Source organism: Eleutherodactylus coqui, chromosome 5, assembly GCF_035609145.1.
Source record: "Eleutherodactylus coqui strain aEleCoq1 chromosome 5, aEleCoq1.hap1, whole genome shotgun sequence".
In the NCBI taxonomy this organism is placed as follows: domain Eukaryota; kingdom Metazoa; phylum Chordata; class Amphibia; order Anura; family Eleutherodactylidae; genus Eleutherodactylus; species Eleutherodactylus coqui.
In genome coordinates this window covers 163,953,673-164,185,421 of record NC_089841.1, presented here as the reverse complement: position 1 = coordinate 164,185,421, position 231,749 = coordinate 163,953,673, and the positions used below count along the sequence as shown (strand labels likewise).

The 231,749-nt window shown below is 42.3% G+C and overlaps 6 protein-coding genes across 14 annotated transcripts; 3 read left to right on the top strand and 3 right to left on the bottom strand.

Annotated features, from left to right (window-relative positions):
* Nucleotides 1-42,688: 42,688 nt before the first annotated feature.
* On the top strand, nucleotides 42,689-73,648 carry HNF1A (HNF1 homeobox A). 2 transcript variants are annotated; one of them, XM_066603624.1, is made up of 9 exons: nucleotides 42,689-43,008; nucleotides 61,328-61,527; nucleotides 61,603-61,789; nucleotides 62,446-62,654; nucleotides 62,735-63,040; nucleotides 65,811-65,999; nucleotides 66,075-66,196; nucleotides 67,224-67,338; nucleotides 72,731-73,648. In XM_066603624.1, exons 1-9 carry the CDS (start codon nucleotides 42,689-42,691, stop codon nucleotides 72,856-72,858), a joined length of 1,776 nt encoding a protein of 591 aa, XP_066459721.1. In that variant the 3' UTR covers nucleotides 72,859-73,648. The 2 variants fall into 2 exon arrangements, with proteins under 2 accessions (XP_066459721.1, XP_066459722.1); XM_066603625.1 differs by having other exon boundaries at nucleotides 67,224-67,356.
* On the bottom strand, nucleotides 72,642-89,626 carry C5H12orf43 (chromosome 5 C12orf43 homolog). The gene is made up of 6 exons (XM_066603627.1): nucleotides 89,481-89,626; nucleotides 80,137-80,200; nucleotides 79,963-80,061; nucleotides 79,812-79,885; nucleotides 76,645-76,735; nucleotides 72,642-73,698 (listed from the first exon to the last, which is right to left on the bottom strand). The coding sequence occupies exons 1-6, from the start codon at nucleotides 89,581-89,583 to the stop codon at nucleotides 73,191-73,193; spliced, it is 939 nt and encodes a 312-aa protein (XP_066459724.1). The 5' UTR covers nucleotides 89,584-89,626; the 3' UTR covers nucleotides 72,642-73,190.
* Nucleotides 89,627-89,629: 3 nt separating this feature from the next.
* Nucleotides 89,630-102,063, top strand: RNF185 (ring finger protein 185). Of its 2 annotated transcripts, none has more exons than XM_066603628.1 (7): nucleotides 89,630-89,712; nucleotides 93,464-93,682; nucleotides 94,265-94,283; nucleotides 96,360-96,472; nucleotides 96,574-96,628; nucleotides 99,462-99,579; nucleotides 101,221-102,063. In XM_066603628.1, the coding sequence occupies exons 2-7, from the start codon at nucleotides 93,513-93,515 to the stop codon at nucleotides 101,316-101,318; spliced, it is 573 nt and encodes a 190-aa protein (XP_066459725.1). In that variant the 5' UTR covers nucleotides 89,630-89,712; nucleotides 93,464-93,512; the 3' UTR covers nucleotides 101,319-102,063. The 2 variants fall into 2 exon arrangements, with proteins under 2 accessions (XP_066459725.1, XP_066459726.1); XM_066603629.1 differs by lacking the exon at nucleotides 89,630-89,712 and adding an exon at nucleotides 93,245-93,383.
* An 11,673-nt stretch (nucleotides 102,064-113,736) lies between these two features.
* LIMK2 (LIM domain kinase 2) lies at nucleotides 113,737-144,687 on the top strand. Of its 2 annotated transcripts, none has more exons than XM_066603622.1 (16): nucleotides 113,737-113,880; nucleotides 123,659-123,721; nucleotides 125,191-125,287; nucleotides 134,590-134,699; nucleotides 135,885-136,049; nucleotides 137,160-137,250; nucleotides 137,369-137,532; nucleotides 138,059-138,233; nucleotides 138,332-138,418; nucleotides 138,558-138,686; nucleotides 138,815-138,871; nucleotides 139,633-139,698; nucleotides 139,827-140,001; nucleotides 140,237-140,292; nucleotides 142,528-142,685; nucleotides 142,789-144,687. In XM_066603622.1, exons 2-16 carry the CDS (start codon nucleotides 123,702-123,704, stop codon nucleotides 142,973-142,975), a joined length of 1,737 nt encoding a protein of 578 aa, XP_066459719.1. In that variant the 5' UTR covers nucleotides 113,737-113,880; nucleotides 123,659-123,701; the 3' UTR covers nucleotides 142,976-144,687. The 2 variants fall into 2 exon arrangements, with proteins under 2 accessions (XP_066459719.1, XP_066459718.1); XM_066603621.1 differs by having other exon boundaries at nucleotides 113,738-113,876.
* A 3,263-nt stretch (nucleotides 144,688-147,950) lies between these two features.
* On the bottom strand, nucleotides 147,951-152,247 carry PIK3IP1 (phosphoinositide-3-kinase interacting protein 1). The gene is made up of 4 exons (XM_066603623.1): nucleotides 151,800-152,247; nucleotides 149,116-149,307; nucleotides 148,953-149,031; nucleotides 147,951-148,853 (listed from the first exon to the last, which is right to left on the bottom strand). Exons 1-4 carry the CDS (start codon nucleotides 151,858-151,860, stop codon nucleotides 148,649-148,651), a joined length of 537 nt encoding a protein of 178 aa, XP_066459720.1. The 5' UTR covers nucleotides 151,861-152,247; the 3' UTR covers nucleotides 147,951-148,648.
* A 4,128-nt stretch (nucleotides 152,248-156,375) lies between these two features.
* On the bottom strand, nucleotides 156,376-182,009 carry PATZ1 (POZ/BTB and AT hook containing zinc finger 1). Of its 6 annotated transcripts, none has more exons than XM_066603617.1 (7): nucleotides 181,793-182,009; nucleotides 180,071-181,242; nucleotides 173,255-173,318; nucleotides 169,116-169,247; nucleotides 167,302-167,473; nucleotides 163,055-163,192; nucleotides 156,376-157,265 (listed from the first exon to the last, which is right to left on the bottom strand). In XM_066603617.1, the coding sequence occupies exons 2-7, from the start codon at nucleotides 181,213-181,215 to the stop codon at nucleotides 156,742-156,744; spliced, it is 2,175 nt and encodes a 724-aa protein (XP_066459714.1). In that variant the 5' UTR covers nucleotides 181,216-181,242; nucleotides 181,793-182,009; the 3' UTR covers nucleotides 156,376-156,741. The 6 variants fall into 6 exon arrangements, with proteins under 6 accessions (XP_066459714.1, XP_066459713.1, XP_066459712.1 ...); XM_066603616.1 differs by having other exon boundaries at nucleotides 181,806-182,009; XM_066603615.1 differs by having other exon boundaries at nucleotides 180,071-182,009.
* Between the last annotated feature and the right edge of the window lie 49,740 nt (nucleotides 182,010-231,749).

Below are 231,749 nucleotides of genomic sequence, written 5' to 3'. Positions count from 1 at the left end.
AAGCAGCATTTCAGACTCCATACCTAAAGTTATAAAAAGTCATATGACCATCAATAAAACAATTAAAAACCCATTCATACCCCCTCGCTTATCTAGAGGATATTACATTCCCAACCCTGTTTACAGATGACAGCTTTCTTACATGTACCTATTAAACTAGAAGACATCCAACAGGCCATCTCGGATATGGCGTTAAATAAGTCCCCAGCTATAGCATTATGTCATACTGCAGGAGCGATCAAAGCATCGCATGTTGTAGTCCCCCATGGGGACTTAAGACAAAAGTGTAAATCAGAGCAATAAAGTTTTATTTCTTGTAAAAAAAAGTTATAAAAGTTTAAATCACCCCCCTTTTGCCATATCTATAATTAAAAAAATCAAAATCCTAAAATAAAAATACATATTTGGTATCGCCGTGTCCGTAAAAGTCTGATCTATTAAAGTAGTGCATTATTTACCCCACATGGTGAATGTGGTCCGAAAAAAAAAATAAAGAACGCCAGAAATGCACTTTTTCGAGGCTATTAGGGATACTATGGCAGATCTAGTCCCCTATGGAATAATCCCACCCTACCTTCATTAAAGACAATACCAGATTGTCAATATTGGGTCTCATTATGTACCATGTGTCACCCAAAATAAGACACTGTCTTATATTAATTTTTGCCATAGTGTCTTATTTTCAGGGGGTGTGGGGGGGGGGGGGTCTCATAATACTCACCTAACAACTGGCGTTCGTGTCCCTTGCGCTGGTCTCCGTCACTGCTGCAGGCTTCCGTGTCCTCCAGCACGCCGACAGAGCAGTTCTTCCTGGTAGCAGGGCTTGAATACCCCGCCTCCAGCAAGCTAATGCTCTGATTCTTTATTCGAGCGTAACATCAGCCAATAAGAGTCGGCACTCGATTAACGAATCAGAGCATTAGATTGCTGGAAGCAGGGTATTCAAGCTCCGCTACCAGGAAGAACTGCATTGTCGGCGTGCAGGAGGACACGGAAGCTGGCAGCAGCGCTGCAGCCCAGCTCAGAGAACCCGAACACCGGCTGCTAGGTGAGTATTGGTTTGAGTTTTTTTACATGTAGTGTAGCAAGGGCTTATTTTCGGGGAGGGTTTATATTTCAAGCCACCCCCAAAAATCAAGGTAGGTCTTATTATCAGGGAAACACGGTATCCCTGAATTGGGGGACATATATGGCAACAATATAATTCTTACATTCACCCAGTTGTGTGAAAAACTGCAGGTACCTTGACTTCAATGGTTTTGATATTTCCAGCTACGACATGCTCTAAAGACCAAGTTTTCTTCAGTTACCATGCAAATATCAAAATACCCTATAATAGGTATACTCAGGTCCGAAAGACCTAATATCAGCACTCTATACTCATCTACTCTCAGCTAAGATCAGCTATAACCCACTGTCTAGCCAGGATAAATGTCAGTCTTGTATTTCTTCATTAACGAATGAAGAATGGTAAGATATAGTAGAATCCCATCTGACGGCATCCCCTGCTGTTAATAATAAATTAATCCAACTCTATATTATTCACCAGTCTTCTCTGACCCCAGTACATCTCCACAAAATGGGTAAAACTCCAACATCAGCCTGTCACAGATGCCATCAACTCAACGCCGATTTCTGGCATTTGATATGGGACTGCTCTTATATAATGAGTTTTTGGTCTGAGGTTATTATTTTTATATCCCCAGTTTTACCTCCAGGTTTGAGTATAAATCTAGACCCAAAGATTGTGGTGTTTGGCCTATTTGATGAAGAACACTGACCACATTATACGTGAATATTTCTTAGAGAAATACTATTTTTAGTTCATAAAACCATTGCCATGAAGTAGATGGAATCACCCTCTTTGGAAAGTTGTAAAGGGCTGGGCAATACAATTATCCCTTTTTCATATACCAACATAGGTGCTGTCCCAGCAAGTTCCAAAAAATATGGAGCTCTTGGTTGGATGCACATTCCACACTACACACCAACTAAAGGTTAACCTCCCCCTTAGGGGACTCTGTTTCTCGTCTTTATAAGCCAATAACTTTAATTTTGAATTAGATTTTTAGTTCAGGTTTGAATGCTTATTAGTCTACTGATCTATTAATACTGTATAATATCAGAAACAGTCTATCCTTGACATTATGCGATTGTCAGTTACAATAACTGGAAAAGTACAATACTATGTTTTTAAAGAAATTTTAATGTTACATCGTTGTAAACTGTCTTTGCTTAACAACTGTCTTAGGGCGCCCACCCACTGGCGATTTTTTTTCCCTGCGAAATTCGCAGCATTTTTTTCTCTGCAGGGGTCTATGGGACTTGTAATGTTAAAATCGCGATCGCGCAAAATCGCAATTTACCGCGAAATCGCGATTTTGCACGATCGCGATTTTAACATTACAAGTCCCATAGACCCCTGCAGAGAAAAAAAAATGCTGCGAATTTCGCAGGGAAAAAAAAAATCGCCAGTGGGTGGGCGCCCTTAAAGAAAACAATTTTTTAAAAGAACTCATTTATACAACAAAGAATATAACAATATAAATAGATCAAAAAGTACAAAAATACATAAAAATCACAAGTGAGAGGAGGTTACACATAGGTATAAACATTCACATAAAGGTTCATATTAGGTCAACACACACTTCATGCTTCATGTGACAACTTGGAACACCCTCCACCTGTTCATCGGCACATATCATGACAGTTTCAATCAAATCTTAAGGAGTATCTGGCATAGATAATCGTCTCATGCTAGATTTCACGGGGCAGATAATAGAGAGATCACATGTCAATTTTAGAAAAGCTGATCACAACATTAAAACTATAAAATCTATGGCCAAATTGAGATGGCAGTATAGGTAAAATATACCTGCAGCAGAAGATGAAGAATACAGCTATCTGAATAACAGTAATCTCTATAACACTGCACTTCTAGTATGATTTATGTGGTTAACACGACAATTTTGATATGGATGAGATGAATGATCCTATGTAAAATGATCACCGCTGAATTAGGTCATGTTAATATTTTCCCATGTAATGTTATGTAACCAAAACCTTATTTTTCTTTTTCACTGGAAAATGTAATCATTAGAGTTAGAATTAGCATAAATCTAGAAACGCAAAAGTTTATTTATATGTATAAAAACTTTCAAAATAAAAATCAAATGTTTTAAAAGAAAGGAAATTGTCACCTCACTTTGAGACAAGTTCTGTTAATATGGTAACCAATGTGATAGCTAGTGTTATAGTAATAATATTTGTATTCTATATATCATATATTACCTTGTCATGTGTTTCTTATATCAGCTTGGGTAATATATATATACCGTTAGATCTACCCTCTTAGTAAAAAGCTAGCAGTTAAATGGTTAAATGTGTTCATGTACAACATCAGAATGTGTTTGACCCTTGTACATTCCTCCGACACATCTTCTCACAGAGCACTTGTACATTCTGATTGGATAAGTTGCTCATTTACAGATAACATTATATACCTCTGCAAATTCTTTATTAACACGTGAGTTACCATATTATTGTATTAACCAATCCTGTACAAGCACAATAACTCTTTTTGTATACTCCTATTTTGTGATGTAACGTTTGTCTGTAAAAGTAGTTGTATTCCTTTGAATAAATCAGAAGCGTACTGGCTTGATATACAGAGCATTGTGTCTGAATACCTAATGTGGCCCACACAGCGAACTCAGAGGACCCCTGTTGATTTGGACAACACTAGCAAAGTGCAAATAACTTCATATACCTGAATTGACAATGTTTATGCTGAAAAATCCCTCTAAAGTGCTGGCCTCTAGGGGTCTTACTTTCATCTGATATGCTCTTAATGGCCTGTTGTCAAATGATGCCCATCTATAATAGCAGAGATACCAAGTTTCTTCTTCCAGTCACTGTGTCCTTTGCTTGCATCTAGTTTTAGAATTAAGCTTACTTTGATTCTGGTTCAGTGGGGAACTTCATTCTCCAAGTCCTTGGTACTTGATACAACATAGTTACAGTTCTGCTAAAGCAACCCCTTTTGATCACCTCTCTCAATGTTAAACCCCTTTTACAATGTTAAACCCCTTTTACATGTCACAGCTCCTCTGACCCTGCAAGTGGATCTGCAGTTGGGCCTTGTACATATTGAGATCTCTTTCTATGGTCTGCCTGGGTCTCTTATAGGCGTATTCAGTTTTTTTCGGTCTCTTATAATCCGGACATCATGTCCTGTCTTGACCATAAGAGATTCAGGAAATGTAATAGAAGAGCAACGCTCCCATTGATTTCAATAGGAGTGAAACCAGTGCACCCACCTCCTGTTGTGTCCACTAACCATGACGTCTGGCCTGCTACACTGACAGCAAGCTGGTTGATCAGCTGATTGATGGACAAGGGTCCCAAATGGTGGATCCCCATCTACCGACTACTGATGACCTATCCAGAGGATAGGTTATCAGTTCAAAAAGCCCCAAATAACCTTTTAACTATTTATTGCTAGATCTCTTGTGAATTTGTCATCATTCACCAGTAACCAATTCGGGTAAAGGCCAAATTGCCCATTGGGGTATATTCTGCCATAGTTATTGCTTGATATCAGTTCAGTTACTTCTGCTCAGAAGATCCTTTTGCCTCAAGAACTGACCGGTTTGCCAGCCCCATATGTTGTTTATGTAGTGGCCTGGAAAAAGGCACTACATAGCAAAGTTTAGCTATGGGACCGGTAATATAATAGCCAGCCCTAGGGGTTTAATCTGAGTCAGTTTACCCAAGGGATGCAGGTAACCTAGCAACTAAATAGGCAGTGATTGGCTGCAGACAAACAGGTCAGGTGACAGAGGTTATAAATAGGCAGACAACAGTAGCAGAAGCCAGTTAGAGAGAGTGAGCCGGAGTGAGACATACCAGGCAAAGCAAGTGCCAGAGAGAGAGCGCCAGAAAAAGAAGCACCCGACTGGAGAAAAGAAAGTGCCACGCAGGAGAGAAAAGTGAAAGAGACAGAAAGATCAGCCGTGACAGAGAGAGAAAAATAGAAACAAGAGAGAAGTCTGAGAAACCGTGAGTAACTGAGAAAGAAAGACAGCTGTGACAGTGAATAAAAACAAAATGAAATAAAAGGGATGTAAATATGAAGAGAGGGAGATAAAAAAAATAAAGAGATAAATACAAAGAAGTATAGAGAAAAGAAATCCAGAGTAAGCTCCCCGTATACTGTATGGATGAGATAGACACAAGTGTCTACATTGTTGCAATTTGGTTATCAGTTATTATGCACTGAATGTTATGAGGAAAACGACCTCATCTCACTGCGTATTTAATAATACTGGTCTTACAACAAATTAAGCAAAATACCTGTCTCTGTGTATTATTCCACACCTCACCACTCACAACTACAAATTATGCACAAGGGCACTGGCATCCGAATAAAACAAATCACAATTAATTGCCAGCCACAAAGAAGAAGAATAAAATTAGAGCTCACCATAGCACTTTGTGGCGTTACGATAGTGCTTTGGGCTGGCACGACAGCCATTTCTGGCGATATGACACTTACACCGATGTCTTTAGTCCAAAAGGAAACTGAGATGTTACCCCTACACAGACCATACAATTGTCCCATGGTGCATGCCTTAAGGACCTTTCACACGGGACAGAATATTCCACAACAGCACTGCAGAATATTCTGTACCTGAATTCCGCAGTAAAATCTGCACTGCTAACTGCGGATTTTGATGCAAAATTGCCAGCAGGATTCAACTATTTTCAATTCTGCACCAAAATCCACACAATTAGAGTATGGGTTTTGGGGCTAAATATTCCGCAGGAGGGCATGTTCTGCTACTCTGTTGCAGAATATTCTATACTGTGTGAAAGGTCCCTTGCAGGACACGGTTGACAGTCTCGTTGGAGTCTAAATATGGAAAGATCCAGGCAGCACTCAATCAGTGAAATCCTTTACAAAATCCCATCCACGTGAACCGGAAAATTTCCTTACAGAAATGAGCAGCCCGAATTTTCTAATCCACAGCATGCATATTCTGTTGCAGAAATGCCATGGACTTCACGTTTTGCAATGCAATCTATGGCAAAGCCAGCAACAAAACCCAAATGTAACACATGCAGATTTGTAGAAAATTCGCAATAGAAATTTTCCATGGGGTCTGGGTCAGAATTAAATTGGTTGAGATTCCCTCAGAGCAGTGCCATCTTAACGCATGGTCCTGATGGGCACTTGCCCTGGGGCCTCACAAGCATAGGGGCCCCATACTAATCTATGTATGTTAACATTTCAATGCACCTTATATCATATATGATAATGTTGTGTGGCAGAATAAGAACTTGGCTCCAATCTGTCTGTGCCATGTGTGAAGACTTCAATTTTGTCATTTTCTGTTTCACTTTCAAATTACCCATAATTCCTAATAAAAAGAGAGATTTCCCACTGAATGGATGTGTGGATCATCTTGTGAAGCCTAGCACATTGTTTAGTTACTTTCTAGTGTAAAGTAGACTGGCACTATGAACAAAGAGTAAGGTGACCAGATGTCTCGATTAAGGTGGAGCAGTCTGGCTTTGGGACTGTTACGATCGTGTGGGCAAACTAAGCACGGGGCCCACACGATCGTGACCAAAGAGGACTGGGTACGCACACAGGTTGCACACGGTATTCACACGGGTTTCAGGCAACTGACCCTTGTGCTACCGGGAGGTTGACCTGGCCCTACCTAAGCGGGGACATTGCCCCAATAAGGGCAGCCCAGCGGTCTTCGGATCTGGGCCCTAGCTGATCCTAGGAGCCACGCACCAGAACAGGAAGCATTCACATGCCACATAACAGGGACTGAACAACAGGACACACAGAGCCAGAATACACAGCATACAGCAGCCAAAATGCAACCAGTAGTAACAGATAGGAAGCTGAATATAAATACCAGGTATTAGTTGACATTTTGTACAAAACATGAAAGCTAGCGGGCCACTTCACGGCTCCTGGCTATACCGCTAGTCTCTACACTAACCAGGAGTGCAGCAGCACCAGACACAGTTCACACAGCAAGCTGCAACAGGACAGGACACAGATCACCGGTCACACAGCAAGCTGACACAAAACTGACAGAATATAAATGAACAAAGGGACATGAACCAGCACAGGGCACAAATTACACAGCAAAATTCAGACAAGGATTCATGACTGCTCACCCTGAACACCAGACAGAGACTGACCAGGAGCTGGGTTTATATGCGAGCACAGACCCAGGAGATTGGCTAGCAGAAAGAACCACACCCAGCCAGCTCATTTATTAACCCTGAGAGTGCTGTGCTGCTGGAAGCACAGTAGTACAACATGTCTCAGCAGCACACGTAACAGGGACTCTGAACCGCCTTCTGCGGGACCACCATTTGTCCCGCTTTTGAGACATTTGTCCTGCCTTTGTCCCACTTTTGGAACATCTGGTCACCATAGTGATTACCAGCAGGGGTGCTGCAGCTCCCCCGCCGGTAATCACTTTGCTTTGCCGCGGCAGATGCACTCACTGACAGCAGTGTGTGCATCTGGGATCTTCCTCCCCTGACTTCTCCTCTTTAGTTCCACAAGAGGAGACGAGAAGGGAGGAGGCGCTGCTATGGGTGCACACACACTGCCTGCCACAGCTGCGCAGAGAAGAGGACAAGTAGCCACGCTATGAAGACCAGGAAAAGGGTAAGTATATCAGTTTCATGGGGGCTCTACTATTACTGTGAGCATCACTATTACTACTGGGGTTGATATAAGGGACACTATTAGTAATAGTGTCCTTTATATCAGCCCCAGTAGTAATAGTATTAGCACTGGGGCCAATGTGGCGGTCACTATTACTACTGAGGGCCACTGTGGAGGACACTATTACTACTGAGGGCCATTGTGGGGGGTCATTATTACTATTGAGGCCACTGTGGAGGACACTAATACAACTGAGGGCTACTGTGGAGGTCACTATTACTACTGAGGGCCACTGTAAGGGGCACTATTACTACTTAGGGCCACTGTGTGGGTCAATATTAGTACTGAGGGCCACTGTGGGGGACACTAATTCTATTGAGGGCCGCTGTCGGGGACACTATTACTACTGAGGGCCACTGTGGCGGTCACTATTACTACTGAGGGCCACTGTGGGGGTCACTGTTACTACTGAGGGCTACTGTCGGGGTCACTATTACTACTGAGGGCCACTGTGGGGTTCACTATTACTACTGAGGGCTACTGTGAGGGTCACTATTAATACTGATAGCTACTGTGTGGGTCACTGTTAATACTGAGGGCTACTGTGGGGGTTACTATTAATACTGAGGGCTACTGTGGGGGTTACTAATAATAATGAGGGCTACTGTGGAGGACAGTATTAGTACTGAGGGCTACTGTGGGATTGACTATTACTACAGAGGGCCACTGTGGTGTCAATGTTACTACTGAGGGCCACTGTGGGGGTTACTATTACTACTGAGGGCTACTGTGAGGGTCACTATTAATACTGAGGGCTACTGTGGGGGTCACTATTAATACTGAGGTCACCGTGGGGGTCACTATTACTATTGAGACCACTGTGGGGGACACCATTACTACTGAGGCCACTCTGCACATGGCAGCATAAATTAAGTTGACTTATGGTATGTTTACACGTGACGGAAATGCTGCGAACTGTTCACAGCAGAAATTTCCACGGCAAATTCTGCAGCATTTCTGCATCCAAAAAAACAGTCAAAATCTGTACCATTGGTGTGGATTTTGACTGAAAATCAGCCGCGTATCCACAGCAGATTTCATACTATGCGGTGCTCCCCTTCACCTCTTCCATAGGCTTCCCACAGTAAGCGCTCCCCGACTTCCTGTTCCCAGCAGCCTGGTCAGGTGCAGTGCCACTGATCAGGTGATGCTGGTCAGGTGAGGCCACTACAGGCCGCTGAGAACCAGAAGCCGGTGAGCGCTGACAGTGGAAGGCCTACGGAGGAGGTGAGGGGGAGTGCCACATAGTAATAAAATCATTTATGGGTTCGCTGCTAATTTCTGTCAAAATTCGCACCAATAGCATGGATTTTGAATGGGTTTTTTTGGATGCAGAAATGCTGTGGAATTTGCTCCCTGTCTTGTTTGAAATGGCCCAGTACTTTTTATATCGACAGAGGTAAAATAATACATCACAATAAGCCCCTCGCCCTGACCACACCCCTCTGTCCCACTTTGACCGTGGGAAAATCTGGTCACCTTAACAAAGAGACGTCTACAGTGCAAGAAGAAAATGGACCCTAGAGACTCAGACCCCCGAATCTCCGGTCTAGGTCGCTGGTTACTAACTCACTCAACGTCGTCGTTTTCTCAACATCGTCCTGTGCCTGCCGCATCCACCCTGTGATTAGTTGTTGCAGGGGCCCCAGTACACTGCTTTGCCCAGGGGCCCATAATGCTGTTAAGACGGCACTGCCTCAGAGAACATTTTTTTCCAGGAATTCCCAGTGCTAAAAAGATTGGGAACCAGTGATCTAGATGCTTACAATATGCTATTAATGTGTTATTCATCTGGACATGTGATACTTGTGTATATACAGCACATATGTCAATTAATGATTAATCAAAATATTTGAATCATAAAACTTTGCAGTGTGCCCTCCTGTGATTTTTCTCATAGAAACATATGAATAAATTGAAACTTGAGTGTTACCAGTTAGGGTGTGTCCCTACACAGTCTGATACTGTACAATCAGTGCTGATAGTGTCAGATAGTGTAGGGAAACAGCTCTTTGAATGGTGACACCCATGGGAATGGTAACACCCAGTTGTTAGTTTATTCACCAATTTCAAGGAGAACAAAAACAGAAACTGCACAATGTAGAGTTGTAAGAAAAGGTGCCCCAGAATGGTTACTTCATTGGGGAGTACAAGTATTTACAAAAAAAAAGACATGTCTATATATCTACAGGTCGTCTTTAAAGGGATTGTCCAATTGTAAAAACATTAATGGCTTACCAGCAGGGAAGGCTGTTGATAGTAGATCAACATCAATGTGGGTCAGTGGCCTAGGAAGAAATTCCATTGATCAGCTGTTTGCCAGGCCACTGTGCTTGTGCATTGAGCTGATTTCTGCTGGAAGTGGATAGCTCCATTCCCACTGCAGTGGCTAGGCTTGGTATTACAGGTAAAGTTCTCATTGAAGTGAATGGCCTTCAATACCAAGCCTGGCCACTGCGGTGGGAAAGGAACTGTCTGCTTCCTGCACAAATCAACTCAGTGCATAGGCACACGGGCTTAGTGAACACCTGATCAGCTATGTCCTTGTTGGCAGACCTCTGCCAATCTACTACTGTTGGCCTATCCTAAGAATAGGCCATTAATAGTTTACATCTGGACAACCCATTTAACTCCTGGAGGACATAAACACAATGTTGTTACATTTATTTCAATGGGATTCCCAAATTTGTCACTTTCAAGTACTCAGCTATCTCCAGCAATCCCATTGAAATGAATGGAGTAGCATTGCACTTGCTTAGCCACTGCTCCATTCACACAAGAGAACACAAGAGCCTTGATCTGTGGTAATTTTATCGGTCGGACCTTCAGGACCACCTATTCCCTATCCTCCCAGATAGGGGATAATTTAGAATCTTGGCACAACTCCTTTAACCTCAAACTGTCAGATGGCTACTGCAGTTGTGACAAGACACTCGCAGATCCCTGATTTGCAAGTCTATTTGTCCAGCTGACACACAAATTAGGTATTGCAAATGTGCTAAACGGCTGCCAAAGCCATCAGCTGTCTTGCAGCCAAGACGCAAGAATAGAAGCTGCACCGTCTAGTCTTGCAGAGGTTTACAGGCACTGGCGTACCGCTAGAGGTTGCAATTGCGACCCGGCCCCTTCGCGAAGCAGGCCTGCAGGACCCTGCCATACGGCGTTTTACCACCAGGGGATGGCTGTAGGTGGCACCCCAGGAGGGGAAGGACTGTTACCCGGAGAGCTGGCAGCTAATTACAGGCTGCAGACTCCCCCGGCTGGTGGCCCTCCCTTCCATTGAGAGACTACATTTGTGATTGGTCACAACTGCAGTCTGTCACTGCACTGCTGGCCACGTGATTAGTCTGGCCGATGGTGCAGTGAAAGTGAAAAGTGAGAGCCGAGTTTGCGGACCATGCGGTACAACCAGGTATGTACCACATGTAATCCTATCTGTATAGCTGGTATAACTTATACCAGCTATACATATATAATTTTATACAGAACATATCAAGGTTAAACCAACATGCTGATATCACTATATAAAGGGGAATGTATATCATGCTACAGTAACATGGATATGTCCTGTGTATAATTATATGTACTATTGGTATAAGCTATACATTCTGTATGTAGTGATATAGACCATGCTGGTATATCTCTATATACAGGAGATGTATAACTTATACCTGCTGTACATATCAAACTTCTAATGACCACTTGTCAGTGAGTATGTGAGGGCTTCTCATGCTCCGCACCCTGGTGACATCATCACTCCACCACTGGTGATGTCATTGAAGGTCCTACAACATATATAAAACACAGAGCCTGACCGACAGAAGAACAACAAAGTTAGGGCTCTTGAAAAGGGGAGGACAAAAATAACACAATATTATCTCAGATACAACTCAGCAGTCCTGACAGAAGACACCGACCTACCTCCACCACAGAGATCCAGTGAGATAAAGGACCTGTGGTGACGTCACTGCTGTGGGAGGAGCCATTCTGCAGTTTGGTAGAAAGTACTGTATATGGGTGAATCACATACTCCGTTCCCTGGTGACATCATTGCAGGTCCTATAGGATATATAAAACACAGCAAAATTGTACTGCGCATGACAACATATCTCACGCACGCTGTCATGCGCAGTCCACCTGTTTTTTTTGTTTTGTTTCCTTTTTTTTTTGCACCGTCGCTATGCAGTGGTTTATATACACGCTGCTCATACGCAATGCAATCACATATGGGCGGCGTTTATGCGTCAATAGAGAACAATGGGCTCCCTCACACAGAAGATGCTGCAAGCTAGAACAGGCTGGGTTCTTTTTTGTGCTCGCATATTCTATAATTCCTACACGGATTTCCGAGCGGAACTGCATATAACAATGTATTTGATTTTCTGCAAATTACCGCGGTTTAAACGCACATACAACACGCTTAATACGCGATAATCATACGCTCGTGTGAGCCTTTTTATACATAGTCCAGGAAATGCGTTGTGTTTGGAAAGCTTATGTCAAGGGGCTAGATCATGTATGTAAGTTTGTTTGGCAGCTACATGCTGCACAGTTTAGGTATGGGTATGGGTATGGGTACGAGTATGGGGTTGGAGGTGGCGAGCTGAACCTTGCACCTGGGCCCCTGAGCCTTTAGTTACTCCCCTGCACGGTGTCTATGGTGGGGTTGCAATGAAGTTGTAATTGCTCAACAGTGCTTGGCAAGCACAGTACAAGGGCAGATAAAACTGCAGAGCAGAAGAGGGAGGACAGGTCGCACCAGAGTATGTGAAGGGTGAGAAAATCATGGTAAATTAGACTTACATAGCCTGGAGCTGTTAGTGTGATCCCATCAACAGCAATCCATGAAAGAATATAAACAAAGGCTGTACATAGAATGGGCCAAAATAAGAAAAAAAAGTCTCCTGAATTGTGCTGTCATCTTGTGAACAGCACAACGGGCACATTGAGGTACTTGTTATTAGGTCAGAAAAGGGGGAGTCCACTATTGAAACCCTTGCACTGGGCTCACAAATTTGTTAAAATAGCCCTGGTTGCAGGTCCCAGAGGTTTGGGCCACACCTATCAGACATTAAAAAATAAATGTATACATTGGGAATACACCTTTAAGTTTCAATTTACTTCTAGACTTAGCTTCTCCTTGAAAAATGTCTTTTTTGGACAGATTGTATTAAGTTGCGTAAAAATGTATGAAAAAAATGAAACAAGTAGTTTTTGGGTGCTCATAATCTTGCTGTCAGTTATATTAAGCATTTTGTGTACATACTCTCTCCAACCAGAAGAGGGCATCAGGGAGGAATTCAGGACAATCATACTCTACCTGCCATACACAGCATATAAGAAGACTAAAGTGATGTGTGAACAAATGCAATTAAGGACTCAAAAATCTGATTTATTAAAAAAAAATCTTTATTTAAAAAGATTGTACCAGAATTTTAAGTTATCCCCTATCCACAGGTTGCTTCTCCCACCACAGTGACTTCACTCTGAATGGAGTTCTGGTCGCACATGTGCGGTCAGCACGTCATTCATTTCAATGGGTCTGACAGAAATACAGTTCTGTATGGTATCCTGTGGCATATCGATCCACATTTGCTGTAATTGAGCCTCTGGATCGTGCAAACTCATAGGCTGTCAAAGTTGGTGTCCAAGATGGTCCAATACAGGTTCCATTGGTGATAAATCTGACGACTGGGCAGCCACGGAAGTGTGACAATGTTGTGGAGGCATTCTTGTGACACCATTGCTGTGTGTGGCTGAGCATTATAGCATTATCCTGCTGCCTCTTGGAAGTCCTGCCATGAGAGGAACACATGTGGCTGCACGATGTCCTGAACATATCGCTGAGCTGTCATTGTCCCTCGTGCCACTACTAGGGGCTACCGACTGTCCTATGCGATGCCCCCACACACCATCACACCAGCAGTGGGGGCAGTGTGCCGCTCCACAGCAAAGGCAGGATTGAAGCGCTCATCCCCTAGGTCTCCAGACACGAACACGGCTGTCATTTGTACCTAAATTAAATTTCGATTCGTTACTGAAGACAACTCAGTTCCACTCCCTAGCGGTCAAGTTTCGTCTTTTACGACATCACTGCAGACAGAGGCGATGGTGGGTGTCAAAGTCAGTACTTCCAATGGGCACCGTGAGATCAAATGTCCTTCAGCCAAGCACTTAGTAATGGTTCCGACAGACCCAGGGCCTGTAACGATGGCGGAACCTGTCTCTGGATGGCAGACAACAAATTAGTTGGAGTTGCTCGTGCTTGTCAGACGATCCTCTCTACTGGTGGTCTAGCAAGATCGTCCTGAACCCGGTCACCTTGTGTGTGTGCCCTCATGCATCCACTGGTCCCAACACCTCCTAACAGTCTTGTCAGAACGACCCAGAGATTTCATGAGAAATTCGTTGATACGACCATCCAGCTTCTCACATCCCAATAATGCGCCCCTCCCAAGCTCTGTTAACTGGGCAAAATCTCTTCAGTTGCGTCATAGAGGCATCTAGTGGCCAACCAGCTTTACACAAGCGGAAGAAGAGGTCACTACACACAAGTACCCTCAGAGCCTTTTTATACGCCAAGGGTAGAACTACACACATATTGCCACTATGTGGGGCGTCCTCAGAATGATGCAGTGCGCACTATATATAGTCATATGGGTCAACGATTAATATGATTAAGATGATATTGACACATTACACCACCAGCTACTTTTTTATAGCTGCTGGACGTGGTCCATCTTTGTGCTGCATTGTTTTGCCTCTTAAATGGCGCATTGGGGCAATATTACTGGTCAGGGTGTTGCTAGGGCCTTAAAGAGAACCTGTCAATTCATAGAAGCCCCATAAACTAAAATTATGGGATCACAGGAGAAGCGCTGAGCCATAGATGTGATTTTTGTTTATTTTTGGTTTTTTTTTTATACACACCTGCCTCCCCGTTCCCCTGCTGTACGGCCGCAAAGTAGCCACACATTGCATGGAGCAGACTCTTTAAGCACCCACACATACTGTCCTCTTCTTATGACATAAATGTGCACTTTATTGCTACACTAGCTTGTTACCCGCGACTTTGTCTGCATGGAATTGGTATTTTTTTATTTTATCTGTGTTTTTCTGTATATTGAAACGTAAAAAGTTGAAATAGTGAAAGGAATGTAACTGCAATATGCTATGTCAGCACGGTTCTGTACACTGTGTTTGTGGTCTTGTTATCTTTTGCTAGGATACGTTTGTGGTCTTTATTATTTATATGCTTACCTTTACGCTGTTCTTTCATAGACGCTACACTTAGTGCACCGCACTAAAGCATTCTGGACTCTATGTTTATCCCGCTCATCACTAAGACTCCTGCCTTCCCCTTCTTGCAAGGTAGCCACCAGAAAAGGTTTACCAAGCTGAATCTACTGTCTACTTTCTGCATGTTTCTTTTTCAGGTCCTCACATGCATATGGACTTTGCACAGGACTTAAAAATAATGACGTGTGACTGTTGTTTAAAAAGTGAATTCCTTCCCTTCCAGGTTGCCTACTGTTCAGTACATGTCTTCAAAATGTCATTTATTGATTGCATTTAATGTTTATCCAAATACTGTCTGACTTTGGGGAGAAGAGATATGTAGGTGCCCCATAGTGAGCTGGGATCTAAGATTATGTCTTAACCCAATGCAACTTAAAAAAAAATACTTGCCAGTACCCTAAAAATTCTAAAATCATGTGCTGACACATAAACTCTAGTAAATGGAAGTAAAATTATGATTTTACCTCCATCGTTCTAAAAAAGTGCAGGGCCACTTAAAAAACACAGAAAATTGCAGCATTTCCGCATCCAAAATAACAGTCAAAATCCACACCATTGGTGAAGATTTTAACTAGCAATCAGCTGCGTATCTGCAGCTAATTGCATACTATGCGGCGCTCCCCCTCACCTCCTCCTAAGGCTTCCCGCTGTCAGCTCTCCACGGCTTCCGGTTCTTAGCGACCTGTAGTGGCTTCACCTGACCAACGTCGAAGTGGAAGACAGGAAGCACTAACTTTAAGAAGCCTTCAGCGGAGGTGAATGCCACATAGAATGGGGCCCCTCCATAACTGTATGTATGAATTTGCCTATATAATGTCAGTGTCTTCTGTGTTGCATGAATGATGTGTATTGCATAGCTGCAGTAATGAAAGGATTAACTGTCTGGTATGTAAGCTGACTGTCTTGAAATTGTATCCGTTTGTCATGTGACCTTGTAATACATATGTGAATGCAAGGTGTGTGCAAGAGAGACAAGCCAGTCCAGACTTGAAGAGGGTCGTTCTGTTCAGGTCTTGCAAGAGGACCACACAGGCACCTTCAATTTGTGCGGCCGAGAATGGAAGAGGCAGAAAGGAGTCTACAGCCTGCCCTTGGACTGCCGTACCCAGGAGATATGGAAAGACTCTTCCTATGCTAGGAAAGAGAGAGTGAGGAACCATCATGCAGCACATCCATTTTTTTAAAATATGAGTGTTGACCGGTAGAGTGCTGGAGAGAAGAGAGTGTGTTGCCGGGATCAGGACCTACAGCTAGCAAGACTGTGGTTTCCCCTGTACACCCATGAGTCCTCACTGTCACACCGCTTTGATGTTTTACACTGTTTTCCTGCTGGCGTGCATTTCAAAGTTGTAATCAAGTTACTTCAAGTAAAGTGATCAGTCGCCCGTCTGTTTCCGGAGGCTGTGTCTTAGAAGAACCCCGTGTGTGTGTGTGTGGATTTACTCTGAAAACTAGGAATTCCCCCATGGAGGCCGCGCGAGGGCGTGTTTATTCCGTCATCCAGGAATCCCCCTGTGGCAGAAGAAACAATGGCATCATGCGTGACAAAAAGGACTAAGGAAATCCAGCATTGGGTTTCCTGTTTTATTAACCTGCCCTCGGCCGTTGGACGTGTCACCGGTTACTCTCTGGGTGGGAGACGGTAGAGCCACCGTGACAAGGCCCAAACTATACGCCGCTGTCTCCTAGGCCGTGTCTCGCTCCTCGGACACTGCAAAATTAGCTGCTTTCAATGGGTTTAAAAAAAACTATGCTTTTAGTCTGCTTCGGATCCGTTATGTTTCTGTTTTTTAACAGAGCAAATAGTTCTGCACGATGCTCTACTTATTTCCTTACAAAACGGAAACATAAGAGAACGGAAGCAAACTCAAAGCATTCCTCATTTTAAAACCTGTTGAAATGAATGGGGAGAAAAATAGAAATGTTTAATTACATGTTAATACAGCTTTTCTGCTGCAAAAAGAGAACAGAGAGCCCTATTGCAGATGCAAGTGAGCCCTTATTTGTACACCACATGGTACTGATAGCTGTCTAATGTTTGGCACTGTTATTTGCTGCTCAGCTGTAATTTGCACAGTATATGACATTGCTTTGTGCACGCTGTTTGAGGACTAAAACAGACAAGAGCATGCACAAATACACTTGCTGCTACTGAGCATATTAGCGCATGAACCAGGTAAAAAAAACTTTTTTTTTTACTATTCAAATTTCGTGCTATTGCGCTGGTAAAATTAAAAAAAAAGCAGGAAGATAGATCCTGCCCTATCATTCTCCATGTAGAAAAACTATCTGCGAGAAAGATAGGGCAAGTCCTATATTTTCTTAAAAGTAGTATTAACGCGCAAGAATCCCGCTTGTTAAAACGAAACCATTGAAATCAATGGTTTCGTTTTCTCATGTTTTGTGGCCATGAATTTCGCAGAGAAGGCACAAATTAGATTTTAGAAAAAACTTTCTGACAGTGAGGGTGATCAATGGGTGGAACAGGTTACCACAGGAGGTGGTGAGTTCTCCTTCAATGGAAGTGTTCAAACAAAGACTAGACAAAAATCTGTCTGGGATGATTTAAGCCTCATGTCCACGGGGAAAATAAGATCCGCTGCAGATTCTCCATGTAGAATCTGCAGCGGGTCCCTCCTGCCCCGCGGACATGAGCGCTGAAAATAAGAATAAATGAGAATAAACTCACCTTCCATCCGCTCCGTTTCTTCTCTGCGTCGCGGCCGGATCTTCTTTCTTCGGCCGGCGGATGAATTCGTCACGCCGGCGGCACGTCGCCGGCACGTCATCGACGTGCCGCGCGCATGCGCCGGGCACATCCGCCGAGCCGAAGCAAGGGAGATGCGGCCGTAAGGAAGAGAAGACCTTCCTGGCCCGCTGCGGGTGAGTAAATGCTTTTAAATTCCTATTTTAGTTCTCCCGCGGATCCGGACGGCTTCCATAGGCTTCAATAGAAGCCCGCGGGAGCCGTCCCCACGGGAGACCCGCATGAAAATGGAGCATGGTCCAGATTTTTTCATGCTCCATTTTTTTTTAAATCACTTTTATTGACGATCCGCGGGTATTTATCTACCCGCGGGTGGTCAATGCATCCCTATGGGGTGCGGATCCGCGCGCGGGAGAAGAGTTAAAATCCGCTGCGGATTTTAATTCTTATTTTGCCCGTGGACATGAGCCCTTAGTGAATCCTGCACTGAGGTCCCCTCCAACTCTACCATCCTACCATACCATTCTGTGATTCTATGACAAAGACACGGCCATCTGAAGAAGCCCTGAAGCTGTTATTTGCACACTTTGTACAACTGTAATTTGTGGACCACATAGCACGGTAATTTAGGCCACCTGTCCACGGGCGGGACGGAATATTGCTAGCGATATTCTGCCGCAGGGGAGGAGGGGGGAGCACTACAAGGTCTGCGCAATGAGCCTATATTAATGATAGGCTCACCACGGAGAATCGCGGCAAAACACAGCATGCCGCATTTTTAATCAAGTGAGCAGAAAATCACTATGATTCTCCGCTCGTGGACGTCGGGCTGCGCTTTCCATAGTTCTCCTATGGAAAGCGTGTCATGCGAACTCCACGTGCGATTTATCGCCGCAGATCTCGCAATGACAACTCGCCCGTGGACAGGCAGCCTTAAGCATTATCCTGCCTGGCTAGAATGCGGCCAAATACTTAAAAAATGTACATCACTTTCCGGGATAAAAAAATTGCAAATTTTTGCGCAAATAGGTGTTTGTTCACTGTAATGTGTAGTATTAAAGAGGTGTCCGGAAGCTGTACAATGTCTTTTGAATGTACAATAGAACTCTATCTGTGAAAACAATGAAAGTGGTGGTACTTACCCATCCTTACCCCTAGCAATTCAGCGCTGCAGCCCTGCGCTCTTCCTGGTCCTTGTTTTGGAACGAAATCACCTGACTGCTGAGCCAATCAGAGCCTACAGCGGTTAGCTGTCGTTCTTCTGGCATCACTACTCAGATACCGGGAGTCACGGCCAGTAGGACCGAGGTGCTGCAGCGCTGGATCATTACTGGTGACAACGGGTAAGTACTGCAAGTTTTATGGTTTTCATAGATTTGGATTTATGTTTAAAAAAAATTGTATAGCAACTGTGCAACTGCTTTACTAAATGTGTTAATCGAACGAGTCCTGCTACTGTGAGCTACCATTAAAGCACCTGCTATTGTATTATTCCCTGTGCATCTCTTTAATTATGAGCAGTTTAAATTATATGATGAATTGAGTTATTTAAAGCTTATAAATACAAGTCTCTCTATCATTGTTTTTTTAACCACAGCATGCAATTCAGATGTATTGCGGAATCTCCCTGGGATATTCTCCATCGACTTCAGTAATGTAAAACTATAGTATTTTAACTTGCAAAACTTGGTTTTAATAGCATTTGTGTTAACACGTTTCTAGTTGCAGGTTATTTTTGTAGAGCTCTTCCATAGCGTTGTGCACACTACAGCCCAGAGAGGCGGCAGAGACCGCGCATGGGCTGCGTATGGCACTGCGCATGCCTACGAATGACAGAGTCATGGACATGTGCAGTGTGATTTTTTTTTTTAATTCCGTTTTTTTAGAGCGGGAATGCGAATGGAAATGCTGCCCGTACGCAATGCATGCGTATGGACAGCATTTCTTACACAATCCATACAAGGGCTGCGTATAATACGCAGTGAAATAGAACATACTGTGATTTCTTTCTCCTGCGTATCGATATGCGGTTCCCACACGCAGGTGTGAATGGAAGAATGAAAGTCCATTGTCTCCATTCACCACGTGTTATGCACGGGATATACACGTGCGTAATACGTGGTGACAATACGCCCGTGTGAATGAGCCCATATTGTGATAGCCACTGCACACCAGTAATGGCTATTACAATAAAAAAAGGCTGCTTTAATACCTGTGTTAGGGCTCAGTTCAGGATTTCCATTTCTCTGCTGCATTTTTGGAGTAGAGAAACTAAAAAAACACAAATCCATTTTTCCCCTTTGATCATAGAATCATAGAATGGTAGAGTTGGAATTGATCTCCAGGGTCATCGGGTCCAACCCCCTGCTCAGGGCAGGATTCACTAAATTATCCCAGACAGATGTCTGTCCAGCCTCTGATTGAAGAATTCATTGAAGGAGAACTCACCCCCTCTTGTGGAAACCTGTTCCACTCATTGATCACCCTCACTGTCAGAAATTTTTTCTAATATCTAATTTGTGTCTCCTCTCTCTCAGCTTCATCCCATTGCTTCTAGTTAGAGCTGAGCGAGCACACTTGGTAAAGGCAGATACTCTAGCGAGCATCGCTCTTCTCAAGTAACTGCATACTCGTCCGAGCAAATGCGGGGGGGGCGGCGAGAGTGAGAGAGATGGTCATCCGCCTCTGGGTTCCGCAGCAAAGACCGTCCATATCATGCTATGGAAAAACGCTTTTTCCCTGCACACGAGCGGAAATCTATTGCAATTTTCCACTCGCAGAGGAAATATCACAGCATGTTTTATATTTGTGCAGACTCCACACCGACGGCTTCCATAGAAATCAATGGAAGCCATCCGACCCGTGGCCCTTCCGCAATTAACATTGTCGAAAGGTCTCACATTCCACGTCATCGCTAGATGATGCCGCTGGAAAAGCAGGGCTTTAAAAAAAATCTGCCCTGCGCATGTCCGACAGCAAGCCGTGCGGACCATACGCAGTACAGAACAGAAGAACAAATGCCAGGTACGCTGCAGGCTCCTGAATGCGGAATCCGACCCGGTAATGTGCAGCCGGCCTAAGGAAAAGTAAAGTGGGATAATATTAATTACCTCATGTTATCTAGATTCAATGCTTCTTTTAATATATTCCAGAATTGTGTTTGCCTTTTTGGCTGCTGCATCACATTGTTGACTCATGTTCAGTCAATGATCTATTAGTATACCCAAGTCTTTTTCACATGTACTGCTGCTTAGCCCAATTCCTCACATTCTGTATGTGCTTTTTTAAATTTTTCTTGCCCAGATGTAGAACATTGCATTTCTCCTTATTAAATACCATTCTGTTAGTCGCCGCCCGCTGCTTAAGCTTTTCTAGATCTTTTTGAATACTCTCTCTCTTCCCTAGTGTTAGCTTCCTAGCTTTATGCCGTCAGCAAATTAGTTCAGTTTCCCCTCAATTCTCTTCTCTAGATCATTTATAAAAATGTTGAGCAACACTGGGCCTAGGACAGAGCCTTGTGGTACCCCACGTGATACATTCTTCCACTTGGATGTGTAGCCTATTATGGCTACTCTTTGATTATGATCACGCAGCCTGTTGTGAATCCACCTAACAGTTGCCTTGGTAATCCCATATTTGGTTATTTTTTTAATACGTATGGTATCAGATACTTTGTCATATGCTTTACTAAAAATAACACTGAAGACTGCACTATTTTTCCATCCAAAAAAACGGAAACCTGTCGAAATTTAATCAAATGGAAGCCTTTTCGATTCTTTTAAACCCTATTGAAATCAAAGGTGAAAAAATTGATTTGTTTTTTTTTCGTTTTATTTCAGTTTCTCTCCTTAAAAAATGGAGCAGAGACGGAAACCCTAAACTGAGCCCTAACACAGGTAGGAAAGCAGCCTTACCCGTTTACTTCATTTTTACCTAAAATACACATTGTATTATTTGAAGGTTAATCTTGCCATGCCACATAGATTTTTCTTGTATATACTGCAGGAAGTAAAATAAATAATTTTTCTACTAGTCAGTTTACCAGGGGTTCTCTATCTCATACTCATGAGAAAACATATTTTGTGTAGTCTATGTGAGAATGTGGTTGTTCAGCCAGTTTGGAAGAAATATATTCTGAAAGGATCTGCAGGACTTTATCACTTCAAAAGACAAGATGCAGAATGCTAATCTTGTATGTAGTAAACCTCTTCAAGCAGGACACACAAACTCTGTGGGAGGACATGGCACATAGGTGCATGGCATGCAAGAATGTGTGGGCTGGATGTGACCAAACTCAGCATTCAATGTCCCATAACAGAAATCTTAGATCTAGTGATTACAGTAAATGAAAAGCATTGCTCAGAATTCTTTATTATATTCCGTAGATTAAGGAGCATTAATGAGCTGGGTTTAAAGTTTGCAAGACACTCCAGACATATGATTGGTTACTTTTAGGGCTCATGTCTACGGGCGGTTGAATTCTGCATGCTGTAGCCCGCAGCGAAATCCGACCCTGCCTGCGGCCGAGGACCCTGCTTACTCATCCAGGTCTTCTTTTTTCTGCCCTGTGGATGTCTGCGGAAGCGCTCAGTTTTTGGTTTTTTTTTCAAACTCCTGCTTTCCCACAAAATCTGCAGCCTGTCCACAATGTTAATTGCGGATGGGCTGTGGATCAGACAGCTTCAATTGGCTTCAATGGAAGGCGTCTATGCAGGAACCACACTAAAATGGAGCATGCTGCGATTTGATTTCCGCACCCAAAGGTCCGAAAATAAAATCCACATGCTTTAATTCAGTTGTGGTTGTCCATGTTTCCCTATGGGCAACTTGAACCATGGATCATCCGCGTGGTTTCCCACGCGGATTCCGCAATTCAAATCCACCCTTGGACATTGGACCTTAATTATTGCAAAATCTTTATATCTACTAATTTTAACTCTCTGTGTTTATTGTCAGTTTTGAAAAGACCACAAGTTATAATTTTCATAGAAATTTATGCAAACGTGTTGGGCTAGCATCACATCTATTTGTGACTTTGTTAGGTACCTAATGTATGGAGAGACACTATAATTGTTCTCTTGTTAGGTTACTTTGCTTTTATAGAAAAATAGGTAATATCTCTTAAAGGGTCACCATTGACCCCACAGTAAAGTTCTTGTAATGGAAACATTGTGGGGTCAAATAGCATTCTGTCTTTAAGTTTATGTATGATGTAACATTTAGTAGAATCCTGAGGTACAACATCCTTTGGAGTGCAAAGCCAAAATAGGAAGACTTGTTGATAGCTCCATCTTAGGATTCACCCCTAATATGACTGTTGTTTCATACATGCTGAAAAAAATAAGGCTGTGGTCTTGCTTAGTTCTCTCTATCGTGACGATGAAATATAGGAATTATCTAAGAAACCTAGGGTTACGTCTGTTCGGCGCACTAAAGCGCCACACCTCTGTACAGACGCATGATGGTGTCCAAATAAAACTGCAAACTCATTTATAGTCATTTTCAAGAACCAATTGCACCTCTCCAGGTGAGATAGTAGGACCCCTGTCCCTTACTAACCAGGGAAGGTGGGGCACCCCTGCCTAAAAGCGGGGTGATTGTCCCAATAAGGACAGCCCCACTATCTTCATCTGTTTACCTGGCTGTTCCCTGACTAGGAGCCTGGAGAGATGCACTAAACGCACAGGACACGACACTGTTCATACACACTGGACACAGAACAGGACAGTTCACCACACGTCTGGCAACCTGCACAAACAGAACATGTTGCTGTTCACACCAACACACAAGATTACACATACCACATAGAACAGGACTGCACATAAAGTACATGTCTGGCCACTTGCACAGACATATCAAACACGTCGCTGTTCACACCAACACACATGGTTGAAAAGAACTAGCTAAAGTGGCGCTACACCTTGGGAAGCTGCCAACCACACTACATGGTCTGAATTTTTATTTAGAACCAAGTTATGCATTTCAACCCTGGAATAGGGTCTTCCTCAGGCAACTCTTCATGTTTGATCAAGACCCTATCCCAGGGTTGAAATGTGTAGCTCTGTTTTAAATAAAAATTGAAACCATACTTTAAGTGATTCTAGTGGTGTGGCTGCCAGCTTCCCCGGTAGAACACCTTTTTTTAGCTGGTTCTTCTCCCTTCCTGATAGTATATGTGGTGTGGAGTTCTGGGAAAAGCTGTTCCGGTGACCAAGGCTTGCAGCTCCCATCCTTGAAAGGTTGACTGGTGTTTTGTGATGCATCTGTGAAGCGCCTTCATGCGGTTGTGCCTCTGATCGGTTTTCGAGCACAGTGGCTCAGCCAATCAGAGCCAGTGCTCGATGAACCAATCACAGCCATTCAATGCTATGGTTGTTAGTGGTTCATTGAGCACTGGCTCTGATTGGCTGAGCCGCGGCGCTTGAGAGCCAGTCAAAAGCAGCGCTTCCTGGAGGCGGGGTGTCTGAAACCCCTGACCAGTAAGCGCTCCCTGAAGACTACAAACAATTGCTGGAGATGCAGAGGAGACGTGCGGTGGAGCGGTGATGCATTGTTTTTTTGTTTTATTTTTCATGCAGCTAGGGCTTTTTTTAGGGCTTTCATGGTAGGATTTCCTACTGTCAAGGTTGCATCGCACAAATGTTAAAAAACATGTTTTAGGGTGCCTACCCACTAGCGTTTTTTTCCCTGCAAAATTCGCAGCATTTTTTTCTCTGCAGGGGTCTATGGGACTTGTAATGTTAAAATCGCGATCGCGCAAAATCGCAATTTACCGCGAAATCGCGATTTTGCGCAATCGCGATTTTAACATTACAAGTCCCATAGACCCCTGCAGAGAAAAAAATGCTGTGAATTTCGCAGGGAAAAAAAATGCTAGTGGGTAGGCACCCTATGGGCGCCCACCCACTGGCGTTTTTTTTCACTGCGAAATTCGCAGGTTTTTTTTTTCTGCAGGGGGTCTATGGGACTTGTAATGTAAAAATCGCGATCGCGCAAAATCGCGATTTACCGCGATATCGCGATTTTGCGCGATCGCGATTTTAGCTTTGCATGTCCCATAGCCCAAAGACCCCTGCAGAAAAAAAAAAACGCTGCGAATTTCGCAGTAAAAAAACGCTAGTGGGTGGGCACCCTTAATGCGATGCAATGCAACAGAAAGTAAGGCTCCATAGGGAAACATGGCTACAAAACATAGTAAATTGCACCAATATACAGCAACCCACAATTTTTTTTTCTCGCAATGTAGCAGCCTACAAAAAATCAATAATGTGAAGGAACCCATTTGGAAAGATTGGGCTTCACATACAAGCAATTTGTAGCACTGTTGCATCGCGAGAAACCGCACGATTTTGTCGCCCGTGTGAAACCTCCCTAAATCCTACACTAATCTGCAGGTAAAGTGTCATGACTATAATTGCCTTGCTGCACAGGATAGAGTCAAATAATGTCACTGCTGCAATGAAGGCAGTAGGATCCTGTATAACTGAAGGTGCATTGCTTTAATAAGGGAGAAATTTTGCTGTGACGGTTATGAAGAGCTGCTAGGAAAAATAGATTTTTAAAGGGAGGTTTAGTTAGGAGACTGCCAAATGTCCTGGCCCATGATATAGACAGTCCAGGATTTTATGGACAATTGCAATTCCTGGTTATTATCAAAAATTCCTGATGGTTTGGAATGGTGATGGGTTTTTTAATTGGAGACTATTTTTTCAAACAATTTGTGCTTATATGATAGTCAGCGTGATAACTAGCAAAACCACTATTTACTTTATTTACATAAGGCCACATTCACACTGGCAAGAAAACCGTGTGATTTTTGAGTGCTACGAGAGTGTGAGAAAACGCAGAATTATGAAACCCATCATTTTCAATGACTTCATTTCCATCTGCGATGTTTCCCATCATGTGATGTTGCGAGATTTGTAAATCACAGCATGTCCTATGTTTCTGCGTTTTGCTATCTATCCTCGCCCATGTTTCCCTATGGAGCCTTCGATTTATCGCATCGAAAAGCATGGACTTGCGATGTATTTGCGATGCCATGTATTTTTAATATCAGCAACTCCTGTTGCAGTATACCATACGAGAAAAATGCATGAGAAATTTGCAGGCTGCAGCAATGCGATGCGAGATGATTTTCTAGGAAAAAGCATCTCTGACGCTCAAACATCGCATATTCAAATATGTGATACTGCCACGAGTTTCTCGTATATCGCCCATATTTGTGCGATGTTTGTGTGTTCTGCAACGCACAAATCTCATGCGATTTTCTCGGCCGTGTGAAAATGGCCTAAAATTATGTTTTTGTGCTGAGAAATCACTCTGCAGTGCTGCTCACTCTGGGTCTCCCTTCCTCTAAGCTTGCTGTTCACATGGTTCAAATGGTTGACAGCAGATGCTAGGACAACAGAGCAAGTGAAAAGTGGGGGATGAGTTTTCATGCTCATTATACTGCATGAGAGCAGAGAAGAGGGGGACAGCAAGACACTCGGACACAGATGTTGTGAAAGAGCTAATGATGAGTTATCTGCTCCTGTTCATTCACACATACACTGCTCAGTACTGCTGTACACTGTCCTACATGCTGATGCTATGTCTGTGTGTGTTGCAGACCATTAGAGAGCAGGATTTGTGTATAGAACACAGCACAGCAGCCAGCATCCTTTTCACTAGTCCTGAGAGGTATGAGAATCATATATGCACCCTGGAGAAAGAAAAAACAGGATACAAGTCATATAATAAATATGACCAGAAATAGTGTTATTTGCAATGTACAGACACAACAGGTTATTCTGAAAAGTTAGGTATGCTTAAAAGCAACTTTCCAATTTTCAGGAAAAAAAACTTCACTATGTATGTAGAATGGCAGTCTGAAACATTTCCTCTTGCTCTAGGGTAAACCAGCTCTGGTGATATCAGCAGCACTGTGTCCCTTCTTCACCTGTACATCCCATGCCTTGAGAGTTGAGGGGAGTGCCCCAGACTACAGAAATACACCGTGCATCAGGTAGTCTGCGAATCTAGTGAACATTTCACATGCATGAAAAGAAAACTGGGAACAAGATGAACCTTGGCAGCAACATAAGAAGGGGTGGATACTAAATATGTTAAATATACATTCTGCATACACAGTTACATTTTTACTGTGAACCAGGGAGTTGCTTGTGTAGCATTTAATCTCAATAGATCCAAAGATCTTCATATAGGTCAAAGCTCTAATTTGCTGATACAAAGTTCTAAATTTTCTGCTTCCTCTTCACACAACTGTAATTTGCTGATAAAATTCTGTTTGCCTGCAGCCTCCAATGGGTAAAGCTCAATATACTGGGGTTTATGCAACTGGCCTGGACTTCTGTAAGAAATCCATATGCAGTGAGCTCCCTCTAGTGGCAGGAGAAATAATTTTATCAATGAACTCCACCTCTCATACATGGCTCAGAGTGGGGTTTTTAGGTATTAGGAAACCTCACTCCTGAGCCAGCTACAGACAAGCACAGATCTCTCCTATGTTCTCCATCTTCTTGTGTCACCTGCATCAAACTTTGCAAGCAAAGAAATATTTTTTTCTTCAAGTAACAGCAAGACAGCTAATAAACTGTTCGTTTTTAATGCTATATGTGTGTGTGTTTACTCAAGGAAAGCTGGTGAGACAGAAGGACAATCCAGAGAAGCTGGTTTGTTAATGAGAACAATTAGCACCCAGATGGGAGAGCTCTGTAAGTCTGCGTTCGCACACAGCAAAAAACACTTGTGAAACTGTCCAGCTGCAGCTGCACGTTCTTGCTAACAATATATTGGTTCGGCCATTGGCTGCCACAGCTAAGCAGGGTTTCAGCTACAGGTGGTTTATGCTGTATGGAAACACAACCTGAGGCTGGAGTCACACGGGCATATATCGGCCGGGTTTTCACGCCCAGCCGATATACGCTGCCCCTGTGATGTATTGGTTTACAATGCATCAGTGTGTATTTCCGTGGCGTAAAAGCGCCCGGCCGGCTAAGATAGTGCATTTCTGCTAGGCGCTTTTACGTCTGCATAGACTCCTATGGGAGCCTATGAAAGCTGCCACAGAAGGAAAGTGGGAGAGAGTTTAGCAGAGTGACTGCTAAACTCCCTCCCCTTTCCCTGCTCCTCTCCGCCCCTTGCCGGCTGTTTGCAATGGGAGGGGGCAGGGCGGCGCTAAGGTCCACCCCATCCTGGCCCTTCCCATTGCTGGCTGTGACAAGGGGCGGTAGCTTAGCACACTAGCTCACACCCCATTCCGCTTCCTCCCCTTGCAGAGAGTCGGCGTGGGGGAGAACAGTTTAGCAGAGCTAAACTATCTCTCCCCCATCCAACGGCATTGAAGGCTCGGCGTATATGTGCTGTACCCGTTCACGTGTTTTTACGTCACCGGCGGGCAAACGTAAAAATGCATACACCCATGGGAATCCAGTCTGAGAAAGAGGTGATCAGCGCCGACCTTTGGCTAGATAGCGCCCTGTGCAGAAATTATTTAGGTGTCCCCAATCTCCCCGGGGAAAAAAAATAATGGCTATGTCACTGTCAAAAACAATGGGGCATATATATTATAATTTGTAAGCCAGATTTCTTGCATACCAACGTTGCAAATTATTATGCACACCATAATTTACGACTTTTTGTCTTTTTATGCCACCCTTCAGCACCTTGTTAAATGTGAGCAGGGTCGGGCAAAAAGGAGGCATGGCTATATGCAGCCTGTCAGATTTACACAACAAACTGACAAAAAATAGATCCTCTTACTATTTTGCAGTGTTGTTTCACCCCATAAATCATCTCTCCCCCACCGCTATTATCCTCACCAATATCATCTACTACCATAGTATCACCATTCTCCCTACCAGTTCTATCTCTACCACCCACAGTATATATCTTCCCACACTAGCATATTTTGGGCCGTGTGCTGCCCGTGGTAATTCATTAACAGTACCCGGACCCAGAGCCGTAACATGAAGCTCCTGGGCCCCAATGTAAAATCTGTAACAGGGCCCCCAACTATAAGTAGTACAGATTCAAACAGGTGGGAACTTGAAGTGCCGTGAATAGAAAACTCTTTTTATTGTAATCCGTGCATATAAAAATCACAGGTCCAGAGGACTAGTTTCAGCTTCAAGTTCCCACCTGTTTGAATCTGTATTACGTATAAATACCACCGGATCGAGTGGTTAATGAAGTATGTGAGTATACTCCTACATGCGAAATATATGCTGCAAGCTGAAGTGGATAAGACGAGGTGAGACTTTTTTTTGCTGCTTTACAAATGTTGTATACCCCCAACTATAATGCTTTATTCATAGTACTGGACTCCCTGTATGGAGAGGAGAGGCCTTATGGGCCCTTAAGGCTTCTGGGCCTGGGTGCAACTGCATTCTCTGCATACCCTATAGATACGCACCTGCCCGAACCCTTTATAGGTCTATGAGTACAAGCAAATTCATATTTTTTTCACACAGACCAATGATATGCGTGAAAAAACACATGGTGTAGTACCCCAGAGTTGAGTACTCCAGCACATTTCTGCCGACTAGAGCATTACAATCAGGTGTTAATTAAGGATGAGCGAGTATACTTGCTAAGGCACTACTGGCTCGAGTAATGTGCTTTAGCCGAGTATCTCCCTGCTCGTCCCTGAAGATTCGGGGGCCGGCGCGGGGTGGGGAGCTGCGGGGGAGAGCGGGGAGGAACGGAGGGGAGATCTCTCTCTCCCGCCCGCTCTCCCCTGCTCCCCGCCGCAACTCACCTGTCAGCCGCGGCGGTCCCCGAATCTTTATGGACGAGCAGGGAGATACTCGTCTAAGGCACATTACTCGAATGAGTAGTGCCTTAGCAAGTATACTCGCTCATCCTTAGTGTTAATGTAATGTTTAATAAGTGTAAAAAGTTATGATATTATTGTTTATATTTCTCCACTGCAATATGTGTTCCGGCAGTGTTCTCCAGCTCCTGATGTGAACAGGTCACCTAGCAACAGTCAGGGGATTGTTTAGCCATGCGCAGTAAATAGTAGGTAGGCTGGGATTGGTAGTTTAGATTCTCATCACAGGTTGAGCTAGCTTGGCAGCATTAAAGGTAGAAAGTGGGCGCAGGTAGTCAGTCCATTCTAGTAGTCTAGCCAGCTCAGAAGAGTCTGAAGGAGACTGGGGAGGAACAAGGAGAAAGCCAGTGCAGTGGGAAGTTGAACATCTAAAGTGTGAATACTCAAGAGCAACAACATTTTAGTAACAGAAGAGAGAGAGAGAGGGAGAGGAGGAGGAGAGTAGAAAGAGATCTAAGTCAGTCATTCTTAGGCACCAAAGAGAAAGGAAAGCAAGTCGGTCAGAGTCAGATCCAGCTGGGGAACAGAGCTAAAATGCAACGCACCGAGGATAAATGTATTTCCCTATATCAAGTCCATGAGAATCTGGAGAAGTAATCAATGCCTGTAGTTGTAACAGTTTCTACTAAAGTCTGTCAATGTGAACTGTATGTAACAAGTCAAGTTTATCTCTCATCTGCTCTTGAAGAATAAAATAGTTTTGGTTCACTAAACAACCCGACTCCTGGAGTCACTTCCCACCATCTATTCCATCTTCAACATCTGCACTGAGGTACCACACTAAGCACTCCAGGCAGGACAGAGGTTAATCCCCCATTTTTGTTTAGTCCTCTCCTTTTTATATTTATGATTTTGTTGAGAATGGGTCACTACCCATTCATGGACTCGTGTCATGACAAAACAACATCTTCCCCTACCCTGCTCCGCAGGTAGCACCCCCTTGGGGTACCACCATCAAACCCTGCCCGACCCTGCAGTGAGAACTGCCAAAATTTTGCCACTCTGTAGCACCACGCCCTGACCGCGTTTACCACCTTGCCAGGAGGAGCGGCAGAGCCGCCATGACTACCATCTCAATTTCCCTCGCTGCTTAACCCCTCCTAGGTCTGGCCCGGTCGCCACAATGGCATGTTCTACTGCTCTCTGTTTTCACGTACAATAAATAGGACATGCCAATGCATGTCAAAGTGCTGCTCTAAATAAACTGAATACCACACAAAGTTATGTCAGTGCACTGTCCGATGCGAGCTGTGCCTGAGACTCTAGGGCGCACCTTGCACACATAGGTAGTAGGCACCTAACTTAAGGCCGGGTGCACACTTGTCATGTCTGCGAGTTGCACCCAAGATGAAACTGAAAGGGAGGAGACACAAATTAGATATTAGAAAAAACTTTCTGACAGTGAGGGTGATCAATGAGTGGAACAGGTTACCACAGGAGGTGGTGAGTTCTCCTTCAATGGAAGTGTTCAAACAAAGCCTGGATACATATCTGTCTGGGATGATTTAGTGAATCCTGCACTGAGCAGTGGGTTGGATCTGATGACCCTGGAGGTCCCGTCCAACTCTACCATTCCATGATTCTATGATTCATTTGCATGTCTTATTCTGTGAAAAAAAACGGCAGTGTACATAGTCCCACAGGCTATAATGGCGGAGGCCTAATTTATAGATGTTTTACCAACAGATGGATAGATTAGGAGGTGCTTGAAGAGCAATTAACTAATAACGTTTATATTCTGCCTGTGTTTTTAGAGTTAAGAAATATCTAGCTAGTAATTTGTGTTTAACTACTTTTTGCCTGAGTCTGCGCATTTTTATTTCTGTAAGTAGAAACCCTGTATAATATGTTGGTGCTAAATAAAGAATAATAATCTTTTATAAAAATCGAAACAGATGCGCAATGTAATCTCCTAGCAGATGTAGCTTAAAAATACTGAAAAGCAATTTACAAATGAAACAAAATTGTTTTTTTAAAACCGAACTATAAATAGTAGCACTTACATAGTATTATAGTCATAGGGCGTTAAAAAAATTAAACTGCCTCTTCACTAAAAATATTATTCCAATGAACAGTACTTAGGTCAAATTAGGTGAGCAACCTGCTAACATTAACACTGTGCATGCCTCGTTGCATGAACCTTATGTCAAGCACGGATGTCCAAAGTTCAAATAATTTTTAATTGTCAGAACATTCCTTATCCTCACCATAAATGCTTAGCTTTCTCATTTCACAAAAAATCCCAACTTCACGAAATGTACATTAAGAAAGGTACTGTCAGGATCAGTTGATCATGGTGGGTCTTGCTGCTGAGAGGGTAGTGTTACACGCTTCCAATTCAAATGTGTGGGCGACCATGTATTTCATTCAGGAGAATTCATTAAAAGAGAGTTTCCCCCACAGCAAGTTATCCCCTCTTAAAGTTGATGGCTTGTTTTTAGCGGGCAAGTTGTATTTGTCAATTGTACTATTGTACCGTATAATGGATACTGAAAAATTTTTAAAAAATTCTAATTGAAGTGAAATGGAGGAAAAAAAATACAATTTTGCCATCTCTACAGCGGTGGTGGTTTAATAGTATAGATACTGCAGATAACTTTATTCTGTAGATCAGTACAATTACAATACCAAATTTATTAAGGTTTTTTTTGTTTACTACTTTTAAAAATAATATATCTTCTGAAAAAAAAGAAATTTATTTTCCAGAAAATATTTTATTAAAATAATTTTTTTTGTTGCCATCTTCTGACCATCATAACTTGACATCCTGTAGTTTTTATTGGCACCATTATGGAGTACGTATGACTTTTTGTTCATTTTTTATTCGATTATTTTCTTGGAAACAGGGTGATCAAAGAAGGGAAATTCTGGCGTTGTGCATTTTTTTTTTATTTTGACGACGTTTACTTTGAGGCCTTAGTCAGACGGGCGTTTTTTCGCGCGATTTGCGCATGCGCATGCGTCCGGCGATTTTTTAAAACCATTGCTTTGCAATGGTATCGGACACATGAGCGCTTTTTATGCGCTCGTCCGATAAATTATAGAACAGAAATCGCAGATCGCACCTATCTGCGATCTGCGATTCCTGTTCTCTTCTCTATATGCGCTCAATGGGGCCGGCGGCAGCAGCGCCGACCCCATTGAGAACATATAGAAGACAAATCATTCTTCTCTGCCACAGCTGTAACAGCTGTGGCAGAGAAGAACGATGTTTGCCCATTGAATTCAATGGAGCCGGCAATACAGCCGGCTCCATTGAAAGCAATGGGCTGCCGGCGAGCGCAGGATGAATTGTCGGAAAGGGCTTAAATATATAAGCCCTTCCCTGCAATTCATCCAGAAAAGTGTAAAAATAAAAAATATATATATACTCACCTTGTCCCAGCAGAGCGGCCGGCCTGCAGTGGGTGTGAAGGGGGTGTGAGTCAGACTTGCCCCTGATTGGCTCAGCGCTGAGCCAATCAGAGGCAAGTCTGACTCACACCCCCTTCACACCCACTGCAGGCCGGCCGCTCTGAACTCCGTCTGCCGGGACAAGGTGAGTATATAGATTTTTTTTATTTTTACACTTTTCTGGATGAATTGCAGGGAAGGGCTTATATATTTAAGCCCTTCCCGACAATTCATCCTGCGCTCGCGCTGTATTGCCGACTCCATTGAATTCAATGCGCTGGACAGCTCCAGCCCGTTTTTAATAAAACGCGGCTAGGAGCAGATTTTTCGGGCGATTTTTTTGGCCCCGGTCACGCGATTTGCGGATGCACATCCGTCATGCGATCCGCAAATCACGCAAAAAAACGCCCGTGTGACTAAGGCCTAAGGGTAAATAATGTAGTATTTGATAGCTAGGACTTTCATGGATGAGAATAAATATTCTTGATAAGCAATCAGCCATGGCATCCCTGGGGGCATTCAGAAGGCCCCCGGCCTCCATGGCAACCAAATGGCACCTTAAAATCTCATCACAGGGGGGTTGGGTATTCAGGACCCCCCAAATTTAATCGGTGCATTTAAAAACATCAAGAGATTAAGGGTTTAGGCCTTTTCCACAGGCGACAGCGATTTTGCCGCAAGAAAATCATTGTAGCGCTCTTGTGCCGTAATTTTTTGGGGGGAGGGGGGAATATAAGCCCTTCCCCAATAATAAGCCCTGGCTGCATTAAAAAATTAAAAAACACAATACATCACCTAACAGCCACTGTCTGCTCCGGTGCACTTCTCCTCTGCAGCTCCCCGACATACTTGCTTGCAGTTTTCAGCCAACACTTCCTGGTCAGTGGTTCAAAAACCCTGCCTTCAGGAAGCGCTGGCTCTGACTGGTTCTTGAGCGTTATGGCTCAGACAATCACTGCAGCGCTCTATGATCCAATCACAGCTATTGCATTGAATGGCTGTGATTAGATCAGTATGATTTCAACTATACCTAATGTACAGTTTTTAGTTTCAACCCCTTCCCGCTCCAGGGCATAAGTTTATGTCCTGGGAGCGGGGTACTTTCCGCAACGTCCTGGGGATACCGCGAGATCACATATGATCTCACGCTATCCCGCAGCGGGAGCCGGCTGTCAGTCACAGCCGGCGTCCCACTGCAACAGCGGGGGGGGGGGGGCATTGGAGATGCAACCCCCGCTGTTAACCCCTTCCCTGCCGCGATCTAAGTAGGTCGCGGCAGAAAAGAGTTCACAGAGGGAGCACGCTCCCTCTGTGTCTTCAGCCGGCTCCTGCGATGTTATTGCAAGAGCCCGGCCTGTGCCATGGCAACAGGATGCCAGACACTGGCGTCCTGTATTGCCAATGCCTATTATCGCTGTATAAGCGATAAGGCATGACAGGGCAGTAGTCCTGCCATGACTTATCACAGCGGTGGGCAGTACTGTGGTCAAAGTCCCCCAGGGGGACAAAAGTTGTGTAAAAGAAAAAAAGATTAAAAAAATGAATTTTAAAAAATGTTTAAAAAAAAAGGTTAAAAAACCCTTTTTTATGCTTTTTCTCATATTAGCATAAAAAAAAGTAAAAAAAAAAAATTAAAACCCCACATATTTGGTATTGTCACGTCCATAACAACACGTAGAATAAGCTGCACATGCTTTTGAGTGTGCACAGAAAAAAGCGTAAAAATAACGCTTAAAAAAAGAGGCAAAATGCTAATTTTTAACATTTTTGCCTCCCTAAAAACGCGATAAAAGTGATCAAAAAAGCCGTATGTACCCCAAAATGGTATCAATAAAAACTACAGCTTGTCTCGCAAATAATAAGCCCTCACAGAGCTCCGTACATAAAAAAATGTAGAAAAAAAAAGGATTTCCGTAAAAAGGGTTTTTATTGCAGAAAAGTGGAAAAAACTTTAAAAAAGTAAGAATTTTGGTATCGTTGTAACCGTACCGACCTGCAGAAAAAATGGATTGTGTCATTTATGCTGCATGATTAATGCTGTAAAAAAAAAAAAAATCTATGGCAGAATTGATGTGTTTTCTCTCCCTGCTATCATAAAAAAAAAAAAAAACTTTTACAATATAGTCAAATGTACCCAAAAGTGGCACCGGTAGAAACGACAGGTTTTAAAAAAACTATTTTTTAATGCTTTTTCTCATATTAGCATTAAAAAATCCCACATATTTGGTATCGACGCGTCCGTAACAATGCGTACAATAAATTGAACACGCTTCTTATCCTGCACGGCAAAAAAAGCGTTAGAAAAAACGCTAAAAAACTGAGGTAAAATGCAAATTTTTAGCACTTTGCCTCCCAAAAAACGCACTAAAAGTGATTTTTAAAAAATCAATGGCAGAATTGATGCGTTTTCTCTCCCTACGATCATAAAAAAAAAAGTTTTATAATATAGTCTATGTACCCAAAAATGGCACCAATAAAAACTACAGTTCGCCATGAAAAAAAAAGCCCTTATATGGCCTCGTCAACGGAAAAATAAAAAAGTTATGACTTTTGATAAATGGAGAAGAAAATCTGCCAAAAATCATTGCGTCCTAAAGCCCAAAATAGGCCGTGTGATTAAGGGGTTAATATATTTCTACTTTCTGCACAATTAAAAAGATTTAGGTAGAAAAAAATGATTATGTATCACCATATTCACAGAGAAATAACTTTTTTGTTAATGGAGCTGCGTGAGAGCTTAATTGCAGTCCTATCAGTGACTGGCAACTATCTGTGTATGACTGTGCAATAGTGTGCCTACAGAAATAGCTGACAATTACTGATAGGACCGCCCATTAAACGCAGAAATTAAAATGAGTAAAATACAAGTTCTGCTGACTCTCTTCACACACAGATATACTGTATACTGCTCGGGTCTGCCAGCTCCACAACATGATGCCTGCAGAGTGGATTACATTTTCAAGCTGACTGGTTCCCCTAAGCTTCACTGCATATTGCGTGCACAAAACGCTGCACAGATATGTTCGTGTGAATCTGGCCATAAATCACTGCCACTAGCTCCTATTTAATGTAATTATAGGGTTTTCTAGTTTAAATAAAATATTAATATGCATTTCATGTATGTGACAACTTAAGCAGTTTACTTAGGGCCTCTTGACACAGACGCATTTGCAAATATGTTTGCTGCAATATAGCATTTTTCCGCATTATCCAGTAAGTAGATTTTTATTTATTTTTTAACTATTTAAAAAAGCCAAAAGATAGTGCAAGTCCTATCTTTTCTCGCGCGCAGAAAAGTTGCGTGGGAATCACACTGACGCAGTGATTTTCTCGCGGCGATGCCGTGTTGCACGTGTGAATGAGGCCTGGAAGAAAGCTACAACCACAGCGCAATCACAGCTAATTAAAACAAATGTACTGTTTTTATATGCAATTTTTGCAGCAGTCTTTATTTTACTATCAACATCACATTTGGAGGTAACACTGTAAAGGATGGGTTCACATGGGGCAGAATTTCCATGCTGACTTTCCACACAGAAATTCCGCATGCATTCTTAAGCCCGAGACTAAGCTGAAAAGTGGCCGAGATTTGCAAAAATCTCGTTTACACGCTGCGAGCAGTCCACTGCTGACAAGCCGTGCAGAAACTGACATGTTGAGCGGAATTCAAATCCGCAACATGTCAATTGCATCACCGTTTCCAATGTGGGCTCTCTTCTCTCTGTGGGTCCCGCTGCAGACATTTTTCGAGATTTCCGTGGGATTTCTGTCCAGTGGGAACCCAGCCTAAGCATATGAAAAACAAATGTTTTTGAACAAAACGTAAAACCCATATGAGGGTAAATGCACATCTACATGAAAAATCTGTAGCAGGCCAGTAATCTGCATTTCAGTGCCCCATCATCTCCGATAGTCCTTATTTATATGGCCACATGCCTGTATATACATGTGACCACTGAAACCAATCACTCACGTGCCATACACTACTGAGGCCCATGACTGACTTCAGCAGTCATGTGTGCATATAGCATAACATCACTGCAGCCATGAAAACAAAGCTTGGCATGAAGGATGAGATTGACCAGTGAGTATAGTTAATTTTTTTATTTTATAAAATTTACTACCTTAAAAAAAATGGCCTTGGACAGCCCCTTTAAGGACAGAGTAAGTTTCTAGATATTAAAATAGGAGGCCCGTCATCCGCACTGCAGATGTTAATAAATATTGAATCTGACTTAATAGAGAAATCTATTACTTTGTTCTAAGTATCATAGGAGTGTCTTACCTTTAGATACGGATAGAAATAGGAGTGTGGCAAGTGATATTCTGCCTGTAATTGCTGGAAGAACTTAAAATAGGTTGTTGATAATAGTTGAAAAAGGAAATGTATATTTGAAAATAACCTATTGCATAAGTCACGTTTTTGTGTTTAGATTTTTAAAGAATTTTTGGTGATTTTATTTACCGTATATACTCAAGTATTAGCCGACCCAAGTATAAGCCGAGACAATAAGTTTCACCACAAAAAACTGGGAAAACTTATTGACTCGAGTATAAGCCGAGCTATACTCGAGTATATACTGGGTAAAAAAATACTCACCTCCCAGTCTGTGCAACAAGCTGCTTGAATTCTCCCCGCTGTCATTCCCTGCCGTCCTCTCTGCTTGGCTCTGTCAGTGCTGTGTAAGTAAGCACTGTGATTGGATTGAGCGCCAGCCAATCACAGCTGGCACTCGATCCAATCACAGCGCTTACTTACATCGCTGACAGCAGGGGATTTGAAAGCTGAGCAGGGAGATGACAGTGGGGAGAATTCTTAAGCAGCTTGATTGGCTGTGAATGATTGAGTGCCGGCTATGATTGGCTGGCGCTCGATCCAATCACAGCTCTTACTTACACAGCGCTCACGGCCGGGGATGACAGCCGAGCAGAAAGGACAACAGGGGATGACAGCGGAGAGAATTCAAGCAGTCTGCCGCACTGCCGCCGGAGACACAGATGCCGGCTGGGAGGTGAGCATGGATGGTTTTTTTTTTAACCTTTCCCTGACTCGAGTATAAGATGAGGGGGGCTTTTTCAGCACAGAAAAATGTGCTGAAAAACTAGGCTTATACTCGAGTATATACAGTAATTTTCGAAGTCTTGATCTGTATATAAAAAAAAAAACCTAAAATCCTTCAGTGTTTATACAGGCCACTATACATAAGGCTGGATTCACATGAGCATATATCGGCCACGCTTTCACGCCTGGCTGATATAGGCTGCCCCTCTGATGCATTGGTTTACAATGCATCAGTTCACATGGGTGTATTCCTGTGGTGTAAAAGCACCCAGCCAGCCAAGATAGTGCATTTTGTCTGGGGCTCCTATGGGAGCCTATGATAGCTGCCAGAGAAGGGAGGTAGGAGGGAGTTTAGCAGCTTGACTGCTAAGCTCCCACCCCCATGCCTCCTCCTCTCTGCCCCTTGCCAGCTGTTTGCAATGGGAGGGAGCGGGACGGGGCGAGAGCTAGTCGCTAAGCTCCGTCATTCAACTTTTTTTAATGTACAGAATAGGCAACTATAAGCATTTTTGCAATATGTTTTAATTAGCATATTCTGTATATTTTTCTTCAAAACCCTTCTTCTAGGTAAGACATTGTTAAAGGGGTTGTCCCGCGCCGAAACGGGTTTTTTTTTTTTTTCAACCCCCCCCCCGTTCGGCGCGAGACAACCCCGATGCAGGGACTGAAAAAAAGAACAGCACAGCGCTTACCTGAATCCCCGCGCTCCGGTGACTTCTATACTTACCGGTGAAGATGGCCGCCGGGATCCTCTACCTCCGTGGACCGCAGCTCTTCTGTGCGGTCCATTGCCGATTCCAGCCTCCTGATTGGCTGGAATCGGCATGTGACGGGGCGGAGCTACACGGAGCCCCATAGAGAACAGGAGAAGACCTGGACTGCGCAAGCGCGTCTAATTTGGCCATTAGGCCATTTTAGACGGCGAAAATTAGACGGCAACCATGGAGACGAGGACGCCAGCAGCGGAGCAGGTAAGTGAAAAACTTTTTATAACTTCTGTATGGCTCATAATTAATGCACAATGTACATTACAAAGTGCATTATTATGGCCATACAGAAGTGTATAGACCCACTTGCTGCCGCGGGACAACCCCTTTAAGACGTTGCTAAGGAAATCCGCATTCATCTAACTGCATAGCAAGAGGACGCTCCAACTGTGTCTGCACCGTTTTCTCTAGTGTAGCTGAAGACACAGTTGTTCCCATTGAACACATTATTAATACAGGTTGCTTTATAGATCTTGAGTCCTACAAACATAATACTTCTGTGCCTGACATATGTCCCCAGCACCGTGCATGGAGAAGCCCTTCTATGCTGATGGTTTCTCCCTTTTTACAGCGCCCGCCCCCCGCCGGACCCGATGCACTGTCAGGGTATATGAGTGCATCAGGTTCTGACAAGCAGTACTGTACACCCAATGCACTGAGAGCCCTGACAGTACTATAGAGCAGGGGTCCCCAACTCCAGTCCTCAGGGACCACCAACAGGTCATGTTTTCAGGATATCCTATAGTAAGAACACCTGTGACAATGTCTGAGGCACCAACAATAATTACATCACCTGTGCAATACTGAGGAAATCCTGAAAACATGACCTGTTGGCGGTCCCTGAGGACTGGAGTTGGGGAACACTGCTATAGAGAACAGTGTAAGCAGGGCTTTAGCACATCCTCTGATAGGTTTTCCCTACCTATTTACCTAGCTACATAGCAGAAGGGGGGTTTTGAAGTAAAAATGTGCAAAATAGGCTAATAAAACATATTGCAAAAATGCTTAGAATTGCCTATTCTGTATATTTAAAAATAAAATGAAAGATAGTTACAACCTCAGGATGAATCCACAAAATCCACTGTGTCCTATAGCACTGCATAATTGTAATGTGTATGACAGATTGTTATTTACAAATGAGGCAAGTGATATAATTATATAAATATATATATACATGACCACTGAATATATATATATATATATATATATATATATATATATATATAGTCATGTGTTTGAGACCAATCTTTGCTTGAGGACTTCAGTAGTTAAAATTAGTTGGACATGTTTATGATGTGGACGTGACATTCCGAGGGACCGTAAAATCATCTGTATGCAATCAGTTGGCTTATCGTCTTGTACTACAGTAGTTCGGTTTATTTTCACCTTTAGTCAATAATTGACTATTTTATGTTATGGATTACAACTTTCCATTTGCTATGAATGTTTAACGCTTTCTGATGAGAGGGTCAGTGAAGCTGGTACAGGCTAAAATGTAGACTGTTCTTCAGTTAGTATCTGCAGCTTATGTTCATACTTCTATTGACCTTGCTGGGACATTTTAATTAAGTCGGTGAACCTGCTAACAAGAATTACCATATATTGCACCACTAAGGCATTTGACACTTGTGCCAATTTAACCCCTAAACTACTACAGCGATCTGCTAGTGTGCATTCTAAATAAATTCAGGGCTCTGCGAATTAGTCATCTATAAATGGAAGCACATACTTGTGATAAATTGTAACAATAACCTTTATTTATTTAGAGCCAACATGTTTCACATCACCTTATGTTCTGGGGAAGTAGTAAAGATACAAAATGATAACTAGGGAAGACAACTGAATATCAGCAAACAATGAGACAAAAAAGCCTGCCCATATGAGCTTACAATCTAAAAGCTTAGACGCTAATTTTCTTTCTAATATAATATGGCCTAATAGTACCGTAATTCTGCTAGGAATAATGCAGCTACTGAAGAAGCTGTATCACGATTGTGCACTAAAACCACTTTTCGGGTACGTTCACACATAGCTGATTTGCTGTGGGCTTTGTCATAGATTTTTGTGCAGATCTGCAGCAGATTTCACAGCTTCAATTTGAATACGGCTGAAAACGTAAAATCTGCTGTGGATCCCTACCAAACTCTGTGACAAAATCCGCGTGAAAGTAGCTACGTGTGAACTCAACCTTTGGATTTGTTCACATGGTGTATTTTGGTTTTCATTCTGCGCCAAAATAGACGCAAAAATATGCTTACTATATGCATCCCATTGATTTGCAAAGGGAAACTGCATCCCTGTCTTGATATGTTTATTTTAAATCCGCATCGTTGAAAAAAAAAGAAATGATATGTCACTTCTTTTTTTCTTTTTCCATGTTGTTTTTTTGCCGTAGAAATCAATGTGATTCAAAAGGCATGTCAAAATATGAGGGCAAAACATGCATCAAATGCAAAAAACGGGCCTAAAAAGCAAGTGGTTGGTGTGATTTTTTTTTTCAACCAGATAATTTTTATTGAAATCATAGTTTGTAGAATTGGCCCTTAATATATATATATATATATATATATATATATATATATATATATATAATTTCCCCAACCAAATAATACATAACTATACGTAAAAGAATCTCATCCCCCAATCCTCAACATCAACCTATTAAACATATACAAAAGCAAAACAATTTAAAAAATGTATTCTTCCCTGGCTTTTCACCTCTCCACATCTGCTGTAGTTAATTTAGGCGGATTTTGAGGCATATTTTTTTTGCCATGTCAAATACACTGTATGAATATACCCCGAACATTCATTTATTAACACTAAAACATGCAGTAACCAATGACAAGCATTTAGAAACATCCCTTTTAATCCTTCAGGACTTGTCCACGTAGTGCTGGTACGGCATTTAAGCTGAAATAAAAAAAATAGTTTAAAGTCTTTCTTTTATGCTATTTAGAATCGATCCCTAAAGAGAGTAAAAAAGCAAAAACTAAATATGTCCTGTGCGAACACGGTCCGTAAACTGATCATAAATGATAGTTTTCCCCTACAAGATATTTTCTTATGTTTTTAAACATGTAATGAAAATGAGTGGTTTATTAATAGTTAAAATCCCAATATGATGCTGCATAGAATATATTTTGTTGACTACATTTAGTTTACCATGTCGTTAAAGGCCAAAGGTTCTAAAGTGTGATCAGTGTACTCCATCTGTACAATGCCTTCTAGGGATACTGTCATTGTCTTCATGGTGTGCTTTAAATCAGCAGATCAGTGTATAATGATAGACTTGGGGGTATTAAGTTGTAATATATGTCAGTAAGGGGTATATGTTGCTTAGAAATGCTAAGAAACATTGTTTTAAAATATAGATTGAGTTGCTTTAATAATTGAATGGTCCCTAATCACTATGACTGCAACCATGTATTAGCTATTTATAATCTCTGTAGTCTATCTCCTATAGTTTTTGAAGGTCTCGCTTTCTTCTGAGATGTCTAATCTTTCCAACTCTCATTTTTTATTTCCTCTTACTTGCTCTTCCCTTTCTCTCCCCCCTCTCTCACACATGCACTTTGTGCAGAGTTGGGGTCCAAAGTTCAGTAACTTGTGAAGCGCAGGGATAAATATGAACCTTGGAGGATTTACACTGCTCTGATGTAAACAGAGAGTGACAAGGGTCCCTTATCTCCTATGTCTCAGTGAAGACAGTCCAGGGGGTGACCACTTGCTGGTTGTGGCCGCAGAGCAAGTATTTTTGGGGGGAGGAGGAGACAGAAGGTGGGTAGAGCATGGGCTCCCGCCTGCTGATCCCTATTGCAACCGCAGGATGGTGAGATGTTAGCAGGTAACATTGAGGATGGCGTCTCAGCTTACCTACTTGCAGCAGGAGCTACTGAAGGCATTGTTGGAGTCAGGTGTCACTAAAGAGACTGTTATGAAAGCTCTAAACGATGGCAACATTTATCAATATCCCAGGGATCCCCTGGACGACATGAGTAGTTTGGAAGATGGGGAGCACTGTGTACAGCTTCCCAATGGGCTAGGGGAGACTCATATGTCAGAAGACGACAGTTCTGAGGATGGGGAGGATTTCACGCCTCCAGTTATTAAGGATTTGGAGAGATTGAGCCCAGAGGAGGCTGCTCATCAGAAGGCCGTGGTGGAACGTCTGCTCCAGTAAGATCTTTGTCCTGTACTCTCCATTACACTGTCCTACACTTGACACCCTATTCTCCATACTTTTTTTCACAGACTATTTTTCCTATTCCATCCACCTTCTTTCGCCTTCTGTCTTTTTTTGCATTTATCTATTAATAAGTATATAAAACATGTTGCAGATTGAAACTGTTACAATTCTAACACCGTGAACGCAATCACTTGCATGCAGAATATGGTTTATCTTCAATAAGTACACATGAAAGCATAATCTACTGAAAGGCATACATGTCGTTCAATTATTTGTTTCAGAAGACCATTATAAAGCACATTCTATCTCAGTCCATGTTAGGTTTGCAGGTTGTGTTCATTTTTCCAGGAAATATGATACAGAATATTGCTAAGAAATAGCTTTTCTCTCTAAAAATTGATGTCTTCTAATGGTTCAGCCTCCCAACTCCACATAATAGGATGCCAAAGTTCCAGATGTCCATATTCTGTAAAGTCCCCTGAGTTAAATCTTTTGCTGTGTCTTCCCTCCATTTTCTTGATATTGTGACTTCTTTGGTAATGCTGATCCTTCTTACCCCCAATTGAGGTTCCAATCCTTCTGCTTATGGTGCTCTGGGTCCTGCTCTGAATCTCCTCAAGGTACTGTGGGTTCTCCTAATCAATGGGGCTCAGGGGGCCTGAGCTGGTTACTAATTATCTAGGCCCTACATAATTTGTACACTTATAAACCAAATGGCCTCTGCCTTTTGTGATGATTAACTCTGATCATTAACCACTCTAATGCTACTTTGAACTGGGATTACAGCGATACTGCTGCTACAGACGGCACAACAATAATGTTCTGCTTGACTGCCTGTATCTGGCAAACCATTCAGCTGGGCAGATACACTTGACTAAGTTCCTTTCCTAATTTGGTTTATGAGGGTTATAGTTTTTCAAACATCCAATGCCAATGGCAAAACTGTCCTGAACGCTGAGTTGACAAATCCCCTATATCCTGCAGAAATCCTGACGGTATATCTTGGGGTGCCCAATCAATCTTACCTCTGACCATGTCCACATTGCAATCCCAGGTTCAGTCCATTTCTAGAACATCATCTGCTCTCTGGTTATCTTAGCAGCAAGGTATTGTGCTTCAAGCCCATGCAACCTACAGAATGAACTGAGAGACAGTGTCTGCCTGATTTGGGTTTACTGAGATAGAAATCTCTTCATATGAACTTTCCATTTAAATTGGTTAAGCTGCTATAAATTATCAACCAGCCTCTTGTTTCCTCTGAGTTGATAACTAACTAACTGGGTTACTTATTGTTCACGGAACAAAAGGGAGGTGAAAACGCCCTTAGAAATGACCTTTAAGAATAGAATCTGGGGCTCAGGAGCATCACCTGTACCCAGAGAAGTGTTTCTACAAGCTAGGTCACAGTCAACACCAACACTAATCTGAGACTGTAGATGTTGTGGTACACAAGATGGCCATTCCTGTGTATCACAAGGTAGATCATTACTGCAAAGAGGTGGAGAAAATTAGCATTTTGTCTCCTGATGGTTTAGGATTCAGACGATCCATAAATCTGAAGGTTAACAACGCCATTAATCTTATTCAATGCTGGACATATATATGCTTGCTTTGCAAAAGACCCCATAGAACACAGGTGGCAACTTAGTATAAGCGCAGCACCCTGTCACCAGTACATAGCAGTTATTGTTTACCATCAGGTTGGACTTTGTGCTTAGATAAGCTGGTATCAGTAGCTACGAGAAGCGACATTTGGCGCTGGGGGAGGGTTTGCTTTGTGTGTACAGGTGTGTATGGACACACTTAGCACATAAGGCAGCTTTGCAAAATCTAAAATGTACTGGTACTCATCTATACAACCAAATCTTACAGCAGTGCATTTAATATTTGCTCTAGTTGGATATTTCACTTGTTATATTATTAAGTGCTCACTTACAGGTGTACTGTAATACTGCATTATTTAATAAAAATAATGGATCCGAGCATGGGAGAGACTGAAGACTATTTCCACACAGTATATATAAACTATAAAAAGGTAAAATACAGCTCAGGAAACACCTTGATCCACAGCGTCATGCCAAACCGTCAACCTCCAATGAGGGGAGCGCACGGAGAACAACACCAAGCCGGTTTCTCAGGAATGCAATGTGGGAAGAAAAAATATGTATGTAGCTCCAGTAGCCTGATAAAAAATTAATCTTTATTAGAATATATTCATAAAAGTTAAAAACGCTCACATGTGCAAAGAGGGAGCTATGCCTTTCGGCAAAAAACTAAGCCTGAGGGTGCCTTCACACAAGTGTGTTTATTAGAGATGAGCGAGCATACTCGCTAAGGCAAACTACTCGAGCGAGTAGTGCCTTATGGGAGTACCTGCCCGCTCTTCTCTAAAGATTCGGGTAGCGGCGGGGGAGAGTGGTGAGTTGCGGGAGTGAGCAGGGGGGAGAGAGTGAGAGAGAGATCGCCCCCCCTGTTCCTCCCCGCTCTCCCTCGCCGATCCCTGCCGGCACCTGAATCTTTAGAGAAGAGCTGGCAGGTACTCGCATAAGGCACTACTCGCTCGAGTAGTTTGCCTTAGCGAGTATGCTTGCTCATCTCTAGTGTTTATGTGCGTGCTTACACGCGCACAAAAACACGCGTCTATTACAAACACTGCATTCCCTATAGTGTGTTCACATGTCCGTGTTTTACAGGCATGCACCATAGGGAATGCACACATTGCCTTCAATGGAGGAGCAGCAGCTGCCAGCGGCTTAAGTATAAGCTCTTCTCTGAAAAATCATCCCTTTTAGTGTAAAAGAAAATATATATATATATATATATATATATATATATATATATATATATATATATATATATATATATATATTTATTTACCTGTCCACCGCTGCTATGTCCCCTGCGGGGATGAAGAACACATCTGCCATATGTGGCAGATGTTTTCTTCATCCCCACGGGGAATAAAGAATTCCCTGCTGCACCTGTCACAGATGTGACAGATGCAGCAAAGGAGTTCTGCATCCGTGCAGGGAATAATGAATTTCCTAGCGCAGCTGTCACAGATGACAGTTGTGCTAGAGGATTCAGCTGCTGGCACCCCTTAATTGCTTTCAGGTAAGGGCTTTAAAAAAAACAAAAAACTACCTAGCCTTCCTTCAACTGCCGGGGCTCAGCCGCATCCTGTCTGCGCTGTCCCCGACTCCGCACATGCACATGCACACGCTCCGCACATGTGGCAGATGTTTTCTTCATATCCGCAGGGATGAAGAACTCCTTTGCTGCATCTGTCACATCTGTGACAGGTGCAGCAGGAAATTCTTTATTCCCCGCAGGGATGAAGAAAACATCTGCCACATGTGACAGATAAGTTCTTCATTCTAGCGGGGGACATGGCAGTGGCGGGCAGGTAAATATATATATATATTTTTTCACTATACTTATAGCTCTTTCCTGAAAATCACTTCATCCCGTGCCACGGCCCCATTCAAGGCAATGCATGGATCTTCACATGTGCGTGTTTTTGCGCGAACAGAGGTGCGCTCCTATGTATGCACACGCTCGTGTGAAGCCACCCTTAATCATAGCATAGAGCCTATACAAGACACAAGTAATTTAAAGGTAACAGGATATGACATAACAAAAGCATGACCACTCCCACTAATGACTAAATAATGAGGAGATTAAACACATGAAAAACAATAAAAAAATACCGGTAATACAAAAATATTAGTATATAAACAGAAGATCAGATCCAAGAAGACCATGTGGAAACCCTGGTTTTTAACCACATAATCCAATTAAAACAAATCTCTCTTTTTGCTGGACAGAACATCCTTTCTATGCCAGTGAATTTAAATTATGATATATCCCCTTGGTAAATTTCCAAAAAATGGATGCTGCCGATGGTAACATATCAATATACCTAAAAAGGTAATAGAGCCAGACATTAGCTCAGCAATATGTAGTTTTAATGTACGTGATGCACATCAGACATATTGCTCACAACAGATAGTACATTCAATAACATAAATGACATGAGTGGTGTTACAATTTATAAATGAATTCATATAGAAAATATGGGATGTTGTAAAGGAAGAAAATGGTTTATCCTAATAAAGAGCACAGACCACATCCTGATTGGGCACATCTGAAAACAACCTCTAGTCATGAGCCAATTTTGAGATGGTAAAGTAGTTTTGTTTTATAAAAGCCCATTTAGACACAATGATTCTCGCTCAAAATTCGCTCAACGCCATCTTTTGAGCGATAACCGTTGCATCTAAATGCAAAGACATCGTGCAGTTTTCATACACGATTCGTTCCTCGCTCAATGCTAGTTTTCTAGAATTGAGCGATGAACTCTTATCAGCTATGCAGGCTATTATCGCAGTCAGCAGCCCTGATAAGATTCTTTTAGCTTGTGTCCCGCTGGTAGTTCACAGCGGGGAGCGAGCTATAAGCACGGAGAACAATGCAGCTGTTTGCTTATGCAAAACAGCTGTATTGTTCGCCAAGGGATAGCAGTGGTGTCCTGCTCTACCTGCATAGCTCTTTAGTATCTAATTAGCTACTATAGACTATGCAAAGAAAATCACTCAAAGCTGTCACTTAAACTGTCGTTTGAGTGATTTTTGAGCGATCACCTTTTAGTGTAAATGGGGTCTAAGAACAAGCTATCATGTTGACTAATATACATGTTTTCTTGGTAATAAATTCAATACCTGGCTGGAGAATTTGGGCAAAGGAATTATCCCTCATAAGAATAGGTAGATTTTTTAGTAGGATTTGTCCGATACCAAAAAAATCCACACTAAAACTTGTAGAAAAAACTAAAGAACAATTAGATGCAGTATCAGGGTGTATCTGGTGTTGTCTGAACTGTGTTACATAATTGGATTGTCGTTTAGTTTCTGCCAAATAGTCGTATCTGGTTTTTGATGCTGCTATATTTTCAGCGCTATTTATGATCCCACTGCGGTAACCACAATGGCACAACTTCATTATATTATTTTTCCAATGAACCTGCCCTTTAGGCTCTAATAGAATCCTGTCAAATAAGAAGGAAGTCGTCTAGATCTCATCTATACCAACAGATTTCTTGCAGAAATGGGAGGCATATAGACAAGCCTCCTCCCATAGAGACATATAAAGATTAGCGAGGGGGGGGGGGGGATGATGACCCATGGGGCAACGACAAACCTGAAAAAAAACATTTTTTTCAAAACAATAGAAAATGTGAGCGTAAAGAAGATGTAACATAGTACATCTCTTAGATCATCTGAATAGTTGCTGTAAGCATCCAGATGATGTCTGAGAACATTACTGGCTCCAATGTGTGAATAACTGTATAAAGAGAGAAGACATCTATGGTAATCGAAGAATAGTGAGCGGACCATTCTGATTTATCGAAAGCCTATAACAGGGCCCTGCTATCTTTAATGTAGCTGGGAATTCTGGCTGCCAATGGTTGTAGGAGATTATCAAGCCATGTACTGATGTGTTCAAACAATGAGGCATTACTAGCTATAATTGGGTGTAAAGGAGGAAAGACGTTTTTATGAATTTTGGGTAATGCGTGAAATATAGGGCAGACTGGAGAATCTACAAACAAATAATCACATAGTTTATGGTCTATTATCCCTGAAGACAAACCTTCCTGTAGCAATTTGGATAAAACAATATTCAATGTTTCTGTTGGATCAATATTAAGAGACCGGTATGTGGAGGTGTCAGATAACAATATAAGTACTTACTTAATGTTCATATAAAACTTTCTCAAGTATCACAATAGAGCCACTCTTATCTGTAGGGCGGACTATAATAAAAGGATGGACAGCAATATCTTTTAGTGCTTTTCCTTTGTTTAGTGACATATTATGTACCTTCTTGGACTCATTTTTACGTTTTAGCAACATTCTGTCTCTCTCTCTCTTTTCTTGATGTCTTCCTTATTGATATCTTCTTTATCAAAGAAAATTAATACAAAATTGTATAGGAAGCGTCTGGCAACTCTTATCACATGCACAAAGTTGTCACCCCCCATCATAAGGTTAGAAATCTCCTAGTAGGATAGCCAAAAGGGCATGTTCATTGGAAAAATATTATAATCAAGAGTGTTGAGTTATTTCTGACAGCTTGCGTCCTTGTAGTTACCACAGTGGGATCATAGGTAAGGCCAAACATACAGCAGCATCAAAAACTAGATATGCTGAGTGCATCTTTTATTTGCATTAGTTTGTGTTTTATATCATGTTATACATATTAGTAACATAGTATATTAGGCCGAAAGAAGATAGTGTCCATCCTGTTCAGCCTGTCTCCATCCCCCCTTGTTGATCCAGAGGAAGGCAAAAAAATCTGTTAGTTTATACATTATGCTATATTGTCTTTTTTCCCCTAGAGGTTAAATGCATTGCATTAACCTTTTCCAATCCACTGTCTGACGTCTGAAGACATTATGATTTAAAGCTGTACAGCTCTGATGTTGAAAGATGTCCGGGGTTCTCTTACTGTATATTGCCAGCCTCTCTGCTGTTGGAGCCTATCGAATGTGTCACCTCATGCAGTACTGGCTTCAGCCGACATATAGAGCTGTTGTATAGCAGCAGAAAAAAGAGTAAGCCCCCTAGGAAAACCAGGATACAAATTGGATTGGAAAGGGTTAAGAGTCTGCTTGTACTTTCCAGTCTCCATTGCTTTGCACAGGTAAGTAATTAGGGGCAGGTTTACTCAATCAGGGTATGATAAATTGCATCTGTGGAACATTCTGCTTCCTTTACAAACAGAGGAGGAGCAGAAGTAACACAGATAAAAGCTACATAAATCAAAACATAAGTGAGCGTGCGAGCTGAGTGTGCATGATGTATTTTGTGTGTACTGCCTTCTTAAGTGTGCTGTGTTTTATGGGCCATTTACACAGGAAATTGCTCAAAATTCGTTCAAACAAATGAATTTCAGTGATAACCGTGCAGTGTAAATGCAAAAAAAAAATCACTCACAGTATTTGTTCACAGGTTTCTATCGCTGACGTTCAGTCATCATAAAAACCATCGCTGGATCGCGGCATTGTTGCTTAGAGTAAACGTTTCCCGCTCAGCGCTTCACATATAAGGTGAAGCACTGAACGAGAAGCCCGCAATCCAATGATGAAGTCTGTCAGTGTAAACACTTTGCATGAATGCTAATTACTTTAGCGCTGACGTCAGCACCCGTGCAGAAATTTATCTGTCGGCCCGTGTTAAAGGGCCATTAAGCGAGTAACTTGAGATTAGTGACTTTGGATTCAGGGACTTTGGAAGAGTCACTTAGATTTAATTACTGCTTATTTGAGTTTCTTGTATATATTACTTTTATCTAATTTTATCTGTACCCATTTAGAATGTGCTCCATGATTGACAATGCTGTCCAGTGAACATCTTTTGCCATGTATGCAGTTCTTGACCAGCCGTTCAAGGGTGCATACTGCTGTACGAAATATGAACGCATTGTGCATTTGGAAGCCCAGATCCTGGATCTAAATGTGCAGCTTACAACACGGAGATCCATTGACAACATGGAAAAAAGTTTACTGCTCACTGAGGAGGCACTCGCTGGGGTAGATGTGGGGGTGGGTGGTATTATTGGAGTGCAGGATGATCAGGCAGCTAGCTGGGTGAAAGTTAGAAGGAGGGGTAGAGGGAAGAGATCCAGGGAGGCTGGTCCTGAACTGACACACCCCAGCAAGTTTGCAAAGTTCGCAGGTGAGGGCGATGCCACTATAGGATTAACACTGTTGCAGCACAACATGACCTCTGACTGCCAGGGGGATATCTGCTCCAGTAAGAAGGGGTAGGAATGTAAAAAAAAATGTGTGAGAGCTGAAAACTATGCCACGACATCAAGTGGGCCGGGTTGATGGAATCAGCCGATGCCTCTGCTAATAGCCAAGTTGCATACTGTATAAAAGTTCTATATTTGTGATTGGTTATCCATCTGCAAAAGACCCCACTCTCCCATCCAGGTGAGAAAATGGGATTTCCCAAAATGGGAAATAGAGGAGAAGGGGCAGGGGAAATATGAGATCTCTAAAAGAAACCTAAAGGTCATCTTTAAAGTCGGCCAATTGTAGGGTGGCTTACAGCCTCGAGGGGTGGGTAGCTGTGTAGCCAAGGCAGTGGGTTCTTTGCCCACTGTATGCAGACCCATTGTTTAAAATCCTCGTGTCTATGCCAGTTGACCACCTGTAATAAGTGGGTAGTACACCAACAAGTCAGGGAGACCCAGTCCTCCCACCAATTTAGGCCTCACAAGTGAGGAACAAACTATGCAAGTAGGTTTGTCAGCCCAAATAAATGTAAGTAAGGAATATAGGTGTCTGAAAAATTGTGAGGGGATAGAGACTGGGAGGTTCTGGAAGAAGCATAGAAGTCTTGGGTGATCGAACACCTACCAAGCCACGAGAATAAACCTGTTGTCCAAGTGTTTAAGTCTGATCTAATCTTCCCTAAAAGACCTGGGTAATTAGCTGAGTAAAGGTTTTTTGCATCTGTGGTTAGGTGAATACCCAAATACTTTATGTGGTCTTTCATTTCAGTTGCAAGACATTGAGATAAAGAGATGTTGAGTGCTGTGGATTTTTGATAATTAATTTTAAAGTTGGAGAATTGGGCATATCAATAAAGTTCAGCTAGCAGGTTGGTAAGTTAAACATGTGGCATTGAGAGAAAGAATAAGAGGTCAACAGTGATGGCAGTTACTTTGTGCATGGATTTCCCCTTCCAGATTCCGGATATGTCCAGATTGGAATGAACATGTTCAAGAAAATGTAGGATTCGCCAGACACCAACTAATTGACGTTTGTGTAACATTTTGCGGAATCTGCTATGTGTAGAAGCTGGTAAACTATCGAGAAGAATCTATTACTCAGTCCAGAGGGATGTTCAAATCTCCACCAAGTATCAGGGTTCCCTCCAAGAAGATGGTCTGACCGGAATTGGGTAAGTAAAAGGAAGCCAAGTGACCAGCGTGTTAGCAAGCTTACCTTTTAAGGAAAAGGTATCTACCCGCACCGTCTCATCGTATCTCAAAGTGTTCCCAAGAAATTGAGTTAGTGATGAGAATGGATTCAGGACAAGCACTGTGGTAGCCATCCGGTAAATGAGTGTAGGGTCAGAGTCCAACCAAAAATGTGTTTCTACTATAAAGGCAACATGTGCTATGTTCTGCCACAGGAAATGAATTAGAGACGACAATGATAGGTTTGCTTGGAGACATATTTTAAAGTAAGATTGGAAACAATTGCAAAAAGAGAGTATGGGATAGGGAAACAAAGAAAGAAGGAGAGAGGAAAAAAGGGGAGAGGGGTGGGCTGAAGGGCAAAAGAAAAAGGGAGGGGTTTCCCAACTGAAGAACTGTGCTCCAGATCTGCTGGTGAGCGGACAGTGTATGTACGCCCACATTTATGTAAGATAATATGAAACGGGTGACCCTATCTGTAAGTGGTGTGCGCTGTTTTAGTTGCCACTAAGAGAGGTCGCACAACCTTGTGCATATGGAGGGTAAGTTTAGAGACGTTTAGTAGAATTGCAATTTCAGTGCCATTAAACGGTATAGAGCCCAGCTCCCATGCTCTGCGGAGAATCTCCTCTTTTTGTTTGTAGAAGTATACAATCTACGTCACGTGGGTGGTTAGTATTCTTGTTTCTCGGACCAGTTAGGCGATGTACTCTATCTAGCTCAATGTCCCTATCCTTTGGTCTGTTTAATATTTTGTTGAAGATTAAGACAACGCAATCATAAAGAGCATCAGGCAGGACATCTTCAGGCAGGCCCAGTAGCTTTAGATTGTTGTGACGGCTTCTGTTTTCCACATTGTCAAGATGTAGGGCAAAGTGACTCATCTGAGCATGCTGGGAGTCCACTGAGATAGTTGTTGTAGTTCAGATGCGGACGTGGAGGATTTTGTTCCAGCTTCAGGATCCATTCAGACAGTGATTGAACTTTCTGGGAAATTGCCTGGATGGCCAAAGCATGTTTTTCTTCAATACAGTTGAGCTGGGTTTCTAGGCCAGCCTTTGTAGGTAAAGCGCTCACAATCGTCCAAAGCTCCTGTAATGTGAAGGAAATGTCTGCAGAGCGTGGAAGGGGTGTCTCTTCAAAAGGCTTTGTGTCCTGAACCTGGACAAGTGAGCCATAGAGGTGAGCTGGAGAGACCTTTGATCCAGGAGAAGAAGTTGCACGGGAATTATGTGGGGAGAGGTGTGGACCCTCCTTTCGACCAGAGCCCACTGTATTACCGTCTGGAAGAGACGAGACTCTGCCCTGTGTCTGCAGTGCTGATGCCTGGGTAGAAAGATGAGGGCTCTCAGTACATCCATGAACCACAGCACTGCCATTTGGAGGAGAAGGGATGATGCCCTATGCCTGCAACACTGCTGAGCAGATAATGAGGCAGAAACTCTCTGTTTGTCTTGGGGCCACCACACTACTGTCTAGGGGAGAATGGACCATGTCCTGAGCTTGTTTCAATGATTAATAGGTGAGATCACTCACCCTGTGCTAAGATGCTTGCAGAGGCTGTGTAGCTGTGGGTTTTGATGTGCTCAGTCCCGCCGCTGTGAGGTACTGTGCATGTTAACAGATCTTGCCGCTGAGAGACCTGCGTGTGATGAAGCAGCTGCGTGGTTAGCTGGCGCTTTGTTGGAAAGGTACAGTTGCTGTGAAGATATAGCTGCGCTCTGCATGTAGCAGCTTAGCGGTGTGTTTGCCACCGCAACAGCAGATCCCCTCCTCTTATTGCCCTTGGCTATGGTGAGAAAAGTAGAATAAGTGGCCAGGCTGAGTGATGTCCGGGCTGAAAATATAGTGTGGGTCTGGAGCTCTTGTATTTAGCATCCCCCCGCTGCCATACCGAAGCCACCCCCCTATTCTTTTTAATACATTTATTAATGACCTGATAGAAGGCTTGCACAGTAAATGATCAATATTTGCAGATGATACAAAATTATTTAAAGTAATGAGCGCAAGAAAGGACAAAATGCGGTTGCAAATGGATCTGGATAAGTTGGGGTCTTTGGCAGAAAAGTAGAAAATGAAGTTTAACACTGATAAATGTAAGATTATTCACATTGGCATAGGAAATATATATCACAATTACACACTAAATGGGAAACTACTGGAAAACACTGGCATGGAAAAGGACTTGGGATTTAAGTTAACTGTAAACTTAACTGGAGCAACTAGTGTCAGGCAGCTGCTGCCAAGGCAAATAGGAGCATAAGGTGCATCAAAAAAAGGTCTGGGGGCACATGACAAGAACATTGTCCTTCCTCTTCACAAGTCACTGGTCAAACCACACATGGAAAATTATGTGCAGTTTTTGGCACCGGTACTCAAGAAGGACATATCAGAGCTTGAGAAGGTTCAAAGGTGGGCAACTAAAGTAATAAATGGAATGGGCGGACTACAATATCCAGAGAGGTTATTACATTTGGGGTTACCAAAGGCCCTTTTACATGCAATGATTATCGCTTAAGCAACTGCACGATGGAACAAGCTGCAGACTATTTTGAATAAAATGACACATACAGATGTCTTTTAATCGTCTGCATTTCCTCAACGAGTTGTTTGCTCTGCTGGGCATGTGTTTTACATAATGAATAAACAGTGTACTTATTATGTATGCAAGGCAAACAAAACCCATCATGCAGTCTGTCAAAATCCACTCAAAAATCCATTCAAACAGAACAAATTTTGAGCGATCAAACGATGGTTTTTATGCTGGCTAAAAACCAGCACTAAGCAACAATTGAACGAATAGTGCACGACTGCCCGCGTTTACGCATAACGATTATTGCTCCCTCTCGGCCATTTGAACAAATTTTGAGTGATAATCGTTGTGTGTAAAAGGGTCTTAACTGTAGAAAAAAGACAGCTGAGGGCCGACCTAATAACTATGTGTAAATACGAGAGATCTCTCCTGTCATCTATTTATACCAATGACTGTGACTACAATAAGGGGGCATCCTCTACGTCTAGAAGGAAGAAGGTTTCTACACCAACATAGAAGAGGGTTCTTTACTGTTGTAGCAGTGAGACTATGGAACTATCTGCCTGAGGACGTGGTGATGGCGAACTCGATAGAAGAGTTCAAGAGCGGCCTGGACGTCTTTCTTTCATATTATAGTCACTAAGTATTATAGTCACTTCGTTTGACATGGTTTCCGTTCATTTCTGTTACTACTAATGGTCTGGCTGTAAGACAACTGGCTGCAGCAAAGACCTCCCCTTTCTGCTGTCTCCGTAGTAGGACTCCAAGATAATTAAGCTCCACATATTTTTGCTGCACCCTAATCTCACCTGTCGCCAATCAGAAATGGAACAACCTCTTTTTCTGTAGGATTGTTATGTGTGTTTTGAGTTCATGCAAAACATCCTGTAGACTGACAAACATTCTACATCATTTCTACATTCATTACTAGGTCTAGTGTTCCTTCAAATATGTTGACATAGAATTCTACTCAACATTTTTTGTCATGTTAGGTTGAACAATTATAGTATGTCATTTTGAATGAGAATGGTTGCTTTGGAATGAAAGACGATGAGCAATATGATAAAAGCCATCCATGGCATTGTAACAAAATCTAACATGTAACATTTTTTTGTTTATATCTATTTAATAACATATTGAAGGGTTGTTCCTATCTTGGCCAAACATGGCCAGAATAGGAATACCGCTGATTACATGATGGCTGGAATAATGGAAACAGCTGAGCTACACTGGAATATTCCAGACCTCATCTGAAATACTGTGTCCAGTTCTGGGCACCCCACGTTAAAAAAGACATAGACAAACTGGAGCAAGTTCAGAGAAGAGTTACCAAGATGGTAAGCGGTCTTCAAATCATGTCCTATGAAGAACGTTTAAAGGATCTGGGAATGTTTAGCTTGCAAAAAAAGAAGGCTGAAAGGAGACTTAAAGGGGTTGTCCCGCGAAAGCAAGTGGGGTTATACACTTCTGTATGGCCATATTAATGCACTTTGTAATGTACATTGTGCATTAATTATGAGCCATACAGAAGTTATTCACTTACCTGTTCCGTTGCTAGCGTCCCCGTCTCCATGGTGCCGTCTAATTTCAGCGTCTAATCGCCCGATTAGACGCGCTTGCGCAGTCCGGTCTTCTCCCTTCTGAATGGGGCCGCTCGTGCCGGAGAGCTGCTCCTCGTAGCTCCGCCCCGTCACGTGTGCCGATTCCAGCCAATCAGGAGGCTGGAATCGGCAATGGAACGCACAGAGCCCACGGTGCACCATGGGAGAAGACCTGCGGTCCACCGTGGGTGAAGATCCCGGCGGCCATCTTCGCAAGGTAAGTAAGAAGTCACCGGAGCGCGGGGATTCGGTTAAGTACTATCCGGTTTTTTTTTTTAAACCCCTGCATCGGGTTTGTCTCGCGCCGAACGGGGGGGCTATTGAAAAAAAAAAAAAACCGTTTCGGTGCTGGACAACCCCTTTACTAGCTGTCTACAAATATCTGAAGGGCTGTCACAGTGCAGAGGGATCAGCCCTATTCTCATTTGCACAAGAAAAGACTAGAAGCAATGGGATGAAACTGAAAGGGAGGAGACACAAATTACCCTGTTTCCCTGAAAATAAGACATACCCTGAAAATAAGACATAGCATGATTTTCCAGAATTTTTGAGGATGCAAAATGATTTTTCAGGCTTTTTGAGGATGCTTGAAATATAAGCCCTACTCCAAAATTAAGTCCTGCTAACAGTTAATTAAAAAAGTCAATTTAAATAGTGTCCAGGCAGCTATACATGTAAAAAATGTAAACCTTTTTGAACAAAAATTAATATAAGACACTGTCTTATTTTCGGGGAAACACAGTAGATATTAGAACAAACTTTCTAACGGTGAGGGTGATCAATGAGTGGAACAGGTTACCACGGGAGATGGTGAGTTCTCCTTCAATGGAAGTGATCAAACAAAGGCTGGACAGCCATCCGTCTGGGATGATTTAGTAAATCCTGCACTGAGCAGGAGGTTGGACCCGATGACCCTGGAGGTCCCCTCCAACTCTACCATTCTATGATTCTATGATACTGATTCCATAACTTCTAAAGAAGTCAAAGGGAGATACTCAAAGTGAGCTATGCTGTTTCTGTAATTCTCTTTTGACTTCCATGGGTGCTTAGCTAATTCCGTACTCGCGGCCACCACATTGGTGGCCTGGGCAGTGGGACAAATTAGGCGCGGATCCCTGAGGTGAAACCCGCATCTATCAGACTTTTATGGCATATCCTGTGGACTGCCATAAAAACGTGCAATGAGAATACCCCTTTAAGGCTAACTTCACATGAACGAGTGCCTTATCAGCCCATGAATCCCGGTCTGTTACTGCGTTCGCCAACATGTGATTTTCCCCGTGGATGTGAGGCTTTTTTACAACAGAACCACTTCGCATCACTTCGGGGAAGTAGAGATTCTCCGTCGTGGCTGTCAGCCGCACCAGAGGATCATGGAGTGTCTCCCATTGTGTTCAATGGAGAGACATGGCATCGCACTCGCGTGCACCTAGCACGCGGTGCAATGCTGACTCCGGCCCACTTGAAAGTAATGGGCAATGCAAGTTCACACCCAAAGATAGGTCATGCCACGATTTGTTTCTCACATTGCGGTGTGAGGCAGAAAAAAAATGCTCATGTGTATGGCCCCATTTTAAAAAATGGGGTTTATATTCATGGGAGATTTTGCAGCTGTGTTAAGGAAAACTCTTCTACTTACTCCTATTCAACCGCAGTTTTTATATAGATGAAGGTAAAACAATCCCTAGAGGCACTAGCCCTCTTTCTCACCTTAGCAGGAAAAAGATTCCTTCCTGCCACCAAGTATGGCCATTATAATAAATCCTAGGATCAATTCTTCATTACCAGCAATCTAGTACACATTACAAGTAATACATATCTTTCAAGTACGGAATTCAAACTCCCTTTGAAATCTTTCAATGAATTGACCATCACAACATGCTGGAGCAAACATCTCCATATTCTCATTCTCTAATTATGAAGAAGCCTCATCTATGATTAAGGCAAACAATTATATCTTCTTGATTTAGTGAGAGACCTGTGTATTAATTAATGCATTCTAACATCACACAGAGCATAAAAGGCAAATGACACTTTAGTGCACATCCAGTTGACACTTTGCTCTTTACAAACCTGATTACGGGATCCCTAGCCAGAATGTTTTGTTTCTCTAGATATGCAGAATTACTGCACTTTGGACTGCAACAGAAGAAGCCTACAGAATAATAACTAAGACATCTACTGTGTTATATCCAGCTCTGAAGTGGAGAAGAAATGGCAGACACTTAGGCTGGTTTCATATCTGCGTCGGAACCTTAGGCCGGAGGTTCCATCACAGATCCGGCTCAAAATGCCAGAAGAAAAAGCGCTGCATGCAGCGCATTTCCTTCCATCCAAAAGCCAGGCAGAAAGCGCATGGACCCCATTATAGTTAATGGGATGTGCCTGGCGCTATTCAGTTCTGCCCAAAGATGGAACAGTTCGGCTGCAAGGATTCCCTTCCCTGCTCCCTGAACGCAGCAGAAAAGCGGAAACCCCAACGCAGATATGAAACTACCCTTAGTATAACAATACCAAGTGATGCTTGTTGTCCATGTACAACAAATAAAACCAAGTGTAGTAAAAAACTATCAAAAATTATGGAAAGTAGCCTGCTAAAAATAAACTCATACAGTCAAGCTTTATCATAATGTGTAAAACACAAATACCTCTTGATATTGGTATATTTAAGAAGCACAAAGGTTTTTTTTTCTTAAGTTATAATGCACATATATATATATTTAAAGCAGTAAATAACTTTTGATGACTTTCTAGAATAAGCTGCTGTGTGTATACATAAGGAATAATAGTATTTCTGGCCATTATATGACTTGTTTTCTGTATTTTGTCCCCTTTTCCTCCTATGCAAGGTGTATGTGAGTCTCAATTCTCTCAGGACTGTTTTCTCTGCTAATGTGTTGTTGTCGGGACTCAAACCCGGACCTCTTATGCTCCTGCATTCCTGCTCCTGTATTCCTGATTAACTCCACCCTGCTTCCTGATTAGATAGCCTATATAACCAGGCCTAGCACCTTCCATCCGTGATTATTGAGTTCCCAGCCTGTAGTTAAGCTCTTCTTCCTGCTCCTCCTTCTACAAATAGCTGCTTCTATGTATCGACCTCTGGCTTTCCCCAACACCGCTATCTGCCTGTTAGCTTGTACCACAACCGAGATTACCTGTGTACCAACCTTTGACTTCCCCTGACCATGCTCCCAGCCCACACTTGTCACAATAAGAGGCTTCGAACCTGTACCTGATCGAGACAGCTGTGCTCTATGTATTGTGGCACAGAGAACTACAGGTCCTTGTTTCTCAGTGTCTGTAACACACACATGGTTAAATAACATCATCATATAGGACTGTACAGCATTACTAAGCAGTGTAGATGTGATTAAACAGCAGCAGATAACTGACCATTAACTCCTCCACCAGGTCTGTGTCTGAGAGTTTCTCGACACAGTTCAATGAGCATGATGACTCACTCCCCATCTTGTTCTAAGATGTTGTGTCCTTTCACTCATTTAATAGCAATCAGTGGACAGCAAGTTTGGAGAAAGGGAAACCCTTAGTGACCAGCACTTGAGAGCGATTTCTCAAAATCTAATTTTAGGAAAATAGATATCAGTTATGCTAGTTATCACACTGTCTATCATATAAGCACAAGTTGAAAAGTTGTTGACCCTTTAAAAACTACACTAAAAGGAACAAATATAAAACCATTAAAGGTGTCGTCTGACATTGCAAAACGCAATTTAAAAAGAAACAGCTCAACTCTTATCCATGTCTGGAATTGAAATCTAGCAGCTTTCACCTAAATGGTCACTACACTTTGAGACACCTTGTTTATTGTGTTATTATGATAGCCAATGTTATAACTAGCAAAAGTTTTAATCACTTTATTTAGTCAAAGTGACGCTTTTGTAGTGAATGATCATTCTAAAGTGCTGGCCATTAGGGACTTCACTTCCTTCTAATTTGCTATCCATTGCCTGTTGTCAACTGAAGTCTGTCTAGTAACTGAAATAACAAGACTGATAAGAAGTCAGGAGAGTGATGACTGATGCTGCCCTTAGTAGTCTATGGAAAGTAGAAGAAAAGGGAAGGAGAATAACACAAACATTGCAGCAGCTAATTGGTAAGTCATTTATAGCACTAGAATCCCATCTACATTGCTCATTACTTCTATAGTGTTCTCTATGCTGTTATTTCCCAGTGTGTGCGCTACAGAAAGTTAGGGAGCAGAATCTGCTGTTTTCTCCATGTGCAGTGTATAGAAGACATCATATAAGCTGGTCTCCACTAACCAGCTCAGAGAGAAATTAAAAATTAAAAATATAGCCCGCAGAGGGAAAAACTGATGAAAATGCACGATAAATCATATAATGGCCAGAAATACTGTTATTCCTTATGTACACACAGCAGCTTATTCTGAAGTCACATGAAAATGTGGGTACGCTTCAAATGCATCCAGCCTAAGGCCGCCTGCAGACAGCCGGGTCGGATCCTGCTGCGGGACCAGACCTGAGCCCCTGCAGGGACCAGCGCGCCACTCACCTCTCCCGCGGCTCCGGCTCTTTGATGTGCCGGCTGCCGGACAGCCGGCGCACGCACAGAGCAGAGCTGGCGGCCGGTGAGCGACATTTCTGTGCGGGGCTCTGCGAAATAGAGTATGCCACGATTTGTTTTCCGCGCATGATTTTGTGCAGACAAATCGCGGCCGGCTGCCTAGAATTGCATTTTCTAATACAATCCTATGGCAGCGGCCACGGGTGGAAATTCTGCGGGAAATCCCGCCGCAGAACCTCCGCCCGTGTGCAGGGGGCCCAAGAATGGTGCTATTTTGCTAATCTCAAAGAACGTCTTCTTTAAGACATCAGATCAATATTTTGGAGCTTATGGTGCTACTTTTCAGAAAATGTCCATTCAAGAGAGCTAAGACTCCCACATACCTAGTTAAGTTATATAAGGGGAATGAAAGACTTATGGTGCCAATGACTTTTATAGACCATTTTATAAAATAAGCTGATGTATCTGGCTCTACAAAACCAGTGAAGTCAAACAAGTATTCTGTGGCCTTCATGTGTCTGCTGTGCTGCCTTGTGTAGAGTGCAACTGCCATTTCCAGAATAGTGAGGAGTTTGTGCTCATTTACATATTTAATAGGTTTATATGGTAAACTACGTGACTTTCATCTTATAGGGAAGATCCATGGCATGTGGCCAAACTGGTCAAATCTTACCTACAGCAGCACAATATTCCTCAAAGGGAGGTGGTGGACACCACAGGGCTCAACCAGTCGCACTTATCCCAGCACCTCAACAAGGGTACACCTATGAAAACTCAAAAGCGGGCAGCCTTGTATGCCTGGTATGTCGGTAAACAGCGAGAAATTGCAAGGCGTGAGTATGACTAAATAAGAAACCTGATTGGCGAGAAAGATATACGGGCCCCTAATACTTGTCTTCTTATAACAGAGTTTACACATGCAGGCCAAACCATGATGTCAGATGATATGTCTTGTGATGAAGTACCTAATAAGAAAACAAGAAGGAACCGATTCAAGTGGGGTCCAGCTTCACAACAAATCCTGTTCCAAGCTTATGAACGACAGAAGAATCCCAGCAAAGAGGAACGCGAAGCACTTGTCGAGGAATGCAACAGGTAAAAAACATCACAGAGACATGCTGTGAGCAAAATACAGACATAAGGCAAACATCCTTATGTGAAATTTGTAGTTCGGTAAGTTGAAGAACTCATCTGCGAAGGAGTCTGTTATGTGAAAAAAACACATACAGGGAGAAATAAAGCACCAATAAGTTTTATTTATTGCATGGTGTATGATGTGTGTAATTCATTCCACATTATGCTTGCTGTTCTGCAGGCTTTCTACAGTTTTTGTATATTTCTAAATACATTTTTGCAATACTGAATGTCTAAATACACCGATCTGTTTTCATGGTAAAGGCAGCGTGTATGTATGTTTTACAAAACATCCTTCGTATTTTCACCCAATAACAATTTGTACCAACTAGAGATGAGCGAGTATGCTGGCTAAGGCTAACTACTTGAGCGAGTAGTGCCTTAGCTGAGTATCCTCCCGCTCGTCTGTAAAGATTCGGCTGCTGGAGAGGGAGAGAGAGATCGCCCCTCCGTTCCTCCCCGCCCTCCGCCGGCCCCTGAATCTTTAGGGACGAGCGGGAGGATACTCATCTAAGGCACTACTTGCTCGAGTAGTTAGCCTTAGCGAGTATACTCGCTCATCTCTAGTACCAATCTTTCTTAACTAAAAGTTTATCATCTTCCTATGTTGACTCAAGGGCAGAGTGTCTGCAGAGAGGAGTATCCCCATCACAAGCTCAAGGACTGGGATCTAACCTGGTGACGGAAGTTCGAGTGTACAACTGGTTTGCAAACCGGCGTAAAGAAGAGGCATTTCGACACAAGCTTGCAATGGACACATATAGTGGTCAACCGAGCTCTGCGCCTCCCCTGTCAGCCCACGATCTTCCTACAGCCAAAGCAACAGGTAACAAGCATGTCTGTGCCCCCCAAAGCATCTGATGAGTTATTACATCCCATACTAATATAGTATTTATCCTTCAACAGGTCTGCGTTATTCCCAAGACTCAGGCAATGAACGAGGGACCTCAATGGTAACCAGCCAAAGCCTCTCTCCGTCTGTTATGGAGCATAGCCATCTTATGAGCAGTGACAAGTTGATTCCAACAGTAGGGGGCTCCCTTCCACCTGTCAGCACACTAACTGCTCTGCATAGCCTGGACCATGGACAACATACACTGAGCCAAGCACAAAATCTCATTATGGCTTCACTCCCCAGTGTCATGACAATTGGCACAGATGCAACACTTGGACCAGCATTTAGCAATTCTGGCCCTTCAACTTTAGTCATAGGTAAGGAAACTGTATAACAACTCTGAACAAATATGTAGTCCATAGAACAAATTTGTTGTAGCTATAGAAATTTTGTAAAATTTTGTGTGTAATGAGTAGAATCTTACAATTCTTTGTTAAAAGATTTTAGACACTATATCTTTAAGCAATTAAAGTGACTGTCCAGTCATGAGTTCATAAATTATATGAAAGTTAGTCCCTTTTGGGGATGCTTCAGGGCCAAATGATTGTGAACAAACTTCTGTTTTCCTGCTCACCTGCCCATGTAAAGGTGCCGCCGATCACCTGAAAAACAAGCAATCACTTATTTGATGGCTGATCGCATCTTTTATGCGGTACCAAAAATTATTATTGGCAGCACATCTCCCTGTGTAAACACTGATGAAGCTGTATGGGGGTAAAACTCACGAATTCTCGTTTGCGTCTCATACTGTCTTAAGTGCCCCGTGTGAAAGTCAGATAAACAGGTGGCAATCTCGTTGAGTGAAGCTCATTATCCAGCTCATTTTGAGCTATGTAAAAGGACCCTAACTTGCCAGTTATTAATCCTCAAATTTTGCTCCTTCGACACTTTCCAGTTCAGCTCTGTTAGGGCAGAGCTGTGATCTGTGCCTATAGCTTAGCGACAATGTCTACAGGAGTCTGAGACACACCCTGTGCCTCATTATTGGTTCAAACTGTTCTTCTCACCCTCTTCTGGAAGCTCCCATTGGCTGTTGTGCATACACAAAAGTCTATCACAGGCTTTACAGGAAATCATTGTATGAAGAGCTGAATGCTACAGGGTTATTACTAATGATCTTTCTGATGTGAAACACTCATAACTCACATTTATTGACACTCAAATACATAAATTGGATATCAAGGTAAACAGAAACTCAAAAAATTTAAATCGGCAAAACTGTCTAACAGTAAGTTTGTCCTTGTTGCCCATAGCAACCAATCACAGCACAGCTTTCTCAAGCTGCTGAGGTAAAAAGCTGCGCTGTGATTGGTTGCTATGGCCAACCAGGACAGACTGACTGTTAGACAGATTTGCTGAATGTGGCCCAAATAGTTTTATTCTGCTGTAGTTGTTGCTATGGGGATATGAGACATAATTGCTGCCAACAAAGGTCGGAGAGCTTTTTGTTTTCTTGATTTTCACGTCTACCAGTCTGTTATTAGCGTGCAACATCATATTCGGAAAAAGCTTGGTGTAGATCCACCCAGTGGGCACACAGTTTCTAAGTTTCGAAAAAGTTTGCATCGGTAAGTGAAAATCATCCGGCGGTCCATCAGTAAGACTTTTACACAAAGTCCTCAGAAAACCACCATCAGAGCAAGCAGAGATTTGGACGTCCTGCAGCCGACTGTGTGGAAGCTTCGGTGCAAACATTTGTGAGGTTATCCCTACCGACTGTAGCTCTCACAGACCCTGAAAACGGATGACAAAGCGAGGCAAAAGTCTTTCTGCGAGAGAATGCAAACTGTAATGGAAACCGATGGTGTCATGGAGTCTTTAGTGTTTAGGCCTTTCAGGCAGTTAACAAACATAATATCAGAATCTGATGGGGAACACCCACATATCTACGGGGAGCGTATGTGAGATGCCCCCTACGTGAATGTGTTTAGCGCTATAAGCTGTAGGAAAGTGTACAGCCCCTTCGTCATGAGGAAACAATCACCGGGAGTTCGCACCTGGACGCTACAGATATGGCTTCTGCCACAGCTGGAACAAGAAATCCAAGGTTTCATCTTCCATCAGGACGGAACACCCCTCCATTTTCACACTGAAGTCAGAAATTAGCTCAATAGGGGACTACCAAACATATGGATTGACCGTGCAGGTCATGACGATGGTGAACTTCTTTCTTGGCCTCTACGTTTCACAGACCTTATGCCTTGTAATTTTTTTCTCTGGGCAGCGTTCGTCTACATGCCACCCTTACCACCCACCATGCATGAGATCTGCATCACAGAAGCCATTGCATCAGTCAATCAGGATAAGCTACAACATATATGGCAGGAACTTGACTACAGGCTTGATTTGTGTCAAATGACAAAGGGGGCTTACGGTGAAGACCTCTAAGGCTCCCTGTCAACGGCAGTGATTTCGCTGGCCGACGCTTCTCATAGCATTGCTATGGAAAGCGCCGGCACCTGTCCACGAGCGGAGAATCGTTACGATTCTCCGCTTGCAGCGGGCAATTCGCTGTATGCTATTAGATAGAGCTTATAGGCAGAGATTTGGTGGCGGCTCCTGCTCCAGCGCGGTGGCTCCTGTGGCAGAGCTTCGCCGCGGGATACCGCATCGCCCGTGGACAGCCGGCCTAAAGTGGAAACCATTTCTGATGTTGTTCAACAAAATCTTTTGAGTTTCTGGTTCCATTTATACGGAATTTATGTATTTTAGTGTCATTAAATGTGAGTTATAAGTGTTTCAAAACAGGAAGATCATTTGTAATAACCCTGTATTATAGCAAGGGCAGATAGATTATAAAGTACTAAGGCACTAGTGAGAAAAAAGATTAAGGTAACTTCCCCACATATAGTATGTGGAACGAGCCATAGTAAGAGGAAGCCTAGAAGGGCACTTTAATATTCATAGAATTCGCCTAGAATTAAAAAACGGAAGTTTCCCATTATAATTATTCGAAAGAAAATTATAATATTTTGTCTGCTTTTATGTTTTTATTTATGGAAGTTGGACAATAGGAAATATCCAGACTTCTAATAGATTGCACAGTAATAAAATAACGTTTTATTCCAAGCTAACTTTACATTTCAGGTCTTGCATCCCAATCTCAGAGTGTTCCTGTGATAAACAGTGTGGGCAGCAGTCTGACCACCTTGCAGCCTGTTCAGTTCTCCCAGCAAATCCATCCTTCCCACCAGCAGCCATTAGTACAACAAGTCCAAGGTCATATGACACAGAATCCATTCATGGCCACAATGGCTCAGCTTCAGTCTCCACATGGTAAGAGATGCAAATTAGGTTTGGGAAAAATTGGGATATTTTCAGATTTTCTCAAAAAAGCATTTGTTTCTACAGCTCTGTATGGCCATAAACCTGATGTTGCACAGTATGCATCTGCTAGCTTCTTTCCACAAACAATGGTCATCACTGACACCTCTAACCTGGGAACATTAACGAGTCTGACCCCCAGCAAACAGGTAAGAGTCCACATACTACACCTATTGTCTCATCTAAAGCATAGTTTGTTTGGGTTCTACATGCAGATACGTATGAAGGAATATACATGCCAAAAGTCATGGGATGGTAGTATGTGACATTATTATGAAGTAGAGTTACCTCATGTGGAATCTTCGGAACACCGAGACCTGTATAAGTTGTGAGGTTGTACACTGGCCGGCATGCTCATGGCAAAGCGACGCGAATAATCAAAATTAGGCCGGTCTCACACGTCCGGATTTGAATTGCAGAGTGTGCACTCTGTGTCCTCGCAGACAATCCATGGTAAAACATGGGCATTGAAAGGCATGTACTATCAATTTTTCATTCACACTTGCGGATACGGAATAAGCCATGGTCACAGAGTGCTGTCATTGGCTGCTGCAGCTTGCTTGTAGATGGGCTCAGCTTGCCAAGTGACATCACAGGGAGAATAGATTCAGGAAGAGGGGCGAGTAGGGGACGGGGAAGAGGTGAATTAGTGCTGATTTGTTATGTCTGTGTGTGTGTGTGTGGGGGGGAAGGATACCTTAACACAGAAATCCGCTTTTATCATTGCAACTGATGGCATCTGGCTAGAATTGTCTGTGCAAACAAGTGACTCAGGCAGAAACCACATCCAAATTCAATGCGGGAGGCCTCACACACATCCCGCAGGCCAGAGCAGCATTCTTTAGATTCCATGGAACATGGGAGCACAAGACTCACTGAATGCCTCTGTTAACACCATGAGACCGAACACAGTCCCTCACCTTGGCTTGTGAGGTTGCGAACTGGACTTATGGAATCAATGCAGAGTCGAGTTGCTGCACTTTGCTAAGCTAGAGGGGGTCCTAGAAGATATTAGTTCCTGTCCCATGAATTTGGCAGGTCCGTGTATAACTCCCTAACAAACTTATTGTTAACAATCTCTCCCTTTGGAAGGGATGTGAAAACAAGCTTGCAGGGCATTCACAAAGGTTACTTCTTATATATGATTGATTTACATACATGTTCTCCATTCCACAGATCCATTCTCTGCACTCTAGTGTGCAGGGAGATTCCCAGAGTTCCCAGCTTCAGAGTCAGGACTCCGGCATCCTGCATCTCGCTCCCAGCCACCGACTCTCTTCAAGCCCAACTGGTAAGGCTAAGGGCTCATGTCCGCGACCGTGTTCTCACCGCATATTACACGTGGACTTTCATTCACCGATGCACATGAGAAATAGATGGCAGCATGCTCTATTTCTCTGTGTACCACGATGTGTGAGCCCTCTACATTGATATAGGCAGCATTGAAAACGCTGTCTATACACAATACATTGCGTATGGGGGGGGGGGGCATTTTAATACACAACGCCCCTGTAAAACAGAGCGGGACTTAAAAAAAAAAAGTCACACTGTGCATTCGTGTGATCTCCAGGCAGGCACGGCGCACTCGCAGCTATACGCAGTCTCTGCTGGCAGAGCGGGTGTTTATAAACATCAGTAAACCGCTATGGGGAGACCTGCAGTATTTTACTGAGACTTTTGTGGGCGTGAGCCATGACTGATAAGAAACCGTAGTTCAGTAGTTTACATTCACTGTACCATCTATCAAAACTAAGGCCTCATGTCCACAGGGAAAATAAGATCCGCTGCAGATTCTCCATGTAGAATCTGCAGCGGGTCCCTCCTGCCCCGCGGACATGAGCGCTGAAAATAGAAATTTAAAAGCATTTACCTATCCGTAGCGGGCGGCGAAGGTCAGCTGTTCCTCACGGCCGGATCTTCATTTTCGGGCGGCGGATGAATTCCTGACGCCGGCGGCACGTCGCCGGCACGTCGTCGACGTGCCGCGCGCATGCGCCGGGCACATCCGCCGAGCCGAAGCAAGGGAGATGCGGCCGTGAGGAAGAGCAGAGCTTCGCGGCCCGCTGCGGGTGAGTAAATGCTTTTAATTCCTATTTTAGGTCTCCCGCGGATCCGGACGGCTTCCATAGGCTTCAATAGAAGCCCGCGGGAGCCGTCCCCGCGGGAGACCCGCATGAAAATGGAGCATGGTCCAGATTTTTTCATGCTCCATTTTTTTTTAAATGCCTTTTATTGACGATCCGCGGGTATTTATCTACCTGCGGGTGGTCAATGCATCCCTATGGGGTGCAGATCCGCGGGCAGGAGAAGAGTTAAAATCTGCTGCGGATTTTAAATCACATTTTGCCCGTGGACATGAGCCCTAAAAGGCAGGGGTCCAAATTGTATTAGCTTCATATAGAAATGAATGGGTACTAGCTTAATTTTTAGATAACACATAATGTAGTGTGCTGGAGAGCACCAAGGTGGCGTCCGGAGTCTTAGGCCTCATGTCCACGGGGAAAATCAGGCCCGCTACGGATTCTACATGGAGAATCTGCAGCGGGTCCCTCCTGCCCCGCGGACATGAGCGCTGAAAATAGGAATTTAAAAGAATTTACTCATCCGGAGTGGGCGGGGAAAGTCTTCTCTTCCTCACGGCCGGATCTTCTTTTTCGGCCGGCGGATGAACTCGTCACGCCGGCGGCACGTCGCCGACTTGCCGCGCGCATGCGCCGGGCACATCCGCCGAGCTGAAGCAAGAAAGATCCGGCCGTGAGGAAGAGAAGACCTTCCCCGCCCGCTCCGGATGAGTAAATTCTTTTAAATTCCTATTTTAGGTCTCCCGCGGATCCGGACGGCTTCCATAGGCTTCAATAGAAGCCCGCGGGAGCCGTCCCCGCGGGAGACCCGCACGAAAATGGAGCATGGTCCAGATTTTTTCATGCTCCATTTTTTTTAAAATCACTTTTATTGACCATCCGCGGGTATTTATCTACCCCGCGGGTGGTCAATGCATCCCTATGGGGTGCAGATCCGCGGGCAGGAGAAGAGTTAAAATCTGCTGCGGATTTTAATTCTTCTTTTGCCCGTGGACATGAGCCCTTATAGGCCAAGCAAAGCTCCCAGAAAAAATAAGGTATACAAATGGGAGATGGAAAAATACCTCTATAGCACCACCTATTGGAAGGTAGCTACCCTATCAGTCAATGTCCAACTCTGCAACATGACTAACGGCCCATTTAGACACAAGTATAATTGCTCAAAATGCGCTCAAAAGCCATCTTTTGAGAAATAACTGTTGCATCTAAACACGCTGCCATCGTGCACTGTTCATCACTGATTTTTAGCGAGCTAAAAGTCAGTGATGGTTCTTATCAGTGCCACATGCTAAGTTCTCAGCGGGATACCAGCTGAAAAAGCACCGAGAATAAAGCAGCTGTTTGCATATACAGAGCAGCTGCTGTTCTCAGAGCTGTCCCTATCCGCCGGCATTTAACTCTTAAGTAACTAATTAGCTACTTAACTTAAGCAAAGAGGATTGCTCAAAACAGTCACTAACTGTTGTTTGAGCGATCATCTTTCAGTGTAAATGGGGATTAAGATTCCTTTTACGCAGAGTGATTTATCGTTCACACGAGTCAACGATGACAGAGTTCGCTTGTGCAGCCTGTTTATACAGGCAGATAAATTGTTCGCTCGCAAATTGTTCAGTAGTTCACATTCACTGTACCAGAGAATGTGAATGACTAAATGATCGCTTTTTACACCCAACAATGTGTAAACGAGCAAACAATAATTTATATGCCTGCATAAAATAGACGAACGAGAAGCGAATTCTAGTTCGCCGTTCAATCATTGGCCGTGTTTACACCGAACGATTATCGTTTAAATTCACACAATCCAATGATATTTTTTTAAAGGATAATTATTCCATGTGCAATGATGTAAGCCAAACTAGTATTCTCCTTAACCCCTTTCCCTCCCCATGACGTAAGGGTACGCCATGGGAGCGGGGTACTTCCCGCAAAATGACATACCCTTACGTCATAGAGATAGCGCGAGATCTGCTATGAGCTCGCACTATCCCGGAGCGGGAGGCGGCTGTCACTAGTAGCATCAGAGATGCCCCCCCCCCCCCCACTGTTAACCGCTTCCCTGGTGCAATCTAAGTAGATTGCCGTAGGAAAAGGGTTTACAGAGGGAGCGCGCTCCCTCTGTGACTTCAGCCGGCTCTCGCGATGTTATCGCGAGAGCCAGGCTGGTTGCTTTAGCAACTGAACGCCTGATACGGGCATTCTGTATTGCCATTGCCTAAGATCGCTGTAATAAGCGATAAGGCATGGCAGGAGAGAAGTCCTGCCATGCCTTATCGCAGCGAACATCAGTGCTGCAGTGAAACTCCCTCAGAGAAAAATAAAGTACAAAAAATAAAAATGTAAAAAAATAAAATAAAAAAAAACTTTAATGCTTTTTCTCATATTAGCATTAAAAAAAATCCCACATATTTGGTATTGACGCTTCCTAAACGATGGGTACAATAAATTGAACATGCTTTTTATCCTGCACGGCAAAAAGCGTTAAAAAAAACGCTAAAAAACGGAGGCAAAATGCTAATTTTTAGCTTTTTAACTCCCAAAAAAACGCAATAAAATAAAAAAAAGGATGTACCACAAAATCATAGCAATAAAAACTACAGCTCATCTTGCAAAAAATCATCCCCTCATAGAGCTCCATCCATGGAAAAATAAAAAAGTTATAGGAAAAAAATAATTTAAAAAAAGGGTTTTTATTGTGGAAAAGTGGAAAAACCTAAAAAAATATAAGAATTTTGGTATCGTTGTAACTGTACCGACCCGCAGAAAAAAATGTAGTGTATCATTTATGCTGCATAACGCTTAAAAAAAAAAAAAAAAAAATCTATGGCAAAATTGATGCGTTTTCCCTCCCTATGATCATAACAAAAAAAAAAGTTTTAGAATGTAGTATATGTACCCAAAAAATAGTACCAATAAAAACTACAGTTCGCTACGCAAAAAAACAAGCCCTTATACGGCTGCGTCGACGGAAAAATAAAAAAGTTATGGTTTTTGAAAAATGGAGATGAAAAAATACCAAAAATCGTTTGGTCCTCAACGCCAAAATAGGCCATGACCTTAAGGGGTTAAAGGTGGCACTAAGCAGGCATTTTTCATCTTCTATTTGCATAACAGAAAAAGATAATGTTTGTGTGTCTCTTGTGTGAGGCCGAGTGTACACGGCCGGGTCGGATCTCGCATTGTCCGGTGACCCCTGCGTACCTGTCCGGATTTTTTCTTGTCTGTGCTGCAGATGTGCCAGCGTACATGCGCAGTACAGATGACACTGCGCTGTTGCTAAGCGATGATGGGGATTCCGCAACCTGTCCACAGTAGCAGCTGCAGGCGGGCCGCGGATCAGACGGCTTCCATTGATTTCAATAGAAGTCATCCGCATGAAATTCGCTCTGAAATAGAACATGCTGCGATTTTCCCTCCGCTCATGGACAGGGAGAAGCGATTTTCTATAGCATGTGTATGGGCAGTATTTGCTGCAGAATCCGGAGGCGAATGACTGCTCCGGATTCTGCAATGCAAATACACCTGTGTGCTTTGGGCCGAGCCCATAAATATTAGCATTTACACACTTTACACACTCAAAACATTATCTTTAACGAACGTTTAAAACCACGTGTATTTTTTTCATTTAAAAGCAGGATGTCCAATGCCTCATTTACAAGAAAGCGCAGCATGGGCAGAGGACAGCTCTTTTGACCAATATGAAAATTGTAATATTTTATAAACATGTTTTACACGGATAATCAAAATAAAAAGACATGACCTAAACATTTTTGTTTTATCCCTAAATATATATATATTTTTTTAAAAATTGAACGTTAATCAGATGAGGAAAACATTTTTAAAGGGACATTACCAGGTCGTCCCAGTGATGATGGTTCCTGTGCTTTTATACGGGAACGGTCATTGCTTAGTGAATGGAGGTGGAGCGGGCCGGAATCATTCTGGCCACCCACCTCCACGGATGAAAAACTGTCTGTTTACACGGGTTGATTTGTCGTTCGTTTTTTAGGCATGCATAAACGGAACAACAAAAGAATTATCATATTGTTCAGTCTGGTCGCGGCAATCTGAACGATTTGTCAACATGTTAGTAATGCCCCTTTTACACGGGACAATTCTTGTTTGAACGATCGAGTGATGTCACTACTAATTCGTTCACAGTTGTTCGCGCAATGTGTTTAAACAGGCAGATCTTTGCTGAGAATCAGCTCACGTTTCGCTCGGCGCCTTATAGCCCTATGGTACACACTGAGCAAGGCGCGTTTAGACGTAACGAGAAGTGAGCGAACCAGCGATGATTTTTATGGAGGGTGAAACTGAGCAACAAATGAAAGTAAACGAAAAATGCACGATGGCTCACATTTAGACGTAACTATTATCGCGCACTTTCATTCGTTCGAGCGAATTGTGAGCGACAATCATTACATGTAAATGGACCTCAGGGCTATGTATAACAACTGACATCTTGAAGCCAGAGGAAAACAGCAAAACTGTATGCCATACAATTCTCAGGCAGAGGTTTTGTTTTTATTTTTTTTTTTAATTAAAAATAGTTAATAAATCAAATATATTGGACTAATATCATCTTCTCCTTTTTTGGTACAGTGTCTTCAGCAAGTTTGGTACACTACCAGAATTCCAGTACCCCAGACAGTCACAGCCACCTCCTATCCCCGTCACACAACACTATAGACAATTATATGTCCACACAGATGGCATCATCCTCACAATGAAAAACCTGCAACCATAACTTGGTACATTCCTTAGACTCATAATAAAGAATATGCAAAAGGTGAATAGTCATGGTCCAACATCGGTTGCAAGAATACAGTCTGTGAAGATGACCATCCTTTCTCTGGAGATGTAAATTGCATCATGCTATGCAAGAATGGCCGTTGGGTACCTATTCTAGCATACTGGACGGGAAACATCTGTAACATCTGTAATCTCTGAAGACGTCACCACTTCTGATGAACTTGTCTTAATACAAAATTAGATTTGTGTTTATCAATCACACAGTATTTGCTTGGATAAGCCTTGATCATCCACGTTAAAGGATTACACCTCAGTAATGTTCATCACTATTCCCCACAACTACCTTCTTTTTCTTCTTCTTCTTCTTTTTGGTCGCACTTTTTCCACACCCTGGATTTCTGTTCTGATCAGATGCAGTCTCGTCACTCAGCCCCATTTCCTTCTTTGAGTCATCTTTTACAATTTCTGACTTATTATGACAATCTGATGCAGTCTTCTTCTTAGACTTTTTTTCAGATTCTAGATGAATTGTCTGGTCATTTGATTGAGTCACGTCACTTAATCCTCTTTCTTTATTTTTCTTCTTACGCCCATTTATTTTACCTTTCACCTCTATGTTCTGGTCATCGGTTTCAGTCTCATCACTCAGTTCCCTTTCCTTCTTTGCCTTCTTTTTTTTCTTCTTCTTTTTAGATTGGTTATTATTGGTCATACCCATAATCTCTGCTGGGGTTGTCTGCAACGCACTGTCTCTAAGAATATCCAATCCCGATACAGCCGCCTCACGATATCTTCTCTGTTCCTCTTCACTGTCTTCACTGCCAAGCAAAGATGGAGAAACACAATGAGCAATTATAATTACTCACTAGACAATCCATGGAAAAAAGCTAAGATTACAGAACAATTAAAGCTTAAAAGGGGTAATCAAGTTCCAACAAATTATTCCCTATCAACAGGATAGGGGATGATTGGTGGCGATCTGACCACTAGGACTCCCACTGTTCATTCGGGGACCAACTGGGTCCCCGTTCTTGTGAAGGAAGCACAGGTTGGGCAGGCGCCCTGCGCTCTATTCATTTTGGTAAGAGCACTGAAGATTCCTGAGTGCTGAACTCAGACCCCTACAATCAGATAATTATCCCTTATGTCGTGAACAGGGAATAACTTGCTGAAATCAGAATACCCCTTTAAAGACACAGGATGAATCTTGACTGCAGCATGAGATTCCCTTAGGTAATCATTCAAGGGACTAAAGCATTGGAGTGCTTGCTAGTGTAAAGAATATATGTTTCCTTACCTTTGAGCAATGTTTCCCAAACTCGAGTCCTCACACCCCACCAAGAGGTCATGATTTGAGAATATCCTCTAGTGAGAACAATGTGGCAATGTGTGAGGCATTAATAATAATTACATAATCTGCGCAATACTATGGAAATTCTGAAAACCCGTTAGGGGGCATGAGGACTGAAGTTTTGGAAACACTGCCTTAGAGAAAGGCCCTCCAAAAGAAATCAGAAATTTGGAAAAAGAGAAAAAAAAAAACTGTCAAATTTTAAAGACCATGAAAAAGCACATTAATATAGGAATGTTGATTGCATGCGCATAAAAAGTGTTTTGTATGGTATTGCCCATTGTACAGTAGACATAATTTTAACCTTCTAAAGGTGTCCAGACATCTTCAATAACTATCGATTGAACGCTCATCTGACCAGCAGCTATTGCTCCCAAATCCCCCGTACACATGAAAGCCTGGTTCAGCCCAGCATTCATGTGTTTTCCATGGGGACAGTGGAGAAAGCCATAGCTAGACTGCTCCGGCTTATCTCCAAGGAGAGAAAAAGGATGGGACATTGAACTTCCACGTATCCAATCCTTCTTTATCTCAACCTTTGTGGGAAAAAAGGGAGCCCCCACCCCATACACATATGACAGTCAACTGGTCCCACTGAAATCAGTGGGTTTGGATGGCCTTTGTCTAAAGTGTATGGGGCCTTAACAGCAAGGTTCAATTTATAGACCAATATATAATCCCCTCCGAAAAGACCTCAAATCCAGACCTTTGGTATAGATCTTGGTGGGTAAATTTCTCCAGCACAAAACACTTGTAGTGAAACCTCCCGGCCTGGAGAAACAAAGATGGCCACCCCACTTCTCCGACTACCAGATGCACATTAGTATAGATTGGTAGTCAAAGACACTACATGCTGATCTGACGGGCCAGTAGGGTTCATGGGGCAACACTGGTCAATCAAAGCAGGTGCAGTGTCTTAGACTAATGCCGCATACTAATACACAGTGTGCATTAGGTAGTCAGAGAAGTGGTGCGACCATGTTTGCTTCTCCAGGCCCAGCCAGTTGCTTTAACTGTGGAAGATGATATGATATGTATATATATTTCTATTTATATAGCGTTACACCATGTATGCTGCACTTTATACAATATAACAAACCGAACAATAAATAAAAATAATAAGACTTGTTCCATAGATTTTGTGATAACAGGTATGCTACACTGGTATGAAACATTCAATAGAGTAACAGAGCATGTAATGAGGTCCTAATTGTTCACATACAGGAATGCATATTGTTACACTTAGGCCCCCATGTACATTTAAGGCCCTTTTACACGGAACGACTATCGTTTAAAAAATTGTTTAAATGAGTGAAAATGAATGATAATCATTCAGTGTAAACACTGCGAATGATCGAACGATAAATCGTTCACTTTATGCAGTTATTAGAGATGAGCGAGCGTACTCGCTAAGGCAAACTACTCGAGCAAGTAGTGTCTTATGCGAGTACCTGCCCGCTCGTCTCTAAAGATTTGGGTGCCGGCGGGGGAGAGCGGTGAGTTGCAGGAGTGAGCAGGGAGTGCGCGGGGGGGGGGGGGGGGGGGGGACACACACACACGACAGTAGCCGGCACAGAATTGACGTTAATGGCAGGTTGGACAGTTTATGTAGGTTGGGAAAAAGTAGGAAGGGTCCCGGAAAAGTGAGCAGTCATAGATGTATCTGTTACAAACTCTACAGACACAAGTCGTGGCTAGAAGAGTTTCTTCATGCTGATCTGGGGCTGATGGAAAAGTAAATCAGAGAAGATGTCACCTATGATCACTGGATTAAACTGCACTGTGACCACTTATATGGTCTGGAGAGCACTTATGTATGTGTACTACTATGTGGTCACTGTATGGTAGTGTTACTAGTCTTTGTATTCAGTAATACTATGGTGGCATTATTCAGTCACTATGCAGAGTAGTTGGATAATGTATTATTGGTAATTAGTCTTTGTGTAATGGTTTTTATTCAATGACAGTATTGTGTTATTAGTCACTGTGTGAAAGTAGTTGTATAGTAGTTTTATTAGTAATATTGGTCTTTGTATAGTGGGTTTTCTTCAGTAACAGGAGGGAAATATATAGTCACTATTTAGTGGTCATCGTGTTGCAGTACTATTTAAGCCTAGCATAGTAAAGTCATAGGAAATGTAGGGCTTTGTACAGTAGTGTGTATCCACAGGTATGTAGATATTTAATTACTTACAGTTGCAGCATTTGCTTCTGGTATGGTGGAAACAATATTTTATGATAACTATGTATATATTTATTTTTTTCTGAAGGGGAAAGAGGTCAACGACGACAACAACTTAAGCCCAGGGAGTTTTTGGCCCTGATCTTTTAAGACCCCAGCATTGTCCTGCTGCTATACTATACTACTGTAGTTGTGGGTGCCCAAAAGGTTTAAAACCTGTTACCACCTCACCTTGTAGAAGATTCCATTCTGCGCTTTACAGCTGGAGAAGGTAATATTTCTCCAGAATCCCCAGGAACAGATGTAGTTAACAGCCGAAAACCTTAAAACAGAAAAGAAAGTCCAACATTGCTTACACAAAACACAACAAAATACAGATAGGAATTCTATATCTACACCAACAAAAGTTAACATACAGATTCACAGCAAAGGCAGTCTTATCTATTAACCCCTTCCTGCTCTATGATGTACTAATACATCACGGGAATGCTACCGTTCTTGCAGTTTGATGTAATAGTACACCATGGCAATTACGAGGGCACAGCTCTTCTGCATGTACAATCACCATGGGACTGCAGCTATAACAAACAGCTAGGGTCCTGCTGCAATGGCATGGATCAGAGCTAACCACGACCATGGCTGTTAAGTCCCTTAGATGTCTTGTGTAGTGCCGATGATGGCATGTTAACGGTTAACAGAAGGAGACAGCTTCCTCTGTCATGTCATTAGCCCTCTGAAATGCAAGTGTGGAGGGCTGATGAGTGGCCATTCAGACAAAACAGTGGCTTTTAGGCCTCATGTCCACGGGCAAAAGAAGAATTAAAATCCGCAGCGGATTTTAACTCTTCTCCTGCCCGCGGAGCCGCACCCCATAGGGATGCATTGACCACCCGCGGGTAGATAAATACCCGCGGATGGTCAATAAAAGTGATTTTTTTAAAAATGGAGCATGAAAAAATCTGGACCATGCTCCATTTTCGTGCGGGTCTCCCGCGGGGACGGCTCCCGCAGGCTTCTATTCAAGCCTATGGAAGCCGTCCGGATCCGCGGGAGACCAAAATCGTAATTTACTCACCCGCTCCGGTTCTTCCCTTCGCCGCGGCGCCATCTTCTCTCCGTCGCGGCCGGATCTTTTTTCTTCGGGCCGGCGCATGTGCAGGGCACGTCACCGATGTCATCCTGCGCATCCGCCGAGCCGAAGAAAGAAGATCCGGCCGCGATGGAGAGAAGATGATGCCGCGGCGAAAAGGAGATCCGGAGCGGGCAGGAGGTAAGTTTATTCTTATTTATTCTTATTTTCAGCGCTCCTGTCCGCGAGGCAGGAGGGACCCGCTCCGGATTCTCCATGGAGAATCCGTAGCGGGCCTGATTTTCCCTGTGGACATGGGGCCTTAGGCCTGCCAGGGCTGTCTGTGTAAAAGATAAGAGACAATACAATGCAATAAGGCACTACAGTGTATTATCTGAGCAATCACAGGATCACATGTTGATCCTTACAGGGGGCATTAAAAAAAACTTTTTAAGGAGTTGCACCAGAATACCAAGTTATGCACAGGATAGGGGACAACTTACTGATCAGTGGGGGTCCCACTGCTGAGACTCCCACCAATCTCAACAAAGGGGATCCTGTATTCCCCGTCCTCACTGCGGGGTTGCTGCAAGACCTGCAGTGAGAAGGAGACTGAATAAAGTGCTGGTTGTGCAAGCGCACTAGCACTCCATTCACTTTCTGCCGGGCATCCATATGGTGCAACCGCTCAGGTATTTCTGCCATTCCCAGTCAGACTAAAATCACTGTGGGGTGGAAAAGCAACCCCCTGAAGTGACAGGAGAGCGGAACACAGGAGTCTCATTCTCCAGATCGGCAGGGGTCTCAGTGGCGAGACCCCACCGATCGGCATGTTATTGCTTTTGAAAAGTGAAGATGAACACCCCCCAAAAAGAGAACAAAAAAACTGAAAACAAAACAAAACACTGTGACGGCCGGTTGTCTGGGAATTGTATAAAATGACCCATGGACACCTGGAAAACAGGAGAATTCATGTGCGGAGCAGAGAAGCAAAAAGTGTAACTGGAAGTGGAGCCTAAGGGTTCATTCACATGACCGTGAGTTTGGTGCGATGCATGGCCCTGTAACGTGGTGAATAGAATCAATGAAAGTACATGGACTTTCATTGATTCCTTCACATTAGCGTGTAAACACTGCTGCACCTCGTTAACATTACAACAGCAAGTAGAACTGGAACTGCGGTGGGTGACTTGTGGGGAGCAGGGAAAGAGGAGTATAAGCTTTTATTACGTTTTTCTCAGGAGGGAACTGTTATTGCAAAAAATCTTTACCTTATAATCCGTGAGTTCCAAACAGCAAAAAAAAAAAAAAGGCCAATAAAGATTATTTCCATATAATTTGAAGCAAATTAAAAGCAACCTACTCTAAGTTTAAAAAAAAAAAAAAAACACCCTTTAACCTCTTAATGATCACAATACATATATCTACAAGTCATGCTGACTGTGCAATCAAGCCCTCACTGCCCCCGGCCCATATGAATGCAGTGGCTGGAACTTGAAGAGACAGCCAAGGGGACTTTGCTACACTGTTTCCCTAACTTCCATAAAGGTCAGTGGGAGTTATGCAAACAGTAGCACCGTGAGCTAAGCTATTTCCATACCTCAGGAGCTGCAGAAACAGCAAAGTTCCCTGTACTATACTGTTTGCATAACTGCCTTTGACCCCTATGGGAGTTACAAAAAAGCATAGCGTAGTCAGCTTGGCTGGTTCTGTAAGTCCTGACCCCCTCATTCAGCTGGGTTGGGACACAGGAGATCAGAACCTGAGAAAGGTGTGGGTCCCAGGGTTGGACTTTCATGGCACATCCTGTAAATATGCCATGAACGTTTCAGATGGGAATAGCGCATTAAAGGGGTTGTACCAATGTCAAAGTTATTCCCTATCCACAGGATAAGGAATAACGTTATGATCAGTAGAGGTCTGACCACTGGAACCCACACTGATTCCGAGAAGAGACGCTCCGATGGCCCCGCATGGATGGAGTGGAGGTCAGGCATACACCTCCGCTCCATTCATTTCAATCACATCAATGGAAATTTCTGGGTACAAACACTTGCCAATCTCCAGCGATGTCATTGAAATGAATGGATTGGCAGTACATATGTACGACCTCTGCTCCATTCATACGAGGGCCCGTCAAGACCCCCATTCTCGGAACCGGTGGACATCGCAGCAGTTGAACTTCCATCAATCATAGGTTTATTCCCCATGCACATCTTGGTACAATCCATTTAAGTTTACTAGCAAGTCACAGTTGAAATTGCTGACAAGTGAAAGTAGGAATAAGTGATGGCTATCCAAATGACTAATGTGTCATTATGCTACTTACCTTCATCTTCAGAGTCCCTTTCAACCGTAGACTTCTGATTAAAACGGTTACTTACTGGAATTTCTTTGATGCAGCTAAAGAACACAGGCAAATTCTATCAGTTACATTGCAGGAATTATACAGAACCCATGTACAAAAAGCTTTGACTTACCTATCTAGCATGGCAGCAAGCTTCTTGGCGACATGTGTGCGGAATTCAGGTGTGGTTTGTAGTTCATTCCCATCATGCTCATGGCTGTCCGGTCGAGCTCTACAAAGCAACAAAATATTTTGAGGACTTCCGCAAACATATGCAATTTGGTCCGGATAAGTATATTATACATACCGTAAACTTGGAACAACAGGAGAGGCTGCATTGTCTTGATACCGTACCTTTTTTTCCATTGAACCTGTAATATAAACTAAGTAACATTAGAAAATTCTATGTATTGTAGAAACATGAACTTTAAGTTACAGAACTTTAAAATGGGGCATAACATGTAAGCAGATTAAGTGCAAAATCAATGACATTACATCAGAGGTAAGGATGGTAGGATGTGAAAAGGTGAGCTAGTTAAAGTGTGCCATGATACCGTCTGACCCAGTCCTGTGTTTGTATGTGGTTTTTCAGTGTTATAACTACCTTACAAGAAAGCCTGTATAGGAATCTTTATCTGCAATCTCAATTAGCCCTGCTATAAATATGAGCAGGTACTTGGATCAGAATAAAGTTGCTTAAGACAGCAAGAAAAAGGATCCAGCATCCATAAAATCATGGCTTTATTGAGGCATATTAAAATCTCAACAGGAAGAACATACAGTGGCGTGACAAGCTGACGGGTTTCAAGCCGTCACATCAGCTCTTAGTCATAGCATAACAACGGGGCGCACCTGCTCAGTTTAAAAAGAAACATCCAACCAAGAAACAAACAAAAAAGTAATCATGTGACTAAGTTAGGCCGCCTGCAGACGAGCGGAAATCCCGCGGCGGGATTTCCGCCGCTCAAAGCCTGCATAGGATTGCGTTAACAAACGCAATCCTATGCAGACGGCCGCGGTTTGGCCGCGCGAAATCTCGCGCGGCAAACAAACCGCGGCATGTCCTATTTTTGTGCGGGGCTCGCAGCCGGCGGCTCTGGTCTGCGCATGCGATGGCTGCCGACACATGAAAGAGCCGGGGCCGCCGGGCGCGGGTGAGTACGCGCTCATCCCTGCAGGTGCTCAGGTCGGGTCCCGCGGCGAGAATTCTCGCCGCCGGATCCGACCCGCTCGTCTGCAGGCGGCCTAAAACAAAGGTGACACATGGGAGGTAGAAAACATCGCAATTATTCCCTAGTAAGGGCTCCTGTCCACAGGCGTAGCGATATCCCACGGCAGATCGCTGCCGCCAGGGAGCAGGGGAGAGCTGACAGGCTCACTGCAGAGATTTGCGGCAAATCGCAGCATGCGGTGATTTAAATCCTGCGAGTGGAGAATCGATATGATTCTCCGCTCGTGGACAGCGGGGCTGCGCTTTCCATAGTAGTCTACGGAAAGTGTTCACTGCGTTCCCTGCGGCTGGATTATTGCCACGGGAAACGCAGTGAAAAAAAAAAAAAAAAAAAAAAAAAAAAAAAAAAAATCGCCTGTGGACAGGCAACCTAAACCAAAATCAGGTCAGATCTCGTATTAAAACCAAAGGGGTTGCTGGTTTTCAAATGAAAAGTCCATTATGTTTTTCTATGAAGTAATAATTGATGGTCGGGTCACCTTCCCTAATGGGGCGACTGATCTGTTCCCCACCGATAGCGTGGATAGATGAAAAATTACCAGCGCAGAAACATTCCTGGATGCCCTATTTGGTATATCAGAGATATGATGTCTGATACGTGTTTTAAACTGCAAGTTAGGCAGCTAACATACTGAAGTTTATACAAGACACAAGTGATTAAATACACTACAGAAGGAGTATTACAATTAATATATTGTTTAATATCGATTGAATTGACACATGAAATAAATGTTTTTAAACTATGCAGACTCGAACACCACCAACATTTGGAATGTCCACATGTAAATGCCCCAGGATGCATGAGCCAGGTGCAGATATGATCAAAAAACAGACCAGGCGATAATAATTGACCCAAAGTTGGGGCTTTCTTCGCGATATTCCTGTGACCATTATGAAGAACAGAAGTCAAAGATAAGATCAATATGCAAAACAAGTATATATTTATTAAGTACTAGCGTACCCATCGCGCGTTGCTGCGAAGACAGACATACATACATACATTTGTTTTTATATATCTAGATAGCAGCTTTTAAGTTACCTCAGCGGTATAATATATAACAACCAATCACAGCACAGCAGCTTTCATGTTACCTCAGCAGTATAATATATAGCAACCAATCACAGCACAGCTTTCATGTTACCTCAGCAGTATAAGAAATAGCAACCAATCAGAGCACAGCTTTCATTTTACCTCCGCAGTATAAGAAATTGCAACCAATCACAGCACAGCTTTCATTTTACCTCAGCATTCTCAATATCCAGCAATTGTTTTGCGAAACGTTCGGCGGATGCATCATTTTGTAGTTGAACACGCATCCCGTTGCTCGTAATGCCTTTTGCTTTTGTGCTTGAGATGGAAATCAAACGATCTTTGTCTGGGGGGCATAACTGTCGACAATGCTCGCACGCGCGCCACCTATCATAGGATAGATGTACTATGCCTATAATCTTCCCAGGAGTGTACTCAACAACTTCCCAAAGTTTCATGGCGATTAGATGAATGGTGTAGTAGCGCAAAAAGGACAGACAGACATACATTCCTTTTTATATATATAGATGACATCAGGAAGTGAGAGAATTAGATTCCGTACGTAAAATTTGGACGCTAATTATTTTGCGCTTAGAATTGAATAATCGAGTTGGGACCTATTAACTTTTCCTATTTATGACATAATCAATGCTCGTGCCAAATTTCAAGTTTCTATGACATTGGGAGGTGAGAAAATTAGATTCCGTACGTAAAATTTGGACGCTAATTCTTTGGCGCTTAGAATTGAATAATCGAGTTGGGACCCATTAACTTTTTCTATTTTTGACATAATCAATGCTCGTGCCAAATTTCAAGTTTCTATGACATTGGGAGGTGAGAAAATTAGATTCCGTACGTAAAATTTGGACGCTAATTCTTTGGTGCTTAGAATTGAATAATCGAGTTGGGACCCATTAATTTTTCCTATTTATGACATAATCAATGCTCGTGGCAAATTTCATGTTTCTACAATATCGGGAAGTGAGAGAATTAGTGGCAATGATGGAAATCGAACGATCTACGTGGGGGGGCGTAACTGTCGACGACGCACGCACGCGCGCCATTTATCATAGCATAAATGTACTATGCCTATAATCTTCCCAGGAGTGTACTCAACAACTTCCCAAAGTTTCATGGCGATCGGATGAATGGTGTAGTAGCGCATAAAGGACAAGACAGACAGACAGACACACACAGACAGACACACATTCAATTTTATATATATAGATTGGATATATTTCCTGAAATTCACAACTAAGTGCAGTGAAAAAGAATACCGCAGGATTACTGGATTTTTTTTGTTTACAGATAGAAGTGTAACTAAGAGATCAGATCGATTCCTATTGTTTACAATGGATCTGACTCTGTTTAACTTCCATGATGGAGATTTACATTTGTTCAAAGGATGAATAGTTTTATCACTCTCACTATTTACTTAATTGATTAGCGATAGAACAATTATGTTTTACATGAAGTAACTCCCCCACTGGAACACTCTAGATAGTGTGAGTGGGGTGACATGAGTGTTGTTAGGCTTTTGTTTTGGCAAGTCAGAGTATTTACATGTTGATGATCAAGGTCAGCGCCCAACTGCAAATCTTAATAAGAAACACAGAATGCATGGAGAGAAAAAGAAAATTTTAACCCAAAGGGGGCTATTATTAACCCCTTAAGGACGTGGCCCTTTTTTTTCCCATTTTCGTTTTTTCTTTTCCCCTTTTAAAAAAAATCATAACTCTCATTTATCCATCGATGTATATGTCTGGGACTTGTTTTTTGCGGAACGAGTTATATTTTTTAATGGTACTATGCAATGTCCCATATAATGTTCTGAAAAACTTTAAAAAAAATTCTAAGTGAAGTGAAATAGAAAAAAAGCGCAATTCTGCCATATTTGGGTGCGTCTCCTTTCTACGACGTAAATACTACAACAAAAATGACATGATGATTTTATTCTATGGTTCAGTACAATTACTACAATACCAAACTTATATAGTTTTTTTTGCCGTACTACTATAATTTGTATCTTAAAAAAATTAATTTTCTGCTGCATCTTCTAACAGCCATAGCTTCTTCATTTTTCCGTTATTGGTACTTATAGAAATAGCTACGTATTTTGGAGTTCATATTACATTTTGATTGCTTTTTATTACATTTTTTCTTGGAGACAGAGTGACCAAAAAAAGTGAAATTCTGGCGCTATTTTTTCTTCTGACGGCGTTCACCATGCATGGTAAATAATGCATTACTTTGATAGATCGGACTTTTATGAACACGGTGATACCAAATATGTTTTTTTGTTTTATTATTTAAATTCTTTTATTATAATTATGGCTGTCCATGAGAATTCGCAGGAAAATGGAGCATGCTGCGATTTTGCATGCGCAAGCAGGAACCGCAATTGGTTACTGCTCGTGTGCATGAAGTATCACTTTTGCATTGCATGCTATTGTCGATATTTGCTGCGGAATCCAGAGGCGGCCGCCCGCTCCGGATTCCGCAATTCAAATCCGCCCGTGTGCATTCACCCTAACTTCTGAAATTGATCAAGAGGACCTGAACACGACTGGATGGGATAAAAAGTGCTATTGGAAACACGAAAAGTGTGAGATTTGGAACCCAAGATGGGCAAACTCTACAAGTAATGGAAATCTGACAATGCAGAGATATATTCTGAAAAGAGAACCCGGCCGGCATGGCAACCTCCTCCGAAACACTACTGTCATGAAGGAATCTCCCGTACAATAAAAAAGTTGGAGCAAATAAAGAAATTTGTTCAGAAGTCAAAATTTTGTCTGACAAATTAACAGCCTGATTTAGAGCTCTTTTTCTAGGACTCTCACAGTCAGAAAACATTTTTTTTAATCTCCCAATTAGAGATGAGCGAGCATTGTCCTTAGCGAGTACCTGCCCGCACGGAAGAAAAGGTTTGGGTGCAGGCGGGGAGCGGTGGGGGAGAGCAGGGAGGAACGGAGGGGAGATCTCTCTCTCCCTCTCTTCCCGCCTGCTCAATCCCACAACTCACTGCTTCCCAGCGCCGGCACCCGAACTTTTTCTTCCGAGCGGGTAGGTACTCACTAAGGACAATGCTCGCTCGAGTAATTGTCCTTAGCGAGTATGCTCGCTCATCTCTACTCCCAATCCATCTCTTAGTTCTACCCCCTCCATAGGCCTGAGGTGATTGGGGTCTCCTTTTTCAGAGGATTCGGAGGCTGGTTATCAAACAAGAATGTCCTTCCTCTGCCCTTAGAAAATCCCATCCATTTCCCTTTTCCTTAGGACTACCATCTTTGGTGAATCTCTTATTGTGCTGGAAAGACAGCTCCAATTTTGGAAAGGATTAAGCTAGAATTATCATCCAGAACGAGCCCAAAAAGATTACAGGTATGCAAAGCCTATTTTTTGAAGCAGCATCCTCTGGGCAACTGTTTAACTAAAAGGCCCATTGGACTACACTGGAGTGAGATATTGAATGTGCCATTAGCCTAATTGCATCTGCTAGAAAGTCAGCAGCTTTCTGACTACGAGCAAAAGAGGTCAACACCTGGTGTTTTCAAGATTTCCCCTCTATCTGAGAGGAAATCCAAATAACGAGGAACCTTGCCGTACACGTGGCTGCTATACTGGGCTTAGAGGAAGCAGTCCCAATTTCCCAAGAGCTCTTCAAGAAGCCATCGACTTTTTTTTAATCCATATCTTCCAAAAGCCTTAGATCATCAAAGGGGAAGAGAAGACTTTCTCATAAATCCCTGTCTTGATCAATTACTCTTAAAGGAGGGAATGCATTACTAGCTTTTTTTTTCTTCTTGCAACTCTTAAAAATTGTTAATTTTTTTCAGTTTGCACCACATTTATTACATTTGCAAATTTTTTGGATCATCTAGGAAAAGTGGTGTGGTTAAGGTCGGCTGTCCACGGCCGTTGTGATATACTGCCGCAGATTTCCGCCGCAGGGGAGCATTATCTCACTGCGATTTTCCGCGATGAACCTATCATTGTGATTTTCCACTCGTGTACATCGGGCTACGCTTTCCATCACCGCGGGTAATGCAGTGAAATATCGCCCAGGGACAGGAGGCCTAAGGCCTCATGTCCACGGGGAAAATCAGATCCGCTGCGGATTTGTACCGCGGATTTGGGCTGCAGATGCAGTGCGGATGCACTGTAATTGTATTTTATTTTTCATGCAGGAGATCAATTGAGCTATGTGCTCTATGAGCTCCCACACGCGTGATCCGCACCTAAATGGAGCATGTCCATTTTTTTTCATGCTCCAGAAATTTTTTAATTCAGTTTTATTGACCATCCATGGGTATTTATCTACCCGCGGGTGGTCAATGAATTCCTATGGGGCGCGGATCCGTGCGCGAAAAATGCTCCGGATTTTAATTCTTAATTTGCCCGTGGACATGAGGCCTAAGGAGTGCATTATTCTGACACATTTCTCAGTTGTGACCTTAAAAAATGTGCAAAATTTTTATGCAAGCCCACTCCAGCGCTGTTGGTACACGTTTTGTGGGCTGATTTATCATGAGAGCTATAATTGGAGTATTTTTTGTAATCCTCTTTTGTCACCACAAAATACAACAAATGTAACATACTGTCACATGATGTTTCATAAGCTTAGGGAAAAAGTGCATGGCAAAAAAATTTAAGATGTTTTCCGTGTCTTATATTAGCAAACATGGATAAAAAACCACGTACGCCGACAGGCCAAAAGTCATGAGGCAAGAACTCAATATCGTGTGAGGCCCCCAGTAGCTGGTGAATTGCAGGAACTCGACTCGTCATCGATTCCACAAGTGGACAGAAGATGTCTGGAGGGATGTTGAACGATGGTATTTGCCACCCATAGCTCCATGGCATTTGTAGGTATAGGATCTCGGGTGGACAACACCACCACATCACATATTGGGATCGTGTCAGATGAAAGTGCAGGCTACACCATTCGTATGAATCTTCCAGAATCCTGGACAACTTCAGCATGATGTATAGTACTATCCTTCTGGAATATCCCATCATTATGAAGGTACATTAAGTCCATAAAGGGCTGTAAATTGTCAACAAGCAATGGAACGTAGCAGGCACCAGTCAATGACTTGTTTAGGAGGACCAGTGGACCCAACCCAATCTATGCCTCACACCAGTATGGAGCCACCAGCTTGCACAGTGCTATGTTGATAACGGGGGTCTGCACCACATATGAACCCCACTATCAGCTTGAAACAATTGGTACAGTGACTCATCGGCCCATGCCACATTTTCAGTCCTCTAGGGCTAAGTTAGCAACCTCACGAGCCCAGGTGAGGTGTTGTGTCCGGTGTCACCAGAGGCATCTGGTGGGTCTTCTGCTCCCATATGCCATGGAAGCTAAAGAACGTTGCGCTGACCTGAGGGATATACATGGGGGGCCTCCTGCAAGGATTGTGGATGGGATTTCTGCTGGAGTTTCTTGTCTGTTCGCATGAGCATTTTTAGCCAGACGCCACTGGTGATGATTATTAAGCACCTGCTGATGGCGACTGCACTGCCCACTGTGGGTATTAATGCCTTCTATGATGTTTTTACATGTGACACTGTGGATTGAGGCATGTCAAATGCCCACACCACTTCGGAAACTGAGTGTCCCGTCCATCTTTCAGCCACTCTCATGCCTCGTTTAACCTCCAATAATAGACGTCGCCTGGCCCTGAGTTCAGTATCACTCACAAGATAACACCTCACAACTTAAGGCACTTTTACACAGGCTGACAGTCTTTTAAGCGACTGCACAAGCGCTGCCATCTCCGCTAAGGTCCTTAGAAAGACTTCACTGCTGGATCGCAGACTTCTCGTCCGCTTCTCGCTCAGTGCTTCACCTCCTATGTGAAGCGTTGAGCGGGGAGCATTTACATGGGACGAGAAGCCCGCAATGATTTTTAAGCTGACTGAAAAGTCAGCTTAACGACCTGTGGATGAAAAGTGAGTGATTTTTCTGCATTTACACTAAACAATTATTGCTCAAATTCATTTGTTTGAACGATAATCATTACGTGTAAATGGGCCATTATACAGGTGTGGGCACTCCCATGCCATCATCTAAAGTAATACCACTACATAACTAGTTTACCTACTGGTATTCCAGGACTTTCAGCACATTAAAGCCCATTTACATGAAATGATTATCGCTCAAAATTCTTTCAAACAAACGAATTTGAGTGATTGTTCAGTGTGAAAAAAATAAATCGCTCACTTGCCGTTAGCGGTTGTTTGAGCTGACTTTTTAGTCAGCTTAAAAACCTTGTTGCCTCACTGGCTTCTCATCCCGTGTAAATGCTCCCCTCTCAGCGCTTCCTATACGAGGTGAAGCGCTGAACGAAAAGCCCGCGAGCCAGTGGCAAGTCTTTCTGCTTAAATGCTCTGCACAAGCGCTGAAGACCTTAGTGGGGATGTCAGCGCTAGAGCAGTTGTTTAAACGACTGTCAGCCTGTGGAAAAGTGCCTTTAGTGTATACTGGTCAGTTCTAGCACTGCTATCGCTCTCCCTGCTTGGCACTGCTAACACGCTCCAGTGATCATGTTCTGTATGCACATGACCGCAGCAGCCAATCACAGGTCTCAGGGGAGTACAGTGATTGGCTGCAGAAGTCACGTGTGTATATAGAAGGTCACTAAAACAGAAGCAGCATAGAAACAGAGATCAGCCTTGTGAGCAGGAGTGGCCAGAGCTGGGAGCACAGTTTCTTCAAGAACAGAAAATATGACGTAGTACGGCCAAGAAGGATACACGCAGCTTCCTCTCTGACCACAGTGAGGGGACCTCCCTCTGACTGGGGAGTATGGTGGGTTTCTTTGTTGTTTTTTATTTGCACCCATTCCCTGCCCAGAATTTTTTTTTTTACTCTTCAAAAACCTCCTTAAAGGGGTTGTCTGGATGCAGACTTTTTTTAAATGGATCCAAAATGTGTTTAAACAATAACAGCAATGACTTTTTCCTCTATTGATCCAAGGCTTCAGCTCCCGCGCTCCTCCTTGTCTTTGTTTACAGGCAGCTACCACCTGATCACAGCCAATCAGATGCCGCAGCAGACATGTTTCGTTTCCCTGGCATCATGGCTTCCAGCATCTGAACTGTGATGCCCAGCGGACATCATGTGACTGCAGCAGCCCCCTGGTTGGTTACGAACAAATAAGTATTGCTGCTTTTATTGTTTTAACACATTAAAAAATAAATCAGCTGCAGCGGACAATCCCCCAACTTCAATGATGCCTCCCATAATGCATCAGGCCCGTCTGTGCTACACATTCCACCCCAGGCTTCACCATAAGGTACAACAGACGAGAGAACTACTTGTCCCCCATTACTATATACAGGAAGGTTCTGTAGGGGCATATATATTATGCGTTCTCACCAGCAGGCTCCCAGGCCGCCTCTCGGAGGCGCTGCTGCTCCTCCCCATCACTACTACTACTGTCATCACCAGCCGCCAGCCTGCTCTTTCTGGGCGCCGCCATATTGGATCACGTGTTGCTGCCGCAGTGCATCTGTGTAGTTGTAGTTCTTGCAGTGAGCCGTGACCCGGCAGTGACGTGCAAGGCCGCCTACAGCTGACGCTGGTGATGGTGGATCTCGGCTTATAGGAGGTGAGAGCAGGAGACTTCCTCGTAACATATGTCTCCGAACCCTATGCCAGCTATTGGGGTAGCTACCGGCCGGCAGTGTGCCCGGGTGTCCTGCTGGTAGACTGGGTGCCCCTTCACCCATATGGGACCTTAGTGGCAGGAGCATTGCGGTGAATACTTAGAGCCAGTGCTAATCTGCTTAACGAGATCCCTTGTCTTCTACCTGGTGCCAGCCTAATCTGCCCTGCCATTGCCCCTTCCCTTTGTAGAAGTGCAAGTCTCGGCATGCAGAGCAATCTAAAGGAGAGCTGCAGCAGCTGGTATTACCTGCAGGCACACAATGTCCCTGACCTTCCCTTCCTTCTCTTATGTAATGCTCCAGACTTTCCATTGGCTCCCATGCAGGACGGCTGCTGCATCACTGGCGCTTTGTACAACAGTTATTTGTGAGTTCTGATGTCAGATGTGCTGCCCCCCTCTGGTGACCCCGCTTCTTATTACCTCCACCTGACATCTGGACACATGCCAGGCTGCTGCTTCATTCATATAGATCAGTGTTTCCCAACTCCAGTCCTCATGACCCCCCGACAGGTCATATTGCCTAGAGTGAGGTCCACTCTCTGTCTATGGCCTCATGTCCATGGTCCCGCTGGGTTTCCCCGTGAAGAATCCCGCAGCGGATTACACCCGGCCCGCAGACATGAGGCCAAAAATACATTATACTCACCTGTCCGGACGCTGCGCAGCTCTCCTCCGTCGCAGCTGGATCTTCTTTTTTCTGTACCGCGGATGCATTCTGGATGCTGGTGCCATGGCTTCTTTTTTTTTTTTAACTCCTGCTTGTCCGCGGTACAGATGCAATGACGGCTGCGGACGTGCCACGGATCCGGACGGCTTCAATGGGAGCCATCTGTGCAGGAAAACCACATCAAAATGGAGCATGCTGCGGTTTTTTGCCCATGCGTGTGATCTGCACGTCAGGGGAAAATAACATCTGCAGGTATTTAATTACCTGTGGGTGCCCAATGATTTCCAATGGGTGCAGGTCGCACATACGTGGCTTTTGTAAATCTATTTATGCTGTGGACATGAGGCCTAATGCTGTGTACAAAATCAATCTGGAGTATACTCCATAACTATGTATCCTAGGATGTGCAAGTGATATACCAGTGGAGGAGCGCGAGCGGTAGCGAGATTCTTGTATATTACAAAAAAATTGTGAATTAGTAAACACCCCCCCCCCCCCCCCCCCCTACATTGAGCGAATTTAAGGATAAAGTCAAGCGACTCTACCATGGAAAAAAGGCATATACGTTAAACATAAAGCAGGACACAAATACAGTAAGATCTGGTCCAAATGGTTGGATGCATTTGGCACAACTGGACTTGCGCATTAGGTAAACCGACTGTACAAGAGAAACAATACGTAGGGTATAGACTAGTAACGAGAGAGCAAAGTAGTGACCCATGAAATAATCACAGGGCATGTGTCTAAATGTATCTGGCTGATGGTTAATAAGTTGCTATTGTAATTCTACATTGTATTGTGATATAATGTTGCTGTACATGTAAGAGGGAAAGCACAGGATTCACTGAACCAGGGATTGAGCTCATAGACAGTACAGCTGACTGTGGTCAAAGGGACAATGTTAAAGAGATAATCTGAAAGGATGGAGAATTTCATGGACTCATTTTTCATCTGTTTACTCAGTATGCTGGAGGATCTATATACCGGAGACACGAAAGAGACTTAAGATGGGAGGGGGGATCGCAACACTTTTGTTTATTTCTGTTTTTGTTAAATAAGAAAAGTGATGAAAATCCAAATAAATATTTAATATAAAAAAGCCCATTGATCTACACTGGGACTTTCAGATGTTTGTCCTATTTTGGTGTATATTATGCGCTTAATATGCCCATTGTAGGCTATGGGGGCTCTGTAATACGTTGGAAATCTGCAGTGGCCAAATCTGTACCTAATGGTGCAGATCGTCTTGCGGGTTTGCCATGGATTTCAACTCTTGCATTTCAAGGGTTGAATTCTGCAGTATAAACAGACATGCTGTGAGTTATAATATGCAGCATTAAAAAAAAAAACGCTGCAGATGCCTTGTGGAAAATTTCTACACCATTTAAAGGAAATTTTTGAAATCTCCTCCATACGGCTTATACTGTAAATGCTGCAGAATCATTGTGTGAAGCCGGGCTTAGTGTAACAGATTTGTGGGCTAACCTCTTCTCAGAAACAGTCCATGTAAGCTTGGATCCCACCTTTTTTGTTAATTTTTTTTTATAGTTCTTTTTGAGCAGAAAACCGAATGCACACGGGCGGAAATTCTGCAGCGGGATTTCATGCGGAATTTCTGCTATTGAATGCTGCTATAGGATTGCATTGGTTTACGCAAAGTAATGCAGTCAGCCGCGATTTTCATCGTGGGAAAACTTGCGCTATAAAAAAATTGCAGCATGTATTTCAGTGCGAGGCTCGCATGGCCGCGTCATCGCTGGTGCGCCCGCTCTGCGCATATGTGGTTGTGCACCAGCCGGCACTTCCGCACAGCAGAGCGAAGACGCCAGACAGGTAATTTGGCGGTCATGCAGGGGCACAGCGTCGCATCCGGCTACGAGAATCTCGCAGTCGAAATTTGACCTGGCCATCTGCATTCGGCCAAAACGGGACATGATTCCAGTAGAAAGTAAGAGCTATAAAAAACAAATTGGGGATGTTTGCCTGCTCTTCTGTGCTAGGATCTACTCACATTTTTGATGTACTGGAGAGCCAATACCCCAAGGCTATGTGAGGCAGTCTTTGGCGTGTTAGTTCCTGCAAGAATGAGTCAAAATCTGAATGCATCTGAGCTATTTTTGCACAGATGCATACGTGTGCATGTATAAAAACTCCATTAGGGGCAAGTAACAAAAGTTGGCCGCTAAATGTATATTGGTTGTAAAATGGGGCTTTCTCTGCACCGAGTTCACAATCTTCCCTGCCTGGGGTAAGGGAAGTTGCTCATACACCTTCAAAGTCATGAATACCAATTCAGAGCCTTATAGGAAAGGGGTCTTGTCTTGTTTTTCACTTTTTTGATACCCTTATGGATCTTTCAAACATTGCATTTTTTTGTATCTCACTGTATAGCAGGTAAGTATGAGTCCACGAGCGATATAATCCCTGCTAACATTCTGAGCTCTGCCCTTTTGGAACAGTTTGCTTTGTTTGTAATCTGTACGGCAGTGCCACCTGAGTGCTGAAATCTCACTTGCTAAACTGGTCTTGCAGAGTTTTCTGTGTACATGTGCATCCTATTGCGGTCTGTGAAATCGCATGACAGCTGTGAAGGTGGTCTCTGTGGGCATGGGATTAGCTGGGTTACCTGTGTACCAGAGGGGCGGACCAGGCAGGTGCTGGTCTCTATAGCATTCTCCTATTTCTTGGATTAATTGCTTTTATTTAACCCCTCCCCATTCTTTTATTTCTCCTTTTCCAGACCTCATTTGGGCTTCTTTTACTGTATACGTGACTCCAAGCTTTTTTTTCTTCTCCTGTAATCAGTTTATTCTTTGGGGACATGATGTAACAGAGTGAAAAAGCAGCACATACACTTGTAGTATAATCTCCTCTTCCCGCACTGTGTCTGTGACTCTTCTTGGTGCCAGTTCTAAAGTAGCACAGATCAGTTATTACATATTTGGTAAGTTTGCCAAACTTTTGAGACTGCCTTAAATGTGTGCATGTGTAGATACCTTCATTACTGCTTTTTGTGTCTGGTAGGTTCACGGTCTTGGTTTAGTTATCTCATTCCTGTGGTGACTTGGGTAAGATGGCAAGTGCAGGTCCAGCCGCCTCTGCATCTGCAGAGAATTCAGGCCCTGGTGGAACAAGTGGAAGTAGTAATGGCGAGGGGAGCAGCCAAGACAGTACATTTGAGTGCAACATTTGCCTGGACACAGCCAAGGATGCAGTGATTAGCTTGTGTGGCCACCTCTTCTGGTAAGCAACCCATCGTTATTTGAAAGCTTCACAGGCTGGTAATATATATTCTGTATAAAGTGCTTTTAAAGGGTTTTTCAGGGAAATACTACTGATGACCTTTCTTCGGGATAGGTCATCAATAGCTGATCGGCTAGGGCCCACCGCTGGGGACCCTGGCCAATCAGCCGATTGGGCGCATGCTGTCATTGCCACTACACACAAGGTACGGAGCAGAAGCTGCAGCTCTGACCCCTCTATAGTGGCCGGTGCTTGTAACTGCAGGCGCAGCTCTTATGAAAATCAGTGGAAGCTGGGTCTGCAGTTACAAGCGCCGGCCACTACAGAGGGGTCAGAGCAACAGTTTCTGCTTAGACCCCTGTGTATTGCGACACTGATAGCAGGCAGCTGATCAGCTGGGTTCTCTAATTAAACATTGATAACCTATTCTGAAGATAGGTCGCTGGAAAACCCTTTTTATTGCAAATGTCCAATATTCTTATTTATAAAGAAAGCTTTTATGTAAATACAGTAATCCAAGAGATTCTGGAACATTTTAATACTGCCGTCATATAACAGTTTTTTTTTCTTTTATCTTTCTAGCTGGCCGTGTTTGCATCAAGTAAGTTTTATACTATTATATATTCTGTGCATGGTATTAGCCAGTAATGTAGGTGAGGGTGGGCACAAGTGTAGGACAGCAGTGTAATAATATAGAATTGTAAAAAAGGCGGTATGTGATGCGTAAGAGCAGATGTTGTTGTTAGATGTTTTTTTTAGGTACCCAGTGAATACTATTGATAAGTTTTTTTTCTCCAATAAACTTGAACATTTAAATTAACACCTCTTTGGGGGAAAAAACAGATCTGTTGGAAATGGATGCAAACTGATAAAAAGCAACTGTAAAAAAAAACTGATCAGTGTTTCTAAAAAAGGCGCTTTTTTTCATTTTGCGGCAAAAAAGTTATTTTAAAAATGGGGGCGGCGCACAGTTGTGGGCTGCATTCACACGAACGAATATTGGCTCGGTTTTCACGCCGAGCCGATATATGTCGTCCTTATCTGCAGGGGGGAGGATGGTAGAGCCAGGAGCAGGAACTGAGCTCGTGCCCCCTCTCTGCCTGCTCTCCGCCCCTCTGCACTATTTGCAATGAAAGGAGGCGGGGCTAAGTTACGAGAATTAGCCCTGCCCCATCCCGCCTCTCCCCATTGCAAATAGTGCAGAGGGGCAGAGAGGGGGCGGGATCTCAGTTCCTGCTCCTGGCTCTTCCATTTCCCCCCCCCCCCCCCCCCCCCCCCGTAGATGAGGACGACGTATATCGGCTCGGCGTGAAAACCGAGCCGATATACGTTCATGTGAATCCAGCCATAGAATGTTTTGTGATATTAAAAGTCCCAAATGTTTGCGCAAATGGATATTTGCTTAAAATTTTGTGACTTTTTTCTATTCTACACCAGCCTTGCCATTTAAAAAAAAAAAGTGGGCATGGTTTGTCGGAGGAGGCTTGGCCGCCCCGGGTCGGCAGATGTAGGTATGATTTACGCCAGAAGCTGGACCAGCGTACATTTCTGAGAAGGTGCACAGAGGTGCCAGAATGTGTTCAATACACGAAGAGTCCTGTGCCTCTTCATGTATTCAGCACATCAGGGAAAATTATGCTAATACCGGCGTAGGAAATGCCGCGGATTAGTATTTTTTTCCCCAAAGATTTTTCAGCAGGTTGGAAGAAAAAGTGTTGGGAACCTGACTTTACTACAGAGAATAAAATGAAGTGTGAGTTTTGACATGCAGCGCCACATGCGATTTGTGATTCTCCTGTAGAAACTGTTGCAGAAATGTTTCTTAGAATTACTTGTTTCTTGTAAACACTGGGCCTTTAATTTAATTTTTTTCCCGGTATAAGGGTGCATTCAGACAACCGTATATTGGCCGGGTTTTCACGCCCAGCCGATATACGGCGTCTCTCTCTGCAGGGGGAGGAAGCTGGAAGATCCGGGAGCAGTGCAATGAGCTCCCGCCCCCTCTCTCCCCCCTCTCCACCCCCCTGCACTATTTTCAATGAGGAGAGGCGGGACGGGGGTGGAGCTAATTACCGGAACTTAGCCCTGCTCTGTCCTGCCTCCTCTCATTGCAAATAGTGCAGGGGGTGGAGAGGAGACAGAGAGGGGGCGGGAGCTCAGAGCACTGCTCCTGGCTCTTCCAGCCTCCTCCCCCTGCAGAGAGAGACGCCGTATATCAGCTGGGCGTGAAAACTGAGCCGATATACGGTTGTCTGAATGCACCCTAAGACTGTATTTACGCAGGTGAGAGCAAATTGCATAATTTCTAGACTTGCACAAAAATAGGATATGCTGCGACTTTTCAATCTCATAGTATTGATGCGAGAGAAAATTTGCTCATGTAAATTAACCGATTGAAGACAGTGGGTTATTGCACCACATTAGTTCTGTTCGTCTCGCAGTCTCACAGAACTCGTGCTTTATTCTCACCTTAAGAGTATCCATCTGCAATGCAAATTTCTGGCGGAACTGCAGGCGAATCCCTGCTGACTGCCGGCACACCTATACTTCTCATTTCCAAATTTCAAACCATATGAGAAGTCCAGGGGAATTGGCTGAGATGGTGAGATCCGGCCTGTGTTCGTTTACTCTTAGTCGGCTAATGAGGACTCACTACTTGTGTCTTTCTTGTCTTCAGTGGTTAGAAACGCGACCAAATCGTCAGGTGTGTCCAGTGTGCAAAGCTGGAATTAGCCGTGATAAAGTAATACCTTTGTATGGAAGAGGAAGCACGGGGCAAGAAGACCCTCGGTAAGCAAGATTTATCTCTGTTTAAGCCTAAACAGTGTTTTCTGGTTTTTATTAACTGGGTTGTTTTTCACATTAATCTTATACAATCTTATTTCCATTAGGGAAAAAACTCCTCCACGGCCTCAAGGCCAGCGACCAGAGCCAGAGAACAGAGGGGTGAGTGAAGTGTGAAAGTTTAGGTGGTTGTACAGTGTGTCACATGATGAAACAATTGCTTCTGATCTGTAATTCTGCATTGGCTCCTGGGAATTGCTAGTTAACGCGTAACGAGCTTCCCAGGAGTAAAACTAATTAACAATAACAAGATGACGCAGGACATACAGTGCTTCCTGGTTTTCCTTCTAATGCTCTGAATCAACGATTGGCCATTTCCTGCTTTTTCATGATCCAATCTATGTATTTGCATATACCCCGTTTCCCTGAAAACAAGACCTACCCCAAAAATAAGCCCCAATCATTATTTTTAAATAGTGTCCAGGCAGTTATACATGTAAAAAAACAAATCTTTTGGAGCAAAAAATTATTTTCGTGGAAACCCGGTTTTTAAAGCACGGTGCATCAGTGAAGGCCGTTATGTGTCAGTTTCACGGGCTGAAAATGGATATTGCGTTAAGCATCTTTTAGTCGTCTGCATCTTCCATCAGGTGTAATCACACTAATCTCATGTCAAGCTGCTGTTCCTGTTCGAGCAACTCTCCTGTTAATATAATGTACAATGTGTTCACATTATGTCACATCAGTTTACAGGCAGTAATAAGCCATCGCATTAAGCTGTCAGCTATGAGCAAAAACATTGTTGTGTTTTGATATTGCGCCCCCTGTGTGTCACGTGGGAAAATATGCAAGAAATATGCAAGGGTTTTCCGGGCAAAAACTGTTTATGAACTACCACAGGATAGGTCATCAATAGGTAATTGCTGGGGACCCTCCGTTCCGGATCCCCTTTCGATGAGCAGATCTCACAGTTCACGGTCACTGCCGGAGGCCAAACATGCATCATAGGGGAAAAGGAGAGGAAGCGGCCTAGATGGAGATTGATTTCTTGAAATCCGTGGGAGCTAAAGTCTGCTATTACACTTCAAGCACTTCTGCCTTTGACACTGGGGTCGGGCGCTGAAGTGTAATGACAGACATCTGGCCCACTGCAGTGACAGCGGGCAGGACAAACAGCTCATTGCCAGGGATCCCAAGCAGCGAGTTCCCAATGATTCACTATTGATAAACTACCGTGAGGAAATGTCAATAGTTTTTCGCCCAGTAAACCCCTTTAACATATTTGTGCACTATTCCATTGTTCTGGAAGGTTTCAGTTGCACATTTATAAATCTCATGCAGCATATAAATATAATTGAGATTAGTAAGTGTTGGCTTGGTATAAAAAGTGCTTGCCATGTCCCTTCCTATATTGGAGGGTCTTGCTGCTCTCCTATGAGGACTAGGAAACGGTAGACACCAGAACCCCTATTATTATTGAATCACCCTGCCACTATAAATGAGGATTTATAATTTACCTATAAGCCCCCTTCACATGGAGTATTTCTGATGTGGACACTGAATGGTAGGAGATGTTTTAAACATGCCTAATGGTCGTTCTCCATATTTTGAGAGACCTAGTGGTTTGCAGCCAATACAGAGCCTAGTTGTTTTCAGCTCATGCTCCTGGAATATCAAAATGTGCCTGACGTAAAGTTTTACATTCAATTATTTAAAACCATGTTATTTTTTTCAAATGGCTATTTAGGCTTTGTTCATCTGGTGGATTTTAACACTAAATCCACCCAAAATTATTCTTTATTATATATCTCTCTAAGTATAGTCAAATTTGTAATGTGAAATGCAGTGGGTTTGTTTTTTTGCTATTTTATTATTAAAGTCGTACTTTTTTGCATGTATTTTTACTGTTCTATAATACCAAAAAAGCTGCAAAAAAAGTAACTAGCCTATAGTTAGTCTAACTAGAACCAGTGCCACCCATGTTTAGTGAAATGGGCCGAGCTGCTCTACCATGCATAAGTCATGGGGGAAAAAACATGAGACCCTTTCTTCTAATCTCAGACAACCTCTTTAAAGAAAACCTGTGCCCAAGAAACCAATACAAGTATGTTCTTAATATTCTTGGCTGTGCAGTTAAGTTGCGGCGGGTACTACACTGTGATTGTCTAGAATACTCTAAGTTGCTTGACAGATCTTTTCAGCTCACGTACATTAAAGGCTGGGTTCACACAGGGCAGAATCCCGTTGGAAATCTCGCAGTTTTGCCGCAGCAAAAAACAGCGAGATTTCTGCCAGGAAAGCGCAGCTTCAAAACCCACGGCACTTAGCCACGGGTTTTGGAGCAACTTGGCTGCATGCTTTTCCGTTGCGGCCGGCGCTCCCATAGAGAGGAGCTTGGCCGCAACGAAAAAAAAAATTGACATGTTGCGGCCGGGGATCCGTGCTGCAGCGCCGGCTAATGCCAGCTTTGCTGCAATGGATTGTCCGTCCCGTGTGGATGAGATTTTTGACAAATCTCTTCCACATGGCTGGCTAACAGCGGGATTAGCGGCTACAGGCGGATTTGCCGCAGCGAAATTCTGCACGGAAATTCTGCGGCAAATCCGCCCTGTGTGAACCCAGCCGAAAGGGGTTTTCCAAATATATTTTTAAATAGGTTTGGGAGCTCCATGTCCAAAACTATATATTCAATTTCCCTGTGACAAAGATTCAGGTGGTTTCTAATAAATCCTGTGATGTCAGTAAAGGTGTCACAGGGATTCCCTCTGCAAACAAGGTGTGTGTCCTGGGGAAAAAAAGTTAAAAAGGGGTAGGCTAAGAGTTAAAAAGGGGTAGGCTAAGAAATAAAGACAATCTCCTTTGGAATGCAGCACTCCAAAAGGTGAAACTGTCAACTGGGCATGAAGGCCCAAAACACCACTGGTCATGAAAGGGTTAATGAGTTTTACTAGTCTTCCTGGTTATAATATAATATACATTTTTTTCCATTATCCAGGGCTTCCAAGGGTTTGGTTTTGGAGATGGAGGCTTTCAGATGTCCTTTGGCATTGGAGCATTTCCCTTTGGAATGTTTGCTACAGCATTTAACATCAATGATGGTCGTCCTCCACCAGGTACAGCAGCATTGTAATGAACTCTAATAACCATATTCAAAGTCAAGAGGGCGTATTGTAGAACTCTTCACCCACTTCTGCCCTCTGCAAGCTTTGGTCTTCGTTCTAGCATTTGTGCTGGACAGAATGGTGTAGTTGAACTGAAATAGAGACCAGCGTTTGCATCTTTGATATTTGTTTTGGTAATTAGTTCAATCTGGATGCTGTTTTTGGCATAATGGGGCAAATAAATAAATAAACCTATCTGTGCCAGTTTCTGACAAAATTTGCATATTTACGCAAAAATATGTGACTTTTCTTTCTGCACTGACCCTTGCCAGTTTTTAAATAGTGGGTGGGGCTTGAGGGGCGTGGCCACCAACCTACAGATATATGTATAATTTACGCCAGGACCTGGCATCAATTACACCATAAATATGTCAGGTTGGACCTGGCATACATTTCTGAGAAGCGCACAGAGATGCTGGGATGCGCTTACTACATGAAGAAGCCTGCACCCCCTCTGTTTATTCAGCACACATGAAATGGGGCAATTTTTCTAAGCCCAGTCTTGGAAATACAGGGCTTAGTAATTGTCCCCATAGTGTAAAACATGCGAATGCAGTCTGATCTTGTTCTATATTATAAACCGCATTCACAGTTCAGCTGGTTGTCATTGTGGGCAGCCAAGCTCATTAGTGTATAGAGTACAGTAACTGTAACATAGTGTTCAAAGGGGAGCATTTGCTTTAAACCATGCACCTTCACAAGTTTGTTTTTTACTAGCATAAGATACTAAATGTTCACTATGGAATTGTTTTGAAACCTCAAAGAACACACTACAAAGAAGAAAAAAATCTTAAAATGGACTCTTTGTTTAGAAAGTATATCGGCTCCAATGCATGATGAAAGGAGTTCTCTGGGACCAACAAAGTAAAAGGCTAACAGGCAGGGAATGGTCTTTAAAAAAGACAAAAAAACCTCACCGATTAAATGGCCCTCTAATTTTGTATAGTTGCCCTGATTTCCTTGTGTGACTGCCAATAAGTGGTTGCAGTGGTCAAGTGAACAATGGATGGCTGTGACCGCTGCAAGAGCTTCCAGGACGGCTGCGTCTGATCATTGAAAGGATGAATACTACTTAATTTTTATTATAGCCCATTCCCTGCCCAGAATTTTTTTGAAACACAGATAAATTGACCTAGGTAGATGTTCTGGATAGGATATGTGCTTTCACAACAAAGTTGCAATAAAAATTATCCATGATCTCCATACACAATATAACTAAAAAGTCAGAATTCTAAATGGCAAAAAAGAAACCAAACCTCCGAAAAAGAAGGTGTATCCAATGAAGCATGTTAGGGGGCCAGTCTTTGATTTTTAATTAGCCAAATAGTTGCAATGCCTCTGATTCAGTTTGCTAGGTAGCAATACCCCAGACCTATATAGAACAACTTGTATGGGACACTGCACACCTGGCACACTGAACCCAGGTTCTCATTAAGTTTTGAGGTGGACGGAGCACATGGATAATTTTTGTTAGCTCTTGGCAACTTTATGGAAACTTTTTCTTTTTCTTTTTGTCTTGTAAACATTCAAGGTTATTATCTTTTGAGTACAATGTTCTTGATTCTCTCTTCTGTCTTTTGACATGTTTTACAGCTGTCCCCGGAACACCTCAGTATGTGGATGAACAGTTTCTGTCTCGTCTTTTCCTTTTTGTTGCCTTGGTAATAATGTTTTGGCTGCTGATCGCTTGAATATCACTGATTAATCTGTGGATGGCAGTAAGGACTGAATGTCGTTCATGGATATTATCCCAATACCTGTGATATCTTACCCTGAACTTTGTCCTGTATCCTCCTCTGGCCTCTGAAGTGCTACTCTCTAGTCACTGCTCTTTAGATTACAAGAGGGCTGTTTAGACAAGAGTAAAAAAAAGCACAATAGTATTAAAGGCTATGGAGGATTAGTGTCGCTGACAGATGACATATATACTGTGCAAGAGAACACCATTATAATCATTTGGAGGGGAACAGGGTGAGAATGCTGAACATATGCAAATCAGAATAATAAGCGTAAGGAAGCACATACAAATGGAGAATAAGTGAAGAAGCAGCCTCTCAGGATATTGGAAGCAAACGTAGGAGACTACTGAGTGGAAAATACACCGTTTTTTTGGCAAATATCAGCAAAACTATATTTCTGGGCAGCAGGTGGTGCACTGCGTGGTATATGTTGCAACGTACGAAGACGTGGGAAAGATAGATGATCAGGATTCAGGAGCAATAAGACTTTGAAATGAGTTCTACAAGTAAAAGCTCTGGATGAAGAGTGAATCATTTTTGTCCAAAATGCATGCTCCAAGATCTGCCCCTGATCTTCATTGGAAGATGCCATGCAGTCTGTAGATATTCTCAATGTGCTTCGAAATAAAGGGTGTCGAGTCCTCAATTTTATGAGATTTTTAATAATTCACTGGGATTAAATGTTAATTTTAAGATATATTCTAGTACTCTTGTCTTCATTTTCTTCTGCTTTTTATATGCTTTTTTAGTGCTGTGGAATGACTTTATCAAGAGGTTTTGCTAGTAAAACAACCTGAATAAATGCAATATAACAGAACATGAATTGATTACATTAAAAAGAAAAGTGTAAGTAGGACAGCGCGTCAGAGTAAATTACACAACAAAGTGTGTCTGAAGTAATGAAAAAATGGGAAGGGGGGGACTCACCTGGTGTGGGCAGCTCGATCTAGGTAAGGAATGGCCATCACACCTCCAATCTCCGTCACACCTTCCCGCTCCAGGACGTACATTTACGTCCTGGAGCGTCGGGGTATGTATGCAGAGAGGTCGCAGGGCAACCTCTCTGCATACAGCACAGGCGTCAACTGTTTACTACAGCTGACACCCAAGATCGGCCGATCGCGGCTATTAACCCTTTAAATGCCGCTGTCAATTCTGACAGCGGCATTTAAAGCCCCCGAACGCTGTTCGGGGGTCCCGGGGGAGCTGTGCAGGTGTCATGGCTGCCGGGGGCCTTCTGAAAGGCCCCAGGGCTGCCTCGAGAGACTGCCTATCAAGCCATCCCCATGGGGTGACTTTATAGGCTACCTGTCAGAATGCATTATGACATAATGCCATAGCATTACGTCATACTGCAGAAGCGATCAAAGTATTGCATATTGTAGTCCCCCAGGGGGACTTAAAAGTAAAGTTTAAAAAAGAGCAATAAAGTTTTTTTTTAAATTGTTAATAAAAAAAAAAAGGAATAAAAGTTTACATCGCCCTCCTTTTGCCATATCCATAATAAAAAAGTCTAAATAATAAAATAAAAATACATATTTGGTATCACCGCGTCCGAAAAAGTCCGATCTATCATAGTAGCACATTATTTACCCCGCACAGCGAATGTTGTCCGGAAAAAAAAAAAGAACGCCAGGAATGCACTTTTTCAGTCACCCGGTCTCCCAGAAAAAACGCAATAAAAAGCAATCAAAAAGTCGTATGTATTCCGAATTAGTACTAATGGAAACTACAGGACATCCCGCAAAAAATGAGCCATCGCTGAACTACGTCGACGGAAAAAATAAAAAAGTTATTGTGGGCACAAGATGACGGCAGAAAATAATAGAAAAAAAAATGAAATGTCCTTGAAAAAAAAGAGTAGTATGCTAAAAAAATTAAAACTATACAAGTTTGGTATCATAGTAATCATACTGACCCATAGAATAAAGTCATCATGTCGTTTTTGTTGCAGTTTGTGCACCGTAGAAACAAGATGCACTGAAAGATGGGGGAATGTGTTTTTTGGGGTTTTTTTTCATTTTACTCCACTTAGAATTTTTTAAAAGTTTTTCAGTACATTATATGGTACATTAAATAGCACCATTAAAAAAATACAACTCGTCCCGCAAAAAACAAGCCCTCATACAGCGACGTCGATGGATAAATAAGGGGGGGAGGAAAAAACGAAAATGGAAGAAAAAAAAGGTCCGCGTCATGAAGGGGTTAATCTTCATAAAATCCAAGGAAACGATCTGGAGACCTAGATGTCCACACTTGGGAGAGCATCTAGGGGCATCTGAAAACCAGAAAGGAGATTGGTGTGGTAAAGAAGCAATAAATAAAAACTTCTGCACTAAGGTCTAACAATCCAATGTAGTATCCATAGAAAGTTGAGCAGGCACTTACTTGTAACTGCAGGCACTGCTCTCATTGAACTCATTGCGAACTGTGCCTGCAGTTACAAGCGCCGGCCACTACACAGAGGTTGGCGTGGAGACTTCCACTGCTTAAGCTCCAACCTCTGTGTATTTGCAGTGCTGACAGCTTGTGCCCACTCAGCTGATCGGTGAGGGTCCTGAGTGACGAATCCCAGCCGATCAAATATTGATGACCTATCCTAAGGCTAGGTCATCAATAGTATTTTCCCTGGAAAACCCCTTTAAGTGTTAATACATCTTACCCAGACTTTTATAGAAAGCCGGTCTCTCTACAGCTCTAGTAGATAGGTGCTGGTGATGTTCTACCATCTGAGCATCTCTTCCTTACCAAGGAGATGGTGATGCTTTGCCAATGTGTATCCTATTCCAGCAGTAAGGGGCTGGCGATGTTCAGCCATTCAGTGATCAGCCTCCATGAACTGGAGATGGTTGATGGCCAACCTTCTTTCTTGCTCCATTGTCTTCATTTAGATCCTCCTTCCTCTTTTGGGATATTACCCTGAGGTGAAACATTATTCAAGATACATATTTTAACAATGAATACTATTAGTCTAATATAACCTAACCTATCCCATAAATCTGCATAATATTTTCATCACAAGTGTCTCCAGCTGTAGTTTTCCAAATGATGCTTTTTGGTAGTTGTGTCTTTCAATTAGAGTATACCTAATTTAGCAAAAATCAGAAACTTTTTAAAAGGGCAATTTACCCATTAATGGGACGAGGAGAGGTGTGATGATCAGGCCTCACTGTTGTGCTCTATTTCCTGAAGATGGGTGATCGTTGGGTTTCACATGTTGCTGTATTTCTTGCTGACTTCCTAAGGTAAGTGCTACACAATAAATACACAAAACCTTTATTAGGCAGGCAGCCATGGCGGGAGATGGATAAAAGGTCACTCATGTTGCTCAACTTGCTATCTAATACAGAATACAGGTAAACTACATTCAGTTTTACTAAACTATTGATTAGTATTCTAAAAAGAAGAAAGATTAGAGATGAGCGAACGTACTCGTCCGAGCTTGATACTCGTTCGAGTATTAGCGTGTTCGAGATGCTCGTTACTCGAGACGAGTACCACACGATGTTCGAGTTACTTTCACTTTCATCTCTGAGACGTTAGCGCGCTTTTCTGGCCAATAGAAAGACAGGGAAGGCATTACAACTTCCCCCTGCGATGTTCAAGCCCCATACCACCCCCCTGCAGTGAGTGGCTGGCGAGATCAGGTGTCACCCGAGTATATAAATCGGCCCCTCCCGCGGCTCGCCACAGATGCATTCTGACATAGCTCAGGGAAACTGCTGCTGCTGGTGCTGCTGCTATAGGGAGAGCGTTAGGAGTTATTTTAGGCTTCAAGAACCCCAACGGTCCTTCTTAGGGCAACATATGACCGTGTGCAGTACTGCTGAGGCTGCTTTTAGCAGTGTTGCACAATTTTTTTTTTTTTTGGTATATCGGCCGTGCAGAGCATTGCGTCCGCAGTCTGCAATCATTGTACAGAGTATAGGGGCAGTACTGGTGAGGCAGGGAAAGAGATATTCAGGCTATATACGCAGTGGGCTTTTTCCAAAAAATTGATCGCCATCATCCCGCCAGAGGGAAACAGTATACATAATATTATACGCTGCCTACAGTATCTATCTGCTAGGGGTTGTAGTCCTAATTAATACGCAGCTAAGCGTTACAGCAGGCTTGCGCAAAATTGTTTCCTGGATCTGCTGTCTCTGTTACATGATCGCCGTCATCCCGCGAGAGGGAAACAGTATACATAATATTATACGCTGCCTACAGTATCTGTCTGCTGTATCAGCTCAGCATTTAAAAAAAATAGAAGCAAAATACTTAAGGCCTACTACTGGCCTTTGGCCACTTGACTGCTTCTGCGCTGTGAATTCCACTAGCTCAGTCATACGCACCTACGTCTCACTACAGGCGTGCGCAAAATTGTTTCCTGGCTCTGCTGTGCGTTCCGTAAGGGAAGTCAGCCTCCAACCACAGGCCAATAAGCGGCACATTTAATTACAGCGTTCTGTTTCTGCACTACTGGTAATACAGCATGCTGAGGGGTAGGGGTAGGCCTAGGACGCGGGCGAGGACGCGGAGGCCCAAGTCAGGGTGTGGGCACAGGCCGAGCTCCTGATCCAGGTGTATCGCAGCCGACTGCTGCGGGATTAGGAGAGAGGCACGTTTCTGGCGTCCCCACATTCATCACACAATTAATGGGTCCACGCGGTAGACCTTTATTAGAAAATGAGCAGTGTGAGCAGGTCCTGTCGTGGATGGCAGAAAGTGCATCCAGCAATCTATCGACCACCCACAGTTCTGCGCCGTCCACTGCTGCAGCTCTGAATCCTCTGGCTGCTGCTCCTCCTTCCTCCCAGCCTCCTCACTCCATTACAATGACACATTCTGAGGAGCAGGCAGACTCCCAGGAACTGTTCCCGGGCCCCTGCCCAGAATGGCCAGCAATGGTTCCTCTCCCACCGGAGGAGTTTGTCCTGACCGATGCCCAACCTTTGGAAAGTTCCCGGGGTCCAGGGGATGAGGCTGGGGACTTCCGGCAACTGTCTCAAGAGCTTTCAGTGGGTGAGGAGGACGATGACGATGAGACACAGTTGTCTATCACTCAGGTAGTAGTAATTGGAGTAAGTCCGAGGGAGGAGCACACAGAGGATTCGGAGGAAGAGCAGCAGGACGATGAGGTGACTGACCCCACCTGGTTTGCTACGCCTACTAAGGACAGGTCTTCAGAGGGGGAGGCAAGTGCAGCAGCAGGGCAGGTTGGAAGAGGCAGTGCGGTGGCCAGGGGTAGAGACAGGGCCAGACCGAATAATCCACCAACTGTTTCCCAAAGCGCCCCCTCGCGCCATGCCACCCTGCAGAGGCCGAGGTGCTCAAAGGTCTGGCAGTTTTTCACTGAGAGTGCAGACGACCGACGAACAGTGGTGTGCAACCTTTGTCGCGCCAAGATCAGCCGGGGAGCCACCACCACCAGCCTCACCACCACCAGCATGCGCAGACATATGATGGCCAAGCACCCCACAAGGTGGGACGAAGGCCGTTCACCGCCTCCGGTTTGCACCGCTGCCTCTCCCCCTGTGCCCCAACCTGCCACTGAGATCCAACCCCCCTCTCAGGACACAGGCACTACCGTCTCCTGGCCTGCACCCACACCCTCACCTCCGCTGTGCTCGGCCCCATCCACCAATGTCTCTCAGCGCACCGTCCAGCCGTCGCTAGCGCAAGTGTTGGAGCGCAAGCGCAAGTACGCCACCACGCACCCACCGCTCAAGCGTTAAACGTGCACATAGCCAAATTAATCAGCCTGGAGATGCTGCCGTATAGGGTTGTGGAAACGGAGGCTTTCAAAGGTATGATGGCGGCGGCGGCCCCGCGCTACTCAGTTCCCAGTCGCCACTACTTTTCCCGATGTGCCGTCCCAGCCCTGCACGACCACGTCTCCCGCAACATTGTACGCGCCCTCACCAACGCGGTTACTGCCAAGGTCCACTTAACAACGGACACGTGGACAAGCACAGGCGGGCAGGGCCACTATATCTCCCTGACGGCACATTGGGTGAATTTAGTGGAGGCTGGGACAGAGTCAGAGCCTGGGACCGCTCACGTCCTACCCACCCCCAGAATTGCGGGCCCCAGCTCGGTGGTGGTATCTGCGGCGGTGTATGCTTCCTCCACTAAACCACCCTCCTCCTCCTTCTCCTACGCAACCTCTGTCTCGCAATCAAGATGTGTCAGCAGCAGCACGTTGCCAGCAGTCGGTGTTGCGCGGCGTGGCAGCACAGCGGTGGGCAAGCGTCAGCAGGCCGTGCTGAAACTACTCAGCTTAGGAGAGAAGAGGCACACGGCCCACGAACTGCTGCAGGGTCTGACAGAGCAGACCGACCACTGGCTTGCGCCGCTGAGCCTCCAACCGGGCATGGTCGTGTGTGACAACGGCCGTAACCTGGTGGCGGCTCTGCAGCTCGGCAGCCTCACGCACGTGCCATGCCTGGCCCACGTCTTTAATTTGGTGGTTCAGCGCTTTCTGAAAAGCTACCCACGCTTGTCAGACCTGCTCAGAAAGGTGCGCCGGCTCTGCGCACATTTCCGCAAGTCCCACACGGACGCTGCCACCCTGCACACCCTGCAACATCGGTTTTCTCTGCCAGTGCACCGACTGCTGTGCGACGTGCCCACACGGTGGAACTCTACGCTCCACATGTTGGCCAGGCTCTATGAGCAGCGTAGAGCTATAGTGGAATACCAACTACAACATGAGTGGCGCAGTGGGAGTCAGCCTCCTCAATTCTTTACAGAAGAGTGGGCCTGGTTGGCAGACATCTGCCAGGTCCTTGGAAACTTTGAGGAGTCTACCCAGATGGTGAGCGGCGATGCTGCAATCATTAGCATTACCATTCCTCTGCCATGCCTCTTGAGAAGTTCCCTGCAAAGCATAAAGGCAGACGCTTTGCGCTCAGAAACAGAGGCGGGGGAAGACAGTATGTCGCTGGATAGTCAGAGCACCCTCCTGTCTATATCTCAGCGCGTTGAGGAGGAGAAGCATGAGGAGGATGAGGAGGAGGGGGAAGAGACAGCTTGGCCCACTGCTGAGGGTACCTATGCTGCTTGCCTGTCATCCTTTCAGCGTGTATGGCCTGAGGAGGAGGAGGAGGAGGATCCTAAAAAGTGATCTTCCTAGTGAGGACAGCCATGTGTTGCGTACAGGTACCCTGGCACACATGGCTGACTTCATGTTGGGATGCCTTTCTCGTGACCCTCGCGTTACACGCATTCTGGCCACTACGGATTACTGGGTGTACACACTGCTCGACCCACGGTATAAGGAGAACCTTTCCACTCTCATACCCGAAGAGGAAAGGGGTTCGAGAGTGATGCTATACCACAGGACCCTGGCGGACAAACTGATGGTAAAATTCCCATCCGACAGCGCTAGTGGCTGAAGGCACAGTTCCGAGGGCCAGGTAGCAGGGGAGGCGCAGAGATCAGGCAGCATGTACAGCACAGGCAGGGGAACACTCTCTAAGGCCTTTGACAGCTTTCTGGCTCCCCAGCAAGACTGTGTCACCGCTCCCCAGTCAAGGCTGAGTCGGCGGGAGCACTGTAAAAGGATGGTGAGGGAGTACGTAGCCGATCGCACGACCGTCCTCCGTGACGCCTCTGCCCCCTACAACTACTGGGTGTCGAAGCTGGACACGTGGCCTGAACTCGCGCTGTATGCCCTGGAGGTGCTTGCTTGTCCTGCGGCTAGCGTCTTGTCAGAGAGGGTGTTTAGTGCGGCTGGGGGAATCATCACAGATAAGCGTACCAGCCTGTCAACCGACAGTGCCGACAGGCTTACACTCATCAAGATGAACAAAGCCTGGATTTCCCCAGACTTCTCTTCTCCACCAGCGGACAGCAGCGATACCTAAACAATACGTAGGCTGCACCCGCGGATGGAAGCATCGTTCTCTATCACCATCCAAAACGGGGACCTTTTTGCTTCATCTATCTGTGTATTATATTCCTCCTCCTCCTCCAGCTCCTCCTCCTGAAACCTGACGTAATCACGCCGAACGGGCAATTTTTCTTAGGCCCACAAGGCTCAGTCATATAATTTTTGTAAGGTGGGCCGAAGCCCACCTGCATTTAATCGGACGTTACCTCAGCTGTGATGGGCACTGCAATGGGATACATTTATGTACAGCCGGTGGGTTCCAGGGAGCCACCCATGCTGTGGGTGCACACGGAATTCCCATTGCGGAGTTGTACCTGCCTGTGACTATTTATAAAAAACCGCGGTCTGACTGGGGCATGCAGACACCTTGACAGAATGAATAGTGTGTGGCACATAGGTTCCCCATTGCTATGCCCACGTGTGCAGCTCCTGATGGCGGTGGCACAGGATTATATTTCTCATTGCTTCTGTACAGCATTGTGGGCTATCGCCCCGCCCCTTTTAAAGAGGGTCGCTGCCTAGCCGTGCCAACCCTCTGCAGTGTGTGCCTGCGGTTCCTCCTCATGGCAGACACACTTATAAATAGACATGAGGGTGGTGTGGCATGAGTGCGGGGGGGTTGGGCTGCGCAGGGACACTTTGGTGTGCGCTGTGGACACTGGTCGTGCGGGGGGGTTGGGCAGCATGTAACCCAGGAGAAGTGGCAGCGGAGTGTCATGCAGGCAGTGATTGTGCTTTGTTGGAGGTAGTGTGGTGCTTAGCTAAGGTATGCATTGCTAATGAGGGCTTTTCAGAAGTAAAAGTTGTTGGGAGGGGGGGCCCACTCTTGCCGCTATTGTGGCTTAATAGTGGGACCTGGGAACTTGAGATGCAGCCCAACATGTAGCCCCTCGCCTGCCCTATCCGTTGCTGTGTTGTTCCCATCACTTTCTTGAATTGCCCAGATTTTCACAAATGAAAACCTTAGTGGAGCATAGGTCCTATACAAAAATGCTCGGGTCGCCCATTGACTTCAATGGGGTTCGTTACTCGAAACGAACCCTCGAGCATCGCGATAATTTCGTCCCGAGTAACGAGCACCCGAGCATTTTGGTGCTCGCTCATCTCTAAGAAAGATCCTTTACATCCATAGAAGGTTTTTAACAACCAGCTTTCAGCACTGATACTGCTGTCTGAAGTGTTATGAGGCTGCAATATCAAATTCTGTCAATAGATGTCGCTCTACTACTGTTTCTTTACAGAGGATACTTAATAGATCTATCGTTGCTGTTTAGTAATCAATATATTACTTGAAGTAATTAGATGTACAGAGGAGTTCTGAGGTGAAATTAATATGAGGATTATGTCAATTAATCCAAACAATGAATTAATGCATGCCTTCATTAGGAACAAGCCCATTAATTGCTCAAAATTCACGTTCAACTGAAAGAAAATCCCATTCCCACTAAAAACTGTATTAATTCATAAATTGTATGAATGGAAAGGTAAACCGTGATAACTTGGGACCTGAAGTCACGGTGGTGACAGTGCTGTGAAGTGTCCATGTAATGGGTCCTAAAACCAGGTGCTAATTTAGTCCTTTGGTCAATGACTAGGAAGTTCTTACCTCTTTGAATTCCCAGACTTTCCTCTCTGTCGTTCCTAAAATGAGCTTTGAGTATTAAGACTTTTTTAAAAATGGTTTACACTGTGATCTGGTCCAACAGGTTGCACGAGTGCCAGCGAGCTGGTGATGATGTCACCGGCTCATTCGCTCAGGAAACAAGTATTGCGAGGTTCTCGTTGTGTATCAAATGGCCTTAAAGGGGTTCTGTCATTAAAAAAATATATATATATAATTTTCTTACCTATTCCTCCCCTCTCAGTCTACTTGCCAGATCTTCACCTCACCAATCATTTCCTGGCTCCTGCAGCTGGCTGATTCCACTGCTTCCTCTGATGTTACGTACATTCACAGTCTCCTTACTGCCTGGCAATGTACACTACATCACAGTTCACAGCCCGGTGCTGAGCTATTGCAGATACTGCGCATGCCCATTGTCTGCAATAGATCAGCATTCCTTCCTAGCCAGTGCAGGCTACATCACAGGGACGTGAGCTTCACTGATCTGCAGGAAGGAGAATGTCAAGAATGCCGGCTTCATAACCAGCTGGCTGGCTTGCAATGACGTGACCCGGGTCACTGGAGACGCTCAGCGAGCAGAAGATGCCGTAAGGAGACTAACGGGAGAGGAAAAGGTGAGTATAGAAATTTTATTTTTTTTATGACAAAACCCCTTTAAGTCATCACGTTTTAACTATCCATTTATCCACAATCCTCACTTTTAGTCCTGTGGCTTATCTCAATGATGTATCACCCTATATACAATTTTTTGATTTAAAGGGACCTTCCGGTCCTGAACAAACCAAGATGGCCACACCACTTCTCAGACAACCTAATGCACACTGTGTATGGTATTGCAACGGTAGTCTAAGACACTATACAACACTCTGATTGGCCAGCACTGTTTAGCCAGCGTTTCATATGTAGTGTCTTAAAGGGGTTTTCCAGGGAAATATTATTGATGACCTATCATCAGGATAGGTAATCAATAGTTGATCGGCTGGGGTCCCTTGCAGACAGATGTAGATGTGTGTGGTAAAGAAAAAAGCTACATCTCTGAGAAAGGCCGCCTGCACACGGGCGGAAATCCCGCGGCGGTATTTCCCGCGGGATTTCCGCCACTGAAAGTTTGCATAGGAGTGCATTACAATACGCACTCCTATGCAGACGGCCGCGGTTTGGCCGCGCGAAATGTCGCGCGGCAAACAAAAAGCGGCATGTCCTATTTTTGTGCGGGGCACGCACTCACCCGGCCGCCGGCGGCTCCGGGCTGCGCCGCAGCCGGCACATGAAAGAGCCGGGGCAGCCAGACACGGGTGAGTACGCGCTCATCCCTGCAGGCTCTCGGGTCGGGTCCCGCGGCGAGAATTCTCGCTGCCGGATCCGACCCGCTCGTCTGCAGGCGACCAAAGAAAGAGATGATGCCATCCCCCGACCCACTCACCACATAAGTGTCTCAACACACTTTTTGGGTGCTCTCCTTAAGGAGACACGACACCCCTCTTGACCCACGTAACAGGCCTCTCACCAGCCAAGCCAGAAACCTACTGCACACTGATGAGGTGCAAACACCCCGAAACAGCTGTCTGTGTATGGTTTCTGGCTTGGTTTCCTATTCCCAATCATTGTTTTACAGACTTGATAAAAAGTTGTACATTGATTTAAAGGAATGCTGCCATCCAATAGGTGGCGCTGCAGAGGTATTGCTCCATCTTCCTTATTTGCATAAATCACCCCATTCAAAAGAATGGGGTTCATATTTGTGTGTGATTTGTGCGTCTCACGCGAAATTCTTGAGATTTTTGCGCGATGCATTTTTAACATTAGAAAGTCCTATTGACTTTCACTTTAAAAAAAACGCAGCAACGACGCAAGTGTGCAGGAGTCCGAAATGAGAGAGAAAACATGCAGATAAAGGAATAAAAGGCTGCAACTTTACCCCCATCATGCCTCATTTACATCCTGGGTGCACGGGATTTATTTGCAGTGGGACCCTCATGGTAGGCCATCAATAGTTAATGGCCAGGGTTGGATGCTGAAGTGTCATAGCTGCTGCAGCTCTCATTGATTTTAGTGAGTGAAGCCAGCTATGGGCGACAGCGGGCCAGATAATCAGCTGATCAGAGGGGACCACAAGCGGCGGGCCCCAAACGATGACCTACTGATGACCTATCTTGAGGATGGGTTATCATTATCTTGTTTGGAAAACCCCTTTAGGCCCCTTCACAGAGCGTAAGTGTATTGGCATACGCCTGCGCGCTATGTATTTGCGGAATGAACTCTGCTGTTTTGCGGTGTATTTTACCGTACTTTTCGTGTGCACAGCGCAGGTTAATTTGCGCACGTCAAGCAAAGATGCAGCGATTGAAATGTGTAATTATCTGCGTTCCAGATGTGTTCTTTCCGCAGCGTATCGCGCACCTCCTAGCTTATTACATGCACATTTCTGCACTCCCATTAACTTCTATGGGGACCTTTAGCGCAGGACAATAGAGCGCGCTGGGGGGGGGGGGGGGTTGCGTGACCCAAATGCGACACGAAATATGAACATGTGAACGACCTAATGGGTTCTATTCTCCGGGAATTGCGCGCACCAATACGCCTGCATGAGGGGGTTAAAATAATCATATCCTGGGATTTATCCAAATCAGTGTGAAACAACAAAACAATGTGATTGTGGAGGAGCGGCCCCAGTGCCAGGTATAGCTGGCAGCTGCAGAGGAGGCCATCATTGGTAAGGGCCAGGCCCTCCGGAGTATGAGCTGTAGGCACAACCCGTCACTGTTACTTCACACCCCACAGTATTTGGCCTCCGTCCACACAGGTGCGGACATGTTTGTGCAGCCTGAGGAAGGAATAGGCTGAGCCGCCAGACACGCCCTGTCCCCGAGCAGGAACTGGAGGGGGCGGGGCCTCCACACACCAACAGGAGGTGCCTGAGCGACAGGTACGGACTGAGCCTCACCGGGACCCGTACAGTGATGTCACCGGCGGTGTGTGCATGAGGCGGGAGCGGCCGGAGGAGACGGTAGGTGAGAGCAGGAGCTGGGGTGCACCGCTATGGCTGGCCGTCCTGCAGTCTAGGACAATGGCTCCTCCAGCTACATGTTCTCATGTCTATTGAGCAATGAGTGCACATTACAACATCAGCTCAGTTACTGGAAACCGGTCATCTGCGCTGGTGGGTGTCAGCTACTGCTGCCTGTTATCAGCCAGGAGCGGCTCCCTGCAGTACCATTGCTGGAGGTTTAGAGAAGTGTCTGAGCCTGGCATCACTACTTTGTGTTCTTTGCAGAAAGTTAGCAGCCATATTAGTTGGTATTACAATGCCATCTCCTGGGCTCAGTGGCCGCTGCTCCCTGACAGTCTGTGCTGTAGGGGTAGTTCTGGGTGTATGTTGGGGTGCCCGCTGTTATGGCGCAGGGTTTGATCTGCTGTCTCCCATCTCTTACTAGTTTTCAGGAACAAAGTGAAAATCCTGATGTTGGAGAGCTGTTGTACTGCCCCCTGCTGGTACATTCCAGAATCGGATGAGATCTGTTTAAAGGGACAATCTGGCCGCCTAAACGTTTTGTAAAATGACTTCTTATACTAGATAAAACCCTCTGACAGCTGATGGGTAGTTTTATGTTTTGCCCCTCACTCAGCGCAGTGCCTCCACCATGGCTGTGGCGCCCGTAAGGTTACTTTTTACATGTATCAAAAAATTGCTTACCCGAGCCAACAGTGACGCAGTTTGCTTGGGTGGTTAGTTAAAGCTATTTTTTTTTCTTAGAAACGATAATCACTCGGTGTAAAAGCACCTAAAGACGAACCTCCGACGCCTCCGTTTTTTCACTCCGACTCCTTCATATATGACTTATGTTTAAGTGATGTAACTGCATTACCATGGTAACACCAGGCTGTTCACCCCCATGATGATACCAGAAGGCTTCGTTCACACTGGCGTTTTTTCAACTGATCCAATTTTACTAAAAATGGAAACTGGAAACCAGAAGTGAAAAGGCAAGCTTTCCACTGCCATCGGTTTTCCAGCAGGGTGGTGGCTCTTCAGTGAATGTGGTACTGTTGCCTTGTAATGCTGGGGCTGTAGGTTCAAATCTCATCAAGGGCAACAGCAACTTTTAAGAACTCCACACATCCATCACCCTTGGTCAGATTTGAACCTACAACCGGCACTGCAAGGCGGCAGTGCTAACAACTGAGCCCCCACACCTCTTCTTTCATTGCCACAAAAATAGAAGCACAAGAATCAACACAGAGAACATAAAAAACCAACACAGACATCGCCCACGGTCAGAACAGACGAAATGGGAGATGAAAAGCGGATTGTCTTCAGGTTTCATCCACCTTCTATTGAGTATAATGCATTTAAAAAAATCCATCAGTATTCCGTTTCCAAAAGTGGAAAGAAAAGAGTAGCAGTCTGCGCTCAAGTCTACAAAAAAAACTCCAAAACTGAAAGTATACATGTAGATGCATTTGTATGTAACATGGGAGTCCTTTTAATGACGCCGCATTTCATTATGACCCATTGACTGACTGTTAATCATCAATTAGTAATCCTAGGGAGAATGAATCAAAAATGTTGCATTGCGAAGCGCTAAAATGGAAGAGGAAACTGTTCTGGTGGGAAAATCTCACTCATCACTGTTTCAACTTTTTACGCTTCATTAAACAGCAAAACACAGATTGGATTAAAAAAATTCAAATTTGACGTGGATGGATTTGCGGGTAACGTGTGTGTGTGTGTATATATATATAATATTGCAAAAATGCTATATACATTTGGTACTGGCTTAAGGCCCATTTAGACTGGACGATTATCGCTAAAACTTCGCTCATCGGTGATCATCTTAGCAATAATCAGTGCTTGTAAATGGGTGCGGGGCACCCGCATTTTGGGCTCTTCAGAGGGGGAGGGAGTGCTGATAGCATTGTTTCCCCATGGAGAACAAAGGATCTGAGCGCAGATAATCTGCTGTAATTGGGCCTTTAGTCACACTGGCCTGCTGGATTAATTTAACATATTCTTGCTGCACAGTGATCGCTGTTAAGGATAAAATAAAAAAATACCAGAATTGCAGATTTTTTTTTTTTTTTTGAGGCAAGATTGTGTACAAGAACAAGTGTATAAATGTATCGCCGGGATTCTGCTGACCTAGAGAATATTATCACATGATTTATTTTGTATGCTGGATCGCCGTAAAGATAAATTCGAAAAAACAATTGATGGGAAAAAAATTAAGTTATACAGCATATTATATTGATCTGGATTATGGTTTTCTCCAGCAGGTTTTCGGGGTATTTTGTAGCTTCCAAATTGTATAGTGTGCACACGTCATCGAGCAGATCAGACACAAGCTATCAGTCTCATATCCAAAATGGCTCTGGAGAGGAACACCCAGACAGCCCCTTTTATTGTAAAGCATAACACCTGCCCTTTTATGGGCGTGCAACAGATTACATCAGTAACATATAGGATTCTTTTTTGTCGGATCATATAGAATCCCCCCTCCTTCCTGCCCACCTTCTTTCAAGTCCAATGTATAAGCAAGTCTTTGTCTTACAAACATGTGCTCAAAACTGAAACTGAAAGTAGATATCTTTGTTCAAGAAGATTCTGTGTGGGGGATGGGGAGGACTGGGAAAACACTCAAGATGAACTCAAGCAATAACATATAACACTGTGATTTAACTCTTTCCTTATGCAGCAGAGTTTCACATTAGGCTGAAGTCACAAAACACATAATACGTCCAGTTTAGTACAAATCGATAGACATTTTACACTGACTAATCATCATGTCTATCACAATATATGTCCCTTCAAAATGGTGTGATTAAAAAAATAAATTGCTCATGTGGCAATGTCAAAGGAAAAATTCTGAGGTTATGGCTCTAGGAAAGCTATGATGAAGAAAACTAAAACATGAGATGACCATTAAGGCGCAAACAGAATTCATTCCAAAGGGGATATACTTCGTGCTATGAACACTTGTTTTCATTCAAATTGCCCATCTTCATAAACGTTAGAGTCTCAAACCATGCTTTTTGGAAAAACGTTGCTGTTTTGATTTCTCCCCCCCCCCCCCCCCCCCCCCCCTTTGGGTTCATGGTGTTTTATTCAAAACCTAGCATGCTCTTCATAGGGGGAGATGCATGTGTAAATTAAAGGGTTTTGTCCCGCGAAAGAAAGTGGGGTTTAGTACTTCTGTATGGCCATATTAATGCACTTTGTAATGTACATCGTGCATTAATTATGAGCCATACAGAAGTTATTCACTTACCTGTTCCGTTGCTAGCGTCCCCGTCTCCATGGTGCCATCTAATTTCAGCGTCTCATCGCCCGATGAGACGCACTTGCGCAGTCCGGTCTTCTCCCTGGTGAATGGGGCCGCTCGTGCCGGAGAGCTGGTCCTCGTAGCTTCGCCCCGTCACGTGTGCCGATTCCAGCCAACCAGGAGGCTGGAATCGGCAATGGACCGCACAGAGCCCACGGTGCACCATGGGAGAAGACCCCCGCGGTGCATCGTGGGTGAAGATCCTGGCGGCCATCTTGCTAAGGTAAGGAAGAAGTCGCCGCAGCGCGGGGATTCGGGTAAGTACTAAACCTTTTTTTTTTTTTTAACCCATCCCTTGGGTTTGTCTCGCGCCGAACGGGGGGCCTATTGAATTAAAAAAAAAACCGTTTTGGCGCGGGACAACCCCTTTAAGAAAATGCCCTTGTTGAAGACTCCTGAAATTCATGGCATTTTGTACAGGTGTGAACAAAATCTTAGTGTAATTTGTGCGGAGACAAGTAGCATAGCTGGGCTGTGAGCCAAAGGTAACTGAGAAAACTGCCGCAAGGGGCAATTATAAGCTGGCATGCAGGATGTTTGTGGAGTGTTGAGACAAATGTCAAGGGATGTAACCGTGTTACATAATGTTATGTAGATACCGAAAACTAAGCTGTCGTTCATACTTGTATATTTAGGGCTCCTCCTCCACGAATGGATTTGCATTGCAAGCAAATCCAGGCAGTAGTATGCAATGTAAAAACGTGATTTCCTGCCCACGCGCGGAAATCGATTGCGATTTACCGCTCACGGAGAAGAAATCGTAGCATGCTGCGATTTCGTGCAGGCTACACACGGCCGGCTTCCATTGAAGTCAATGGAAGCTGTCCATCCCACGGCCATTCTTCAATTATCATTGCAGAATCGCCCCGGGAGCTACGTCATCTCTCTAGCGACGGCGCAGCGTCTTCTGTACTGCATGTTGGAGAGCAGGCCGGCACATCCACAGTACAGAGAAGAATCCGCCGGACAGGTACGTGAGGGTCACCAGCTGGGCACTGGAACGAATTCTGCATTTGGGGTCTGTCCCACCCATGTGCTGGAGGCCTTAATGTTCTGGTAATTGGATGGTTCTGAATATGGTTAGAACGTTTGCATTAACTAATATTATATAATTTTTTTCTACAAAAGTCAATAGTTAGAAAAAATTACATTTTTGTTACATCTGAAATTTTGGCACAAAGTGTAGCTCTAAAAATCAATAGAAGTGAGACATGCAGTATCCTTAGTCTGTATTTCTTACACATGTGAAAACACTTAGGCTGACCTTGCATGGGCGAGTGCGATATGGGGCTGTAAATCCCACCCCCATATTACACCCATTTCGCCATTTTCATGGCAAACCAGCCTCACATCACTTCGAGGATCGCAGAGTTTCTCCCATTGCTTTCAAACAACGGGTGGTGCGATGCAAGAGCGCACTCAAGATAGAACATGCCGCGATCTGTTTCCCACATCGATGTGCGACGCGGGAAAACATCACCCATTCAAAAGAATGAGGTTCATATTTGGGTGTCTCGCAACGCACAAATCTTGCGTGTTTTTAAAATGTAACTGTAAATGCAACTGTACTTTTGACTTGTCATAGATACATGTCGAATGTTTTGATGGGCGGGAATCCAGGCACTGAGACCCCCACTGATTGCTAGAAGGCAGAAGCCCTGAGCACTCAATTATCGCTTCTGCTGCTTTGTTCCAGTGACTGGTGGGGCCTCGCCACCCAGACCCCCACTGATCAGAACTTTTGACATGTCTTTATGATGTATAATTTACTCATTACGGTACTAGTGTATCTGGTCTCCACCAGTCTTGTCTCCACCTGCCTTCTCTCCTCCCTGCTCTGGTGTAGTCAGTCAGCCGCTGTCAGTCTCCTCGCCGGCCGGCCTCGCATAATCGCTGCAATATGTGATGGCAGCGAGGAGACTGACAGCGCAGGAGCCGAGAAGGGGGAATTGGGAGAGCGGCGGAGGGGTGAGTGACACGAGGCAGGAAGTGAGATGATGGGCACCCATTCTCCTGCCCAGCAAATCAAGTTGTGGGCGTTGGTTGAATCCCATTAAAAAGAACTTGTCACCTTTAAAAATCCCCTTTAATTACTGTAATCGGTGTATCTTGTTTCCACCGGAACATGAGGTGGAGACATGGGTTGGGCTGACCCAGTGACAGGGAAGGGACAGGTGATGTCCCCAGCCCTGAATTGCTTCATTCAGGTCTGTTTGCAGGGCCGCCACTGTAGCCTAATCTGCCCTCCCAGCTGATGATGAAGTCCCCACTCCCCCACCCCTGTGCTAATAGAACTTCCTGTCCCAGATGCTGTCACTCACCACCCTGCTGCAGCCCTGTCTGCTGTTATGCGACTCCTGCGCTGACAGTCTCGCCCACAATGTGCTGCGGTCCTCTGTCACTCCCGTCGCGGCTCCTTCGCTGACAGTCTCTCCTGCGATGTGCTCTGTTCCTCCGCTGCCGTCACTCACCACCCCCGACGCTCTCCTGCGCCGACAGTCTATGGAAACTGCCAGTGAGAGCAGGGTCGGGACAGTGACAACGGCAGGGTCCGGACGGCACAGGAGAGCCGAGACCCGGAGATGATAGAGGGGACAGACAATCAAAAGCTGGGGGTGTCACCTGCATGTCAACCCAGCTCCATTATGTCTCCATCCCTAGCTTCTGGTGGAGACATAATGCACCAATACCCCTCACTGGACCCTCCGACACAGCACCACTCTTGTAAACAGGATGTGTCAGGTATTACAAGTGAATGTGCAAGAAACAGTTGGAGAAGGGGATATCGGTGGAAGGTATGTTCCTCCTCTGTGACTGCTTTCCTATAGTCTTACATGAGCATTTTTAACAACTGAATTTTAAGATGCATTTAGACCTAGCGATTCATTAGGTTTAACATTTTTTTTTAACGATAATCGTTTTGTTTAAACGTGAGCCAACGACTGAACGACGAATGAGAATTCTTCCACTTTTCTTTCGTATTTCAGTTTCAGCTGGAATAAAAATCATCGCCGGCTCTTTCACTTCTCGTTGCGTTTAAACGCTTCCCGCGCAGCGTGTAACATAGGACCGTGAAACTCTGAACGAGAAGTGAGCGATTCTCAACAGTGATCTGCCTAGCCAAACAGGCTGCACGAGCGCAAATGAGCTGGTGAGGATGATATCACTGGCTTCTTCGTGCGGGCCAGTGAGAATCGTGCATTTCCCGTATGTAAAAGGGCCATTAGATGTGCTCTAAAAACTACCTACTCAGCAATGAGGCAATTCTCAATTTGCATTGATAACCTTTTTGTTTTATGACTTGGTTCATTGAAGTAGATATTCTTGGTGTTTGTCATTAGATGGTTAACAGATTGTCCAGCCTTACACAAATAAAGCTTAATCCTTATGTAAAGAAAATCGAGACCGCTTTCTAAAGTGTTTCATACCTGGTGCAGAAAAACCGCTTCAGGAAAAAAGGAGCAGCGTTGTCTGCAGATCCCAGCATTCGTTTTTTAAAGTTGTATTTGGAATTGAAAGAAAACTGGCTGTATACACAGAAGCATTTGTTTTAGATATAAAGGGGTTGTCTGATGAAGGCCCCCATTTCTGCCCACAGCAGGTTTGTTAAATACCCCTGGACTGATGCACACATTGTTTGACTCAGTGGCATGTCACTGCTGTGTCCTGGTCCGGTGACCTCCAGTATACAGATAACATGGGTCAGGAGCAGATAGCCATGACTAAGGACACAAACTGCGCTTCATGTGTATCACCTAATCTGTTTCAATAATGCTATAGATTTCAGTTAGCATCTTCTGTGAGCGGGGTCACAAAGTTCATTCTTGTATGTAGCTCCACAGTCTCACATCCAGAAGTACTAAACCAAGGCTGAGCTGGCTTCCTTTGCATTGGCGAGCAGTAGATGGACATAGCCTTGTGTCTGGGGTGTCATTGATGGCAGGAATGACCTGCTGGAGTCATGTGAGAAGACAAACTCATCACTGCTGCAGCCATGTAAGTGCAGACGGTCAGGGAGGACGGAGCTGTAACGCTGGAGTAATTGGCAATTAAGCGGTAAATACGGTTTTTTTTGTTTTTCTTTTTTATCTCTTAGAGCATTCCCTCCAAATACACCAACTTTTAGCTAAAATGAGAAACTCCTTTAAGAGCCGTACAGACATAAGGCATCTCACAGCTGATAATTTGATTCGCTGTCTTTGTGGGAAAATCTCTGTCATGTCGTTTTACACAGGACTGCATGATTCTTGTTTGCCTGAGTGAACGCGCCGGTGACGTAATCATCATCTTCATCGCGTTCGGACAACGTGTTTAGACTACATGATTCTTGTTGAGTATCATGCAGCAATCGTTCAGTGATTCACACCATCTAGGTGCTCTCTGTAGGGAAAAGATAGCGTTTCTGACACCCCTATGTGAAACGCTGAACAATCGGTGTTTAAAGGGGACAAGAAGTGCCCGAGTCGGTGCTGATTTTTATGCCCGCTGGAACTGAGTGACATATGAGAAGCGCACCATTGTCGTTCATCGTTTAGTCATTCTGTAATGCTGACCGTTTGCACAGTTGTGAATGCACACGTCAGTAACTGGCAGTGGGGCATTGTGGGAGATGTCGTTTTTGCACTTTCTGATGGCCGTTTTAAATAACAATGTGGATGTCTGAAGCAGGCTGGAAAGCAGCGTTGGCGCAGGTCGGTAAAAAAAGGTACTGGAGTTCACGATTTTGCTGTGAGAAAATCGCGGTAAAATCACATCTTTGTTAATATATATATATATATATATATATATATATATATATATATTATTTATTTTAGTTAGCTAGTTATTCCGCCCGCTTTAAAAACACGCGAGAAAATTACGTTGGTTTTTTTTTACGCAAAAGTCAATAGGACTTTATAATGTTAAAATTACAACGCAAGTTTGTTGTGATAAAAAGCAGGCTCCATAGGGAAACCTGGGAAATAAAAAAAATGCACATCGCAGAGAGAGAGCGTGCCGTAATTTTATTGTTCTCTCAACATCGCATTAGTGAAAACAAAGCAGATGGGGGAAAAAGAATATTGTAAATAATTGGTTTCAAAATCTGCTTTTTTTACAGACTGGCGCATCAGGCGAGAATCTAGCTATTTTTCTCGCCTGCGTGAAACCGTCTTTAGATTTCTGTTAGATTGATATTTTGAATAATAGCAATAAGTGGAAATGCTGGGGAAACTTTAAAAATTTTGCCCAGTCTTTGGAATACACCTTTTAGCTATAAAGATGTTTTACACAATGCTGGACAATTCATGTAATGAAATTATAGACCAGTTTTAAGGGAAATTGCAAAACAAACCACCTAACTTGCAGTTCTCCCTCCCACACACACACACCTTTTTTTTTTTTTTTTTTTTTTTTTTTTTTTTTTATAATTAGGTGAGTTCCAGTAAAATATTCCTAGAACTGTTGTTTATATTGGTTTTAGGTTTAGTTCACACAGCGGAATAGTTGTGGAATTTCAGCTGTGAAGTGCGATCTGAAATTATCCAGCAGTGTACCACACAATGTAAGGGAATCGGATTTTAAAAAGTTAGTCATTGGAGGTCTCGGACGTTGGCCATGAGGCTGATGTGGTTGGAGGTCTCAATAATGGACATGGAGGAACCGAGTGTGCCTTTTTTTCCACGTGGGCTTCATGTACCGCTCCTCTCCTGGGTTAAACCCCTGGCTCCTACATGAGCGACATTCTGTAGTCTGAAGGAACCCATTGGAAACATGGGCTTCACATACTTGCATTTTTTTAGCGATGTTGCACACTACAAAATTGTGCGATTTGTGTATCCCGTGTGAAACAGGCCTAAAGCCTAGGACCAAGCGCCGTATGTTCTGACTTGCTGTAGCTGCTTTATAATTTGGTTCATATGATTGCTCTTTCTTACTCAGTAACTATAGTTGGTGCTGTGGGTGTGTAAGGTTGTTCATGGTATATAGAGGCAAAGTTTAGTGCACGAGTCAACGCATTTATAATGATGTACAACAGAAATTATAAAAAAAAATGTTTCTATGTCTACGACTTTATTTTCTTTTTTTTCTTTCCCAAAGGTAATTAAGTTCACTTAAATGAATTGCAAATCTTCTTGCAATCTTTAGCAGGCAGTTTGGGGTGTGATACTTAAAGGGTTATTCCAATAGGATGAAGTTATTCTCTCTCCATAGGATAGGGGATAACTAGATGATCGGTGGGGGGCTGACTGCTGGGACCGCCACTGCCCCATTTGTTTCAGTGGAAACGCCAAAAATGGCGGAGTTGAAGTGCTCAGCTATCTCTAGCTTTCAGAGGTCGGGGCTGAGGAGGAGGCAGAGGGTCTGTGTAGGTAAATGCTGAACACCAGTCCTGCATACAAGCGCTATCTTCAGATTTATCTCCCTGCATGTGTACAAGGAGAACTTGTGACATTTAGACAACTAAGCTGACTTTTAATTTTATTTACAGGAAAAACAGTTGGCGATAACCGTGGAGCACCCAGGATGCACAAATGGAGGAAAGTGTATCACCGTGAGTAGCTTTTATCTGCACATCAATCATTGAAATTAACCCCCCACCCCACCCCCTTCTTCCCCAAAAGTATTGTTATGTTGTCCCCTGGATTTTTCTCACGATAGGCAATAGACGTTTCTAGTGTTCCGAGCGCATGCTTTGCAATGCGATAAAAACCTATATGGTATCACAGCATCTGTTATGACCCTATGCTTTGAACACACCTTTTGACCTACACACAGACCTGAGCACTGTTCAAAACTGAACAAAAACGGCAATTTGGGTCTTTTTGTTTTTCTGTTTCACGAAGGTTATCAAAAATGTTGTATGTACTCCAAAATGGTAGCAAAAAAAACTACAGCGTCTCCTGCAAAAAAGAAGCAATCGCATAGCTCCATCGATGAAGAAAAATGTAAACGCACTGATGCCAAAATATTATTTTTTAAGCAAAATACAAGGGGTTTTAGTTGTGCAAAAGTGGACATATCTAAAAAATGTGTCATTCATTTTGGTATTGTCGTCATGCAAATCAGCAAAAACATTTAGCATGTGATTTTATATCACAAGATGGTAAATCCTGTGAAACAATTGCATAATTGTAGTGGGTTCTTTTTTTTCCACCCTGCTACCTTCCCCAATAAAAAAAGAAAAAGAAAATTAAAACATCTCGCACATAACGAACAAGCCCTTTGTAGGTCTGAGGTCAGAAAAAATGTTATGACTTTTGAAAACTGAAGATATAAAAAAAAAATTGAAATTTCTTCATCCAAAGTGAATTTTTCGCCTAGCCTTGCTGTATCTTAAGACTTTTTAAAATTCCTTTTTATTATTTTACCCCCTCCAATGTTTTAAAATGCTTCTCCTTTTCAGTGGATGGGCCCCTACCATCATCCTATGTCTTGTCACTTTTGCTCCTAGCCCCCTCGCTGCATGCAGACAAACTGCAGCTGCATCCCTCCCTCTCAGTATGGTAGGAGTGAATAGGTTTCTGTACGGTAGCAGAGTGCCTACTGTATGCTAGGTGAGGTATTTCATATGTACTGATTGATCCTTCACTGTTTGAGAAAGAAAGGAAATCCTGCAAAATGACAAAAGGATTTCATCAGAAATGTTCTGATGGCGAGGGTGGTGCAGCTGTGATCTCTTTGTTCTCTTGTCTGTCTGCACTGCTAAGTTATACAATCTAACCACACTGCCAATAAATGAAGTCCTCATGTTCACCAGCGTCCAGGTACTGTGTGTTAATTTTGCATTAGTATGGATAAATGAAAATTAGAAGAAGGTTGACTTAAACTTTTCAGTCGATCTACATTTTCCTGTTTATTGCATAGAAATATTTTTTTTTTACTGTCTTTCAAGAAACTCTTATGTGCATAAATCCTGCCAAAAAATTGCATGCTTGCAGATCTTAGACGGAACGGCAGAACAATGGCTGGCAGTCTCTTAGGGAGTCTTTAATCCTTGCATGTTTTTCTTTTATGTTACAGGAAGTCTGACTCAACTGGACTCTCTCCTGTGGAGCCCTGGACTTTACAACCTGAACAATGTGTGAGCTGCAAACTGCATTTGACAGGACCAGCTATGGTAAACCTGCTATTACCACTTACTCACATTTTTATAGTGTATGCGTTGTGTGACCATTTCAATTCCTTGTAGATGGGGATTTGCCCTTGATGACTTCACATCCACCCAAAACCTGAAAATCTAGGTGCAACTAGAGTTAAACACCATATTTAATCTCGCTCTTGCCTTGGTGACCTTAATTATATCTAAATGAGTGAAGCAGCATTGCAAAATTCTGCTAACAGGGGGTGTAAAGCTTTCATAAACTAGACTCCAAGTCCACAGTAGAGACCAGCAAAAGAAAGCTGAAGCACTCCAATATCTTCAGTGAGATGTCCATAGTTTTGCAGCAACATTTTAGCTCTTTGTTGGAGCCATTTTTTTTAAGCAATGAGGAGCTGATTTGTTGTTGTAGAACCATGAGTGAATGAACCTCGTACATCATATCAAAGATCGTGGAGTTCTGCTTCTTTCTTGGTCACATTCGTACTGGTCTAAGACCTGTGGTCCCGTATGTCCTTGGACTGATGGATTTGTTTAGCGTTTTTCGTTCTTGTGGCATAAAGAGAAATAGTTACCCAAAGTAACTATTCAAAATGTAGTATATTAATCATGCCAACATGATACAGAGTAGCAGTATTCAGCTCCAAGGGCTACAACATGGTGACTCCGTAAGATCTTGGTGTGCATAATACATTTTACTTGGATGTTGCACTCTCTTGACTTTGAAATGCTTTTTATAGATTGACCTGGGCTACCCTTTCCTGAGACGTCTGTGTTGGTCCCTCTGTAACTTTATACAGGAACACAGCAGACCCAAGTGAATTTCTTCCGCTGACTAAGACCTCTTTCAAAGGGCAGTATTCTGATCGGTATTTTGCATCAGTATTTGTAAGCAGTGGAGCAGAAATAGAATAAAGTATAATGGAATCACGCTGACAGCTATTTCATGCAAAAATGGGAAGGAGATGAAGCAATTTGAGTATACTGGAGATGTACAATAAATTGCCTTTATGCATTAAAGGAGTTTTCTGACATTCGTAGCATTGGTGGCAGTGCCGGAGACGGGTAAACCAAAACCACATGCAGTTTCCTCCCGCTACGCAAAGCTCCACCCTTATTTTTAAAAAAAGGGTATCCCTAAGGGACAATTGCTTAGGGTACAGAGGAATTGTTCAAACTGCTGGTTTTTTAGGCGAAACCGTTAAATGTTTAGGATGGGTTTCTACGAAGAAATTCTCCTAGGGAGGTCGTAGAGTCGACCAGGGAATTTGTGCAGTCCCAGAACAGAGCCTTTTGGTGCCTCGTGCAAAACTGAGTGAAGGAAAGATTCTTAGAATCATTGGAAGAGAATCAGATTCCCTGGTGTATTGGAAGTTTTATGAAACATCTTATTAAATGATCCTGACTTGTCAAAGATCCTTACCTCGTGTCCCTCTATAACCTATAAGAGAAGATGTAACCTCAGAGACCGTTTGGTTCATAGCCATCTCAGCCCTATGGACAATTCAGATATGTATTTAACTACTAATTTCTTGAAAGGAACCTTAAGGTGTCAGTTTGCAAAGCCTGTAGGTTTGTCACAAGGAGTGCCAACTTTAGTAATGCATCAACAAACATTTGCTAATGGAGAGCTCAAACTGGAGATCTGAGAATCTCCTATATTTGGTGAAATGCCCATGCCCTAAGAATTATGTTGGCAAAACCAACAGTTCCACAGGCGTAAAATTACACCACTGGCTTTCTATTCACAAGGTTTTCATGTTAACTATCGCAAGGTATTGAATTTTTAGTGAGTGGAGCTTTTGAGATTGAATGGATGCCAGGGTGAAATCAACAGTAAGCTACTCTGTAAAGAGATGGAGTGGATATTTAGGATGGATTGTTGTCACCCCAAAGGTATCGATGAAACAATGTCCTTCGCTCCGTTTATTTAGTGATCTGGTTCATGTACAACTCAACCCTTTGAGGACGCCACCCAGTTGAGACACCCAATGGACAGAAAAGCAGAGAGTCTTCTTAAAAACACATGGGAGGCAGCCTCCAATATATTGAGGCCAGGAGTAGCAGCCACTTGTGTCACCAAAACACTAAACGTGTGGCTAAACCAGTTGAAGGTGCACCTATTAAATAAGACCCCGGTCCTAAAGATGGCGACCACCTTTGTGGCCAATGCATCAGCAGAGTTGGTCAGGTTTTCCGCACGCACAGCTGCGCTCTCAAATTCGACTAGTAGAGTGTTATAGCTGAAGTCGTGGTCGGGGTACCTGGCATCCAAGAGCAAGTTATGTCCCCTGCTCTTCCATGGCCAATTCCTGTTCGAACCTGATTTAGACAAGCTACTGCAAAAGGCCATGGATAAAAATATGGGGTTTCCTGAAGAAAAATAACTGAGGAAGAAAAAAATTTTTTTGCACGCCAGTACAGCAGGCAGAGTCTTATAAAGGTAAAGGGGAGACGGACCGTTGGAGCTATCCCAAAGGAGGTAGGGGAGAAGGCTTTCTCTTTAACTCTCACTAGGGAAAGGCCTCTACGCCCAAGTCCTGACGCGAGCCTATGGGCCCATATCTGCAGGGGCACCTGGATTCCCAGGATCCTAAAACATAGCTACCGGATAGAATGTGTGTCTCGCCCGAGAGAAAATTTATTAACAGGCTCAGCCAGTCAATTGAAACCGCTTCAACGAACAGTAAGAGAACTACTGCAAATGGGGGCAGTAATACTGGTCTCTCAAGAACAAGGACCAGGGGGCCACTACTCCCATCTATTTTTAGTAAAGAAATCATGCGTAAAATAAAGAATGATAGTAAGCCTGAAACCTTTGAATATCCATATAAAGTACAGAAAATTTCAAGATGGAGTCAATAAATTCAGCTACAAAGCTAATAAAGAAGGGAGCGTTCATGGCATCGATAGACCTAAAAGACGCATATTTTCACGTGCTGATCTACAAGGCCTCCCAAAGGTAGCTAAGGCTCGCATTATGCATTAAGGGAAAGACAAGCCATTTCCAGTTTACCGGTCTCCCATTTGGGATATCTTCTGCTCCCCGCATGTTCAACAAAATTATGAACTAGTAGCCAGCTTGAGGGAAAAATCAATCTTGTTCATGCCATATCTAGATGATAATATTGGTAGTGGTGGAGCATCTAAAAGATCATTTGGCAACAGTAATCCACCTCCTCCAATATCTGGTGTGGATAATCAACTGGAGAAAATCAGATACGACTCCCAGTCAGAAGAAGTTTTTGTTTTTTGGGGGTTTTTTTTGTGTTTTTCTGCTTGACTCAAAAAAAATCAATGATTAACATAGGCCCAGGAATTGTCTAGTCTGAAAATTCCTGAAACACAAAACTTGCACCATCAGATGAGCAATGAGGTTGTTAGGGAAACTCATGTCATGCATCCCAGCGGTGGTGTGGGCCCAATCTCTGGCAAGAATTCTGCAGGCAGAAATCCTGGTGTCATGGGACAAGAAACAATCATCCCTGGACAGGCGGATGCATATAATCAATGAAGTAAGAGTCTCTCTGACCTGGTGACTCTCGAGTCAGAACCTTTCACGAGGTGTTTACTGGTCACAGGATCCAGTGATATGCATCACGACGGATGCCAGCACAAGGGAGTGAGATGCGTATGTAGGAGAGCTGTATCTTCAGGGAGCATGGTCCCAAGTGGTAAGACAGCAGTTCTCAAATGTCAGAACTTTTAGCGATCCTGAAGGCCATTCAGAAGATATAGGAAGTAGTCCGGGGCAGGCACCTGAAGATACTATCAGACAACATGACGGTAGTGGCCTACATCTGACATCAGGGAGGGGGACAAGTTGTGGGGCCCTACGGAGTGTAGCAGAAAAGATCTTCCTGTGGGCAGGGAGAAACGTTTTGTCAATCTCAGCAGTCCATCTAAAGGGAGTCCTAAACGGGGAGGCGGACTTCTTAAGTAGACAACAGGTTCATTTCGGGGAATGGTCCCTTTCACAGAAAGTCTTCAATGCACTAACAACCAGGTGGGGGATGTCACACATAGACCTCTTCGCAACAAGGAGGAATCGCAAAGTAAAAAGATTCTTCTCATTCAGTCCAGGAGATCACTTGGCAGCAATAGATGCCCTGACACAGGATTGGGTTCAAGGACTGACCTACACTTTCCCTCCAATTCCATTGATTCCAAGGGTTCTGCAGAAGTTTTGCTCCAAGAACTGCACCCTCATATTAATAGCTCCCTTCTGGCCAAAGAGGAGCTGGTTCGGGCTTCTAAAGAGTATAAGTTTGCAGACTCCAGTCCTACTGCCAGTACATCCAAACCTCCTAACTTGGGGTCCTCTAAAGCACCCCAACCTGAGAAGCCTTAAAGGGGTTGTCCCGCGCCGAAACGTTTTTTTTTTCAATAGCCCCCCCCCCCCCCCCCCCCCCCCGTTCGGCGCGAGACAAACCCGATGCAGGGGTTTAAAAAAAAAACAAACGGATAGCACTTACCCGAATCCCGCGCTCCGGTGACTTCTTACTTACCTTGCGAAGATGGCCGCCGGGATCTTCACCCACGGTAGACCGCAGGTCTTATCCCATGGTGCACCGTGGGCTCTGCGTTCCATTGCCGATTCCAGCCTCCTGATTGGCTGGAATCGGCACACGTGACGGGGCGGAGCTACGAGGAGCAGCTCTCCGGCACGAGCGGCCCCATTCAGAAGGGAGAAGACCGGACTGCGCAAGCGCGTCTAATCGGGAGATTAGACGCTGAAATTAGACGGCTCCATGGAAACGAGGACGCTAGCAACGGAGCAGGTAAGTGAATAACTTCTGTTTGGCTCATATTTAATGCACGATGTATATTACAAAGTGCATTAATATGGCCATACAGAAGTGCTGAACCCCACTTGCTTTCGCGGGACAACCCCTTTAATCTATCAGCTTGGATTATGAGAAATCCATGTTACTAAGGACAAGGTTTTTCCTCAAAGGTAGTTAACATGTTACTACTCAGTAGGAAGGAATCAAGAAACAAAATTACCAAAAGAGCTGGTACAAATTTGTAGCTTGGTGTAGGGAAAAGGAAACCAGTTTTTCCTCTCTAGACATTCCCAAGATTCTGGAGTTCCTCACGGGGGTCTAGACAAGAATCTCTCTCCAAACACCCTGAGGGTCCGGATAGCGGCACTCAGTGCCTTCTTTGACACTAGGCTTTCAGAAAACCCCTGGATAGCAAGATTTCTTAGGGCAGCAGACAGGCTAATGCCTAGAATCAGTAACATAGTTCGACAATTGAACCTAAATTGGGTTCTTATGGGTCTATCCAGGTCCCCGTTCGAACCCATAGATTCGGTCTCCATTAGAAATCTAACCCTAAAAAACATTTTCTTAGTGGCCATTATCTCAGCGAGGAGAATAAGCGAGCTGCAGGCCCTGTCCATCCGTTACCTATTTTACAGAGTGACAGATAATAAATTAATTTTCAAACTAGATCCGTCCTTCAAAAGGCTGTATCTTCTTTCCATAGATCTCAGGACAGTCATCCCCTCGTTTTGTAGTAACCCTAAAAATGAGAGAGAATTTAGGAGGGCAGTACTTCAATAGATCAACGCCACAAGCCAGTGGAAACAAGACGATAACCTTTTTGTCCAATTTTTTTTTTTTCTTTCCCCAAACAAAGGGAAGAAAGCAGCGAAAAACTCGGCAATAGCTAGGTGGATTAATCTAGCTATTGCCAAAGCCTACTCTGCGATTGGATAAGACAGCCCCGAAAAATCTTAGAGCTCACTCAATGAGGGCCGAGTCCACTTCCTGGGTGGAGAGGGAATCCGCATCAGTAGAACAGATTTGTAGAGCAGCAGTTTGGAAGAAAATACATCTACCAAACATTTATAGATTAGATGTCCAGGTGGACGAAGATCTGACTTTCGGCCGTAGTCCCACTCTAACAATTTAGTTGGTACGTCTCAGGTGTGCTGTCGTGGAGACGTTGTTGTAATTGTTTTATTGACTCTCGCTGGCCTTCATCCTGGGACTGCTCTACCCAGTCACAAGTTTTTGCCTAGTTCTGGGCAAAGCAGCACATGGAGCCCACTTTGACAATTGTGTCCCTGATTCGGGTGAGTGCAAACGTTCCAGCATCTGTGGATGTGCAGCACCATCTTGATTAAGGCAACCTCTACTTGCCTGGGCGAGGTATGTCGGACCAGAAGTGACACGATCAACTTATTTTATGCTGTCGATGCTGATGGATGATCATAGATCTTTGATACTTAAATCGCTACATACGGAACAGGGGAAATTTAGAATGGAGTCAATAAGGTCCATTATAAACCTTCTACAGCCGGGGGATTTCATGGCCATCTCGGATCTGAAGGATACTTGCCTTCATATTCCAGTTGCTGGTCCATACAGGAAGTACCAAAGAATTGCTGTACGTGTGGCAGTGGTTATCAAACACTACTAGTTTACAGCTCTGCCTTATGGCATCTCATCTGCTCCATACATCTTCATCAAGGTGATATCAGCAGTAGCAGCAGTCCCGGGTTTTAGGGATTATCTATCATTCCTTATCTGAACAATTGGCTCCCCCCTGGCAGCCTCTAGGGAGGTCCTAGCACACTAGGTTCATATAGTAGCAGAGTTCCAAAAACACTTGGGCTCGTTGATAAACTGGAACAAGTCAGACACCATGCCAGAAACGGAGAAAAGATTCCTTGGGTTTATCATAAACTCCACTTGTATGACCATCTTATTAACCTTTTGAGGATGGAGAGAGTGATGGCTGCTGCCAAACTTCTTACCACTCCTAGAACAGCAACAATCAGAACCCTGATGAGGGCCCTAGGCCTTACGGCTACAACTATAGAAGGGTGGCATTTACAGCCTCTACAAGAAGAGGTCTCCCATGAGATTGAATAAGAAGTATACTCTGTCTTGTAAGACCTGTCTCTCCCTTCCTTGGTGCAGCAACCTCATAGACGGGGAGGTCTACAGTCCAACCTCTTTGAACTCTATTGACCACGGATGTATTCCAACTAGATTGGGGTGCTCACCTGGAGGACACTGTATGAGGGGTTTGGCCATCCAGGAAAGGCATTCTTCTAGTTCAGTTGACAGGAATGCTGATGGATACAGGAAATTATTTATGTGCACAATTTATGGGAATGTTCACACATAGCAGAAATGCTGCAAAATTTCTACAGCATTTCCACTACATGTCATTGCTTGCTTCAGGGGTTTTCAAGAGAAGAAAAACATTATATGCCTAAAATATTAAAATAGGCTTCTCTATTTTCTTTTAAAATTGTTTACCACATTATTTCTGGCCCAGGATGCCGGAAATGAATGGAAGTCTTGTGAAAGGGAGTCCTGTTACTCTGTTTCAGCAGCTTTCTAGAATGGCAGAGATGGGGGCTATCCTGTTCCCTTCTTTAGGATTTGGGATAGAAGCTGGTGTGTATAGGCCTTTAACTATTTTGCCATTTTCAAGTGTAATGGGGAAACAAATTTTCTTTAGAAACTTAGTAATTTTATTTTTTGTCACTCCTCCTATTTTCTATTAAGTACCTTGTTACAAAAGAACTTGCAAGAGAAAGTATCTATAGCAACCAATCGGTTCATACATGCCCGAATTTCAGTACATGAGCTGTATGTTGTCTTTACAGAGTATTGCAGGGAGTTACAGATACCCGCAACCATTTTTCTTAGGCCTCTTTCACACAACTGTATGCGGTTTTACGTTCACCCATGTGCGCCGTAAAATCGCATGAATGGTGGCTGCTGCGTATATAGGCAAAAAAATATGTTGCAGTGCGTTCTACTGCTTAAATAGAGCCAGCTGTCTTCTTATCCCAGCATTGAACGCAGGTAAACTCCCTCCCCCTCCCTTTTTTCAGCCTATGGGAGCTTCCAGCGCAAAAGATAAGGCAAGACCTTCTGCCTTTTTTTTTTTTAATGTGCACAAAAATCATCCATCTGATTGAATACATTGGAATCCAATTCTTCGGATGGTTGTGATTTGTGCCTAATTTTTGGATGCGGCTAAATGACTGTGTGACTAAGGCCTTACTGTTTTATAGGGAGCTATAAATCATTATGTGGTTCATGTACCGTAAGCTGTATTTTTAACTTTGCGGCCCTTAAAAGGGTTGTGCCAAATGTCAGAGTTAATCTAATAGTATAAAGCAGGCCAAAATATGACATTTGCCCATTTAGCATTGTTTTTCAAAATGTACCTGTCACATAGTTTAGATGCCTTAGTAATGCGCCCCTGCCAGGATATTGGCTCTCTGTTGGCCATGGATATGTTCTGCTTCAGTTACATGGGCAACAGTCGAGCATGCGCAGCAGTACCTCTTCTCCAGCTGCCTGGGGCCTGCTCTGCTTTCTCTTCACCTCCACAGTAAGACCGTGCATGCGGAATAGTGCTGATCTTGATGCAGAAGTCATGACTGCACAGCCCTATCCCATCTGCTGCAGCAATGCTTCACTGTAGGCCCTGGGCTTCGCATGCGCTGTAATAATAATAGTAAACTCTATTTGTATAGTGCCAATATATTCCGCAGCGCTTACATAGACAATGCCCGCAGTCACCACTGTTTGACAGCAGAGACTGGGCTGCGCAAGCTGCTCCTGCAGCCGCACTCTGTATGATACCTGAGACTTGTGCATGTGAGCTCAGCTGCCAAATCAAAATGCAGCTTCACTGAACCACGGACAGGACTACAAATAAAGGATTTTTTAAATACACATCGGACCCCTACACCTCCTCCTTATAAATAAACAACCAGCGGTTCCAATCTCTTCATGTCAGAGGTGATTGGAATGGGGAATATCGATAAACCACCTAAACAACGAAGGGATACGAAAAAGAAATAGAAATTCATTTATTAAAACTCTTTAGTTGCACATTTTGATACTTCAGTCTCCTTTAAAGTATTCTCCATTTGAAGCAATACATTCTGTCCAAACATTTTTTTTCCCACTGCTCTAAGCATTTTTTAAACTCATTGTTATTGATGTATTTTAGTACTTGTGCCTTTTTTTTTTTTTTGTTCTAACGCCATCAGCAAAACATTTTCCTTTTTTGAGGTCCCATTTAACCCGAGAAAATTAGTTGTACAGATTGAGATGGGGTGAATATGGAGGGTGAGGCAAGGGTGGGAAGCAATTTTTGATTAAGAAAAACGTCACAACACTCAGCGCTGTCGGTATTTTCCATAGTGAATTCCACCTCTAAAAATCACATTAAGATCTGCAGCATTCAACGTGTTTTTTTTTTGCTTGGATCTGCATGCGATTTTTGTCCTGTCGGTGGCACCACCCCTTTAACGTATTTCCATTGTCTTTCAGGTGGTCTCCCACTACAAGTTCCATCCCGAATGCTTCTCTTGCTCTGGATGCCGTGCTGTGATTGAGGAGGGGGAATCATTCAGCTTGGTGGAGAGCACAACTCTGTTTTGGTGAGAACCATTTAATGAAATATTCACAGACCTTTCATATGAAAGAGTGGAACAAAAACTGAAGGAACGCAACGCATGCTGTGCTATGTGTCAGTGCGTTTTGTACCCTTGAATCCACATGAAATGTTGTGTTTAGGTGATTTGCTATATGGTAAATACCTCTTTATTCGAAAGCTTTGTTGGCATTTTTTTAAATAATAGTTTTGGCCAGATGTGGCAGATTAATAACATAAAAGCTTCTTGGATACATACTAAACATATGTCGACGCCTGCATAGACCAATATAGCATTGTGGAAGGGTGGTGGGTTTTCTTTAACGCTATATGCTGCGTATCAGGGTCCTTTTACACGGGCCAAGAAATTCTTCAAATTCCTGCGATCAGCAAAAATCTGAACGATTATTGTACAGTCTAAATGTATGCACCACAAACGATAACGTCTGCAGGCATAAAAACTGAACCACAATCCGCCCTTGTAAACAGGCAGTCGCTTATCTATGAACGACTGCCTGTTTACTGTAAATGGAGTCTGGCTGGCCAGAACCATCCCGGCCCGCTCCACCTCCATTCACTAGAGATTATCATTGGTGTGTAAAAGTGCTGGGACGATATGTGGGGCATCTGTGCTTGACAGGTTGTCCCCCGTAAAAGCAACATTAACTGCAAATCGGACAGCCTCTGAAAGGAACCAAGCCTAGAAATGTGGCCACAAGTTGTGAGATTGACACACATTTTTTGTTTTCACAATGTTTGCAGCTTTAATCTTTATAGATCTTTTAGTCAGATGTTTCTATGGTATAACTACAATTCTAAGCATTTCATAAGTTTTAAAAAGTTCCATTCAGACTATTAGGAAGAATGATAGTCCAGAGAATAAAAGGTGAGATCTACAATGGGGACTGCTGGAGATGACCAAGCCCTTGTACTCTGCTATTTCCAATAGTCCCATTGAATTGAGTTGTTCGCACGGGTCCTTTTTTACAACATGCAGCACAAGAGCAATAGAACAATACAATTATGTGCCTGATGGACAGCCGGCCATATGGCAAACTTTTGGATAACTCCATCATCAATATGAACTGGGTATATTAAGAAAAATGTTGTCACCACATAGGAAAGAATACATCTCTGCACGCACGTTTTATTGGTTTTAATGATTTCCTTTCATGACTTCTCACTGTTCTAGTGGCCCATGTCACAAGCTGCTACTTCTGCGACCGCAGTTTGAGGGGCTCTGCAATGAATCGACAAAAGAACAGCATCCTCACACACTAACCCTTTTACGGCTACCTCCTCATTCAGGAGGCAGTAGGGGCTTCTCTGTGTCCACGGAGGACATGAAGGTCACACAGTGAGTTTGGCTCATATTTCTACCTTCTATCTTGAGCAAGGAGCAGGGATTACATTTGATTATGCTGAGTTAATAGTGTTTTAAGCATTACTATTTTAACTCTTTACATTAACCTCTTGATACTGCTGCAAATATTTGTTGAGGTTCTCTCGGACCCAGCAGGTGGGTATCGGCTGTACAATGCCAGGACTGAGCTCCTGAGCCTTTCTCCATACTCTCCCTGTTTAGATGACCTGCATCACATGGCACTAAGTGGTTAAACAGTAAATGCAAGGCTATATTTTCCTATAGGCACATTTGGCTACAAAACTCTATTTAAAGAGAGCCTGTCGGTCTGACGTTGTTCCCTGACGGCTGGCAGCACAGTATAGTGACAGATATTTTTATTTCAGCCATCTGTCACTTATACCAGTCCATTCAGCCGTTTTATAAAACTTCGATTTGAAACAATGCAGCGCCTCGAGAAAGGAAGGATTCTGATGCATCATATTAACCCCTTGGAGAGACAACCATTTTTGTGTGCTTTTTTTTTTTTTTTCTTTTCTTTTTTTTCCTCTTCCTACTTTTTAAAAGTTATAACTTTTTTTTTTCCATCTTTACAGCGACACAGCCACATGAGGGTGTTTTTTTTTGGGGGGGGGGTGCTGAGTTAAAAAAAAAATTTTGTACCTTTTAATGTATTAGACATTTGTAAAAGTTTTTCAAATAGGGAGAAATGGAAAAAACACAATTGCTCCTTTATTTTTTTTGGGTGGGGGGAGAAGGAGGCAGTAAGGGGGGGTTGTTCTTACGGCATACAGAGTTCAGCAAAATTTTCACGTTGACTTTATTCTGAGGTGATTACGATTACCGTGATAAAACAAAAAAGTAGATTATTTTTGTACTCCATTTGAGGGGAAAAAAGTCTACTGCTATCTGACCACCGTAACCTTTTATTTTGTGAAAGCTTGTGTTTTATAAGATGACCTATAGTTTCTTCTGGTACTATTTTGGGGTACATAGGACTTCTTCCTTTTTTTTTTTTTTTTTCCCTTTGTTTTCTTAATCACTTTTTATATCCATTTGGATGCAGTTGGCTTTTAAACATGACATTTTCTTTCTTTGTTACAGGGTGACCCTTGAAGCTCGTAACTTGCTGTACACAGGAGATCGCATCTTGGAAATTAATGGTTCTCCTGTCTGTGCGATTCCAGCAAAGGAGGTAAAAGGTTTTTCCATGTCCTGTTGAGAAGATGATGGTGCTTGTAACAATAATATATAGTTAATGGAGTGGTAATTCACGGTCTGTTCATTATCCCCTTCCTTCACACTTTCCTCAGGCTGATGATTTGCTTACTTGCACAGAGCGGACCCTGCAGCTTCTGGTAGAGCACAACTCCCCACTGACTTTCCCTGTGACTAGGCCTCTCCCGAAATCTCCCTCCTTGCACCCACGTGGGGAAAAGGGTATCTCTGAAAGTAATGCCAAGCGGGGCTCCATCCGGTTAGATTTTTGTACTTTTGTCTTTCTGTATCTCCCTGTTTTTGTAAGCGCTGCAGAATATGTTGGCGTTATATAAATAAAGATTATTATTTCACATGCACTTTAATTGCTTTATTGTAGTATCTTGGTACTGTCTATTACAGCTTTTTTACTGTTGCTTCCAGTGCTATAGAAACCTTTTTAATCTGACTGTAAATGTGACTTATTTTTTTAAATCCCCTAACTGTATTTCTGTCTTCTGTTCATTTTTGTTTGTCCTGCTTTGTTCATTTTTGCTTCACCGCGTTACTGAATCTTAACCTTCTTTTGTGGTGTTTGTCTACAATCATTATACTCTTTCATGGTATATGTTGAGTTTTGGTTCATCCATCAGGGTTTTAGCTTCATTTGCTTTTTTTCTTATACATTTCCCATCTTGTTTTTTTTAAGTAAAAAAGATACGTGAAATATATTGTTAGTGCAGATTTTATCTCATGTATTCACTGCAATGGCTTTGACACCTCTGTCTGTTCTGCTGTTTCTTCAGGCGCAGTAGCAGTAACATTCGTTCCCCTGGACCCTGTTCTCCCAAAGACGTTCGTTTTGTTTCTCGGTCAGAGTCCCTCCGCTATGCTGTAGGTGGACCTCAGCAGATTTTTCGACCATGTGAACTTCTTCACGGTGAAGAACTGGGAAAAGGTTTCTTTGGTCGTGCAATAAAGGTCAGTTTTTAGAGAAGTTGTGCTTGTGAAGCATATTCAGCAGCATGCCGATACAGCTGCTGTAAAGCGCGTTTCATGTTTTGCTTTTTTAACTACAGGTCACACACAGAGCCACTGGGAAAGTGATGGTTATGAAAGAGTTAATACAGTTTGATGAACAAACACAAAAAACATTCCTTACAGAGGTAGGTAGAACAATTCTTAGAAACTGATGTATATTATAAATCGCCTTTCATGAATATATGAATCCGTTCTATATTTTTTGATGAGCTGTCTAACTTTTCACACTAAAATACCTGTTATATTCTTTTTCCTGTCTTGCAGGTTAAGGTTATGCGATCCCTGGATCATCCCAATGTACTGCGTTTTATTGGGGTTCTGTATAAGGATCGGAGACTGAACCTGCTGACTGAATATATAGAGTGTGGAACCCTGAAGGATTTCCTAAGAGGGGTGAGCCATAGAGCTGGAGTAGAGAAGAGCTTTCTATTTAGATTCTATGTCCTGCAGTAGATAGAGGTTATGTTGGATAATTCTGACAAGGTATTTTTGTTTCCTTCCCTCCATCCTACCTTATTTAGGACACATGTCCTTGGCAGCAGAAAGTCTCCTTTGCTAAGGACATTGCTGGTGGCATGGTAAGTTTTTAACTATTCTGCTTTAGTAAAATGGTGAGCTTCAAGGGATAGTACCATGTTGTAAAGTGATTGTATGTATGGCTATGATATGACCTCTCTTTATGATGGGTGAAGGTATAACACATGGGACCCCCAGTGTTCCTGAGAATGAAGTAGCCACAGTAAAGGCCCATTTAGACAACGATTTTCGTTCAAAAGCCATCTTTTGAGCGATAATCGCTGCGTCTAAATGTGTGCCCATCGTGCACTTTTTGTGTACTATTTGTTCATCGCTGAGTTCAAGCCAGCTTGAAAACCGTCCTTCCTGCTTATCAGAACTGCACGCTAAATTATCTTCGGGTAGTGCTGATAGCATTCTTTCAGCTGCAGTCCCGCTCGAGAACGAAGCAGCTGAATGCAGATAACAAACCTCCAGCTGTTATCTGCATTCAGCAAAAGGCTTTATTTGCACACTAATAAACCCTTAAGTAGCTGCTTAAGAGTTTATGCAAAATGATCGTTCAAAACTGTCACTCAAACTGACTTTTCAGTGATCATCATTGCATCTAAATGGGCCTTAATGAATTAGCGCTGTGTTCCAAAGCTTTGCTGCAGTTTTCTGCACAGTGCATAGCCAGAGTGCCATTATACAAGGGACAATGGCAACAGGCGCCTAGTGCTGCAGAACCTCTTCTTCTTGTCAGCATATGACATCAATTTAGAAGAAGGGAATACCCCTTTAAAACTATTTACAAATCAAACTATTTTTTTTTTATTTTAAGGCTTATCTTCACTCCATGAGCATCATCCATAGAGACCTCAACTCTCACAACTGTCTCATCAAACTGGTAATGCTGTATTTTTAGCATAATTTTCCTCCGTTCGTCCCCTGTTCAGTTCTTGATCTTGTTTTAATTCTACATTTCTCTGTGTTTAGGATCTATCTTTTTTGTTACTTTGTGCTCTTTTCTTGTAGGATGGCACTGTGGTGGTTGCAGATTTCGGGCTTTCAAGGCTTATCGTGGAAGAGAAACCCAGACCTCCACCAGAAAAGCCTCCCACAAAAAAGAGAACGCTAAGGAAGTCTGACCGCCGGAAACGTTATACTGTAGTGGGCAACCCATACTGGATGGCACCAGAAATGTTAAATGGTAATGTAAAACTACTTGTGCATTGGGGCAATTGTATGAAATGTCCAAAAGAAAAACTGACCACAGCAACCAATCGCATCGCAGCTTACATTTTTTCAAGAGCACTATGAGAAATAAAAGCTGCGGTCTGATTGGTTGCTATAGACAAGAAAAATTGCATTTCATTTTAGAAAGTTTGTTAAATCTTCCCCAATATTTTGGGTATCTTTACTCTCTCTTTATCATTCAACCCTAGGTAAACAGTATGATGAGAAGGTGGACGTGTTTTCATTTGGGATTGTCCTGTGTGAGGTAAGGCGCCCTGTAAATGAGCAGGTAGAACGCTTAAGGTATTCAAGCTCAAACATACAAGACCTCCAGATCTAGACTGCTGGTCACAGTTGTAAAGATTAAAAAGTGTCTTGGAGAAAATGCAATCTAAAAAGCACAATAGAGCCGCTATCTAATGATAGAATAATGTGGTGAAAGAAGTGGCGATTGTAAGTGCTCAAGGTGTTTTAATCCTAATGATGGATCCATAGTGACTGTGTCTGAGAATAGTGAGAGGCTCTGAGGAGCACCTGAAGCATGAGGACTATTGTGTTTTTGAACAGGTTCTATGAGTTAGTTTGGCTCACTACCATATACAGTATATAATGAATAACTTTTTAGGTTTTATTTGCTCTGAGAGCATTTTTATCTGCAATGTTTTTGCCACATTCAGTGAGTCGTAACTTGTATTTTTTAATCATTGTAGCTGTTTGAGGGCTTTTTTTTGTAGAAGAGGTGTATTTTTCTTAATAGCACAGCTTTCGAGAACTTATAACTGAGCCTTTTGTTAGGTAACTCATTGGAACTTCATGATGCTTGTGAGAAATCACATTGGTGAAGTCTGTATATTGGTGCTTAGATATGCTAATGCCGGGCACACGGGTGGATTCCAGAATCCGCGATCGGCGGCTGCTTTGAGGATCCATGAAAAAACAGACATTGAAAGCATGTACTTTTCGGGGTTTTTTTTGTGCACACTCGCAGTTACAAATTGTATATTCTGCGAGCCGAAGAAAAGTCGCAGCATGCTGTATTTTGCTGTGGACCCCTTCCATTTAAGTCAATGGAGGTGTCCAACACCCAGCCCATATGCAATTAACATTGGGTATGGACTGAGGGTACCCGCGTCATCGCTTAGCGACGGCGTGGGAAATACAAACATTGAAAAAAATAAAACTGTACTGCGCATAACTGTCAGCGAGCCACTGTGGTCATATGCAACGCAGAAATAGCAGGTATCTGCTGTGGGCCTCCCGCATGCAGAATCTGGTCTACCTATGTGAGCCTAGCCTAATAAAAATAGAATTGAACATTCTCAGCAAACTAACTTCAAAAGGGGTTTCAATGAAAAATATACATTCGTAGAGACATGACCTCTATACAGCGTCTGGTGGTAAATGGGCAGGCACTACAATGACCCTTTTGGTTCCTGGGGCTTTTTTAAGAAAAGCTGATGCAAAATCTAAGACCTATAATAAGACATGTTCTGAAGACTCATAGCCGTAAGTCCCCTTGCACCCCTGGTTATTGCCTTGGACGCAGAAAGGTGAGTATCCATAGCACAGTACAAAACAAAATCAGTAAGGCTAGTAAGAGTATATTTAGGTATCCCTTTTCCCTTTTGGTCAGTAGCTCTGTCGCCAGATGTCACATTAATGTCTGTAATGAAATATACAATGCGCTACATAAAAACACCAGAAACCGAAATGACTTATTTTTTGGTCAGTGACATTATTTTCAAAGCATAACATACTCTAGGTATGGCTTTCTTTTCCCATGTTTCTCTATAGAACTTGAAAAACACAAAGAAAACCATGTAGAAATGTAACAAAAGTAGGACCAAAAAACTGCGCTTGTGTAAATCCAGCCTAAGGCCTCCTTCCCACGAACGGATTTACGCCACGTAAATTTGCGGCAAAAATCCGCTGCGTTGCCCCCTGCTATTAGGTTCTATTGAACCTAATAGCACAATGCTCACGATGCGGAATTCCACCGCGGAATTTCGCACCGTGAAATCTCCCGTCCTCACCCGCAGCATGCTCTATTTGCCGCGGGTGTACGCGCTGACGGCTTCCATTGCAGTCAATGGAAGCCGTCCGTTCACGCTATCTCCGGCTGTAACACAGCGGAAGATAGCGTGAAAACGCTTCCCCGCCTACCGCCGCCGCGTCACGTGAGGCGGCCGGTGCGTCACGTGACGCGACGGCGGTGGGCGGGGAAGCGTCTTCACACTATCTTCCGCTGGTAAGTATGGGGTCTCTGGGGGGCGCCGTGACGGGCTTCACTGCGGAATATTACGCAACAGAGCCCGTCACGCTCGTGTGAAGCCGGCCTTAAAGGGGTTGTGCCATGACTACAAGTTTCTGTGGATGGGGGATAAGTTATCATTGCACAACCCCTTCATATGACTTGGGTTCTCCTGCTTCAAGCTCCTGTAGTTGGACCTCCTTTGGAGAGGAAGGAGCACCAGATCTAATGTGCTGTTTGGTTTTTCAGATTATTGGCCAAGTGTATGCTGATCCAGATTGCCTACCACGGACCATTGACTATGGTCTGAATGTTCGCCTGTTCTGGGAGAAATTTGTTTTGGAGGATTGTCCCTCGGGATTTTATCCCCTTGCAACATCCTGCTGTCAACTTGAGCCTGACCTAAGGTAATGAATCTCTTTACTGTCCTCCTTAGTTGTTGTTTTTTCTAATTGCCTTTCTTTTCAGCCTACAACCCTGATTCTTTTTTTTTTTTCTTTTGTTCCACAGACCCGACTTTCTATACCTACATGATACACTTACAGCTATATCTCTGTTCTTGGGGGAGCTGGCAATCCCTTTGCCCTCTGAACTAGAGTTCATGGAACACAACTTGAGGTTGCAATATGGGCTGACACAAAAAGCACCCTCTCCAGTGGACAGCATAAACCTTGGCTCTCAAGAGATTGCGTTATGAGTTTAACGCACCCTATTCTTACATGTGGAAATGTTACATTCTCTCTTGCTCTGGTAGTAAATGTTTTTGTATGCTGATGACTAAATCAATAGGCAGGTCATGCGTTTGAACCAAATGGTCCAAAGCCATGTGCACATTTTTATGGCATATTCACAGCTAAATGATGTGGGGTTCTGTTTTTGGACCCTCACTGTTTGTAAGGATGGTCATCCAGGCACTGTACGCTACATACATTTGAAGCAGGTCTTTTTGTAACTCCCTTAAGCTTCAGTGTATGGAGCTGCGTGCAAGTGCAGCTAACTTTCCATTTAGCTGTACATAGTGCAACAGCTCTAAATTGGTGAACAGGAGTCATCAGCCACCTCTGGGACCTACAGGCATTTATGCCTTATCCTGAAGATTTGTCACAAATGCTTAAGGAAGTAACTTTTTTTTTTTTTTTTGCAATCCCACTTTTCAAGTGTCAAAATGTAATGTGCTTGGCTAGGAATTGTGTAAGGGCTCTCAAACATAAGCGTTTTACGTGGGGAGCATGCAGCAGTCTGCAATGCATTGCATACTGCTGCGTGTCGACAAATCCTCTATATACTATCTTGGCGTGTATGCATGCGTAAAATGCGCCGAGATGTATTTCGTGCGCAGTGTGAGGCTTCATTAAATTTATTACTGCGTACTACGCATGCAAAACCTGCGAGCGTAACACAGTAAAGCACTCATGTGAGAGAGCCCTTACTCTACGCTTTATTGAAGAGAAATCGGCTCTGCTCCCAGCCGCCTGTACATCACATTACCCCCATCATTGACAGCTCCAATTCCATAGGGTCTGCAGTGTCAACCAGAAGTAAGCGCCTTTATGCAAGTCTGAGAGCCTTGATAGAGTCTCAAAAAACTTAGAAAAAGGGACAATAAAAAAAAAGTGCCTCTTAGATGCGAATACCTCTTTTCTAGATTTTTAGTGTCTATGCCCACAACCTGTGTGTGCATGCATCCTTTGTGGTGGCACGCAGTTCATAATGTATACCAATATATGGTGCCTCCGTGAAGCACTGTATTTTGCCCTAGATGAAATACTATGGTTTTCTAGTGTGGCATGTGACGGACGATAACACTTAAAGTCATAGATTTACCCCTTGAGTGGCACGCCCGGAAATTTTCCGGGACGAGCTCCACTGCTCATAGCAACATAGCCCGGAAGATTTCCGGGTTATGTATCACTATGGGAGCTGCAGAGCACAATGCCACAAGCTGTGACAGTGTGCTCTGCCTGCACAGACCCACAGAGAACAAAGAGAGGGCTTTGAAAAACCAGCAGAAGATATTGCCGATATGCCGGCAATCTCCTGCTTTGTTTACAGGTTGCCATAGAGACCATCGGCTTGTCAGAAGCAAGCCGATGGTCTCTGTGGCAGGGAGAGCTGGTTGTTAGCTGTCAGAAGACAGCTAGGTACCAGCTCTTACAGCAGAGATCAGAGAGAACCTCTGATCTGCTGTTAACCCTTTACATGCTGCAGTCTATGACTGCAGCATGTAAAGGGCTGTCACTGCAGCATGTAAAGGGCTGTAACCATCGGACCCCCGGAATGTGATCAGGGGTCCTGATGGGTCCCTGTGAAAATCCCCTAAAGGGACAAAAAAAAAAAAAAAGGGGAAAAAATTATTTTAAAAAAATTATAAAAACACTTGTCTCCCTTTACTTTGTAAAAAATCAAAAATACAATCACACATGTGGTATCCATGCGTCGTAATGACCCAGAGAAGGAAGTTAATACATTATTTAACCCCTTAATGACATGGCCCCTTTTTTTCTTTTTTCCCCATTTCTTCCCCCCCCCCCCCCCACCTGTTTAAAAAAAATCACAACTTGTCCTGCAAAAAGCAAGCCCTTATATGGCCATGTCAATGGAAAAATGAAAAAGTTATGGCTCTTGAGACGCAACTGCAAAATTTGTTGAAATTCAATGATTAGACCATTTAAAAAAACCTGCCCTGGTGGGCACGACAGGGTGGTAGGAAACCTGCCACTCAAGGGGTTAATACAGGATAGGTGGGGGAAAACTTTTTCCTTTATGGCGTATTATGGCTGAGTACCACATAGATCTGGGAAAAGGTGAAATGCATAAGCCTATCTTATAAAATAAGGCTTATGAAATAAGGCTATCTCGGGGAGGGGGTTTCCAAGAAGCTAGCACGTATACTTGTCCTTATAGCCACAGCATGCCTTGAAATGGATAACCTAATGCCTATTACTGTTCTTAACATCTGTTAGGAGCCCTTTTCATTCTGTTTACATTGTTACCTACACAGTGAAAAACTTAAATAGGTATTTCCCTTCCTACAGTAAAATTACAGTGCCCGAGACACTGTTGCACATTTCTTCAACCAGATGATGTTAATCTAACTTCGGGAGCACACATTCTTCAGGACCACTATTTGGATACCACCTGGTATAATTGCTGTATTTTTTTTTACATGAAAACTGGAATTTCAATTTGATATATCTATTATTTTTTTAAAGAAACGGACTGCAAAATATGTTTACTATTGTTATATCTTGTGTATGGTGCTTAGCACTATGGGAATTCAGTAGCTTCTTGCCAATCCTGTGCTTGATATCTGACTTGCTTCTAATGGTTATGGAAGTATTTTTATGCAGTTTTTCAACTATAAATGACTTGGTAAGGAAAATAAGGGTTAGAAAACTGCTATTGTGATATAAATGTAGCAACGGATGGCTGCAGCCGTCTATAAATGGTAGGTTTCTTGCAACAGAGGTAGCGTAATTCATAAGTTAGATTTGACAAATGGATTTAGTGTTGAATATATTTGTATAAGAACTCCACTTTATCTTTTATAGGTGTGTATACACATAGGGGAGAGTAGTTGGGTTGGAAGACGATAACCACCTAGGACTGTGGCTGCATAGATGGGTGTTCCCTCTCTTATCTAGGACTTGGAATAGAACACAACACCTACTGCAGTTGTTAAAAGCATACACTGAATGGCAGCTTTATTAGGCTAGTTTCACACAAAGGTCTTATGGCTGTGCCCTGAACTCCACGCATCAGAAATACGCATGATGCACGGAGTTTGGGTCAGAGGACCTTCAGCCGTAATGCGTTGATTTGACACTGGCCTTAGAGACACATCTAGTAATGCATTGGATGACTTTTAACATCCACAGGTTTCAGAGGACTCAGGCTGTCCCAAGAAAACCTTCTCCACTGTTGCCACATGACAGACGGGACAGACCTCGCACCAGGCAATGTTAATCCGCTAATCAGTGATCCACTGTTTGTGCTATTTTGCCCACTGCAGTCGTGTCTTTTCTGTTTCCCTTAGGACTGCTTGCACAACTATGTTGTTGATCCAGGTTTCGTTAAACTGGGATCAGTTGTTGAACTTTGTTTAAAGAAAAAGTATTGCACCAACACTTTTTGATCCAAGACTTGCAAAATCAAGTCTACCTGAACAGCAATCAAAGGTCGAGCCTAGAAGAAATCGCATGCTGTGATTGGTGATCAGTCTTTCCAGTATTCATAACAATAATAAAATCGCTGCTGTTACAAGCAGCAAACATGGGTGTAATTTTACCAACAAGGAAAAGCTTTTAGTCGAGTGTGCCATCTTGGATTTCAGCTGCGCCACTAAGGGTGTTTTTACACCGGACGATCTGTCGGACAACAGCTACCCGGCAGGCCTTCACAGCAGTAATCGTTCCTCTGCTTTTCCACAGGAATGAGCATCGCTAATGAATAGAGCCGGAGTCAGCCGGGGATCAGTCCAGCCTGCCCGTCTCCATTCACTTTAAGCAGGCAGTATTTCATAAATGAACGAGTGCATGTTTACACAAACCATACATTATGCATGTAGAACACTGGACGACCAATGTGAAGTGAAGGACTTCTCTTTCTTTGTTCAGTCTGTGCCTGCATTTACACTAACCAATCATTCATATTCTCACAGGATTGGGGAATCGGAATGATACTCGTTCCATGTAAAAGCACCTTTTTTGATCTGCCCAAAATCACAGGATCAAATTGAACAAAGATCACTTGCTGAACTGTGTTTGTGCAATGTTTTTCTACTTGATCTTGGATCCAGTTTGGTGCAACCAGCCCTTAGACAGTAATGGCACTCAAACTAGTGGTCTGCTGTTACAGCTTAGAGCACCATTGGATTCAGCTGCAATTTACTTGACTGTGCATTGCCTGTTCATGAAAATAACTCTTAACATCCCCAACTTTTGTGGAAAAGTTGTTGACAGCCCCAGAATCTCCTTTCGCTAGACGGTTTTTCTCAATCACACCATTCTCTCTATACTTGACACTGTTGCACAAAAAAACCCCATAAAGTTGACAGTCTTTAAAATCCTAGCTGTAGCTAGAATACCACCAATGACCGTGTCTCATTAGGCTGCCTGTGCACGGCGTTATTGAATTGCGTTCCCCGCAGCGATAATCCATCCGTGAGGAACCCAATGCACGCTTTCCATAATGTTGCTATGGAAAGCACAGCCCCCCTGTCCACGAGCGGAGAATCATAGTGATTCTCTGCTAGCGGGTGGCAAATCGCAGCATGCTGCCAATTGCTGCGATTCTCTGCGGTCAGCCTATCTGTCAGATAGGCTGACAGCAGAGATCTGCCGCGGGATACTGCAACGCCTGTGGACAGGTAGCCTAACTCAGATCACGCTTTTAGTTATTTCTTTAGTTTCTGTACAGAGAAGCTCCAATTGTGAAAAGGCAAGTGTCTAAGAGTGACCATTTGATGTATAAGGTCAGGATTAACTATGGGGTTTTATGTTAATAGAATCAATTGTATGAGTTCATTCTGTTACTGCATGGAGGAGAGAGATTAGCAAGTCAACTTTAAATGCAAGAGGCAAGTATGTTATAGTAAAAGCTGCAAATAAACATTACTGTAATCTTCACATTGTTGATCATCAGATGTCTCCACTGGATTTATTAGACCGATGTGATGCCAGGCACTGCCTGAGTATTTTATTATTTATAGAAACAAAACACTCGTGTACAAAAAAAAAAGTTAATAAACAAGTTTCTTACAGTTTGTACATCTGTTTCTGTCTTTAAAATACCTCAGTAGCACATTAATAAAGGAAGGATCCTCATGTCATCCACCAAGCAAGCAGTAAATGGTCACCGTACTGGAAGAAATGGTGCTGAAAGAGTTACCATGCAGAGCTCGACAGCAATGTGGAACGTCCCAGTGCAAGCTCTAATGTTCTGTACATGTATAGACTTATTCTCAGTTTCATTACGTAGAATAGCTTAATCTCCCTGGATTTATTTTTCTTTGGAGTCTATAAGACTTAAATGCATAACTGAAAAAAGCTGCCACAGGCAGACAAATTTACACAGTTCAATTGTACTGACAACCCCCACACATTCATGACAAAATGTTAACGTGGCCAATCGTGTTAAGGAATTCTTGGCCTCAGAAACGATTAACCATATCGCAGCGATCTGCTGATGTTTAGTAGATATGCAAGATTCCATGTTCCTTTTTAGTGGTTTCTGAATACAATTCTCCTGCCACAGTCCTCGGGGCCAGTGCCACCGCACAATGACATGTATGACACATTTGACACTGCCATTTCCAAACTGAATAGAATCATCAGTCCATAACTAATAGCACAAGGAACGATACATGTTTTCATGCTCCTGGGGTCCCCGCGCTGTCCATTAGGGGGACAGTACCGTCCTGCACTGTATCTGGAGTGTGACTGGCTGACACCTCGATTGTGTTCTCATCTATTATGTCACAAGAAGGGTTTGAGAAGGCAGATAATGGAAGATTTATCCTCTGAAGCCGTCTGTCTTCCAGTTCTTGCTCATGCTTTTGCTTTAAATCTCTGCCCCTAAAAAGGAAACCACATGAGTTACAAAAACTGCACCCATAGATAGAAAGCAAAAGTAACTGATTCAGGGACGGAAAAACTTAGAACAATGTATCATACCTCTTGTATATGTATCCAACAACAATGCCGCTGCCAATGGCTATAATGATCACAACCATCACAATTCCCAGAACGTAACCTATAAGATGAATGGACAGACATGGTCAGCAACATATACATTATGCAGTATAGAAGGTGCCACCTACAGTCCGGGCATTGTTACCTAATGTCCCTAAATCCTTCTTGTCACGGGACTTGACTTGCACTCGCTCGCTGATGCTGATCACAGGCTGCGCCACATTGACTCGCTCTGGAGCTTGAAAACTCTCCTGCTTCAGCGTTGTTGATGCTTCTGGCGTTTGTGACGGCTGTACAGTTGCATTTTGTTCCGGTACTTTATAGTCATTTGTCGGAGCTGTAAGCAATAAAGAGACTTAATTTAGCATGTATGATCTTTCAATGAGAGACAAAGGCATAAATGATGCCGTTAGCGGTAAGTGTGAAGGTGCCAGCTTAATGAAATGATACAAGAGCAGGTAAAGCGGGGTAACTGTGCATGCCAAATTAAAATGATGGGGGGGTAGTAATGTTACAATGTTTAAAGAAAATTAGTTTTTCTGAAGTTTAAATGGAACATTCTAGCTTTACACCACCGCCTAAGTGATAAACTGATATATAAGGGAATGGACACTTTGCTCTAATCAGCTTCTCCGCTGAATGTTTTGCCAGACATAACCCAGTCATCCACTTTTTTAATTAAAGACCCCTGCTCTCTTTTTCCTACGGCAAGTACTTCATCAAGTCCACAAACATGCAGCATCAGAGGCTACAGAAATAGTTTCTAAGATGCGACAACACACGATCTTGACTTAAAAACTTTTTTTTCTTAATAGTTTAATCCCAAGCCTGTGTACTGACAAGGGGAGTAGAATATGGAATGCAGTGTCAGGTCACAAATGTTTACATTTTAATTCTGTTTAGGGAATATGGACAACACCTTAATGAGGATTTGTCCCAAGTATGTAAGAAGTATGTCTTCTTGGAAGCAGGAGAGCTCCGCTTGGACTGGCGGAGTAAACCAGCTGCAGGCTGTCTGGCTTTACTGTAGGTCTTGCCATTAAAGGGAACTTGGCACAGGTCATGCTATTCAGTAGGCAGCAAGTTATAAAGCAGGAGAAGCTGAGCAGATGCATGGAGTTGTGCAGGGGAACATTTAATAGAGCTTTTATTTAAGACCCTTCAATTTCTGGATCTAGGAGTCCAGTGGACGGTCCCATCAGTGCTTGACCGCCTCTCCCCAGTGTGCATACAGAGAGAGCTGTCAATTATAGGGCCACGCAGATCACCACTAAGGGCCCTTTTACATGGAACGATTATCATTCAGGGTAAAAGCGGCCAGCAACTTGAAAATAAATTATTTGCTTATCATTCGTTCAGTTTTTGCAGGTATACAAATCAAAACGACGATCAGCTTGTGTAAACAGGTAGTCACTCCTCTATGAAGTGCCTGTTTACTGTAGCTGGAAGCAGTCTCTGGTCCGCTCTGCCTCTGTTCACTGAGTGATTATCGCTGGGATGACCATAAGGCATTTAAACACCCAACAATCGCCCCACTTAAAGGACCTTAAGCCCCAAATGGGAAGGGATTTAATTGAAAAGTTCTACAGAATGTTTCCCCATATACTGTGTATCATTGGCTGAGCTCCCCCATAATACTGTGTATCATTGGCTGAGCTCCCCCATAATACTGTGTATCATTGGCTGAGCTCCCCCATAATACTGTGTATCATCGGCTGAGCTCCCCCATAATACTGTGTATCATCGGCTGAGCTCCCCCATAATACTGTGTATCATCGGCTGAGCTCCCCCATAATACTGTGTATCATCGGCTGAGCTCCCCCATAATACTGTGTATCATCGGCTGAGCTCCCCCATAATACTGTGTATCATCGGCTGAGCTCCCCCATAATACTGTGTATCATCGGCTGAGCTCCCCCATAATACTGTGTATCATCGGCTGAGCTCCCCCATAATACTGTGTATCATCGGCTGAGCCCCCCCATAATACTGTGTATCATCGGCTGAGCCCCCCCATAATACTATGTATCATCGGCTGAGCCCCCCCATAATACTATGTATCATCGGCTGAGCCCCCCCATAATACTATGTATCATCAGCTGTGCCCCTCCTGCTCCGTAAGGGATACAATGTAACAGGCAGCTGTGCTTTATATACTGCACACCATCTGGGGCCACAATGTCAGTTTCCAAGTAAATTCTCTACTTTGTACTTTACCATAAAAGGGGGGTAAGCAGAGGCTGAAATGGATAAGTATGCCTACTGCCCCACAGACTGCCGTGAACACTGCCTGGCATTTACAGATGTTTTTTTTGTTTTTTTTTACAGGGGAGTTTAGGGATTCCAATAATACCTGTATATTAGAGAGTATTCTGCTTTAGCAAAGTTTTCTTATTCCTGTGCAATAACCCCCATCAGAAGCAGAGCCCCCCACCGGATACCACCCTGCGCTACAGGAAAGCTGCGGTCGGGGGGGGGGGGGGGGGGGGCGACAAGGTGACATCAAGTCTCTTTGTATATTAGACTAAAAAACTAACTCCTCCACCAATGGGAAGTATAGAAGGAGCTCGACAACAGGGAGACCCAATCAGTCCTGCAGGGGCGGGGGCCACATCTGCTCCACACCCTCCAAAACCTTACAGAAAAACAAGGTCATGTGACCTGCGGGGCAGAGTGGGGTTAAATGGGGCATGCAGAAATGGGGCGCCTGCCCGCGCACTGTGTGGCAGCCCGTCCCTGGTCTAGAGGTGGGCTGCAGTGGTGGGGACAGTCATGCATGGCAGCAGGCACAGTGTGCGCGGTGCCCCTCACTACAGGGCGGTGTGGTACCTGGAGTCCCGCAGAGCAGCTGGCAGCCCAGCAGCAGGGTGACGAGCTGCAGCAGCATCATGTCCGGCTGCCTCCGCTGTTGTTCTGACTTGTTTTTCCCAGCTGCGGCTCCTCCTGCTCACATCACACGGGGCGGTACTGAGAGCGGAAACGTCTGCAGTGCGGGCGGGAGGGGGAGGTCACTGTGCCGCACACATGTGTAGCATGTACGCGCCATGTATGACTACTGCCCGTAGAGCCGCAGACATGACGGCGCTGTGCGAGCCCCCCAGCCACACTGTGCGCTGCCGCAGCGTCTCGTGCAGCTGTGTATGTCTTCTCATTGCTTTCACCTCGGTAACCCCGTAACACAAGCCCGTAAGGTGTCCTTGGCGGGGAGCGTCACATGTGGCCTTGGTGGCCGGGATGTTCTGTTCCTCCGATGCGGGGTGACGGCAGCTGGTTGGCACAGCGGTCAGCCGCAGCCGGTTTGGACAGGATTGTTGCGCATGCTCAGTGTGCCGCAGCTCAAGGCGGCTGCAGTCCTTCTGAAATGTGAATATTCTTCACAGGACGTATTGTCATGTACACCAAATGGGGCAGAATCCTCAATAAATGATAGCCTGAGGTGAAAAGTGCAGTTTACACGGGGGTCATTGCCTCAGTTCAAGTGGGGCCTCATTCACACTCATTTTAAGCATTCTGGTCGATCTTACTAAAAATCCACCCCGTTGCTCATATAACAGATTTTGAAATCTGGGTTGTTGGAAAAAAAGAAATGTACATAAAAATAGAATTGTCAGATCCACGGAATTCCGTGGTGGATCTGAGCGTTCTAAAGCCATGTGACTGAGGCGTTGGAGCGTGACCGACGCGTTTTCAGGCGCAGCTCAGTCACAGCGGGTCTGTCGGGTTTCTGTGAGGCTTGTAACATTTTTGACCAGAATACTACTGCAATCCAGTCAGATCTTTTCATGCAGCTTTTGAAGTATTGGTCTTTTTGGTTACTTTTACACATAGTGTAATCGTTGCGAGCTTTCAGCGAGAGATACCCCCCAGCAATTACGCTGGAAAACCAGTGGCCAAATCCACACCCCATGTCCATGGCACGCACGTAACCCAGCACTGCCGCGGCCAGTGCGCCCTGCTTACCTGCATTCTCCGGCAGTGGCATCTGCGCGGATCCCTCCACTTCCGGGTTCGCAGTACTGTGCATGGACCTCACGGCTCGCCGTCGGACATGTGCGCTACAGTTTGTTTTTATTTGCTGCTTTCCTGCGGCACATCTGCAGTGTCAGCTGCGGGTGTGCCGTGGATCGGATGGCTTACATTGACTTCAATGGAAGCCGTCCATGCGGGATCCACAGAAAAATGGAGCATGCTGCGATTTGTTTTCCAGACCAAAAGGCCCGCAAATTAAATGCGCATGTTCATTTGCGGACGCCCATGCATCTCTATGAGTGGCGTGATTTGCAGATCTCCACGTGGCTTGTACTGTAAATGCTGCAAGATTTCCACTGTCATTTCAGCAGACATTCCGCAGCATTTCAACGTGTGAAGACAGCCTTAGGCCCAGTTTACACAAGCGTATGCGTATTTGCACACGCCTGACCACTGCATATTTGGGGAATCAACAATCTTTTTTTGCGCACACATCTATGTAATTTACTGTACTTTTTCAGCATGCATGGCGTTTGCATTTGCGTGCTGCAAAAAGATACTACCCGATTAAATCAGTCTGAGTTCCAGATGTGTTCTTTTTCCTATACAATTACGCAGGCTTTCACGTATCTCTGAGTGTATTTTGCGGATCCCCCATTGACTTCTATGGGGACTTCTGGTGCGCCAATGTGCAAGAAAGTAGAACATATTGCATATTTTTTTTGCATGACCGAAATGCGCAGGAAAAATACCCGCATGTAAATTAACCCATTGAAATCAATGGGTTCTATTTTCTGCTTACTGCGCACACAAATATTGTGTGTGCAGATATGCCCGCGTGAAGGAGCCTTAGGGCTCATGTCCACGGGCAAAATATGATTTAAGATCCGCATCGGATCTCCCGCACGCGGATCCGCATCCCATAGGGATGCATTGACCACCCGCGGGTACATAAATACCCGCGGATCGTCAATAAAAGTGATTTTAAAAAAAATGGAGCATGAAAAAATCTGGACCATGCTCCATTTTCATGCGGGTCTCCCGCGGGCTTCTATTGAAGCCTATGGAAGCCGTCCGGATCCGCGGGAGACCTAAAATAGGAATTTAAAGCATTTACTCACCCGCAGCGGGCCGCGAAGCTCTGCTCTTCCTCACGGCCGCATCTCCCTTGCTTCGGCTCGGCGGATGTGCCGGCGCATGCGCGCGGCACGTCGACGACGTGCCGCCGGCGTCAGGAATTCATCCGCCGGCCGAAAATGAAGATCCGGCCGTGAGGAACAGCTGATCTTCCCCGCCCGCGCCGGATAGGTAAATGCTTTTAAATTGCTATTTTCGGCGCTCATGTCCGCGGGGCAGGAGGGACCCGCTGCAGATTCTACATTGAGAATCTGCAGCGGATCTGATTTTCCCCGTGGACATGAGGCCTTAGAGTATGTTTACATGTAGTGGCCATGTCACATTTTTTTTTACCACGCCTTTCACAGAACACTGCAATTTTCTCAGCTTTGCCATACTGAGTATAAATTATGGCATTTTGCTCTAATTTTGCGGTAATCACAGTAAAAAAGAAAACCCAACATGAGCACTACAGCTGAATGTAGTCTGGTCAGTGGATGTCTGAACGCGTCTCAACCGTTTTGGTGTGTGATGGAGGCCTACGGTTCAGTCCGTGTTTCTGTCTGCATGCTATTTTCAGAGATTCAGATGGAAAACTGTGAGGGAACCCAGGGATGGCGGCCTCAATGTGGTGTGAAGAGGCCCTCACACTCTCTGCTCTTAAGAGCCATACCTGGTTTTGGCTTCCAAAAGTGCTTTAGCCTATGGCTAATAAATGAGGGTCCCGAACAAGTTTTTCTTGGGTGTTATAAACTAGAAAACTAACTGGAAAACATAAAATTGAAATCCTTCTTCCGTTGCCCTCATTACGCCATACCAACGTGTAGCGCATCCAAGCCTTCCTATTCTTGTGCACTATTGTTATTTCAATCTATGGCAGCAGTATTGAGATACAATGCTGGGTTATGGGCCATTTACACGGGGCGATTATCGCTCACTATTCGCTCGCAGGTTCTTATCGACGACTGTCAGCATAAAAAGCAGCGCTTGATCGCGGGCTTGTCATTTAGTGTAAATGCTCCTCGCTTCACATAGAAGGTGAAGCGCTGTGAGAAGCCCGCGATCCAGCGGTGAAGTGTGTCAGTGTAAACGCTCTGCATGGCGCTAACCGTGACGTCAGTGCCCGTGCAGTTGTTTACCCGGCTATCGGCCTGTGTAAAAAGGCCATTAGTCTTTTTGACTACACCCAGTATATATCCTTGGAACTCTGCAGGGAACATGTGTTGTCTCTGGGATGAAGGCTGATTTCCAGGCAGTTAAACCCCCATGATCAGATTATTTTAGCGAAAGATGCTTTAAGAAAGGTGCATATCGAAAGGCCATTAATACGGGACGATTATTGCTCAAACGTGGTTCAATATATATCGCGCACCAAATATTCACGAAAATTCATATTTTGATTTTGACTGCAAAATTCAGTCATTGCATTACAATAAATGAATTCTGTGGTGAAAATCTGCAACAATAGAGCATGCTGTGGATGTGAAAATCTGCAACAATAGAGCATGCTGTGGATGTGAAAATCTGCAGCATGGCTGGCTTCCACTGGGGAGTTTTTCCGCTGTTAACAGAATGAGTTTGGGGTTTGTTGACAGCCTATTCACTTACACTGTACTGTAAATTGCTGCGTAATTTCGGCTCACATTCCACAGCAATTCCGCTATGTGTGAACGCACCCTGAGGTCGGTCTCAGGAAAAGAAAAGATTTTTAGAGAAATTTGTATATTCTGTATTGTGGTGAGGTACTCGCGGTCGCCGACCGGATTTCGCATGCTGAATCCGACTCGTCCGTTTGAGACCGGACTTACTCTCTATACTTGTGGCGGCAACATGATATTAGCATGCAGGGAATTCAAATTAAAGATCGCATAATAAAACTGCAGCTCTGTTGTACTTGTGTACCAAATGTAGTATAAGCTGGGCCATTGTTGGTTGGTGCCCTATGCAAACTTTATGGATTCACCCCCTCCCTTTTCGGTGTACTATATAATATCAAGATAACAGTGTAATAGCCGTATCACACAGTGCCCAAATAACATTGCTCAATCATCATGCTAGCTAATGTAGCTCTGCAGCTGCCTTTCCAAAGCTTCGAGCAGCAAACTTTGGACCAAGCGTGCTTGCTGTTCAGGCCATAGCGCTAGTGGCACCCCTTCATGACTGCCAAGTGATGTGCCCTCTGCAAACCCATAAGACTTGCTCAACAGCTTCATTCATGACCCCAGCACTAACCCCATTTTTCCCTGCCACGTCTTGATAAGAAATGAATTCCAACCCCAGTGTGTACACTGAAACACAACAATATATATCTGAGAAGGAATCACGCGTGAATCTGTTTATTACAATGTGTCCAGCTTTGTGCATTTTGATGATCAGTTTTCAGGAGAGTACAAAACATTCACATATAAATTTGTCATCGTGCCCCATGACACATTGACCCCTCAGTTCATGAGACTTTGTATAGTTCTGAGATCAGTGTAAATGTTGGAGAAATGCTAAGTGCTCATCGTTCTTGTTCTGTTGGTGTCACTGCGCACTTCTCTGAACGTCGGCCTACACCCTTCATACCGATCTCATTGGGTCTTCCAGTCTTTCGTAGTGCTCTTTTGGGGGCTCATGCACAGTAATAATGCTTTTCACATGATTAGGCACTACCATTTTTCTCATTTGTTAAGTAATCTCACTTTTACTTCCCTTCACCACCTATTCCCTGCTGTTCTACCTCTGGTTCCACAAGTGAGGAAGCAAAAGCTGACTGTACAATTTGGAAACCAAATGACTCCAACAGGGACATATTTTGTTGTGGAGAGAAAGGAGAAGCTAACGCAGATCCTAAAGCTGGCCCAAGAGATGCACCAAGAGATGCACCAAGAGGTGGACCAAGAGGAGGCCCAAGGGCTGGTCCCAGGGCAGGGCCAAGAGCAGGACCTAAAGTTGACCCTAGATCACCAAGGGATGCTCCGAGTGGCCTAGCATGCACTTTCTGGATGTGTTTATTAAGATAGGCCTTTGAGCGAAAGAAGCTGCCACACTCTGAACAGGGATACCGTTTCTCTGATTCTGGCTCTATTTTCTTGGGAATCACCAAGTCATACGTCGGATATGATCCATTACAATTCTGTTTCTCTGGCGATTTGAGGTCACTTCCATCAGACAGGTCACCGTAGGAGTCAGAACTCTCTTGTTCTCCATGTTGACATTTCTCCCCCTCTGAAAAGTAAGAAAAATCAGTGAAAAGGGCCTGGCATCTAATTTTAAAAGAACCTTCTCTATAAAGCCAACTAAAGGACAACTGGCTATTTCAAATTACTTTCTAGTCTCCTAAAGATCCCATCTTCTACCACATTGTAACTACTGAATATACAAGTGTGAGGTGGCATGAATATCAAAAGAGAATTGCAATATACAAAATAAAAACAAAAATTAATTTGTGAATGAACTCAGATAGCAAATCATTAATAGTTTTAAATATTATGGCATTTGAAAAGGGTATTCCCATCTTGAACATTTATGGCCTTGCTATAGAATATGCCATAGATGCTTGATAGATGTGGGTTCCACAACTCCATAACTCCACTTCTGTGGGAGTTATGCAAACACTCAAGCAGTTGTGAGTGGGTGTTTCAGTAACTCCCATAGAAGTAAATGGAGAGAGCCATGCAAATGTGCATTCGCCTCACTACAGTATTCCTTCTCCGCATGGACAAGGCAGAAGGTGACAGTTTCAGCAAGAGATTCTGTGGCTCCCCATGGCTGCAGGTCCCAGAGATATGTCATACATGATCAAGTTGGGAAAAATCCTTAAAGAGAACGTATCACTTTAACTAAGTTTATGGGCTGAAAGTAGGTGACCCGGGGATTTAAGTTTTATACTTACCTTCCAAGTTGTTCCCCTGATGTGAGCGCTAAAAGCTGCCACTGAATGCATTGAGTGGTGCTACTAAGTAGTTCGCCCATTAAAAAGTTAGAACAGGCGGACTACTTATCAGCGCTGCTCAATGCATTCAGCAGCGGCTTTCAGTTCTCATACCGAGGGGATGACGAGGAAGGTAAGTATAACACTTACATCCTGTTTCCACTTTATAAGACATATGAAACTTGCCCAACTGCTCACAGGAGTCCGCTATGAAGTTCCAGCAGTGGAGCTTCTCATATTGCCCCAGGTTCCTTGCCATACCCTCTGTGGCATCGATGATAACTGCTGTATTACACAACACAACACTCTTTTATTCAGAGACTTTGTGCTACCTAGTGAGATCAGGTATAAAAGGGAGCCTGGAGCATTATTAGAAGCTCCACTACCTAAACATCGTAGCTGACTCCTTACAGGTAGTTGTGAAAGTGTCATAAAGTGAATTTGTCTCCACCTGTATACTAATCTCTACGAATGCAGCATAAGGTAGTAACAGGCACGGTGATTGAAACAATATACCTAGCTTATGTATTTGTGAAGCAATTTATCAGAAACTTGCATTTTATCAGTAGCAGTCAAACACAGAGGAAGAACTACAAGAAGTAGTCCTCAATATTCATGGGCTGCAGGCTAGCCCCCATGTACCCTGTTCTTATTTATTTCTTTATAAAAAAATATGATTGGTCCTCTTTAAAGAGTAATTGCACTTTTTAAAAGTCAAAGCAACATGTCAAATGTTTTGATCACTTGGGGTCTGGGTGCTGAGACCCCACTGACTGTTCAGATGAAGGTGCTACAGCGCTCACCAATGCGCTGTGCCCCTTTAGCTGTCTTCACTACTTGATCGCTCCTCTTGGTAGTTGAAGACAGATGCATAGACTTCTATAGGCATCTATGTGTCAGTCTTCAGCTACTGAGTTGAGCAAACAAGCAAGAAAGAAAGCCAAAGAGGCACAGTGTTTGGGTGAGTACTGCAGTCCCTTCCTTTCAGCAATCAGTGGGGTATCAGCACCCGGACCCCACTGATAAAAACTTTTGACATATCAAAAGATTTTAAAAAGTGCAGTTAGCCTCTAAATCGCTAGTAATCTGTATTGGTCTTTTTGTCATTATACAAGGGGCCAAGTCAGAAATTTTATTAAATAGAAGGAAACGTATGAGAAATATTAAAGGGGTTATCCAATTTTATGTAAACAAAGTTTACTAATTATATAATTAAAAGTCTTTTTACGCGGACCAATAATTGACTGAATGAACATTCCTAAGGACATTCATTCCCAATGACTGTCCGCTGTAAAGAAGGTAGCAATCAGCTGACAATTGAGCAAAAGCTCGTTCACACCTTTCATATGGGCTAAAAAAGAATTGTTTGTCGCCAGCACCCCCCCTCCCATGTCAACAGCAAATGTTTTGAGTCAATATGCAAACTATATGGGCCCAAACGATCATATTAACAATTGTTCCTCATGCAATTTGCATCAGTTAATGTAAAAGGTCCTTTAAATGAGCACAGATCTACTTGTTATAGTGTCAATTGGTGCTCCTTTGTGCAGGAAAGCTGCCCGTGTGAAAGCACCTTAATGTACTTTGTGTTTCAATTCTTTACCACTTTTAAGATCTGTTTGCTTTCAACGAACGCCCACATTCCTGTTCACATCCAGAGACTCATACAGACCTAGACTTGCTCTCATCTAAAAACGGCATACAGTTGTATCCAGTGTAGGTAATGCTTTGTGAGCGAATGAACATAAAGTATAGGCCAGGCTCCGCTCTACTGTACACTGATACAGGTGATTCAGGGGAGAGTATTGTCTACACTGTAAAGAACTGTACCCAAGTGTATGAGCAGGACTAGTCTGTATGGATATTCAGCCTCTAGACAGAATGTTGTCATCCACTGACAGGAAGGGCCCCTTTTTCACGGAACAATTATAATTATCGTCCAAAAAAAAATTGTTGGATTGTGCGAATTTGAATGCTATAGTTAAGTGTAAACACGGTGTAAATATCTGCCTGTATAAACAGGTCGTACAAGCAAACTCTGACACTGTTCGCTCGTCCGAACAATTTATCACTCCGTATAAAAGAAGCCTAAACCGTTTTTGATTTTGCTCGGTCCCTCCAACTGCATATTCAAGCCCTTACCAACCTCTGCCGCCTTCAACTCAAAAACATTTCTAGAACCTGATCTTTCCTAAATTTCAAGTCAACCAAAATGGTAGTGCATGCCTTTATCGTTTCCTGCCTAGACTACACTCTTGCCCCCCTCCAAACCAATCTCAATACTGCTGCTGACTAATCTACCTTTCCTATTATTAAGGCCCATTTAGACACAAAGATGATCGCTCAAAAGATGGCTTTTGAGCGATCATTTTGCATAAACTACTAATTGGTACTAATGCCTATTAGTACCAAGTAGTAGCATGTAAGCCACTGGGAGCTGTATTCAGGGAACAGACCACCCGCTGTTCGCTGAATACTCTTGTTTTGTTCTGCCATGGGCCTGACAGCTGAGACAATGCAATCAGTTGTTATCAGCTCTTACCCTGCAGAACACAGTGTGCGGTCCGTATTTTCAGCTCTTCTGCTGAACGACGGATTTCAAGCAGAACTGAATTCCATCGTTCAGCAGAAAACTGAAAGATGGGCACATTTAGACACAATGATTAATCGCTCAAAAGATGGCTTTTGAGCAAATTTTGAGCGATAATCGTTGTGTCTAAATGGGCCTTTAATCCTCTGCCTCTCCTCTCTGCCAATCCCTTCACTGTCTGCCCATTGTCCAGAAAATCCAGTTCAAAATATAATCCGTAACATACAAGGCCACCTACAACCTGTCCCCTCTATACATCTTCGACCTACTCTTTCAATACCTCCCCACATAATCTCCGATTCTCACAAACTTCCTTCTTTTCTTGCTCTTCAAACAACCGTCTCCAAAATTTCTTCTGCCCATATTCCATACTCTGGAACTCAATTCTGCAGATGATCAAGCTCTCCCTCACCTTTGAAAACCCAACTTCAGATAAGCCTACAAACTACAAAAATCCCTACTGCCATTACACTGCATATGAGCAGCTTCTACTCTGACTTCTGGTCTCCTTCCTCCTGGCCTTGTAGATTACAAGGGTGCGTTCACACAGGCGAGTTTCACAAACAATATCTAACTCAGGGGTCCCCAACTCCAGTCCTCAGGGACCACCAAGAGGTCATGTTTTTAGGATATCCTATAGTTAGAACACCTGTGGCAATGTCTGAGGCACTGACAATAATTACATCACCTGTGCAACACTGAGGAAATCCTGAAAACATGACCTGTTGGCGGTCCGTGAGGATTGGAGCTGGGGAACACTGATCTAACTGATTGAGATATGGTCAGATATCACGCGTGAAAAGAACACATTGGTCTCAATGAGTTTATTCACATGAGCGATTTTTTTTTCTCAGACCAATGGTTGAAGATTGAAAAATCTCTTCATTTCCTACTTTTCAGCGATTCTGTGTTGGAATCGCCCAATATTGCAGCATCTGTTGCATAGATGTGATGCGGTTTCTTGTAAAACGCATTGCACTAGCAGCAGAAATCGCAGGATTGTGCAAGTGCGATATGGGAGCGATATCGCACCTGCCTGTGTGAATGCACTCTACGCTCTCATAGGCGGGCTCCTTTCGTCTTCTGTAGTCTGTCACTCATTGTTCAGGTTTATTGCTGTTTTATACTAAAACCCTGTTGATGTATACAGCAGCATTAAAAATAATCTTAAATAGCGAGGAATTGAAACACAACATATACTGTACACTTAGCAACCAGCTTATTATTACAAGCTTAATACAAGTCTATACAATCTAACAACTCGGCACCCAATAGCCATTAATACCAACAGTATGAGAGGACCGTTTTTTGCAGCTCTCAAACAACTCACAAATGCAGCGTTTTTCTTCTGCTTGCATTAGAGCTTGACCCACAATCACCCCATATTGTGAGATCATGTCATTTACCCAATAGATCTTCTACTAAACACTCAGTAGCTGAATGCTGTCACCTTCTTATACCTCCCATTGATCTGACATTGCTATAACATGTCAAGTTATCTAAGTGTAGAAGAAAGTTATAGAACTTTTCATTATTTAATGATTAAACTTTATTTACATAAGACCAGAAAACCCTTTCCGTTCAGCCTGGACCAGTCTTGTGTTCTGCCCCACACTAGTTCCATCTGCATAACATTGTTATACCCATGCACTCTTGTTTGCTTAGATGGTGCTGCGTACTGTTTTGTTTTTTACATGTTTCCTTTGGAGGAGGCCATGGTCTATTGAGCAAGCACTTTTCATATTTTATTTTATGTCTACATCTCTTAGGGTGGTTTCACATCTGCGTCGGTACCAACAGCCGGAGGGTCCGTCACAGATGCGGCTGAAAATACCGGAAGAAAAAGCGCTTTTTCTTCTGACCAAAAGCTGGTCGGAAAGTAGGCAGACCCCATTATAGTCAATGGGGTCAGCCCGCCGCTATTCAGATCCGTCCGGTAAAGGAACTGTTCGGCCATGGGGATTCCATTTCCTGCTCCCTGGATGGAGTAGAAAAGCAGAATTCCCAGTGCAGATGTGAAAGCACTCTTATCAACAAAAGTTACTAACTGCGGTATTATAACTGTACATATCCATGGTGTCATCTTCTCACATGCATAATGCCAGGGCTGTGCAGTCCAGCGCTGTGTTCACACCAGCATCACAGGTTCTATATTTACAGGATCCCAGATGGTTACAACTGATCCATTTTTAACTGAATTGTAAAAAATCACTTTGACTTATGAGTCCATTATTGTTCCATCCGCACAATTCCATCAGTGAGGGGCAATAGAAACCTGATGGTGCAGAACCATGAGGCCAGTGTGAATACAGCCTTAGTTATTGCTCTGCACACAGTGCTAATATCTGTATGTATTAGTGGTCCATGGTTAATTACTCCCTTTTAAGCCTAATGTGTACAACTGCAACCTGCAATGAATACAATATCTAACAACCCATTCTAGCTCACGGATGCACCCCCCTCTGCACGGACAGCCGGCTGTGCAACGCTTGCCTTTCACGCCACAGGTCCGGACACAGTGGAACAGCGCAGCACCGTTTGGGACGGAGTCCGGCGGGTGAGGGCCCGCGCTGAGGAGGGCGCCATGATGTGTTTTTACATGGACTTTTAAGTATGAGGCAGAGGAGAAACCTAGACAAGATAAAAGCAGGTAAGATGCTGCCACAGACAGACCTCCAACTGCTTACAACATCATGATACGCAGACTACTCAAGCATCTCACAAATTCTATTTGCATTGTTCAGAATGCAATATGGCTTCATCTGCACAGCTAGGTAGAAATAAATGGAGTTCCAGAAAAAAAAAATCAAGCTTGTTAGTCTATTAACCTTCAACTCACATTAATTACTTAAAGGGGTTGTACCGCAAATACAAGTGAAGTTAAACACTTCTGTATGGCCATATAAAGAGTATTTTAACACGGCAGATTTCATGGAAAGATCTGTCCTGTGGATCTGTCTGGCATTGCTTCAGCATGGATTTCTGCAAGTTTCATTTAGATGAATCGGGCGGTCACAGAAATCTGCGATCTTGAATACACTTTAAGGGCTGATTCACCCGGGCGTATATGGGCCGGGTTTTCACACCTGGCCGATATAAGCTGCCCCTATGATGCATTGGCTTACAATGCATCAGTGCACGGGGGCGTATTTCCGCGGCGTAAAAGTGCCCAATTGGGTGGTTTCACACCGCCGCTGGCAGCGGCATAGGTTCCTATGGGAGCCTATGCTAGCTGCTGGAGAAGGGAGGGAGTTTAGCAGCGTGACTGCTAAACTCCCTCCCCCTTCTTTTTTCCGTCCCTTGCCGCTGTTTGCAATGGGAGGAGGCAGGAGAGGAGTGGAGCTAAGCTGCCCCCCTCAAATTGATGGCTGCAGACAAGCTAAACTCCCACCCCTCCCATTGCAAACGGCCAGAGGGGAGGAGAGAGAAGGTGAGCCAGCGAGTGGAAGTGAAGAGGGAGTGGGTACTAGTGTATCTTGAAGCCACCGGAAGTACTGGTGAAGTCAAGATACGAGGTGTTTGACAGGGGGTTAACGCCCCCTGTTCCTGATTGGCTGCAGGCCATTGTCCCCTTTCTTAGGCTTACAGGTCCTTGTTTTTTTCCCTGGGCTAACTGTAGCAGGTGTCCCAGCAGCCACGCTTTCACTGTCCCTGACGCCCCTTTATCGCCGTTACACATTTTACTGCTGTCCCCAATGCTGCCTTCATGTTTTCACTGCCGACCCTTTTTCGCCGTTGCAGAATTTGCTGATGGGCCGGCTGTGACCGCCGCTGCCTTGGGGCCGGGCGCTGTGACTGTTCCTGGCGACCCTTCCTCCACCCCTGTACGCTGTGATTGTAGGGGAGCCGTGGGAGGACAGCAACTGCAAGGTCAGTATACATGCTCCCACTTGCTGCTGCCACCGTCTCCGATGCTGAGGAGCGCTCACCGTTCCGTGCGACTGAAGTCACAAGTGCTTACGCTGCGCCCCATAGCACAGCTTTCTGAAGTTCCGCGGGCCGCCGGTCAGCGGTCCGTCGCACAGCAGCGCTGCAGATTGCAGGCCGAGCGCTCTCCCCTTCCCCCACGGCCTCGTCTGATCATCACCACCGCTCATGAGTACCAAGCGCTGCCTCTCACCTTCCTCCAGAGCGGCTAGCGGTGGCTACAGGACCTGTGAGGGCGAGGACCTGTGAGGGCAAGACAGCCAATCAGTAAAAGGGGGTGTCACCCCCCCCCCCCTGTCAAACTCCTTGTATCTTGGCTCCACCTGTACTTGTGATGGCATCAAGATACACTAATACCGTGGGAGTGTCTCCCCAGACCACATGGCATTGCGGCCTCGGCGTATATGCACCAAGCCCTATGCCGTTCAGGCGTCTTACGGCAGGCGCACATAAGATGCCTACGGCCATGTAAACGGCCCTAATATCGTATTTTTCAGACTATAAGATGTACTCCAGGTTTAGACAACAGAAAACATATCTAAATACTATAATAAACATCTCTGGGGGTCTAACAAAACGGAGGGGATACTGTCATGAATTTTGGTGTTCTAAAATTGAAAAGGGAGTTATCAGTAAACAGTCAGCTCCTATTAAACATAGCGTGTCCATTCAAACAATGGCGCAAGCACATAAATTCGCATTATACTCATACAGAGCACTGATGCACACACATTGCACACATGCGCACAACACACAGCTCTACAACATACACACATAGCACTGCAGCATACACAACTCTGCTACATACAGAGCTCTACAGCACTCACACACATACAGTTCTGCTACATATATGCACGCACACACATAAATCTGCAGCTGGCATGTTAAACACCAAAGCCACCTGCATTGCAGATACCGTGATAGGCCCCCCACCGCGGTTCCGCAGCAAGTACTGTTCATAGCATGCTATGGAAAATCGCTTCTTCCTACAAACTCGCAGAAACGAATTGCGATTTCTGCGAGCGGCAGAGAAATTGTACCATGTTTGTGTCTTATAGTCAGAAAAATACGGTAAGTCCTGCAGCCGTGTGAGACGACCGTTATCAACATCATCAAGACAGGTCTTTAGTCTCTGAAAGTGAAGAATAAAGGAGCAAGCAGAGAGCTCTGAAAAAGGGAAAAAACTGAAACACAATCTATATTAGATAGCCGTTTGTCATCAGACAATGTTTAAGATTAATTTACATCAATCCAGAAAAACTACCAACAGGGCAGATTTTTTGTGGCGTTTTTCCTCACATCGGGTGTGTATTTTTTGGCTCAGGGTACGCTGTTTTTTTAGGTGATGCCCCATAGACCTCTCTTAAAAAAAGAAAAAAAAAACACTGAAAATAAAGCATATTAAGAATATGTGATCAAAAAAAGACTTGCCAAATTCACGAATATCATGCTGCTTTTTATGAGCACGAAAAAAACTGCCACAAAAAAGTGTATGTGAACAAAGCCTTAAAAGGGCTGCCTGGGACTTCACCACTGATGATCTATCCTCAGGTCATCATAGTCGGTCCACTGCTCAGGATCCCCACGGATCTGCTGATATCGGGCCAGCTGTCACCGCAGACAGAGTTGGAAACAGACAGCTGCAGTGCAGCAGATAATACTGATTTCAATGGGAGCGGCACGTGCTGGCGAGCAGCTAAGTGGTGTGGATCCAAAGCGCAAGACCCTCACTGATCAATTATGAATTACCTATGCTGTGGATAAGTCATCAATCGTAAAGTCCAGGAAAGCGATTTTTTGGGAAACTCCACTGCTTTCAATGAGACAGTAAAACACGTCGCACAGCGTGCAATGCACACGCAAGTGCAATGCGAGGTTTCCCATTGAAAACAATAGGAAACACTTGCCAATACTCTAGCACGCCTAAAAGCCCCGCCGGAGGATCGCTACGCGAGCATACTCGTTAGGGTGATTTACTCGAGAGAGCATCGCCTTTTTCCGAGTACCTGCTGGCTCGTCCCTGAAGATTCGAGGGGGGTTAGCGGGGGGTTGCGGAGGGGATCGGGAGGGAGAGAGAGATCTCTCTCACTCTCCACTCCGCTCCCCTCCGCCGCCCCCCCCAAATCTTCAGGGACGAGCCAGCAAGTACTCGGAAAAAGGCGATGCTTTCTCGAGTAAATCGCCTTAATGAGTATGCTCGCTCATCTCTAATCGCTATTTCACAGAAGTGATGGGAGGCGTTTTTTCCAGAAAAACGCCTTGCATCGGCATAAAAATGTACGTTGGCGAAAGCGATATAGGGCTGAGTTTCTCATCCCAAGATCGCACTCGGCCATGTGTAGGTAGCCTAAAAGTGAGAAAAATGCTACCACAATGAATGCAATGCTTGTAGGTTGATTCATATTTTACTGTTAACCTTCCGAAAACATTTGGACGCAGTTATTTGCCGGAAAAGACACTACTACGTCAAAATGTCAAAAAAAACCCATGTAATTAAGGGACATTTTGTAAGCTGATTAGTAAACTGTTCCCTAGAAGTGTGAAAACTAATAATAACGGCAAACACTAGGCCCAGCATATTGAGATTTCCTATATTTGAGCCAGTCTCATAATAACGCCTATCTGCCTGCATATCATATGGACACTAATGACTCGCATGCATATTAACCCTTAATCAACTTTCCTTCTAACTCTTCATAAACACATACAAACTAAGTGAGTGGTCTGTTTCCGCAAAGAACAGTGCTAGGTAGGCACACAAGAAGCCCTCCTGACATGAAGTACTGCTGACTACGGATGTTCCCCTTAGTTACCTCGGTTACAGATGGTGCAGAAGTTGCTGGGTCCTTCGCTGTGTTTCTTAAGATGATCGGCCATATACGCAGCTCTTAGGTATTTTCCGCACACCTGACATGGAACTTTATCCTCATGACATGCCAAGTGTGAGCGCAGTCGGTCCCGTGTAGCAAAGGAGGCATTACATGTCTGAAAGAAAGATTACCTCAATAGTCAGCATAGAAGAAATCTACCAAGTGAGAGTATCTGCATAGTAGTCTGGCGTGCTACGTGTTTAAAAAACGCAGTACACAGCATGTGCATGGGTATGTTAAATCTCATCGCATATGCAAAAATAGGACATGCTGTGTTTTTTTCCACACGCATGAAAATGCCGGTCTAAGTGGTTCAATAGAAATCAATGGGCATTTAGTATTATGCGTGTAGTATGCAGGACACATAAGCCTGTCTGAGTGAGCCCTTAAACACTATGGCAATGTCAATTAAGGTGCCCACCTTTAATAGCTGTAGCCTGAATGCTGGTTCACTCACAGCTATTTCCCCAACTCCCTCAAAGTCAGTTCAGCCGAGCATTTCTGTGTTGTACATAAGGGAGAGTGCAGAAAGTCACAGACACCTCTGGCAGCAGCTTATCTCCAGGAGAACAGAAGGATTTGGCATTGAAATTCAACATGCCTGACCCTTCTCCCCCCCCCCCCCCCCCGCCCTGGTATCATATCTTGGAGGATATGGCTGGCCCCATACAAATGCCACAGTTGCCCAGTTCAGCTAAAATCAGCAGGACCAGATAACTTTTCCCCAATGTGTGTGGGGGGTGTCAAGAGTGCTGCGGGTCCCCAGTACGGATTTTCCATTGAAGCCGGGACCTAGCGTGGTACCTCTCTGTGTTCTCCATGAAGTGAATGGAAGGCTTTACTTAGATGATATTAATGGGCTGTCAGAGGAATTTGTTTCATCATGAAAATAATGTATCCAAACATAGCCAGTGACATATAGCTTTCTATAGACCAAGCGTATCCTAAAAAGTCCTTTTTGCCCCCACCCCTTCCAAAAAAAAACCTTGTACTGGAATTACAGTGTTAGAAAAAAATATGTTATAAATCTACAAATTTTTATGAAGACAATGACCCCTTACACATCTACCTACACCCAATAGTTTCCGGCCTTACATACTATGTTAATATGGTTCTCGTGACCTATGGAAAAATGGTCCCCATTTCTTGACTCCGTGACCTGATAGGTCTGAAAAATGAGATTTTTGTATACAGGGTTATTACAAATGATCTTGCTGATTCAATGGAAACAGAAATTCCAAAGGCTTTGCACACCCAAAATGGTTTCCACATCAGAGGTGATCAACGTGAGCCCCCTCTGTCACTTGAGCCTGTAGTCAAGTTCCTGCCTTACACATTGTAGCGAATCACAATTGATTAACACAAAGGCTTCTGTGATGTGAACTCGCAGATCAGGCATGGTGGGTGGTAAGGGGGGCATGTAGACTCAATCTTTAATACTAGGGAGAAAAGTCACCAGGTGTAAAGACCAAGGAATAAGTTCACTATTGTCATGACCTGCACGGCCGACCCATCTGTTTGGTAGTCGCCTACTGAGATAATCTCTGACTTGATTGAGAAAATGTGAGAGGTGGAAGATAAAACCTGGGATTTCCTGTTCCCGCTGCGACAGAAGCCATATCTGTAGCGTCCAGGTACAAAAACCCCATGACTGTTTCCCCATTGGGCCATACACTTTCTTACAGGTTACAGTGCCAAACCTTGGGGGCAGTCAGGTGTAGACAGGTGGGTTTCCCCCCCCTAGATTCTGACATTACGTTTGTTAACTTTTCCTGAATGGTGGAAGGCGGCTTCATCACTAAAGACTCCATGACACCATCGGTTTCCATTACAGTTGGCATACTCTCGCAGAAAGACCGTCGCTTCGCATTGTCGTCCGGTTTCAGGGTCTGTAACAATTGCAATCGGTAAGGATTACATCACAAACGTTTGCACAAATCTTCCACACAGTCGTCTGCAGGACGTCCAATTCTCTACTTGCTCTTACTGTGGTTTTCTGAGGACTTCGGGTGAAACTTGCACGGACGCGCTCCACTGTTTCCATGCTTACTGGTGGACGGCCGGATGATTTTTACTTACAGATGCAACCTTTATTCTTAAGATCAGAGTCCCACTTATGAATTGTGCGCCCTCTGAATGGATCTTCCCCAAACTTTGTTTGAAAATGATGCTGCACACCAACAGTCTAGTAAACGTGAAAACCGAGGTCTCAAAACGTTCTCCTGTCTTCGCTCGCAGCCATTTTGTCTCCTATCCCCCTAGTAACAACTACAGCAGAAAAAAACGTTTTGGGCCTCATTTAGCAAAACTATCTAATGGTAAGATGTCCTTGTTACCTATAGCAACCAATCACGGCTCAGCTTTCATTTTACCTTAGCAGCTTGAGAAATGAAAGCTGCGCTGTGATTGGTTGCTACGGACAACAAGGACGTCTTACCGTTAGATAGTTGTGCTAAATGAAAAGGTTTGAGTTTCCATTGATATCCAATTTATGTATCTGAGTGTCACTAAACGTGAGTTATGAGTGTTTCACATCAGAAAGATCATTAGTAACAACCCTGTATATTCTAGTAACGAACAAATGTGTAAAGCTTCATGCAAATCGGAGCCGGCGGGGTGTTAGCCCCCGGGTGATTTGTCCCGGAATGACCCAGCTTTACAATAACCCTCAAGTTAGTGACAATAGCTATTGCTACATTAACTGCTGGATCTATAACCGCTCAAATCTATGCGGCTAAATAAATTATGCAGGGACTCTTTTTGATCTCCTTTTGACATATAAATTAGGAAAACACATTACAAGATATCAAAAAGAAAGTGAGTATCCTAAATCATTACATCTAAGGCCTTTAGTACTGCTTAATGTTCTTTAGAAAGTAGAACTAGATGCCTATTTCAATATTCTGAGACATAAAAGCTTCGCACTCAGAAGATGAGAAGTAATAACCTTAGTCAAATACAGTGCGACGCTGAACAATCTTAAAGGGGTTTTCAAGGTCTTAAGACAGATGCTCAAGTGCTTTTTCTTAGGATGGGCCATCAATGCACCACGTGTGAGGAAATGACCACTGGGACACCCACAGGACCTCCACTGCGGAACCGACACATTCATGGTCTGTTCTACTGATATGTGGGGTCTTGAGTTATGGACGCCACCATTTACACATTGATGGTCCCTCAGTGGGAAGCCATTGAGGGGTTGTGGCAGAGCACAGTTGCCGAATCATTCCCATACTGGTTTCATATGAATATGGACAGTGAGCTGTTCCTGTGATTAGATCATATTGGAAGATGCAAGAACCAATTTAGAGAACAGAATCATAATTGGACACTTCATGAAAGGTGATATAATTATCCAACAAACCACTGAAATTACACCAGCAAATGTGAAAATGCCATTATTTACTATCTTTGAAGCCCCATTTACACGGGATGACTGATGGGCAAACGATACCCGACAGTCGTCCCCGCATGTGCTCGCTCCCGTGCTGTTACACAGGAGCGAGAATCGTTGGCTCACAGCTAGGCGGCTGCAGCAGATTTCACTCCTCGCTCTCCCCCACCCCTCTCCATTCACTTAACATAGCGGCGGTTCAGTACTGAACAGCTGCTATTTTACACTGAACAATCATCGTTCAGGATTTTATGCAGCTTAAAATCCTGATATTCGCTCCTGTGCAACAGCACGTGAGCGAGTACATACGAGGACGAGTGTCGGGCATCGTTTGCCCGACAGTCGTCACGTGTAAATGAGGGATTAGGCAGGAATGTAATTTCTTATCTAACTTGTGACTTAGTATCGGTCAACTAAAGACAGGTAGACCAAACGTTATTGTAAAGTAGGGTTGATGATCTACAGTGCCTTGCAGAACTATTCACACACACACCATTTATCACCATGCTGTTTTTTCCAATTTTTGGTGCATTACATCCTGGAATGTTAATGTATATTTTTGGGTTTGTGCCATTTCATTTACACAACATGCATTTACCACTTTGAAGGTGAATTTTTTTTTTTACTGTCACACAAACCATAATTGAGAGAGAAAAACAGAACCCTAATGTACATAAGTATTCACCCCATGGAAATACTTTGTGGAGCCACCTTTTGCAGAAATTGCAGATTCTAGTCTCTCGAGGTATGTCTGTTAGCTAGCCCATCTAGACAGTGGAATTTTGCCTATTCTTCCAGGTAAAACTGCTCCAACTTTGATGGGTTGCGTTGGAGTACAGCAGTCTTCAAGTCATGACACCCGTGCTTTGACTAAGACCATCCCAAGACACTGAAATGTTTCCCCTTGGACCGTTCAGAAAAATATGTTGAGGCTCATTAGCTTGATGGATGGAGGTAGTATATGAAGACATTGCGCATGTGCAGTCGTGCTAAAGCAGGCTGCTGAGGATTCGGCATTCTCTGGTAGGTAGTGAACGTTACGTCACTAGTGATGTAGCGTACATTGCCCTGCAGGAAGGAGAATGCTGGCAATGTGCGCTTCGTCACCAGAAGAAGAGGATTCGAACGGCTGGAGGTGAGGTGATCCGGGGGACTAGAGGAGCCAGGAGAAGATCGGTGAGGTGAAGATCTGGTAAGACTAGCTGGGGAGGAATAGGTAAGTATACAATATTGTTTTTTTAAATGACAGAACCCCTTTAAGTGATTTCTTTTTTCTCAGGCTGCTCTTCCATAAAGCCCCACTCTGTAAAGTGTATGACGTATAGTGGTCCTACAGGCAGCTACTTCCATCTCTGCTGTGGATCTTTGGAGTTCTTTCAGAGTTGTTGCTGGTATGTTTATTGAATCTCTGATTAATGCCTTCCTTGTCTTTGAGTTTTGGTGGGCGGCCTCCTCTTGTCAGGTTTGTAATTGTGCCAAATTCTTTCTATTGTGTTATAATGGATTTCATGGAGCTCCATTAGATGTTATGAGTTTTGGATATTTTTTTATACCCCAACCCTGATAAATATTTCTCCACAACTCTGTTTATCATCTATTTGGAGAGATTCTTGGTCCTCATGTTGTTTGCTTAGTGGTATTTCAGGCTCGGGAGCATTTCAGAACAAACAAATTTATAGTAACATTATGTGGTGTTTTGCTTGCACACAAAGGGACCTTATTAGGATAATTATGTGACTTCTGAACTAAAGGCCCATTTACACACAACGATTATCGTTCAAAATTCTTTTACATGACTAAATTTGAGTGATAATCGTTATATGTATGCGCAGGCTTCCTGCACTTTTCGTCTGATCGATGATTTTATGGTGAACTTAAAATCCGGTGTTTAGCCGCAGAGAGGTAAAAGGTCTTTCAACAGATCACATGCTCTGTTCTCCATGGGAGTTAGGAGATTACATTGTAATTTGCCGGCAGACGCGAGGAGAACAATGCAGCTGTGCGCACAGCTGGGCAGGTGTTTAAAAAACCCTCTGGGCTCTGCAAACAGTTCCTGCAGGCCCTTTTACATGCAAATGAAGATGATAAAGTGTTAATGGCAATTAGAGGACATTAACACTATGCAAAAAGATCCCTAAAACTTTCAATTGTTTTAAAGATTATCTTTGCGTGTAAATGGGCCTTTACTTGGTTGTACCAGACCTTATTTAGGGGTTTCATAGCAAAGGGGGTGAATACATATGTACTAAGAACTTTTCTGTTTTTGGTTATATTTAGGACAAGATTTTGTTTTTCTTTCTACGGTAACAATTTGTACTATTTTGTCAGGTTCATTACATAAAATCTATATTTAAATTCAATTTAAATTCCAGGTTGTATGACAATGGAGTTGATAAAAAAGCATGGGGGTAGTGAATACCTTTCCAAGGCACTGGATGTAATATAAGCTAAAACTACAATCTTTCACTACTGTAATCGATAGCATCCTTCCGCTCTCCATACCTCACATTTGTGGGGCCTCTCTGATGTGTGAACTTGTTTTATATGTCCATTCAGATGGTCCGGCCTGTAAAGGAAAGTATATCAGATAGATTTACAAGTCAGAATAGCAAAAGATGATTTTAAGAAGATATTGTGCACAATTATTGCTAAATGCACTTCCGATAAGTTACATACTTTTAAACAAGACACAGAAGGGGGTGGATATTCATTTTCATCTCTAGAAATAGTTGTGGCCACATGAAGGTGCGTGTCAGAGGACTAAGGAAAGCCAAAAATGCACATTTGCGCACCTCCCATAGACTTCTATGGGGATCCTTGGGTGTGCAAGTGTGCACAAAAATAGAGCAGGTCTTATTTTTTTTGCATGTGCAAAAAAGGGCAATGAGATCAAATACTTGCAGTACGGCGCATATTAGCATATGAACCGTTGAAATTTTGTGTTATTGCATGTGCGTTAAAAAAAAGCAGGAAGATAGGTCCTGCCCTATATTTCTTGCATACAGTAAAACTACGTGCGAGAAAGATATGGCAAGTCCTATGTTTTCTCGCGCATAGTATTAACACACGAAAATCGCGCTAGTAAAAACCTAATTTTGTCCCGTTTTGCGGCCATGATGTTCACTCCTACAAAACGAAACAAAATCACGTCCGTCTGTTTAAGCCCTAAGATGAAGGAGTTTAAGAGTGAAAACTAAACCAAAACGGCAACTGTGACATAATATATAGCCTGCTGGGCAATTAAAAATTGCGACCATCTGAAGCATGTATTCATTCAGGTGAGCGATCTTTAGCCGTGTAAAAACATTGCGCGAGGAATAATGGGACATTGGCGACAGAAAACGGCAGCTGATTTTATACATTGCTGGAAAAGATAGGTCTTGCCCTACCTTTTGCCCAGATACGCTGGAGGCTCCCATAGGATTCTATGGGAGCTGACAAAGGGAGGGGGGAAGGGAGTTTAGCTGCGTCCAACGCTGGGAAAAGATTACAGCTGGCTTTATTTAAGCAACTGAAGCCATTCTGAGGATTTCTGCCGATCAAAGGATTTACGCGCTGCAGCGTATATTTTTGCTGATACACTGCAGCCGCCCATGTGATTGGATGAGAAAATGCAGCTAAAGCTTAGGAATCAATCGCAGCTATTCTTCTTTCATGCGATTTTCGGCAGCAATGAAGCAAAATGTACTGTGAAGCCATAGTGAAATCGTCACGTAACATCAATTGTTATGGTTATCATGCCAGGGACGTATGTGTTGCTGTACAAGTCATTTGCCAAATGCACGTGTGAAGCTTTTAAGCAAACAAGCGCAATAAGGGGGCACACAGGCTAGTTGGTCACACTAAGGGTATATCCAGACAGGGTGGATTTGATGCGAAATGTCCATAATGGATATTCCGCAGCAGATTCACAGCATGAAATGCGCATCAAAAACATTGTGTGCAGATTTAGACACGGAATTTTGTGCGGAATTCACCCCCTTATTTAAAAAGGTGGAATCTGCACCAAAAATACACTGCAGTAATTGACATGCTGCGGATTTAAATTGCGCACGGCATGTCCATTTCCGCAATGGACTTTTTCTGCAGCGCAACAATTTTTAAAATTTCATTTACTTTCTACTACTGTAAATGCTGCAGATTTTCATTCTGGGAAAATCCGGAGCAAATCAGTCCTATGTGGATATAAGGAACCTTTCACATGGGCATATTGAGCATCGCAAGTCGCAGTAAATTCTGCACCAAAATCTGAACGGCTTTGTGTGGATTTTTTTGTAGAATTGAAAATGGCTTAATTTTGCTGGCAATAAAACTTAGGCTTTGATGTGAAATTCGCACTCTAGCTCCCGGCTCTTCCAGCCTCCTCCCCCTGCAGAAAGGGACACCGTATATCGGCCGGGCATGAAAACCCGGTCAATATACGGACGTGTGAATAAGCCCTAAGGGCGGCTTTACGCGGACGTATTTAGGCATGTATTTGCACACACAATATGCAGAGAATAGAACCCATTGATATTAACGCCTTTGTAAACCTATTCTGTTGTTGCGTGTGCATTTTTTTAGGACTTGTTCTATTTGTGTGCGCATGTCTACACCAAAGGTCCACATAGAAATCTATGGGAGGTACTAGTGCAATAAGTAAGGAGGTGCATGAAATATTGCGCAATTCGAGACATGGCAGTGTGCAGTGCACAAAAAAGTACATTAAAAAGCGCCAATACAAGAACAAATCTACCTAATTCAGAGCGCAAATACATGGCACTGCGGTTTGCACAATTACACATACACTCATCTGAAGGAGCTTTTAGAAACCTTTCACATGGGTGGAATTAGCGCACATTAAGCACCCATATCCGTATTTTAATCCGTCACTGCGAATTCCGAACAAAACCCTGCAGTTCTCATTTTGGATCTTGATGCAGAACTGCTGGCAAAATTAAGCCATTTTCAATTCCATATCAAAATCTGCACAGAGCTGTGGGAATTGTGGTGCAGAATTTACTGCATGTTGCAGTCCATCCTGCGGGCTAATTTCACCCGTGTGAAAGGTCCCTAAGGCCTCATGTCTACGGGCACGCACGGTTTCCCAATGCAGAATCCCGCAGCAGATTCCACTCGTGCCTGCAGACAGGAGGCCAAAAAATACATTTACTTACCTGTATTGACGCAGCGTGGGTCTCCTCCATCACGGACGGATCTTATTTCTTCTGCACTGCGAAAGCATGCGCCATGCTGACTTTTTCTTTAAATGTCCTGCTTTCTCGCGGATCCGCGGCACGCACACAGTGTCAGCTGTATCTGTGCCGCGGAGAGTACGGCTTCCATTGACTTCAATGGAAGCCGTCCGTGCGGGAAAACCGCAGTAAATGGAGCATGTTGTGATTTTTATCCCGCGCCTGCGATCCGCACGCCGGGATAAAATGACATCCGCAGGTATTTAATTACCTGCAGATGCCCAATGCATGTCTATGGGCATATTGAACTGTGGATCATCCGCGCGGATTCCACAGTTCAATTTTGCCCGTGGACATGAGGCCTAAGGGTGCCCATACACATTGCAGCTGAGTACGGTCATTGCACATGGCCATGAAATGCTAAAGGCCCTTCTGTACCTGCAACAGCTTCAATTTCCAGGTCCAGGTGCAGCACAGCAATTAGCGGTAAACTACATACGGTTACAGCGGATTGGCTGCCACATGTATGAGCACCCCAAGTAGTCATAATCATTAGCAGCAAGAAAATACATTATACATATGGTGGTACAAGGTGGAAAATACTCTGAAACAGGCAGGACAATTAAATAACGACCATTTTTCGGTAGCTAGTACTTAGAATTCTCAGTAGTATTGCTGGAACGGCGTACGGGCTGTGAAACGCTAACTTTGCTTTGCAACATTCTCATGAGCCGCTACGAAATATGTAGCCGTTGACTAGTAAAAACACGTCTGCTTGGTGCATATTAGAGCTTTGCACGGGGTTAATAATTAAGCACCCTGTGCAATCCAGCGGAGCGTGGCAGCTGCCAGGGTATCAGATCAGTGTAGATGATAAATAGGATAGGAGCAATACTTGTCATTGACATATGTTCTAGTAATACCACACTGGAATGGAGAAAGTCTTGCCGATTAAAGCCAGCAGAAATGACACAATAGTGCCAACGTTATTATCTGCAAATAGCTGTGTGTGAGTGTTCCTCCGGAGCCTCGCTCCTCATCCACCCACACATGCTCAGTGCTAGCTGCAGCCCTCCCCTCGCTCGCTGTGTCCCTATGTCCTTTGCAAGGAGGAGGGTGCAGATCACATTTTCCTGATGGGGAGGAGAGTGTGTCTTTGTAGTTCTTTTGGCTCCCCTCCCTATCTCCTTCCGACCAATCAGTGGATGCAAGCTGCAATCCTCCATTTGGGTGGGGGGCCCTTGGTGCACACATTCTGAGATGGCGTCCCACGGGTAAATGAAAACAGGGGGGTGTGGGGAGCTGACAGTGTTTTGCATGCAAAGAACTTCCATTACAAGTGCAGCCAGCAGCAACGAATAGTTACAATGTACACATCTATTAATGAGGTGAAATATTAGCACTCAGCAACAATGTAACGGTCGTTCTCTAAACGTGGCACTGATATATATATATATATACACACATCTGACTAAAGTTCTGATCATGCTGTATAAACAGTGCAAAGCAAACGCTACACAGAAGTACATTCCAGCATTTTAAGGTTAAACAAACAGCAGCATTTGGTGGCTACTAAGCTCGGATAAACTTAGTTTCCTATACTTTAAGCTGAAGTCAACATTTGCGCTGAGGAGGATGAATAAGCAGAATCTAATTTACTTTCGAGACTTTTTCATAAAACTGCCATCTAGCTACTTCACAACATACCGTACACAGCTACTAATACCTTTCATCTGAACCATCCAGACCCTCCGGAAGTGTATCCCAAACTTTTCCTTTATATGCTTCTCAGCCATATACATATATCCTCAGAGAGCGCTGCTTATGGAGTTCTGTACGGTTTAGGCCAGAACTAGTATGAAATAAGGACGTCACAGCAGAGGTGACGTTTAAAATCGCATGAAGTTTTTCGACAAAAATGTGATAAATGGAAGTGCATTTTTTACATGTAAAAAAAGTTTATTTTACGTTTCACCCTGTAAAAACCGCGTTACCAATTATCACATTGCAGATCGTGGTAAAATCACATGCGCTTTTCAGATGTGATTTTCAGCCGCTATGTATGACTATAGACTGGTGCTAACTTCACACAGGCGAGTGCGATATGGGGCCGTGAATCCTGACCACATATTGCACTTCCCAATATGTGAATTCCCCGCGAATGTGAGGCGTTTTCATGTCAAAACAGCCACAGCTGAGGATTGCAGAGTTTTCAATTGGAGACCTCGCATCGCGTGCGCCTAGCACAAGTTGCGATGCTGCTGCCGCCGGCCACACTGAGAACAGTGGGCACTGCGATGCGAGGGCACGCAGAAAGCTAGAACGTGCTGCAATTTGTTTCTCGCATTGTATCACAGAGCCATGCAGGAAAACATCGCACATGTGTATGACCCCATTCAAAAGAATTGGGTTCATATTTGTGTGAGATGTGTGCATCTTGCAACGCACAAATCTTGCGTGATTTTCGCGCCCGTATGAAGGAAGACTAATACAGCGATACTACCTATAGTAAGAAGGTCTTGTCCATCATTCCTATTAGGTTACCTATACGTGGTGAGTGCGATAACAGTCCGTGAAACTCGGCCCGATATTGCACTCGTGAACAGGCAACAACGCCCCACAACACATCTCTGAATTTCCGATCCTATTGTGCGAGTTTCACGTGCGATAGAGGATCGGAAGTGTTTTCCATTGATTTCAATGGGAAGCCTCGCATCGCACTCACACGGCATGTGAGGCATTAAAGGTCCCATTGAAGTCAATGGGCGATGCGTTCTGCCATATTGCTAAAGTATATGACTCCATGCAAAAGAATGAGGTTCATATTCGCGCGAGATTTGTGCGACTTGCATTGCACACATCTTGCGCAATTTTGTCAGTCGTGTGAAATCTGCAAATGTTTCCCATTGTTTTCAATGGGGAAACCTTGCACCGCACTCGCACGCACCTCACATACCGTGCGATGTTTTTGCCGGCCTCATTGAAAACCAACTTTGTCCAGCTGTTATGTTAACTCTCTACATTAGAAACAGTAATATGAATTCAACATTGTGCACCAATTCTGAGTATATAATTATAACGCAATTCTCTAACAGGCTTGAATAAATTGCTTGAATGCCCTTTACTTATGAGAAAATATTGGGGTGAAGAAGGAAAATGCAAAAAACAAACTATGTAGATCCCCACTGAAGTCTGGGGGTGCAGTGTATACTTTTTGGCCATGTGAAGTTTTCCACTAAAAGCAATGGGAAACATTTGCTGATTCTCTGAGACAACTAAGAAATCTGCATCAAAGGATCACAACTAGAGATGAGCGAGCGTACTCGCTAAGGGCAATTGCTCGATCGAGCATTGCCCTTAGCGAGTACCTGCCCGCTTGGGAGCAAAGATTCGGCTGCCGGCGGCGGGCAGGGAGCGACGGGGGAGAGCGGGGAGGAACGGAGGGGAGAGCTCTCTCTTCCTCTCCCCCCCCCCCCCCCCGCCAGCTCATGGCCGCAACTCACCTGTCACCCGCACCGGCACTCGAACCTTTTCTTCCGAGCGGGGAGATACTCGTTAAGGACAATGCTCGATCAAGTAATTGTCCTTAGCTAGTATGCTTGCTCATCTCTAATCGCAACCTTACCAAAGTGATGGGACGAAAAAATGCCTCGCATCCGCCAGTACATCGCACCTGCGCGATAATGGGCCCAGTTTCACTTGGCCATGTGTAGGAAGCCTAAGAACTGTAGCAATCTGACTATACTCACCTTGGGGATGAGAATTTTCTAAGTTCTTACTACTTTCTTACCTTACTGACACTGTAAGTAGATCATAACGAGAGGTCCATCAGCTAACTAGCAGATACAATAACATTCTGTCAACAATGGTAAAGGCAGAGATCTTTACAAATATGTGTCTCCAATAGTAAGGCATAGTATACGGAGTTATACGGGATAACGCGAAGAACGTAGATATCATTGCACTTACGTAATTAAAGTAAAATACGGTAACTTTCATGGAAGGAAATGGGTCACAAGATTGGACTGCAGTGTATTAATAAAAGGTCACAAAGTGCCATTTTCATTCATATTCTCCAAATAAATGTGATAAATGTGTCCCAAATAATCAACATTCCCCCAAAGACCATGCAGGCTGAACTCACCTAGAAAAGCCCTTTCCACAGCTCTGGCAGATGTAGGGCTTGCCAACCGAACCATCATGTGAGCGTACATGGTAGGACATCCTGTCTTTACGTTTGAAGCGCAGTTCGCATACAGGACAAGAATATGGCTTCTCTCCAGAGTGGGACAGCTTGTGTCTATTCAGATGGTAGACATCTCGGAAAATCTTCCCACACAAATCACAAGCTACCTGTTTTCTTGCTCGGTTCCTTTTTCTAGGGGTCCCTGATTCCTCCTGGGTGAGCCCATTCTCTCCAATACGAGGTGCCTGTAGGTCTCCATATCCCAGCTGCAGGCTGGTAACGCCATGCTGTGCCTCATGCTGGCGCAGTCGTATAGGGTCTGTGAAGACTTTATCACAAAGTCCACAAGGAAGTACTCCTGCATCCCGCAAACCACCCACGGCTCCGAAAAGTACCGAATCTAAAACACTGGGCTTTCTCGGCCGGCCACGACCTCGTTTGCTTCCAAGTCCTTGTACTCCCATTTGGTACTGAGACGGTAGAATTTGTGATGAACCGCCAAGTGCTAGAAGGGAAGCTTGACTTGGCACAGCTGGACCTGGACGAACAGAGTCCTCCTCATCGTCCCCTAAAGACCCTGCAATACCTGAGCCACTCATGACAGTCCCATTAGTCATGTCTAATGGAAATCCAAGGTCAGAAGCCCCTGATCGAAAAAGCATGAGTTCTGGTCGTGTAGGGGGCACTAAGATTTGGACATTGGACTGCTTAATGACCTCTTGGCAAATATCAATAACTGAGCGCATTAACAAGAACTTGGCAGCGGTCATAAGCTCTGGAAAACTCTCCAGCCGGATAATGATGCGAGCCGTATATGCAAAGTCTAAGATGTCCCCAAAAACCTTGGAGCTGATTGTGTGCATCTCAAGCTCCCGTGGAACTGGCCCCTCTGCTTCTCCAAGCACGGACTCAAAGTATTGGCTGCAGGCGGCTAAAACAGCGCGATGGGCAGGGAAACTATCCTCTCCGACACGAAGAACAACATCGCAAAAGCGCCCGCCGCTCTTACGCTGCTGGTTGAGTTGATTGAGAACATCGGAGCTGTGTTGACGCACCTGATAGGTGAAACATGACGGCCCACAGCCCTCTGCCAAACGCTCCATGGTATCCGAGGGCACAGAACTCTACACCTAAGGATGGACAGAAAACTAATGCAATCAGAGGCAGAAACAGGAAATTACAGAACATCTAGACGAGCCATCACATGAGACTCTTCTTCAGGGCTTCACAAACTTCACCCCCTGCTGGCATCCCTTCTTGGTTGGGGGAAAAGCAAGATGCCCTCCAAAAAAAAAAAAAAGAGTTAAGCATGGAATGTTATGTAACAAGGACAGAGGAAGGCCTGGAACCCCGGGGAAACAATGTAGTTTTATGTCAAGTCATAAAAAACACTTCTTCTGCTGGTTCAGTGGGCACAGTTAACCCTTGCCTGACTAGGGGGCATCACAGATGGGTCACCTGCCACTTAGTTGTCTTATGCATAACTACACCACAAGGTGGGCAGGGAAGAGCAGGCAGGTGGGCACATGTGTCATGTCCTGCAGTACAGTGGGGGCTGTCAATGTCTGCGGGCACAGAGGTGTCTGGGGGCGGGAGAGCCAGCCAGGCCTGATCTACAGATTATTACGGCCATCTATGCAGGGTCCCCTATTATAGATTGGGGGTACAGGGTGATGTCACCTGGTGCGCGTACCCACGTAGCTCCTCCCCTTGCCCTCCGCGGGTGCGCGCGCCGCTCTTCTCAGGGGCCCCGGTTGCAGGTTCCCGGTAAATTGCCGCGCTCTCCAATCTGCTCCTCAACCCCGGAAACTGACACCCCCAACCGGATACCGGAACCCCCCCGCACCGGACACAGGGGTAGCTCTGACCGGATCCTCCGCAGCCTCTTTGTGTCTGATCCCCCCCCAGGCTGAGAATCTGTGTCCGCCCCCCGGTCCCCCCTCCCTGTGAGCACTCCCCCCCGCCCCTGTAAGCAGACTGGGAGACCCCGCACATGCCGACCCCCCCCACTCTCACCCCTCCCGGAATAATATGCATATTCACTATGGACACAAGGTAGCCTGCATCCACAGTGCGCCGTTATCACACGGAGGAATGTCCCTGCAAGTTCTCAGCAAAGCCACAATCCCCAGTGCCAGGTAGTCCTGTCTGCCATAGCGGGGTGTACGACTAGCTCATACATATGTGTCAGGCATGGCATCCAGGGCACCGCAGGACTGCCCAGTGCAGGGGGCTCTCCTTGACCCATGAACTCACCTGACACCTATCTGCCCTACAGAAATGTCTTTATAGGATGGAGAAAAACAACTAAACTGCCAACTGTGCCCTAACAGGTTAATGCGAGCCCCAACAGACCCCATCATGCCTCCTTTCTAACATGTCAAGTAGAAGCAGCACACATGCAACTTCTAGTCACCCCCTCCTTCCTTGGTAGGGCCAGTTTCAGAACTCCAAGATTTTAGAACTCCAGGTTACAGTGTATCACCTCTCACCTTTTCATCTGGAACCAAACACATTGGCCTTCCACAATCAGAGTTCCGTGGGGGGTTAACCCCTTTAAGGATTTTTTCTTTTTCGGCTTTTGCTCCCCCCTTTTTAAAAAAAATCATAATTCCTATATTTGTTTACCAACCTAGATGCCTGAGGGCTTGTTTTTTTTACAGACAAGTTGTATTTTTCAACAGTACTATTTAATGTACTGGAAAACTTTTAAACAATTTAAGTGGAGCGAAATGGGAAAAAAAGTGCAATTCCATCATCTTTTGTCCTGTTTCTATGGTTGTCACACTGTGGCACAAATGACCTGATAACTGTATTCTATGGGTCAGTATAATTACTATGATACCAAATCTATATAGTGTGTTTTTTTTCTGCTGTACTTATGTTTAAAAATATCTTTGGGAAAAAAAAATATTTCCTGCCGCCATTTTTTGCGGGACATTCTGTAATTTCTATTGATACCATTTTGGAGTACATATGACTTTTTAATTGCTTTTCATAAAAAATTTTCTTGGAGACAGGATGATAAAAAAAAAAGCAAAATTCTGATATGGCCCTGGCAGGAATCTGACCCGCCTGTGGACATGAGGCTTAAAGGGGTTGTCCCGCGCCGAAACGGGTTTTTTTTTTTTTTTTTTAACCCCCCCCCCCCGTTCGGCGCGAGACAACCCCGATGCAGGGGTTAAAAAAACAACCCGCACAGCGCTTACCTGAATCCCGGCGGTCCGGCGTCTTCATACTCACCTGCTGAAGATGGCCACCGGGATCCTCTGTCTCCGTGGACCGCAGGGCTTCTGTGCGGTCCATTGCCGATTCCAGCCTCCTGATTGGCTGGAATCAGCACGTGACGGGGCGGAGCTACACGGAGCCGGCATTCTGCACGAGCGGCCCCATAGAAGACTGCAGAAGACCCGGACTGCGCAAGCGCGGCTAATTTGGCCATCGGAGGCCGAAAATTAGTCGGCTCCATGGGAACGAGGACGCTAGCAACGGAGCAGGTAAGTATAAAACTTTTTATAACTTCTGTATGGCTCATAATTAATGCACAATGTACATTACAAAGTGCATTAATATGGCCATACAGAAGTGTATAGACCCACTTGCTGCCGCGGGACAACCCCTTTAAATAATGCATTACTTTGATAGATCAGACTTTTATGGACGCAGCGATAACAAATATGTTATTTAATTTTTTTATTATAAATATGGGAAAAGTTTTTGTTTAAAACTTTTATTACCTTTTTTTCAATACTTAATAAACTTTTTTTAACTGATTTTAAAATTTTTATTTTTTTAAGTCCCCGTACGGGACATGAACTTGCAATGGTTCGCGATAGTATTACATTATACCACTAAGATATCTCCAAGATAAAATGCAATAAAAAGTGATCAAAAAGTTGTATGTATTCCAAAATGATACCAACGCAAACGGCTGGACGTACCGCACAAAATGAGCCCTCGCTCAACAATGTTGATGGAAAAATAAATAAGCGATTGTACGCAGAAAATGGTGGCAGAAAATAATTTTTAAACGTTAAATATTTTTGAAAAAAAATACAAGTACAGCAAAAAAAAAAAAAAACATACAAGTTTGCTATCGTAGTAATCGTACTGACTCATACAATAAAGTTATCATGTCGTTTTTGTTGCAGTTTGTGCGCCGTAGAAACAAGACTCCCCGAAAGATGGTGGAATTTCATTTGTTTTTCATCACTCTCCACTTTAAATTTTTTTTAAGTTTTTCAGTACATTATATGGTACATTAAATAGCACCATTGAAAAGTACAACTTGTCCCGCAAAAAAACAAGCCCTCATACAGCGACGTCGATGGATAAAGGAGTTTCGATTTTTTTAAAAGGGAGGAGGAAAAAACTAAAATGGAAAAATAGAAAAAAGCTCCGTCACTAAGGCTGCCTGTCCACGAACGATAGTTCATTGCGTTACCCATGGCGATAATCTAGCCATGGGCAATGCAGTGAATGCTTTCCATAGCGTTGTATGGAAAGTGCAGCCCCGCCTGTGGACATGAGACTTAAATAATGCATTACTTTGATAGATCAGACTTTTATGAACGCAGCTATAACAAATATGTTATTTAATTTTTTTATTATAAATATCGGAAAAGTTTTTGTTTAAAACTTTTATTACCTTTTTTTCAATCCTTAATAAACTTTTTTTAACTGATTTTAAAATTTTTATTTTTTTAAGTCCCCGTACGGGACATGAACTTGCAATGGTTCGCGATAGTATTACATTATACCAGTAAGATTATACCATTGAAAAGTACAACTCGTCCCGCAAAAAAACAAGCCCTCATACAGCGACGTCGATGGATAAAGGAGTTTCGATTTTTTAAAAGGGAGGAGGAAAAAACTAAAATGGAAAAACGGAAAAAAGCTCCGTCACTAAGGCTGCCTGTCCACGAACGATAGTTCATTGCGTTACCCATGGCGATAATCTAGCCATGGGCAATGCAGTGAATGCTTTCCATAGCGTGCAGTATGGAAAGTGCAGCCCCGACGTCCATGAGCGGAGAATCATAGCGATTCTCCGCTGGCGGGATTCAAATCGGGGCATGCATTTACAAATTACTAATTGATAACAAAGCTATATGAGCTACATTCACCAATAATTTGTCACTGAAAAGGCCTGAAACTAAAATATAACCTTTATTAATTTAAGCGATAAAAAAACCATCTCTTATTCAACAGGATGGTTAGGACCCAAAAACAGACACAAAGTTACAAACAAACAAACAAAAATGCCTATGGGATTTAAGCAAATGTTTGGGCGTACAGAGTCCAACCGAACTCTTAACTAATATCAGTGAGAGTTACTAAGAGGGCTATCAGATGAGTTGATAACCTCTGGCTGTTTCCAAATGAATGCAAGACCAGAGGTACTAGCCTCTAGGTGAGTGACTTCCTGTTGCTATATACTGGTGAGAACGTGCATATAATGGAAGGCACCGTTCCAAGCAACAAATAAATAAACACCACTCACAAAGTACTGGGTGGTGGATTATTAATAATTCAATAATCACACCATACTTAAAAAAGTATTGTGCTCGTATACCCACTTATAAGGACACTATACTGTGTCCGAGTGATTTAGTATTGCTACACTTTTTGCTTCCCAATAGGAACATCGATCTGTCAAGACCCAATTTTTATTAATAAGGGTCTTTAATTGTGTAAAATCTAGATTGTCACCAACAACAAACTGAAGAGCTGGACTTATAATGACAAGACTTAAGATATGGAATTATGTCAAAAGAAGTCAAGCTACTTATAGTATATGCCAGCTCGCAAAAGATGCAAGTTAAATGAGCATTTGTGTGATTAGCTAAAGTCCAATATTGACCAGAGCAAACAAGATCGTCCACAATCGTCAACGCGTTTCCACAGTGCAAAACAAATTATTTACGCACTGCTTCATCAGGACGAAAATAAGACTAAGTTGTACTCAAAGATTGTACAGTAAGTACCAAATTGTACTCAATTTGTTGTCACAATAGGTTTAGGTAGTGAACATCAGTTGCGCAAAAATGGTTGTAATTACTAGCGCCTATTGACTGATGTTCAATACACTAAAGAAAAAAAGGGGGCTGGAAGACTGGTTGCACTTGTATGAGAGCAAACAATTTAGTTTGCAATATAGTGCAAATAGTACGTACTGCCTTATATAGACAGACATTTAACTAGGCAACCCTTATTGTTAAATAGGTTCGTTGTTTAATCAACCACATGATGAACAAGGGTGCTAGTTACTTAGATGTCTGGACGCCAGATACTTGGCGTTCAATGTCCCAGACTAACTAAGATGCCAGGGAGGTCAATTTAGGGTTATGATGGTAAAACACCTAACCTGGCTAAGTTGCAATACGGTCCAAGATAATGACCGCTAACTAAACTATACTACCAGCCCCTGAGAGGCAACACATCAAACTGACAGACCTGGTAACTGTCTGTACCTGGTCCGTTTATATAGGGCTGACTCCTGGTAGGAGGGAATAACTTGAAATTTCCAATTGGACAAGCCACGTCTGGTATAATGACGCTGCCGCTTGCGTATTAATCCGGGCGCCGGATCACGTGGTACAACGTCACATGCATCATCGGGTGCTAGGCAACTGGAGACGAACGCGCGGCGTTCAACGTGATGGCGTTGGACGCGCCGGGTCACGTGATACAACACGGCAACCCGTTAACATAGCAGCCACATCTAATATAATGACGCCGCTGCTTGCGTATTGGTCCGGGCGCCGGGTCACGTGAATTATTAATTATTAATAATCCACCACCCAGTACTTTGTGAGTGGTGTTTATTTATTTGTTGCTTGGAACGGTGCCTTCCATTATATGCACGTTCTCACCAGTATATAGCAACAGGAAGTCACTCACCTAGAGGCTAGTACCTCTGGTCTTGCATTCATTTGGAAACGGCCAGAGGTTATCAACTCATCTGATAGCCCTCTTAGTAACTCTCACTGATATTAGTTAAGAGTTCGGTTGGACTCTGTACGCCCAAACATTTGCTTAAATCCCATAGGCATTTTTGTTTGTTTGTTTGTAACTTTGTGTCTGTTTTTGGGTCCTAACCATCCTGTTGAATAAGAGATGGTTTTTTATCGCTTAAATTAATAAAGGTTATATTTTAGTTTCAGGCCTTTTCAGTGACAAATAGTCTAAATTGCTCTAAGAGCCTTGGTTGTCACAGTGATTAACATTCACCAATAAAGCTTAAGTTCGACTTCTTTAAGTATTATGCAGACAGGCTCCTTATATGGTAAAATAAAGCAGCTTATACTCACCTTTTCTGGCTCTCTACGGTGTCCAACAATGTCACTCTGGGTTTCCCTTCTGACGTAATGTTAAACGCTGCAGCAGCCTGTGTGCTCGACGGCACAGGCTGCTGTAGCCAATGACAGAGCTCAGCGATCGATCACTAAACTCTGTCATTGGCTGCAGCAGTCTGTCACATCCTGTACACAGGCAGCTGCAGCCTGTAAGCAATAGATCATTGGGGAGACCCAAACACAGAGGGAAGCAAGGAGAGGTGAGTATAAGCTGGTTTGTTATTTTAACACATGAGGAAGATGTTTGCAGAACCTTTAAATGAGTTGGACAATCCCTTTACCTTTATTAGGAAATAGTCTAACTGAAAAATAAAGAGTTAGGTCTCATTCACATTCTTGTTGGAGGCTATGTTCAGAGCCTTCAGTACAGCTCTGCCACAAAATTCTGGGAAAAGGCCAGTCGGAATACAAGAAGACCGACAGACCCCATTATAAATCAATGTGGTCCATTTAATGCCATTCTGGTCCAACAAGTGCCGCAGCTCGTGACTTCAGTATTTTCAATCTTCGGCTCCAACAGTGACCATCAAGGATCTTGGTGTTCATCACAAGTAAAGCCTCACTTTTGAATGGCCACCATGTAATGCTACCACAGCTGCTGGATGCCGCTCACCCTGATTGCCAAGGGTGAGAAAAGCGGGACATGTAGCTGATCGCCACATTCGTTTAATTTTAAAAAGGAGTTGTCTTTGTAAAACAACTTTAAATAGTTATTCCCGTATAAATCAATGGCACGTTGCCAGGATACACCATTACTATGTGATTGGTGGTGGCCTAAGCCGTTCGAACTCCTACAGACTCTGAGAATGAAGAGGCTGTAGCACTGATGTAGTGGCACATCTATTTCTAAGCTTTCCCTGTAGAGCGGTGCTCCCAGCCACTTGAATGGGGCCATACTCCAGTGACCTGCTTGGTAGGCAAGAACAGTAAAGGGGATACAGCACTAAATCAGCGCTGTAGACTGTTCATTCACAGGATCTGGCCAAAGAGGTTGGACAACCCCCCCCCCCCCCCCTTCTCCAATCATAAAGCAATAGGAACAACACTTAAACTACACCAAACTAGTATTTGACTTTACAGGATCGCACTTCCCCTAACTCTATAGGTACATTGTAAGAGTCACTGCAGGCTTTTTGGAAAAGGTGTAGGAAGTTACCCTACATAGTAAACTCATTTTCTCTTAATGGTCAAATCTGCAATTTCTGCTTATTTTACTAGGCACACCTCTATTAACTCTCTCAGTCTGGCCTATCCAGGTGGCCTACACCTCAGTCTTACCCCAGATAGAATCCTAGGTACCATTACAATAGCCAATACATCAAAGCCTCCTGTCTTGTACCCAGAGATGTTGATAGAATATGTGATATAGGCACTATATACAAAACATTTGGACAGTCTTCAGACTCTCTCACTTTTCTTACATTTTGTTATTTTGTGGCCTTGTGCAAATTAATTTAAAAATCCGGTTTTCCCTCATCATTCTGCACTCAATGCCCCACAATGACAAAGTAAACATGGAATGTTAGAAATCTTTCTAATTAAAAAAAAAATATGGAAAACTAACATTTTGCATTCATACATGTATTCAGAGCCCTTGGTGTGGCACTTGATATTGATAGTTAAGTGGGCCTCCTTTCTTTTCATCATCTGTTGAGTGTTGAAGCGCAACCTGCGTTCCACTCTCCTTATTCATTCAAGGTTTTGTTGAGGCTCTATCGCTATCATGTGCCATAGGTCATGTGCTCTAAATGATGATGGAGCGCAGCATTTAAGGTCAGACCCTATGTAGCTAGCGTGGTGACGTCATCCCACCTTCGATGAAACGTACGTTATACTCCAACATAACCTTAAATTAATAATGAAAGTGGAACGCACGCTGCGCTCCATCACGCAGACCACATGACCCACGTCACATGATAGCGAAAGCCCTTTCCCACAGTGTGATGTCACGGCTACCATACCGGCGTCTGATGCGGATCTCGGAATTGTAAGTTTTACCTAGGATCCTAATCACCTCATGTGAGCAGTTCATTCCCTTTAAAAATAAAAGAAACTCAGCTAAAAGGAAACCAATGTGGCTCGACAAGACGGTACGAGGGGCAATAAACGAAAAGAAGAAAGCGTTCAAACTACTAAAGCAACAAGGCAGCGAAGAAGCGCTAAAATCATACAGGGAAAAAAACAAAATATGCAAAGATACGATCAAAACTGCCAAGGAGGAAGCAGAAAGACGGATCGCAAAAGAGAGCAGAAACAACCCGAAGCTATTTTTCAACTACATAAACAGCAAAAGGATTTGCAGGGAGAGCGCTGGCCCTTTAAAAAACAATGCAGGAGAAATCATTGATGATGACGAAGGGAAAGCAAATATACTAAACAGCTTCTTCTCAAGTGTGTTCACCAAAGAAAAGGAAATGCCACACGAGATGCAGGGGAATAAAACGAACCCCTCACAAAATATCTTATACCTAACGCAGGAGGAGGTGCGGAAGCGTCTAAAGAAAACTAAAATTGATAAATCACCGGGCCCAGATAGATTACACCCAAGAATACTAAAGGAACTAAGTGACGAGATAGCTAGGCCGCTATACCTAATATTTCTAGACACTATCAAGACCGGAGTAGTACCATTGGATTGGCGCATTGCCAACGTGGTTCCAATTTACAAAAAAGGGAGCAAAAGTGAGCCTGGTAACTACAGGCCAGTAAGTCTCACTTCAGTAACGGGAAAAATTTTCGAGGGGATTCTGAGAGACGCCATCGATGAGTACCTCAAGGAGATTAAGGGAATAACTCCTCACCAGCATGGATTCATGAAGGGTCGCTCATGTCAGACAAATCTGATCAGTTTCTACGATGAAGTAAGCTCTAAGCTGGACCAGGGAGAATCTATTGATCTTGTATATCTGGACTTCTCTAAAGCCTTTGACACCGTGCCACATAATAGGCTAATATACAAAATGAGGCAGCTCGGACTGGGCGAAAACGTGTGTAAGTGGGTAAAAAATTAGCTCAATGATAGAAAGCAGAGGGTGGTAATAAATGGTTCGTACTCTGATTGGACCACAGTCGCTAGCGGGGTGCCACAGGGTTCAGTACTAGGCCCCACTCTGTTCAACATATTTATTAATGACCTGATAGAGGGGCTGCACAGCAAAATATCAATATTTGCAGATGACACAAAATTATACAATATAATTAATGCAACGGAAGACAATGTGCGGCTACAAACGGACCTGGATAAGATGGGGGCTTGGGCAGAAAAATGGCAAATGAAGTTCAATGTTGAAAAATGTAAGACTATGCACATGGGCAGGAGAAACGGATGTCACAAATATTCACTTAATGGGGTACCGCTGGGGAAAAGTGATATGGAAAAGGATCTAGGGGTATTAGTGGATAATAGACTAAACTGGAGTAACCAATGCCAGTCAGCTGCTGCAAAGGCAAATAAAGTCTTGGGTGCATTAAAAGAGGTATAGGGGCAAAGGACGAGAACATTATCCTTCCACTATATAAGGCACTTGTCAGGCCTCACATGGAATACTGCGTACAATTCTGGACACCCGTGCTCAGGAAAGATGTCACAGTGCTTGAAGGGGTTCAAAGAAGGGCAACTAAACTAATACATGGAATGACGGGACTGGAATACCCAGAGAGGCTATCCAAATTGGGGCTATTTACTCTAGAAAAAAGAAGGTTAAGAGGCGACCAAATAACCATGTATAAGTACATGAGGGGACAACACATGGATCTCTCCCGTGATCTGTTTACACCCAGGACCACAAAGGTAACAAGAGGACATCCGCTACGATTAGAGGAAAGTAGGTTTCATCACCAACACAGAAAGGGGTTCTTTACTGTAAGAGCAGTTAGACTGTGGAACTCTCTACCGGAGGAAGTGGTGATGGCAAAATCGATAGAGGAGTTTAAAAGGGGACTTGATGTCTTTCTGGAGAAGAAGTATATTACAGGATATAAATATTAGGTTAAGTGTCAATCCTGGTATACAGGCAGGTAGGAACTATTAGGGGTTGATCCAGGGAACAGTCTGATTGCCATTAGGGAGTCGGGAAGGAATTTTTCCCCCAAAAGGGCTAATTGGCTTCTGGCCTTGGGGTTTTTTGCCTTCCCTTGGATCAACACAGTAGGATAGACAGGCTGGACTAGATGGACAATGTCTTCATTCGGCCTTACATACTATGTTACTATGTTACTATCTTACCTGTTCATATATATAAATGTGTACAATCCCTTTGTCACTGAATGCTTGAAAAAGGCGCTTATAAGCCCCAAAACACATTGCATGATATTTTAGGAGAAATTAAAGTACGGTTAATATAACCAATAGACCATCGGGTCCCTTTTAAATTTCCTCGATTCCCGGAGCGCTGAGTTTTCTTTTTTCCTTTTTCATATTAGGGTGACCAAGATGATCACTCTGGCTGACCTCCAGAGATCCTGTGTGTAAGGCTGGATTCACACGAACGTATATCGTCTCGGTTTTGAAAAGAGGCGGGGTGGGGGCGGGGCAGTTCCACGAATTAGCCCCGCCCCGCCTCTCCTCATTGCAAATAGTGCAGAGGGGTGGAGAGGAGGCCGAGAGGGGGCTGGAGCTCAGTTCCTGCACTTGGCTCTTCCATCCCCCCCCTGCAAATGAGGACGACGTATATCGGCTCGGCGTGAAAACCGAGCCGATATACGTTCGTGTGAATGCACCCTAAATGAGAGAAACTTCCAAAAGGTCATCCCTCACTGCAGCCCTCCACCAATCTGGGCTTTATGGCAGAGCGGCCTATCACACCCTAAGTGCCAACAATATGACTCATCCAAACACGTTTCCCCTTCTCCAATGATGAGTACCTAGACTTTTTTTATATTCAGAATAGGTGATTCAAAGCGTTCTTCTGCTATGCAGCTAGGTGAAGACAGGATTGTGAATTTCATTTTCATCTAGCTGTAGAGGGCGCTCCATCCAGCTATGTCTGCACTTGTTTTTTATAGTATAGTTGCAGACACAATTGTTCTGTTTGAATATACTGGTTTATTAACAATTGTATCTATTATATATCATTTATTTTCAAGAGCCCTGTGTCCCACCAACCCTGCATTTTACTCTTCTTCCTTTCATGTCATCGTCCCTGGGCGCTGAGAAGGGAAGCCGTTTTATTCTGCAGATGGCTTCTCCCCTCACAGCACTTCCTCCCTACCAGACCCAATACACTAAAAGGGGCCTAATGCACTACTGTATGGCACAGCCCAATACACTGAGCCCGTCAGGCATCATTACATCGGGTCTGTTGGGGAGTAAGCGCTGTGAGGGGAGAAGCCATCTGCAGTATAGAACGGCTTGTTTTCATAGCACCCGGGGATGACAGCTTATTAGTGGAAGGGAGAGGAGTAAAACACAGGGATGTGGGAGCACAGGGCTCTGGAAAATGTATTCTATATCATAGAGACACTTGTTAATTGGTACATACTAACAGAACAGTTGTGTCTGCAGCTGTTGTATAAGAAAACAAGAGTGGACACAGCTGGATGGAGCGCCCTCTACTGTTATACAGGTAGGTGAAGACTGATTTCTCAGCCCCATCTTCACCTAGCTGCACAGCAGAAGAGAGGTTTTGCATCAATAAATATACGGAATAGGCTAATTAAACTTATTGCAAAAATACTGAGAATCACCTATTCTGTACATTAGAAAAGTGTAGGTAGCCTCTAAATGGGTTCATTAGAAGATCATTTGGAAAAAGAAAAGAAAGGATAGGGGAATAATAAAGCTGAATTGCACCCGTCTAAAAGCCCTTTATCATCATTCAAACGAGAGAAAGTGAACAATAATCATTCATTGTAAACTCACACAAACGACTGAATGTGTCTTTCACTTTTTGTCATTCATTTTTTTCCAGGCATAAAAATCATCATTGGCTCGTTCACTTATTGTTCAGTTTATATAGAGCTCATTCTGTCGTTCTCATTCACTTATCGTTCAGTTTATATAGAACGCATTCTGTCGCTCTCATTCACTTAACGTTCAGTTTATATAGAGCTCATTCTGTCGTTCTCATTCACTTATCGTTCAGTTTATATAGAGCTCATTCTGTCGTTCTCATTTACTTATCATTCCGTTTATATAGAGCTTATTCTGGCGTTCTCATTCACTTATCGTTTAGTTTATATAGAACTCATTCTGTCACTCTCATTCACTTATCGTTCAGTTTATATAGAGCTCATTCTGTTGTTCTCATTCACTTATCGTTCAGTTTATATAGAGCTCATTCTGGCGTTCTCACTCACTTATTGTTCAGTTTATATAGAGCTCATTCTGCCGTTCTCATTCACTTATCGTTCAGTTTATATAGAGCTCATTCCCTCATTCATTTATCATTCAGTTTATATATCTCATTCTCTCGCTCTCATTCACTTATCGTTCAGTTTATATAGAGCTCATTCTGTCGTTCTCATTCACTTATCGTTCAGTTTATATAGAGCTCATTCTGTCGTTCTCATTCACTTATCGTTCAGTTTATATAGAACTCATTCAGTCGCTCTCATTCACTTATCGTTCAGTTTATATAGAGCTCATTCTGGCGTTCTCATTCACTTATCGTTCAGTTTATATAGAGCTCATTCTGTCATTCTCATTCACTTATCGTTCAGTTTATATAGAGCTCATTCTGGCATTCTCATTCACTTATCGTTCAGTTTATATAGAGCTCATTCTGGCGTTCTCATTCACTTATCGTTCAGTTTATATAGAGCTCATTCTGTCGTTCTCATTTACTTATCGTTCAGTTTATATAGAGCTCATTCTGGCGTTCTCATTCACTTATCGTTCCGTTTATATAGAGCTCATTCTGGCGTTCTCATTAACTTATCGTTCAGTTTATATAGAGCTCATTCTGACATTCTCATTCACTTATCGTTCAGTTTATGTAGAGCTCATTCTGGCGTTCTCATTCACTTATCGTTCAGTTTATATAGAGCTCATTCTGGCGTTCTCGTTAACTTATCGTTCAGTTTATATAGAGCTCATTCTGTCGTTCTCATTCACTTATCGTTCAGTTTATATAGAGCTCATTCTGTCGTTCTCATTCACTTATCGTTCAGTTTATATAGAGCTCATTCTCTCGCTCTCATTCATTTATCATTTAGTTTATATAGAGCTCATTCTGTCGTTCTCATTCACTTATTATTCAGATTGTATAGAGCTCATTCTTTCGTTCTCATTCACTTATTATTCAGATTGTATAGAGCTCATTCTGTTGTTCTCATTCACTTATCGTTCAGTTTATATAGAGCTCATTCTGTTGTTCTCATTCACTTATCATTCAGTTTATATAGAGCTCATTCTCTCGTTCTCATTCACTTATCGTTCAGTTTATATAGAGCTCATTCTGGCGTTCTCATTCACTTATCGTTCAGTTTATATACAGCTCATTCTGGTGTTCTTATTAACTTATCGTTCAGTTTATATAGAGCTCATTCTGTCGTTCTCATTCACTTATCGTTCAGTTTATATAGAGCTCATTCTGTCGCTCTCATTCACTTATCCGTCAGTTTATACAGAGTTCATTCTGTTGTTCTCATTCACTTATCGTTCAGTTTATATAGAGCTCATTCTGGCGTTCTCATTCACTTATTGTTCAGTTTATATAGAGCTCATTCTGCCGTTCTCATTCACTTATCGTTCAGTTTATATAGAGCTCATTCTCTCACTCTCATTCATTTATCATTCAGTTTATATATAGCTCATTCTCTCGCTCTCATTCACTTATCGTTCAGTTTATATAGAGCTCATTCTGTCGTTCTCATTCACTTATCGTTCAGTTTATATAGAGCTCATTCTGTCGTTCTCATTCACTTATCATTCAGTTTATATAGAACTCATTCTGTCGCTCTCATTCACTTATCGTTCAGTTTATATAGAGCTCATTGTGGCGTTCTCATTCACTTATCGTTCAGTTTATATAGAGCTCATTCTGTCGTTCTCATTCACTTATCGTTCAGTTTATATAGAGCTCATTCTGTCGTTCTCATTCACTTATCGTTCAGTTTATATAGAGCTCATTCTGGCGTTCTCATTAACTTATCGTTCAGTTTATATAGAGCTCATTCTGTCGTTCTCATTCACTTATCATTCAGTTTATATATAGCTCATTCTCTCGCTCTCATTCACTTATCGTTCAGTTTATATAGAGCTCATTCTGTCGTTCTCATTCACTTATCGTTCAGTTTATATAGAGCTCATTCTGTCGTTCTCATTCACTTATTGTTCAGTTTATATAGAGCTCATTCTGGCGTTCTCATTCACTTATCGTTCAGTTTATATAGAGCTCATTCTGTCGCTCTCATTCACTTATCGTTCAGTTTATATAGAGCTCATTCTTTCGTTCTCATTCACTTATAGTTCAGTTTATATAGAGCTCATTCTGTCGCTCTCATTCACTTATCATTCAGTTTATATAGAGCTCATTCTGTCGCTCTCATTCACTTATCCTTCAGTTTATATAGAGCTCATTCTGGCGTTCTCACTCACTTATTGTTCAGTTTATATAGAGCTCATTCTGCCGTTCTCATTCACTTATCGTTCAGTTTATATAGAGCTCATTCTCTCACTCTCATTCATTTATCATTCAGTTTATATATCTCATTCTCTCGCTCTCATTCACTTATCGTTCAGTTTATATAGAGCTCATTCTGTCGTTCTCATTCACTTATCGTTCAGTTTATATAGAGCTCATTCTGTCGTTCTCATTCACTTATCGTTCAGTTTATATAGAACTCATTCTGTCGCTCTCATTCACTTATCGCTCAGTTTATATAGAGCTCATTCTGGCGTTCTCATTCACTTATCGTTCAGTTTATATAGATCTCATTCTGTCGTTCTCATTCACTTATCGTTCAGTTTATATAGAGCTCATTCTGCCGTTCTCATTCACTTATCATTCAGTTTATATAGAACTCATTCTCTCGTTCTCATTCATTTATCATTCAGTTTATATAGAGCTCATTCTGTTGTTCTCATTCACTTATCGTTCAGTTTATATAGAGCTCATTCTGTCGTTCTCATTCACTTATCGTTCAGTTTATATAGAGCTCATTCTGGCGTTCTCATTCACTTATCGTTCAGTTTATATAGAGCTCATTCTGGCGTTCTTATTAACTTATCGTTCAGTTTATATAGAGCTCATTCTGGCGTTCTCACTCACTTATTGTTCAGTTTATATAGAGCTCATTCTGCTGTTCTCATTCACTTATCGTTCAGTTTATATAGAGCTCATTCTGTCTCTCTCATTCACTTATCGTTCAGTTTATATAGAGCTCATTCTTTCGTTCTCATTAACTTATCGTTCAGTTTATATAGAGCTCATTCTGTCGTTCTCATTTACTTATCATTCAGTTTATATAGAGCTCATTCTGGCGTTCTCATTCACTTATCGTTCAGTTTATATAGAGCTCATTCTCTCGCTCTCATTCATTTATCATTCAGTTTATATAGAGCTCATTCTCTCGCTCTCATTCACTTATCGTTCAGTTTATATAGAGCTCAATCTGTCGTTCTCATTCACTTATCGTTCAGTTAATATAGAGCTCATTCTGTCGTTCTCATTCACTTATCGTTCATTTTATATAGGACTCATTCTGTCGCTCTTATTCACTTATCGTTCAGTTTATATAGAGCTCATTCTTTCGTTCTCATTAACTTATCGTTCAGTTTATATAGAGCTCATTCTGTCGTTCTCATTTACTTATCATTCAGTTTATATAAAGCTCATTCTGCCGTTCTCATTCACTTATCGTTCAGTTTATATAGAGCTCATTCTCTCGCTCTCATTCATTTATCATTCAGTTTATATAGAGCTCATTCTCTCGCTCTCATTCACTTATCGTTCAGATTATATAGAGCTCATTCTGGCGTTCTCATTCACTTATCGTTCAGTTTATATAGAGCTCATTCTGTCGTTCTCATTCACTTATCATTCAGTTTATATAGAACTCATTCTGTCGTTCTCATTCACTTATCGTTCAGTTTATATAGAACTCATTCTGTCGCTCTCATTCGCTTATCGTTCAGTTTATATAGAGCTCATTCTGGCGTTCTCATTCACTTATCGTTCAGTATATATAGAGCTCATTCTGTCGTTCTCATTCACTTATCGTTCAGTTTATATAGAGCTCATTCTGGCGTTCTCATTCACTTATCGTTCAGTTTATATAGAGCTCATTCTGGTGTTCTCATTAACTTATCGTTCAGTTTATATAGAGCTCATTCTGTCGTTCTCATTTACTTATCATTCAGTTTATATAGAACTCATTCTGTCACTCTCATTCACTTATCGTTCAGTTTATATAGAGCTCAGTCTCTCGCTCTCATTCACTTATCGTTCAGTTTATATAGAGCTCATTCTGTCGTTCTCATTCACTTATCGTTCAGTTTATATAGAGCTCATTCTGGCGTTCTCATTCACTTATCGTTCAGTTTATATAGAGCTCATTCTGTCGCTCTCATTCACTTATCGTTCAGTTTATATAGAGCTCATTCTTTCGTTCTCATTCACTTAGAGTTCAGTTTATATAGAGCTCATTCTGTCGCTCTCATTCACTTATCATTCAGTTTATATAGAGCTCATTCTGTCGCTCTCATTCACTTATCCTTCAGTTTATATAGAGTTCATTCTGTTCTCATTCACTTATCGTTCAGTTTATATAGAGCTCATTCTGGCGTTCTCACTCACTTATTGTTCAGTTTATATAGAGCTCATTCTGCCGTTCTCATTCACTTATCGTTCAGTTTATATAGAGCTCATTCTCTCACTCTCATTCATTTATCATTCTGTTTATATATCTCATTCTCTCGCTCTCATTCACTTATCGTTCAGTTTATATAGAGCTCATTCTGTCGTTCTCATTCACTTATCGTTCAGTTTATATAGAGCTCATTCTGTCGTTCTCATTCACTTATCGTTCAGTTTATATAGAACTCATTCAGTCGCTCTCATTCACTTATCGTTCAGTTTTTTATAGAGCTCATTCTGGCGTTCTCATTCACTTATCCTTCAGTTTATATAGAGCTCATTCTGTCATTCTCATTCACTTATCGTTCAGTTTATATAGAGCTCATTCTGGCGTTCTCATTCACTTATCGTTCAGTTTATATAGAGCTCATTCTGGCGTTCTCATTAACTTATCGTTCAGTTTATATAGAGCTCATTCTGTCGTTCTCATTTACTTATCATTCAGTTTATATAGAGCTCATTCTGGCGTTCTCATTCACTTATCGTTCCGTTTATATAGAGCTCATTCTGGCGTTCTCATTAACTTATCGTTCAGTTTATATAGAGCTCATTCTGACATTCTCATTCACTTATCGTTCAGTTTATATAGAGCTCATTCTGACATTCTCATTCACTTATCGTTCAGTTTATGTAGAGCTCATTCTGACGTTCTCATTCACTTATCGTTCAGTTTATATAGAGCTCATTCTGGCATTCTCATTAACTTATCGTTCAGTTTATATAGAGCTCATTCTGTCGTTCTCATTTACTTATCATTCAGTTTATATAGAGCTCATTCTTTCGTTCTCATTCACTTATCGTTCAGTTTATATAGAGCTCATTCTCTCGCTCTCATTCATTTATCATTTAGTTTATATAGAGCTCATTCTGTCGTTCTCATTCACTTATTATTCAGATTGTATAGAGCTCATTCTTTCATTCTCATTCATTTATCATTCCGTTTATATAGAACTCATTCTCTCGCTCTCATTCATTTATCATTCAGTTTATATAGAGCTCATTCTGTTGTTCTCATTCACTTATCGTTCAGTTTATATAGAGCTCATTCTCTCGTTCTCATTCACTTATCGTTCAGTTTATATAGAGCTCATTCTGGCGTTCTCATTCACTTATCGTTCAGTTTATATACAGGTCATTCTGGCGTTCTTATTAACTTATCGTTCAGTTTATATAGAGCTCATTCTGTCGCTCTCATTCACTTATCCTTCTGTTTATATAGAGTTCATTCTAATGTTCTCATTCACTTATCGTTCAGTTTATATAGAGCTCATTCTGGCGTTCTCACTCACTTTTTGTTCAGTTTATATAGAGCTCATTCTGCCGTTCTCATTCACTTATCGTTCAGTTTATATAGAGCTCATTCTCTCACTCTCATTCATTTATCATTCAGTTTATATATAGCTCATTCTCTCGCTCTCATTCACTTATCGTTCAGTTTACATAGAGCTCATTCTGTCGTTCTCATTCACTTATCGTTCAGTTTATATAGAGCTCATTCTGTCGTTCTCATTCACTTATCGTTCAGTTTATGTAGAACTCATTCTGACGCTCTCATTCACTTATCGTTCTGTTTATATAGAGCTCATTGTGGCGTTCTCATTCACTTATCGTTCAGTTTATATAGAGCTCATTCTGTCGTTCTCATTCACTTATCGTTCAGTTTATATAGAGCTCATTCTGTCGTTCTCATTCACTTATCGTTCAGTTTATATAGAGCTCATTCTGGTGTTCCCATTAACTTATCGTTCAGTTTATATAGAGCTCATTCTGTCGTTCTCATTCACTTATCATTCAGTTTATATAGAGCTCATTCTCTCGCTCTCATTCATTTATCATTCAGTTTATATAGAGCTCATTCTCTCGCTCTCATTCACTTATCGTTCCGTTTATATAGAGTTCATTCTGTCGTTCTCATTCACTTATCGTTCAGTTTATATAGAGCTCATTCTTTCGTTCTCATTCACTTATAGTTCAGTTTATATAGAGCTCATTCTGTCGCTCTCATTCACTTATCATTCAGTTTATATAGAGCTCATTCTGTCGCTCTCATTCACTTATCCTTCAGTTTATATAGAGTTCGATCTGTTGTTCTCATTCACTTATCGTTCAGTTAATATAGAGCTCATTCTGGCGTTCTCACTCACTTATTGTTCAGTTTATATAGAGCTCATTCTGCCATTCTCATTCACTTATCGTTCAGTTTATATAGAGCTCATTCTCTCACTCTCATTCATTTATCATTCAGTTTATATATAGCTCATTCTCTTGCTCTCATTCACTTATCGTTCAGTTTATATAGAGCTCATTCTGTCGCTCTCATTCACTTATCGTTCAGTTTATATAGAGCTCATTCTGTCGTTCTCATTCACTTATCGTTCAGTTTATATAGAGCTCATTCTGGCGTTCTCATTCACTTATCGTTCAATTTATATAGAGCTCATTCTGTCGCTCTCATTCACTTATCGTCCAGTTTATATAGAGCTCATTCTTTCGTTCTCATTCACTTATAGTTCAGTTTATATAGAGCTCATTCTGTTGCTCTCATTCACTTATCATTCAGTTTATATAGAGCTCATTCTGTCGCTCTCATTCACTTATCCTTCAGTTTATATAGAGTTCATTCTGTTCTCATTCACTTATCGTTCAGTTTATATAGAGCTCATTCTGGCGTTCTCACTCACTTATTGTTCAGTTTATATAGAGCTCATTCTGCCGTTCTCATTCACTTATCGTTCAGTTTATATAGTGCTCATTCTCTCACTCTCATTCGTTTATCATTCAGTTTACATATCTCATTCTCTCGCTCTCATTCACTTATCGTTCAGTTTATATAGAGCTCTTTCTGTCGTTCTCATTCACTTATCGTTCAGTTTATATAGAGCTCATTCTGTCGTTCTCATTCACTTATCGTTCAGTTTATATAGAGCTCATTCTGGCGTTCTCATTCACTTATCGTTCAGTTTATATAGATCTCATTCTGTCGTTCTCATTTACTTATCATTCAGTTTATATAGAGCTCATTCTGCCGTTCTCATTCACTTGTCATTCAGTTTATATAGAACTCATTCTCTCGCTCTCATTCATTTATCATTCAGTTTATATAGAGCTCATTCTGTTCTCATTCACTTATCGTTCAGTTTATATAGAGCTCATTCTGTCGTTCTCATTCACTTATCGTTCAGTTTATATAGAGCTCATTCTGGTGTTCCCATTAACTTATCGTTCAGTTTATATAGAGCTCATTCTGTCGTTCTCATTCACTTATCATTCAGTTTATATAGAGCTCATTCTCTCGCTCTCATTCATTTATCATTCAGTTTATATAGAGCTCATTCTCTCGCTCTCATTCACTTATCGTTCCGTTTATATAGAGTTCATTCTGTCGTTCTCATTCACTTATCGTTCAGTTTATATAGAGCTCATTCTGGCCTTCTCATTCACTTATCATTCCGTTTATATAGAGCTCATGCTGTCTCTCTCATTCACTTATCGTTCAGTTTATATAGAGCTCATTCTTTCGTTCTCATTCACTTATAGTTCAGTTTATATAGAGCTCATTCTGTCGCTCTCATTCACTTATCATTCAGTTTATATAGAGCTCATTCTGTCGCTCTCATTCACTTATCCTTCAGTTTATATAGAGTTCGATCTGTTGTTCTCATTCACTTATCGTTCAGTTAATATAGAGCTCATTCTGGCGTTCTCACTCACTTATTGTTCAGTTTATATAGAGCTCATTCTGCCGTTCTCATTCACTTATCGTTCAGTTTATATAGAGCTCATTCTCTCACTCTCATTCATTTATCATTCAGTTTATATATAGCTCATTCTCTTGCTCTCATTCACTTATCGTTCAGTTTATATAGAGCTCATTCTGTCGTTCTCATTCACTTATCGTTCAGTTTATATAGAGCTCATTCTGGCGTTCTCATTCACTTATCGTTCAATTTATATAGAGCTCATTCTGTCGCTCTCATTCACTTATCGTCCAGTTTATATAGAGCTCATTCTGTCGCTCTCATTCACTTATCCTTCAGTTTATATAGAGTTCATTCTGTTCTCATTCACTTATCGTTCAGTTTATATAGAGCTCATTCTGGCGTTCTCACTCACTTATTGTTCAGTTTATATAGAGCTCATTCTGCCGTTCTCATTCACTTATCGTTCAGTTTATATAGTGCTCATTCTCTCACTCTCATTCGTTTATCATTCAGTTTACATATCTCATTCTCTCGCTCTCATTCACTTATCGTTCAGTTTATATAGAGCTCTTTCTGTCGTTCTCATTCACTTATCGTTCAGTTTATATAGAGCTCATTCTGTCGTTCTCATTCACTTATCGTTCAGTTTATATAGAGCTCATTCTGGCGTTCTCATTCACTTATCGTTCAGTTTATATAGATCTCATTCTGTCGTTCTCATTTACTTATCATTCAGTTTATATAGAGCTCATTCTGCCGTTCTCATTCACTTGTCATTCAGTTTATATAGAACTCATTCTCTCGCTCTCATTCATTTATCATTCAGTTTATATAGAGCTCATTCTGTTCTCATTCACTTATCGTTCAGTTTATATAGAGCTCATTCTGTCGTTCTCATTCACTTATCGTTCAGTTTATATAGAGCTCATTCTGGCGTTCTCATTCACTTATCGTTCAGTTTATATAGAGCTCATTCTGGCGTTCTTATTAACTTATCGTTCAGTTTATATAGAGCTCATTCTGGCGTTCTCACTCACTTATTGTTCAGTTTATATAGAGCTCATTCTGCTGTTCTCATTCACTTATCGTTCATTTTATATAGATCTCATTCTGTCTCTCTCATTCATTTATCATTCAGTTTATATAGAGCTCATTCTCTCGCTCTCATTCACTTATCATTCAGTTTATATAGAGCTCATTCTGTCGTTCTCATTCACTTATCGTTCAGTTTATATAGAGCTCATTCTGTCGTTCTCATTCACTTATCGTTCAGTTTATATAGAACTCATTCTGTCGCTCTCATTCACTTATCTTTCAGTTTATATAGAGCTCATTCTGGCGTTCTCATTCACTTATCGTTCAGTTTATATAGAGCTCATTCTGTCGTTCTCATTCACTTATCGTTCAGTTTATATAGAGCTCATTCTGTCGCTCTCATTCACTTATCATTCAGTTTATATAGAGCTCATTCTGGCGTTCTCATTCACTTATCGTTCAGTTTATATAGAGCTCATTCTCTCGCTCTCATTCACTTATCGTTCAGTTTATATAGAGCTCATTCTGTCGTTCTCATTCACTTATCGTTCAGTTTATATAGAGCTCATTCTGTCGTTCTCATTAACTTATCATTCAGTTTATATAGAACTCATTCTGTCGTTCTCATTCACTTATCGTTCAGTTTATATAGAGCTCATTCTGTCGTTCTCATTCACTTATCGTTCAGTTTATATAGAGCTCATTCTGGCGTTCTCATTCACTTATCGTTCAGTTTATATAGAGCTCATTCTGGCGTTCTTATTTACTTATCGTTCAGTTTATATAGAGCTCATTCTGGCGTTCTCACTCACTTATTGTTCAGTTTATATAGAGCTCATTCTGCTGTTCTCATTCACTTATCGTTCAGTTTATATAGAGCTCATTCTGTCTCTCTCATTCACTTATCGTTCAGTTTATATAGAGCTCATTCTTTCGTTCTCATTAACTTATCGTTCAGTTTATATAGAGCTCATTCTGTCGTTCTCATTTAATTATCATTCAGTTTATATAGAGCTCATTCTGCCGTTCTCATTCACTTATCGTTCAGTTTATATAGAGCTCATTCTCTCGCTCTCATTCATTTATCATTCAGTTTATATAGAGCTCATTCTCTCGCTCTCATTCACTTATCGTTCAGTTTATATAGAGCTCAATCTGTCGTTCTCATTCACTTATCGTTCAGTTAATATAGAGCTCATTCTGTCGTTCTCATTCACTTATCGTTCATTTTATATAGGACTCATTCTGTCGCTCTTATTCACTTATCGTTCAGTTTATATAGAGCTCATTCTTTCGTTCTCATTAACTTATCGTTCAGTTTATATAGAGCTCATTCTGTCGTTCTCATTTACTTATCATTCAGTTTATATAGAGTTCATTCTGCCGTTCTCATTCACTTATCGTTCAGTTTATATAGAGCTCATTCTCTCGCTCTCATTCATTTATCATTCAGTTTATATAGAGCTCATTCTCTCGCTCTCATTCCCTTATCGTTCAGATTATATAGAGCTCATTCTGGCGTTCTCATTCACTTATCGTTCAGTTTATATAGAGCTCATTCTGTCGTTCTCATTCACTTATCGTTCAGTTTATATAGAACTCATTCTGTCGCTCTCATTCACTTATCGTTCAGTTTATATAGAGCTCATTCTGGCGTTCTCATTCACTTATCGTTCAGTTTATATAGAGCTCATTCTCTCGCTCTCATTCATTTATCATTCAGTTTATATAGAGCTCATTCTCTCGCTCTCATTCCCTTATCGTTCAGATTATATAGAGCTCATTCTGGCGTTCTCATTCACTTATCGTTCAGTTTATATAGAACTCATTCTGTCGTTCTCATTCACTTATCGTTCAGTTTATATAGAACTCATTCTGTCGCTCTCATTCACTTATCGTTCAGTTTATATAGAGCTCATTCTGGCGTTCTCATTCACTTATCGTTCAGTATATATAGAGCTCATTCTGTCGTTCTCATTCACTTATCGTTCAGTTTATATAGAGCTCATTCTGTCGCTCTCATTCACTTATCGTTCAGTTTATATAGAGCTCATTCTGGTGTTCTCATTAACTTATCGTTCAGTTTATATAGAGCTCATTCTGTCGTTCTCATTTACTTATCATTCAGTTTATATAGAACTCATTCTGTCACTCTCATTCACTTATCGTTCAGTTTATATAGAGCTCAGTCTCTCGCTCTCATTCACTTATCGTTCAGTTTATATAGAGCTCATTCTGTCGTTCTCATTCACTTATCGTTCAGTTTATATAGAGCTCATTCTGGCGTTCTCATTTACTTATCGTTCAGTTTATATAGAGCTCATTCTGTCGTTCTCATTCACTTATCGTTCAGTTTATATAGAGCTCATTCTGACATTCTCATTCACTTATCGTTCAGTTTATGTAGAGCTCATTCTGGCGTTCTCATTCACTTATCGTTCAGTTTATATAGAGCTCATTCTGGCGTTCTCATTAACTTATCGTTCAGTTTATATAGAGCTCATTCTGTCGTTCTCATTTACTTATCATTCAGTTTATATAGAGCTCATTCTTTCGTTCTCATTCACTTATCGTTCAGTTTATATAGAGCTCATTCTCTCGCTCTCATTCATTTATCATTTAGTTTATATAGAGCTCATTCTGTCGTTCTCATTCACTTATTATTCAGATTGTATAGAGCTCATTCTTTCGTTCTCATTCATTTATCATTCAGTTTATATAGAACTCATTCTCTCGCTCTCATTCATTTATCATTCAGTTTATATAGAGCTCATTCTGTCGTTCTCATTCACTTATCGTTCAGTTTATATAGAGCTCATTCTCTCGTTCTCATTCACTTATCGTTCAGTTTATATAGAGCTCATTCTGGCGTTCTCATTCACTTATCGTTCAGTTTATATACAGCTCATTCTGGCGTTCTTATTAACTTATCGTTCAGTTTATATAGAGCTCATTCTGGCGTTCTCATTCACTTATCGTTCAGTTTATATAGAGCTCATTCTGTCGCTCTCATTCACTTATCCTTCAGTTTATATAGAGTTCATTCTGTTGTTCTCATTCACTTATCGTTCAGTTTATATAGAGCTCATTCTGGCGTTCTCACTCACTTTTTGTTCAGTTTATATAGAGCTCATTCTGCCGTTCTCATTCACTTATCGTTCAGTTTATATAGAGCTCATTCTCTCACTCTCATTCATTTATCATTCAGTTTATATATAGCTCATTCTCTCGCTCTCATTCACTTATCGTTCAGTTTACATAGAGCTCATTCTGTCGTTCTCATTCACTTATCGTTCAGTTTATATAGAGCTCATTGTGGCGTTCTCATTCACTTATCGTTCAGTTTATATAGAGCTCATTCTGGCGTTCTCATTCACTTATCGTTCAGTTTATATAGAGCTCATTCTGTCGTTCTCATTCACTTATCGTTCAGTTTATATAGAGCTCATTCTGGCGTTCCCATTAACTTATCGTTCAGTTTATATAGAGCTCATTCTGTCGTTCTCATTCACTTATCATTCAGTTTATATAGAGCTCATTCTCTCGCTCTCATTCATTTATCATTCAGTTTATATAGAGCTCATTCTCTCGCTCTCATTCACTTATCGTTCCGTTTATATAGAGTTCATTCTGTCGTTCTCATTCACTTATCGTTCAGTTTATATAGAGCTCATTCTGGCGTTCTCATTCACTTATCATTCCGTTTATATAGAGCTCATTCTGTCTCTCTCATTCACTTATCGTTCAGTTTATATAGAGCTCATTCTTTCGTTCTCATTCACTTATAGTTCAGTTTATATAGAGCTCATTCTGTCGCTCTCATTCACTTATCATTCAGTTTATATAGAGCTCATTCTGTCGCTCTCATTCACTTATCCTTCAGTTTATATAGAGTTCATTCTGTTGTTCTCATTCACTTATCGTTCAGTTATTATAGAGCTCATTCTGGCGTTCTCACTCACTTATTGTTCAGTTTATATAGAGCTCATTCTGCCGTTCTCATTCACTTATCGTTCAGTTTATATAGAGCTCATTCTCTCACTCTCATTCATTTATCATTCAGTTTATATATAGCTCATTCTCTTGCTCTCATTCACTTATCGTTCAGTTTATATAGAGCTCATTCTGTCGTTCTCATTCACTTATCGTTCAGTTTATATAGAGCTCATTCTGTCGTTCTCATTCACTTATCGTTCAGTTTATATAGAGCTCATTCTGGCGTTCTCATTCACTTATCGTTCAGTTTATATAGAGCTCATTCTGTCGCTCTCATTCACTTATCGTCCAGTTTATATAGAGCTCATTCTTTCGTTCTCATTCACTTATAGTTCAGTTTATATAGAGCTCATTCTGTCGCTCTCATTCACTTATCATTCAGTTTATATAGAGCTCATTCTGTCGCTCTCATTCACTTATCCTTCAGTTTATATAGAGTTCATTCTGTTCTCATTCACTTATCGTTCAGTTTATATAGAGCTCATTCTGGCGTTCTCACTCACTTATTGTTCAGTTTATATAGAGCTCATTCTGCAGTTCTCATTCACTTATCGTTCAGTTTATATAGAGCTCATTCTCTCACTCTCATTTGTTTATCATTCAGTTTATATATCTCATTCTCTCGCTCTCATTCACTTATCGTTCAGTTTATATAGAGCTCTTTCTGTCGTTCTCATTCACTTATCGTTCAGTTTATATAGAGCTCATTCTGTCGTTCTCATTCACTTATCGTTCAGTTTATATAGAGCTCATTCTGGCGTTCTCATTCACTTATCGTTCAGTTTATATAGATCTCATTCTGTCGTTCTCATTTACTTATCATTCAGTTTATATAGAGCTCATTCTGCCGTTCTCATTCACTTGTCATTCAGTTTATATAGAACTCATTCTCTCGCTCTCATTCATTTATCATTCAGTTTATATAGAGCTCATTCTTTCGTTCTCATTCACTTATAGTTCAGTTTATATAGAGCTCATTCTGTCGCTCTCATTCACTTATCATTCAGTTTATATAGAGCTCATTCTTTCGTTCTCATTCACTTATAGTTCAGTTTATATAGAGCTCATTCTGTCGCTCTCATTCACTTATCATTCAGTTTATATAGAGCTCATTCTGTCGCTCTCATTCACTTATCCTTCAGTTTATATAGAGTTCATTCTGTTGTTCTCATTCACTTATCGTTCAGTTATTATAGAGCTCATTCTGGCGTTCTCACTCACTTATTGTTCAGTTTATATAGAGCTCATTCTGCCGTTCTCATTCACTTATCGTTCAGTTTATATAGAGCTCATTCTCTCACTCTCATTCATTTATCATTCAGTTTATATATAGCTCATTCTCTTGCTCTCATTCACTTATCGTTCAGTTTATATAGAGCTCATTCTGTCGTTCTCATTCACTTATCGTTCAGTTTATATAGAGCTCATTCTGTCGTTCTCATTCACTTATCGTTCAGTTTATATAGAGCTCATTCTGGCGTTCTCATTCACTTATCGTTCAGTTTATATAGAGCTCATTCTGTCGCTCTCATTCACTTATCGTCCAGTTTATATAGAGCTCATTCTTTCGTTCTCATTCACTTATAGTTCAGTTTATATAGAGCTCATTCTGTCGCTCTCATTCACTTATCATTCAGTTTATATAGAGCTCATTCTGTCGCTCTCATTCACTTATCCTTCAGTTTATATAGAGTTCATTCTGTTCTCATTCACTTATCGTTCAGTTTATATAGAGCTCATTCTGGCGTTCTCACTCACTTATTGTTCAGTTTATATAGAGCTCATTCTGCAGTTCTCATTCACTTATCGTTCAGTTTATATAGAGCTCATTCTCTCACTCTCATTTGTTTATCATTCAGTTTATATATCTCATTCTCTCGCTCTCATTCACTTATCGTTCAGTTTATATAGAGCTCTTTCTGTCGTTCTCATTCACTTATCGTTCAGTTTATATAGAGCTCATTCTGTCGTTCTCATTCACTTATCGTTCAGTTTATATAGAGCTCATTCTGGCGTTCTCATTCACTTATCGTTCAGTTTATATAGATCTCATTCTGTCGTTCTCATTTACTTATCATTCAGTTTATATAGAGCTCATTCTGCCGTTCTCATTCACTTGTCATTCAGTTTATATAGAACTCATTCTCTCGCTCTCATTCATTTATCATTCAGTTTATATAGAGCTCATTCTGTTCTCATTCACTTATCGTTCAGTTTATATAGAGCTCATTCTGTCGTTCTCATTCACTTATCGTTCAGTTTATATAGAGCTCATTCTCTCACTCTCATTCATTTATCATTCTGTTTATATATCTCATTCTCTCGCTCTCATTCACTTATCGTTCAGTTTATATAGAGCTCATTCTGTCGTTCTCATTCACTTATCGTTCAGTTTATATAGAGCTCATTCTGTCGTTCTCATTCACTTATCGTTCAGTTTATATAGAACTCATTCAGTCGCTCTCATTCACTTATCGTTCAGTTTTTTATAGAGCTCATTCTGGCGTTCTCATTCACTTATCGTTCAGTTTATATAGAGCTCATTCTGTCATTCTCATTCACTTATCGTTCAGTTTATATAGAGCTCATTCTGGCGTTCTCATTCACTTATCGTTCAGTTTATATAGAGCTCATTCTGGCGTTCTCATTAACTTATCATTCAGTTTATATAGAGCTCATTCTGTCGTTCTCATTTACTTATCATTCAGTTTATATAGAGCTCATTCTGGCGTTCTCATTCACTTATCGTTCCGTTTATATAGAGCTCATTCTGGCGTTCTCATTAACTTATCGTTCAGTTTATATAGAGCTCATTCTGACATTCTCATTCACTTATCGTTCAGTTTATATAGAGCTCATTCTGACATTCTCATTCACTTATCGTTCAGTTTATGTAGAGCTCATTCTGACGTTCTCATTCACTTATCGTTCAGTTTATATAGAGCTCATTCTGGCATTCTCATTACTTATCGTTCAGTTTATATAGAGCTCATTCTGTCGTTCTCATTTACTTATCATTCAGTTTATATAGAGCTCATTCTTTCGTTCTCATTCACTTATCGTTCAGTTTATATAGAGCTCATTCTCTCGCTCTCATTCATTTATCATTTAGTTTATATAGAGCTCATTCTGTCGTTCTCATTCACTTATTATTCAGATTGTATAGAGCTCATTCTTTCGTTCTCATTCATTTATCATTCCGTTTATATAGAACTCATTCTCTCGCTCTCATTCATTTATCATTCAGTTTATATAGAGCTCATTCTGTTGTTCTCATTCACTTATCGTTCAGTTTATATAGAGCTCATTCTCTCGTTCTCTTTCACTTATCGTTCAGTTTATATAGAGCTCATTCTCTCACTCTCATTCATTTATCATTCAGTTTATATATAGCTCATTCTCTCGCTCTCATTCACTTATCGTTCAGTTTACATAGAGCTCATTCTGTCGTTCTCATTCACTTATCGTTCAGTTTATATAGAGCTCATTCTGTCGTTCTCATTCACTTATCGTTCAGTTTATGTAGAACTCATTCTGACGCTCTCATTCACTTATCGTTCTGTTTATATAGAGCTCATTGTGGCGTTCTCATTCACTTATCGTTCAGTTTATATAGAGCTCATTCTGTCGTTCTCATTCACTTATCGTTCAGTTTATATAGAGCTCATTCTGTCGTTCTCATTCACTTATCGTTCAGTTTATATAGAGCTCATTCTGGTGTTCCCATTAACTTATCGTTCAGTTTATATAGAGCTCATTCTGTCGTTCTCATTCACTTATCATTCAGTTTATATAGAGCTCATTCTCTCGCTCTCATTCATTTATCATTCAGTTTATATAGAGCTCATTCTCTCGCTCTCATTCACTTATCGTTCCGTTTATATAGAGTTCATTCTGTCGTTCTCATTCACTTATCGTTCAGTTTATATAGAGCTCATTCTGGCCTTCTCATTCACTTATCATTCCGTTTATATAGAGCTCATGCTGTCTCTCTCATTCACTTATCGTTCAGTTTATATAGAGCTCATTCTTTCGTTCTCATTCACTTATAGTTCAGTTTATATAGAGCTCATTCTGTCGCTCTCATTCACTTATCATTCAGTTTATATAGAGCTCATTCTGTCGCTCTCATTCACTTATCCTTCAGTTTATATAGAGTTCGATCTGTTGTTCTCATTCACTTATCGTTCAGTTAATATAGAGCTCATTCTGGCGTTCTCACTCACTTATTGTTCAGTTTATATAGAGCTCATTCTGCCGTTCTCATTCACTTATCGTTCAGTTTATATAGAGCTCATTCTCTCACTCTCATTCATTTATCATTCAGTTTATATATAGCTCATTCTCTTGCTCTCATTCACTTATCGTTCAGTTTATATAGAGCTCATTCTGTCGCTCTCATTCACTTATCGTTCAGTTTATATAGAGCTCATTCTGTCGTTCTCATTCACTTATCGTTCAGTTTATATAGAGCTCATTCTGGCGTTCTCATTCACTTATCGTTCAATTTATATAGAGCTCATTCTGTCGCTCTCATTCACTTATCGTCCAGTTTATATAGACCTCATTCTTTCGTTCTCATTCACTTATAGTTCAGTTTATATAGAGCTCATTCTGTTGCTCTCATTCACTTATCATTCAGTTTATATAGAGCTCATTCTGTCGCTCTCATTCACTTATCCTTCAGTTTATATAGAGTTCATTCTGTTCTCATTCACTTATCGTTCAGTTTATATAGAGCTCATTCTGGCGTTCTCACTCACTTATTGTTCAGTTTATATAGAGCTCATTCTGCCGTTCTCATTCACTTATCGTTCAGTTTATATAGTGCTCATTCTCTCACTCTCATTCGTTTATCATTCAGTTTACATATCTCATTCTGTCGCTCTCATTCACTTATCGTTCAGTTTATATAGAGCTCTTTCTGTCGTTCTCATTCACTTATCGTTCAGTTTATATAGAGCTCATTCTGTCGTTCTCATTCACTTATCGTTCAGTTTATATAGAGCTCATTCTGGCGTTCTCATTCACTTATCGTTCAGTTTATATAGATCTCATTCTGTCGTTCTCATTTACTTATCATTCAGTTTATATAGAGCTCATTCTGCCGTTCTCATTCACTTGTCATTCAGTTTATATAGAACTCATTCTCTCGCTCTCATTCATTTATCATTCAGTTTATATAGAGCTCATTCTGTTCTCATTCACTTATCGTTCAGTTTATATAGAGCTCATTCTGTCGTTCTCATTCACTTATCGTTCAGTTTATATAGAGCTCATTCTGGCGTTCTCATTCACTTATCGTTCAGTTTATATAGAGCTCATTCTGGCGTTCTTATTAACTTATCGTTCAGTTTATATAGAGCTCATTCTGGCGTTCTCACTCACTTATTGTTCAGTTTATATAGAGCTCATTCTGCTGTTCTCATTCACTTATCGTTCATTTTATATAGATCTCATTCTGTCTCTCTCATTCATTTATCATTCAGTTTATATAGAGCTCATTCTCTCGCTCTCATTCACTTATCATTCAGTTTATATAGAGCTCATTCTGTCGTTCTCATTCACTTATCGTTCAGTTTATATAGAGCTCATTCTGTCGTTCTCATTCACTTATCGTTCAGTTTATATAGAACTCATTCTGTCGCTCTCATTCACTTATCGTTCAGTTTATATAGAGCTCATTCTGGCGTTCTCATTCACTTATCGTTCAGTTTATATAGAGCTCATTCTGTCGTTCTCATTCACTTATCGTTCAGTTTATATAGAGCTCATTCTGACATTCTCATTCACTTATCGTTCAGTTTATGTAGAGCTCATTCTGGCGTTCTCATTCACTTATCGTTCAGTTTATATAGAGCTCATTCTGGCGTTCTCATTAACTTATCGTTCAGTTTATATAGAGCTCATTCTGTCGTTCTCATTTACTTATCATTCAGTTTATATAGAGCTCATTCTTTCGTTCTCATTCACTTATCGTTCAGTTTATATAGAGCTCATTCTCTCGCTCTCATTCATTTATCATTTAGTTTATATAGAGCTCATTCTGTCGTTCTCATTCACTTATTATTCAGATTGTATAGAGCTCATTCTTTCGTTCTCATTCATTTATCATTCAGTTTATATAGAACTCATTCTCTCGCTCTCATTCATTTATCATTCAGTTTATATAGAGCTCATTCTGTCGTTCTCATTCACTTATCGTTCAGTTTATATAGAGCTCATTCTCTCGTTCTCGTTCAGTTTATATAGAGCTCATTCTGGCGTTCTCATTCACTTATCGTTCAGTTTATATACAGCTCATTCTGGCGTTCTTATTAACTTATCGTTCAGTTTATATAGAGCTCATTCTGGCGTTCTCATTCACTTATCGTTCAGTTTATATAGAGCTCATTCTGTCGCTCTCATTCACTTATCCTTCAGTTTATATAGAGTTCATTCTGTTGTTCTCATTCACTTATCGTTCAGTTTATATAGAGCTCATTCTGGCGTTCTCACTCACTTTTTGTTCAGTTTATATAGAGCTCATTCTGCCGTTCTCATTCACTTATCGTTCAGTTTATATAGAGCTCATTCTCTCACTCTCATTCATTTATCATTCAGTTTATATATAGCTCATTCTCTCGCTCTCATTCACTTATCGTTCAGTTTACATAGAGCTCATTCTGTCGTTCTCATTCACTTATCGTTCAGTTTATATAGAGCTCATTGTGGCGTTCTCATTCACTTATCGTTCAGTTTATATAGAGCTCATTCTGTCGTTCTCATTCACTTATCATTCAGTTTATATAGAGCTCATTCTGTCGTTCTCATTCACTTATCGTTCAGTTTATATAGAGCTCATTCTGGCGTTCCCATTAACTTATCGTTCAGTTTATATAGAGCTCATTCTGTCGTTCTCATTCACTTATCATTCAGTTTATATAGAGCTCATTCTCTCGCTCTCATTCATTTATCATTCAGTTTATATAGAGCTCATTCTCTCGCTCTCATTCACTTATCGTTCCGTTTATATAGAGTTCATTCTGTCGTTCTCATTCACTTATCGTTCAGTTTATATAGAGCTCATTCTGGCGTTCTCATTCACTTATCATTCCGTTTATATAGAGCTCATTCTGTCTCTCTCATTCACTTATCGTTCAGTTTATATAGAGCTCATTCTTTCGTTCTCATTCACTTATAGTTCAGTTTATATAGAGCTCATTCTGTCGCTCTCATTCACTTATCATTCAGTTTATATAGAGCTCATTCTGTCGCTCTCATTCACTTATCCTTCAGTTTATATAGAGTTCATTCTGTTGTTCTCATTCACTTATCGTTCAGTTATTATAGAGCTCATTCTGGCGTTCTCACTCACTTATTGTTCAGTTTATATAGAGCTCATTCTGCCGTTCTCATTCACTTATCGTTCAGTTTATATAGAGCTCATTCTCTCACTCTCATTCATTTATCATTCAGTTTATATATAGCTCATTCTCTTGCTCTCATTCACTTATCGTTCAGTTTATATAGAGCTCATTCTGTCGTTCTCATTCACTTATCGTTCAGTTTATATAGAGCTCATTCTGTCGTTCTCATTCACTTATCGTTCAGTTTATATAGAGCTCATTCTGGCGTTCTCATTCACTTATCGTTCAGTTTATATAGAGCTCATTCTGTCGCTCTCATTCACTTATCGTCCAGTTTATATAGAGCTCATTCTTTCGTTCTCATTCACTTATAGTTCAGTTTATATAGAGCTCATTCTGTCGCTCTCATTCACTTATCATTCAGTTTATATAGAGCTCATTCTGTCGCTCTCATTCACTTATCCTTCAGTTTATATAGAGTTCATTCTGTTCTCATTCACTTATCGTTCAGTTTATATAGAGCTCATTCTGGCGTTCTCACTCACTTATTGTTCAGTTTATATAGAGCTCATTCTGCAGTTCTCATTCACTTATCGTTCAGTTTATATAGAGCTCATTCTCTCACTCTCATTTGTTTATCATTCAGTTTATATATCTCATTCTCTCGCTCTCATTCACTTATCGTTAAGTTTATATAGAGCTCTTTCTGTCGTTCTCATTCACTTATCGTTCAGTTTATATAGAGCTCATTCTGTCGTTCTCATTCACTTATCGTTCAGTTTATATAGAGCTCATTCTGGCGTTCTCATTCACTTATCGTTCAGTTTATATAGATCTCATTCTGTCGTTCTCATTTACTTATCATTCAGTTTATATAGAGCTCATTCTGCCGTTCTCATTCACTTGTCATTCAGTTTATATAGAACTCATTCGCTCGCTCTCATTCATTTATCATTCAGTTTATATAGAGCTCATTCTGTTCTCATTCACTTATCGTTCAGTTTATATAGAGCTCATTCTGTCGTTCTCATTCACTTATCGTTCAGTTTATATAGAGCTCATTCTGGTGTTCTCATTCACTTATCGTTCAGTTTATATAGAGCTCATTCTGGCGTTCTTATTAACTTATCGTTCAGTTTATATAGAGCTCATTCTGGCGTTCTCACTCACTTATTGTTCAGTTTATATAGAGCTCATTCTGCTGTTCTCATTCACTTATCGTTCATTTTATATAGATCTCATTCTGTCTCTCTCATTCACTTATCGTTCACTTTATATAGAGCTCATTCTTTCGTTCTCATTAACTTATCGTTCAGTTTATATAGAGCTCATTCTGTCGTTCTCATTTACTTATCATTCGGTTTATATAGAGCTCATTCTGCCGTTCTCATTCACTTATCGTTTAGTTTATATAGAGCTCATTCTCTCGCTCTCATTCATTTATCATTCAGTTTATATAGAGCTCATTCTCTCGCTCTCATTCACTTATCGTTCAGTTTATATAGAGCTCATTCTGTCGTTCTCATTCACTTATCGTTCAGTTTATATAGAGCTCATTCTGGCGTTCTCATTCACTTATCGTTCAGTTTATATAGAGCTCATTCTGGCGTTCTCATTCACTTATCGTTCAGTTTATATAGATCTCATTCTGTCGTTCTCATTTAATTATCATTCAGTTTATATAGAGCTCATTCTGCCGTTCTCATTCACTTATCATTCAGTTTATATAGAACTCATTCTCTCGCTCTCATTCATTTATCATTCAGTTTATATAGAGCTCATTCTGTTCTCATTCACTTATCGTTCAGTTTATATAGAGCTCATTCTGTCGTTCTCATTCACTTATCGTTCAGTTTATATAGAGCTCACTCTGGCGTTCTCATTCACTTATCGTTCAGTTTATATAGAGCTCATTCTGGCGTTCTTATTAACTTATCGTTCAGTTTATATAGAGCTCATTCTGGCGTTCTCACTCACTTATTGTTCAGTTTATATAGAGCTCATTCTGCTGTTCTCATTCACTTATCGTTCATTTTATATAGATCTCATTCTGTCTCTCTCATTCACTTATCGTTCAGTTTATATAGAGCTCATTCTTTCGTTCTCATTAACTTATCGTTCAGTTTATATAGAGCTCATTCTGTCGTTCTCATTTACTTATCATTCAGTTTATATAGAGCTCATTCTGCCGTTCTCATTCACTTATCGTTTAGTTTATATAGAGCTCATTCTCTCGCTCTCATTCATTTATCATTCAGTTTATATAGAGCTCATTCTCTCGCTCTCATTCACTTATCGTTCAGTTTATATAGAGCTCATTCTGTCGTTCTCATTCACTTATCGTTCAGTTTATATAGAGCTCATTCTGTCGTTCTCATTCACTTATCGTTCAGTTTATATAGAACTCATTCTGTCGCTCTCATTCACTTATCGTTCAGTTTATATAGAGCTCATTCTGGCGTTCTCATTCACTTATCGTTCAGTTTGTATAGAGCTCATTCTGTCGTTCTCATTCACTTATCGTTCAGTTTATATAGAGCTCATTCTGTCGCTCTCATTCACTTATCATTCAGTTTATATAGAGCTCATTCTGTCGTTCTCATTCACTTATCGTTCAGTTTATATAGAGCTCATTCTGTCTCTCTCATTCACTGATCATTCAGTTTATATAGAGCTCATTCTGGCGTTCTCATTCACTTATCGTTCAGTTTATATAGAGCTCATTCTCTCGCTCTCATTCACTTATCGTTCAGTTTATATAGAGCTCATTCTGTCGTTCTCATTCACTTATCGTTCAGTTTATATAGAGCTCATTCTGGCGTTCTCATTCACTTATCGTTCAGTTTATATAGAGCTCATTCTGTCGCTCTCATTCACTAATCGTTCAGTTTATATAGAGCTCATTCTTTCGTTCTCATTCACTTATAGTTCAGTTTATATAAAGCTCATTCTGTCGCTCTCATTCACTTATCATTCAGTTTCTATAGAGCTCATTCTGTCGCTCTCATTCACTTATCCTTCAGTTTATATAGAGTTCATTCTGTTGTACTCATTCACTTATCGTTCAGTTTATATAGAGCTCATTCTGGCGTTCTCACTCACTTATTGTTCAGTTTATATAGAGCTCATTCTGTCGTTCTCATTCACTTATCGCTCAGTTTATATAGAGCTCATTCTCTCACTCTCATTCATTTATCATTCAGTTTATATATCTCATTCTCTCGCTCTCATGCACTTATCGTTCAGTTTTTATAGAGCTCATTCTGTCGTTCTCATTCACTTATCGTTCAGTTTATATAGAGCTCATTCTGTCGTTCTCATTTACTTATCATTCAGTTTATATAGAGCTCATTCTGCTGTTCTCATTCACTTATCGTTTAGTTTATATAGAGCTCATTCTCTCGCTCTCATTCATTTATCATTCAGTTTATATAGAGCTCATTCTCTCGCTCTCATTCACTTATCGTTCAGTTTATATAGAGCTCATTCTGTCGTTCTCATTCACTTATCGTTCAGTTTATATAGAGCTCATTCTGTCGTTCTCATTCACTTATCGTTCAGTTTATATAGAACTCATTCTGTCGCTCTCATTCACTTATCGTTCAGTTTATATAGAGCTCATTCTGGCGTTCTCATTCACTTATCGTTCAGTTTATATAGAGCTCATTCTGTCGTTCTTATTCACTTATCGTTCAGTTTATATAGAGCTCATTCTATCGCTCTCATTCACTTATCATTCAGTTTATATAGAGCTCATTCTGGCGTTCTCATTCACTTATCGTTCAGTTTATACAGAGCTCATTCTCTCGCTCTCATTCACTTATCGTTCAGTTTATATAGAGCTCATTCTGTCGTTCTCATTCACTTATCGTTCAGTTTATATAGAGCTCATTCTGGCGTTCTCATTCACTTATCGTTCAGTTTATATAGAACTCATTCAGTCCCTCTCATTCACTTATCGTTCAGTTTATATAGAGCTCATTCTGGCGTCCTCATTCACTTATCGTTCAGTTTATATAGAGCTCATTCTGTCGTTCTCATTCACTTATCATTCAGTTTATATAGAGCTCATTCTGTCGCTCTCAGTCACTTATCCTTCAGTTTATATAGAGTTCATTCTGTTGTTCTCATTCACTTATCGTTCAGTTTATATAGAGCTCATTCTGGCGTTCTCACTCACTTATTGTTAAGTTTATATAGAGCTCATTCTGCCGTTCTCATTCACTTATCGTTCAGTTTATATAGAGCTCATTCTCTCACTCTCATTCATTTATCATTCAGTTTATATAGAGCTCATTCTGTCGTTCTCATTCACTTATCATTCAGTTTATATAGAGCTCATTCTGTCGCTCTCATTCACTTATCCTTCAGTTTATATAGAGTTCATTCTGTTGTTCTCATTCACTTATCGTTCAGTTTATATAGAGCTCATTCTGGCGTTCTCATTCACTTATCGTTCAGTTTATATAGAGCTCATTCTGTCGCTCTCATTCACTTATCGTTCAGTTTATATAGAGCTCATTCTTTCGTTCTCATTCACTTATAGTTCAGTTTATATAAAGCTCATTCTGTCGCTCTCATTCACTTATCATTCAGTTTCTATAGAGCTCATTCTGTCGCTCTCATTCACTTATCCTTCAGTTTATATAGAGTTCATTCTGTTGTACTCATTCACTTATCGTTCAGTTTATATAGAGCTCATTCTGGTGTTCTCACTCACTTATTGTTCAGTTTATATAGAGCTCATTCTGCCGTTCTCATTCACTTATCGCTCAGTTTATATAGAGCTCATTCTCTCACTCTCATTCATTTATCATTCAGTTTATATATCTCATTCTCTCGCTCTCATTCACTTATCGTTCAGTTTATATAGAGCTCATTCTGTCGTTCTCATTCACTTATCGTTCAGTTTATATAGAGCTCATTCTGTCGTTCTCATTCACTTATCGTTCAGTTTATATAGAACTCATTCAGTCCCTCTCATTCACTTATCGTTCAGTTTATATAGAGCTCATTCTGGCGTCCTCATTCACTTATCGTTCAGTTTATATAGAGCTCATTCTGTCGTTCTCATTCACTTATCATTCAGTTTATATAGAGCTCATTCTGTCGCTCTCATTCACTTATCCTTCAGTTTATATAGAGTTCATTCTGTTGTTCTCATTCACTTATCGTTCAGTTTATATAGAGCTCATTCTGGCGTTCTCACTCACTTATTGTTAAGTTTATATAGAGCTCATTCTGCCGTTCTCATTCACTTATCGTTCAGTTTATATAGAGCTCATTCTCTCACTCTCATTCATTTATCATTCAGTTTATATATAGCTCATTCTCTCGCTCTCATTCACTTATCGTTCAGTTTATATAGAGCTCATTCTGGCGTTCTCATTCACTTATCGTTCAGTTTATATAGAACTCATTCTGTCGTTCTCATTCACTTATCGTTCAGTTTATATAGAACTCATTCTGTCGCTCTCATTCACTTATCGTTCAGTTTATATAGAGCTCATTCTGGCGTTCTCATTCACTTATCGTTCAGTATATATAGAGCTCATTCTGTCGTTCTCATTCACTTATCGTTCAGTTTATATAGAGCTCATTCTGGCGTTCTCATTCACTTATCGTTCAGTTTATATAGAGCTCATTCTGGTGTTCTCATTAACTTATCGTTCAGTTTATATAGAGCTCATTCTGTCGTTCTCATTTACTTATCATTCAGTTTATATAGAACTCATTCTGTCACTCTCATTCACTTATCGTTCAGTTTATATAGAGCTCAGTCTCTCGCTCTCATTCACTTATCGTTCAGTTTATATAGAGCTCATTCTGTCGTTCTCATTCACTTATCGTTCAGTTTATATAGAGCTCATTCTGGCGTTCTCATTCACTTATCGTTCAGTTTATATAGAGCTCATTCTGTCGTTCTCATTCACTTATCGTTCAGTTTATATAGAGCTCATTCTGACATTCTCATTCACTTATCGTTCAGTTTATGTAGAGCTCATTCTGGCGTTCTCATTCACTTATCGTTCAGTTTATATAGAGCTCATTCTGGCGTTCTCATTAACTTATCGTTCAGTTTATATAGAGCTCATTCTGTCGTTCTCATTTACTTATCATTCAGTTTATATAGAGCTCATTCTTTCGTTCTCATTCACTTATCGTTCAGTTTATATAGAGCTCATTCTCTCGCTCTCATTCATTTATCATTTAGTTTATATAGAGCTCATTCTGTCGTTCTCATTCACTTATCGTTCAGTTTATATAGAGCTCATTCTCTCGTTCTCATTCACTTATCGTTCAGTTTATATAGAGCTCATTCTGGCGTTCTCATTCACTTATCGTTCAGTTTATATACAGCTCATTCTGGCGTTCTTATTAACTTATCGTTCAGTTTATATAGAGCTCATTCTGGCGTTCTCATTCACTTATCGTTCAGTTTATATAGAGCTCATTCTGTCGCTCTCATTCACTTATCCTTCAGTTTATATAGAGTTCATTCTGTTGTTCTCATTCACTTATCGTTCAGTTTATATAGAGCTCATTCTGGCGTTCTCACTCACTTTTTGTTCAGTTTATATAGAGCTCATTCTGCCGTTCTCATTCACTTATCGTTCAGTTTATATAGAGCTCATTCTCTCACTCTCATTCATTTATCATTCAGTTTATATATAGCTCATTCTCTCGCTCTCATTCACTTATCGTTCAGTTTACATAGAGCTCATTCTGTCGTTCTCATTCACTTATCGTTCAGTTTATATAGAGCTCATTGTGGCGTTCTCATTCACTTATCGTTCAGTTTATATAGAGCTCATTCTGGCGTTCTCATTCACTTATCGTTCAGTTTATATAGAGCTCATTCTGTCGTTCTCATTCACTTATCGTTCAGTTTATATAGAGCTCATTCTGGCGTTCCCATTAACTTATCGTTCAGTTTATATAGAGCTCATTGTGTCGTTCTCATTCACTTATCATTCAGTTTATATAGAGCTCATTCTCTCGCTCTCATTCATTTATCATTCAGTTTATATAGAGCTCATTCTCTCGCTCTCATTCACTTATCGTTCCGTTTATATAGAGTTCATTCTGTCGTTCTCATTCACTTATCGTTCAGTTTATATAGAGCTCATTCTGGCGTTCTCATTCACTTATCATTCCGTTTATATAGAGCTCATTCTGTCTCTCTCATTCACTTATCGTTCAGTTTATATAGAGCTCATTCTTTCGTTCTCATTCACTTATAGTTCAGTTTATATAGAGCTCATTCTGTCGCTCTCATTCACTTATCATTCAGTTTATATAGAGCTCATTCTGTCGCTCTCATTCACTTATCCTTCAGTTTATATAGAGTTCATTCTGTTGTTCTCATTCACTTATCGTTCAGTTATTATAGAGCTCATTCTGGCGTTCTCACTCACTTATTGTTCAGTTTATATAGAGCTCATTCTGCCGTTCTCATTCACTTATCGTTCAGTTTATATAGAGCTCATTCTCTCACTCTCATTCATTTATCATTCAGTTTATATATAGGTCATTCTCTTGCTCTCATTCACTTATCGTTCAGTTTCTATAGAGCTCATTCTGTCGTTCTCATTCACTTATCGTTCAGTTTATATAGAGCTCATTCTGTCGTTCTCATTCACTTATCGTTCAGTTTATATAGAGCTCATTCTGGCGTTCTCATTCACTTATCGTTCAGTTTATATAGAGCTCATTCTGTCGCTCTCATTCACTTATCGTCCAGTTTATATAGAGCTCATTCTTTCGTTCTCATTCACTTATAGTTCAGTTTATATAGAGCTCATTCTGTCGCTCTCATTCACTTATCATTCAGTTTATATAGAGCTCATTCTGTCGCTCTCATTCACTTATCCTTCAGTTTATATAGAGTTCATTCTGTTCTCATTCACTTATCGTTCAGTTTATATAGAGCTCATTCTGGCGTTCTCACTCACTTATTGTTCAGTTTATATAGAGCTCATTCTGCAGTTCTCATTCACTTATCGTTCAGTTTATATAGAGCTCATTCTCTCACTCTCATTTGTTTATCATTCAGTTTATATATCTCATTCTCTCACTCTCATTCATTTATCATTCTGTTTATATATCTCATTCTCTCGCTCTCATTCACTTATCGTTCAGTTTATATAGAGCTCATTCTGTCGTTCTCATTCACTTATCGTTCAGTTTATATAGAGCTCATTCTGTCGTTCTCATTCACTTATCGTTCAGTTTATATAGAACTCATTCAGTCGCTCTCATTCACTTATCGTTCAGTTTTTTATAGAGCTCATTCTGGCGTTCTCATTCACTTATCGTTCAGTTTATATAGAGCTCATTCTGTCATTCTCATTCACTTATCGTTCAGTTTATATAGAGCTCATTCTGGCGTTCTCATTCACTTATCGTTCAGTTTATATAGAGCTCATTCTGGCGTTCTCATTAACTTATCGTTCAGTTTATATAGAGCTCATTCTGTCGTTCTCATTTACTTATCATTCAGTTTATATAGAGCTCATTCTGGCGTTCTCATTCACTTATCGTTCCGTTTATATAGAGCTCATTCTGGCGTTCTCATTAACTTATCGTTCAGTTTATATAGAGCTCATTCTGACATTCTCATTCACTTATCGTTCAGTTTATATAGAGCTCATTCTGACATTCTCATTCACTTATCGTTCAGTTTATGTAGAGCTCATTCTGACGTTCTCATTCACTTATCGTTCAGTTTATATAGAGCTCATTCTGGCATTCTCATTAACTTATCGTTCAGTTTATATAGAGCTCATTCTGTCGTTCTCATTTACTTATCATTCAGTTTATATAGAGCTCATTCTTTCGTTCTCATTCACTTATCGTTCAGTTTATATAGAGCTCATTCTCTCGCTCTCATTCATTTATCATTTAGTTTATATAGAGCTCATTCTGTCGTTCTCATTCACTTATTATTCAGATTGTATAGAGCTCATTCTTTCGTTCTCATTCATTTATCATTCCGTTTATATAGAACTCATTCTCTCGCTCTCATTCATTTATCATTCAGTTTATATAGAGCTCATTCTGTTGTTCTCATTCACTTATCGTTCAGTTTATATAGAGCTCATTCTCTCGTTCTCTTTCACTTATCGTTCAGTTTATATAGAGCTCATTCTGGCGTTCTCATTCACTTATCGTTCAGTTTATATACAGCTCATTCTGGCGTTCTTATTAACTTATCGTTCAGTTTATATAGAGCTCATTCTGTCGCTCTCATTCACTTATCCTTCTGTTTATATAGAGTTCATTCTAATGTTCTCATTCACTTATCGTTCAGTTTTTTATAGAGCTCATTCTGGCGTTCTCACTCACTTTTTGTTCAGTTTATATAGAGCTCATTCTGCCGTTCTCATTCACTTATCGTTCAGTTTATATAGAGCTCATTCTCTCACTCTCATTCATTTATCATTCAGTTTATATATAGCTCATTCTCTCGCTCTCATTCACTTATCGTTCAGTTTACATAGAGCTCATTCTGTCGTTCTCATTCACTTATCGTTCAGTTTATATAGAGCTCATTCTGTCGTTCTCATTCACTTATCGTTCAGTTTATGTAGAACTCATTCTGACGCTCTCATTCACTTATCGTTCTGTTTATATAGAGCTCATTGTGGCGTTCTCATTCACTTATCGTTCAGTTTATATAGAGCTCATTCTGTCGTTCTCATTCACTTATCGTTCAGTTTATATAAAGCTCATTCTGTCGTTCTCATTCACTTATCGTTCAGTTTATATAGAGCTCATTCTGGTGTTCCCATTAACTTATCGTTCAGTTTATATAGAGCTCATTCTGTCGTTCTCATTCACTTATCATTCAGTTTATATAGAGCTCATTCTCTCGCTCTCATTCATTTATCATTCAGTTTATATAGAGCTCATTCTCTCGCTCTCATTCACTTATCGTTCCGTTTATATAGAGTTCATTCTGTCGTTCTCATTCACTTATCGTTCAGTTTATATAGAGCTCATTCTGGCCTTCTCATTCACTTATCATTCCGTTTATATAGAGCTCATGCTGTCTCTCTCATTCACTTATCGTTCAGTTTATATAGAGCTCATTCTTTCGTTCTCATTCACTTATAGTTCAGTTTATATAGAGCTCATTCTGTCGCTCTCATTCACTTATCATTCAGTTTATATAGAGCTCATTCTGTCGCTCTCATTCACTTATCCTTCAGTTTATATAGAGTTCGATCTGTTGTTCTCATTCACTTATCGTTCAGTTAATATAGAGCTCATTCTGGCGTTCTCACTCACTTATTGTTCAGTTTATATAGAGCTCATTCTGCCGTTCTCATTCACTTATCGTTCAGTTTATATAGAGCTCATTCTCTCACTCTCATTCATTTATCATTCAGTTTATATATAGCTCATTCTCTTGCTCTCATTCACTTATCGTTCAGTTTATATAGAGCTCATTCTGTCGCTCTCATTCACTTATCGTTCAGTTTATATAGAGCTCATTCTGTCGTTCTCATTCACTTATCGTTCAGTTTATATAGAGCTCATTCTGGCGTTCTCATTCACTTATCGTTCAATTTATATAGAGCTCATTCTGTCGCTCTCATTCACTTATCGTCCAGTTTATATAGAGCTCATTCTTTCGTTCTCATTCACTTATAGTTCAGTTTATATAGAGCTCATTCTGTTGCTCTCATTCACTTATCATTCAGTTTATATAGAGCTCATTCTGTCGCTCTCATTCACTTATCCTTCAGTTTATATAGAGTTCATTCTGTTCTCATTCACTTATCGTTCAGTTTATATAGAGCTCATTCTGGCGTTCTCACTCACTTATTGTTCAGTTTATATAGAGCTCATTCTGCCGTTCTCATTCACTTATCGTTCAGTTTATATAGTGCTCATTCTCTCACTCTCATTCGTTTATCATTCAGTTTACATATCTCATTCTCTCGCTCTCATTCACTTATCGTTCAGTTTATATAGAGCTCTTTCTGTCGTTCTCATTCACTTATCGTTCAGTTTATATAGAGCTCATTCTGTCGTTCTCATTCACTTATCGTTCAGTTTATATAGAGCTCATTCTGGCGTTCTCATTCACTTATCGTTCAGTTTATATAGATCTCATTCTGTCGTTCTCATTTACTTATCATTCAGTTTATATAGAGCTCATTCTGCCGTTCTCATTCACTTGTCATTCAGTTTATATAGAACTCATTCTCTCGCTCTCATTCATTTATCATTCAGTTTATATAGAGCTCATTCTGTTCTCATTCACTTATCGTTCAGTTTATATAGAGCTCATTCTGTCGTTCTCATTCACTTATCGTTCAGTTTATATAGAGCTCATTCTGGCGTTCTCATTCACTTATCGTTCAGTTTATATAGAGCTCATTCTGGCGTTCTTATTAACTTATCGTTCAGTTTATATAGAGCTCATTCTGGCGTTCTCACTCACTTATTGTTCAGTTTATATAGAGCTCATTCTGCTGTTCTCATTCACTTATCGTTCATTTTATATAGATCTCATTCTGTCTCTCTCATTCATTTATCATTCAGTTTATATAGAGCTCATTCTCTCGCTCTCATTCACTTATCATTCAGTTTATATAGAGCTCATTCTGTCGTTCTCATTCACTTATCGTTCAGTTTATATAGAGCTCATTCTGTCGTTCTCATTCACTTATCGTTCAGTTTATATAGAACTCATTCTGTCGCTCTCATTCACTTATCTTTCAGTTTATATAGAGCTCATTCTGGCGTTCTCATTCACTTATCGTTCAGTTTATATAGAGCTCATTCTGTCGTTCTCATTCACTTATCGTTCAGTTTATATAGAGCTCATTCTGTCGCTCTCATTCACTTATCATTCAGTTTATATAGAGCTCATTCTGGCGTTCTCATTCACTTATCGTTCAGTTTATATAGAGCTCATTCTCTCGCTCTCATTCACTTATCGTTCAGTTTATATAGAGCTCATTCTGTCGTTCTCATTCACTTATCGTTCAGTTTATATAGAGCTCATTCTGTCGTTCTCATTAACTTATCATTCAGTTTATATAGAACTCATTCTGTCGTTCTCATTCACTTATCGTTCAGTTTATATAGAGCTCATTCTGTCGTTCTCATTCACTTATCGTTCAGTTTATATAGAGCTCATTCTGGCGTTCTCATTCACTTATCGTTCAGTTTATATAGAGCTCATTCTGGCGTTCTTATTAACTTATCGTTCAGTTTATATAGAGCTCATTCTGGCGTTCTCACTCACTTATTGTTCAGTTTATATAGAGCTCATTCTGCTGTTCTCATTCACTTATCGTTCAGTTTATATAGAGCTCATTCTGTCTCTCTCATTCACTTATCGTTCAGTTTATATAGAGCTCATTCTTTCGTTCTCATTAACTTATCGTTCAGTTTATATAGAGCTCATTCTGTCGTTCTCATTTAATTATCATTCAGTTTATATAGAGCTCATTCTGCCGTTCTCATTCACTTATCGTTCAGTTTATATAGAGCTCATTCTCTCGCTCTCATTCATTTATCATTCAGTTTATATAGAGCTCATTCTCTCGCTCTCATTCACTTATCGTTCAGTTTATATAGAGCTCAATCTGTCGTTCTCATTCACTTATCGTTCAGTTAATATAGAGCTCATTCTGTCGTTCTCATTCACTTATCGTTCATTTTATATAGGACTCATTCTGTTGCTCTTATTCACTTATCGTTCACTTTATATAGAGCTCATTCTTTCGTTCTCATTAACTTATCGTTCAGTTTATATAGAGCTCATTCTGTCGTTCTCATTTACTTATCATTCAGTTTATATAGAGTTCATTCTGCCGTTCTCATTCACTTATCGTTCAGTTTATATAGAGCTCATTCTCTCGCTCTCATTCATTTATCATTCAGTTTATATAGAGCTCATTCTCTCGCTCTCATTCCCTTATCGTTCAGATTATATAGAGCTCATTCTGGCGTTCTCATTCACTTATCGTTCAGTTTATATAGAGCTCATTCTGTCGTTCTCATTCACTTATCATTCAGTTTATATAGAACTCATTCTGTCGTTCTCATTCACTTATCGTTCAGTTTATATAGAACTCATTCTGTCGCTCTCATTCACTTATCGTTCAGTTTATATAGAGCTCATTCTGGCGTTCTCATTCACTTATCGTTCAGTATATATAGAGCTCATTCTGTCGTTCTCATTCACTTATCGTTCAGTTTATATAGAGCTCATTCTGGCGTTCTCATTCACTTATCGTTCAGTTTATATAGAGCTCATTCTGGTGTTCTCATTAACTTATCGTTCAGTTTATATAGAGCTCATTCTGTCGTTCTCATTTACTTATCATTCAGTTTATATAGAACTCATTCTGTCACTCTCATTCACTTATCGTTCAGTTTATATAGAGCTCAGTCTCTCGCTCTCATTCACTTATCGTTCAGTTTATATAGAGCTCATTCTGTCGTTCTCATTCACTTATCGTTCAGTTTATATAGAGCTCATTCTGGCGTTCTCATTCACTTATCGTTCAGTTTATATAGAGCTCATTCTGTCGTTCTCATTCACTTATCGTTCAGTTTATATAGAGCTCATTCTGACATTCTCATTCACTTATCGTTCAGTTTATGTAGAGCTCATTCTGGCGTTCTCATTCACTTATCGTTCAGTTTATATAGAGCTCATTCTGGCGTTCTCATTAACTTATCGTTCAGTTTATATAGAGCTCATTCTGTCGTTCTCATTTACTTATCATTCAGTTTATATAGAGCTCATTCTTTCGTTCTCATTCACTTATCGTTCAGTTTATATAGAGCTCATTCTCTCGCTCTCATTCACTTATCGTTCAGTTTATATAGAGCTCATTCTCTCGTTCTCATTCACTTATTATTCAGATTGTATAGAGCTCATTCTTTCGTTCTCATTCATTTATCATTCAGTTTATATAGAACTCATTCTCTCGCTCTCATTCATTTATCATTCAGTTTATATAGAGCTCATTCTGTCGTTCTCATTCACTTATCGTTCAGTTTATATAGAGCTCATTCTCTCGTTCTCGTTCAGTTTATATAGAGCTCATTCTGGCGTTCTCATTCACTTATCGTTCAGTTTATATACAGCTCATTCTGGCGTTCTTATTAACTTATCGTTCAGTTTATATAGAGCTCATTCTGGCGTTCTCATTCACTTATCGTTCAGTTTATATAGAGCTCATTCTGTCGCTCTCATTCACTTATACTTCAGTTTATATAGAGTTCATTCAGTTGTTCTCATTCACTTATCGTTCAGTTTATATAGAGCTCATTCTGGCGTTCTCACTCACTTTTTGTTCAGTTTATATAGAGCTCATTCTGCCGTTCTCATTCACTTATCGTTCAGTTTATATAGAGCTCATTCTCTCACTCTCATTCATTTATCATTCAGTTTATATATAGCTCATTCTCTCGCTCTCATTCACTTATCGTTCAGTTTACATAGAGCTCATTCTGTTGTTCTCATTCACTTATCGTTCAGTTTATATAGAGCTCATTGTGGCGTTCTCATTCACTTATCGTTCAGTTTATATAGAGCTCATTCTGTCGTTCTCATTCACTTATCATTCAGTTTATATAGAGCTCATTCTGTCGTTCTCATTCACTTATCGTTCAGTTTATATAGAGCTCATTCTGGCGTTCCCATTAACTTATCGTTCAGTTTATATAGAGCTCAATCTGTCGTTCTCATTCACTTATCGTTCAGTTAATATAGAGCTCATTCTGTCGTTCTCATTCACTTATCGTTCATTTTATATAGGACTCATTCTGTTGCTCTTATTCACTTATCGTTCACTTTATATAGAGCTCATTCTTTCGTTCTCATTAACTTATCGTTCAGTTTATATAGAGCTCATTCTGTCGTTCTCATTTACTTATCATTCAGTTTATATAGAGTTCATTCTGCCGTTCTCATTCACTTATCGTTCAGTTTATATAGAGCTCATTCTCTCGCTCTCATTCATTTATCATTCAGTTTATATAGAGCTCATTCTCTCGCTCTCATTCCCTTATCGTTCAGATTATATAGAGCTCATTCTGGTGTTCTCATTCACTTATCGTTCAGTTTATATAGAGCTCATTCTGTCGTTCTCATTCACTTATCATTCAGTTTATATAGAACTCATTCTGTCGTTCTCATTCACTTATCGTTCAGTTTATATAGAACTCATTCTGTCGCTCTCATTCACTTATCGTTCAGTTTATATAGAGCTCATTCTGGCGTTCTCATTCACTTATCGTTCAGTATATATAGAGCTCATTCTGTCGTTCTCATTCACTTATCGTTCAGTTTATATAGAGCTCATTCTGGCGTTCTCATTCACTTATCGTTCAGTTTATATAGAGCTCATTCTGGTGTTCTCATTAACTTATCGTTCAGTTTATATAGAGCTCATTCTGTCGTTCTCATTTACTTATCATTCAGTTTATATAGAACTCATTCTGTCACTCTCATTCACTTATCGTTCAGTTTATATAGAGCTCAGTCTCTCGCTCTCATTCACTTATCGTTCAGTTTATATAGAGCTCATTCTGTCGTTCTCATTCACTTATCGTTCAGTTTATATAGAGCTCATTCTGGCGTTCTCATTCACTTATCGTTCAGTTTATATAGAGCTCATTCTGTCGTTCTCATTCACTTATCGTTCAGTTTATATAGAGCTCATTCTGACATTCTCATTCACTTATCGTTCAGTTTATGTAGAGCTCATTCTGGCGTTCTCATTCACTTATCGTTCAGTTTATATAGAGCTCATTCTGGCGTTCTCATTAACTTATCGTTCAGTTTATATAGAGCTCATTCTGTCGTTCTCATTTACTTATCATTCAGTTTATATAGAGCTCATTCTTTCGTTCTCATTCACTTATCGTTCAGTTTATATAGAGCTCATTCTCTCGCTCTCATTCACTTATCGTTCAGTTTATATAGAGCTCATTCTCTCGTTCTCATTCACTTATTATTCAGATTGTATAGAGCTCATTCTTTCGTTCTCATTCATTTATCATTCAGTTTATATAGAACTCATTCTCTCGCTCTCATTCATTTATCATTCAGTTTATATAGAGCTCATTCTGTCGTTCTCATTCACTTATCGTTCAGTTTATATAGAGCTCATTCTCTCGTTCTCGTTCAGTTTATATAGAGCTCATTCTGGCGTTCTCATTCACTTATCGTTCAGTTTATATACAGCTCATTCTGGCGTTCTTATTAACTTATCGTTCAGTTTATATAGAGCTCATTCTGGCGTTCTCATTCACTTATCGTTCAGTTTATATAGAGCTCATTCTGTCGCTCTCATTCACTTATACTTCAGTTTATATAGAGTTCATTCAGTTGTTCTCATTCACTTATCGTTCAGTTTATATAGAGCTCATTCTGGCGTTCTCACTCACTTTTTGTTCAGTTTATATAGAGCTCATTCTGCCGTTCTCATTCACTTATCGTTCAGTTTATATAGAGCTCATTCTCTCACTCTCATTCATTTATCATTCAGTTTATATATAGCTCATTCTCTCGCTCTCATTCACTTATCGTTCAGTTTACATAGAGCTCATTCTGTTGTTCTCATTCACTTATCGTTCAGTTTATATAGAGCTCATTGTGGCGTTCTCATTCACTTATCGTTCAGTTTATATAGAGCTCATTCTGTCGTTCTCATTCACTTATCATTCAGTTTATATAGAGCTCATTCTGTCGTTCTCATTCACTTATCGTTCAGTTTATATAGAGCTCATTCTGGCGTTCCCATTAACTTATCGTTCAGTTTATATAGAGCTCATTCTGTCGTTCTCATTCACTTATCATTCAGTTTATATAGAGCTCATTCTCTCGCTCTCATTCATTTATCATTCAGTTTATATAGAGCTCATTCTCTCGCTCTCATTCACTTATCGTTCCGTTTATATAGAGTTCATTCTGTCGTTCTCATTCACTTATCGTTCAGTTTATATAGAGCTCATTCTGGCCTTCTCATTCACTTATCATTCCGTTTATATAGAGCTCATGCTGTCTCTCTCATTCACTTATCGTTCAGTTTATATAGAGCTCATTCTTTCGTTCTCATTCACTTATAGTTCAGTTTATATAGAGCTCATTCTGTCGCTCTCATTCACTTATCATTCAGTTTATATAGAGCTCATTCTGTCGCTCTCATTCACTTATCCTTCAGTTTATATAGAGTTCGATCTGTTGTTCTCATTCACTTATCGTTCAGTTAATATAGAGCTCATTCTGGCGTTCTCACTCACTTATTGTTCAGTTTATATAGAGCTCATTCTGCCGTTCTCATTCACTTATCGTTCAGTTTATATAGAGCTCATTCTCTCACTCTCATTCATTTATCATTCAGTTTATATATAGCTCA

What these genes read in the sequence shown, in the direction of transcription:
- HNF1A (XM_066603625.1), top strand. Translation starts at nt 42,689, where the DNA reads ATGGCGTCTCAGCTTACCTACTTGCAGCAGGAGCTACTGAAGGCATTG. An exon ending in GTCTGACCCCCAGCAAACAG is followed by an intron (nt 66,197 to 67,223) that starts GTAAGAGTCCAC and finishes TCCATTCCACAG; the next exon opens with ATCCATTCTCTGCACTCTAG. An exon ending in TGGTAAGGCTAAGGGCTCAT is followed by an intron (nt 67,357 to 72,730) that starts GTCCGCGACCGT and finishes TTTTTGGTACAG; the next exon opens with TGTCTTCAGCAAGTTTGGTA.
- C5H12orf43 (XM_066603627.1), bottom strand. Translation starts at nt 89,583, where the DNA reads ATGGCGGCGCCCAGAAAGAGCAGGCTGGCGGCTGGTGATGACAGTAGT. An exon ending in CCTGTTGTTCCAAGTTTACG is followed by an intron (nt 80,062 to 80,136) that starts GTATGTATAATA and finishes GTTGCTTTGTAG; the next exon opens with AGCTCGACCGGACAGCCATG. An exon ending in AGAATGGAATCTTCTACAAG is followed by an intron (nt 73,699 to 76,644) that starts GTGAGGTGGTAA and finishes TTTGCTTGGCAG; the next exon opens with TGAAGACAGTGAAGAGGAAC.
- RNF185 (XM_066603628.1), top strand. Translation starts at nt 93,513, where the DNA reads ATGGCAAGTGCAGGTCCAGCCGCCTCTGCATCTGCAGAGAATTCAGGC. An exon ending in ACGGGGCAAGAAGACCCTCG is followed by an intron (nt 96,473 to 96,573) that starts GTAAGCAAGATT and finishes TATTTCCATTAG; the next exon opens with GGAAAAAACTCCTCCACGGC. An exon ending in CAGAGCCAGAGAACAGAGGG is followed by an intron (nt 96,629 to 99,461) that starts GTGAGTGAAGTG and finishes TCCATTATCCAG; the next exon opens with GGCTTCCAAGGGTTTGGTTT.
- LIMK2 (XM_066603622.1), top strand. Translation starts at nt 123,702, where the DNA reads ATGGAGGAAAGTGTATCACC. An exon ending in ATTTGACAGGACCAGCTATG is followed by an intron (nt 125,288 to 134,589) that starts GTAAACCTGCTA and finishes ATTGTCTTTCAG; the next exon opens with GTGGTCTCCCACTACAAGTT. An exon ending in GAGAGCACAACTCTGTTTTG is followed by an intron (nt 134,700 to 135,884) that starts GTGAGAACCATT and finishes TCACTGTTCTAG; the next exon opens with TGGCCCATGTCACAAGCTGC.
- PIK3IP1 (XM_066603623.1), bottom strand. Translation starts at nt 151,860, where the DNA reads ATGATGCTGCTGCAGCTCGTCACCCTGCTGCTGGGCTGCCAGCTGCTC. An exon ending in GCTGCTCTGCGGGACTCCAG is followed by an intron (nt 149,308 to 151,799) that starts GTACCACACCGC and finishes TATTGCTTACAG; the next exon opens with CTCCGACAAATGACTATAAA. An exon ending in GAAGGATTTAGGGACATTAG is followed by an intron (nt 149,032 to 149,115) that starts GTAACAATGCCC and finishes TTCATCTTATAG; the next exon opens with GTTACGTTCTGGGAATTGTG.
- PATZ1 (XM_066603615.1), bottom strand. Translation starts at nt 181,215, where the DNA reads ATGGAGCGTTTGGCAGAGGGCTGTGGGCCGTCATGTTTCACCTATCAG. An exon ending in AGAGGCCCCACAAATGTGAG is followed by an intron (nt 169,248 to 173,254) that starts GTATGGAGAGCG and finishes CAATTGTTACAG; the next exon opens with ACCCTGAAACCGGACGACAA. An exon ending in CTGCACCATCTGTAACCGAG is followed by an intron (nt 163,193 to 167,301) that starts GTAACTAAGGGG and finishes TATCTTGTCTAG; the next exon opens with GTTTCTCCTCTGCCTCATAC.